We start from the raw sequence: 288,358 nt of genomic DNA, 5'->3' as shown, positions 1-288,358 counted from the left end.
TCAACTTGGTGAAGTGTGAGGTGGTACACTTTGGAAGGACAAACTCCAAGGCAGAGTACAAAGTAAATGGCAGGATACTTGGTAGTGTGGAGGAGCAGAGGAATCTAGGGTACATGTCCACAGATCCCTGAAAGTTGCCTCACAGGTAGATAGGGTAGTTAAGAAAGCTTATAGGGTGTTAGCTTTCATAAGTCGAGGGATAGAGTTTAAGAGACACGATGTAATGATGCAGCTCTATAAAACTCTGGTTAGGCCACACTTGGAGTACTCTGTCCAGTTCTGGTTGCCTCACTATAGGAAGGATGTGGAAGCATTGGAAAGGGTACAGAGGAGATTTACCAGGATGTTGCCTGGTTTAGAGAGTATGCATTATGATCAGAGATTAAGGAAGCTAGGGCTTTACTCTTTGGAGAGAAGGAGGATGAGAGGAGATATGATAGAGGTATACAAGATATTAAGAGGAATAGATAGAGTGGACAGCCAGTGCCTCTTCCCCAGGGCACCACTGCTCAACACAAGAGGACATGGTTTTAAGGTAAGGGGACAGAAGTTCAAGGGGGATATTAGAGGAAGGTTTTTCACTCAGAGAGTGGTTGGTGCCTGGAATGCACTGCCTGAGTCAGTGGTGGAGGCAGATACACTAGTGAAATTTAAGAGACTACTAGACAGGTATATGGAGGAATTTAAGGTGGGGGGGGGGTTATATGGGAGGCAGGGTTTAAGGGTCGGAACAACATTCTGGGCCAAAGAGCCTGTACTGTGCTATATTGTTCTATGTTCCATTTTCTAAGAAGGGAAAGAGGGCTTGTAGAGGGGTCATATTCTGTACGGAGGTCGGTCACCAGTGGTGTGCCTCAGGGATCTGTTCTGGGACACCTACTCTTCGTGATTTTTATAAATGACCTGGATGAGGAAATGGAGGGATGGCTTCGTAAATTTTCCTGATGAGACAAAGGTTGGGGGTGTTGTGGATAGTGTGGAGGGCTGTCAGAGGTTACATCGGGACATTGATAGGATGCAAAACTGGGCTGAGAAGTGGCAGATGGAGTTCAACCCAGATTAGTGTGATGTGGTTCATATTAGTTGGCCAAATATGATGACAGAATATAATATTAATGGTAAGACTCTTGGCAGTGTGGAAGATCAGAGGGATCTTGGAGTCCGAGCCCATAGGACACTCAAAGCTGCTGCACAGGTTGACTCTTTAGTTTAGAAAGCATACGGTGCACTGGCCTTCATCAATTGTGGGATTGAGTTTAGGAGCTGAGAGGTGATGTTGCAGCTATATAGGGCCCTGGTCAGACCCCACTTGGAGTACTGTGCTCAGTTCTGGTTGCCTCACCACAGGAATAATGTGGAAACCATAAAAAGAGTGCAGAGGAGATTAACAAGGATGTTGCATGGATTGGGGAGCATGCCTTATGAGAATACGTTGAGTGAACTTGGCCTTTTTTCCTTGGAGAGAGTGAAAATGAGAGGTGACCTGATAGAGATGTATAAGATGATGAGAGGCATTGATCGTGTGGATAGTCAGAGGCTTTTTCCCAGGGCTGAAACGGCTAACACAAGAGGGCACAGTTTTAAGGTGCTTGGAAGCAGGTACAGAGGAGATGTCGAGGTAAGTTTTTTACGCAGAGAGTGGTGAGTGCGTGGAATGGGCTGCCGGCGACAGTGGTGGAGACGGATACGATAGCGTCTTTTAAGAGACTCCTGGACAGGTACATGGAGCTTAGAAAAATAGAGGGCTCTGGGTAACCCTAGGTAATTTCTCAGGTAAGGAAATGTTTGTCACAGCTTTGTGGGCCAAAGGGCCTGTATTGTGCTGCAGGCTTTCTATGTTTCTATGTTTTTATCCTGCCTTATATTATTGGCTAGTTTGCCCGCATATTTCATCTTTTCCCTTCTTATATTCCCTAATATCCCTAATATTCCCTAATATCTCTACTATACAAAAATCTATCTAACTGTGTCTTAAGTGCATTTTATAAGATAGCCTCTCCTGCTTCTCTGGGCCAGAAATTCCGTAGATTCAATAGTCTCTGGGAAAAGCAATTCCCTTCTTCTCCTCCTAAATCACCTCCCTTGTCTCATGAAACTACGTCCACTAATTCAGGTGTCACTTACCAGGGGAAACAACTTACTTGCTTCTATCTTATCTGTCACTTTCATACCTTTATGTTTCCTTAAGATCCCCTTTCATTCTTCTGAACCCCATCAAGTATAGACCCGTTCAACCGGTGTGCAAAGACAACAAACTGTGCAAGTAAGGAAAGATATAATTAATAAATAAATACAGCCAGTCAATGTACTCTCCACCACACAGCTGCAGAAGTTTGTCAGAGTTTTAGATGTCATGCTGAATCTTCGCAAACTCGCAAGGAAGGTCACCTCTCGGTCTGCTACGCTTCAAGAAATAAATTCCCAGCCTGGACAACTTTTCCCTATAACTCAGTCTCTCAAGTCCTGAAAAGAACCCTATGAATCTTTTCTGCATTCTTTCCAGACTGATGACTGTATTCAGATCCATTTGTATTCTACCTGTTACTAGTGCTCTCCTAATCTGCTATCTCACCAACCTTTCCTAAGATCCTGTGGTGAACTACATATACCTGTCTGGACACACCCCCTGCTGACTGCTCCTGTGGCTCCTCCCACAGACCCCGGTATAAAGGCGATTGAAGCCTGAGCCGGCCCTCAGTCTCCAGGAATGTAGTATGGTGGTCAACTACTGCTTGTTCTTTCTTCTAGTCAATAAAAGCCGATATCTCAACTTCACGTCTCAGAGAGAGTTATTGATGGTGCATCAGATCCACTCTTACTTGCCCTTCCCCTCTAATCCCCCATTCCTTGGTGAAAGCAAAACCATCTAGGGTTATTACAAGGGAACTGCATGAGCACTTGAGAGAGAATAATTGGTGAGGACATGGAGAAAATGTCAAAAATTCTGCATGAGGAACTCAGCAGGTGAAGTTCCTCCTGCAGATTGTTTGATCCAAATTACAGCAGCTGCAGTCTCTTGTATCTCCATAGGGAAATCATTGTGGGAATATGAATGGGAATGGGAATGGGATGAACAAGATTGCTCTCTAAAGAGCTGGTGTGGATGTCCTAAACCACTCTATGCCAACCATGTTTGCAAACTCTGTTGAAAACCCTGAATAGATGATTAATCAGAAGGCAGCTTTTGTTCATTAGCATTCAGAGTGCATGAAGTATAAGTGGCCAAACTGGGATTCTGTTGTGGGGCTAGACATACACAAACTCGCCAACGAGGAAAAACAAGTAAATGATGCAGAAATTTCCCTTGCACTTTCTGAGAGGGCCATAAGCAACAACAGCAATGCAGGGCAACAGAAGAAACAGGCAGTGTGAAGTACGAATGGACATGGGAGAGAAAGCAGATAGGAATCATAGTCTGCATTTTCCTCATAGCTACTGTGGGAAAGCATGCTTTCTCAAAAATGCAACACCACATCACATTCAAAAATGAAGATCAGAACTCAGGCCTGAGAACAACAAAAGCAACAGAGGAAGTAGAAAAAGATAGAGACCAAGATAGCCAAAAGTGGCATGTAGTCACCAATTTACCATGAATAATTCTACAACAGGGTTCTCAGTATATCTTTAAAGATTTTAAACCTCGCAATTATTATTGCTATACCATTATTTCATTTGCTTCTATAGGCATGCTTAACTTACGATTCTTGACTGAGTTATGAATTTTTGCTTGAACTTCATTGACTTATTGAGACGCATACCTTGATTCACAAAACTATCTAGTTTGAGTTCAAGTTCAAGTTTATTTTGTATCTGACTGTACATATGTACGAGCAAACGAAACAAGGTCACTCCAGACCACAGTGCACCCAAAACACATATATCACACACAGTACATAAAACAAAATATTACCACAAATAAGTTAATAAAACATCATTCAATGCAATGCAGGTAAACAGTAAATAGCTCTCTCTGAGTCTTACTTCAGTGCTTGGTAAGTTGATGGAGAAGATCCTGAGGGGCAGGATTTATGAACATTTGGAGAGGCATAATATGATTAGGAATAGTCAACATGGCTTTGTCAAGGGCAGGCTGTGCCTTATGAGCCTGATTGAATTTTTTGAGGATGTGACTAAACACGTTGATGAAGAAAAAGCAGTAGATGTAGTGTATATGGATTTCAGCAAGGCATTTGATAAGGTACCCCATGCAAGGCTTATTGAGAAAGTAAGGAGGCATGGGATCCAAGGGGACATTGCCCACAGAAGGCAAAGAGTGGTTGTAGATGGGTCATATTCTGCATGGAGGTCAGTCACCAGTGGGGTGCCTCAGGGATTTGTTCTGGGACCACTTCTCTTCGTGATTTTTATAAATGACCTGGATGAGGAAGTGGAGGGATGGGTTAGTAAATTTGTTGATGACACAATGGTTGGAGGTGTTGTGGGTAGTGTGGAGGGCTGTCAGAGATTACAGCTGGACATTGTTAGGATGCAAAACTGGGCTGAGAAGTGGCAGGTGGAGTTCAACCCAGATAAGTGTGAAGTGGTTCGTTTTGGTAGGTCAAATGTGATGGCAGAATATAGTATTAATGGTAAGACTCTTGGATGTGTGGAGGGTCAGAGGGATCTTGGGGTCTGAGTCCATAGGACACTCAATGCATCTGCACAGCTTGACTCTGTGGTTAAGAAGGAGTTCAGTGTAACGGCTTTCATCAATCATGGAATTGAATTTATGAGCTGGGAGGTAATTTTGCAGCTATATAGGACCCTGGTCAGACCCCACTTGGAGTACTGTGCTCAGTTCTGGTCACTTCACTACAGGAAAGATGTGGAAGCCATAGAAAGGGTGCAGAGGAGATTTACAAGGACATTGCCTGGACTGGCGATCATGCCTTATGAAACAGGTTGAGTGAACTCGGCCTTTTCTCCTTGGAGCGACGAAGGATGAGAGGTGATCTGATAGAGATGTATAAGATGATGTGAGGCATTGATTGTGTGGATAGTCAGAGGCTTTTACGCAGGGCTGAAATGGCTGCCACAAGACAACACAGGTTTAAGGTGCTGAGGAGTAGGTACAGAGGAGATGTCATGGTTAAGTTTTTTACTCAGAGAGTGATGAGTGTGTGGAATGGGCTGCCGGCAACGGTGGTGGAGGTGGAAACAACAGGGTCTTTTAAGAGACTTTTGGATAGGTACATGGAGCTTAGAAAAATAGAGGGCTATTGGGAAGTCTAGTAATTTCTAAGGTAGGGACATGTTTGGCACAGCACTGTGGGCCGAAGGGCCTGTAGAGTGCTGTAGGCTTTCTATGTTTTTTCTATGTCATAATGACAAGACCTCAGTGGTGACAAGGTATTCATTAGTCTGACAGCCTGAGGGAAGAAGCTGTCACTCAGTCCAGCGGTGCTAATCCTAGTGTTTCTGTACCTCCTCCTGATGGTAGTGAGTCAAAGAGATTGTGGAATGGGTGGTAAGGACCCTCAACAATGTTTAGGGCCCTTCACATACAACACTTCTGGAAAATGTCATCCCCAGTGATCTTCTCAGCAGATTTTACTGCCTTCCATAGGATTTTGTGGTCCAATCGATTAACAACTGTCAGTAGCTGAGGAACTTTAGAGATAAAAGATGAAGTTACAATAAATAACCCCCATGCACAGGGATACATGATACACCCAGCCTTTTCAATTTACCAACATTCTGCTTTATGAAATATTTTCAGGGATAGCATTGTTTCATAAACAGAAGTCACACATCCCCCCACTCAAAATATTCAATGGAATTATAACAAAAAGTTATAACTCGAGGACTATCTGCATGACATTCCTTGATTCAGTAGTTTAATGCAGCCATGTTACTCTTAGTGGAAGCTAACAATGCAAAAGAGAGCACAACTGTCCAATGGTTTCAACAATAGTAATCTCAGTATTCAATACATTTAACACAACAGTATTATAATGGTGTTGATGATATTGGGCATGGATATCTATAGATGTTATGTGGAACCGAATCCTTCAGCGTTTCTTTTCTTTCCATAAGTGTCATAAGACCATAATAGATAGGAGCAGAATTAGCCATTCAGCCCATCAAGTCTGCTCTGCCATTTCATCATGGCTGATCCAATTCCTTCTCAACCCCATTCTCCTGCTTTCACCCCGTAGCCTTTTACACCCTGATCAACTGAGAACCAATTGACATCTGCCTTAAGTACACCCAACGACCTGGTCTCCAAACTGCATGTGGCAACAAATTCCACAGATTTACCACCCTCTGGCTAAACAAGTTTGTCATCAGTCCCATTCTAAATGAACGTTCCTCTGTTCTAAGACTGTGCCTTCTGGTCTTAAACACTCACTACAGGAAACATGCTAACCCTATACACTCTATCTAGGCCTTTTAACGTTCAATAGGTTTCAATGAGATCCCCCTCATTCTTCTAAATTCCAGTGAGTACAGGCCCAGACATATCAAACACTCATAATACAATAATACTTTCTTTCCTGAAATCAGTCTCGTGAACCTCCTCTGAAACCTCTCCAATGTCAGCACATCCTTTCTTAGATGCATTGTTCTCAATACACCAAGTGAGGCTTCATCAGTGCCTTACAAAGCCTTAGAATTACACCCTTACTTTTATATTCTAGTCCTCTCAAAATGAATGCCAACATTAACATTGCCTTCCTCACTGCTGACACAACCTGGAAGTTAACCTTTAGAGAATCCTGCATGAAGACCCAAGTGCCTTTGCACCTCGTATTTTTTAAATTATTCTAACTGTTTAGAAAATAGTGTAGACTTCTGTTTCTTCTATCAACGTGCTTGACAATACACTTCCCAAAACTGTAATCTATCTTCCACTTCTTTACCCATTCTCCTAATCTGTCTAAGCCCTTCTGCAATCTTCCTGCTTCCTCAACACAACTTGCCCCTCCACATGTCTTAATATTGTCTGCAGACTTGGCCACAAAGCCATCAATAGAGGGTTATTTCAAGAGCAAAGAAACAACTTCGGGCGAGGTTGAAGGCAACATCGGATGCTTATTCTGGCAGGGTTTGCAAGACATTACTTCCTACAAAGCGAGACCCAATAGTATGAATAATAGAGATGCTTCACTACCAGATGAACACAATGCTTCTCTGCCCGCTTTGAAAGGGAGAATATAAATACAGCTGTGAAGATCCCTGCTGCTCCCGGTGACCCTGTGATCTCCGTCTCAGAGGCCAGTGTCAGGTTTTCTTTAAAGAGGCTGAACCTTTGCAAGGCAGCTGGCCCCAATAAAGTACTGGTAAAACTGAAAACCTACACTAGCCAACTGTTGGGAGTAGTCAAGGACATTTTCAACCTCTCACTCACATGGTTGGAAGTTCCCACCTGCTTCAAAAAAACAACAATTATACCGGTGACTAAGAAAAGTAGTGTGAGCTGCTTAATGTCTACTGTTTCACATCTACAGTGATGAAATGCTTTGAGAGGCTGGTCTTGACTAGAATCAACACCTGTTCTGTGCAATTTGCCTATCGCCTCATTAGGTCTATGGCAGATATGATCTCAATGGTCCTTACATGGCCTTAGATCGGCTGGACAATACAAACACATATGTCAGGATGCTGTTCATTGACTATAGCTCAGAGGTTAAAACCATCATTCATATAGATCGATAAGCTACAGAACCTGTGCCTCTACACCTCCCTCTGCCATTGGATCCTTGACCTCCTAACTGGAAAACCACACTCTGTGCGGATTGGTGATAGTATCTCCTCCTTGCTGACAATCAACACTGGTGCTCCACAATGGTGTGTGCTTAGCCCACTGGTCTACTTCCTCTAAACCCATGACCGTGTGACTAGATATAGCTCAATTCCTTCTATAAATCTGCTGATGATACAACCTTTGTGGGTAGAATCTCAGATGAAGAAAAGAGGGCAAAGTGGAGTGAGATATACCAGCTAGTTGAGCGGTGTCTCGGTGTCAGTAAAAGAAAAGAGCTCATGGTGGACTTCAGGAAGGGTAAGACAAGGGAATATGAATCAATCCTCATAGATGGATTAGAAGTGGAGAAAGTGAGCAATTTCAAGCCCCTGGGTGTCAAGATCTCTGAGAATCTATCCTGATCCCAACATATCGATACAACTATAAAGAAGGGAAGATGACAGTTATATTATGTTAGGTGTTTGAAGAGATTTGGTTTGCCAACGCAAACAATTTAAAACTTCTACAGATGTACCGTGGAGAGCATTCTGATAGGCTGCATCACCATCTGATATTGGGGGATGGGGGGGCACTACTGCACCAGACTGAAAATAGCTATAGAAATTTGTAAAGTCAATCAGCTCCATCTTGGACACTAGCCTCCATAGTACTCAAAACATCTTCAATGAGTGGTGCCTCAGAAAGGGGGCATTCATTGTTAGGGACCCCCATCACCTAAGACATGCCCCTCTTCTCATTGTTACCTTCAGGAAGGAAGTACATTTGCCTGAAAGCACACATTCAGCGATTCAGGAACAGCTTCTTCCCCTGTGCTATATGATTTTCAAATAGACATTGAACCCATGAACACTACCTCACCTTTTTATATAAATTATTTTTGTTTTAAACTATTTTAATCCAACTGTTTAATATGCTGTAATTGATTTACTTTCTTTTTCTTCCTATATTTTCATTGGATTGTACTGCTGCTGCTGTTGAGTTAACAAATTTCATGACATATGCCGGTGATAATAAACCTAATTCTGATTCTGATTCAATTCCATCATCCAATTCATTGACATATAACATAAAAAGAAACTGTCCCAAAACTGACCTCTGTGGAACACCACTAGTCACTGGCAGCCAAACAGAAAATCCTCCCTTTATTCCCACTCCTTGTCTCCTGCCAATTTGCCAATCCTCTTGCCTGTATTATCATGGGCTCTTAGCTTGTTAAGCAGCTTCATGTGTGGCACCTTGTTGAAAGCCTTCTGAAAATCCAAATACACAACATCCACTGAATCTTCTTTGTCCATCCTTCTTGATACTTCCTCAAAGAATTACAACAGATTTGTCAAATAAGATTGTTGCTTAAGGAAATCATGCTGACTTTGGCCTTCTTTATCATGTACCTTCAAGAACCCTGAAACATAATCCTTAACAGTGGACTCCAACAACTTCCAAACCACTGATGTCAGACTAACTAACTTTAAGTTCCTTTCTTCTGCCTCCCTCCCTTCTTGAAGAATGAAGTAACATTTTCAGTCCTCTTCAAAGATCATTGCTAATGCATCCACAATCTCTTCAACTACCTCTTTCAAAACCAAATGGTGTAGTCGAACTGGTCCTGATGACTTACCCACTTCAGACCTTTCAGCTTTCCAAGAAATGCACTAATTTCTGTCCCTATCACGGTTGAACTTCTGGCATACTGCTAGTGTCTTCCACAGTGAAGACAGATGCAAAATACTTATTCAGTTCATCTGCCACTTCTTTGTCCTCTCCAGTGTCATTTTCCAATGGTCCAATATACACTCTTTTATTCTTTATATATCTGAAAAAATCCTGGTATGCTCTTTGATATTATTGACTTCATATTTCATCTTTTCCCTCCTTATGGCTTTTTAATTGTCTTCTGTTGGTTTTTTTTAAGCTTCCCAATCCTCTAACTTCCCATTAATCTTTGCTGTATTATATGCCCTCTTTTTTGCTTTTAGGTTGCTTGTGACTTCCCTTGTCAGCCACTGTGCGTCATCAAGCCTTTAGAATACAACTTTTTCTTTGGGATGCATCTATCCAGCACATTCCGAATTGCTCCCAGAAACTCCAGACAGTGGTTTTCCGCTATTTTCCCTGCTAGTTTCCCTTCCAATCAACTTTGGCCAGGTCCTCTCTCATGCCTCTATACGTCCCTGTACTCCACAGTAATAATGATACATATGATTTTAGCTTCTCCTCTTCAAATTACAGGATAAGTTCTATCATATTATGATTACTGTCATCTAAGGGTTCCTTTACCTTTAGCTCGGGTTCATTACACAACACCCAATCCAGAATAGCCTTTCACCTCGTGGGCTCAACCACAAAGTGCTTTAAAAAGCCATCTCACATGCCTTCTGCAAACTCCTTCTCTTGGGATCCAGCACCAAAAATGATTTTCCCAATCTATTTGCGTATTAAAATACCCCAAAACTATCGTAACATTGCTTCTTGACGTGCATTTTCTGTCTCCCATTGTAATTTGTAGCCAATTTTGCCCTATCTATCATCTACCTGTTTTTCCTGAGAGTTTCACTGTACACTGTGTTTAGTTGTACACAAACTACCCCATCACTCTGGTTCCCAACCACCTGCCAGTTCAGTTTAAACCTTCCCCAATAGCTTTAGCAAACCTGCCAGCAAGTTTATTGGTCTCCCTTGAGTTCAAGTATAAACAGTCCCTTTTGAACCTTCCTCAGGAGAGATACAAATAATCGAGAAATTTGAAATGACTGGAAGGCAATGAATCTCAGGATAGTGCATGGTAACATATACTTAGTGGCCACTTTAATTAGTACACATGAGCGTTAATATAAATACCTAATCAGCCAATAATGTGGGAGCAACTCAATGCATAAAAGCATGTAGACACAGAGTAAGTTCACTTGTTTGAACCAAACATCAGAATGGGGACGAATGTGATCTAAGTGAACTTGACTGTGCAATGATTGTTGATGCCAGACAGGTTGGTTTGAATATCACAGAAGCTGCTGATCCCTTGACACAAGAGGTACTGCAGATGTTGGAAATCTGGAGCAATACACACTATGTACTGGAGGAGCTCAGCAGGTCAGGCAGCATCTGTGGATGGGAATAAGCAGTTGACATTTTGAGCCGAGACCCTTCATCAGGACTGCTGAAATGTTGGCTGGCTATTTCCACCCATGATGCTGCCTGGCTTGCTGAGCTCCTCCAGCACATTGTTTGTACTACTGCTGATCTTCTAGGGCTTTAGTGCACAACAATCTCAAGAATTTACAGAGAATGGTGTGTAAAACAAAAAAAAGCCTGAACAGCAGTTCTGTGGGTGAAAACGCCTTGTTAATGAGAGAGGTCAGAGGAGGAAGGCTAGTCAGTTTCAAGCTGATAGGAAGGTGACAGTAACTCAAATAACTATGTCGTATATAGGAGAGCATCGTTGAATGCACAACACTTCAAACCTTGAAGTGGATGGGTTACAGCAGCAGAAGAGGACGGACATGCACTTATTGTCCATTCTATTAGATAGAGGAGGCACTGAATGAAGTGACTCTTGTGTGAATACATTCTTCGATAATAAATTTACTTTGAATTTTGAAACAGTTTCAATGAATGGTTTCACCATTATACTTCACACAGTGCATCAGTCTCATTGCTATTTGACAAAATTAGCAGTATTTAAAATATTGTTGTAATCATCCCTGCTTGCTCAGCTGGGGAGCTGTGAGCAGCTTGAGGAATGCACATGCTGGCTGGCCCCGTTGCCGAGCCGTTCTCTGCACACAAGCAAAGCAGGAGGATCTGCCATTGTGCAGGCAGGAGGGAGAAGTGGGTGGACGGATGGGAAGGGTGCATTGCAGGTGTTTCCCTCACACTGTCAACACTCATTATTCTCACAGAAAACGAGCATAGGAAAAAATACAAGTGTGTACATTAATAGGAAGGAGCATAAGGCTGGTTTTGAGAACTTCATCCACCTGCATGCTATTTTTGGCACATTGGGTAACGTGGCTAAGCACAATTTAATCTAACACTTTGTGGTAAATCAATGGAATGAATGTCCAGGAAGTTAATATGGACTCACTAAAAACAATGCTCTTTTAAGTTCCCTATTCTAAATGGAGAAATTAATTAAAGTTTACCCGGCAATTTTTTAGACCTAGCTTTTCTGATTTCTTCATTGCTGGAATTCAATGTGGTTAAGATCAACATAAGTCTCGGATCCAGCAGATACAGTCAGATCTGCTCTGTGCAGTGGAGCAGAAGGTAAAAGAATTCAGAAGGACACCATGATAAATGTGGTAAATGGAGATTTTGGGCCTGCTCCTAATACCAGCACCATGGCAAATGCTTTACTGAACAAAAAGCTGTATTAGGTAAGTACCTTCTTGCTTATATATATTATAGCTGGGGTGCCTAAGACTTTTGTACAATACTGTAGTATTTTTATGTACTACACTGTAGTGCTTCCACAAAGAAAAAAAATCATGACGTATGTGAGTGATGATAAACCTAATTCTGATTTGGGTCTCTATTGTGGATTAAGAGTGGCAAGGGGCAGGGAGAGGTGAATCATGGCTGGGAAAAGGGGAAGGGAGTGGGAAGCACCAGAGAGAAATTCTGTAATGATCAAATTAGGAAGGATAATACTGGGGGCAGCCCATTAATATTACTATTTTTCTGGAACCAACGTATTGCCCACAACTTATTAACCCTATCCTGTATTTTAGAAAGCAGGAGGAAACCAGGACATCTGGAGAAAACCCACGCAATCACAGGTCTTAGGTTTGACTGCCAATGATAGTTGAAATGTTTTGCATTGGTGAAGATGGTGTTTCTATGTCTGTATAAGAACATGAACCAAAGAACAGTGCAACAGGAATATACCCTTTGGTCCATGATATCTGTGTCAAACATAATGAAAGTTAAACTAATTTATTCAGCCTGCACATGATCCATATTCAATAGACAATAGACAGTAGGTGCAGGAGTAGACCATCTAGCCAGCACTGCCATTCATTGTGTTCATGGCTGATCATACACAATCAGTACCCCTATTAGTATTCCTCCATTCCTTGCATATCCATGTCCCTTTCTAAAAGCTTCCTGATGTCACTATTGTATCTCCTTCCAATAGGACTATAAGACTATAAGCTAGAAGGTTTATGGCCCATCAAGTATGCTCCACCATTTCATCATGGCTGATCCAATGTTCCTCTCTGCCCCAATCTGCCCATATCCCTACATTCCCTAAACAATCAAATATCTATCAACCTCTGTCTTAACTATACAGCTGACTGTGGCAAAGAATTCCACAGATTCACCATTCTCTGGCCAAAGCAGTTCCTCCTTATCTCTGTTCTAGAAAGATGCCCCTCTGGTGTTAGATTCTCCTACCATAGGAAACATCCTCTCAACATTCACTCTATCAAGGCTGTTCAATAGATCACCCCTCATTCTTCTGAATTCCAGTGAATACAGGCCCAGAGCCATCAAACACTTTTCATATGACAAGCCGTTCAAACCTGGAATCATTTTTGTGAACCTCCTTTGAACCCTCTCCAGTTTCAGCACATCCTTTCTAAGATAAGGGGCCCAAAACTGCTCACAATACTCCAACTGAGGCCGCATCAGGGCCTTATAAATTCTCAACATTACATCCTTGCCTTTATATTCTAGTCCTCTTGAAATGAATGTTAACATCACATTTACCTTCCTCACCACAGGCTCAACCTGTAAATTAACATTTAGAGAATCCTACATAAGTGCTCTCAAGTCCCTTTCTGACTTTTTTTTTGGATTTTCTCTTCATTTAGAAAATAGTCAATTCTTTCATTTCTTCTACTAAAGTGCATGACCATACACTTCCCAACACCGATTTCCACCTGCCAGTTCTTTGTCCATTCTCTTAATCTGTGTAAGTCCTTCTGCAGCCTCTCTAGCTTCTCAAAACTGCCTCCCCCTCCACCTACCTTTGTATCATCCACAAACTTTGCATCAAAACCATCAATTCCATCATCCAAATCATTAACGTATAATGTAATAAGAAACAATCCCAACAAAGACCCCTGTGGATCACCACTAGTCATGGGCAGCCAACCAGAAAAGGCTCTCTTGATTCCCACTCTCAGGCTCCAGCCAATCAGCCTCTGTTTAATCATTGCTCGAATCTTCCCTATAGCACCATGGTCTTGTAGCTTGTTAAGCAGCCTCACATGCAACACCTTGTCAAAGGCTTCCTGACAAGCACACAACAACCGATTTTCCTTTGTCTATCCTGTTTGTTATTTCTTGCTCAATACTTCCTATGAAATGACGTTCCAAGCACAACTATTTTATGCCATCCTGTATAGTATCAGGGAAAGAGTAGATATGCATCATTGAGGCAAACAGACCTCTCTCTCCCTCCCTCCTTGAAGTATGAAGTTAACCAAGTGAAAGCGTTAGCATCTGACTTGAGGATAGTCTATGTTGCCCTTGCTCCATAGTGTACCTAGTCCACTCCACTATTGTGAAATATCTCCAAATGTGAACCTTGCAAGACCATAAAGAACAACCAAGTATTGAGGATGTGTTTCAGTGTTGGAGGTGCTGTCTTTTACTTTAAACCTTAAAGAAAACCCCTAACTATCTTTTCAGATGAATATGAAGTATTCTTTGCACAATTAAACAAACAACCAAAGTGTTCTGATAAAGATCTATGATTTGAAATATCAACTCTGCTTCTGTCTCCACAGATGCTGCCTTACTGGATATTTCCAGTATATTCATATTTTTATTCAACATCATTAAGATTATTTTATTTAAGAAGGACAGCACGATATTGTACTAGTTTGCACAATGCCCTATAGTACCAGTAATCTGGGTTCAATTCCTGCTGTTGTCTGTAGGGAGTTTGTACATTCTTCCCCTGACTATGTGGGTGTTCTGCTTTCCTTACACAGTCCAAAGACACACTAGTTTATAGTTTCATTGGTCATTTTAAGTTCTCCCATGAATAGGCTAGGGTTAGAATCGGGGGCTGGTGGGCTGCATGGCTTGAAGGGACCCAAGTGCCCTTTCCACACTTTATCTCAATAAATAAATAAACAGAAATCTTCTGGCATCCTGGCCAATATTTATTACTTGTCTGACATCATTAAAAAGTGATGAGCTGGCCAATTATTCATTCCAGCATGTGAGACCCAACTGTGCACCAACTGTCTCCTACATTTCCTACACTAGAACACTGACTGCATCATAAAAGGAACAGAATTGATTTTGGGCTGTGCTGAGAGTTTAAGTGCAAGCTTCTTCATTGTGTACTATACTTTGATCAAACAAAGTGTACTGATTTGAAATTCTTAATGTGTTTATGTCACAGGATAAGAGGGAGCCAGTCATACGAAGTTAATGATGCCAACACACCTCAGAAGCACATTGAAGAGCACCTGGCAAAGGCACAAGATGTAGATCACTTCAAGGAACTTCATTGTTCCAAATACCACTTCAGTTCCACTTCAGAAATCTAAAAAAAACTATGTCCTTTAAAATTAGTTCCTTCCTACATTTGAGAAAATGGAAATCCTTTCTTGTTCTGGATGGAGTGGTGAGTCATTCTATGGGGATGCCCCACCCCACAGTGTTTTCCGTGTTGTGCCTATAACAAAGATTTGAATGTGTGTTGCACTGCGCCCTGAAGACAATAGCATGCAATACAATCTGTAAAGCAGTGCAGCCTTTATTCCACTGGGACCATTTTTCACAAAAGACAGAGTTCAGTTTCATTCACAGGGACAACCAAGGAATAAATGTGTCATTGAACACTCAAAAGACAACTCCTCTTCTTGCCCCGAAGAAAGATCATTCAAGATTTAATAAGTATAAGTGTCTAAATTGTTTCATTCTCAGCTTCAGTGAAATGAAGATGTGAAATACATCTGTTGAACTCCTTAAGATTTTTTTTCTAGTTTAATGCAAATGTAAAGTATTATGGTGGAGAATCACTTTGGGGCAGTTACAAAGAGTATTAATGAGGGCTTTAAGTGTGTGAGTGCACGCGCACACCTTTGAGTGGCAGATGGTGCCATATGTATGTATATTATAAGACCATAAAACCTTAAGATACAGGAGCAGAAGTAGGTCATTCAGCCCATTGAGTCTACTCTGCCATTCAATCATGACTGATCCAATTCTTCCAGTCATCCCCACTCCCCTGCCTTCTCCCCATACCCTTTGATGCCATGGCTAATCAAGAATCTATCTATCTCTGCCTTAAATACACCCAACGATCTGGTCTCCACAGCCGCTCGTGGCAACAAATTCCACAGATTTACCACCCTCTGACTAAAGTAATTTATCCACATCTCTGTTCTAAATGGACATCCTTCAGTCCTGAATCATGCCCTCTTGTCCTAGACTCCCCTACCATGGGAAATAACTTTGCCTAATCTGTTCAGGCCTCATGTTTGTGTTGGCTGAGACGTTCTCGAACCTTGGCAACTTACTTGCAAACGTTTCATCACCATGCGAGGAGACATCATCAGTGCACTGTTAATCGTAGTGTGCTCTCTGAATGCTTGGATTTCTCATACTTATCAATCAGCTGATTGGTTGCCATTTCAGAATTCAGTTGTAAGGAGACTCTTTCCTGACTGGTTGCATGGCAACTTCATGCATTGGGGTTCAGAATTTTGCCCGCATTGGCTCATAAGTACGATCAAGTTCTATGTGGCCATTTACGGAATTGTTTGCAGAAAACCATGCTTCTAGGAATTCTCTTGCATGCTGCATGTTTGTTTGTGTGGTGACTTCCACTGATGCCCAGTCAAATTTGTGGCTTGTCAATCTTCATGGGTAGGAATATTTGTGTTGGAGGGTTGGTAGTGGTGATAGATGGAAGTGTGTGTGTGTGTGTATGTGTGTGTGTGGACTTGCATGAGGAGAGCTGGTTTAGTCAATGCTGTCGTATTCCATGAACAAATAAATTGAATAGTGTTGCACATAATGGAGTTTGCAGCAGGAGTCTGTATCTTGATCTTGAACTGGAACAGGAAAGAGCATTCAGATCCAGCCATCAAGCCACGGTACATGATACATGGAAACATGATAGCATAGCTGTTAGTGTGGTTAACCATCCAACCAATCAGACTCAGTGTTACAAGACAGCTTTGATAGCATCACCTGGGGGATATTTTGAGCTGAGAAAATCTCCAAATACATGGAAGTGGTCACAAGCTTCATTTGGAAGTGTATTGAAGACATTGTTCCCCAAAATCGGTCTAAGTCTACCCAAACCAGAAGCCTTCTATAAATAGTTTAGTGCATGTTGCTGTCAGCGCAAGGGATAAACCCTTCTCCTTCAGAGAACAACAGGAGCTCAGGAGATGCCACTATGATTTACGTAGGGATATCAGGGTGGCAAAACGGCAACACAGGGACAAAATTGAGTCACAACTCTGCAACAATGTACATGGCAAGGACTGCACACCATTGCAGGTGTCAAGAGGAAACACAGCAGTACAGCCCACATTGCCGCCTCATTCCCGGATCTAAATGTTTTTTATGCTCGATTCGAGGTTGATAAGACTGAACCCCCAAGGAGAGCAGCCGACAAGACCTGCACCTTGGTCATCTCCGAGGCTGAGGTACATAGAACATTCCAACGTGTCAGCAGCTGCAAAGCAGATGGACCAGGTGGCGTCCCAGAGCAGGTCTTCAAAGTGTGTGCAGAACAGCTGGCTGGTGTGTCTATGGACATCTTTATTCTCTCCCTCTCCCAGTGTGTAGTGCCGTCCTGTTTCAAATCGTCCATTGTTGTCCCTGTACCTAAGAAAACCAAGGTAGCATGCCTGAACAATTGGTGCCTTGTCACTCCCACCTCAATTATAAGCAAATGCTTTAAGAGGCCGGTTAAAGCATGCTACCACCCAGGTTAGACCCTACAATTCACTGGCCGCCGAACCAGTCTACCGATGGCACCATAGCCACAGCACTGCACACCGTCCTCTCTCACCTGGAGAAGAGGGATGCATACATTAGAACACTGCTCCTGGACTACAGTTCTGCATTCAATACAATAATTCCCTCAGACTTGACAGGAAGCTCAGAGACCTTGGCCTGCACCTTGCCTTGTGCAGCTGGATCCTGGATTTCCTAGCAGATCGCTGACAGGTGGTAAGGATGTTTTCCCTCACCTCTGACCCACTATCCCTCAACACAGGTGTCCCTAGGGCTGTGCTGAGTCCCCTCCTCTACTCCCTTTACACCCACGACTGTGTTGCCACACACAGCTCCAATCTGCTGATCAAATTCACGGATGACATAACATTGACCAACCTTATTTCTAGCAGTGACGAGACAGCCTACAGAGGAGAGGTTAATGCCCTGATACAGTGGTGCCAAGTTAACAACCTTTCCCTCAATGGCCAAAAAACAAAAGAGCTGATTGTGGATTACAGGAGGAACAGAGACGGGTTTGCCCCAGTCAACATCAGTGTGACTGCAGTTCAGATGGTGAGTAGTTTCAAGTTCCTCAGTATACACATCACCAAAGATCTCACCTGGAAGCATAGCACCATTTCAGGCAACTGAAGAAGTTTGGCATAAGCTCCAAAATTCCCAAGACCTTCTACATGGGAACCATTGAGAGCATCCTGACTGGTTGTATAACAGCCTGGTACAGGAAATGAATCAAACCTTGATTGCTGGGTACTGAAGAGAGTGGTACGGACAGCCCAACACATCTGTGGACATGAACTTCCCTTCACTGAAGACATTTACAGCAGCAGGTGCATAAAGAAGGCCTGGAAGATAATCAGGGACACCAGTCAGCTGCTTCTACCTGGCAAACAGTGCCGCAGCTTTAAAGCCATGATGAACAGGCTACGGGACAGCGATTTTCTACAAGCCATTTACATGTTTGTACATTTCAACAGAGAATTTTACTCCCTCGTGTTGTGGGATGGATAGAAGATTTAAATAAATTCATCCAAATTCATTCATTCAGTTCATTCATTACAGCTCAGGGGTGTCAGAGTTCAGAGTTCAGTTCCAGTATCCTGTGTAAGAAATTTGTATGTCCTCCCTGTGAGTATGTGGATTTCTTCAAGGTGCTCCGCTTTCTTTCCACAGTCCAAAGACATAATGTAGGTTAATTAGTCATTGCACGTTGTCCTGTGAGTAGGTTAGGGTTAAATAGGTGGGACGCCTGGCAGTGTGACTCACTGAGCTGGAAGGGTGTGGTAAACCATGTATATCTGTCTGGACACACCCCTCTGCTGACTGCTCCTGTGGCTCGTCCCACAGACCCCTGGATAAAGGTGATTATGTCACTGCTCCTCCCTCAGTCCAGGGCAGTCATCCAGCATGGACGTGCTCCATTTTACTGCTAATAAAAGCCTTTCAGTATTTACTCTACTTCCAGTCTTTTGGAGTTATTGCTGTTCCATCCTCAATCTCTAAGATATAAAAAAAAACTCCTAATGACCATTGCCATCCTCTCTGCTCTTGTGGACCTGACATTGTGACGAATATCCTGGTGTTGGGACACTTTCATTGAAGCGATAGGTTTTACGCTAAAGAGGTAAAATAGTAATTTTGAGAGCTTCCTAGTAAGTTAAACTGTTAACCTGAGGAAGATGAAAGTGATAATTCCATAGAGAACCATAGAGTTACATAGCACAGAAACAAGTCCATTGGCCCAACCTGTGCATGCTGATCTTGCACTTGCCCCATTTTGCCAAACATTTGATATGGATAATGGTTACACATTCCAGAGGTACTAACATTGATACGAAATGTGACAACATCATTATCAACGTGAACAACAAAGTTACATTACTGTACATTTGAGTTCACAAACTTTGAATCTTGTGTAGGCACTTGATAAATCAAGTATTTTATCAAATGGAATTTTGATGCAAGTTGGATAAAGAAATGATTTATAGATACTTTTTAAGTCCTAAAAGTTGTGCAAGGGCTATGCGTGTAATTTTTAAAAAACATGATTTATCCTGAGGTATCAAACATGCAGATTAGTATTTTCTTCCCTTCAGTAAAGACAATACATTCACAAATCTCTTTATGTAATCTCAATAATGCACAGTTGACAGGTGTAATTTCTGGAATGAGAAATTTTTATTCCCAGCCATTCACACACTACTTGCAATGATTATTCTATGACAGCTTCTGTTCAACCAATGAGCTGCTACAAAGGCATTGAAATATTCTGCCAACCGTAGAAAAACTTATTTAATGCCCTAGGCCTGGAAGTGAAGAGGAAGCAATTAATATGCCAAAGTACTGTCCAGTGGACGCAGGTACTGGAGACTATATATTGCATCTAATCTCTTTCTCAACAGTGGCACAGTCTTTTTAAAGAGGAAGCTAGATATATGTGCCAGGAAAAAGGAAAATGAAGGATATATTAACCACATGTGACAAAAATGAGCAACACACACAAATTAATGGAGGAACTCAGCTGGTTAGGCAGCATCCATGGAAAAGAATAAACAGTCAATGCATTGGGCTTAGACCCTTCTTCAGGACTGAGAAGGAAGGGGGAAAATACCAGAATAAAAAGGTGGAAGGGAGGGGAAGAAGGTTAGCTGGAAGGTGATAGGTGAAGCCAGGTGGGTGGGAAAGGTCACAGACTGGAGAAGAAAGAATCTGATAGGAGAGGAGTGTGGACCAAAGGAGAAAGAGAAGAAGGAGGAAGCAGGTGAGAAGAGCTGAAAGGTCAGAGTGGGGACTAGGGGAAGGGGGGAGGGCGGAATTTGTTTAACAGAAGGAAAAATCAATATTCATATCAGGTTGGAGGCTACCCAGATGGAATAGAAGGTGTTGCTCCTCCATCCCGAGGGAGACTTCATCTTGGCACAGGAAGAGGCCATGGACTGACAGATCAGAAAGTGAATGGGAATTGAAATTAAGATGCTTGGCCACTGGGAAGTCCTGTTTGTGGCGGATGGCATGGAGGTGCTTGACGAAGCAGTCCCCCAGTTTGTGACAGGTCTTCTCAACGTAGGTGAAACCATATGAAGCCAATAGACGACCCCAGCAGATTCTCAGGTGAATGTCGCCTCACCTGGAAGGACTGCCTGAGGCCCTAAATGGAGCTGAGGGAGGAAGTGTATGAGCAGGTGAGCTGAGAGGAGGGTCACGTGGAATGTAATAGGCTTAGATACAGATTCAGGTGTATTTATCACATGTACAGAACTGTGCAAAAGTCTGAGGCACGTAAAAGATTTTGTGAAACAACAATGCTTTCAAAAGTAATGAATTGGAAAGCAAATGCAAATTGCAAATGAATTGAATATCTAAATAATTACTAAAAAAAGGAATCGACAGTAAAAAGCTAAATCAAATCAATGTTTGGTGAGACCACCCTTTGTTTTTAAAACTGCATCAATTCTCTTAGGTGCACTGTTGAGCTGTTTTATAAGAACATCAGCTGGTAGGTTGGTACAAACATCTTTACATTTCTTCTGCAGACTTTGGCTGTTTCGCTTGCTCTGTCCTTCCTGGTAATCCCAGACAGCCTCGATGATGTTGAGATCAGGGCTCTATGGAGGCCATCTGAAATCATATAAAAAATCTAGCGTGCCTAAGACAGTACTGTACATTGAAACATACAATGAAAAGTGACATTTGCGTTAACAAGCAACAAACCCAAGCATGTGCTGAGGGCAGCCCGCAAACGTTGCCACTCATCCCAGTGTCAGCAAAGCACGCCCAGAATGCTCAGCACTCCAACAGCAAAAGAAGCCCCTTTCCCCATCCTCCCACCCTCTCACCGAATCACACTCATAAACACAGACCTCCAACTTTGAGGAATGTAAATTGAAGTGACGGCCACATGAATTCAATAAGCTGTTGGCTTATCAAACTTAGCCCAGGCAAAAGCAGTGTATCATGATTACTTGTAACTAATAACTATGTTACTCACTCTCTCCCCCAGCAGCAACTCTGAAAGAAACTAAAGATGAAAGTGCAAGGGTATGAAATTGCAAAACTCTCCCTTGATGTCTAAAGCTAATTAAAATAAGATGACGAGACCAAACTTACCACTGTACACATGCTGCAAGTTATACTTATCTTTACAATGTTATAACATCACCCACTGAAAAGAAATTTCCCAGATCCTTGACAATGTAGCATTGGCATAACTTTCTATAAACATCAGCATCCAAGGACATTTAAACTAAGTTTGTGTCCCATTATTAAAATGTTCTCTTATGGTATATTTTAACCTAACGATTGGATGGTGTATTTCATCCCTTACAAAGTTTGCTTGTTTTCTTCAAGCCTGCTGCATGCACATGGTTGTCCTGAGATCAGCCAGAATGGTACTACCAAAGACCAGAAGGGTGACGTCCCAAAAAGTACCATCGCCTTGTTGGCTTGGAAAAGAACATTGGTCAACTTCCCAAATATGTACAGTACTTCACTGCTTCAGACTGGGGGCCATGATTCACATGTAACCTTGGGCAGTGAGTAAGGCATCAGCGTTACTCAGCATAATTCAGTCCTCCTGCAACCAGTAGGTGCTCCTGTTGGATAAAAATCCACACAACAATTTACGTCACAGCACTGTAGACCAAATAAATAGACTGTTGTGGTAGAATCTGCAAAAAAAAACCCAGAATGCTGGAAGCAAAAGGTGTATGTTGATGTTTTGTGTTAAAACTCCCATCAGGACATCAACCCACACTGTTTGCCTCCAGAGGTGCTGCCCGACTCAATCAGGTCATCCAGTGCTCTGTTTCATTTACATTGTAGCACTATTGTGTACTATGCATGCATAATGAAGGAGTGGCATATATTGAACATGCAGTTTTCAACTTCTCTGATTAAAGCTGAAAAAGCATACTCGAAAGTCATCTAGAAAATGACTTTGTTTTCACTGATTAAACTCTGCCAGCAATAAATGTCAAACATGCAAGATTTACGTTTTCATTCATTTTGCTTTAAGAATGTCATATGTGCCTTTCAAAATGCTCAATTAGTACTGATCAATACTGTTTGTCATTGAGATTTACTGGGTTGGTGGCAAGACACTAATGAAAAAGGCAGCGAAGATGAAATATGGACAAAAATGGCGAGGAAAACAAAAAATGCTGATGATTATAAGAACAATAATAAGGATTTTGTCAAAGAAACTATGGACAAGTCTAAGTTAATCTGCAGTTGTTATTATTACCAATTTCAATTTAATTATACATAATAGAATCCTGAAATTGATGCAGCTCTCAAGAGATGTTTTTTTAAATATTCAAAAATGCCCAATTTTGTTAAACACTAACATAACGTGGAAAAAAAAGCATTCCTTAATGAGACCTAATATAAAGTTAAAAACATTCAAGCCATGGGTGTATTTCACCTACTATATGCATTAACCCTAGTAACACTGGTTTCTTTTTGTATAGGAGCTTTTTGTCACTTGAATTATTCCTTGAAAATAATGATTTTAAACACTGACCCATTGGAACCACTTGTTGCAAAAAGGCAGAAATGAATAAAGAGTCTGCAAAAATGTGGAACTGAATTCAGAGAAATTTCCATGGTTGAAATCAGAACCCTGGAAAATATTATCTTAATAACGTTGGCTAAGGATCAGTGCGGAGAATGTTCGTATATTCCTTGACATACAGATGCCTTAAATGGTTGCAAGCAGAACCAAGAGTGAAAAGAAAGCCTCAGCCAACAGGAAATTAAAGATGACTCCCACAGACTCACACCATCAAATATCAGTTGCATTTATTAGATCCAGTCAAAATCAAAAGAACTACCTTAATTATTTGCTGAACATAAGAATATAAATATATATTTCTGTATTGATATCCAATCGCTACATTGTGGTTTTGAATTAATTTAATAAACACTGCAGCTAGTAAGATATGCTTCAGTTCAATTGCAAAGTGAAGTTGCAGAGACAAGTTGTGGTATGATTAAATGCAGGCTGGTCTAATTGTATATTAAACAGAAATCTGTTATTTATTTCCACAAAATATTTGAATTATTCAAAGCTATTAACTGAATAATTTTAAGGAGCAATTGGTCTGGATACTTCAGCAAAATGATGAGAGCTCCATATCTAGATGACCTCTGTGTTACAGTGATTTGAGTAATGGAAATTCACCCTTGTGGAACTCACCAAAAATTTGATATACAGAATGACACTTATTGAATTTTGTGGAACAAAATAAACATGGTGTAAGAGAAGTGACTAATTTGCTTGATTTGCCTTTCTTTGCCATGCCCTATCCAGTCTGAGGACGTGCAAAGAGACATCTCAGAGGGTAGCATAAGTACAATATTCACTGATAAAGCATTTTCTCTGTCACACTGCATTGTCAGGAACGACTGTACCCATGGCCTACTCCTCCAAGTAATCGGAAACCTTTACTCCACTTCCACCAGGTAATGGTGCATTATCCCCTCAACTCCTTCTGTAGCAGCTTCCTCCGCTGAACCCCAATCTTTTCCCTGATATATCAACTTCCTAAACCCTTTCCTAAGCCATACGTTTGTCCACTACCTGACTCCAGTGTCCTCCTCAGCTGTTAAAAAATAGTGTAATGCCCTGGTTCGTATTTTTACTGTTATGCTCTATGTATTTCATTTTGGCAGTTCTGTACGAGCAGTCTGTTCTGTTTTCATGCTTGTTTGGGTTACAGTTGAAGAAAAGAGAGAGGAGAGGCACTGGTAGGGAAAGGAGTACAAGCTAGCAGGACTGATGAAGGATCTCGGCGAGACCTCAACTGCTTATTTCTCTCTAGAGCAGCTGCCTGGCCTGCTGAGATCAACCAGCTTTTTGTTCATGATTTCCAACTTCTGCAGAATCTTTTTTGACCAAATATTTCAGTGCAGTTCATAGTCAGAGCAATCAGGTCAGGCTCAAGGACCAATTTCCCAATTGAAGACTTGCTCTGGGTGAATGCATACCTAACAGGGAAGAAGAGTGACCTGGAGGCAACTTCAGGAAAATGTTTTCAATTGCCAATGAATCAGTAACTAGAAGACTCAGACTTAAAGTAAATTGGCTAAATATCAAACACAACATAAGCAGGAAAATATTTAACAAATTTTTATGAGCAACAATGTGCTGTCTGGAAGAATCTTGGAAGCATATGTTGACAATCTGAAGTACCAATAAAAAAAATCAGGTTTGTGGAGATGGAAAATACTCTGAGCTTGTTCAAAGACTTCAGTGTCACAAAAGATTCTGCAGATACTGGAAATCTTGAACAACAGGCACAAAATGCCAAAGGAACTCAGCAAGTTAGGCAGCTTCTATGGAGGGTTAAACAACTACTGTTTCGAGCCTAGTCCTGATGAAGGGTCTTGGCCCGAAGTGTCTACCATTTATTTTTCTCCATCAATGTTGCCTGAGTTCCTGAGTATCCATCAGCATTGTGTGTATTTTGCTGAATCTAACACTACCTTAAAGTTCATCTGTGAAGACTCAACCATTTCCACCGGACTGCCAGTCACCTTGAAGTTTATTACTCTGCTCCTTGCATTTAACTGTGGATCTAAGTGGTGTATTAACTGCAGCATTGGAAATGATATCTATTGTAAATCACTAGTGCATTTTGAAAAGCAGTAGTCCTGCTATCACCTTCCTTGGAACCTAACTGTATACTTCACTATTACCCAAAAAAGCAACTGTTTATTATTATACTCTGTGGCTTAAACAATCCTCTAGCCAAGTTATGTCTTTCTTTTCATTTCTGGGCTTTCAGCCTTGATGCTGAGCTTATTATGTGGTGTTTTATCAAACACCTTTCAAATTTTCATGTACACTACATTAGCCTTCTTTGTTGCATGATCACAACATTTTTACTAGCTAGTTAAACATGATTTGTATTTTTTAAAAAAATCTATGCTAGTTGTCCCCAATCAATGCATCGACTACTTGTGTTGTCCTGGTCCTGGTCTATCATTTATAAAAGTCTCAGCAATAATAGGGTTAAACTGATTGACTTATAATTGCTGAAGGGGCCATGATCATATCATATCAAACAGAGGTCCAGGCTTTAGAGTGATGTCCTATTTGCTCTGTTCTTATGTTATTGTTTTTTCCAGTAACATATAAGAAGATAATAACATAAGAACAGGACATTCAAAAGCAAACGCGAGGAAATCTGCAGTTGCTGGAAATTCAAGCAACACACACAAAATGCTGGTGGAACACAGCAGGCCAGGCAGCATCTATAGGAAGAAGCACTGTCGATGTTTCGGGCCGAGACCCTTCATCAGGACTAACTGAAAGGAAAGATAGTAAGAGATTTGAAAGTAGCAGGGGGAGAGGAAACTGCAAAATGATAGGAGAAGACCAGAGGGGTTGGGGTGAAGCTGAGAGCCGGAAAGGTGATTGGTAAAAGGGACGGGAGGCCTAGGGAGAAAGAAAGTGGGAGGGGAGCACCAGAGGGAGATGGAGAACAGGCAGAGGGATAGGCAGAAAGAGAGAAATAAAAGGAGGGGGAAAAAAACTAAATATACCAGGGATGGGGTAAGAAGGGGAGGAGGGGCATTAATGGAAGTTAGAGAAGTCAATGTTCATGCCATCAGGTTGAAGGCTACCCAGCCGGTATAAAAGGTGTTTTTCCTCCAACCTGAGTGTGGCTTCATCTTGATAGTAGAGGATGCCATGGGCAGACATATCAGAATGGGAATGGGACATGGAATTGAGATGTGTGGCCACTGGGAGATCCACTGTTGGCAGAATTTCAGATGGTGACGAGGAGGCGTACAGGAGTGAGATAGATCAGCTGGTTGAGCGATGTCACAGCAAGAATCATGTTCTCAACCTATAGTAAGACCAAGGAATTTATTACGGAATTCAGGAAGGGAAAGTCAGGAGATCACACACCAGTCCTCATCGAAGGACCAGAAGGAGAAGGGGAGAGCAGTATCGAGATCCTGGCTGCCATCATCTCTCAGGATCTATCCTGGGCCCAAGTTATTGATGCAATTACAAAGAAGGCACAACAGCTGCTATATTTCATTAGGAGTTTGAAGAGAATTGGAACGTCATCAAAGACACTTGCAAATTTCAACAGATGTATCGTGGAGGGCATTCTAACTGGTTGTGTCACCATCTGGCATGGAGGGGCCACTGCAAAGGATCGGAAAAAGCTGCACAAAGTTGTAAACTCAGCCAGCTCCATCATGGGCACTAACTTCACCAGCACTTTCAAAAGGCGAATCATGAAGGCCCCCATCACTCAGGACGTGTCTTCTTCTCATAACTACTATCAAGGAGGAGGTACAGCAGTCAGAAGACACACTCACAGTGTTTCAAGGAACAGCTTCTTCCCCTCCACCATAAGATTTCTGAATGGATAATGAACCATGAACATGAGCTCAGTACCTTTTTACATTGCTTTTTGCACAACGTGTGTAATTTTATATAAAATAGCACAGTGCTGCTGTCACAAAATGACAAATTCAGAACATATGTCAATGATATTAAAGCTATTTCTGATGCTGAAGATTTGAAAAATTTGCCATCTAGAAATCTATCATTGTTTTGAACACAACCGATGACAGAATGTCCGCTGCCCTCAGAGGTAGAGAATTCCAGCTGTTCTGAGGTGTCTCATCTGAGCAAAGAAGTTTTTCCTCAGATCAGTTGAAAATAGCTTGCCATTTATTTTGAGTCTGTGGCCCTTACTTCTAGACTTCTTAAAAAGGACTAGCATTTTTTCCACATTGCCCTGTCAAGCCCTGAAGAAACTGTATAGGTATGTTTTAATAAGGTCAACTCTCACCTCTGATTCCTAAACATTCTAAAAAATAGAAGATAATTTCTCTTTGTATGTGAGATCCACCATTGCAGGAAGCAGTCTGTTGACATTTCTTATTACCACCCTTTTAGTGAGTATATCCTTTTCTATGTTCAGGAGACCACTATTGTATATGGTGCTTGAAGTTGGTCTCAACAAAGTAATTGTACAACATCTTTACATCTGCACTCAAATATTCTTGCAATAAGGATGTTACATTTTGCCTTTTTAAATCGCCCACTGCATCCATATAGACTCACAGAGACAAAGAATAATAACTATACTGCATGTAAACAACACTTTCATCCAGAATTGTCCATGCCATATAGCTCTATAATCAGTGACTTGTGTGCAAGACAGCTGGGTCCCTTTGAACAATGATGTCTCACTGTTATAAGAAGGTTCAGGATTTCTATTTTACCGGTGAAGTGAATAACTTCACATTTTTCCACACTGCACTCTGTTTGTCATGTTGTTGCCCAATTATTCAGTTTGTCAATATCCACTTGCAATCTTTTTTCAGTTTCTGTAAATTCCTTGCATGCTTTTCCTTCTGTGCACGATGTGTCTACATGTAAAACAACGGGAAGCTATTCTATCCTCTAAACTCGCGTGCAGTTGGTGGTATTGTAAATTAAACCCACTCTACTAACCTGTTAACATACCCAGTCCAACTATAAGTTATTTGTTTCCCTGAAACTCACCATACGTTTGGTCTGAAGCACACGTCAAATTGATGGCTTGTTGCCTAAGTGAATAGGAAGTAGATCCTTACCGCATTCACATTATTCCAGCTCTCTTTGCAATATTTACATTTAACTCATAGCTATCTTCTGTTCCCAGCCAGTGTGTCTCCACAGAATGCCTGCTGGATAATGAATACTGTGGTGAAAAGCATAAAGCTAATGAGTTCTGTTATATTTGTGTTAAGGAGGCCTTGTGTTTTGGCTCCGCTAAACCTGGCATTTGGTCGCAATTCAGTGCGACCCAACCTCCCCCAGCACCCCCCCAGCCTCAAAATGTTTCCAAAGCAGCCTAGTTAGTGGTTCATAACCTCCAATTAAACCAAACATTCAGCTGTTCCTATGTGTCCAGCAAGAGGCACACTGAAAAAGAGAGTTCTATTGTCATTGGAGCAATCCATTTACAGAGGGTTAATTTGAAAAATGTCATCTTGAAATTTACAATGATCACATTCTAATAGAGTCAACCCAACCAGAAAATATTTGTAGGTTTTCCTTGCCTCATGAACTTCAAAAATATGCTGTAATTAAACAGAATGGGACGTATTGACATTTATCTCCCATGAACTGACTTATTGCAATTAGCAATAAAGATCTACTTACTGTATTGCTCATAATCAGGAATCCTTAATACTCACTGTTGTCAAAGAATGTAAAGCATGACCTTGACGGTCCCTAGAGTCAGTCACAGTGGTGCCCAGGAAAATTTACACAAAGGACCTGTTTTAATTACTTTGTCACATCTTTATCTGTTACTTACTGTCATGCTCTTTATTCCATCATATTCTAACAATTCTTTATTTCTTTTATAGATACAGTGTGGTAACAGGCCCTTCCAGCCCAATGACACCATGCTGCCCATATGTCCCCACGTCTCCAGTTAGCCCACTCATCCATATATCTTTGCACCTGAACACTTTGAGAAAACCAGTGCAGTCATGGTGAGAATGTACAAGCACCTCACAGACAGCAGGGAGAATTCAACCCCGATTGCTGGAGTTGTTAACAGCATAATGCTTTCCACTTTGCTACCATCTTTTTGGTCCCTCTCTGCACCTTGTGGCACATCAGGCAGCAACCTTGCCGTTTCTTTAGCATTGGTCTGTTTTTAACAAGGCCGAGTTGCTAGCTCAGTGCTCAACCCAGTATAGACGGAAAGTGTGCAAAGAGCCGGCAGGATTCGAACCTGGGACCTCTTGCCTCGAAGTCTGGTGCAGATGCCACTGGCCAGCTACTGTGCCCCCACTGCAATTTTTATTTAGAAATACAGCACAGTAACAGGCCCTTCCAACCTGCAAGCACTCGCCACCTAATTGCATGTTTTATTTTTTTAATATATTTCAATTCGCATTCCATATTGTCATGGAGACAAAGGCAAGTTTGTAAAAAAAAAGAATTAGTGTGGTGGAATTCATTTTTGTCAGCATTTCCATTGCTTGCATTTGGAACAAGTCATGTCACTATGAATGTTCAATTTCATGAGGTATGCTGTTGGAAAAGGTGAATTTTCCATAAATCTGGGTAACAGCCTGTCTGCAAGTTCATTCATGAAACCAAAATCCACATGGAAAGTGAGAAACCATATTGAATAACCTTTTTTTCAGTGTAAGCTGTAAAGACAAGCTCATTAGTATTGAGCATACAGTTCACAAGATGGTTGTCACGGGAACAGAGATGCACACTGCTAGAATGACTTTTTTCCAGGTGGCTGTTACAATTTAAATCTCTGCTTTTCCTCTACAGAATTGGAAAGCATGCAAAATTTAAGCATTAAACCCAAGTTAAAACATCTTTTGTATATGCTAATATAAATGTTTGTTAACTTGGAACTTCATGTTTAAGTTTCATTGCAGACAGAGGATTCTTGAATGCAAGATTATCTTCTTGTATATCCTAGTTCTAACGCTGCATTATTTTAGAATTTGCAGCATATCGTGTACTGTGAAAATACTGTGACATAGAGACTGCAGGAATAGTGAGAGATGGTCTCTTTATTCAGCTATACACTAAGTGGCCAAGTTATTAATTTCAGGAGGTATGCTCATGGTCTTCTGCTGCTGTAGCCCACTTACTTTAATGTGTGATGCGTTATGAATTCAGAGATGCTCTTCTATACATCACTGTTGTATTGCGTGGTTATTTGAGTAACTGTTGCCTTCCTGTCAGCTTGAACCAATCTGGCCGTTCTCCTCTGACGGTTCTCATTAACAAAGTGTTTTCATCAACAGAACTGCTGCTCACTGGATTTTTTTTTTCCGTTTTTGCACCACTCTCTGTAAATTCTAGAGACTGTTGTGCATGAAAATCCATGACTATCAGCTGTTTCTAAGATAGCCAAACCACTCAATCTGTCACCAACGATCAGTCCAAGGTCAACGTCACTTGGTTCACATTTCCTCCCCATTCTCAGTTCAATAGGTACATTTAATGTCAGAGAAATGTATACCATTTACATCCTGGAATTCTGATGTTTGATCTGGGCAACAACTAAATCACTTGGCCATGTCTGTCTGCTTTTAAGCTTTGAGTTGTTACCACATGATTGGCTGACTAGTTGCTTGCATTAACGAGCAAATGTATAAGTCTACCTAATAAAGTTAGCACTGAGTGTAATTACAGTAACAAACAAATTACAAATTACAATTACAAATAACAAATATTGTGGCCTACTGGTAGCTCTGCTAGAAGGTTAATGGGCCATTGAAACTAATCTTATTTTGCATTAGCATTCAAGATGCTGACTGACCTGCCAAGTATTTCCAGCATTTGTTTCGAATTTCCAACATTTACCGTACTTTGGTACTGCCTTTATGAGCTCCCTTCAATTAAGTGGTAGCTGGGCGTTAGAGAGGTGCTATTGTTAAAAGCACCAGTATCGTATTTACTTCCTCAAAAGGAAAAGGAAATATGGAATGGCTCTGATGACTCGTACCCATTTTATAGATGCACCATAGAAAGCATCCTATCCTGATGCGTCATGGGTCGCTATGGTAACTGCTCTGCCCAATACCAGCAGAAATGTTAGAATTGTGAATGCAGCCCCATACATTATGCTGTTATAAAGTATTCTAGAATTATGCGACTATAGCAGATATTCATTTAAACAAGAACCAGTTTTTAATGTGGATTGTAAATTGCAAGCTATAAACTGAAGTTAAAAGCCCACTGACCAAGAGATGTGGTTTGAAAAATGGTGACCATGAGACATTTGCAAACGTATGAGTCCAGAACAAAGACAATGGGGTGGTGTTAACTGGCCTGCATCAAACCAAACAACACGGGCTAAGTTTTTTTGCACTATTCGGACCTGTTCAAGCTAGCAGACCAGGCTGATGTCACCTAGCTTATCAAATATGTTCAAAATAGGCCAGCAATAGCTTTTTATATATTCAGAGAGAGCCCCGACAACATTAATTTTGTGTATCTGACTGTCTTCAGTAGCTTTGTGTGTTTGAACATTCAGAGCTGTCTCTCACTGTAGATACATAATTCAAAGGATGCATTGTTAGCCTAAAATATTGAAGAAAATGACATCATTGTAACTATTGCAATTGTATTGAATCACCTTTGTTCTTAAGGATATAAAAAGGTGATGTGTTTTTTTTGGGTCTGTGACCCTCCAGCGAGAGTGTCTATAGAACTATGCCTGTTTGTTGGGCTGAATAAAGACTTCTACATCACCAGCTTCAGTGTCTCTCCAGTGACTTCAGTCACAATATTTGGGGGTTCTCTGGGATACATTTGTGACCCACTGTGTGGCCAGTGACTTAAACCGTCTAAGGGGATGAGTATTTTTAAGAGCAGCATCCACACTTAGATCTGCTTAGGTCAACAACCACAGGATGGCAAAGTATCAAAGAACACTTTGGAGAGCTGAACAAGTAGATATAAAAGTATGGTGCACGTGTGCATGTATGTTTTTGTATGGGACAAGCTATAAGATTGTTTGGTGTAGCTTAGTGAAACAGGGCCACCTGTTGTGAAAGGAGGTTACTGACCATTTGGAACGCCAGAAGACTGTATGTATACTCGTTCAGGGGAAACTTTATGTCCATATACTTTTTGAGAGTTGTTTGTGTATTTTTAAGAATAAGTCTGAAACTTTGGAGTAACAAACTTTATATGGAAGGGAATACAAAAGGCATGAGTTCAGCAGCATATACTGTGAGTGGATGATTGTAGAGTACATACTGCACTCGATGGTTTTAAGTATGTACTGCTTAATTTGTATTATCCCTTGTATTTTGTTTAACATGGGAATTAGTTGGAAATATTTGAAGGAGAGATTAGACCCTGGTGTATCTGTTGGGATGGCACCTGTTGAGGTCGAGAATCCTGATGATCCCAGCCAGCCCATGACATGGTGGGAGTAATTGGGCAGATGTAGAGCATTTTGTCTGAGCCACCCTCACTTAAGCTTGCTTGTGGAAATTCAGAGTTCTGGTGCAAGCTCAAAGCAATGATTGAAGTTCTTCAGATGCACCCAAAACTTGTGAGCCTGAAATTAGATAAGTGCCATGGTCCTGATGGAATGCATCCTAGGGTAATGAATGAATTGGCAGAAGCTATTGTAGATGCTTTGGTGATAATTCACCAAAATTCTCTGGACTCTGGACAGATCCCAGCAGATTAGAAGATGGCAAATGTCACGCCGCTGTTCAAAAAAGGATGTAGGCAAAAGGCAGGTAACTATAGGTCAGTTAGTTTAACATCTGTAGTTGGGAAAATGCTTGAAGCTATCATGAAATAGCGAGGCATCTGGAAAGAAATGGATCCATCAGGCAGATGCAGCATGGATTCAGCAAAGGCAGGTCCTGTTCGACAAACTTACCAGAGTTCTTTGAAGATATAACGAACACAGTGGACAGAGGGGGATAGATGGACATTATTTACTTAGATTTCCAGAAGGCGTTTGATAAGGTGCTGCATAAAAATGATCTGGAAGAGTGGACCCAGAGCAGTGTATCTAAGTTTGCTGATGACACTAAATTGAGTGGAAAAGCAAATTGTGCAGAAGATATGGAGACTCTGCAGAGAGAGTTAGATAGGTTAAGTGAGTGAGCAAGGGTCTGACAGATGGAATACAATGTTGATAAATGCGAGGTCATCAATTTTGGAAGGAAAAATGGAAGAGCAGATTGTTATTTAAATGGTAAAAAAATTGCAGCATGCTGCTGTGCAGAGGGACTTGGGAGTGATTGTGAATGAATCACAAAAGGTTGGTTTGTAGGTGCAGCAGGCTATCAAGAAAGTGAATGTGATGTTGGCCTTCATTGCTAGAAGAATTGAATTTAAGAGCAGGAAGGTTATGCTGCAACTGTACAGGGCACTGGTGAGGCTGTGCCTGGAGTACTGCGTGCCGTTCTGGCCTCCTTACTTGTAGAATGATACACTGGCTTTGGAGGTGGTACAGAGGAGGCTAACCAGGTTAATTCCAGAGATGAGGGAGTTAAACTACGAGGAGAGGTTGAGTCGCCCGGGACTGTACTCACTGGAATTCAGAAGAACGAGAGAAAATCTTATAGAAACATATAAAATTATGAAAGAGATAGATCAGATAGAAGCAGAAAAATTGTTTCCACTAGTAGGTGAGACCAGAACCAGGGGACATAGCCTCAAGGTTCAGGAGAATAGATTTAGGATGGAGATGAGGAGGAACTGCTTTTCCCAGAGGGTGGTGAATCTGTGGAATTCTCTGCCCAATGAAGCAGTGGAGGTAACCTCAGTAAATGTATTTAAGACAAGGTTGGATAAATTTTTGCATTAAGGGGAATTAAGGGTTATGGGGTAAAGGCGGGTTAGGAGGAAGTGAGTCCATAGCCAGATCAGCCATGATCTTATTGAATGGGGGAGCAGGCTTGATGGGCCAGATGGCATACGCCTGCTCCTATTTCTTATGTTCTTATGTAAAAGGTATGTATGTTTTGATAAAAGTGAAATGCCCAAGAAAGATATGGGACAGTCTGGCCTAGGAAGTGTGGAATGGTATGTGGGCAACTGGCCAGATCACCAGTAATGAAAAGAGATACTACTTCTTTAAGAGGGAAGTTGAGGCAGCAGCTGGAGGATGATAATGTCAGTAGTTCAGAAAGCTTATGAACCTGCTATGGTTCGTGCAGAACACAAACACTGAACTTATTGTATGAGGAGTATTTAGGGTTGGACATTCCATTGAAGGATGGCCAAGTCTTCCTGAAAATGCAAAGAAAGGCCCAAGCTCGGCTCACCAGGAGGTTTTAGATTTGGGGACAGCAAGTGGTTCAACCTCCCCAACAATAGTATCATGGGCCGGTGAGATAGACCCGAGGAAGGGGAAGAGAAGTTGTAAAGTGGCTGTAGTCAATGTAGCTGCTGCAAAGAACAAATGCATATCAGCAACCAGGATACTTAGCAAGGAACTGTCAGAACAGACGTAGGAAGGAGATGATTCGTAACTGTTATGGCCTCTCAGGCCATGTTCGGAGGCTGTGTCCTAAGAATCAAGGAAGGAGTGAGAGTCACCAACCAAAACAGGCAGAGATAACAGCAGCATCCTCTCTGTCCAGTTTGACTGGAGACCAGATTACTGAGCTAGGAAAGACAGAATCCAGGTCAGACAAGTGGCTGGTAACCACATTCATTCATTGTACTGGTCACCCACGGATAGATATATGGTTTAATAGGGGGTCGGCAATGTAAATTGTTAGGGACATATAGTCGCCAGTATCAATGACTGATCTACCCTTGCCCAGGACTGGAGAGACAACTTACATTACCAGAGCAGGTTGTGTAACAATGAGCACAGAGAGAAGTGAGCCTCAGTAACTTGAGATTGAAGGAGTATGGATTTTCAGGTGTGACCCGCACGATGAAGGTACTGTCCTGGGGACAGATGCACTAAGTAAGGCAGGTACTATGATAGGCTCAGGAAAGGAAGAAATAACATGGACAATGAACGTGTTTGACCCACAGAGAAGACAATGTGGCTCACAGAGAGAGAGCACAGCACCAAGCAGGGACAGAACACGGGCATGTGTGTGAGTCATGTCTGCAAGTCCAAAGGCTAGGTGCCAAACACACTGAAGAACTGTTAGAAGTACTGCAGTGGCATTGATCGTGTGGACAGTCAGAGGCTTTTTTCCCAAGGCTGAAATAGCTAGCATGAGAGGGCATAGTTTTAAGGTGCTTGGTAGTAGGTGCAGAAGAGATGTCAGGGGTAAAGTTTTAATTTTTACGCAGAGTGGTGAGTGCGTGGAATAGGCTGCCGATGACGGCAGTGGAGGCGGATACGACTGGGTCTTTTAAGAGACTTCTGGACAGGTACATGGAGCTCAGAAAAATAGAGGGCTATGGGTAACCCTAGGCAATTTCTTAAGGTAAGGACATGTTCAGTACAGCTTTGTGGGTCGAAGGGCCTGTATTGTGCTGTAAGTTTTCTATGTTTCTACGTTTTGCAAGCACTTCATTAAAAGTAAAATTAGTAGGCAGCCGTTGATCCTAGGGGATCATGGGTTTGCGCCTCTCCAGGGTGCAAGCCTGGGCGGGAAGTTTTGAAGAACCAGCTGTTGCCCATGCAGTGGGTTCCCCCTCTCCGCATCATTGATGTAGTCCAAGGGAAGGGCAAGCACCAATACAGCTTGGCACCAGTGTCGTCGCAGAGGTTGCCAGGGTGAAGTTGTAAACGACATCAAACTGCCTTAGGGACTCTGGCTCCTTATTTCTTCCTCGGGGTTTACTCCCGCAGCCTTCCCATGGGAGGATATTGTCACAAGGCAGCGGAGGTTTAAGATCAGAGTTTTCCTTCTCCAAGGCGGACTGCCGTCAAAGGCTGATGAGACCCACCTGCACAACAAAATAAAATAAACTAAGTCTGAACTATTTTCCAAGCTGGAAGTATCTCCTCTATGGTAGGGAGGGTGTACCTATCATTCAAGTAGTAGATATTGGCAGCTAAACCTCACCAGAGACTAGACAGGGAAGTAAGCAAGTCACTAAAGAGTAAGTACATGCAATAACACCGCCCTATAGTGAGGGTGCCTGTAGATATTTACATAAGGCTTAAGTAAGTCAGATAAGGCTTATTTTGAGTTTAGGGCTTTATGGACAAGGATACCTATACTATTATAGCTTGAACTATCTGGATGTCACTACAAACAAAAGCATTTTGCTGTATTTGATACATTTGACACTAATAAAACAATTATCAATACTGGGGCAGTAAGTGGGAAGAAGTCTTGATATCCCATGGTTTCCAGTAAAGATTAAGCACAAGAGCTACTGGTGCTTTATAAGACTTTGCATTATTCTTAGCAACATGATGAATCTTCTGATTTGAAGGCACAATGAATGCAAAGAAGGACCCTATATCTACACTGACGAAGGGTCTCGGCCCGAAACGTTGACAGCGCTTCTCCCTACAGATGCTGCCTGTCCTGCTGTGTTCCACCAGCATTTTGTGTGTGTTGTTGTTTGAATTTCCAGCATCTGCAGATTTCCTCGTGTTTGCTCTATATCTACACTGTTGTTTTTCTTGTATTTATTTTCAAAAGTATAGTTTAAATGCAAAAAAAGAACAGTCGTTGAAGGACTCCTCCATTTTACAGAACTACCATGATATTTGGACCCTCAGTGCCACAAGAACAAATGGGAGTTGCAGGAAGAGTGCAGATGGCTATTGTAGGTGGCAGGTGTGATCCTGGTATGACCCAGTCCCAAGCCTTTTCTCCAATAAACCTCTGAGCCAGCAATTGATATCTACCATACAGAATTGATACTTTTATACACTTTGCAATAAGAATGCAGCACGTGGCTTTTAAGTTCCCAGTGTCCCATCATAATGGCTTAAAAGATGCATTGGTCAGCAGAATGAACGGAAGTGAGGCAGGTTGGGAAATAAAAGCAGGATAAATGGAGAGAAAAACAAAGAGTGCTGATGATTCCAAGAAAGAATGTACAGATTTTGTTGAGGAAGTAATTAAGATATTATCTGAATCAGTCTGAAATTGTTATTATTATCAATATTAAATTAGTTGTGCTCCAACAGTGTATCCCTTGAGTATTTTCTGATTATCAATGAAAATAGTCAACTTTACCAAACACTGATCAGAAGTGGAAAAAAAATACCCAAATAGAAGTGAAAATAAAATCCAAAAACGTCAACCTTTTCTTTGGCTTTGCACTTTTAATAAAGCTTTTCATTCTATATTCTTGTAGGCGACGCATGTCAAATAAGCTGCCAAGTCACAGCATGCCATGCACAAGCTTAAGTCCTACATGGGTGGCAGGTCAAATGCTTCCCTGCACACACAAAAGGAGCTTAGTTTATTACTCACAAAAGCAAAAGAGTGGGACTCATTTTTGCCATACTGTAACCTTGAATTTATATTTATATTATGCTTTGTGTTAATTCTTCATCGCAATAAATATCAAAACTCCTTGTTGAATAATGTATATACCAGATCCCTGCCATAAATGTTATCTCAGGAACAATATTAAAGATGAAACAACGGGCGTTGTGTAAGTAGAAAGGAGTTTTTGGATCAGACTTGCAAATGTGGCCAGTTCTTTTTATTGCAAATTCTCGGGATAGGGTCAAGCCAATAATGTATGACAGACAGTGGTGTTTATAAGATTAGAAAAGGGCAGACAATATATTCACAAGATGTATACAGTGACGTGAAATGTGGAGACTAAAAGAATGCCTTATTTCTCTTGCATTGCTTCCTTCAGAATTTAGTGGCTGGCTTAGTGCCTATATTTCCAAGCCATTTCTGGTATGAGCATTAATATTCGCAGCTTGTTGACTTCACTTTTTTTTTTGCAAGCGGTATTCAACATGTACTGTAAGTGTACAAATTGCTGAGTACAAGAGCTGAGTGAGGCAGTACTGACTATCCATGTTTTTTTTGCTTAGATAATATATTGGCCAAGGATTTGAGATTGTAATGACAGTGACATTGTCAGTACTCATTGTCATTGCACTGTGCAACTGACAGTAACTCCTGACACTCAAACATAGACAGCTTATTGTGGGAATTCAGCTCTTGTCAGTGATACTCCTCCACAGTATTGTTGCAGAATCAATGATTTGACATGAATCTCACTACTCGCAATGTAATAACTGGAGAAAATATGATACTGTACTGAAAAGCATGTAATTGATAAGGTGGCCAGAGCTGGACGCAAAACCCCAGTTGTAGCTTAACGTGTTTTAATAAAGACTCCAAACCTCCTTATGCTCATTCTCCCTGCCTTTATTTATGAAACGCATCTCAACTTTCCCAGCTGCTTTCAAAATATGATGCACCTGATCACCCAGCCTACCTTGTCATGTATCTTATTTGCCCACCTGCACTGTACTTCCTCTGCAAGTGCATCACCGTAGTCCATATTCGGAATCAAAATCAGGTCTAGTATCACTGACACACTGCATGTGGAAAAATTTGTTGTTTTGCAGTGTAATACATATAAATGCTACAAATTACAATTTGAAAATTAAATAAGTAGTACAAAAAAAGAAAAAATAATGAGGTAGTGTTCAGGAGTTGGTTCATTGTCCATTCAGAAATCTGATGGCAGAGGAGAAAAAGCTGTTCCTAAAATGCTGGGGGTGTGCCTTTAGTCTCCTGCACCTCCTTCCTGATGGTAGTAATAAGACAAGAGCATGGTCTGTTGTTCTATTCCCTATTTTGCACATCTTAATGTAATTATGTATGTAAATATACATCTGAATGGCATGCAAACAAATTCTGTTTTACCATATCTCATGCATGTGTCAATAATAAATTAATTACCATTTACCAAATTGTTCCACACTGTTTAGAATTTAGCTGGCATCATCTCTGCTCACTTCTACTGCCAGAAGCGATGTCCATTGATAGAGATATTGCATAATCACCAAATCCACACACAAAGAGTAAATAAAAATAAAGGTAAAATAAGGTTGTAACTTCTAAGCTTTCATAGATTTCAAAAATCGTAGCATTTTAAAAATGAGTTTTCAGTAAATTTAATTTGAAGGTCACAACAGGTTCTACTTTAATCATACACTCAAACAGAGATTTTATCACCTCTATGGGAAAATATCCTTAGCCTTCATTACCCTTCCAAAATGACTAAATGAAGTCTTGTTCACTATAACGAAGCAATTTGGCGCTTATTGTCTTATATTTATAATGACAGAGACAGAGGCCATTCAACCCATGAAATCCATGCTGATTCCTTTGGGAACAATGCCATTAGTTCCAGTTCCCCTCGCCCTTATTTCCCAGTGCCCAGCAATAACTTCCTCTTACATAAGACCATCAATTCCTTTTCGTTCTTTTAACAAATGACAATTAACTATCATCATATCTTTGGGATATAGAGGAAATTGGAGCACCTGCAGAAATCCTTTGTGGTTATGGAGAGAATATGCAAAACCCACACAGCATATCCAAGGCCAGGATCGAACCCAGAACTGTGAAGCAACAGGAATAACCATTCAAAGTTTGAAGTAAATTTAGTACCAATGTATGTATATGCTATTGTACACTATCTTCAGATTCATTTTCATTTACAGGAAAAAATGAAGAAATGCAATAGAATGTACAAAAATCTATATATAAACAAAAACTGTCAAAAAACCAATGTGCAAAAGAAAACAAACTACAAACAAAAAAAGAATAATACTGAGAACATGAGATGTAAATAATCCTTCAAAGTAGATCTCTAGGTCATAGATTCAGTTTGGAGTTGTAGCAATTGAAGTTATTCACGCTGGTTCAGGAACCTGATGTTTGCTGGGTAATAACTGTTCTTGAATCTGGTCACAAGAGGTTCTGCAGATGCTGGAAATCTACAGCAGTACACATAATGTGCTGGAGGAGCTCAGCAGGTCAGGGGAATAAAAGGTCAACGCTTTGGGCTGAGATCCTTTATCAGGGTTGGAAAGGAAGAAGGAAGAAATCAGAATAAGAAGGTGGGGATGAAGTAAACTGTTTGGAAGTTGATGGGTGGAAATGATAAAGGGCTGGAGAAGGGGGAATCTGACAGGAGAGGACAGAAAACCATGGAAGAAAGGGAAAGGGAAGGAGCACCAGAGAGAGGTGATGGGCAGGTAGGAAAAGAAGGTGTGAGAGGGAAACAAGAATGGGGAATGGTGAATGAGAGGAGGGGTGAAACTACTGGACATATAAGAAACCAATGTTCATGCCATCAAGTTGGAAGCTACTCAGACAGAATATAAGGAATATAAGAAATATCGGTGAGACCCAATTTAGATTGGGAAACTTCTTCATCGTGCACCTTCACTCTGTCCACCACAAAAAGTAGGATTTCCCGGTGGCCACTCATTTCATTTCTACTTCCCATTCCCATGGCCTCCTCTACTGCCATGCTGAGACCACACAGGCTGAAGGAATAACACTTTATATTTCATCTGAGTAGCCTCCAAACTGATGGCATGATCCTTGTATCAATGACCAACACAATGTATGAATGTGCTGATGGCAGCCCAAGGGTGACACAATACTTTTAGCACCAGTGTAGCATGTCCACAACCTACTAACCATAACCTGCATGTCTTTGGACAATGGGAAGAAACAGGAACACCCGGAGGAAACCTACATGGTCATGGGGAGAACAAACAAACTCCTTACGGATAGTGGCAGGAGTTGCGTCCTGATCGACTGTAAAGCATTATACTAACCATTCGCAATGAATTAAGTTCTACCAAAGTTCCAGTACTGCTCAATGTAGAAGATAGTGGCTAAGATTACAGTGGATTCTTAGGAAGTCAACTTAACAACTTACTAACCGGGAATATCTTCTACAGGAACTTCGGCTGGAAAACGTACTTGTAGTGTATACAGTTCACTGTTGTCTCCCTCCACAGCAAAGGAGGGAGCAATATGTTTTTAACAATGCCTTTTCTTTGAAACTTTTTCTTTTCATGCTCCACAATGATTTTAGATTCAGTCTTAAACATCTCCTTATGATCACTCTTTTCATTTGTCTCCTCAGTTTCAATTAGGAATCCCCTCTATCTCCTCTGAAAGGGCCCGATCTCTCAAGGTGGGGATGCAGTTTTAGGACTGATTGCACTCTGCAGAGAGGCTGGAAAAGGGGTTGATAAATCTTCATTCTTCATATTAGCCTGCTGATGCATTAATGTTCCCTTAGCACCACTTCGTGTACATGGATAGAAAAGGTTTAGCTATGGACCAAACATGGGCAAATGGAACTAGTCCAGGTAGATATCTTGGCAAATATGGACAAGTTGAGCTGAACTGGCAGTTACCACATTATATAACTTGGTGATCCTAAAATACTACAAGATAAGGAAGAATCTCTCACGTTTAACTACCTGAGCTCCCTTTCATTGTGCTTCTTGTCATAGAGCTATTAGGTCTTCGATTCCCAAAAAGAGGAAAGAAGATTAATGGGTGCCATTTAATCTTGTTGTGTTTAACTATTAATAGGCAAAAACAAATTAATCTAGGTGAGTAATTGATGATTACAGCAGCTCATCAATACCGATGCATTTAACAACTTGCCATTTCAACATTTTCTTCAACGTAAGGATATTGTCCCAAGGTGCCTCATAGAAGCTTCTCACAATTAGGCAAAATAGAGACAAAGCCATTGAAGAAGCTTATAGAAGCAACTACTTCAAATCCTGATCACAGCAAGAGTTCTTAAAACTGTAGAAATAAAAATTCTCTTGATGCATGGCATTTGCACTCTGAGCATTGCCCGCAAAGACAAACATTTATTGTTCATCAGAACAGTTAGCGGCTTTCAGCCATGCTGCACAACCCTGGTTACTACCTTGTTATAACAACACTACGATGACTTTGGTCAGAGAGGAGCTGAATTAAGACAGCAGGTCCTGGACCCGAAACATATCGAAGTGGCAGGGCATAGGTCTGAGAAAAAGGAATGACCTGCTGTTTAGGTGATATAAGCAGGGAGCCAGATTAAAAAGGTCAGGGTGCTGGGGCTGGCATTGAGCTCATTACTCATAAGGCTTACTCACCTCTGCACTGAACTGAGACGGTGTCCTGCAACCAACGGCTCCCAGATCGGCTATGACTGGCTTCATGACCGTGGACTCAGTTTCATAATTTTCAGTCCTAAATGTTATTTGCTTACTTTTATTGTTCGATTAATTTGTTTTTCCTGCACATTGGGTGTTTGATAGTCTTCTTTTTTAGTGGGTCCTATTGCATTTCTTTGTTTTGTGGCTGCCTGTAAGGAGATGAATCTCAAGTTTGTATATTGTATACATACTTCAATAAAGAATGTACTTTGAACTTTGGTCGTTTTTGGTTTAATTGGATTTTCTGTTGTATAATTTATGTTTATCTTGAGAATGTTGTATATCAAATGCCTAGTACCTGTGGTGTTGCGGCATACAAGATTTTCTTTGCACCTGTGTATACATGTATTTGTGCATTATTATTATAAACTCGAATTTGGCTTTGACAATTGCCTTTTGGTTCAGGTAGCCCGAATATTTCAGTGTGTATTAAAGCATTCAACAGCTTCTGTACTTCAGTTCCAACACTGTCATTTTATTTCCTCAAAGTGTCCTTAATCATCTTCCTCAATTTATGTTCTTCCAGAGAGATCGCTCAGTCTAGATATTGCCTAAAATATTGTGTCACCAAGATAATTTAGATCCTCACCCCACCACCACCTTTAATCTCTTCACTATTTGCCATCTCTGATGAGTCCTGTGTACACTTAGGGAAGAAAAGTTGCAGTGGAGGAGGAATACAAATACTCGGGTGTTCATCTCGACAACAGCCCTGACTGGAAAACCAACACCAAGGCTATTTACAAAAGGGAATGAACAGAATCTATTTCCTAAGGAAGCTGAGATCCTTCAATGTGTGCAACAGGATGTTGGAGATCTTGTACCAGTCTGTTGTAGCGAGTGCAGTCTTCTTTACGGCTTTTTGTTGGGGGAGCAGCATCGGTGCTGGTGATGCAAAAAGACTGAATCAACTCATCAGAAAGGCTAGATTCATCGTTGGCTACAACCCAGACATTTTTGAGTTAGAGGAGGAGAGGACGTCACTAAACAAACTGTTATCCATTATGGACAATCAGGCATATCCTCTCCATGACCTACTGAATAAGCACCCTTTTGAATAGACTGATTCTGCTCCACTGTCACAAGGATTGTTACAAAAATTCTTTCCTACCACATGTAATAAGCATATATAGTATAACAGTTCATCTCTGTGCAACAGGAGAACACACATCATAGTACAATAGTCTCTGTTTTATTATTTCGTACATTATTAGTGCACAGTATTGCACATCGGTAAATTATTATTGTGTATATTTTTATTCTGTTCTTTATTATTAGTTAAGTCTGCACACTGCTATGAGTGTTTTTAAATGTTGCTACTGTAATGAAAGAATTTCCCACTTGGGATCAATAAAGTATTTATCATTATTATTGTCGTCATTATCTTTCATTTCCCTAACAGAAGATGTAACACGAACTTTATTTGTCTCCTTCCAGGTTTGATGAAGGATTATTGCCCTGAATTTTGAAATGATTTTCTCTCCCACCCTAGTGCAGCTTGGCCTTTAAGTTTTATTGTACCTAAAACCTGACCACATTGATGGGTCTGGAGTCACATATAGACCAGACTAGATAAAGGTGATAGTTCTCCCTTTCTGAAGAACAACAGTGTGTTTATACAACAGTTCAATAGTTTAATTGTTACCATTACTGACTTATTCATTACCTGAATTAAAATTTCCTGGTTACTGTGGTCAAATTCAATCTCATACCTCCTGATCAATAGTCTATGCCCTTGGATACAAAATCAATCACTTAACCACAATCAACACACACAACGTGTTGGTGGAACACAGCAGGCCAGGCAGCATCTATAAGGAGAAGCACTGTCGACGTTTCGGGCCGAGACCCTTCATCAGGGCTGTTGAGTCCTGACGAAGGGTCTCAGCCCGAAACGTCGACAGCGCTTCTCCTTATAGATGCTGCCTGGCCTGCTGTGTTCCACCAGCATTTTGTGGGTGTTGCTTAAGCTTCCAGCATCTGCAGATTTCCTCGTGTTCACTTAACCACAATGCTGAGTTTGTTGAGGGAATTGGTTAGAGGAAGATAGAGATAAAGAAAGGTTAGGCTATGAGCACTTTAAACACAAATACAAATAAACTATATTACGGAATTTTGAGTACCAAGAGCTAATTATATCTGCATGAACAGGAGTGGCTGATTGTTGGACTTGGTATTGGGTAGTATAAAGGTGGTAGGGATCTGGATGAGCTGAAGTTTTACAGGTGGATAGAAGGAGGAAGGATGTAACAGGAGGCAAGTCAAGCAAAGGGAGCATTAGAAAATTGTGATAATAATCATCTGACATCTATCTGTTTCCTATTTTAACAAGGTGACTTTTGGCAGAAGCTTTGGGCTTCCTGACAGGAATGTATCACAACTCCCACCCCAAACCCCAAACCTGCACTTCACTACATTTCTGCTTCCTTCTAATTATTAGGACCAATGCCACCAGCAACAGAAAATGCAATGATGCACTATGCTTTTTACAGTATCACAGCAGTTCAGACCAATGAATGGAGATGTTCCTATAATGTGCTCTATCAGGCAGAGAACAATTTTATTTTCATTATATGGTTCTTAATACTCTGGGATATATTTCTGAAATGTTGTTGTCATTTCAGAGATAATTGCCTCTAATTTCACAACATCTTTGCTTGACTGAATGAATTTATGACTTTATGATTACAAAGAGCAAGAGCCAACTCCAAATTAACTGTTGCATCACATTGATAAAAAAAACTTTATGCACCATTAAAAGACTTTACCGATGCTCCAGTTGTCCTATCTTTATTTAACTTAGCTTCCTTTTAACACTATTGCCATAATTTAGCTGGATCCAGATGCTGCACTTTTAAGTTCCACCCTGAGCACATTCTGAACTGATTGTTCAGCAGAGTGTTGAGACATTAAGTGTCTGCTGTATGGAGCCTCATTGAAGTGACATGTTGAATAGAAAGCTAGGCAAGCTGCCTCTTATTTGCTAAGTAACACGCACAAAATTCTGGAAGAGCTCAGCAGGCCAGTCAGCATCTATGGAAAAGAGTACAACCAACGTTTTGCGCAATGGCAAGTTCCAGGAAGATGGATGATAGTACTGCACAGGTTTAACTTCAAGAACAACTATTAAAGTATGGATTTCTTCTGAACTTATGGCTTGTACCAAACTTCAATGAAACAAGAGCAGGATTTCCCAGTGGCCACCCATTTCAATTCTACTTCCCACTCCCATTCCAAAATGTCAGTCCATGGCCTCCTCAACCACCACAATGAGGCCACACTCAGGCTGGAGGAGCAACACCTTGTATTTTGTCTGGGTAGTGTCCAATCTGATGGTATGAGCATTGATTACTCAAATTTCCAGTAATTTCCCTCCCTTCATCATCGCCCCCAATCCCATTTCCCTCTATCACCTTATCTGCACATCACCTCCCTCTGGTGCTCCTCCCCCTTTCCTTTCTTCTACTGTTCTCTGCTATTAGATTCCCTCTTCTCCTGTTGTTCATCTCTTTCACCAATCAAATTTCAAGCTCTTTGCTTCACCCCACCCCCTGTCCTGGTTCCACCTATCACCTTGTACTTCTGCCTCCCCTCCCCCCACCTTCATGCTTTGACTTCTCATCTTTGTTTCCAGTCCTGAAGAAGGGTTTTGGTGCGAAATGTTAATGTTTTTCTACAGACACTACCTGGCCTGCTGAGTTCCTCCAGCATTTTGTGTGTGTTGCTTTGGATTGCCAGTATCTTCAGATTTTCTCATCTTAGTGAAATAGTACCCTAAAAATGTTAATTAGAAGACATGATCTCATCTAGGAAAATGTGATAACAGAGAATCGGAGCTATAATAAATGTCCAGTCATTTCATAGTTTTACTGTGCAATGATAGAACAGTAGTGTATTAATAACCCAGAATCTACCAGCTTCTTCACATAGGATACAAAGGATGTTTCTAAATTCTCTAACCACCTCTAAAGATCATTGGAGTTGGAAAGCAAGCAATAAACATGACTTGACTGCATTGCTTATGCCTTTAAACCAAACTTAAGAATAAACTGTAAAGGTACCAGCAGTCTGTTCAAATCAAAATGGGAGGACAACCATTGAAGTGTTTTGTACAAACTGCTCCAGCTAGTTCAGCTGGATATTTTGAGATCCCATGACATTAGGGAGTCTTGTGTTCCCTTTGTGGTATTCACCAAAAGGACATTAACTGGTCCGCAATCAAATTGAGCCCATCTAGTCCATGCTGACCAAGATTTGCATTGAAGCTGTCTCATTAGCCTGCACTTGGCCCTCTGAACACTTCCTATGCATGCACTGAGCTGCAATTTTTTTTATTATTTGTGAGGAATGTATCAAAGTCTTAAATAATTGTGCACATTGATCGTGGTGAAGCTCATTATAAACTATAATGTTTAGTACAATGGATGCAATCTCACAGCCAAACTACAAATACACGTCGTTACTAGTCTGCATCTATATATTGCCTTTACTGAGGTAAAATGTCCCAGGATGCTAAATGGAACATTATGTCAGGATTTGATAACTGGCTGATATACGAGGGGAGAGGTGACAAACCTCCTGAGCTATGGGACAATCATAGTCAGGCCGAGAATGCAAATGACATAATCCACAATGACTGGGATAGGTAAGTCAGGGAATAAACCTCGGACCATAAATTGATTCCATGCCATGGGTGGCTGGGATGTTTAATAAAATAAAACTCAGTGGAAATAGTGACTGCATTATTAAACAAGGTCCCCAGCAATGTCCCTTTAAATCATTCAACTTTCACTAGTATCAGTATAACATACTTCTTTTGAACTCTGTGCTGATAACACAAGTTGTAAATCCAGGATTTTATAGTCCAACTTCTGCTCCTAAGTAAATGAAAGTCCCGCTCAAGGTGATGACATTGTTACATGCCCCAGAGCACGAGAGGTGAATGACAACAGACTTAGGGTGACTCATGTCAAGAACTAACTGAGGTAATCTCACTGGGAAATATCTACAAACGTGGAAACGCACGCCCAAAAATCACATGCTATGCAATACCAATAGTCTGAAACAAATGCAAATGAATGTCCTTTCATACAATTTCCGGATGCTAATTGATAGAACTGCATATCACCATGGCAACAAAGTGCCCATAGCATTGTGGAGTATGACATTGATATGTTCCACAATCATCATTTCCCAGGTGCGTTAGCAACAGAGTGTTTTAAGTATGCTTTTGTCACATGGCTTCCTCTGCCATTAATTTCTGATTAATACCTGCACTTTGAGGAAAATATATGGAATAATTAAGATGCAGTTCATTCAGGGTGCTGTGAGTGGGAATGGAAATGCTACACCAGGTTTTCTCATTCAGTGGTTAATGAGATATTATGGATGTTTGTCGGTGCATTATAGGTCAGCTAGAATATAACTCCATTTGAAGAGAGACCTCAACTAAACATCAGTGCAACCTATGAAATGCAGGGCAGATATGAACATCTGAAAATGTATTTAGAAAAGAGTTACGCCTCCAAGAGTTGGTTTACACCATGTTGGCTTCACATCTGCTACACTATAACATCGCCAATATAACCCACATTTAAAAAGTTCCCAGATGGTTAAAGTGGCAGTTGGGAACTTTTTAAAATTAATTTTTTAATGAGTTAAATTAACAGAAAGCCATCTGCTAACATTAAAATCTAACCACAGATCTCTGCTCTCGTAGGCTTCCACTACTTTGCATCCCTCGAACGGTGTGTTATCCAGAGCAAGCTGTGTGACTGAGATCTGCTACCCAATGTCACCTTCAGCAGAGCCAAGTACCTGACACATAGCACGACTCAATGAGGGCTCCAGGAGTTTGATATTGGTTTAACTCTTGGAAGCAACTGGAACTTCCCACTCTTGTAATCTGCTCAGCTGTCACCACATTACCTGTCTCAGCAGTGAAATGCATTAGATAGCAGCGAATAGCTGTACCTGCGCAGTAGATACAATCAAAGCTGATCACAAAAGATTGCCTCGCCTGTTCAGGTATGACTTTGGAAGAAAGTTTGTTAATCCAAAATGTTAACTTTCTTTTTTTCCCCACTATTGCTTTCCTGACCTTCTAAGTATTTCTGATTTTTAAATTGTTAAGTTGGTTTATTATTGTCACATGTACTGAGGTACAGTGAAAAACATTGCTTTACTTGCCATGCATACAGATTGTTTTAAAGAATTGGTGTATTGAGGTAGTACAACGGAAAACAGTAACACAATGCAGGGTGTAGTGTTACATTTACAGAGAAAGTGTAGTGCAGGCAATCAAGGTGCAAAACCATAATGAAATAGACTGTAAAGTCAGGAATCCACCTTATCATACCATTCAATAACTTAATAACTATTAGACCTATCCCAATCTGGGTAAGATTGGACAACATAAAAGAAACCTTGAAACATGAAAAATAATGGGAATAGGCTTTTCAGCCCTTCATTTTTACTCTAGCTTTCAATAATATTTGCTGATCATCAAAATTCACTATTCCTGTTTCAGTTTTCTGCCCACATTTCTTGATCCCTTGAGCTTTAAGAACAAAATTTTGTTCTTTCTCTCGTGATAGTTGCTAATTAAACTTCCTCATACCTAAACATAAATTATTACCAGCAGTGAGTCATAAACTCTGACAGCATGGAGACAGGTTTCCATGCCCATCATGTTTCCACTGCCCAGTGGGCACCTATCTGTATTATTCCCATCTTCCAGCACTCCGCTCATTGCCTTCTATGCCGAAGCAATTCATGTTTTTGTCCAGACACTTCTTAAGGTGCTGCCAACCACCCTGGTTCTTACCAACTTCTCTGGCACTATATTCCAAGTACTTGCCTCTCTCTAGGTGAAGAGAAACCTCCCTCACATCAGCTTTAAATCTTTCCCACTTACCATGACAAAGGCTCCCTTCTGATCCCCAGTGAGTCTCATTGTTTTCCTCTTTCATCATCTCAGCATTTCCTAATTAGTCACAGAATATAGAATTTGCATTTATTGTACATCCCTAATTACCCCTGAACTAAAGGAGCAATTGAGTCATACATACGGACCAGAACAATGAGGATGGCAAATTTCCTTCCCTGTGGGACATTAAGAAACCATGTGGATTTTTATGGCAAGCCAACCAGACCTAGCTCATTAGGACCAACACATGACAAATTAAAAAGATGGTCCATTTGACAGGTTGGCAATGATATTGGTAGAAGTGAGCTTGAATTTAATAAGGAGGGAGTTAGAAAGCACCTTGGTAAAGAATGGACGGAAAGGAATCTAATCTCTGGGGCCTAGATTTAAGAAGAACCTTGAGAGATTACCAGTGTTGTGAATTTACCAGAAGAGATTTAATAGAATGGCCTTTTTACTTTCAAAAAAATAAAATTTTATTCTTGAAAATATACAGAAAATATATAGAACAGTATCTGGCTTTTTTTTAAAGTTCATCCCTGTCTGAGTGGTGATGGCAGGCATTTAGACAGCACTCTTTCCTCCACAAAGCCTTTGCATTTAGTACTACCAAGTTTCTGAACATTCCTTAGCCATATTTCAGCAGGCTGGAATGCAAAGGTCATCATGTACTTACAGACATCTCATAGCACTGAAAGACCATTAGGTTTTAGGCAGACCACAGTATGTCTTTCTTCGAGTTGAAGATCTTCCAGCAACTCTTCTTGTTTATCGTGGTAAAAGTTCCTGGGAACAGCTGTTAGACACCAACAATCCTGGAAGGAACTGAAGGGGAAGACTCCTCACACTGCCTAAATCTTGAGGTCTTGGTCCTTCTTGCTGAATTCTGGCAATGACACATCCTACCAAATGTTTTTGACAGGTCACTTAGGAAACTATTGCATTGGACGCTTCATCCTTCTCCCACAGGGTGTTCTATGCTGATGGATTTATGGTCAGAGGTGTTTTTTTTTCTGAAAGAAAACTTTTGTATGAAGGACAGGAAGTGCGATCAAGTCCAATTGAATGGAATATCATTCAGCTCTGAAGCCAGACAGTAGGTTCAGGTAGAACCAAATTACACGAGGTGGCATTTATGATACACATACTCCAGTACTACACACAGCTCGACGCAGTCACACAAAAAGGTAGCTATTAGAATGAGGGTGATGCTAGGCATACATGGTCCCCCATTCCATGGAATGAATAAATCATATTAAATAAATTAAGTTTTGAGATAGAATATCAATTCAAACATCACTGTACATTGCTTCTGATTGAGATGAACTGTTCAGCAAATGTTTGGGTCCATAGCCAGTGTATTAAAAGAATACAATCAGTCTTGGAGAAAGTTGTAGATCAACAGATATTTAAAGAACAACATTTAATCATAGACGTTACGGATTAATGTTCAGCTTTTGCCTCAGTGCTCAGCTTGCAGCCAAACACTGCTTTGGGCTCTATTGTCATTAGCAGTTCCAGTAAGTGATTATGAGGGAATGTTCAAAGAGATGGCTGAAAAGACAAAGAAACATAAAAACTTATAAAAACAGCACAATACAGGCCCTTCGGCCCACAAAGCTGTGCCGAACTTGTCCCTACTTTATAATTACCTAGGTTTTACCCATAACCCTCTATTTTTCTAAGCTCCATGTAGCCATCCAGAAGTCTCTTCAAAGACCCTATCGTTTCCAACTCCACCACCGCCGCTGGCAGCCCATTCCACACACTCACCACTCTCTGTGTAAAAAACTTACCCCTGACATCTCCTCTGTACCTACTTCAAAGCACCTTAAAACTATGTCTTCTCATGCTAGCCATTTCAGCCCTGGGGAAAAGCCTTTGAGTATCCACACGATCAATGCCTCTCATATCTTGTACACCTCTATTAGGTCACCTCTCATCGTCCGTTGCTCCAAGGAGAAAAGGCTGAGTTCACTTAAATTATTCTCATAAGGCATGCTCGCCAAACCAGGCAACATTTTTGTTAATCTCCTCTGCACCCTTTCTATGGTTTCCACATCCTTCTTGAAGTGAGGCGACCAGAATTGACTACATATTAGATACTTTCCCTTATTAGCTGAGTAAAAACGACAACAACTGAGAAGTTGTACTATAATTATATACCACACCAATTAGCCACATCTTGATGACTCTACATAGTTGTAATCACCATATTACAGGAAATAAATTATTCCACAGGACAAGATGCAATGGATATTTATGAACTGAGCAGGGCTGGAAAATTGTGGCCAAGAAAGATTGAATTAATTGGGATGGATTTAATTGGAAAAGAAGAGGCTGGGGGGGCGGGGTGGAGAATGGTGGGAGAAAGGGAAGAATGTGAAAGGCTTGAAAAAAGGTTTACCAAGACCCTGCCTGGATTAGAGCATATGTGCTATAAGGAGAGAATGGATAAACCTGGTTATTTTCTTCGGACACCAGAAGCTGAGGAGAGACCTGATAGGAGTTTATAAAGTTGTGTGAGACACAGTCAGAATCTTTTTCACAGAATAGAAATATCAAATACTGAGGGCATCCATTTAAGGTGAGAGAGGGAAAGCTTACAGGAGACATGCAGGACAAGTTTTTAACATAGTGATATGTGTCTGGGATGGGCTGCTGGGGAAGTGGAGGAAGCAGGTATGATAGTGGTGTTTTCCTGACAGCATCTTAGAATCATAGAAAACCTAACAGTGAAGGAGGGCGTTTCAGCCCATCATGGACAAAGAAGAGTAAACTTCAATTTTCAGCATCTGGAATGTAGTTGTGCAGGCCACTCTTAAATTTCATTAGAGCTTCTGTTTCATATACCTTATTGTTGAAGAATCATCTCCTCATCTCTCCTCTATCCTTCTATAATTAATGTAAGTCTGTCTTTTGATCATTGACCACTTAATCAAGATGAATGGTCATTCCTACTTTCAATGTCTAAGCTCATCATCATTTAACATACCTTAAATACATAGAGCATCGGACAGAGAACCGGATCAGGCCCTTCAGCCCACAATGGATGTGCTGAATACAATGCTAAATTAAGCTAATCCTTTCTGCCTGTACATGATCCATATCCTTCTGAAACTTTAGTTATTGATAGCATTCAAAACTAAACTCAATAAATTTCCAGATACTAGAAGAATTTCTGGAAATTAGAAGGAGATGTAGGAAGATGGTGTAGAGGTGGAAGGTAAGGCATGGTCTTATGGAACAGCAGAGCAGGATCTTGCTCCTGTATTATATTCATGAATAAAGAAATTCAGCTTTCCCTTGTGATGGCTGCTTGCAAAGTGTCACTGGCCAGCTGACACATGCTACTGCAGACAGTTTGTTTATACCTGGATTCCTGAGGGAGTTGCTGTCTGATCCACTGCAATAACACCACAGAGAAGAAGGTTCAAATGCTGTGAACTGTAACTAGGCTGAACAGAATCTGTAACTTCTCTTGGTCAATAGAAGATGGTTTGCTCTAAGCATTTGTTTCCAGACCCTAGGATGATCTGTGAATCAGCTCACTTTGAAAGAACAATGTAAACTGTCAGGAGATTCAGTCTAAGCTGACAATTTACTTAAACTTCTCACTGGCAATTGTCTGATACTAAATAAGGCTGTTTCCATTATTTGACTATGATATGTGCTTTGATTCTAATACCTGTGCCCATTTTCAATCTATTTCTAAAATCACTTGATTCCACTGCTGCCTCAATCACCACTAATACCCTCACCAATGCCCTTGTTACCCTTATATCTGATTGTGTTGACACACTATTGACCAGTTCCCCTATTCCGCTTGTCAAAAATTCTGTTCTCTGTAATTCACACCAGGTTCTGCAAACAAGTTACTTTTGTGATTATCTTGATGTCTGGTTAAGGAATGGCTGAGTTATATTAGAAGACTTTTTTCAAAATTCCATTGTAGCTTTGTACCTTCACCCCAAAGACTTCTCCTGCCTTATAACCATCTGTGATATTTGCCTCCTTTATTGACCAAAGCTTCAGTTGGCAGAGCCCTAAATTTTGAGATTGATCCCTGAATACCTTTGCTTCGTGAGTTTCTTTTTTCCTAAAACTTCCTCGTAAACTTCGTACAAGCCATTGAATCAGATGCAAAATGTTGGAGGAACTCAGCAGGCCAGACAACATCTATGGAAAAGAGTAAACAGCTGACATTTTGGGCCGAAGTCCTTCATCAATGTGGATGAAGGGTTTTGACCCGAAACAGTTCATGTTTTCATAGATACTGCTTGACCTGCTGAGTTCCTCCAGAATTTTGTGTGTATTGCTTTGGATTTCCAACATCTGCAGATGTTCTTGTGTTTGTGAGCCTTTGAATCAGATTCAGGTTCAATATCATTGGTTGTGTCCTGAAATTTGTTGTTTTTTGCAGCAGTATAGAGCAATACATTAAAAAATATGCAAAATATAATTCTTTTCCATTAAATAAGTAGTGCAAAAAGTGAGCCAAAAATAATGAGGTCGTGTTGATGGTTGGCTCATTGTCCATTCAGAAATCTATAGATGCCATTTGAACTGTGCCTAGCCCCACAGTCATAAGCATGGAGAGAGTAGAACAGTGGATGCTTCCTTGACATGGCCTGGTGTTGACTGTCAGCAAGGACGAGTTATTTCTTTTGATCCGCACTGACTGTGGTCTCCCAATGAGGAAGTCAAGGATCCAGGGGCAGAGAGAGAAACACAGGCCCAATTTTTGAAGTTTGTTGATTAGTACTGATGGTATGATGGGATTGAACTCCGAGTCTAATCAATAAATAGCTACTTGGTGTCCATGTGGTCCAAGATGGAATGGAAAGCCAGTGAGATATTATCCACTTTAGAACATAAGGAAATAGGAGAAGGAGTAGGTTACTCAGTCCCTCAAACACATCCTGTCTTCAATATGATCATGGCTGAGCTGTACCATCGCAATCAATTCACTGACATTTCAAAAATGTATCAATAAGTATCCCCAATAACTTAGCTTCCACAGACCTCCAGGGTAAATAATTCCAGGGATTTACTATTTGCTTTTCAAGGAGACTCCTCAGGTGGCTCAATAATGATTGTTTAATAATGCATCTGTAAAGTCTACAGTCCTTCTGTGGAGTTTACAAATCTATATAAATGGAAGAATCTATCATTGTGCTTCACATTTCGGAGAGAGTGAATAGGATGTAGTAAGAAGGGAAGATGAAAAAGAGTGTTAAACACATCAGACAAATAATCAGTGGCTTCAAATGAGTTTGCCAGCTTTGTGTGTGTGTGGCTAATACATAATGATTGGAGTAGGTGATAGTGATTGGTGGCAGGGTGGAGATATGTTTCTACCAAAGAAGGTGCTCCTTCCCTCTGCTAGCCTGCAGGTCACCCTTGGGCATGATGTAGCAACTGCTTAGACAGAGTGACGTTGATGCACCATCAATAACTCACTCTGAGACGTAAAGGCGAGATATCGGCTTTTATTGATTGGAAGAAGGAAACCAGCAGTGAGTGACCACCATACTACATCCTGGAGACTGAGAGGCCTGGCCCAGGCTAAGATCGCCTTTATACCGGGGCCTGTGGGAGGAGCCACAGGAGCGGTCAGCAGGGGGCGTGTCCAGACAGGCACACGTAGTTCACCACAGACGTGAAGCCATAGGAACAGGTATTGGATTGTTGTATGAGCAGATGGTGCGTATCACAAGTCCTGGTTGTGCAGTCGCTGACCACCAGGCAGACAATCTCTGAAGAGTATTGATAATGGCTTGTGAAGACACTTTTCAGAGAAAGGCAATTGCCAACCACTTCTGTAGAAAAATTTGCCAATAAGAATCATGGTCAGAGATCATGATCACCTACATCACAGGACACAGTATACAATGATGATCCTGATGGCAGGGATTGTAAGGATTGGGGTAAAGAACAATTGGATAGCTTTTACAAAACGCTGGCATAGATAAGTTAGACTAAATTATCCCATGGTACTCAATGAGATCCTAGGGAAACAGGTCAAATTGGACTTAAGTGAATGCCTTTGAGCTGGGGTAAACACCATGGGCCATCCTTCTATGTCATAAAGAAATATTAAAATCTTACATTATTTATATGAGGTAAAGAATGTTGATGTAATGCCAATATGAGATGGCAGAGTCATCAGTGAGAGGTGAAAAATAAATAATTGATTTTCCCATAAAAAGGAATTTTGAGAAATTGGAGAAAGGGTTTAGATACTTTGTAAAGTGCGCAGGAACACAACATAGAGAACAAAAAAAAAACACATTTCAACAGATACAGCATAAAATCTCAGTCTAACCTCTCAGCTATCTCATCCTGTCTTCCTTTTTGGAAAACCAATTACAAGTGTTCAACACAGAGCAGTGATAACATCAGACAAACTTTTCTTGTCAGACAGCTCCTTTTATGCAGCTGAACTTGGTTCAGAAGCCATTACACACCACCTGTCTCATTCTCAAGATTGTCCATTTCCAGGGTGCAACAGGAAATTCTGCTTTTAATACAGAGGTGATATCAGAATTTGTGGCCCATAACATCCTATGAAGTGAGTAAATTACTTCTTCATGCAGAAACACAAACTGCTAGAGGAACTCAACGTATTAGGCAGCATCTGTAGAGGCAAAGGAACAGTCCACCTTTTGGGTCAAGTCCCTGCTTCAGGACCCACTTGTCTAAATCCTTTGACTCCATGGATGTGCTTGACCTGCTGAGATCCTCCAGCAGTTTCGTTTTTGCTCTGGATTTCAGCATCCCCAGCCTCTCATGATTTGATTAGTTCTCCATGTCTGTTACCATTCAGTTTTATTTATCACATGTACATCAAAATAAGCAGTAAAATCTGTCATTTGCATTAGCAACCAATACACCTAAGGGTGCGTTGGGGACAGTCTGCAAGTGTTGCTACACATTCCGCTGCTAACATATCGTACCTACAAAGCTTGGCAGAGCAACACAAAACAGAACATAGCAGGGAACAAAGCACAACAGCAAAACAAGCCCTGTTTCTCTCTACTTCCCATCAATTTGGCTCGATCAGAATTTGATTAGCTTTGATCAGAATTCTCGAATTATAGCTTCTTGTCTGCTGATTCAGCTGCTCATCTTGTACTAAAATCATCAATGAGAAATTCAAGATTCAAGATTAAATTTATTAGTTACACATACATCAAAACATACAGTGAAATGAGTCATTTGCATTAATAACCAATACAGTAAGAGGATATGCTGGGGACAAAAAACACATTTCAACAGCCTGTGTCTCCACACCTCTAGTGCCAACACTGAATGCCCACAATATTCAGCAGAACTACACACAACCAACTTACAATATGGACACAACAACAGTAAAATGAACATCTTCCTATCCCACCCTCCCCACCACCAAGCCATGATACCACAATCTGCAGGAATCCTGTATCATGCAGGAAGCTGATATTATTCTTCCACTTGGATGTGCATCTGTCAAATGTTCCTGCAGCCTTTACGTGCCTTTCCATATTTGTGCTGTGGATATAGACGAGTTCCCTACACTTTTCAACAGGTTTTGAGATAAATCACTGCAATACAACATCAATCACCATGTCAGGCTCGGAGCAGCATAGCACAGCACGTTGGTAAAATGGCAATATTTACAAATAGGGTAGGACCAGCTTCCCTCTGTCAAGATGACAGATTGCAATGTCTGCAGCTAACACTCCGCCTTTGAAACTTAAGTGACTCCCAGACCGTAGCGCAGCACGGAAAATTGTAACTTGGGCAAATCTATTATTTTGCTCCATTAATGGATTCACCATCGAGTGAAAAAGCAGGCCCCAGCCTTACTCGGATCTGATACCCGGCATCTTCAGTGGAACCTCCAATGCAAGTTTAGGAGACAAGAAAATAAGCTGATTTTGAAAGTTGCTCTGCTTTGTTTTGTTTTATCTGTTTGCAGCATTTTTATGAGTGGTTTAATTTCTTCTTTAAGCTTTCAGAGTTTGAAAATGTTAGAGACAAGTGAAGGCCATTTAGTGACATACTTGCCAGCTTATATGTTCTAGAGTAAGGCTTTCCCACAGTGTTAGAGACATTGACTGCTAGAGTCACCCAGCAAATAAAGAGAGCCTTCAAACCACCATGTCCATCCTAACCTACGCTAATCCCATTTGCTCACATTAGGTCCATATCCTTTTATGCCTTACTCATTCCAGTTGCCATCTATAACCCCCTTAAATGTAGTCTCTGTAGCTGACTCCACCACCTCCTCTGTCAGTAAGGTCCAGGTAGCAACCACACTCTGTGCCAAATTTGCCACTTAAGTCTTCTTCAAAACTATTTCCTCTCACTTTAAATTTATGACCTTATGTTTTTATTACCCCTTCCACGGAAAAATGGTTTTCAAAATCTACCTGACCGATGCCTCCTGTAAAGATATATCTCTCTGCAGGTGACTCATCACCTCCAAGGAAATCAAGTCCAGCCTATTTAATCTCTCTAATTAACTAAAGTCCTTTAATCCAGGCAATATCCCGGTGATCTTGGCACACACTCCAGTGAAATTGAAACCAAAACTGAACACCATACTCCAAGTGCAGCCTAACCGCAGTTTTATTTGCAACATAAGGTCCTAACTTTAATTTTATGCCCCAGCATATGATGTCTTCCTCACACTGTCAACATGCATTGCCTGTTTCAGGGAATTCTCGATTTGAATCCCAAGGTTCATTTGTTCAAAATTCCTTAGCGAGTTACTATATTCTACCCCCTACATGATTTTACAAAATGAATCACCTCTCAGCTGTTGGGATTAAATTCCATCTGCTAACACTCTGCTAACTTTCCATCTGATCTATGTCTTGCTGTAGCCTTAGACGACTTTCCTTGCCATCCACAACACCACCACCTTTCACGTTGTCTGCAAATTTACTGATTATGTATCCTTCATTCAGATCCAAGTCTTAGTACAACAGAAACTACAAAGATTTCAGTACTGATGGTTGCAATTCATTACTGGTCACAGATTTCCAATCATTAAACCACCCTTCAACCACTATTTTCTGATTCCTATCACCATGACTACCTTCTGCCAAGGCTAATTTTATTCAGATCCAAGAAGTAAAATTCCAGTGAAGGCTTCTACATCTGGCCCAGTCAGCTACAGTGGAGCAGAGCCCACAAGTAAGGCTATCAGGTCTCCACACAGGTCAGTACTCTGTATGAATCTCTGATTTACGGATGATCCTACTTGAGTTGGCCCAGAGCATCCTTTACGAGTTAGGAGGTACACAAATTAATCAATGCGTCAATATCACCAGACAATTCCCAGTCTGCTGCAGGCTCAGGCAGAAGGTGGGCTAGTCCATCTTCTATTTCTACTTTACATTATTCACTATTTCCAGGCCAAACAGATGAGTGAACTCGTGGTAACGTGAAGAATGTTGAGTCTGAACCTGATTAGCATCAGCATCTAAATAATGAGCTGACTGATTAGATGGAATGCCAGTTAGGTTAGAGTACATCAGCAGAGGCTCCCAGAGATGCAGAACACATGACTTGCATCCAAAAACAGCAGTAACAAATTGTCACTCTTGTATAGCCACTTGGGATGACTGGTCAATTTGGGTACCATTTGGTCTGTCTTGTTTCCAATAGAAGTACCTCCAGCCACTTCGTCCAAAGTAGTACTTGTTTGGTTGTGCAGAATACCCAAATTGAGAGTGCACTTGTGAATTCCTCTTCAATAGCATGGCTTCTAATCACACCAAATTGCTTCCTGGGACTTGCAGGGCGAGTCAGGTACTTTGTTTCCTACTTTGTGTGTATTTTGGCAGTGTACAAAATTAATTCTGGGGTTTGCTAGAATTAGAGGCCAAGTAGGATGGAAGAAAATGGGATTTGGTCTCTATTAAGAAAACTGATAACCCCTTGATAGATCGTCTGTTCATATAAATGAAGGGAAGATTGTAAGTTAATGTAGATATCCATGTGGTCTTGTTTTGGTTGCTCAATTCTGATGTTAATTTCACATGAATGCCTTCACATTGTCTACCACCCACTGAAATCCATTGACTAGTGTAGAGTACAAAATAATTTCAGAACAAAGACCTAGACAGGTAGGAGGAGGAACTTAGGAGAACAATGGTGCCTAACTGTGACTCCTTTGCTTGCATTTTCAAAAACAGCTCTATTTCTATCTTTTGTATCTGTTTTTCCCTTTCAAGGTTCTTTTGAAGACCCTGACCTGGAGTTACTCTCTGATTTATGTTCTTTGTGGGAATGGGACCCGCTCTCGGGGTCTCACAGCTGACCGCTATTCGATATGCCAAGGAAGCGGCCTAGAAGACTAGTGCATCTTCAGGGTTCCGGGATTTCGTGCCTCTGGAGGTGGGTGGACTTGAGGTCAGTGCCTCTGCCGGGAATCGGTGTGTCGTGGGAGACAGAAGATCAGAAGCAGTGAGTTGGCTGCTGGCTGTGTGCCCAGAGACTCGACACAGAGCCTTTGGCCACGGAGCTCGGAAGAAGTGACACTACAAACTTTTACCATCGTAAATCAGAGAGTTGTTTGTTATGTCTCCCCTCTTGCTATGAAACAGGGACACTTCTTTTTCCCTTACTAAGGAGAGAGAGAGAGAGAGAGAGAGAGAGAGCCTGTGGTATGCTGAATTACGGGGTGAATGAGTAGTCTTTGGGGTAACTGCATGTCTGTGTCTTTATTGATGCTTTGCTGCACGCTTAAATGCTCGGTGGGGAGGTGCTGATGCTTTTTTGCTGGCAGGAGAAGGGGGTCATTGCTTTGCTATGCGAGGGGGGAGCTGAAAGGGTTTGGGGGCTCTAACATTTATTTGTCATTCATTCTTTGGGGCACTCCTCTGTTTTTGTGGATGTTTGTGAAGAAAAAGAATTTCAGGATGTATATTGTATACATTTCTCTGACATTAAATGTAACTTTGAAACCTGTGAGATCTGCTCCATTCCACTCTATTGCTAGTCTGATATCATAATTCTACCAGCAAGTTTTAATTCTTGCTGATTTTTCAAACTACAACTTAAATTTTGGTTTTCCCCACTGTGTCCTTTTTCTCTATTTTTTTATCTATCATTATTTCCCTGTATTCTGGTTTCTGTGCCTAAGCTTTATAATGCTAAATAACACAGCTTCCTCAGTCTTAGTGCTATTTATTTCGCCGTTCTCTGATCTAACACAAAATTGAATCAACAACGTTTACTTATAACACCAAAGACCTTCCAACCCATGCCAGCAAACAAAAACCTAATCCATGTTCTCTATCCATAGTCCTGGAGGTTACATAAAACTCATATGTCATGATTTGGGCTTCACTGATTAGGTCAGAATTCATTGTGCATTTCTTATTTACTTGGAGCTATGTACAGTAGCTTGCTAAGCACTTTATGGATTAACCACAATGGTAAGACGTAAGTGATATATGGGACAGGCCAATTAATGGCGCCACACACAAAATGCTGGAGCAAGTCAGACAGCGTCTATGGAGGGAAATAAGCTGTCAACGCTGTGAGTGAGATGCTTCATCAGGACTAGAAAGGAAGGGGGTAGAAACCAGAATAAGAAGGCAGTGAGAGGGGGAGGAAAACAAACTGGCATGTTATAGGTAAAACCAAGTGAGGGAGAAGCTGGTTGATGAGATGGAGGAGGGTGAATGACGTGAGAAGCTGGGAGGGAATAGGTGGAAAACGATAAGGACTGAATAAGAAGGAATCTAATAGGAGAGGACAGTGTATGGTGGAATAAAGGGAAGGAGGAAGAACAGCAAAGGGAGACGCTGGGCAGGTTATGAGAGCAGAAAAGAAGTAAAACAGGGATAAGAGACTAATCAAAATGGATAAAGAATGAAGGGGTTAGGTAAGAACAGAGGGCAAGAGGGAATTAATTACCGAAAGTTAGAAAAATCAATGTTCATAACATCAGGTTGTAGGCAACCTATGAGATGTGGCTCTGCTAAGAACTGTCCCCATGGTGGCGTAGTCGTTTGTGCAGTGCTAATACAACTGGGGTGTCGGAGTTCGGAGTTCAATCCCAGCATCCTCCGTAAGCAGTTTGTATATCCTCCGTGTGTGATGCATGGGTTCCTACCAGGTGCTCCAGTTCCCTCCCACACTCCAAAGACCAACCAGTTAGTAGACTAATTGGTCGTTGTAAATGTCGCGTGATTAGGCTAGGGTTAAATCAGGGGTTGCTGGCGGTGTGGTCTCAAAGGGCCGGGAGGGCCTATTCCACACTGTATCTTTAAATAAAATAAAGTCTAAATTTGGCCTCACTGAGGCAGTAAAGGAATTCATGCTCCCTTTCAATCATGTTTCCATTCCCCATTCTGGTTAGCCTCACACCCTTTCTCTCACTACCTGCCCATCAGCCCCCTCTTGTTCCCCTCACCTATCACATGTTCTTCCCTCTCTACCCCCCCCCCATCACCGTGCCCCCCCCCCCCCGAATACTCACCACCCACCTTCTTATACTGACTTCTGCTTCCTTCATCTCTAGTCCTGGTAAAAGGTATTGGCCTGAAACATTGGATGTTTATTTCCCTCCATCGCTGCTGCCCGACTTTCAGAGTTCCAACAAAATTTTGTATCCGTTGCTCAAGATTTCCAGCATTTGCCGAATATCTTGTGCTTATAATTAATGGTACGAAATCTCTTCCTTAGAAGGACAAAAATGAATCAAATGAGTGTCAGTGGTCTTGTGGTCATCATTTACTACTAGTTTTCTCCCCGTAAATTTCAGATTAATTTGATTTCCAAATTGAGTTTAAATTCCACTAATGCCATGATGGGTTTGGACTCTGGTCATTTAGAAAAATACATTGAGATTTTCTGCTTCAGTCATCCTTTCCAAGTGTCACCATCCCCCGGGTGATAATAAAAATCTCCTTCACTTCTCTCTATTTTCTCTAACAATTAATTTAATTGGTAATTGGTCTTTTATTCTCACAGTAAAAAACATTCTTTTGCATGTGATCCATATAGATCATTTCACAGCAACAGTATATCCAGGCCGTACAAAGGAAAAACATTAATGGAACACAGAAGTGGTACAGTTACAGAGAAAGTGTGTGTGTGTGTATATATATATATATATATATACACAAATATATATGTTTGTTCTTTGTCACTCTCATCCAGAGGTTCTTGTGGGCAGATGTAGCCTAAGTTCAGGAGGTCCCGCCCAAGACCCCAATCGGACTGCCACCAGCAGGACCCCAGACCCCCACGGTGGTGCCTAGCATAAAGTCCTACCAATGGCTGGAAATGGCAGGGCTGAGGGACAGCACAGAGGCGCTGCTCATGGCTGCACGAGAACAGGGGCTGAGCACAAGAGCAATGGAAGCAGGGGTCTGTCACACCAGACAAGGCCCAAGATGCAAAACTATGCGAGGAATCCACTGATGCCATCCAGCACATAGTAGCAGGGTGCAAGGTGCAGGCAGGGACAACATAAACTGAACGGCACAACAAAGTTTCAGGAATTGTATACAGGAATGTCTGTGCTGGGTATGGATTCAACACTCCCAAGTCCAAATGGGAAACACCTGAGAAGGTATGACAGAGCTCAGATCCTGAGGAACATCCAAATACAGACTGATAAGTAGGTACTGGCCAACCACCCAAACATAGTAATACTGGACACAGGACAAAAGAACGCAATCCTGAATTTCAGTAACATCAGGAAGAAAGAATTCAAGGAGCTGGAGAAATACCAGGGCTTGAAAGAGCAGATAGGAAGGATGTGGAAGGTTAAAGCCAGAGTAACCCCGGCGGTGAAAGGAGTATTTGGAGCTGTGACACCTGGACTGAGAGAGTGGCTCCAACAAGTCCCAGGAACAACATCTAAGATCTCGGTCCAGAAGAGCGCAGTACTGGAACAACAAGGACACTGCGCCGAACCCTCAGTCTCCCAGGCCTCTGGTAGAGGACCTGCGACTGAGGGAAAAATACACGTGAACATCACCCATAAGGGCTGAGGAATAAATAAATTTTATATATTTCAACATACAAGCACATTTGTTATCAAAGAATGTATAAATTGTATAACCTTGAGATACTCTTGCTCACAGGAAGCCACAAAGCAAGAAGCTCGACACAGTGGTGGAACTGGCAGAAACGAGACCTCAGTGGTGGAGCTGGCAGAAGGCGAAGACTCATCACATCGGCAGTGAAGGCCGAGGAAAGCTGCAGCACTGAAAGGTCACCAGTTGTCTTCAATGCCATGTCACTGGACCCTGACCTTGCTCTGTAAAGGACTGTGTGCTGGCTGCCCATGCATCAGCCTCCCCATGTTAAATAAGGTCATGCACGGGCCTTCTCCAGTGAGGGGGACCCGTAGGGAGAATATCATACTCAAAACTCGAGTGATCTTAACCGCTACTTTGATAATAAATTTTATTTGATTTTGACATTGTCTTTGATCTTATCATATATGACATCCATTCAATAGGCCTATAACAGTGGAAGAGATGCTTTAGTGTCTTATACCCGATGACAGGGTGGAGAAGAGCAAATTTCCAGGACAAGACTGGGAAGAGTCTTTGATTAAGTTGGCTGATTTTCTAAGACAGTGTGAAGTGTAGACAGAGTTCATGGGGGCAGGCTGATTTCTGTGATGTGCTGAGCTGTGTTCACAACTCAGTTTGTCTGTCCTTGGCTTGCTATGTGAATGACCATTGACCCGAGAAGTTAACATTTTTCTCTCGCCACAGATGCTGGCTGACCACCTGAGTATTAGCATCATTTAAATACATCTTCAAAGACAAAACAAAAATCTGTTTACAATACCTACACGAGGCTGCTGATGTTACGTGGCGTAGCTTTTAATGATTCTACTGTAAAATAATCCCTTTGGAAATATTAAGTATATTCAGCATTTTACAGAATTTAACCACTCAAGTATTACCCGGCCATTTTATTTACATTGTGTACTTTATCACTCGACCAAAGGGAAAACAACCTTCTTGTCAGCTCTATGTAGATCACTGATTGGTTAAGATCAGTTGCCTTTTATGTTTACTTATGGACAAAATTGGTTTGAATATGAATTATTTTCCATGCAAATTTTTAGAAGTTCTCAGCATGCAAGGACAAACCACAGCAGCAGACGCCATTAGAATCATACGGACTGCAAAGAGGCTTTTTACTAATTCTGCATTGCCATCTACTGATAAGTAAGTGTTGTGCAGCTAAATGTCACATTTCTTTCATCACCATGATTTAAACAAAGTTGCCAATAAAGTTCTATATGTTAAAAAACACAAAATGCTGGCAGAACTCAGCAGGCCAGACAGCATCTATGGGAGGAGGTAGTGATGATGTTTTGGGCCAAAACCCTTCATCATTGATCCTGATGAAGGGTTTCGGCCCGAAACGTCGTTATTACCTCCTCCCATAGATGCTGTCTGGCCTGCTGAGCTCTGCCAGCATTTTGTGTTTTTTATTTATTTCCAGCATCTGCAGATTCACTCGTGTTGCCTTTGAAGTTCTATATGTTTATTTCTAGACACTTTTTCTATCTTCCAAAATAGAAACAAAGTACTCCATGCAGTCGAATGGTACAGTGATATCGTGCACTGTGTTTCTTACTGGAGGAAAATATCCAGCCACGTCTCAAAGGAGGGAACTGACCATCAACTTCTGGTCAAACTGGGATCTGCTAGATGAACGGCCATTAAGGGAGCTTGTTAAAACAAACCAACCAAAGAAATGGAAGATGTTTAAAGAGAGACTAGAAGTCTTTTTCAGCATAATCAAGAATAAACAGAAGTGGGTCATTTGGATGGCACAGTCGCGTAGTGATGAGCACAATGCTATTACAGTTCCAGCAACCCAGGTTCAATTCCACCTCTCTCTGCAAGGAGTTTGTAAGTGAATGAGTGGGTTTCTCTGGTTGCTCAGGTATCCTTCCATATTCCAAAGGTGTGTAGGTTCATGGGTTAATTGGTCCTATGAGTGTATTTGAGCGGCATATTCTCATGGGGCCAGAAGAGCCAGCAATCTCCAAGTAAAATCAATTAATTAAACGAAGTATTGCAGACAGTGACAATATTAGCAGAATAATATAAGCTGTCTATAGAATGGTTTCTTTGAAGATCAAGGTTTCAAAACCTTCACATAACTTGACCTCCATTAGACAGTTGTTATCCCAGCCCTCCCGTACATTGCTGAGATTTGGCTAACTTTCAGCAGCCACCCCAGGACAATGGAGAGAGAGCACAATGATGGCTCTACAAAAGCTTCCTGATCCAGGAACAACATGAGCATCCAACGCCAGCGCCCTTGCCCAGTCCAGCACCCCAGCACCTGATTACACATGCTCAGCAACATTGCACAAACCACGTTGTATGCATGGTTGTCTCCAGACCATCAAAACAGTGATCATTAAAAACTGCAAATGCTGGTGGTCTGAGAAAAATAGACACTCTTGAAACAAATACTTCTTTCCAAACACCACTATATAAGAAGCTTATCAGGATCAGAATCAGGTTTATTATCAACAACATGTGCCATGAAATTTGTTAACTTAGCAGCAGCAGTTCAATGCAATACATAATATAAAAGAAGAAGAAAAAATATATAATAATAATAATAATAATAAGTAAATCAATTACAGTATATGTATACTGAATAGATTAAAAATCATTCAAAAAAACAGAAATATATATTTAAAAAGTGTGGTAGTGTTCGTGGCTTCAAAATCCATTTAGGAATCGGAGGCCGAGGGAAAGAAGCTGGTTGCTGAGTGTGTGCCTTCAGGCTTCTGTACCTCCTACCTGTTGGTAACAGAGAGAAAAGGGCATGTGCTGGGTGCTGGATGTTCTTAATAATGGACACTGCCTTTCTGAAACACCGCTCCTTGAAGATGTCCTGGGTACTTTGTAGGCTAGCACCCAAGATGGGGCCAACTAAATTTACAACCCTCTGCAACTTACTGGGTGGATAGGGGAAAAACTTCAAGGATAACATGAAAACCTTCTTGAAAGAAATGCAAGCCTGTTGGGAATAAATCCTTGGACGATTATCCCTGAAGTTGGAAAAGGAATGTTCAGAATTATGCTGATAGCCTCAGGTCCCTGTATCTGGAACCTAGCATAAATCTCAGAGGATTATAGCTTCTCACAAGTTTCCCAACTGATCCTGATCCTGTCAGGATCAGTTTCTAGGTCCTTATAACTTGTTTGTAGAACCTGAGTGCAGGGAAGTCATCCTTGAACCCAACACACCAAATAAGAGGAAGAAGAGGCAAAATTTCCATGGATCAGACTATTCTAAAAGTGCATAACAAAACAAGAATGATCCTTTCTTGCTTTCTTGCTTCTATATAACTTCTCAAGTGTGTATACATGCAGGAAAAGTCCAATTCCAAATAATTTTTTTTCTTGCATGAGCCATTCAGTTCCTTATTCTAACAATAAGGAAGTATGAATTTAAAATAAACCTAAAATGCAAGAAAAATTGAGCCGGTCACAGAGCATTGGTGGAAAGCAAAAGAAGTCAACGCTGCAGGTCAATAGCAGTAATCTTTAATTTGAATTTGGTTCAAATTAAAGGTTATCAGTCTGAAACATTAACTCTCTCCACAGTTACTCCCCGACCTGCTAAGTATTTCCAGCTTTTTCTGCCTCATTTATGATTTCTAGCATCTATGGTATTATACTACTGCAATGAAAAGTCAGAAACAGATTTAGGTTAATATTACCAGCATACGTCATGAAATTTTTTGTCTTTGGGGCAACAGTACAACGCAATACATAATTGTTGATTGTGTGCCTTTAGGCTCCTGTACCTCCTTCCTGATGGTAACAATGAGAACAAGGCATGTCCTGGGTGATGAGGGTCCTTAATGGTTGATGTCACCTTTGAGGCATTGGTCCTTGACTATGGAAGCTGGTACCCATGATGGGATAGACTAAGTTTACAAGTCTCTGCAGCTTATTTCGATCCTGTGCTGCAGCACCCCCCCCCCCCCACCTCACCATACCAGGTGGCGATGCAGCCATTTAGAATGCTCTCCACAGTACATCTGCAGAAATTTACAAGTGTCTTTAGTGATATACCAAATCTCCTGAAACTCCTACTAGAATGTTACTGCTATCATGTCATCTTTGTAGCTGAGGTCCAGGGCAGATTCTCAGAGATATTGATACTCAGGAATTTGAAATTGCACACACTTTTGACTTCTGAACTTTCTATGACGACTGGTGTGATTTTCCTCTTCTTACCCTTTCTGAAGTCCACAATCAGTTCTTTGGTCTTACTGACATTGAGTGCAAGGTTGTTTCTACTACACCACTCAACTAGCTGATAAATCTCGCTCCTGTACTCCCTCTTGTCACTACCTGAAATTCTCCCAACAATGGTTGTGTCATCAGCAAATTTATAGACGGAACTTGAGCTGTGCCTAGCCATGTAATAATGGGTATAGAGAGAGTAGAACAGTGGGCTAAGCACACACACCTAAGTGCACCAGCACTGATTTCCAGTGAGGTGAAGATGTTATTTCCGATCCGCACAGATTAAGTTCCCCGAATTAGGAAATAAAAAGTCCAGATGCATAGGGCAGTATGGAGAGCCAGTTTTTGGAGCTAAAAAGGTCATTTTTTTAAACAAAAATTGTTTTCTTAAAATAGAAGATTAAAAATACTAACTTTTATCTCACCCTATCTGGAAAATTCCACTGATTTTATCCTGATGTGAGTTTAATTTAATTTCAAAGACTGGTGACAACACAAATGATTAAAATTGATAGATTCTAAAATTGGTGTTCAAATGATATCTGCACAATCCTATATCCTTCGTCACTAAAAGATACTGTATATCCAGAGCAAAAAAAATCAAGAGAATTAAGATTCAAAGATTCAGACATTTATTATCAAAGTATGTATGCAGAATACAATTGTGAGATTCATCCTCCTTCAGGCAGTGATGGAACAGAGGAACATTCTGGAACCTGTTCAAGAAAACTTCAAACACCCAACATGGAAAAAAAGAACATATTCAGCAAAGAGCAAAAATCAAGGGAACAACACATAGAATATCAAAGTTCAAACCAGGAATCCAGTAGTATTCAGTTTAGTTCAGTTCAGCTCCGCGCTCCACCACTAGCCCACTGCAGAGTGCACACGGATCCATTCTGCACTGAAGTACCCGTATTGATCGCACCAATCAAACCGCTCAAAAACAACAAAAAAGAGTAACCAAAATCCAGACATACATGCACAAAGACCCCCAAAACAAGTCCACAGCTTTGCCAATTAATCCTTGCAGCATGGAACGTTTCCTGCACTTTCCTCCGAGGGTTGTTTGCTTTGTCAAAGACCTTACTGAAGTTCATGTAGACAACATCCACTGCCGTCAACTTCTATAATGCTGGTTAGACATTACCTACCATGCACAAAGCCCTGCTGACTATTCATAATCAGGTCCCATCTATCCAAATACTTATATATCCTGTCCCTTAGAACACTTTCCAATAACTGACCCACTATAGATATCAGGCTCACTGACCTATTCATGCCTAATTAGAGCCTTCCTTAAGCAATGGAGCAATGTTATTTATACTCCATTCCTCCAGAAATGCATCTTTGACTATGGATTTTTTTTTAAGTATTGCAGGCCCCCTGCAATTTCTACACTAGCCTCCTGCAAGTTCAGAAAGGACACCACATCAGGCCTTTCACTCTAATCTGCCTCAATACCTCTCCTTCGTAATCCAGAAGTTCGTCCCCATCTCTTTCAGCTCCATACATAAATTACTACAATGACCTTCAAGGAGATAAATTCTCTCCCTTACTACCATTTTGCTCCTGATATAACCATAGATGTCTTGGGATTTTCATTCATCTTGTCTGCCAGAGCAATCTCATTGTCCCCTTTTAGCCTCTTGATTTCTCTCTTAAGTGCTACACAGAGAGTAGCAGGTGCCTGGAAAACTCTATAGCAGAACTATAGAAGTGTGTAAGAGGATCCTAGATAGGCATGTGAGGGCATAGTGTCGGCAGAATAGATTTGTTTAGTTAGTCATTTAAATACTGGTTTATTTATTTCTGCACAGTCCTCTACTCTACAGTTCAATATTACATGTTTTAAATGTGAAGAGTTCCAGTATAGGGCAAAGCATACAGTTAATGGCATGACCGATTACAATTTGATGTAAGGAGGGATCTTAGGGTCCAAGTCCATGGCTCCCTGAAAGTGGCAAGCAAGACAATAGGATAGTAAAGAATGTATGTGGCAAGGGTGGTAAAGAAGGCTTCATTGGTTGGAGCATTGAGTATAAGAATATGGAAGTCATATTGCAGCTATATAAAACTTTAGTTAGGCTGCACTTGAGAGCATTGTTCCGATAGGCTCTTTACAGGGAGGATACAGAGGCTCTGGAGATAATGCAGAAGAGTTACTAAAATACTGACTAGATGAGAGGGCATGAGCAATAAGGATAGGTTGAAAAAACTATTTTCTCTGGAATGTTGGAGGCTAAGGGGAGACCTGATAAAATTATACAGTTATGAGAGAGATAGATAGAGTCAACAGCCAGAATTTTTTTCCCTAGTTAGAAATACTAGAGGCCATTCATTTCAGGTAACAGGAGAGAATCTTTAAAAGAGATATGAGGGGCAAGTATTTTACACAGAGCATTAGGTACCTGGAATATGTTGCCAAGAAGAGCAGCGAGAGTAAATAAGCACATGAATATGCAGGAAATGGAGTCATTTGGATTATATGAAGGCAGAAGAGATTTAGTTTAATCTGACATCATGCTCGGCACAAACATCCAGGGCCAAAGTGCCTAATCCTTGTCACAGGAGAATAGTTTCTCTTTCAAGATTATTCCTTCCACCATCTCTGCCAAATGGATTCTCCACCATTATCTTTCTTGGGGATGCTGTGAGTACCTATATTATCATTATTTTGTTTTAAGTAATGTAAAAATGATTAAATATTTCTATGTGATTGGCTACTATACACTTCTTATTTGTATGTTTTTTAGTTTCAAGTTAGCAATGGGCACCGGTCTCCAATATCCACATTTCTTTCAATATGTTTCCTTTTAGATTGGGTGTTTTCTCTGTAAATCTTTACTTCACTCCAAAATAATTATACTCTCCTGCAATACTCCACTAAATCTCCAAGACAATTACTTATCAATCCATTGCAGGAGCTATCAGTGTCATGTCATAAAACAATTCCTCTATGAAGCCAATTACATGTGGCTGACAAGCAGATGTTTCATTTGTTCCATAATCAGGCCAGATGTACCAGTCAGTTCTGTCACTGTTAAACATTCATTGAATAGGAGTTTGCGCAGCAAAATTAATTTTGCTCTGGAACAACGATTAACAATTAATAAAATATATCTGAAATTATGTCACATTGCCCTCACTAATGTAATGAAGTGGAGCCTGCAAGTGCAATGGGGAAGTCAAACACCCAATATTTATGAGTCTGTGACTACTGTCCCGTCCTGGTTGGTGTGTGTGTGTGTGTGTGTGTGTGTGTGTGTGTGTGTGTGTGTGTGTGTGTGTGTGTGTGTGTGTGTGTGTGTGTGTGTGTGTGTGTGTGTGTGTGTGTGTGTGTGTGTGTGTGTGTGTGTGTGTGTGTAAGAGAGAAATGGGGCTTGTTCTGTTGTTGTTTTGTTGTTATTGTTCTTGTTGTGAGCATGCTATGTTGGTGCCAGAATGTGTCACGGTACCTACAGGCTGCCCACAGCACATCCGTAGGTTGTGTTGGTTGTTAATGTAAGCAATGCATTTTGCTGTATGTTTCCATGTACACGTGATAAATAAATGAATCTGAATGAGATATTCATATTATCAGGGACTTGGCACAGTGAGAGGCTATTTGTGAGTCTAGAACTAGGGCATTGTCTCAGATGAGGGAAGACATCAGTTTCATACTGAGGGATGAAGACTTTTTACTGCAGAAGCTTGAATATATTTGAAGTTTTCTACTTCTAAGGGTTCAGTTCAATGCTGATGGTGATAGATTTTTTGAACATTAAGAACATTAGAGAACTTGGAAATTGGAGAAGAAAGTGATCTTAATGGGTAGGATTAATCAACAGTGATCTTATTGAATGGAGAAGTAGGCTGGAGGACCTAAAACATTCTAAGACAGTAGGCTGAGTTTGTTTTCTTTTGTGTGGAGAACACAGAAGGGATATCTGACTGAGATCTACAAAGTTATAAGGGGCATAGACGGGGTGGAAAGTGAGAGACTGTTGTCTTCGGCAGGGATGCCAATGAATAAAGAACTTTGGATTAAAGAAGGAAATTTGAAGGTGGTTGTTGAAAAAAAAATTGTATCCAGAATTATACAATACTGTTGAAATTCTTAGGCACATACGTACATACAGCTCGGGTGCATTGTGGAGTGGAGAGCAAGTTTGTAAATCTGGCAGGAGCAAGACATGGTGGGAATGGCAAGAATGAGGTGTCACGGAAGGAGTGTGGGACAGGTGGCAGAGAAAGAGTCCTGGGGTAGGGGTAGAGTGGGTTCAGAGAACCCAGCCCTGAGACACCAGGCAAGGTCATTTGATTCCAAACAATTGGTTAATTATTCATTACAGAATGTCTCTCTGGAGCTTCCCACTCCCTCCCCTCTCCCTTCACCCCTTTTCCCAACCATTAGTCCCCTTTCCCACTTTCATTCCACAATAAGACCCATATCAGAATCAGGTTTATCATCACTCTCGAAAACGTCATGAAATTTGTTTTTTTTTTGTGGCAGCAGTACAGTGCAATATATAAAATTACTATCGTACTGCGCAAATATCTTAAGCACCCCAGCTATGTATATGTGCCTAAAGCTTTTGTACAGTGTTATACTGATGGTGATGCAGCTTAGAAGTGTTTAAAGAAGCATTTGAAACATGATACAATAGATGGCTATAGTCCACATGTTAGCTAAGGCTGCAGCTACTTTTAGGGCAGGTGACCAAACAAGGTGGGCTTGAACTGAAAAATGTTTTGTCACCAGTGAAGAAGACATCAGCCATCCCATCCCAAGCAATTTCAAAAAGACTGCCCGCTGCTCATTTTTACTGAAGATTCACTGCTCTAGTTATCTGAAATAGGCCACCAATAGAGAGAACAGGGAAATTCTGAAAGTCAAGAACGTGTTTATAGCAAGGAAATAAATATATAATTATATCTTTGAAAATAAAATTGAAAATCATTTCCTTGCTCTTTTACAAGCTGCTCATCCAACCTTAGTGCCTCCCAGGATGATTGAACAGATACTCAGGTCAATATACTCAAACTAGCTCCATAGCTCATTCCAGTGTTATTGTGCAGCAATGGATTTCCCAAACAAAATAATGCAGATTTGTTCTGCGTCAGTCTGCTAGAAATGACAATGCAATTGATTGTGGACTAATGTCAATAATTATCTTGGTCAGTCATGCGCCTGACAGCTTTAAAGTGTATTCCTATACTCAAGAATCCCTAAATGAAGAACAGACAAGAGTCTTTTTACATATTTTAATAAAATGCAAGATACAGACATCACAGGAATTACCAGTATATTTTATCCATGCCTAATTCACCTTTAGAAGGTGGTAATGAGCCATCTTTTTGAAATGCTGTGACCCCTGTGGGGAAAGTACTCCACACAATGTATTTTGTCACAGTAGTCACTGGCAAGTCTGGACCAAAGTGTGGAAGAACTACAGACTCTGTCACAGTGAGCATTGGCAACAATGTGATCCAGGAGTGGAAGAACAGCAGACTCCTTGTGGACAGACCGAAACAAGAGGTTAGACATGGGAATACCAACAGAGCACCAGAACAAATCATTCTCCACAAAGACAAGGACTTTGCCACAGTGTTAAATGAGAGTCCCCTTTAAAGAGTCATGGTCTGCGGCAAACCCGTGCTAGTCACAATTAACTAGATAGGATTTAACAGAAAGCGCCAGGGCTTAATGCTTGAGAAACCTACTAGCCCAATGCTCTAAGGCAAGCCACAGAGGTCCTCAGGGTTCATGACAGTACTTCACACCTTAAGGCCAAAACCTGATGGCCCATGGAGTCCTGGGGAAGGAAATGGGGCTGGAAAACTTGGGACAATGCGCATACAACAGCTCAGGAACAACGTGCATATAATTCAGGAAGAATGCACTGCATTTAACTCAGAAACAAGGGAAGGCGTATACCTTGGAAACACAGTATATAGCTCGGAAACATTGCACATGTAACTCAGAAACATAGTATAACATGAGAGCTCTTACGAACCTTGTCAACCTAGAGAACCTCAGAAAATATCTTGAATGTAGACTGGAGAGAATTGGGATGTAGCCTTCAGGAACACTCGGAACAAAGCCTTTGGGACATGAACTGAGCATCCTTGCCACAAGCTGACCGATGGCCAAGCCACTATAGTACTTCCACTGGGTCATTAGGGGTGGAATCCTCCAGTTACGGTGGTCACTAGCAGGACTGAACCTAAGTGCAGAGAAAAGGTAGACTCTGTCATGGTGAGAGCTAACAATGACTTGACCCAGGATGGAGGAACAGCAGATTCCCCATGGAAACAAGAGATTAGATATAGAAATAACAACAAAGCATTCGTGGCATGACCATACAACACTGTGAGACATATCATTCTCCACAATAAGGAATCCACCACAGTGCTAAATGAAGGTCTCTTTTAAGTAATCACGATGCAGGAAACCTGTGTCAGTCACAATAAACTAGACAAGATTAAACAGAAAGCACCAGGTTTAATGGAAACACCAAGTACACTGCAGATGCTGGGGTCCAAGCAACACGTACAACAAGCTGGAGGACCTCAGCAGGTCGGGCAGCATCCATGGAAACGAACAGTCAATGTTTCGGGCTGAGACAAAGTCCTGACGAAGGGTCTCAGCCCGAAACATTGACTGTTCGTTTCCACAGATGCTGCCCGACCTGCTGAGTTCCTCCAGCTTGTTGTACGTGAGGGTTTAATGGCTCTAGTTAAAATAACAATTAGTAAATGCAGGTGCTCGAGAAACCTAGAAGCCTTCAGCCTTCAACCTCAACGGCAAGCCGCAGAGGCCTGCAGGACTCATGACAGGTTTTAGTAGCAGCTCCCAGGATTTCCACCCAGCACTGATGAAGCACGGCTGATATACTTCCAAATCAGATTAGTAAGTGCCTTGCTCTCCACATCCACCTTGATAATACAGGCTGCAAGTTTGGGAAGTGCTGTCAGAGCAGCCTGGGCAGCCAATTGCAGTGCAATTGTTAATAACGCACAACAGCCACCACACAGTGCTGGTGGAGGATGTTAGGGATTACTCTGGAGTTATGAAACTATGAATAATATAATTATGGATTAATTAAATTAAGAATGAGCCTTCAGGAAATAATAAACACAAGAGATTCCAGAGTAACATATACACACAAAATGCTGGAAGAACTAGCAGGTCAGACAGCATACTATGGAAAGGAATAAACAGTCAATATTTCAGGCAGAGACTCTTCATCAGGACCTGCTGAGTTCCTCCCGCATTTTGTGTGTGTTACTTCAGGAAATAAAATTTGTTCACAATGTGACTTTAACTAATACTTTATGGCCATTGAAACCGATCATTGGACAAGAGACTTTTTGCTTGTGTACCACTGAAACTATACAGGGGAGACAATCAATGAATATGGTAGTCATTGAAAGCTTCAGGATGCAACCAAGGAAGGTCAGGTTCTGGAACCTCCTCCATGGTGGTTGTAGGAGTTGACTCCTGTGACTACAGGCTGTAGTTTTCACAGCTCTGAACACCTTTCTACTTCAATTCCTTCCTTTTTTTTTCTCACATTTCTTCTCTCTTTCACACCATTCTCTTTCTCATTCACATTCTACCTCTCAACCTCTTCCCACCTTTTTCTTCTAGTTTGTGCATCTTGATCGTGGGAAGGTCTATTTAGTTCACGGGAGTATTCTCTTATTAATCCTATTATAACCATATAATAATTACAGCACGGAAACAGCCCATCTCGGCCCTCCCAGTCCGTGCCAAACGCTTACTCTTACCTAGTCCCACCGACCTGCACTCAGCCCATAACCCTCCATTCCTTTCCTGTCCATATACCTATCCAATTTTTTTTTAAATGACAATGTCGAACCTGCTTCTACCACTTCTACTGGAAGCTCGTTCCACACAGCTACCACTCTCTGAGTAAAGAAGTTCCTCCTCATGTTACCCCTTAACTCTCATGTCCTCTTGTTTGAATTCTCAATGGAAAAAGCCTATCCACATCAAATCTATCTATCCCCCTCATAATTTTAAATACCTCTATCAAGTCCCCCCTCAACCTTCTAAGCTCCAAAGAAAAAAGACCTAACTTGTTCAACCTTTCTCTGTAACTTAAGTGCTGAAACCCAGGTAACATTCTAGTAAATCTCCTCTGTACTCTCTCTATTTTGTTGACATCTCTCCTATAATTCGGTGACCAGAACTGTACACAGTACTCCAAATTTGGCCTCACCAATGTCTTGTACAATTTTAACATTACATCCCAAGACCTATACTCAATGCTCTGATTTATAAAGGCCAGCATTCCAAAAGCTTTCTTCACCACCCTATTCACATGAGATTCCACCTTCAGGGAACTATGCACCATTATTCCTAGGATCACTCTGTACTACTGCATTCCTCAATGCCCTACAATTTACCATGTGTTGTTCCCTTTATGGTTTGATCTCTCCTCTTCGTTTCTTCATCCATAACATCATCTGACATATCCACTGTTTTCACTGATTACTTTCTTTTTGGCCTTCCATTCATCCAGCTGAACTTTGATCTTTGCATCTACTTCTACAAGCAGCTTTTTGTCTCCCACTTGAAGTTCATCCAATAACCTTAATGCACACAGAGCAGATTCTGGTTCTTTTTAATCACAAAATCCAAATGCTTGCAACTTTCCTGAAGCTCCTAGGACTCTCTTCAAGCTTAAAATCAAGCCACATTTCACAAGTATCTGCCTGATTAATATATCAGAAGCTTTCTCAGATATGTTGCTCAGAGATATAAAACCTGTTGTGGTAAGACCACAGCTTTTGTCATTTCCATGCTTCCTCTGAGCAGCATAGTCCTGCCTGGGTCCAATATGCTTTCCAACCATAGGCATCGAGGTTTGTGCCAACACCTTCTTATCCTCCATTAGGCAACAGTTCAATGTGTTCAGCATGGAGACAGTTGTGGCATCATCCAGTACCTTTCTTAATTTACTTTCATTGCAGAGGATGTGGGATGCAAATTGTAGACTTGAACTCCAGTCAAGTAGTTGTCTCAGCAACTCAATGCTCATTCTTCTGTTTTTACCACATACAAGCTCAGTGGGACTTGGTGCTTGTTGCAGTTCACTGTCACAAATGCCATTCCCACATTCTCCAGTGTGAGTTCTTAGTTAGATATTTGCAGGCTTCACTTTGGTGTCTTTAAGATGCCTCTCAACTCATTTTGTGGAATGATTGGAACAGTGGCACCAGTATCCATTTTAGATTAATTTGCCATTCACTTCTGGTATAAAACATACCACTTACCTATTATTAATTTTCACACAGTAGATTTTAAGGCTACACAATCCTGTGTCACTTCCATCATTATCAGATTTTTCATTAACAGCATACAAATTAGTGCTCTTTTTGAAACTGCAACTTGACTTTTTAGCTTTTTCCCTTCCTAACACAATCCATTTATTTTTGTCTGCCTGACATGCTTTTTGTATGTTGCATTTCCTGCAAATTTTGCCTTTAAATCTGCATTTGTTTGGTGTACGTAAGCCCCTACCACGATGGTAACACAATTTGTTTGGCCAAGCTGTTTTCTGTTCAGACAATGCAATTTTTTTCACACTCACTTTCATTCCTGACTGCAATCCAGTTGTGACTGTCTGCAGTCTCCATTGAAGCAGCAATTTCCACTGCTCATTTGAATGTAAGCTGTGCCTCAGTTAGCAGCCATTTTTGAATGCTTTCCTTTAAGATTCCACAAATTCAACCATCTCTTAGTGTGTCATTACGTCTATTACCAAACTGTCAATGCTCAGCCAATCTCTTCAATTCAGCCACATACACAGAAAGAGACTTCCCTTCCTTCTGATTCTGCTTATGAAACATAAAACATTCTGCAGTCAACAATGACTTTGATTCTAAGTATTCCTGCATTTCTTTGATAATATAAACAAATCTCATTTCTGCAAGTTCAGTTGGAGCAGCAAAACCTTGAAGAAAACTGTGTGCCTTTAAACCTAAATGCACTTAGCAAAATTGGCTTCTTATTGGCTATTTCATTTGCTTCAAAATACTGTTCCAGTAGCTCAGTATACATGTGCCAATTACCCATTGTGCAATCAAACTCAACAACCTTTCTGATGTAGTCAGCCATTTCTGATTTTTTTAATGACTATTATCACCAGGTACTCATTCTTTCATTCCTTCCCTTCCAAAGAACATGTTTTGCTTTGTTTTGACATTTTTCTCACTGTATTTTATTTTATTTTGAGTATCCTGCTCCACTTTAACAGCTTGGAAGCTGTCCTGGGTTCATTTCAAAAAATACCTCGTCACCAGTGTAATGTTTTGTAACTTCAAGACACTAAACCATTTCAATGGAAGACACAACAGTCCAGGAATATGGGTGTAATTTCGTCTTTACTTTAAGCAAGGCATGCACATATCATGTGGTAGTGTGATAATATATGCAATTAATGTATTTTTACATATAACCCAAACAAGAATGCTGAATCAGCCAAGATCACTCAAACATTATTGAAATATTAAATATGCAAGGTTAAGCCACTCAATGCACAGTTCACAACATGTCTATTTTGTCACTTAATATTCTGGTTATTTCAATTTCACTGCAATTCGACAACATTCAATTAATTTTATTCAGCTGCTTTCATTTCCTGTTAATTGTTTTGTTTAGAAGTTTGTCACAAAGAAGAAAGACAGAGCTAATACCATCAACAAAGGTCACATTTCATTTTTTGAAAGACAGCCTGCATATCAAGACAATATATCCTTCTTTGACTCTGCTGGCTAATGTTTATGAGAAGTAATAATAAAGTTCTTCTACGGAAAACATGGGCACGCTGTTGAGTGTACTTCATGCAAGTTCATTGGTTTGCTGAAATTCTTTGGAGAAAGTCTCACATAAAACATCTTACATAAAAGATCTCAGATAAATGGTCAATCTGCTCTACCAGTTCGACTAACTCTTTTGCCCTAATGTTAACAATCCTAGCCTTGCTTATGTTGATGCAGCACCAGGATTACTGATGTCAGGCAATTTTCTAAATCACTTTGTTAATACCATCAAAATAATGAGGGTGTCTGAACAAGGTGTTATCAGCTAAGAAAGTGTTTGCCTTAGTTTATTAGCTCCTCTGTCTGAAAGCTATCATGAGTTGAAATTTCACTCCAAACACTTAAATCTTTCATTTCTTCTTGAACAGTCCTTTAGGGTTGAGAATAACATGCCTCCTGTCTGCTTCTGTTTTCTGTTATGGAGAATAATACCAATTCAAGAAATTGCAGAGAGGGTGAATATATGTTAATAGAAAACCAGACAATGCTGGTTAGCATTCATTTTGAGTGTCTGGCATGTAGATGTGAAGGAAGTGTAAAAATTATTTGTAATTCAAAGGACACATTGTAGGTACAATATAACTAGAATCCTCCTTTGATCTTTAGCATATAAAATATCATGTAATATTGGGTCAGCCAGGCCTCTTCATCTGAGAATTTTGTTGAATAAAACACTTCTGTATCCACTAGCTAGAGTGTCTCTCAGGTGACTGTTTATGTTACAACAATGGCCCTTGTACCTTCTTATCTACCTGCATCGCACTTCCTCTGTAACTCTGTCCATGACACTATATTCTATACTCTGAAACTATCTCAAAGCATGTATTTTTAATGATGCTTTTGGATGGCTTCCAACCCCGAAGTTTTTTTTTGCTGTATCTCATTATATGTGATAATAATAAACTAATATCAATTCCGATATGAGGGCTATCAGCCCGTCACAGCCAATGGGACTGGCTTAGATGGCATCTTGATAGGTATGGACAAATTGGGCCAAATAGTCTATTAGTGTGCTGCATTAATCTATCTCTATATTTACCACACAGAGTGAAGAGGTGCAAGAAGGTTTCAAAGACCATCTTTCGAAGGCATTTAGGTACTGATAGGGAATTTCCTTTATCGCACAAGGCTCAGACCCAGGTATTCGTGAAGAGACATGGAGAGCCGCCCCACTGGAGAGCAACGGCTCAGCTTTCAATTAGTACACACAACCTCTTTAAGGTTAATTCTAACGGGTATGGTTTGTTCAACATTTTCATTCTTGGTATTATTCTGAGGAAGCTAGAGGGAAGAACACCTAATTCATGTAGCCTTGTGGTGTACAACTGCAAGCTAGATGGCAGCATCACAGTTTTTCATCTACAGTAGTAGGGCTGAGGCAGCACCATGATTATTTTGCTGATCCAAGCATTAAGCAATATAGACACACAATTCTATAGTTTCACGAAGGCATTTACCTGATCCCATTTGGCCAAAATCCTCCATAGGAATAGACAGAATACACACATCATTTGAAAAAAAAATATATTCCAGAACTGGGGGATATTTACTGTCATTAAAGGTCAGGGGCCACATTGCAAAATTCACATATGAAGTGTTCAATTATTTACCTATTGCTAATTCTGATCTGACTTCCTCTGCTTATTTTACATGTTGAGTTGTTGAATACAAATTGATTTATATTTCAGAGATGCATCAGGAGGTTTGATGCCTGTGATTACAACCATCTCCACAGGCTGAGAAAAGTACATTCGTAAAACAAAAATTAATTTCCTCATTGAGCCCAAATGAACAAAAATCATTTGCTCATTCAAGTAATTTAGTGTTCCTGAATTAATCAATTGGAGGCAAAATTACTTATGAACAAAAATGCGATGAATTATTTTGTAGTCAATAATGCTACTTGCAAGAATGATTTGAAGATTGAAACTGTTTTAGGATTTACCAATCATAAATTTCTACAAATTAGTCACCATTATTATACTGGTAATGTTTTAAATATTTGTCTTTGCCCCCCCTCAAAAAAACAAGCAATAGTAAATGGATTTGGGGAGTGAGTTCTATGTGACATATACTGGACTAGGGTAAAGATTATTTAAAGATCATTACACTCTTTTCTAGAGAAAGCATGGGTTCAGTGTTGTAGTGAGGAGCAGGTGAGTTGATGGAGTTATGCTGCTAAAATACATAGTTATGTAATATCTGCACTAATCGGTCTCTTTCAATTGCAATCTTGATGATTGATATACAATGCAGCTTCTAACCTTGTAAGCTTGGCATGTTAAGTAGTCAGTGTTTGATGCTGAGCAAAACAACTTTCTTTTCAAAAGCTTCCATGGCATCAAAAATGCTCCTGTGATACAAAACTTTGAGATAAATGCCCACGCCACGAATTTCGACCTCTTAAGCACTCTCAAATTTAATTGTTCATCACATACAGCTGGCAAGACCCTGAAATAGTTCCCCAAATAACTTCACTTCACTGCTTTCTCTCTTTCCTCCCCTAAGTTGCCCTTTTAAATGAATCTCTTTGTTGAAACTTTTGGACAGTTGCCTTGATATAACCTTTTGAAGCTTGCCATCATTTTTTTTTTGTTGGGTACCGTGTCTTTGAAGCTCTTGGGACACTTTCCTACAAGTCGAATGAATGAATGGAAGCTCTTTTTGCTGCTACTCAGGTCTGCTGTAATTCCTTTCAATTTTGAACAATAACTAACAGAGACAAAAAGAAAGAAGTTAGTGCCAAGTTTCAAAAGGTAGAAAGATTTAGATGCCACTTTTATTAACCACAGGCGTGATGCCAAAATGGATGGATTAGAGCCAGGATCAACTGGAAATCCAATAATATTGGCCTCTGGGAGCTCCTTCCCCTCAAAGAGTGGTGGTTACTAAGAAATTTCAATAAAAAGAATTCCAAGAAACCAAAAGCTTTGATTCTTGTTCAGTGATCACAAAAACTGAGAAGGCATATTGACTAAATGTTATTGGGTTAAGTACTCCTTCAATCCCTCCTACTTTCTCTTTAAAACAATTGATTTATTCTGTTTATTATACAGTTGAAATAAGAAGCACTCTTGCAACAACAACCTTGCACTGAACATCAGTAAGACCAAGGAATTAATTACAGGCTTTGGGAAGATGAAGTTGGGAGAATACTCATCAGTTCAGACTGAGGTGTTGGCAGTGGTAAGGGTGAGCAGCTTCAAGTTCCTGGGAGTTAATATCTCAGAGGATCTACCTTGGACCTAACAAAGTCTTAACTAACTCACTCATGGGTAATAGCCTCTCCACCATCAAGGACATTTTCAAAAGATGCTGCCTGAAGAAGGCAACATTCTTCATTAAATATCCTCACCATCCAGGACATACCTTCTTCTCAGTACAGCTATCGGGGGAAGGTGCAGATGCCTGAGGGCATAAACTGAACATATTAGACACAGCTTCTTCACCTCCACCATCAGATTTCTGAATAGTTCTTGAACCATGAACACTACCTCACTATTTTGCTCTCTGTTTACACCATTTATTTATTTTTTATTAATTTATCATTGGGTGTTTTCTTGTTTTGTGACTACCTGTTCGGAGACGAATCTGAGGGTTGAATAATGTATACATACTTTGGTAATCAATGTACATTGAATATTGTATCTTATATTAATCTGTACAGCTGCCACAAAGTAAATTTCATGACATACAGAACGTCAGTGATAACAGACCTAATTGATTCTGATTCTGAAATTCAGTGCCCTAAATGCAAGTAATTTTGGAACTTCGGCTTATGAAGAATCTATATGTGGAAGACACAAAGTTGCAAGCAGACGTCTGTTGGTGGATCTGTCACTGTGGTCAGCCACTGCACTCCACCTAATATCCAACAGAGAAGATAGGGAAACTGCTTAATAAGGTGCTGCAGAATAGACCTGATTTGGAGAAATTAGGCTGGATAAGTTAGAATTTGGAAAAAAATAACACAGACTACTGGCAGAACTTAGTATCTGTACACTGACAGTCATTCCTCTTCGCTCTCTTACCTGATGCAAGATCTTGACTCAGAATATTGACAGACCTGTTGAGTCCTTCCAGCATTCTGATTTTATATTCAATACAGTTTCCACAAGCCTTATTCATCTGAATGAAATTTCATTGCTGAATGGGAGCATAGGAACTAAGAAAATAGGAACAGGAATGAACCACTTAGACCATAAGACCATAAGAGATGGGAGCAGAATTAGGCCATACAGCCCATCGGGTCTGCTCCACCACTCCATCATGTCTGATCCTGGATCCCACTCAACCCTATACTCCTGCCTTCTCGCCACATCCTTTGATGCCCTGACCAATAAGGAAATGATCGATTTCCATGTTATATATGCCCACAGACATAGCCTCCACCACAGTCTGCAGCAGAGCTTTACTACTCTCTGGCTAAAAAAACTCCCATTCACTGCCTCCTGCCGGTCAGCCACTCTGTTATCCATGTCAGTATTTTTCCTGTACCACAATCGGATTTTATCTTGTTAAGCAGCTTCATGTGTTCCTTTGTTTTCCATTTCTCCCTTCTTAAAGGGTAAAGTGACATTTGCATCTTCCAGTCCTCCAGGACCATACCAGAATAAAGTGATTCTTGAAAGATCATGACCAATGCTTCCATTATCTCTTCAGCAACCTCTATCAGCTCTCTGGAATGTAATTCATCTTGTCCGGGTGACTTATCCAACTTAAGACCTTTGAGTTTGCCTTGCACTTTTTCCTTTGTAATAGCCATGGCACTCATTCTTGCTTCCTGTCCCAAACTTGGCCCCATAAGTCTTCCCTAGCCTTCAAAATGACTGATCTCCCCTTGTGCCAGAAGTGATTCACAAGACAGTTCCAGGACTGGATTGGTTAAGTTATAAGGAGAGATTGCATAGGGCAGGACTGCTTTCCCTAGAGTGTGGAGGCCTGGTGTGACCTTATAGATTGTTATAAAATCATGAAAGGCATATATAAAGTGATTGATCACTGCCTTTTCCTCAGGAGTCAAGGTTTAAGGAGAAGGGGGAAGATTTTATCAATAATAGACTACCGTCTCTGCCCACTGGAAGAGGTACTTCAAAGAAACAATATTTGTTCCGAGAAATGTGTGTTGTTGACTCTATTCACAGGAGCGTATCCAGTCCAATCTCATCACTACCATAGAATTTTAAAAAAGTCAATTTTAAGACTGAAAAACAAAACCAAGAAAGTAGACACTAGCTTTAATGATATTGCTAAATTTTATGGAGAGGCTCCACAATCATAAATTTATAGCTGTGTCATCAATTTTAGGAAGGTGGAGGACATGCAAGGAGCATCATTGTTGGAGAAGCCATAATTGTGACTACTTACAAAAAAAGGAATACAGATTTGATTGTGGTGAATCAGATTATCAGTTGGCTGCATCATAGTCTGGTAGGGGAATTTGGATGTGTAGTAATGTAAGAAGCTACAGACAGTAGTGGACTCATCCCTCCCCACCATCAGTAGTATCCACAGGAAGCACTCACTCAAAAAAACAACATCCATCATCAATCATCCCCACCATCTGAATCATGCTACTATTAGGCAGGAGATACAGAAGTCCCACACCACCAGGTCATCCTCAGTCCTGAGGGACTGTCCAAGGAAAGAAGTCATGTGCTTGAAATAAAACAAAACTCCTGTTACAGAAAGCACCTTAATAACTGCAAACAGATTTCTTTATCAACCAGGTGTAGGGTTCTTTAATGAATCATTGAGAGGATATTGAAACAAAATTCTGTGAGAAAGCCTCAGAAGAATGTGTGAAAGTACAGGAGGCATTCCTGATATATGGAATAAAAAAGGGGAGCATGCCAAACAATCTTTAGAGACAGATAAAAACTGAAGTTGCTGCAGGGAATGCTTTAGTTAGAGGGCTGAATAATTTCTGAGAAGGTAAGATTTTTCTGAAGAGCTTTGTGAAAGACAGACATACGTGCTGCTTGACTTGAGTTTCTGCAGCATTTTTTGTGTGTTGCTGTGGTAAACTATGTATACCCCTCTGCTGACTGCTCCTATGGCTCCTCCCACAGAGCCCTGTATAAAGGCAATTGGAGGCACTGTTCCCCCCCCCCACCATCTCCAAGATGCCGTGCTCCCTTTTCCTGCTAATAAAAGCCTATTGTTCACCTCCCATCTCCGAGAGTTATTGATGGTGCATCAGTTGCTCAAGGTTCTGCGGTGTTTCATTGGGAGAATGAACTAAAGGAAGAGTTGATGTGACAGTGGTATTAGATTCAGATTTATATTTAAAAATGAACTGAGATGTTTAACAAAGCAGTCACTTATTATCCTGTTACTCACTTTGGTGTTAAGGAAACTACTGTGCGAACAGTGAATCCAGCAAAGGAAGGTGGAAAGTGTAAAATCCTGTACCACATTGGAACATCTTGTGTGAGAAATGTGTGTGTGTGTAGAGGGAGTTCAGAGAAGGGTGACTAGCTTCATTCCAAGTATAAGGCGTATGAGCTATGAAGAATGTTTGAAAAAAATTAAATCTTTTTAGCCTAAGTATTCGTAGAATGAGAGAAGACATGATAAAAGTGTTCAAAATCATTAAGGGTATAAGTAAGGTGGATGCCAGGTGTACTTCAAACTTAATCCAGCATCAAGGACTCAGGGCTTTAGGTGGAGACTAGTTAAAGGAAGATTTTAGACAAACATCAGGAAGCATTTCTTTATACACAGCAAGTTGTGGACACATGGGACAAACTACTTAGTTGTGAAGTTGAGAGTAGTACCTTCGAGACTTTCAAAACTAAACTCGATAGTTATTCAACACACTATGTGAATAGCAATTTGGCAAGCTTTGTTGAGCCAAATGGCATGTTCTTGTCAAAAACTTTCTAATGTTCTAATCTAATTCAGGCTAACTAAATGTGTATTCTATAGAGAAAGAATAGGGGACAAGAACTGATTAACAGGATGGCTGTGGTGTTAATGCTTCTCAGGCTGGGTTCTTCTCAATGGTCTCTACCAAAGGGGTTAGCTTTTCAGGTCAGTGATCAGAAGAAATTTCTCCGAAGTTTCTTCAAGGGGTGAATGTCAGGAATTCTTTACTGAAGAGGGTAGTGAGATTCGGTCTATGGCCAGAAGTAATGGCCATAGTAAAATGAATACTGGTATGTTCATGACAGGGATCATTAAACCTTTAGGTATTAAGGAAATATCTTGAAAGAATTAAGGGCTAGCGGTTAGTGCAAGAAAGTGGTGTGGAGATAAAGGGTCAGTCATCTTCAAATTGAATGGTGAAGCAGGGATGGGAAATCCAATTACCTACTTCTGTTTCCACTTCTGATATTCTAACATAATTTTATTAGGAACTGACAAAGATTCTAATAAATTAAAGCCATGTTTACCCTCTCGGGTGAAGGCAGTATTTTCAAGCAGATTTAGGGAATTACAAGAGTCTATGAGTTAAGAGCAGAAATAGGCCATTCAGTCAACTGAGACTACTCTGTCATTCAATCATAGCTGACTTACTTTCCCTCTGAAACCCATTCTCCTCAATTTTCCCCATAACCTTTGACATCCTTACTAATCAAGAACGTATCCACTTCTGCTTTAAATATACCCAGTGACTTGGCCTCACACTCATTTGTGCAATGATTTCCACAGATTCACCATCATCTGGCTAACAAAATTCCTCTCATCTCTGTTCTAAAGTGATGTTGTTCTATTCTGAGGCTTTTCTCTCTGGTCCTCGAATCTCCCTTTTCTGGAAACATCCTTTCCATGTCCAGTCTATCTATTTGGTAGGTTTCAATGAAATCCCATCCCCCGTACCCATTCTTCTAAACTCCAGTGAGTACAGGTCCTGAACTATTGAGTTGCTCTTCATATATTAACTCATTCATTCTCAGAATCATTCTCGTAAACCTCCTCTGGACCCTCTTCAATGCCAACACATCTTTTTTTAGATATGGGCCCAAACCTGCTTACAATACTCCAAATGTGCTCTGACTAATGCATTACAAATCCTTGGGATTACATCCTTGCTTTTATATTCTAGTCCTCTTGAAATGGGTGCTCACATTGCATTTGCCTTCCTTATTACCGGCTGAATCTGCAAGTTCACCTATAGGGAATCCTGAATGAGGGTTCTCAAGTCCTTTTGCATCTCCGATTTCAGAATTTTCTCCCCTTTTCTAAAATAGACCATGCCTTTATTCCTTCTACCAAAGTTATGACCATACACTTCCCTACACTGTATTCTATCTGCCACTTATTTGATCATTCTCCTAATCTGTCCTACAGCAGACTCCCTGCTTCTTCAACACAACTTGCCCTTCCACTTGACTTTGTAATATCTGCAAAATTAGCCACAAAAGTCATCAATTATGTTGTCCAGATCAGTAGCAAATAGCCTGAAAAGCAGTGGACTCAATATTGGCCCCGCTGAACAGCACTAGCCCTCGGCAGCCAACCAGAGAAGGTGGAAACACTTTGCCTTCCCCAGTTCTGTCCCTGCTAATATATTTCCTGTAATATCTTGGGCTCTTATCTCTTAACCAAGCTTGCTAAAACAGATTATCTGTAGTTTAACAAACAATCCATATTATTTCCACTTTCCAGTGCTTGGCCCATAGTCTTCTATGCCTCAGACACTCAAATGCTCATCAAAATATTTAAATGCTGTCAGTGACTCTGCTTCCACTGCATCCTCAGACAATACATTGCAGGCAAACCTCCAGGTGAAAAACATCCCTTGGATTCCTTCTGCATTACTTATTTCTTACCCTAAATATGCCTCCTCTGGTTTTATCTACCTCTCATAAGGATAAAGCAAGTTTGCAGTCAGAACTGAGAAAGGTCTTCTACCAGAAACATTAACGGCCAGTTCTGTCATGGGTACAGCTCCTCCCACCATTGAGGATATCTATAAGAGACAATGTCCCAGGAAGGCGCTATCTATCATCAGGGGCCCACACCATCCATCCAGGCCATGTGCTCTTCTCAATGCTGCCATCAGGCAGGAGATATAAAAGCCATGCTAGTGTAACAGTTAGCGCGATGCTAATACAGCTCGGACAGTCTGAGTCTGGAGTTCAATCCCGGCATCCTCTGTAAGGAATTCGTACACCCTCCCTGTGGAATTCGTGGAGTTTCTCCAAGGTCTTTAGTTTTCTCCTGCAGTCTAAAGATGTACTAGTTAGTCAGTTATTGTAATTTGTCTGTGATTGGGCTAGGATGAAGTCTGGGCATTGCTGAGTGGCGCAGCTAAAAGAGCCTATACCACGCTGTATCTCTAAGTAAACAATAAATAAAAATAAAAGACCAGCACCTCATGATTCAACAACTTTGTCTTTCCCAATGCTGTCATATCTTTGAACTGACCCATGGACGAGATTGTAATGTCATTGTGCTTGAAGTCCTGTAGTATTTACAGTAACCTCTGTTTACACATATTTGTCATGTTTGTACTATATCATGCTGCTGCTGCAAATAGCTAATTTTCATGGCATTTATTACTTGTGTATGGGTGCTTCTAAATAAAGTTGAATTTTCTTTGTATTTTCCGCAGATGCTGGTTGACTGGCTAAGCTCTTTCAGCATCTCTACTTCTGCTACAGATTCCAGTATCTGCAATTTTGTTTGCTTTCCATTATCTGTTGTTTATCTCTTTGCTGCTTTTGAAAGCCTGTTTCTTGAAACTTCTGTCATATTCATTATGCCTTGTGGATGATAAAGACAGAGCAGAGGTCTCAGAGCAGGTCCCTGTGGAATATCACTAGCCAACTGACCAGCAGAGAGAATACTCTCCATCCACTAGCATCCTCTGCCTTCTACAGGCAAGACAATTCTGTATACACGTAGCCAACTTTCCCTGGATCCCATGCGAATAAGCCAAGCATGGGGACTAAAGTCCATATACACCACATCCACTGCTCTATTTTCATCAATTTGTTTTGGCACATCCTCAAAAATTTAATCAGCCTTGTGAGACATGATCTGTCCCTCACATTCAATGCATTGCACGTATGAGGCAAATACTGTGTTTGGAAGTAACAGCATATTCATAAACTCTTCTCAGGCTTCCAGCCAGATACAGGTATTAATTATAATCAATGTTTCAATGACAAACTTTGCCATCTTCATCAAGGATCATATTTCATTGCTTGTCACACCAGACAGTCAGCCATTCTTGTCTAGTGCGTCGTGTCAGGATTGGTCTGCTTTCGGATGAATGTTCCTGACTCGACCCTTGTTTTCTACGAGGCCGAATGGCCAGCTCGGCGCTCAACCCGGCACGGATGAAAAGCATCAGGGATGATGCCTGGGCATTTCTAGTCCAGTGGTTTTTATAACCCTGTCGTCTGTCCCTCCTGATTGGTTAGTCCTCATCCAATCAGGTTTTCACTCTCCCACCTTGATTACTATCACATTCCCGTTCTTACTTAGAGCAAGACTTTCTTCTTTGCTAAAATTCTTTTCTTCTAGTTTTATTTTGATGGCTTCATCTACAAAGCTATTGTAATTTCTACATGGAAGACTTTGAGGAGAGCATCCTTACATCCCAAATGTTTATTCAGATATGTCAATGACACCTTTGTAGGGTGGCCTCATTGGACTCCAGGCACTCCAACAGTTCTTCAACCATCTGAACAGTATACATCCAAACATTCATGGGAATGGAGGAGAATGGTTGCTTCCCATTCCTGGACATTCTAATACGACAGAAACTGGATGGTAGCCTCGGAAATGGCGTCTATAGAAAACCCACTCACACGGACTTATACCTCAACAATAACAGCCACCACCATTGTGTAAAACTATGATAGAGTGAACAAGAATACCAGTGAGGGAAAGGGATCGCAGAAACAATAACAATGGACAGAAACAACAAAGTCAATCAGGGTATTGATGAGGGAAGTGTATCTCTGGGAAAGATAAAAGAGAGAGGAAGATATGCTTACTGGAGGATCAGGGGAAGCATACACAACTGAAAAGTTGGAATGCGAACATATACTGTAAGTATCCTGCAGCAGGAGGAGGAACAGCAGAACATAGACACAGAGGGAAATGTGAAACAATAAACCGTCATATCTCATCAGTAGTTAAAGTCATCCATTTCAATAAATTGTTGTCACAACCTGGTACAATGAAGATGAAATCTTTGCTGGAAGCATAATCTAGATTGTGGTAGATTGTGAATGATCTGTTGTCATGTAACAGCATTCTAAGCAAAGTACCTGTCTGGTTGTCAAGAAAGTGATGAGAAGTGTTAGATTAGAGCCAGTTAAAGATGAGGGATGCCTGAAAATATGCATTGAATGAAAAAGATATCAGCTAAATTGTATCAGTGGAAGATATCAATGGTAGGATCAGCATGTTGTGTTAGAATTCACATGGATTATTATATAGTAACATGCTTTTCAACAATATATTTTAAACAGTGAATAGACTTTCTCTAAGTTCATTCTGCTATCAGTTCAATACATTTTCTTACATCAGTTCCACTTTTGTTCTTCTTTAAACAATGCAGCCAAAAGATACTTACGTCGTCAAGCCCCTTTCCTCCCTCCCACACACTCACACACGCAGACAGGTCTCCAACCCCAGGATGTGCCACCACGGGGCCTCCAGCCTCCAGTGGACTCTCTGACAGAAGAGCACAAAAAACACTGCCTCAGTCTTGGCATGATTGTCTCTGGCTACCCATTGCCAGTCCAATCTGCGGGCCACCCGTGGCTCGAAGATGAAGACCATATCTTCCTCCATGTATACAGGGGCTTTAACCTCTGAGTGACTACAGCCTATAGTTGTCATCCCTCTTGTTTGCAACATTCCTGATGTACTTGGCAAAAGAGAAACAGGAAAACACAAGGGCACATTATTCTTTTATCATGTATAACCTTTCTGTAACTGTCTCAGAGACAGGTTTCAGTGAGATGTTTACCTGTTTTTGTCACAAATTCATGATTATTTTATCATCTTAAAATATTTTATGTAAGGTTTTATCGAAGGACCAGAGTTTAATGGGTCACATGACCAGAGTTTACTAAAGACATGACTGTGGTATTATGGGTCAGAACCAACAGGGAAGCAGAGTAGACACAGAGCCTAAAATAACCTTATTCTGCAGGTGGTCCAAGAGGCGCACACAGTAATTGTTTTACTTATTTATATATTCTGTACAATGTTGTTGATGTCCCTGTAGTGATATGTTTTTAACAGTGTGAAAAACAGTGTGATATGTTTTTAGTGATTTATTTGATTTCATCACAGTTCTGTTGTGCTAACTCGTTTGGGCCTGTTTATCGGCAGACACTAGCTTGAGAGACTTTAAAAGACTATGTTTTAAACCTTTTATGACCTTTATTTTCTTGTAGTTTTCACAGTGTCTACTGAAGAAAGAGAGATAGAAATAAAATAAATCTTCAAGGACATCTGTATGTTGTGTGGCCATTACTTCATTGGACCGGTACAGTTACACTTTCTTCATAAGAATATATACAGATGTACTATATAATCACTACACGTCTTTCTTTACATTCGTGGTATCATCAAATCAACACTTATATCCTGCCATCTAATGATTAATTTCTACTCACACAAGAAGATCAATGATAGTCTGGAACAAAGGAATAGAAGTAAAATATATCAAGCCAAGTCACTTTTTATTGTCATTTCGACTGTAACTACTGGTACAGTACACAGTAAAAATGAGACAACGTTTTTCAGGACTATAGTGTTACATGAAACAATACAAAAACTACATAAAAACAACACAGAAAAAACTACACTAGACTACAGACCTACCCAGGACTGCATAAAGTGCACAAAACAGTGCAGGCATTACAATAAATAATAAACAAGACAATAGGCAGATTAGAGGGCAGTAAGTTGGTGTCAGTCTAGGCTCTGGGTATTGAGGAGTCTGATGGCTTGGGGGGAAGGAACTGTTATATAGTCTGGTCGTGAGAGCCCGAATGCTTCGGTGCCTTTTCCCAGATCGCAGGAGGGAGAAGAGTTTGTATGAGGGGTGTGTGGGGTCCTTCATAATGCTGTTTGCTTTGTGGATGTAGCGTGTAGTGTAAGTGTCCATAATAGCGGGAAGAAAGACCCCAATGATCTTCTCAGCTGACCTCACTATCCACTGCAGGGTCTTGCGTTCTGGGATGGTGCAATTTCTGAACCAGGCAGTGATACAGTTGCTCAGGATGCTTTCAATACAACCCTTGTAGAATGTGATGAGGATGGGGGGTGGGAGATGGACTTTCCTCGGCCTTCACAGAAAGTAGAGACGCTGCTGTGCTTTCTTTGCTATGAAGCTGGTGTTGAGGGACCGGGTGAGATTCTCCGCCAGGTGAACACCAAGAAATTTGGTGCTCTTAAGAATCTCTAACGAGGAGCCGTCGATGTTCAGCGGGGAGTGGTGGCTCCGTGCCCTCCTGAAGTCAACAACCATCTCTTTTGTTTTGTTCACATTAAGAGACAGGTTGTTGGATCTGCACCAGTCCGTTAGCTGCTGCACCTCCTCTCAGTAAGCTGACTCGTCGTTCTTGCTGATGAGACCCACCACAGTTGTGTCATTGGCAAACTTGATGATGTGGTTTGAGCTGTGGGTTGCAGCACAGTCGTGGTTCAGCAGAGTGAACAGCGTGGACTGAGCACACAGCCCTGGGGAGCGCCCAGCGCTGTGTGCAGATTGGGAAGTTGTTCAGAATTCCCTCTGGCTGTTACACACTAGTGACATTAAGAATGTGTTTAAATTTCCAGAGGCAGCTATTTATAGCAAAAACTATTTTAAATGAACATGCATTGGAAAGAGTCTGGCAAACCTCTCTCCCAAAATTAAATTTTCAGTCCTGGTATGAATCCCAGCCTCACTGGTCCTGAGCTTGACGTCGGGGTAGAAAAGAAAATTAAATCTTAGGTATGCTGTTCCAACCTGTAATCCTTGTGAGATGTCTCCATGCTGATTCAATAAGGAATTGCTCTGCTGCAAAATGCAGCATGTGGCCACCAGAGTGCATACTCACAAAGAATGAGCTGCTTTTCCTATCATATTAAGGAGCCTGCTTTTCTTCAGGGAGCTGAGATCTCTGATTATGCACGATTGCTGGTCTGGCACGAAATTTCCATTCACATGTGAAATATTCAGTTGTGCAGAAGCTTCACTTAAATGCATGAATTCGTCATTGCCTGAGCCAAAAATCCACTAAAGATCTGTGCCAAACGCACAAAATGCTGGTGGAACGTAGTAGGCCAGGCAGCACCTATAGGAAGAAGTATAGTCGACGTTTCGGGATGAGACCCTTTGTCAGGACACAGATCTGTGCTGTTTGATTTAGTGAGGAGTAGCTGTATAAGAAGGTAAACATTAATTGTCTCAAAGATTGTATAGCTTGGTCCCACGAAAAGATGAATGGGCATTGATAATTAAATCTTTTACTGTGCATGTAAGTGCAATTGCAAAGAAAGCATGGCAGCACTTCTACTTCCTTAGGAGTCAGCAGAGATTCGGTGTGACACCTAACACTTAGACAAACTTCTATAGATGTGCGTATTGTATCATGGCCTGGTAGGGAAATACCAATGCTTTGAATAGTAACTCCTATGAATGATAGTAGATTTGACCCAGTACCTCACAGGTAAAGCCCTCCCAAACATTGACCACATCTACATGAAATGTTGTCATATCCTTCACCACCCAGGCCAAGCTGTCATCAGGTAGAAGGTACAAGAGTATCAGGACTCGCACCACCAGGTTCAAGAACAGTTACTACCCCACAACCATCAGACTTTTGAACAAAGGGGATATCTGCACTCACTTGCCCATCCATTGAGATGTTCCCACAACCAATCATCTCATTTAAAGGATTCTTTCTCTTGTTATTTTGTGTTCTCAATATTTATTGCTATTTATTTATATTTGCTTTTGGACAGTTTCTTGTCTTCTGCACTCTGGTTGATCTTTTATTGATCCTGTTTTTAGTTAGTATTCTAGAGACTTGCTGAGTATGTCTGCAGGAAAATTAATCTCAGGGCTGTATACAGTGACATATATATACTTTGATAATATAATTTACTTTTTTGCTTTGAACTTTGAACATTTAAGAAGAATTAAGGCATAGAAGGCTACAGGCCAAGTACTGGTAAATGGAATTACAAAAGATGGATACTTGATGGCCAGCATAGACATGGGGGCTGAAGGGCCTTATTCTACTCTGTATGATTCTATAGCTTTATATTAGTTAAAATCATCATCTACTGTATGTGCTAAAGACTCAACAGTTGTGAATGAGTATTGAATTTCCTTTTATTGACTTTAATGAAATTACATTTCAGGAAATGGAGTTCAAAATGTTAACACACTGTACATTCATTACATCGAAAAGAGGACAGGTTCCTGTTCCATCAAAGTTATGTTTATTGGCCGATCCTCTTCAGTATCCCTCTGAATTAAAGAAACGTATTAAGTTTATTAATTGTGATCAAGTTTGAAGCAGTAATAGGTTATTAACTATTTATATGAGGTGTAATTAGTTGTCTTCAAATCAGTTGTTTGAATGTTGCACTGGATGGTTACATAATTTATCTCTCTTGCTTATCCAATCCAAGAAGGGGTTACCTTTACAAGCTCTGGATTATACAGTATATATCATCTTAACCTCCTGCTCTGGTCTGTTCTTTTTCACCTTATCTGAGTGTTTCCCATTTGCCATCTTCATAGTGGTGTGAACATGAAGTAAAAGTGTTGAATCGTTGAGGAGATTGTGCCTGCCTTTGAGCAAGTGTAGCATTAAGGGATCCCTGTGAAATGGAGATCAATGGTTCTCAAGAGGAAAACATTCCAATGGTGAGAGACAGACCCTAATCAAAAGAAAATTGTCATTCTGCTGGAAGTCAATCATTGTAACTGAAGGTAATCTCTGCAGCAATTGCCCAAGAGAGCTAACCATCTTCGTTCCTGGGTGTCTTTTCTGAGGATCTAACCTGGTCTCAACATATCGATCCAGCTATAAAGAAGGCAAATCAGTAGTTATATTTCATTAGGAGTTTGAAGAGATTTGGTTTGCCAACTAAAACACTCAAAAATTTCTATATATGTATCTTAGAGTGTATCCTGAAAAGCTGCATCACTGCCTGGTATGGGCGGGGGTGCTACTGTATGGAACTGAAAGAAGCTACAGGAAGTTATAAAATTAATCAGCTCCATCATGGGTACTAGCCTCCATAGTATTCAAGACATCTTCAAGGAGTGGTGCCTCAGAAAGGCAGCGTCCATTATTAAGGACCCCCCTCACCCAGGATATGGCCTTTTCTTATCGTTACCATCGGGAAGGAGATATAGAAGCCTGAAGGCATACACTCAACAGTTCAGGAACAGCTTCTTTCCCTCTGCCATACAATTCTTAAATGGACATTGAACCCACAAGCACAACCTCACTTTTTTTTATATATTATTTCTGTCTTGCACTGTTTTAAATCTAACTCTTTAACACATATATATAGATACTTACCATAATTGATTTATTTATTTATTCTTTTTCTTTCTATATCTTCATTGCATTGTACTGCTGCTGCTGAGTTAACAAATTTCATGACACATGCTGGTGATAATAAATCAGATTCTGATTCTGATTAATTTCATCAATGAGCTTCCTTTATTATTGGGATAACACCATGCATGGCTGTTATTGCTGCTGCCTTACAGTTCTTGTGACATATGGTCTAAGTGAAGGTTATGTAACACCCTGGTTAAGATTTTACTAATGTTGTACTGTATTCCATTTAATGGGTTTCTGTAGAACCAGTGTGTTCTGCAGGTAGTTTGGGTTACTGTTAAAGATAAGGGGTTGTGATGTTTAGTTTATGAATGTTGTGTCATCTTAGGATGGTGGAATTGGGAAAAGGTTCAAGAGAACACTGGACAGAGAGGTTTTGTGATGGATGTGGGGTGGTTCGAGGTTTCTTCGGCAGGAGATGGAGAGAGAAGAAGCTCGAGAGAACCGGCTGTTGGAACTGATCCAACTGGAATGCATGACTCGATGGGAAATTCTATCAGTGATCGGTGAATAGGATTTGACACCATGAGTGGAACGGACACATCCAGCTTTTGGAAGATTTGACCTTGTGCACATTTGATTGTTTTAATTATAATGGGGCCTTTTGTTTTTTTTTATCTCTTTCTTCTGTAATAACAGCTTAGTTAAGCTGACATTCATAAATATACTTTCTTTATAACTATATGCAGTGTATGATCTGTTATTTCTTACTGACAGCTAATTGCATGGGGGCAGTATTTACACAGTATTCACCCAGATCAGGGTTCAGGTGGTCCTGGTTTTGGTGGGACCCAAGTCATAACAACCGTAGACGTATGGAGTCTGGGATAGGTGGTTAGCTCACTGCCGAGTTAGCGAGGGGCAAACAAGCTGCGTCTCTATAGATGCCCAGTAAAAAGGGGTTTCAATCAACGTATCAGTTACATATTACATAGATAAATAGAAAACCTACAGCACAATATAGACTCTTCGGCCCACAAAGCTGCACCGAACATATCCCTACTTTAGAAATTACCTAGGGTTACCCATAGCTCTCTATTTTTCTAAGCTCCATGTACCTATCCAGGAGTCTCTTAGAAGACCCTATTGTATCCACTTCCACCACTGTTGCTGGCAGCCCATTCCACTCGCTCACCACTCTCTGTGTAAAAAACATACCCCTGACATCCCCTCTGTACCTTTTCTCTCCGGGACTCAGTGGATTTCCCTCAGGTACTCCAGCAAAGGGTGGCACAACAGTCTCACAGTCCCAATCATCTGAGTTCAGTCATGTCAAATGGTTCAGTCTGTTGAAGAGTTTGCATGCTCTCTCTATGACTGCACAGATGTGCTAGTTGATAGGTCAGTTCATTCGAAGTGGGAAGGACAGGCAGAACTCTGGGTGGCACAGTAGCATAGCAATGAGGTCAACATTATTACAGTGCCAGCGACCCAGGTTCAATCCCACCACCGCCTGTAAGGAGCTTGCACGTTGTCCGCATGAATGTGAGTTTCCTACCGTGTTCCAGGAACATACAGGACAACAGACAATTGATCACATTCGTGTACTAAGATGGTGTGGGCTTGTTGGATCCAAAGGGCCTGTGACTGTGCTGTAACTCTCACTAAAAATAATTAATTAATCAATCGGGGGCATGCTCATTCAATAAACACACGTTGAACAGTTTGTATGCAACAAGACCCAGACAGCATTCAGGTAAAGGAAGATGAGTGGCATGCGACATTCATATCAGACTGGGAAATGACCATCTCCGACAAGAAAGAATCCTAACAACCTGTCGGTGTGTTCATGAATGCCAAGTTTCAACTGGACTTTGGTTACAAGAGCAGGCACGAGGCTGGGTTTCTTGCAACTGTGACTCAGCCAGTAACTTCTAGTAAGATGGTGGCACGTGCAAATGCAGCAGTCTCTCGAAGACCAACCAAAGGCGCTGTTTCCTTTGTAAAATCTGTTTGTTACGATCCAAGAACAATTCTACATCGGATACTGCAGGGCCACTCCGTTAGTGAGCTGCTGGCTAATCGGAGTAGCAGGATTAGTGTAGGTGGCAGAGCCAGCTGAGGTGTCGAAGGGGGTTGGCTAAGGCTGGGATGGTGGAGGAGCCAGTCGAGGTTACAAAGGAGCTGATCGGGATATTGGAGAGCCCATCGGGGTATCAGAGGAGCCCACTGGTGTGTCAGAGGAGCTGGTTTAAGTACAGAGGAGATGACCTGGCTGCAGACTGTGTTGCTGCCACCTTATCGTAAGAATTGAAGTTGGCGCGGTATAACCACGGGAGACTGTCTTGGTCATTTCACTTGCGATCACAAGACTGCTGGACAGTGATTATGTAAGTTGCCTGTTATCCTTCTCTGGAGGAGGGACAGACAATATGGTAGCTGTGTAGCCTCGGTTGTAGTGAGAACTATGCCTCAAGCCTCAGGCTTGCCTGCTGCTGCAGATCAAGGGAAAGATGCGAAAGCTTTTGTAGTGTGGCACCCGAGCTCATCTGGGGCCTGGCCTCTCCCATCGGTGCTGCCCTCCCACGTTTAAGCTGTGGAATGAAAGGCAGTATTGCATGTGTCTGTTTACTGTCAGGAGTCTGTACCATCGATTGCTGAACATTGTCCCTCATACTCTTGGACTATATATGGATTTTTTAAGTGAATATGCTTCTTTGCTCACTATTTTGATTCATGTTACTTGCTGTTTTTAATGTTTTGCACCTTGCCTCAGAGAAACGTAGTCTCTTCCAGCTGTTTCTATGTATGGTTGAATGACAATTAAACTTGATTTGATTTGATTTTAGATTTGATCTCTTGACGTCGAAAGCCTTTTCACCATCTACTGCATAAAGCATGTCAGGAATGTGATGGACTGCTCTCTAGTTATCTGGATGAGCGGAGCTCAAGAAGCTCCTTATCACACAGGACAAAGTAGATTGGCACCTCATCCACTACCTAAACATTTGTTTCCTCAGCAACTAGTACACCGTGGCTGCAGTGCGTACCATCTTCAAAATGCACTTCTGTTTCTCACCTAAAGTCCTAGAAGGGCTACACGGAGGCACAACAGTTAGCGTAACACTTTACAGTGCCAGCGATTGGGGTTGTATGTTCTCTGTTGTATGTCCTCCCAGAAACCATGTGGGTTTCCTCCAGGTGTTCCAATTTCCATCTACATTCCAAAGATGCAATGATTAGCAAGGGCTAGTAAGTTGTGGCCATGCTACATTGGCACCAGAAGCATGGCAACGCCTGTGGTCTGCTCCCAGCACATATTTGTATTATGTTCACTCTTGATACAAATAATGCATTTCACTATAAATTTTGATGTTTCAATGTTCATGTGACTAACAAAACTAATCTTTATCTCTAGCAGAAGCTCACATACCTGTGATCTTTGAGCAAGAAAGCTAAGGGCAAAAGACACAAGGGGGTACCTCCACGTGTAGGATGCACAGCATTCTTATTTGGAAATACATTGCTCATCTGAGTCTAAATACTGAATCTTGCTAACCAATATCACTGTGGAAGTATCTTCTCCAGCATGGTTGCAGTGATTCAAGGTGTCTTACCACCACCTTCTCAAGAACGATGTTTGCAGACTAATTGTTGAAGTTTTACATACTTCCCCACCAGAAATTTATCAGCGTAGTTGTGTGTTTTTTTCTCTGTGCTGTTCTTTACAAAGTTCAGTCTAGTTTTTGTACTGTGTCATGTAACACCATGGTCCTGAAAAACGTTGTCTCATTTTTACTATGTACTGTATCAACAGTTATGGTCGAAATGATAATAAAAGTGACTTGACTTGACTTGAAAGTGCTGCAAGTTCAATTTATTTTTGAATTTTCAAGAATGAGACATTTATGTCTGTCAGACCTGTCCTCTAACTTTAATAAAAACGGTAACCTGAAATAATCGGAAGGTCTTTTAAACAGTCCTGTACTTTTTTCTATAGATGCAGCTTGGCCAGCTTTCTTTTTCAAAGAAAGGGGCTGCCCTTCCTGCACCATGGACTCTGTCCTCAACCACATCTTTTCCATTTCACACACATCTAACCTTACCCCATCCTCCCGCCACCCTACCAGAGCTAGGGTTCCTCTTGTCCTCACCTACCACCCCACCATTCTCTGCGTCCAGCGCATAATTTCCCCGAAACTTCCACCACCAAGCACGTTTTCCCCTCCCCTCCACTTTCTGCTTTCCGCTACCTACTTTCACTCCCTACGTGACCCCCTTGTCCATTTGTCCTTCCCCACTGATCTCCCTCCTGGGACTTATCCTTGTAAGTAGAACATCTGCCCCTACATCTCCTTCTTCCATCCAGTGCCCTAAACAGTACTTACAGGTGAGGTGACGCTTCACCTTTAAGTCTGTTGGGGTCATTAGCTGTGTTTGGTGCTTCCAGTGTGGCCTCCTGTACATCGATGAGACCCAACATAGATTGAGAGACCGCTTCACGAAGCACCTAAGCTCCGTCTGCCAGAACAAGTGGGATCTCCCAGTGGTCACCCATTTTAATTCCACTTCCCATTCCCATTCCAATATGTCCATCCATGGCCGCCTCCACTGTTGTGATAGGCCCACTCTTGGGTCGGAGGATCAACACTTTATATTCCACTTAGGTAGCCTCTAACCTGATGGCACGAACATTGATTTCTCAAACTTCTGGTAATGCCTCACAACCACCCTACCTTCACATTTCACACCCTTTTCCCTTTTTTACCTTCATCTCCTTGATGACCCAATGCCTCTCTCTGGTGCTCTTTCCCCCTTTTTCTTTCTTCCATGGCCTTCTGTCTCTTTCACCTATCAACTTTCCAGCTCTTTACTTCATCCCTCCTCCACCTTGTTTCACCTGTCACCTTGTGTTTCTCTCTCCCCTCCCCCAAACTTTTAAATCTACTCCTCAGCTTTTTTTCTCCAGTTTTGCCGAAAGGCTTTGGCTCAAAACGTCAACTGTACTCTTTTCCATAGATGCTGCCTGGCCTGCTGAGTTCCTCCAGCATTTCGAGTGTGCAGCTTGGATTTCCAGCATCTGCAGATTTTCTCTTCTTTGTGGCTTTAAACAGTAATCACTTTGTTTAATAGGATTCACTAAATCATCTCATTTTATTGATGGTCAATATGATCAACATCAACCAATGAGACATTTTGCATAAATGTGTTATATTCTGGGTCATTTAATGTTAATTTATAATGCAAGATCTATCTTCATTGTCTTGTAATTGAATATTATTCATTATACTTCCCCTTTAACTAATATTAATTCTAAACTTCAACAAATTTACTTTGATGTAATGTTGGAAGTGCTCAGTATGCTCTAGCAAACAGTGTACTTCTGGAAAATAATTCTCCTTTGAAATTCAGTAAGTAGCTTAAATTTCACAATAAGGTAAACAGACTTGGCAGCTTTTTCATATTCAGAGTTTTCTTTGGCTCCTATCCATTTCCTTCTTATAAGAACCATTGAAGCATAAGAAATAAAGCACATGTGTTTATGTTTGCAAAGGTCATAAGTTGTACTCGAATAACGTCTAGTGCCAGTGTGCCTCAAGGTAAAACAACCTTGCACACAATTGCATTTTTGGTTGTTTCAAATACAAAGCTATCCCAAAACAGGTGAACTATGCATGAATTTGTCGACTTTTTCCAATGGCTGATTCCAGCATTCTCACAAGTGTTGATTTCCTGCTTATCAAATACAAATTTAAGAGGCTGTGTTAACACCTTAAAACTGATAGCGTTCTGTTGAATTTTTAGATTTTTGTCTGCAGCAAAGCACAAAGCTGTAATGTTTACTGGCTGTTTATGTATAGAACAGATTTATTTCATGCATGTGTGCATGGGTACATCATTGTGCTTCAGTTCCATTTTATCAGTGAAAACATCCAGCATTATCTTTATTCCTTTCCGTGGACACTGCCTGACATATTGAATTCCTCCAGCATTGTGTGTGTTACTCTTGATTTCCAGCATCTGCAGAATTTCCTGTGTTAAAGATTAAACTTATGACAATATAGTATTTTTTTTCTGCTTTGTGTTTTGTGCTAAATGGTCAATGAACTCATGAATGCTACCTCACTACTTTTTCTCTCTCATTGCACTACTAATTTAATGTTTATGTATATTTCTTCTTTTAATTTAGTGCATTTTATTATTATATATTGCAATGTACTGCCTCAACCAAACAACAAATTTCATGACATATGCCAGTGATATTAAACGTCCCTCATACTTTGTTTTTGTGAGAGTTCCCAGTTTTCTAATATTGTAAGTATTATAGAAATATCATTGTGGTTTGTCAAATTGTTGCCAATTTGACCACCACTTTAAATCCGGCACTTAAAACTGTTCAGCTTACACTGGCCTTGCAACTTCTAACAGTAACTCACAATAACAGAGCACCTTCAGCAAAGCAAACACATCAAGACTAAAAAAAGTAACTGCCAGATGAACTCAGCAGGCCAGGCAGCATCTGTAGTGGGAAATGGATAGTCAACATTTCAGTTCAAGACCCTTTATCTGAACTGAAAAAGTAGAGGGGAGGTAGCCAGATTAAAAAGGCAAGGAAGAGGTACGGGGCAAGAGCTGACAGTTGATAGGTGGGTCTAGGTGAGGATGGGTGATTGGCAAATGGAGACAGGTGGAGGGAGAGTAGAAATAGTAACAGTGACTGAGGAGGCGATAGGTGGAGGTAACAAGCATACTGGCCTTTATCAGCCAGGATACAGAATATAGGAGATGGGACATTATGTTGCAGTTGTATAAATTGTTGCTGTGGCTGCACTTGGAGTACTGTATACCGCTTGGGTCACCCTGTTATAGGAAAGGTGTGGTTAAACTGAAAAGAGTTCGAGCATGTTGGTAGGACTAGGGGGCCTGAGTTATAGGGAGAGGTTGGTCAACCTAAATCTTTATTCCTCATAACGTCAGAGAATAAGGAGATACCTTATAGAAATGTGTAAAATGATGTGAGGCATAGGATCAGAATCAGAATCGCCTGCATATGTCATGAAATTTATTGTCTTTACGGCAGCAGTACCAATGCCATACATAATAATAAAATCTGTGAATTATACAGTATATTTATATTAAATAGTTAAATTAAATAAATAGTGCAACAATACAAAAAAAAAATACTGAGGTAGAGTGGATGGCAATAATTTTTCTCCAGGATAGGGGAGACCAAACCTGGGGTGGGGGGGGGGGGGGGAGTATAGACTTTAGATGAGAGAAGAAAGATTTAAAAGGGACCTGAAAGGTAAATATTTTACACATAAGATAGTAAATATATACAACCAGCTGCCAGAGGAAGTGTTTGAGACAGGTACAATCGTACCATTTAAGAAGTATATGGAGAACAAGGCTTAGAGGGATAGGGGCTGAACACAGGAAACTGGGATTAGCTAGTTGGGTAATCTGGCTGGTATGGACTTGTTGGACTGAAGTGCCTGAATCTGTCCTGTATTATCCATAACTATGATGCCTAGTTCTAGCCACTGCAACAGAATATTCTTTTTAGATTTACCATTATGCCAAGAAATCTCTGTGTTTCAAAGAGATCACTACTTATTCTTTCAAACACTACAGTGTCCTAACTTACTCAATCGCTCCTCTAATGAATGCCTTATCTCGCCAGGAAGCACGCTGGGAAAACTTTGCTGTACTGCTTCTACTTAAATCAAATTTATATTGATTTAGGTAAGTAGGCAAAATTTACATAAAATATTCTAGTTATAACCTCACCAAGGTTCTAGACAAATGTAGTATAATGTATATATGGGCAGTGAGATGGAGATACTGTATGTCTTTACCAAAGGAGGTGTAAGGCGCTCCTTCCTGCCGCTAGCCTGCAGGTCACCCTTGGGCAAGATGTAGAACTGCTTAGCATACCCCCCCACCCCCAGATCAGGGTCATGTGAAGCCATGGGAGCAGATGGTAGATGGTCTTCTGAGCAGTGAATATCACAAGTCCTGGTTCTCTGATCACTGACACCAGGCAGACAATCTCTGAAGAGTATTGATAATGGCTGGGGAAGAGGGTCACTTGTCTTGTAAAGACACCGCCCAGAAGAAAGAAATGGCAAACCACTTCCGTCGAAAGATTTGTCAAGAACATTCATGGTCATTGGAAGACCATGATCACCTGTGTCATAAGACATGTTACATAACAAATGATAGCATTGATTTGGTACTCAAATTCTCCAGCAATAATGGTCAACATTCTACTTGTCTTTTTTTTCATTTTCCACTACAACTATATATTCCTACCTGTCATTCCTGCCTGTGGCCATCAAACTTCACAACTCTTCCCTTGGAGTGTCAGACACCCTGAGCCAATAGGCTGGTCCTAGACTTTATTTCCATTTGGTATGATTAACTTATTATTATTTAATTATTTATGGTTTTATATTGCTTTAGTTCTTCACTATTCTTGGTTGGTGCAGCTGTAATGAAACTCAATTTCCCTCAGGATCAATAAAGTATATCTGTCTGTCTATATCAGCTTTCAGTGGCTATGTACAAGGATACTAAGGTCCTTTGGAACCTCATTATTTTAACAAATGCTGTTTTAATACCATACTTAATTATTACAACACAGAAGGAGATTCAGATCATTTCGAAACACAAGTACCTCACAATAGTACAAGGTAAAAGTGATAAAATAATACTGAATATAGTGCTGCAGTTTAGAGGAAGTGAAGTGCAAGAAGATAATAAGAAGCAAGGTGATGATGAAGTAGATTGTAAGAGTCTATGTTATCATACAAAACATCAGTTCAATGGTCTTTTTAAAAATGTATTTGGAATAGACCCTTATTGCCTTTCGATCACACCACCCAGTAATCCCCGATTTAATCCTAGCCTAATCACGGAACAATTTATAATGCCCAATTAACCTACAAAAGATTATTCTTTGGAAACTGGAGCACCTGAAGGAAATCTATGCAGTCACCAGGAGAACCTACAAACTTCTCACAGGCCCCAGCGGGAGCTGAACCTGGGTCACCATCACTGTAAAGTGTTGTGCTAACTACTACATTGCTGTCTTATAAAAGCAGTCTAGAAGCTGTCCTTAAGTTTGTGGTACATGCATGAGTTGTAGAGGCCTTGAAAGTGAATCCATAGGGTGTGGAATTAAACTACTGTTACATACCCTGTAACGGGGTAAAAGAACCAGCAGAAATGGAACACACCTGGAGTCTGGTTTTGTTATTAGCAAAACACTATTTATTGGTAATATAAAACCAGTTAAATCAGATAGGTTAGCAGAGTTTATGAATATATAAGTGTGTAAATATAAAACCCCAAACTTCTTCAAACTTAGGTGGTAAATGATACAGTCTTACGATGGTATAAGGATGAAGTCAATTCAGTTTGTGATATTGAGGTGAGCAGAATTGAGGAGAGAGAGAGAGAGAGAGAGAGAGACAGATGATTTGTTTTCCAAGTAAGCTGATGCTGTTGAACTTTCCGTTGTCCTCCAAAGTCCTGTTAAAGTAACCGACTGTGACCACACAAAAGGGTACCGTCTTCACACGGTAAAGCTATCAACCCAGGCGAGGGTTAAATACACTGATAGCCTTTCATCGGTCACCCCTTTTCCACACTGCGAGCAAAACCCACCCTTTCGTGGGCACTCAAAGCTCACCCAGTGTTCATTTCTTCTGTGTGTCTTCCGTGTGTCGTCTGTGTGTCTGCCTGAAAAGCCAGCTGACCTTGTATATGTCCCAAACATGCTGAATGCCAGCTCTCCGTTATATAACTATGTCCTTCCATCACCGTAGTGACTCACGGGCTGCTCGGTGCCCTCTCTCTCTGAATTAGTGGCACATACTCTCTCTTTTTAAAGGCACAGTCCATAGGATCTCGTCACACTATGTTGAGCTGAGTGAAGTTTGTCTGATGGTTGAAGGATAATAACTGTTCCTCAACTTAGTGGTATGGGTCTTAACGCTCCTTTCCTGCCTCCCTGATGGCAGCAGTAAGAAGAGACCATGGCCTGGAAGGTGGTGGCTGATGGATGCTGCTTTCTTCTGGCAGCACTCCTTGTGGATGAACTCAATGGTGGGGAGGGATTTGTCTGTGATGGACTGGACTGTACTCGGCACTTTTTGAATTTTGGTAGCTTTTCACTCAATAAGCTCAAGATCTTGGGCCTCAATGCTTCCTTTGATATTGGATCCTGGATTTCATCTCTTGTAGATCTGTCAGTTCAGACTGGCAACGACATCTCCTCCACAATCTCCATTAGCCCAGGTGCACCACAAGGCTGTGTGCTTAGCCCTTTGCTCTACTTGCTTTACACCGATGGCTGTGTGGCTAAGCATAGCTCCAATGCCATATTCAAGTTTGCTGACAAAACCATTGTCATTGGCTGTATCAAAGGTGTTGATGAATCAGCATATAGGAGGGAGATTGAAAATCTGTCCAAGTGTTGATTAACAACAACCTCTCACTCAAGGTCAGCAAGACCGAGGAACTGATCATAGACTTCAGAAGAGGGAAAACAGAGGTCCATGAGCCAGTCCACATTGGAGGGTCAGAGGTGGAGAGGGCTAGCGACTTTAAATTCCCAGGTGTTACTAGTTCTGGACCCGACACGCAAATCCCATTGCGAAGGAAGCACAACAGTGCCTCTACTTCTTTAGGAGTTTGTGGAGATTCAACATGATATCTAAAACTTTGACAAACTTCTATAGATATATGCTGGAGAGTGTATTGACAGGCTGCATCAAAGCCTGGTATGGAAACACCGATGACTTTGAACAGAAAATTCTACAAAAGGTAGTGGATTTGGCCCAATACATCACGGGTAAAGCCCTCCTAACCATTGAGCACATCAACATGAAACTCTTTCGTAGGAAAGCAGCATCCATCATCAGAGTCCCCACCACTCAGCTCTCTTCTCACTGCTGCCATTGGGTAGAAGGTACAAGAGCCTCAGGACTCACACTACCAGCTTCAAGAAGTTATTACCCCTCAACCAGCAGGCTGTTGAATAAAAGAGGATACACATAACTACACTCAACTTCACTTGCTGCATCATTAAAATGTTTCCAAACCAATGATCTCACTTTCAAGGATTCTTTTTCTCATTATTTATTGCTATTTATTTATATTTTTATTTGCACACTCTGGTTAATCTCTGCAACCGCAGCACTATATTCTATTATCACTTTTACCTTGTACTAGCTTGAGGTACTTGCGCTTTGAAATGATCTGAATGTCCTTTTGTGTCGTAATAATTAAGTATGGTATAAAACCAGCATTTGTTAAAACTCTGGTTGATCATTCTATAGATTTGCTGAGTATACCTAAAAGAAAACGAATCTCAGAGATGTACTTTGAACTTTGATAATGTTAGTACAGGGGAGACTGTTAACAAAGATGTGAACCCTACGTTAATGAAAGAAAAATTCTCTCGCTGTAAGAGAAATCAGCTTTTCCTGCAGTATTTTCTATCAGGGCACAAGGGAAGGCATACATACGCGATCATTCTGCCGGTGAGAACGCCGCACGGCCTCCGTCTAGATGCCCCTCTCCATCTATCTGTGGCAACATCTGGAAACCGGGCAGATTTGTTCAGCCAATCGACGCTCTCGTTTCTGGTCGGCGGGGGCAACCAATGAGAGTGTGGAATGCTGCTGAGTGTGCGAGTGGAGGGATGATGGCGAGAGTTGTGTCGGCGGGGGCAACCAATGAGAGTGTGGAATGCTGCTGAGTGTGCGAGTGGAGTGGGATGATGGCGAGAGTTGTGTCGGCGGGGTGCCTGTTGCAGCGGCTGCGGAGCGGCGGGTGAGCGGGCGAGTTGGGCAGGTTGTAGCTTTGTTGCTCCGACACTGCGTTGTCTGCCGCGGCGCTGGGGCTCTGGCTTCACTCCTGTGTCTGGTTCTCACTGGGTTGTGGTGCGGGGCACCGTGGGACACGTTCAGGAGCTCTCAAGGCGACCTGCCCCCAGCAGTGGAGCTCAAGGACATCCCTGGCTTATGGGCACGTAGACTGACAGCCTTGATGTGTGCCTTGCATTCATGCCTCAGTTAAAGTTGGACCATGGATACTACACTCCCTACAATCTGGAGCAGCAATCCGCTGGAGGAACTCAGCGGATCGGGCAGCATACATGGGAAGAAAGGAATCATCAGGGTAAAGTTTCGACCCATAGACGTTTTCCTCTCATAGACGTTGTTCGACCCGTTGAGTTCCTCCAGCAGATTGTGGAGTGGACGATGCTTGCTCAATCGGTAATAGATGATTCTGGGAACACAAGTTCGCCATCTGAGTTGCATTGTGACCTCAGGGTGGATTCGCTCGACCTGGAGGCGGTGGTTTTGTTGCAAAATATGCTGAGTAATATGCTTTTGCATGCTACACTCCCAGGCAGCCTTCACAGTAAAGTGTGAATGTCAGTCAAATAAATTACAACAGTCCTTCCCACAGTTGTCTACCTAACATTTTGTAAATGTTCACCGTCCTTCCAACAGATCTGTGAGGTATCATTCATGGCGACTGAGCAGCAGCTCTGCAAGAGAAAAAGCCACCCTATATACTGTTGGGGACAAAATTCATGGGTTCACTATAAATCAGGTATTTTGTTAACTTATTTGCTCTTGAAAGAATGTTGGTATAAATTTAATAGTTAATTAGTCTAGAAACTAGAATATTGATAAAATACATACAGGTGTCCCCCGCTTTACGCCGCTTAGCTTTTACAAAAGATCTACATGAGTAACCTGTCTTCGCATTACAAAGAGGATTTCCACTTTTACGAAAATTTTTCCCATATAAATTAATGGTTCTTTGCTTTACGCCATTTCGGCTTAAGAAAGTTTCATAGGAACGCTCTACGTTTGTAAAGGGGTGTGGGGGGGGGGGAACACCTGTACTTAATTGAAACAGACTGGCATTTATATTTCAAACAAGAGAAAATCTGCAGATGCAGGAAATCCAAGCAATGCACACAAAATGGTGGAGGAACTCAGCAGGCCAGTCAGCATCTATAGAAAGAAGTAGTTGATGTTCGTCGACTACTTTTTTCTACAGATGCTGCCTGGCCTGCCAACTTCTTCCAGCATTTTGTGTGTGTTGCTGGAATTTATTTTTTTTCTGAATCTACTTTTTCTGAATACTTTTTCTGAAAAGTATTTTGGTCGATGAAATTCTTTGTTTTTCCTTCTATAAAAACATCTGGCAGCAAATTTGTAGAGAACAAAATCCATCAACCAGAATAGGGGCACATTGGTAGTTGCATAGATATTTGTTATATATTCTGTATTTTGTTCATTAATTTGTATGTTAGCGCTTTTGGAATGGGATCAGTCGGGCCTATTTACAAGGGCAGGATTTGTAATTTTGCAAGCACTAGATACTGCAGATGCTGTAATCTGGAGCAAAAACAACAAACTGCTGGAAGAAGTGATCTTATAATTTTTCAACTGCTAGCATCCTTGTCAATGCAGCATACTTTTTATTCCAGTGATGAAAAGTCAGTCTGAAAAATCAAGTCTTATCCTTAAGTGAGAATTATACACCCTATCCTCATTATATGCGGGGAATACATTCCCTGCAGTCGTCACATAATGTGAAATCGCATAATGTGAATAATTATTTAAATGGAGAAAATAGAGATGCATTCCAGAGGGCTTCCTAAATATGTTTTCTCTATAATTTATTCACATTTTCATACCAATACAACACAAAAGCAGTACCACAAGGCACATTCGTTTTATATTTCATCAGTTTAAGGTAATATTAAAAGTAATAAATCATAGAAAGTTAACATACTAGGGTGTGCATTACTCACCAACAGTGGCAGGTGTGTTCACTCTGGGAGATGAGTGGTGGTCGTGGTGTGGGGCAGCTTTACATGGATAAGGTGCATGGATGGTTGTGGTCGTCAGGATCATATCAAGCACAGCAAGGGGTGAAGGAAGACTCACAGAACTCTTAGAACTGCCGGCACCAGTTTGAAGAAAGTGGTGAGGGTTGTTTGCTTGGCAGCATTTTGTTTCTCAGCATAAATTTGCTTGTAAGGAAGAAGGGTTGATGACAAGGAATGACTGAAATGCTGACTCTGTTCTAAACTTGGGACCATGTCCATCGCCATTTGTGTCAAGTGTTCTGACTTCCACCATTCCCTTACCTGTGGTAACCTCCCAGGATTTTCAAAATCATCTGTTGCTTACAGCATCTGATAGTTCACCAAAAAAAAAAAAATGCCTTGAATGTGGATCACACCTTGGTTGAGTGGTTGAATCAGCAATGTTGTGTTAGGTGGCAGGGAACACACTGTTATCACGAGGAAATCTGCAGATGCTGGAAATTCAAACAACACACACAAAATGCTGGTGGAACACAGCAGGCCAGGCAGCATCTATAGGAGAAGCACTGTTGATGTTTCGCGCCAAGACCCTTCGACCTGTCAGGACAAAGGATCTTGGCCCAAAACGTTGACGATTCTTCTCCTATAGATGCTGCCTGGCCTGCTGTGTTCCACCAGCATTTTGTGTGTGTTGTTGTTTGAACGCACTGTTATGTTAGGATGAGTGCTATCCAAATGTTTAGGATAGGCTGGTGCATTGTTAAGCAACAAAAGAACTTTAAAGGCAAGATTCTGTTCCTGGCAGTAGCGTCCCAGAACTGTGTTACCTTCACCTGATGCCACGCTGTTTATACTTTCCAACTGTTTTTAAGTGTTATAGCGGCTCTCTACCATTTGGCTGATGGCCCAGGACATGACATCGGATGCTTAGGAGGCATAGTTAAATATTTCAAGCACAAAATCACTGCACCATAGGTAAAACCAACAAAAGTTTAAGAGCGCAAGATTGCCCAACCACACCTTGCTAAAACCAATGCGAGACTGGCGGGAGTGAGGTTGTGAGGTGCGCGCACGTGACTTGTATTGGCGGGAAAGCACTGCTCCTCGCATAACTGTGAGTTTTGGATGCATATGAGGAGACTTTGATAGAAATAGGTTCCTCACATAACTGTGAATCCGTATAGTCTAAAGATGCATATAACATGGATAGGGTGTACTGTCTTTTTTTTGCCTGAGAGGGTTGTCTGATTGCCTTCTCTTCAGAATATGAATGTTTAAAAATCAAAATGACACATGACTATGATTAATATTTACTAAGGAAAACACAAATTGTAAATTTTCTGTGATAGGTTGATTCAGAAGATAAAGTTGCATCAGATGTAGGGTAAATTATAAGTTTGGATTTGAAACTGGCTTGCCCAGAGAAAAATGAGAGTAGCAATGGAAAGCTATTAATCTGGTTGGAGGTATGTGACCAGTGGTGTTCCACAAGGATTGCTGCTAGGACCTCTTGGTACATATCAATGATTTTGAAAAAAATGTAGATAGTTGGATTAGCGTAGTTAGTGTAGTCCTGCTGGCCCCATTATAGGAAAGATTGGAGACTTTGGAACAAATGGAGTTGACCAGGATACAACCTGGATTAGAAGGTATGAACTATGAAAACATGTTGGACAAACTTGGGTTGCCTTCCTTGGAGCATCAAAAGCTGAAGGAAAACCTGATAGAAGTTTTTAAATTTATGAGAGGCATAAATAGTTTTCACAGTCACAATCTGTTCCCCAGGGTAGAAATGTCAAGAGTGGGAGGACCTGCTTTGAATGTTAGGGGTGATGTTTAAAGACAACACATGAGGGCCTTTTTTATGCAAAGTGTGGTATGTTCCTGAAATAGGTTACCAGAGGTGGTTGTGGAAGCAGGTAGTTAAAGAATGAAGGGAATTGAGGGATAGGGATGATAAACACAAGTAGGACATTAAGTATAAATTAGCATCAGGGATCAGTACAACATCGTTTGCTGGATGTCGTAACCACTGCTGTACTTTAAATGATTACTAAGAGTATTAATAATGTGATCTGAATTTTCCCCCCCATGACACAAATTAGCACCTAGTAGGAAAGACACAGGTTTAAATTGCATTCCAGAATTATAGCTCATAATTTCAGCATAAAGGAAATGTATAATTTTCCTGAAATTATTCTTCATCTAACATCTTGTACCTGAATGAGTTCAAGTACCTAAAACTTGAACACACTCATTCTCAAAGAAGATCCACCCTGTTAAGAATTTCTACATATATGGAATTCAGAGTGAAGAAACAGGTTGTAAGCCTATCCTAATCCCATGGATACCTATCTATTTAATTTGATTCCACTGCCTTTTTCATACAGTTCTGACACTGGAAGGTTTTAAAACAAATTGTATGGAATTAATGACAATATAATTTTAATCAATTTGCCCTAGAAATGAACTGGAATTTCAAAAGATTCAGCAGTGCATTGAGACTTGTTTTATTTATTGAATTGTTCTACCTGAAGGTATTGCATACTAGGTTGGTGAAGGCAAATTTGCTCACTTCTACATGTATTTGAAAGGACAAAATTTCAGGGATATTGGGGGAGAAGCCAATAAACTGAATCTCATTTGATCAAACTTCCGAAGCACCAGCATTGTCACATGACATGCTGTTTAAATTCCACATTTCCAGAAATTCTTAGTAGGCAGGAATTGCTCCAGGAGTTTGTTGTAGTTTATCTGACATTTGCTCATTATTAAATTTGAAACATTCTATCCTAATGTGAGATCAGTGAAAGGAAATCATGCAACTAAGCATTTTAAAAAAGTTTGCAAATTGGTAATTTAAATAGCAGATGAACTAAATTTGGAAAGCTGTGTTTAATGAAGGTGCAATTGTCCATCACCAAAACAGAAACAGAATAACCAGTATGTGGGAGAAATTGTTTCAGAGGTATTCATTCAGTAGTAGAATATTGGGTTTATCAAGACTCAGGAGACTGATAATGTGGGAAACTGGAGCAACAAATAACAGACTGGAGGAATTCAGAAGGTCTGTAGTGAACAGGGAGGCAGGAAGGAATTGTCGATGTGTCAGGTCAAAACCCTGCATCTTTACTTCATCAAGACTATTGACCATGTAAAGATTTTCTTTAATTTGCTGTATGAGGGACAGATTTAATGCAGTTTGGCAGAAATTAAATTTGCTTTGCAGATTGTTTATTTTCTCACCCTGAATGAAAATAGAGTTTAAAAAAAACAGTGCTGTTTTTATATTGTACCGATCTTTCTTTTCCACAGGTGACAGCTGTTCCTGATCTTTTCCTGACAGCAGTTAAACTTAGCCATGATAACACAGGAGCTCAGTATTTGCATGTAGCAAGGGATGATCCAAACAATTTGTTCAGGTAATTTCTTGTAGTGGCATAGTTACTGTGAATAATCTGGTGCATTATCTTATTTATAACTTCTGTGGTTTATATATTTAGCATTTATTGCCCTTTGGACACAGTGGAGGGCTGACTTCTCTAATAATTGCCTTTCTTCCACCCTGTTGTGAAGGGATTTTTAGAATTTAAACCCAGCAACAATGAAGGAATTTACTGTTCAGGAAATACATTGTCAGAGGTTTAATATAGTGGACTCTTGTTAATTGGGACACATTGAAACCAGTATATTTAGGCCCAGTTAAGTGTCTGTCTCAACTAGCAGAATTTTAATGGAGGTAGTTAAAAAGGTGTAAAAAAGATAAACTACCATATAACTGAGTAATTATGTATTTAGAGCAAGTAGAGAACAAATTACAAGACTATCAGTACTACTGGTTGGTTGATATCTGTCTTGAAGGACAACGGTTGATGATTATTGTCACAAGCCTGGGCAGAAGTATGGAGATCTTGAGATGCCCGGTTGTCAAGATTTCCTCCCAGCCTCATCAGTTCAAATGAAAGCTCATGAAGCAGTAGGATTGGCACCAGCTTGGCTGCAGGAGCTGCCGGAAGGATGTTCAATGATGTCCAACTGCCTTATTAGGGGCTCCACTCTGGATTTGCTTTCTGGGTTTACTCCCGTAGTGAGTTAGCAGTTCCGAATTGTCTTATTTCTTGCCAGCTATCAGTGACGAAAGCCACTGCTTTTTGAACACAAACACATGTAACTGATGCTATTCAAAAACTGCATTGAGTACGGTATAGTGTTTAATGGCCACAGAAATGCACGCTTCTTACGCTCGTTAGAAACTTTGACAACAGTTTCCTGCCACAGTTAAGCAGCATTGTGTCCCAAATAAACAACGAGAATCCCAGCTATTTTTTCAGTTAGTTTTTGTTCTGTAAGAGTAGTCCAAAATAAGCTGCTGTCCAATTAACAGATGGCCTGATGAACCGGAATCCACTGTATTTGAAATCATCACTGTGGAAAGAGCTTGGCATTCTTGAGAGCCCCAGATAATTTATCTATGAAACATTGATTTCAGATGTAGAAAAATCATTGACAGGGTAATTTGTTAGATCTGTGACGATTTAGGTCAGGGGTGGGCAAACTTTTTGATTTGTGGGCCACAAAGGGTTCTAAAATTTGACAGTGGGGCCGGACCAGGAGCAGATGGACGGAGTGTTTTGGTAATACACCTCATAAGAGAAAATAAAATATCATGGGATATGTAGAAAACATGTGCTTTAATTTCAATTGAAAATGAACAAATGCATTACAACAAAATATCTGTCTTTGAAGTCCCATGGTATTTAGCTATTTATTGAAATGACTTTTAAAACACTGAAAATTAAATGAATAAAATACAGCTTTTTTTAATAGTAACAGTTATTATTTTAAAGCACTGAAAATTCTGTTATCCTTCAAGATATTATCATCATCACTCTCCTCCTGACTGTCTTTATTTCAAAAACGGTAGGAAATGCAGGTCTACTTGTCCTGCTCCTTCTTATTCAATTGTCCCCTGTGCCAAAACTCAACAGCGACCAGCACAAGGAGAGAACAGTGACAGAGCGCCAGTATGCGGAGCGCGTTATTTGATCTGGAGCGCATTTTTTATTTTGAGAACGTACGTGCACCTGCGCACTACTCATGTCCATCACTTAACAGAAATGACATGTAACATGTAAGGCTTATTGAAAAAATATTTTCAAATGCATTTTTTACATAACACAACAAAGAAACTTATTTTTAATTTCAGTGGGAACAGTGTTGTTGGTCTCCCTTTTTAGCCAGCGCATCAAAGTCTGGATTTAGCTTTGTTGTGGCGATTCTCAGGATGGATCTGAGGTGTTGGTCAGTTAACTTGGATCTGTGGCTGGCTTTGATGATGCTCATGACGCTGAACGCCTGTTCACACAAATAGGTCGAGCCGAACAAAGAGTAAAGCGCAAATGTGGATTAATATGCTGCACCTCAACAAAGGTCAATGTGTAGCGGTGTGCTACATGCTGCGCTAAAATTACGACATGGAGTCAGTAACTGCAGTCAAAGAAAAAAACTTTATTCGAAATCCCCAGCCTCACTTTTAAGCCTCCCTCAACCTGCCCCCCGTGGCGCAGAGGCTCCAAAGCTCTGTGCTTGCAAATCCCCACAGGCTGTCTCCCTTAGCCGGAATGCTGGCTAATTGTGAGCCAGTTTGGATGTGCCAGGAAATGGGTCACCACAAATGTATATAGAGTGCGTCATCTATTGGGAAAACGCCAGAATTGCGGGGAAAAAACGTTAACAAGGTTTACTAATATAATTTCATCAAGTTCTGCGGGCCGGATTAAAAAGCTTAACGGGCCGCATATGGCCCGCGGGCCGTAGTTTGCCCATGCCTGATTTAGGTTGAAGCAGTTCTCATTGAAACCTGAAAACAAAAGGGCAAAAAAAATTATTGAAGACTTACTGGGAGCTTACAATTGTAATTTATTTTTTTAAGGTTACTTTCACAATTTACTGATGCTGAGGTACTGTGTATATTGTATTTCAGTGTGCAGTTTCGTACCACACCACTCAACAGCACAGGTGTTCCTCACATTCTAGAACATGTCGTACTTTGTGGTTCTGAAAAATACCAAGTTAGAGATCCCTTCTTCAAAATGTTGACCCGGTCCCTTTCCACTTTCATGAATGCCTTCACAGGTCAGTATTGATTAATAGTGTGCAAAGTGTGGCTATATCTTAAAAGATAGTTTGATTTGGGACACTTATGAGAATGGGGCTGATAGAATTAATGACTTGACAGCTTCAATGAAAAGTGTATTTGATGTTATTTTTCCTTTTGGTCATTTTTCCTTTTAGCAAGTGACTACACAATGTATCCATTTTCCACCCAAAATTCAAAGGATTTTCAGAATCTACTTTCTGTGTACCTTGATGCTGTCTTCTTTCCTTGCCTAAGAGAATTGGACTTCTGGTAAGATATAGAATAAAGGAAGCAATTGATATTCATTGAGCATACTTTGTATATATTCTTGTACATATTTTAAATATGTGGTATTTGGTTTTATTTGTCTTCAGGCAAGAAGGGTGGAGGTTGGAGCACGAAACCCCCAGTGATCCATCATCACCCCTTGTTTTTAAAGGAGTTGTGTTCAATGAAATGAAAGGTGTATTTGTAAGTCTTCATAATTTGTAATTTAACATGAACACCAGGCCCATTTCTAGTATTGTAATGCAAAATAACATTTTATAGAAAAAGCCTCTACATTTGTTAACCCAATGCTGCAAAATATGTGCATAGTGTTTTAATGGGCTTCAATTTAACTGATTTGATTGTGTGAACTTACAGACGTTTGGTCTATTGTTGAATTACGAAAGCTAAATTTACTGGGTTGGTGTAAATAAATGGTAGTTTAGTGGGCTAGCTAAGCATGGTTAAAATATACAGTGCTTATAAAAAATAGTCACCCCCCCCCCCCTCCACCCCATGTTTGTTGTTTTACAACATTGAATCACAGTGGGGTTATTTGGGATTTTTTGACACTGATCAACAGAAAAGACTCTTGTGTCAAGATGAAAACAAATTTCTACAAATCAGTCTAAATTTACTATAATTACTAAACACAAAATTTGATTGCATAATTACTCACCCCCATCAAGTCTGTATTTAGTAGATGCACTTTTGGCAGCAATCAGCCTTGATTCTGTATGGATAGATCTCTATCAGCTTTGCACATCTGAACACTGCAAATTTTCTCCATTCTCCTTAACAAAACTCCTCAAATTCCATTAGATCGTGGGGGATTGTGAGCAAACAGCCCTTTTCAAGCCCAGCCACACATTCTCAATTGAACTGAGGTCTAGACTCTGATCTGGCCACTCCAAGACATTAACTTTGTTGTTTTTAAGGCATTTCTGTGTAGCTTTGGCTTTATACTTGGGATCATTGTCTTGCTGGAAAACAAGTCTTCTCCCAGGTCGCAGTTCACTTGCGTACTGCTTCAGCTTTTCTGCCAGGATTTCCCCTGTATTTTGCTGCATTCATTTTACCCTCTACCTTCAAAAGCCTTCCAGTGCCCACTGCAATGAAGCATTCCCATGGCATTATGCAGCCAACACCATGCTTCATGGTAGAATGGTGTGTTTTTGATGTGCAGTGTTTGGCTTATGCCAAACGTAGCATTTAGTCTGATGGCCAAAAAGCTCAATTTAGGTTTTATCAGAGCAAAAGAACCTTCTCCCAGCTGACTTCAGTGTCTCCCACATGCCTTCTGGCAAACTAGTGGAGATTTCATGTGTTTTTTTTTCAACTGTTGCTTTCCATTTGCCACTTCAATAAAGCTGCGACTAGTATAGCACCCGGGCAACAGTTGTTGTATACATAATTTCTGCCACCTTAGCCACTAAAGCTTGTAACTCCTCCAGAGCTGTCGAAGGTCTCTTGGTGGCCTCTCTCATTACTCCTCTTCTTGCATGGTTACTCAGTCTTTGAGAATGGCTTGCATTTACAGCTGTGCCATATTTTTTCCATTTCTTGACTCTTGAATTAGCTGTACTCTAAGGGGTATTCAGTGACTTAGAAATTTTATTGTATCCATCTCCTGACGTGCTTTTCAATAAACTTTCCGTGGAGTTACTTGGAGTGTTCTTTTGGCTTTGTGGTGTAGCTTTTGCCAGGATACTGGCTCACCAACGGGTGGACCTTCCAAATACAGGTGTATTTTTACTACTATCAATTGAAACACCTTGACTACACATCGTGATCTCCATTAACTAATTATGTGACTTCTAAAATCAGTTGGCTTCACCTGTGATTGATTAGTGTATCATATTAAAGGGAGTAAATACTTATGCAATCAATTATTTTGTTTTTTATTTGTAATTAATTTAGATCACTTTGTAGAGATCTGTTTTTACTTTGACATGAGTCTTTTTCTGTTGATCAGTGTCAAAAGAAGACAAAGTAAAACCACTGATTCGATGTTGTTAAACAATGAAACATGAAAACTTTCGAGGGGGGAGAAATACTTTTATAGGCACTGTATATTTGGCTTAAGCTTTTGTTTGTATGAGTACGAGTAGTCTTTAAGATTGATTTTATTTGAAGTATATATTGCGGTGTACTTCAAGTAACTTTCAGATTGTAAACATCGAACATCATTGGGCACATGTTGAAGGTTTGAGCAGCTTTCTAATTTAAATGTAGGTATATCTAAAATCACGGAACTGTAAACAACTGACCTCTCAGGTTTTGAACATTTGAATTTTTCCATATATAAGTAACTAACTTTTCTTTTGGCAACACACCCAAATTGCTGGTGGAACGCAGCAGATCAGGCAGCTTGAATTTCCAGCATTTGCAGATTTCCTCATGTTTGACTTTTCTTTTAGTTTGCTTGTTAGCAAACTGCGGGTTAACATTTTATTCTGCTATTTGCATCATCTGTATTTTTGTTTCAGGCAAACAATGAGAATCTGTATGGTCAGCATCTACAGAACAAGCTTCTGCCTGATCATACCTACTCGGTGATATCTGGAGGTGATCCTTTGCAAATACCCAAGCTTACATGGGAAGAATTAAAGCACTTTCATGCCATACATTACCATCCTAGTAATGCAAGGTATACCTGAGAGCCATATTAAAATACTGTGAGCACTTGTGAGCCACCTCAATGTATAACACTACATCCATTTATCAGTTGGAGGATGAATCCAGTTGAAATAATTTTAAATCACTACCATCCCTTCAGGACCCCAACTTATCCCAGTCACTACTGTCCTCTGGAGGATTTTAGGATGCTGTGAATTTTTTCTTTTTTTGACAACTTAATATTTTCATTTAAGTAAACAATTTATTTTACACCATTCCATATATTTGTTTGTTCTTGGGTCTTGTTCTTGTTCTCTAGCCTATCATTTGTTTTCTTTCGGGATGCTCTACTGAACACAAAAGTCAAGTTGCCAAGCTCACATTTTGTCACAATGGTTAGCAATGCTATGTATCTATGAGCACAACTTATTGATTGAGCATAGTTATTAGTACGAATTATATAATTAGTATACCCTATCCTCGTTATATGTGGGGAATACATTCCTCGCACTGATTCCTGGGTCAGAACAACAAATCACACCATTCCCCTTTGCCTCCTAACATCAAACCTTCTTTGGATCCAGTTTGCCAAAACATCTTAGACCCCCATGTCCAAATTTCATATTCAAATTTATGAGGCAGGACCTTGTCAAATACTGTCTTACCTTCACAATTTTCTTAGTAACTCCCATAGAAGTTACTAAGCCATCCTAACTCCCCGAATCAGCCCCATCCTTTCCAAGTAATTATAAATCCCATCCCAAAGGTTTTTTTCTTGATAGTTTCTGAAGAAAGGCTCAGTAGTGTGAAGTTTCTCACTGATCCCTTCCAAGCTTCCTGAATGGGGGAACAATATTAGTCACCTACCAGTTTTCTGCTATTTCATCTCTAATAGCTTTTTCAACCCTAGTGTCTCTTCACACCTTAGGGTGGATCTCATCAGTCCATGGGGAATTGTTCAATGTGCATCAAATCTCTGACATTTCCTCTATTCTGATACATGCATGTTCCTTTCAGCGTACATCTTTCCTGACTCACCATCCTCCTCATCCTTGGTGGATACTGATTCAAAGTGTTAATTTAGGACTCCACAAGTGTCACCTGGCTCCCTTTTAGTCCCTGTGGGAGCTGCTCCTTCCCTCGCTACTCTGTTGTTTGCTAATATATTTACAAAAGGCTTTGGGTGTTTGAGAGAACTGGTTAACGAGAAATAATTGGGGGAAATAACATTGAGGGATTTGTTTGGTTCTAAACTATAGACTGGGTGGTCTCATACACTGAAACATGAAAAAATGAATCTGCTGACCATAGTATATATTAAAAATTATGCTTACTGATGTAATTGGAACATCTTGCAAATAAACTATAAAACTGTAAATTACTTAAGACTAATTATTGAACGCCATACTTTGCTACCCAGTTGCTGATTACAACTGTCATTGTAAATGTTGATATTGTCTAATGCAAATTATATTCCAATGTTGCGTGTATCAAGTCTTCAAGAAGGTTAAATTTATAGTGGATTTGTTGGAAATTTATGATCCAGAAGTGAGTGTTCTTTAATATGCAAGGAATATATATGCTGACAAGGTTTAGCAATGTAGCATCCATAATTAGCACCACCTTAAGTTTTTGCTTTGTTTTCTGAACAGGCTTTCCTTCTCATTCCTTTTCTGGCTATGGTATGCTTCTAATTTTGCATCTTGCCGTTCTGGACTTTAGTTTGAACTATGAGACCAAGTTTTCAGGCATGATAATAAGACAGAATTCTGTCCTCAGTGCAATGCATTTCATTCCATCATATTTTCCCGTACTTTATACTACTCCCCAGCTCCAAATGGCCACTTCAGATTATCTCAGATAATCTCTTCAGATTAGACATGTCTCTGAGTTTGGCTCTGCAGGCAGACTTCCCCCACACCCTCTCGTGTTATGGGGGGTTGCATTCCCAGTAAACCATCCATATTGTGATTTTCTGTAATGTGAAATAACATCTGTGCATTCTTCAAAAATACGTGCTAGAAGTAAGAATTGATACACAAATTCAGTGAAAGTGAATTTTCTTTGGTATCACTGATCTTTGGCTAGTGATTTGTGACTTCCACAAGGGTGAATTTCCATTGCTTGAGCTGCTAGAACGCAGTGTTCACCTGTACTCATGGAGGTATCTTGGGTACCCTTGTCGAAAAAGTTCAGTCAATTAAAATCTTAGCAGTACTTTGTTGAAATTCTAACAGCTCTGTTTTTGCAACTTGCCCATTTTAGGTTTTTTACCTATGGTGATCTCCCCCTGGAACAACATCTTAAGCAAATCCAAGAAGAGGCACTTTGCAAATTCCAAAGAATTGAACCTGGCACCTCAGTTCCCAAACAGGTGCGCTGGAGTGAACCAGTAAGTAAAGGAACCATCATTCTGACGGCTCTAATCAAGTTAAACACCAGTACACATTTAATAGTTGTAATAGTAATCCACACTCGGAGCAAGAAGGCTGCGAGTGAACTGCTGATTTTTCGGAGCGAAGGGCGGGTTAAAGAGAGTTGAGACAGCACAGGCACGTAATGTCAGCCAGTAGAGCGCGAAAGGTTTAAAAAGAAGATTGCCATATCCAGTGGGCAGCAGTGTGAGAGACAGCAGAGTTGTAGAGCTTTGGCTCAACGGGACAAGGTGAGGTAGGAATTATGTGTGTGAGGCCAGTTTTCTGTGCTCGGTGTCAGATGTGGGGGGTCCTGGAATCTCCCAGCCTCCCAAACGGCCATATCTGCATCAGGTGTGTTGAGCTGCAGTTCCTGAGGGACTGAGTTAGGGATCTGGAGATGCAGCTCAATGACCTTCGCCTAGTCAGGAAGAGCAAGGAGGTGATAGAGGGGAGTTATAGACAGGTGATCACACCAGGGCCACGGAATACGGACGAGTGGGTCACAGTCAGGAGGGGGAAGGGGAAGAGTCAAGGGTTTAGATGGGGTGGAGTTTGTTAGGTGTGTTCAAGAAGGTTTCTTGACACAATATGTAAATAAGCCTACAAGAGGAGAAGCTGTACTTGATCTGGTATTGGGAATTGAACCTGGTCAGGTGTCAGATCTCTCAGTGGGAGAGCATTTTGGAGACAGTGATCGTAATTCTATCTCCTTTACAGTAGCATTGGAGAGAGATAGGAACAGACAAATTAGAAAAGTGTTCAATTGGATTAAGGGGAATTATGAGGCTATCAGGCAGGAAATTGGAGGCTTGAATTGGAAACGTGTTCTCAGGGAAAAGTATGGAAGAAATGTGGCAAATATTCCGGGGATATTTGTGTAGAGTTCTGTATACAGAGTTCTGTATAGAGTTCCAGTGAGGCAGGGAATTTATGGTAGGGTACAGGAACCATGGTGTACAAAGGCTGTAATAAATCTAATCAAGAAGAAAAAAGAAGCTTACTGAAGGTTCAGAGAACTAGGTAATGTTAGAGATCTAGATTATAAGGCTACCAGGAAGGAAATTAGGAGAGCCAGCAGTGGCTTTGAGAAGGCTTTGGCGGGCAGAATTAAGGAAAATCCAAAGGCCTTATGCAAGTATGTGAAGAGCAAGAGGATAAGACGTGAAAGAATAAGACCTATCAAGTGTGACAATGGGAAAGTGTGTAAGGAATCAGAGGAAATAGCAGAGGTACTTAATGAATACCTTACTTAGTATTCACTATGAAAAAGGTGAAAAAAGTGATTGTAGTGATGACTTGCAGCAGACTGATAAGTTTGAGCATGTAGATATTAAGGAAGAGGATGTGCTGGAGCTTTTGGAAAGCATCAAGTTGGATAAGATACTGGGACTGGAAGAAATGATACCAGGCTACTATGGGAGGCGAGGGAAGAGGTTGCTGAGGCTCTGGCGATGATCTTTGCATCATCAGTGAGGATGGGAGAGGTTCCAGAGGATTGGAGGGTTGCAGATGTTGTTTCTTTATTCAAGAAAGGGAGTAGAAATATCCCAGGAAATTATAGGCCAGTGAGTCTAACCTCAGTGGTTGGTAAGTTGATGGAGAAGATCCTGAGAGGCAGGATTTATGAACATTTGGAGAGGCGTAATATGGAGTAGTCAGCATGGCTTTGTCAAGGGCAGGTTGTGCCTTACAAACCTGATTGAATTTTTTGAGGATGTGACTAAACACATTGATGAAGGAAGAGCAGTAGATGTAGTGTATATGGATTTCAGCAAGGCATTTGATAAGGTACCCCATGCAAGGCTTATTGGGAAAGTAAGGAGGCATGGTATCCAAGGGGGCATTGCTTTGTGGATCCAGAACTGGCTTGCCCACAGAACGCAAAAAGTGGTTGTAGACAGGTCATATTCTGCATAGAGGTCGGTCACCAGTGGAGTGCCTGAGGGATCTGTTCTGGGACCGTTACTCTTCGTGATTTTTATAAATGACCTGCATGAGGAAGTGGAGGGATGGGATAGTAAGTATGCTGATGATACAAAGGTAGGAGGTGTTGTGGATAGTGTGGAGGGCTGTCAGAGGTTACAGCTGGACATTAATAGGATGCAAAACTGGGCTGAAAAGTGGCAAAAGGACTTCACTAACCAACATGGGCCATTGAATAATGTTAAGTACATATACAGTAGTGCCAATAACTCCGAACCTCCATCCAAATAATTAAGGATAATATAAGTAATGTTTAGGAAAAGACAATTCAACTCATATGAAAATGTTGAATAAATGGTCTCCAAGTTTCTTCAAATTTAACTGAAGCGTCAAAAACAACACTTCTAATTTTTTCTAAGCTCAAACAAGAAATAGTTTGAGAAAACCACTGAAATATAGTTGGAGGATTAATTTATTTCCAATTCAATAGAATAGATCTTCTAGCCATTAGTGTAACAAATGCAATCATTCGTCGAGATGAAGAGGATAGACAACTATTATCCACCATTGGTAAACCAAATATTGCAGTAACAGGATGTGGTTGGATATTAATATTCAAAACCCTTGAAATAATACTGAAAATATCTTTCCAATAATTTTGTAAACAAGGGCAAGACCAAAACATATGGGTTAATGAGGCAACATCAAAATGACATCTGTCACAGGTTGAATTAACAAAAGAATAAAATTGAGCAAGTTTATCCTTAGACATATGAGCTCTATGTACAACCTTAAATTGTATTAGAGCATGTTTAGCACAAATAGAGGACGAATTAACTAATAGTAACATTTTCTCCCATTGCTCAGTGGAGCAAAAGAACTTCAACCCAGATAAGTGGGAGGTACTTCATTTTGGTAGGTCAAATATGATGGCAGAATATAGTATTAATGGTAAGACTCTTGGCAGTGTGGAGGATCAGAGAGATCTTGGGGTCCAAGTCCATAGGACGCTCAAAGCAGCTAAGCAGGTTGACTCTGTGGTTAAGAAGGCGTATGGTGTATTGGCCTTCACCAATCATGGAATTGAATTTAGGAGCCGAGAGGTAATGTTGCAGCTACATAGGATCCTGGTCAGACCCCATTTGGAGTACTGTGCTCAGTCCTGGTCTTTTCACCACAGGAAGAATGTGGAAGTCATAGAAAGGGTGCAGAGGAGATGTACAAGGATGTTGCCTGGATTGGGGAGCATGCCTTATGAGAATAGGTTGAGTGAACTCGGCCTTTTCTCCTTGAGCGAAGGAGGATGAGAGGTGACCTGATAGAGTTGTACAAGATGATAAGAGGCATTGATCGTGTGGATAGTCAGAGGCTTTTTCCCAGGGCTGAAATGGTTGCCACAAGTGGACACAGGTTTAAGGTGCTGGGGAGTAGGTACAGAGGAGATGGCAGGGCTAAGTTTTTTACTCAGAGAGTGATGAGTGCAAGGAATGGGCTGCCATCAATGGTGGTGAAGGCAGATCCGATAGGATCTTTTAAGAGGCTTTTAGATAGGTACATGGAGCTTAGTAAAATAGAGGGCTTTAGGTAAGCCTAGTAATTTCTAAGGTGGGGACATGTTCAGCACAACTTTGTGGGCCGAAGGGCCTGTATTGCGCTGTAGGTTTCCTATGTTTCTGTGTTTCTATTGCCGTTAGTTTTGGCTTGTACTTGGCAAGTTTGATTGTCCTGAGATAACTTGACCTTTGCTGATACCAGATTATTCTCAATGAATGGACCCTCATTTTGAGACTGATCATATTCTGTATACTCAATTGAACAAAAGTATTATCGTAATATATAGCCTGTTAAATTGCTCAAGGATTTTTCAGTTAAATACCTCTCCTTCAAAATTCTAGGGTGTATACACTCAGTTGACTTTTTTTTCCCTGTTCACAATCCCAGTTATTGTGTACGGCATTGATCTTTATAACACACCACTATGAAGATTAAAGAATAGCTTTATTTGGCACATGTACTGTACATCAGAATATGAACACATACCGTGAAATGTGTTAGTCGCATCAGCGACAAACACAGTCTGAATAAGTACTGGGGGCATCCTGTTAGTGTGGGCGTCCTGTTAGTGTTGCCATGCTTCTGGTGCCAACCTGGCATGCCCACAACTTACTGATTCTAACCTGTACCTGTGCATTCTTTGGATGTGGGAAGCAACACGAGCACCCAAACTCTCACATTCATGGGGAGAACATACAAGCTCCTTACAGAAACTGATGGGAATTGAACCCTGATCACTAGAGTTGTAATATCATTACATTAACCGCTATGGTACCATGCTACCTACCAGGGAGATCTTCCACTAAGAAAAGGACCTGTTTATTCCCAAAGATTTTTGTGATTGACATCCAGAATCCACACTTCTATCTAATTGCAAATGCTGTAATTTTGTTAATGATGGGTTGTATTGTAATTTATTAACGACTGTCTGAAAAATTCAAATATGCGTTAATTTATTCCCCTTACCAGTCTTGAGTTATTTTTGTAAATCATGGTTTCCCTTTTCGTAAATTCATAGCAACTGTCTCTATAACTTTCAAAGATTTCAAAGGTACATTTAACGTCGGAGAAAAATGTATACAATATACATCCTGAAATGCTTGCAACACACACAAAATGCTGGTGGAACGCAGCAGGTCAGGCAGCATCTATAGGGAGAAGCGCTGTCGACATTTCGGGCCTGAAATGCTGCTTCTTAGTAACCATCCACGAAAACAGAGGAGTGCCCCAAAGTATAGAGGACAGTTAAATGTTGGAACCCCAAAGTACCCCCCCCCCCAGCACCCTCCCTCCCACACATAAGCAGCAGCAAACAACAATTCCTCTCCCCCCAGAGGCAAAAAAAGCATCAGCACCTGCCACTGCTCACTCAAGCATGAGCAAGGCAACAGCAAAGACATAGACTTGCAGTTACCCCAACAATTACATTGTTCACTCGGCATTCAACATACCACAGGCTCTCTCTCTCCCTAATAAGGGAGAAAGAGGTGTCTCTGTTTCACTTTCTAAATATTATGTTATCACTTCCTTAAGGAAATATATTCCAGAATATTCCCTCGCAGTGGCATTTACAGACTATAGGTCTGTAGTTATCTGTTCTTTCTCTCCCTCCCACCCTCTCTCTCTCTCTCCCTCCCTCCCTCTCTCCCTCCCTCTCTCTCCCTCCCTCCCTCTCTCTCTCTCCCCCCTTTCTTAAATGGTGGGGTTAGATTTCAGCGCAGAACCACTGGAGGTGGAATATTTCGTGGATTGTGCAGCCAAGTAAAATATCCTGTCACTAAACAAGAGAGTAGACAACCTTATCAAGATATAGTATATTATTTACATGAGAAAGTCTGCAGATGCAGAAAATCCAAAGGAACACACACACAAAATGCTAGAGGATCTTAGCAGGTTAGACAGCATCTATGGAAATGAGTAAAAGTCAAAATTTCAGGCTTGGATTTTTTTTTCAGGATTGTAATATTCAAGAATATTGCTTATATGCTCCCTTTCTTGATAAGGAAGTCAACTTTTTTGTTGTCTGTTACTGTTCAAGTTTGCTGATCCCTGTTTTCTCATCGTGCTGGGCAGGGCTGGCAATACTTGAGAAGTATTGAACTGCTCTGTTGTCCTGAAATGCACCTGTATAAATGAAAACTCTTAAACCACAAATACAGAGAATATTGGAAGAGCCTTATAGAAGTGCTGTTTAAAAGTTGGATTTTATTACGGTATGACGACAGAATTATGGTTGCATCAACTTATGCCTGATTAAACTGGGTTTGCTGTACTTTAGTAAAGAAATTAATCCTAAAGAGGCAATATAAGAACAAAAGATCAATGGTAGAGCTTGCCTGACATTTTCATCTTGTTGTTCAATGTTAAGTACTCTATAATTGTTGTGAAATTATTTACTCGAATAATTGTAGTGCATTTTTTATTGTTTCTGTTGTGGCACTTGTTTTCCTGCAGAGGGAGTATCATGTTCCTTGTGGGTCAGACTCAATGGCTCCTGATCCTGCTAAGCAAACCATGTACAGTGTGAGCTACTTGTTGGGCGAGTGAGTATGTTGCACTCTTATATCTGTCTTACTACACACGTTAAACTGTCTTGGTAACATCCTCATGAAACCTTTCCTGCATCATTTCCAGCTTGATTCCTGTAAGCTGGAAGGCCAGAAGCATATACAATAATCAAGCCAGATTTTGCCAACAACTTGTAAAACTGTAACATTACATCCCAACTCCTATATATCAACTGCAACAGTTTCAGATGATCAAACATCCAGACAGACAGATGGACATACTTTATTGATCCCGAGGGAAACTGGGTTTCGTTGCGGTTGCACCAACCAAGAATAGTGTAGAAATATAGCAAAATAAAACCAGAAATAATTAAATAATAATAAGTAAATTATGCCAAATGGAAATAAGTCCAGGACCAGCCTATTGGCTCAGGGTGTCTGACACTCTGAGGTAGGAGTTGTAAAGTTTGATGGCCCCAGGCAGGAATGATTTCCTGTGACGCTCAGTGTTGCATCTCAGTGGAATGAGTCTGTGGCTGAACATACTCCCGTGCCTAACCAGTACATTATGGAGTGGATGGGAGACGTTGTCCAAGATGGCATGCAACTTGGACAGTATCCTCTTTTCAGACACCACCGTCAGAGAGTCCAGTTCCACCCCCACAACATCACTGGCCTTGCGAATGAGTTTGTTGATTCTGTTGGTGTCTGCTACCCTCAGCCTGCTGCCCCAGCACACAACAGCAAGCATGATAGCACTGGCCAGCACAGTCTCGTAGAACATCCTTGGCATCGTCCGGTAGATGTTAAAGGACCTCAGTCTCCTCAGGAAATAGAGACAGCTCTGACCCTTCTTGTAGACAGCCTCAGTGTTCTTTGACCAGTCCAGTTTATTGTCAGTTCGTATCGCCAGGTACTTGTAATCCTCCACCATGTCCACACTGACACTTCGGATGGAGGCAGGGGTCACTGGTGCCTTAGCCCTCCTCAGGTCCACCACCAGCTCCTTACTCTTTTTCACATTAAGCAGCAGATGATTCTGCTCACACCGTGTGACAAAGATTCCCACCGTAGCCCTGTACTCAGCCTCATCTCCCTTACTGATGCATCCAACTATGGCAGAGTCATCAGAAAACTTCTGAAGATGGCAAGACTCTGTGTTGTAGTTGAAGTCCGAGGTGTAGATGGTGAAGAGAAAGGGAGACAGGACAGTCCCCTGTGGAGCCCCAGTGCTGCTGATCACTCTGTCTGACACACAGTGTTGCAAGCGCATGTACTGTGGTCTGCCAGTCAGGTAATCAATAATCCATTACACCAGGGAAGCATCCACCTGCATCACTGTCAGCTTCTCACACATCAGAGCAGGGCGGATGGTGTTGAACACACTGGAGAAGTAAAAAAAAAATGACCCTCACAGTGCTGGCCGGCTTGTCCAGGTGGGCATAGACACGGTTCAGCAGGTAGAGGATGCATCCTCAACTCCTAGTCAGGGCTGGTAGGTGAACTGGAGGGGGGGTCTAAGTGTGGCCTAACTATAGGCCACACTTAATCCCCAATCTTTTCCATTCTTTTTTCTACCTTCCTCCTCAATTTTTCATTTTAGATTTCATTCACCATCTCCTGTCCCCCTCAATCACCAACGTGACAGGTTTCATTTAGTGTCTCCTGATTGCCCCCATGGGTCATAGACCTTTTAATTTCTGCTACTCTGAACTTTCTTTACAAAACTAATTATTTTTACCTGCATCTTTTCCCAATTGCCATAAAAGAACCTGGAACTATTTAACTTTTTTTTTCAGTGGAAACTGGCAGATGGTGAATATTTCTAGTATTTTACGTAGAAGATTACAACACAATATGGGCTCATTGGCCCTTGATGTTGTACTAACCTCATAAACTACTTTTAAGATCAATCTAGTCCATGCCTCCTACAAAGCCATTTTTCTATCATTCATGTGCCTAATGTAACTGGTGTTACCACTAACTTAGCAGGAAAAAAAATACTACCTCCAACATCTGAATTTTGTTTTTATTTCATGTTTCCACCACATGCAGTATTTTGCTTTGTATAAAGATTAATGAATTGACAATATGTTGAAATATTAATCTCATCCTTTAGTCTGAAAAATCTTCTACTAAATTTTTCACACTAAAGTGTGCTGGATTAAAGGAGTTTTACCACAACTAGTTTTACAGCAACACAAAGCATTTCATATTAAAAGCTTTAATGTATTATATTAATTGCATATTGCCTAAAATGTTTTTAAATGTATTTCCATAGCATCACCGATACTTTTGAAACGTTCGTCCTAAGTCTTATATCATCTTTACTGGTTTCTGGACCCAATTCCCCCTTTTATAAAGCATTGATTGATGCCAGGATTGGCACAGACTTTGCTCCTGTTGTTGGGTAAGATTAGTTTTCCTATTTATTTAGTACTTTTAAACTGTTAGCCACTAGCTTGTTTATAATGTATTTCACAGTTGCTTAAGAAAATTATGTTTGGTTTTCCAGATATGATGGGAGCACAAGAGAGGCTTGCTTTAGTATTGGGCTGCAAGGCATCGCAAAAGAAGACATGAAAACTGTGAAGCAGATCATTGAGAAAGTAATTGACGAAGTAATTGAGTGCGTAACCTACTCCATAAACATAATGTATAGTTTAATTACAGTGATGCAATGTGTTAGAGTTTAAAAAATATGATTTGCACAGATGATGCTGCCCCAGTATGTTCCTGTATCGTCTTCAGTACTAAAAACACAATACTGCAGTGATGACAGTCCCTTCCTTACTAGATGGAAGGCTTGTGCTCTTCTGAATACTTCGGTATTCAAAGTTCAAAGTACATTTATTAATTATGTATACCATATACAACCTTGAGATTCATCTTACAGACAGCCACAAAATAAAGAAACACAATAGATCCATGAACAAACCCACATCACAAAAAACATCCAATTTGCAAAAAAAGAACAAATTTTGCGAACAATAAAAAAAAGTTTAAAAAAAAACGCAGACCACAGAGTCACCAAAAGTGAGACCACAGCCATGAAACCAGTTCAGCATTGAGGCAAGTGCCTATAGCTGCAGTCCACAGCTGCAGACTCACTTCAGCAGTAAGGCGATTAAAACCTCACGGTATAGTGAACTGAACATTGTTCATCCTTCTTTCTTGGCCTCGACCCTCAAATCAGTTAAATATCGGTTTATTTCTTACTTTTGGGCCCAGGTTCTGCTGCTCCAATCTGGCCCCAAGTTTCAATCCAGCCTGAAGTCCACTCCAGCAATAGCTACCACGGCAGTACCTACGTTCTCAGCAGCTCAATTCACTAAATCCTTCAGGATACTGCAAAAACGCCAGGTTGTATGGACAGTTCAAAAGCACAATTCCTGAAGAGAAATTACAGTGATCATAGTCCAGTAAAAAATATATTTAGTAGGATAGTTAGTAGTATTGTTAGCCACCCACAAAATGTCGCTGTGTCTCACCAGCACCATCCTGCTCCTTTTATGTATGTTGATGACGTTGGTCACTTGTTCTGTTGACAAGATGTCATATAGTCTCTGTGTGATTTCATAAATTCTCGGTGCAACTAAATTTCTAGACCTAACAATAATAAGTAAATGAGGAAAAACTGACTTCCCTGTAATCTCCCAATAATCTATTACTTTGATTGGCATCATCACTGCACTACTGTAGTGGTTAGCACAACGCTTTATAGTACAGGCAGCCCAGGGCTCAATTCACATTACATACTGCCTTTAAGGAGTTTAGGCGTGAGTTCCCTCCGGGTGCTCTGGTTTTCTCCCACAGTCCAAAGACCTACTGGTTAGTAGGTTAATTGGTCATTGTAAATTGTCCTGTGATTAGGTTAAGATTAAATCGGGGATTGCTGTGCGAACATGGTTCAGAGAGCTGGAAGGGCCTGTGCCATGCTGTATCTCTCAATAAATAAAGAGACTTGATGGAGTATAGAAGGATGGGAGTTCGGAATCTGATTTAAACATACTGGATATTGAAATACCTGTATAGTGTAGACATAGAGGGGATGTTTCCATTAAGAGCAGAGTCTAGGATCTAAGGGCACATTTTCCAAATAAACAAGATGACTTTTTAAAACTGAGCTGAGGTAGAATTTCTTCATGAGAGGGTGGTGAACTTGTGGAATTTATTGCCATAGAGGGCCATGGAGCCTAAGTCATTTGGTGTACTTAAGGTAGAAAAAGATAGGTAGGTGGTTGGTAAAGGGATTACGAGAAAAAGGCAGTAGAATGGAGTTGGAAAAAAAATGTCTGTCATGATTGAACGGCAGAGCACTCATTGGATCAAATGGCCTAATTTTGCTCAATATCTTGTGGTCGTCTTTCTTTGGCAATCAAATGCTTGTTTTCAATCAAACACTATGCCCTCTAGACTTAGACAAGTCCATCTACTGTCTACCCTGTGCATGCCCATGTCATAAATATTTCCTTGAGTGTTAACTTTCATGTGTAACATTTCATAGAACCATAGAACATTACAGCACAGAAACAGGCCTTTTGGCCCTTTTTGGATGTGCCTTTTTTTCTAAATTAATTTTTTCATCTTTTTTTCTAAATTAAAAGGAAAGGATTTGAGGAAGAGAGAATAGAAGCACTCCTACACAAGATTGAAATTCAGTTGAAACACCAGACCACCAATTTTGGCCTCGCATTAGCATCAGTAAGTTGATGTTTACTTTATCCACATGATGGCGTCTGAGCCACATTAGTGTGTACTGTGTATAATATTGTGAATGTGCCACTAGGGGGTGGTATAATTAAAGTTAATGCAGTCTCTAATAGCAATTGCTATGATGCAAACATGTCTATTGTGAACTGATTGAAATAATCATTTTTAAAGTGAATTATTTCTTGTACTGTTAAAGTAATAAAATTGACTAACAGTGCTGAATATTTTCATGCTGAACAAATAATATGGTGTCATCGCTTTTAGGTGCATACAATTAGTCTGGCTTCAGAGTTGCTGAGTAATTGCAGAAATTTATGTATGACTGCTGTTAAATATAATAAACACGTTTTTATTGGGATAATTGAATTCAGGAATCACACGTGAATGCAATTTGCCCATGGAAGGCTGGCTGGTGTGAGCAAAATTGGATGGACAGGCAGTTTGCATGTTCTTGGGATGTCGTAACTCATTAAAATGATTTTGAGGTTGCTTCTTTCCATCAATGTACCCCTTCATTTTGATGCCTCCAAGCTCTTTTTGGACCTTGGTTAATATGCTGCTGAAAAGCAGTATCTATTGGACTGAACAGGAGGAGCACTCAAGTGTGCTCACTAATGGCCCAGATAGTATCAGTTCAAAATGTACATTTGGCAAAAATTTAAATTGATGGATTGGGCAACACCATCCCATTATTCTGCTCCATACTGCTTTCTTCCTTACTCGATTGTCAGTTTAACTGAGAAATGAACTCAAAATATCTGGATTGCATTTCCATTTAAATCTGCTGGAAACTGCAGCCACAAATCTCTTTTTGCCACCCCTCTTCCCTATCTGTCAAAAAGTTGTAATTGGATACAAGATCAAGAAAATGACTTGTCAATTGTTTGGAACTCAGAAATGGATACAGTACTGAGCATCACATCAAGGCCATGGATAGGATAGTTGCCAGGATGAGGGAATTCAATCTTATTGCACAATATTTACTAAGGAACAAAATCATTGTGATTAAATTATGAAGCATGTAGTAAAAACTTTCTATTTGGGACATTGCTGAAGAAAAATATGGAAATATTTTTTTTCCCAGTTTAACGGACAACATAATTTATGAACACAGCTACACACAAGTGAAATTCCCTAATATTACTGAAATCAGAAGTGCAGAAATAGTCTATTACAGTCCGCAGAACTAGTTTTCCTTTATTTCCACTTTTTATGTCTTTCTTACAAGTGTTATGTACTTTTGATGTCATTCATTACAGTACTATGTAGATACAGGTGCAATATGAGTATTTTTTGTCTTTTTCTTGACTTAATTGTCAAAATTGATTTGTGGGCATTTGTAAGAATAAAACCCATTCTTTTACTTTGGGATGATATGTACAAATTTAGAGACCTGTTGACTCACTGAAGCAATCTCCAGGCAGTCCCCGAGTTATGAATGTCCGACTTACAGACAACTCATACTTGCGAACGGAGGAAGGGGAACGTCTCCTATTTTAAGTCTGATGACGATGCCGTCCACCTTTTTAAGTTGTTGCTGTTAACACTGTGTTGAGTGTGTAACTTTGTATTTTGCTTAAATTTTTCTTAGCAAGGTTCACCCTGACCCCCCCCCCCCCCCCTTTTCCAGTCAGCACCGTCCTCACATGTCCCATTTAACTTGGCTCAGTGTGGGTGGACTTTAGGACCAGGAGCAGCTCAGGTCAGGACCCTCTGCGACGGAAAACGATCATGATTGAAAATATAGTGGAAATAATAAAGCGATTGGAAAGTGATGAAACACCATCGGTCATTGGAGAAGCGGTAGACTACAGTCGGTCAACGATTGGAACAATTTTGAAGGATGAAGGATAAAGTGAGAATAACGGAGCATGTGAAAGGCCCTGCCCCGATGAAAGCTACAGTTATTTCTAAGCAACGCAGTGGTTTAATTATTGAAGTACATACCTTTCTTAAGTGTTTTATATGCATATAAAGGTAAAATGTATACTATATATTAAGACAAAAGTTTGACTAACTGACGCTAAATAATACCAGATGTAACTGTTCCAGCTTATGTACAAATCCGATTTGAATACGGACTCAGGAACAGAACTCGTTCATAACCCATATAATTTAAAAGATTTTTTTGCTTCAAATGTTTCCCTATATTCTGCTGGATTAGTGTGATTTTTAATTCAATTTGTCTGAAATTAAAATAACAATCACTGATTTTTCTTTGTCTAGTATGTTGCAACAAACTGGAATCATGATGGGGATCCTATAGAGATGCTGCACATTACCGAAAAGGTGACAAGGTTTAGAGAATGCCTGAAAGAAAATCCTTGTTTCTTGCAAGATAAAATCAAGCACTATTTCAAGGTAAGGACAATGAACTTGTTTTATTCATTGTAAATGCTTCTCTTCAAAAATTATCTCAGATTAATTGTCAGTCAATATTAATAGCTTTCATTTCATGAGCTTACATTATTTAAAACAATTTCATCTTTATTTTAAAATTTGTATAAATACAGTGTGTATAAAAAGTATTCACCCCCCTCCAGAAGTTTTCATGTTTTATTGTTTTACAACATTGAATCACAGTGGATTTAATTTTGTTTTCTTTACTCTGATCAACAGAAAAAGACTCGTGTCAAAGTGAAAAGAGAACTCTAAAATAATCTCAAATATGAAACACAAAATAATTGATTGCATAAGTATTCAGCAATTTCAATTTAGTATTTAGTAGATGCATCTTTGGCAGCAATTACAGCTTTGATTCTGTGTGTATATGTCTCTATCAGCTTTGCACATATGGACACAAATTTTCCCCATTCTTCTTTACAAAATTGTTCAGGCTCTGTTAGATTGCATGGGGATTGTGAGTGACAGCCCTTTTCAAGTCTAGCCACAAATTCTCAATTGGATTAAGGTCTGGATTCTGACCTAACCACTCCAAGCCAATAACTTCGTTGTTTTTAAGTGATTTCTTTGTAGCTTTGGCTTTATGCTTGAGGTCGTTGTCTTGCTGGAAAACAGATCTCCCAAACCACAGTTCTCTTGCAGACTGCATCAGGGTTTCCTCCAGGATTTCCCTGTATTTTGCTGCATTAATTTTACCTTTTAACTTCACAAGCCTTCCAGGGTCTGCTGCAGTGAAGCATCCCCACAACATGATGCAGCCACCACTATGCTTCACAGTAGGGATGCTGTGTTTTTAATGATGTGCAGTGTTTTGCTTATGACAACCATAGTGTTTAGTCTGATGGCCAAAAAGCTCAATTTTGGTTTCATCAGACCATAGAACCTCCCTCAAGCTGACTTCAGAGTCTCCCCCATGCCTTTCGGCAAACTCAAGCTGAGATTTCCTGTGAGCTTTTTTCCAACAGTGGCCTTCTCAAAGGATTCAAAGGTACAATTTAATGTCAGAAAATGCATACAACATACATCCTGAAATGCTTTTTCTTCACAACCATCCAAACAAACAGAGGAGTGCCCCAAGAATGAACAACAGTTAAATGTTAGAACCCCAGAGTTTCCCCGCTCCCCTCCCTCACGTGAGCAGCAAGGAGCAACAATCCCCCTCCCCACCCATTACTAGCACTCAAGCATGAACAAAGCAATAGCAAAGACACAGACTTGCAGTTACCCCAAAGACTACATTGTTTACCTAATAATTCGACATGCTATGGGCTCTCCCTCTCTCTCTCTCTCTCTCTCTCTCTCTCTCTCTCTCTCTCTCTCTCTCTCTCTCTCTCTCTCTCTCTCTCTCTCTCTCCTAATAAGGGAGAAAGAGGTGACTCCATTTTCCAATGAGCAGAGAGACATAACAAGCAATTCCCTGGTTTATGATGTTAACCTTTTGCCTTTCTCCCATAAAGCTGCAACTGGTGAAGCACCCTGGCAGTAGTAGTTGTATGTGTAACTTCTTCCATCTCAGCCACTGAAGCTTGTAACTCCTCCAGAGCAGTCATAGGTCTCTCGGTGCCTCCCTCACTCGTCCCCTTCTTGCACATCACTCAGTTTTTGAGGACGGCCTAATCCAGGCAGATTTATAGCTGAGCCATATTTTTTTCCATTTCTTGATGATTGACTTTCCTGTACACCAAAGGATATTCAGTGACCTGGAAATTTCCATGTGTCCATCTGCTGACTTGTGCTTTTCAATAACCTTTTCATGGAATTGCTTGGAGTGTTCTTTTATCTTCATGGTGTCATTTTTGCCAGAATACTGACTCACCAGCATTTGGACCTTCCAGATACAGGTGTATTTTTACCACAATCAATTGAAGCACCTTGACTGCACACAGGTGATCTCCATTTAACTAATTATGTGGCTTCAAAAACCTGTTGGCTGCAACAGTGATGATTTGGTGTGTCATATTAAAAGGGGTGAATACTTAATACAATCAATTACATTATGTTTTTATATTTGCAATTAATTTAGATCACTTTGTAGAGATCTGTCCTACTTTGATGTGGAAGAGTCTTTTTCTGTTGATCAGTGTCAAAAAAAGCAAAATTAAATCCAGTGATTCAATGTTGTAAAGTAATAAAACATGAAAACTTCTAAGAGGGCTGAATACTCTTTGTAGGCACTGTATATCTTTTTTGCTTTTGGAAGTATTTGGTTGTCATCTCCAGCCATGATCATACTGAATGGCAGTGCAGGCTCGAAGGGCCGAAGGGCCTACTCCTGCACCTATTTTCTATGTTTCTAACCATGTACCATGGCATTGGAGGACAGAGAGTTTCAATTTCTATTCCCTATTGTTAGTATTTTAAGACAACTAGCAACTTAAGCATTCCCTTTTTTCATCTCCCATGTTTGTTTATTTCCATGAAAAAAAGGATTGACAAAGGATATAATAGTATTTGTTACCTTGAGACTTTAAAATCCAGTGCCATAGGTTCTGTAGTGTATGTATTTTTTTTTAGTTAATCCTTGCAAATGTTTTAAGTACTATTATGTTCAACTGTAATTTCTTTAGAGGCTCTTGTCAAGTTGCTCAAGTACATGAACCAGTTCATTAGTGTAATTACTACATATTGAGTACCCCTTTCTGAAAATCCAAAATCTGAAAACCTCTGAAATCCATGGTGTCACAAATGTAAAATTCGACAAGGCATTGGGCAGGTTCCCAAGTGATATGCATGTCTCTGCGTGCCACAGCCAGTTTTGAGAAGAGACCTCACATATGTAATTAACAGAAGTTGTTGAGAAATAGAAAACACTGCATAAAATGAGAAATGAATATCTCAATGATGTATTGAAAGAGTGGATTTTTCAGCATTGGAATGAACTGATGCCATTTAACAGTATGCAGATCATGAAATAAGCAAATATCTATCATGAACAGAAAATTGAATGTAATTGAAAATTCAGCAGTCTGGTTGCAGAAATTTCAGAAAAGTCATGGCATTAAACGGTTTAAAGAGTCTGCTGATCATAGATGAATTTGCCATGATTGATGCTGATGAACATGTAACACCAGAGCTAGTCTACAATCCTGATGGTTTTTATGCCTTACATATAACCTAAAATAAGTAAAATACAAGTATAGTATACTGTAGCCTGTTAATCAAAACATAACATCACATCTGGAACCTTAAAGCTTGCTGCTATGTGTTGATGTTCAACAGTTAGATTCACATATGCTTCCAATGCTACTTTTGGTACCCTGCACACATTATATTTTCACGATATTAATGGTATATAATATTTTTGCTGTTTGGTGCCTACGTGTGATGAACAAGTGGAAAACAAAGACTGCTTACTGGTAGCACGTAAATATAGAGTCAAAAACGAATACAATCCCAAGCTATTTCATTATGTATTCCAAATCTAAAACACTAGCCCCAGGTATTTTGGATAAAGAATAGCCACCCTGTAATTTATTCTCTCATAATGCTTAGTAATGCTATCCTTCTTCCGAATTTTTAGTTTAACTCTGTCTCATCTAGAGTTGAAGATTGAATCATTTTTTCCATGTCTTCCAATAGATTCCTTCAATATAAATCACGAACAGCTCTTATTTTGAAAATAAATCATATTTTCTTCTACACTGACCATAAGATATACGAGAATTAGGCCTACTCTGCCATTCCATTTGGGCTCATTTATTATTCCTCTCAACCCAATTCTCCTACCTTCTCCCAGTGATCCATGAAGCTCCTACTATTCAAGAACTATCAACCTCTGACTTAAATGACTTGATCTCAACTGTTGTCTGTGGCAATGAATTCCACACAGTCATCACCACCCTCTGGCTAAAGAAATACCTCCTCATCTCTGTCCTAAAGGGATGTCTTTGATTTTGAGGCTGTGCCCTCTTGTCCTTGACTCCCCTATTATATGATACATCATCTCCATATCCACTCTTCCTAGACCTTTCAATATTTGATAGATTTCTTTGATTTCTCCCCATTCTTTTAAGCTCCAGCAAATACAGGCCCAGAGCCATCGTATGCTCCTCAGATGTTAACCATTTCATTCCCAGGATTATATTCGTAATCCTCCTCTGAACACTCCATTGCCAGCACATCCATTTTTTGATAAGGACCCAAGACTGCTTACCAACGTTGAAGGCTGCATAGCTGACTACCTCCTTCATAAATCATTGGTGATATTTCTTTCTGAAGGAGTGTTTTGGCGTCATAATCATAATTGTGGATGTTTACTGTAATACAGGAAAATCCTCACCAACTAGCCTTGTCAATGAGTCCAGATGAAGGTTATTTGGAAAATCAAGCCCAAGCTGAAAAAAGAACACTAGAAGAGAAGGTCATCTCTCTATCAATGGAGGAAAAGAAAGAGATATATGAAAAAGGTGACTTTTTTTAGTGGTTGGGGCTGATATTAATATTTTTAATTTTAATTACTAATTTCCCATTAATTTGAAAGATGCTGAAACTGCAATGTTGATGTTACATTCACAAGCACCTGTAACCCCCACCCCACCCCAAGTGGCCATCTTGAATACAAAGCAGCAAGTTATAGTCTGCTGTTTACTCCTGGAGGACACTGTACCTATACTATCGATGGATAAGCAGTAGGGGAAATTTTGGTGACTTACAATTCTGGAATGTTTGTTGACTCCACTCCTAGTTCCAGGGGCTTGCAGGACTTTGTGTTAAAATCTTAAACCTGAAACTTCATCTTATACATTGCTTAGACTGAATAAAACATCTACAGCATATCATAGATTCAATTGCATTCAGTGTTCACTTCAGAAGTTGTGTTGTCCATGAAGTGTAGGCAAACGCTATTGCAGAAACATTTGGATGTTCAAGTTAAGAATTAATTTTATGGACTTTGAATTAAAATGTGTTTAAATCTAACTTTGCATTCCTGTCTACTTATGGTAACCTATTATCCATTTGTTTATCAAGCATATATTTTCTTCTCCCTTAATATCCTTTGATATAAAGAGTTTCAAAACTCAGGAAAAAAAACTTTAATGGTGGGGTCCTGGGCACATCTTTCCCTCTCTATCCATCTCTGCTTTTTGCAGGGATTGTTCCCTCCGCGACTGCCTGGTCCACACGTCCCTCCCCACAGATCTCCCACTTGGTACTTATCCCTGCAAGCGTAAGTGCTACACCTGTCCCTACACCTCCTCTCTTACCACCATTCAGAGCCCCCAAACAGTCCTTCCAGGTGAGGCAACACTTCACTTGTGAGTCTGTTGGGGTCATCTGTTGCATCCAGTGCTCCCGGTGCGGCCTCCTCTACATTAGCGAGACCCGACGCAAATTGGGGGACTGCTTCGTCGAGCATCTCTGCTCTGTCCGCCACAACAGACGGTCTCCCGGTTGCCACCCACTTCAATTCTGCTTCACATTCCCATTCAGTTATGTCCATACATGGCCTCCTCTACTGCCATGATGAGGCTAAACTCAGGCTGGAGGAGCAACACCTCATAAACCGTCTGGGTAGTCTCCAGCCCCTTGGTGTGAACATTGAATTCTCCAACTTCCGGTAATTCCCTTCCGCTCCCTTCCCCCATCCCAGTTTCACTCTGCCTCCTCTTCTAGCTGCCTATCACCTCTCTCATGATTCAGCCTTTTTCTACTATGCAGTGCTTTCCCCTTCCATTCCTTCTTCACCTTTCCTGCTTATCCCCTCCCTGCTTCCCTTCCCCCACCCCTTGATCTTTCCTCTTACTGGTTTTTCACCTGGCACCTACCTGCCTTCTCCTTCCCACCCTTCCCCCACCTACTTTATAGGGCCCCTGCCCTCTCCCTCTTCAGTCCTGACGAAGGGCCTTGGCCTGAAACATTGACTGCTCGTTTCCACAGATGCTGTCCGACCTGCTGAGTTCCTCCAGCATATTGTGCGACTTGCTTTGACCACAGCATCTGCAGTGCACTTTGTGTTTACCTTGTGTGTTACAATCACCTGCTCTAGCTCTTTTAAACTACAGCAGGTGCATGCTTGATCTGCACAAACTTTCCTAGTAAGATATCCCACCTGTTCCTGAAACTTGTTTAGTAAACCATCTCTTAACCACTTCCAACACATAAATATCTTCTTTAGATAAGGAGACCGATACTGTACACAGTACCTCACATATTGCTTCACTATTGCCTTATCTAACTTAAGCATAACCACCTTTCTTTTGTATTTATCTCCCTTCACAGATAATATCATTATCTTTCCTAATTACCTGCTCACCCTGTATACTAGTCTTCTGTAAAGGTTTGAGAAGAGATATAGTAGTGATACTTAAAGATGATATTAGTACGAAGATTTATTCAGTATTTTGCCTTTAGATATTGTAACAATTTTGTTTATTACAATAGTAGTACTTACTGTGTTTTGTCATTTATAAGATGCTTTAAAGTATCAATGGGCAATGTGATTAATTACTTAATATCTTCATACTTTCTCAGGGCTCAAACTGATAGCCTCACAGAGTACGTCTCAAGATGCATCTTGTCTTCCAGCACTTAAAATTTCTGATATTCAGCAAACAGTTCCTTTAACAGCTGTGCAAATGGATTGTGTAGGTGAGGTTGTTAACCTGCATGGGGTTATCATAGTTAAGTGCAGTTTAAATGTATTGATACTTAGAACAGCTGTGAGAAGTTTCTTGTGTACCTTCAGTTCCCCTTACAAAGAATTAGTTTAAGAATAATTAGGAAGAGACATGAAATGATGACTTTAACAGTGCTGTTCATGTCCTGTGAATGAACAAAACAATGAGCGATCGCTTTGTTTACTACTTGTCAGATCTGCCGGGATAGGTGAATTTTTTGTTCACATCTTGTTCAGTTAACAATGGTGTTAAAAGTGTCTTCCTGGCATAAAATATTCATCGTTGGATTATTAGTAACAGTTTAACTACTTATTGGAAGACATAAATATACCAGCTACATAAGAGCACCATCAGTGAGCATGTAGATCTTTTTTATAATTTGTCTGGAGAAGTACTTTGTAAATTAAATCAGACTTATATTTTGCAAATAAACGGTTATAATCGAATCTCAAATGCCTTACGATGAGGAAATAAATTACTGTTATGAACCATCAAATGTCAGAGTTTATAAAGTATCAGTTGCACTTCACAGACTGATTTGATAATTTGTATCAGTTCTGCTTAGAAAGAAACCATCATCTTTATTTCAGCAAAGATAACCAAGAGTCATTCTACTATAAGACTGTCAGACATAGGAGCAGAATTGGGCCATTCAGCCCATTGAATCTACTCCACAATTCCATCACAGCTGATCCCAGATCCCCCTCAACGTACATCGCCTTCTCACCATATCCTTTGATACCCCGACCGATCAAGAAACAATCAACTTCCACGTTAACTATGCCCACGGACATGGCCTCTACCACAGTCTGGCAGAGTATTCCACAGATTTACTATACCTTTGTTCTAAAGGATCGCCCCTCAATTCTGAAGCTGTGACCTCTAGTTCTGGATACCCCCACATAGGAAACATCCTCTCTACATCCACCCTATCTATTCCTTTCAACTTACTGTAGGTTTCAATGAGATCCACCCCCACATTCTTCTAAATTCCAGTGAGTACAGGCCAAAGCTGCTAAACATTCCTCATGTTAACCCTGAGTCATCCTCCTGAACTCTCTCCAATGAGAACACATCCTTTCTGAGATATGGGGCCCAAAGCTGTAGATAGTACTCCAAGTGCAGCCTGACTAGTGTCTTATAAAAATGCAACATTATCTCCTTGCTTTTACAGTGGCATGCAAAAGTTTGGACACCCCTGGTCAAAATTTCTGTTACTGTGAATAGCTAAGCGAGTAAAAGATGACCTGATTTCCAAAAGGCATAAGGTTGAAGATGACACATTTCTTTAATATTTTAAGAAAGATTTCTTTTTTATTTCCATCTTTTACAACTTCAAAATAACAAAAAAGGAAAAGGGCCCAAAGCAAAAGTTTGGGTACCCTGCATGGTCAGTACTTAGTAACACCCCCTTTGGCAAATATCACAGCTTGTAAATGCTTTCTGTAGCTAGCAAAGAGTCTTTCAATTCTTGTTTGGGGGATTTTCGCCCATTCTTCCTTGCAAAAGCCTTCTAGTTCTGTGAGATTCTTGGGCAGTCTTGCATGCACTGCTCTTTTGAGGTCTATCCACAAATTTTTGATGATGTTTAGGTCAGAGGACTGTGAGGGCCATGGCAAAACCTTCAGCTTGCGCCTCTTGAGGTAGTCCATTGTGGATTTTGAGGTGTGTTTAGGATCATTATCCTGTTGTACAAACGTTTGTAGAAGCCATCTTTTTTTCATTTTCAGCTGTTTTGCAGACAGTGTGATGTTTGCTTCCAGAATTTGATGGTATTTAATTGAATTCATTCTTCCCTCTACCAGTGAAATGTTCCCTGTGTCACTGGCTGCAACACAAGCCCAAAGCATGATCGATCCACCCCCGTGCTTAACAGTTGGAGAGGTATTCTTTTCATGCAAGTCTGCACCCTTTTTTCTCCAAACATACCTTTGCTCATTGCGGCCAAAAAGTTCTATTTTAGCTTCATCAGTCCACAGGACTTGTTTCCAAAATGCATCAGGCTTGTTTAGATGTTCCTTTGCAAACTTCTGACACTGTATTTTGTGGTGAGGCTGCAGGAAAGGTTTTCTTCTAATGACTCTTCCATGAAGGTCATATTTATGCAGGTGTCACTGCACAGTAGAACTGCACCACCACTCCAGAGTCTGCTAAAATCTCCTGAAGGTCTTTTGCCGTCAAATGGGGGTTTTGTTTTGCCTTTCTAGCAATCCTACGAACAGTTCGCTCGGAAAGTTTTCTTGATCTTCCAGAGCTCAACCTGACCTCCACCATTCCTTTTAACTGCCATTTCTTAATTATGTTACAAACTGAGGAAATGGCTACCTAAAACACTTTGCTATCTTCTAGCCTTCTCTTACTTTGTGGGCATCATTTATTTTAATTTTCCAGTGCTAAGCAGCTGCTTAGAGGAGCCCATGGCTGCTGATTGTTGGGACAAGGTTTGAGGAGTCAGGTGTTTATAAAGAATACATACACGACACTGAAAGAACTCAGCAGGCCAGGCAGCATCCGTGAGAAAAGAGTAGCCAACGTTTCGGGCCGAAACCCTTCAACAAGAATGGGGGGGGGGGGGGGGACGAGAGGGCCAAAGGCCACCAATAGAGATAGGGGAGGGGGTAGGGCCTAGAGGTGCCAGGTGGAAAACCAATCAGAGGAAAGATAAAGGGGGGAGGGGAGGGGATAAGCATGAACGAACTGTAGAGATAAAGAAGCAGAAAGTTGAAAGGGGAGAGAGGCAGAGAGGGACCTGGGATAGGGGAAGGAGGAGGGAGAGGGAATTACCAGAAATTGGAGAATTCAATGTTCATACCACCAAGCTGGTGGCTACCCAGATGGTAGATGAGGTGTTGCTCCTCCAACCTGAGTTTGGCCTCATCATTGGCAGTATGGACATATCTAGATGGGAATGAGAGGCAGAGTTGAAGTGGGTGGCAACCAGGAGGTCCTGTCTATAGTGACAGACGGAGCGTAGGTGCTCAACGAAGTGGTCCCCCAATCTGCGTTGGGTCTCACCGATGTAGAGGAGGCCACACCGGGAGCACTGGATGCAATAGACGACTCCAGCAAACTCGCAGGTGAAGTGTTGCCTCACCTAGAAGGACTGTCTGGGGCCCGGAATGATGGTAAGGTGGGAGGTGTGGGGACAGGTGTAGCATTTGCACTTGCAGGGATAAGTGCCAGGTGGGAGTTCTGTGGGGAGGGACGTGTGGACCAGGCAGTCGCGGAGGGAACGATCCCTGAGAAAGGCTGAGAGGGGTAGGGAGGGAAAGATGTGCTTGGTGGTGGGGTCTTGTTGAAGGTGGCAGAAGTTGCAGAGGATAATGTGTTGAATCCGGAGGCTGGTGGAATGGTAGGTGAGGACAAGGGGAACCCGGTCCCTGTTGTGACGGGAGGATGGGTTAAGGGCTGAAGTGCGGGAAGTGGAGGAGATGCAGGTGAGGGCATCTTTGATGACGCCAGAAGGGAAACCACGATCCTGAAAGAAAGAGGACATTTGAGACGTCCTGGAATGGAAAGCCTCATCCTGGGAGCAGATGCGGCACAGACCGAGGAACTGGGAATAGGGAATGGCATTTTTGCATTGGGCAGGGTGGGAAGAAGTATAGTCAAGATAGTTATGGGAGTCAGTGGGTTTGTAGAAGATGTCAGTGGATAGTCTGTCTCCAGAGATGGAGACCGAGAGATCAAGAAAGGGGGGGAGAAGTGTCGTTGAGATGGACCAAGTGAATTTAAGGGCTGGGTGAAAGTTAGAAGCAAAATAGATGAAATTGACAAGCTCAGCATGGGTGCAGGAAACAGCACCAATCTAGTCGTCAATGTAGCGGAGGAAAAGTTGGGGAGTGGTGCCAGTATAGATTTGGAGCATAGACTGTTCCACATAACCCACAAAGAGGCAGGCATAGCTGGGGCCCATGCGAGTGCCCATGGCTACGCCCTTGATCTGGAGAAAGTGGGAAGAACCAAAGGAGAAGTTATTGAGAGTTAGAACAAGCTCCACCAACCGGAGGAGTGTGGTGGTGCTGGGGAACTGGTGGGGTCTGTTATTCAAAAAGTAGCAGAGGGCTTTGAGGCCTTCTTGATGGGGGATGGAGGTGTATGAGGATTGAACATCCATGGTATGAATGAAGATATTTATAAAGCTTTGAAATTTGCATCACCTTGCCTTTCCTAACAATGGCTGTGAACAAGCCATAGCCTTATCTAGCTAATTAAGGTTTGAGACCTCGGTGAAAGTTATCTGAGAGCTCAAATCTCTCAGGATGCCCGAACTTTTGCATGGTGCTCCCTTCCTTTATTTCACTCTAAAATTGTACAGAACAAAAATAATACACTAATCTTGCTTAAAGTGTTGAAAAGAATGTTTCATCTTTAACTTTATGACTTTTGGAGATTACTCACTTAACTATTCACAGTAACAGAAATATTGACCGGGGGTACCCAAGCTTTTTCATGGCACTATACATCCTATTCCCCTTGAAATAAATGCCAGCATTGCATTTCCCTTCTTTACCACAGACTCAACCTATAAATGAACCTTTTGGGATTCTTGCACAAGGACTCCTTAATTCCTCTGTACTTCCGATGTTTGAACCTTCTCCTGACGAAGGGTCTTGGCCTGAAACGTTGACAGTGCTTCTTCCTATAGATGCTGCCTGGCCTGCTGTGTTCCACCAGCATTTTGTGTGTGTTGCTCCCCATTTAGATAATAGTCTGCACTATTGTTCCTTTTACCAAAATGCAGTATCATACATTTCCCAATACTATTCCATCTGCCACATTTTTGCCTATTCTTCCAATTTGTCTTAAGTCCTGCTGCAATCGCATTGATTCCTCAGCACTACCGACCCCTCCACCTATCTTCACATCATCCGCCAGCTTTGCCACAAAATTCGTAAACATACTTCAACAGATTGAGTAAATAGCTGGATTTGGAAATAGAGGAACAAGAGAAAGGTTTAACTATTAAGAGATTAGTCTGAGTTTGTTTAGATTTGTAGTAAAATGAGATATGGGCATTCATAGTAAACTACTGACCACATTAAATTTACCTTTTGAAACTTTGTGATGTTGATTTTATTCTGCTCTCTTTCCATTTAGGTGGAGAGGTACCCATTCAGTATTGTCATCAGCCAACCAATGGCATTGTTTACTTTAGGGCTTTCACTAGCCTTAATACTTTGCCTGAAGAGCTGAAGCCATATGTACCACTGTTCTGCAATGTGATTACGAGGTAAGTTAGTGAAGTTGTAGATGCTCAGGTTAGCTCTTAAAATTGTAATGAAAAGAAAATCTTGCATTTACTCAGTGTCTGTCAAACAAAATCGGAAGTATTTTGCCTGATTACATCAATGAATTAATGAGAAATTAAATTATTAAAAAATACTTGAATACTTACGACTTGAAACCTTGAAAAATGAAAGATAACAAAGTATACTAAATCATTACTGAAGAACAACCTGTGTCTCAGAAAACTATATTTGTGTACTGTCAAATGATTAAATATTTCAAAAATTTTACAAAAGCTACTTCTGTCTACTTTAAGCCTTTTTATTTGTGCCAGTTTTGATTTCTCATCTCTTCGATGTGATTGTCTTAAGTGTTTATTCGATCTGCTTAATTGTTTGACCCAAGTGATTTCCTCTTGATGTCAGGGAAGGTGAAATCCATACAGTGGAGATTGGGGCATCTTCTTGGGCAATGTTCCTTGAGGCCTGTGGCGTGATTTAACTGTTGATAAAATCTGGGTTGTGATTGCAAGAACTTAACATTGATTTAGAAAAAAATTATACAAATCTTTTTAATTGAGAGACTGACATTTTACTTAATTTTTATTTATTTAGGATGGGCTGTGGGAACTTAAATTATAGAGAGCAGGCACAGCAGATTGAGTTGAAGACTGGAGGGATGTCTGCCTCGCCTAAGATTCTCCAAGATAATGAAAACTTGGATATGTATGAACAGGTACACGCTTTGTATCTAAACTAGAAATATAAAGTGGAATTAGCTATATTTGGTATGACATTTATTCACACTAGGAAGGCAAACATTCTGAAATTTAAAGTAAACAAACAAAACTTTACATCAGTGTCAAACCTGCAAAATTAGTGGTTGAGGGCTTTCCATTTGAAAAAGGTAAGGTTTTTTTTTATATTAACTATCTAAGCGCCGATGGAAGGTGCTAACCTGAAAATGAACATTGTGTTAAGGTGGCAATTGTAATGTTCAAGCTCGTAAATATTTTGCAAGGGCATAGTTGTAACATTAAGATTCAGAGAGACATATTGCAGGGGCAGGCCTATTAGCTCTCCTTTCCAGGGTATCAGACATGTTCTTCTTCCCAGAACGGTGTTTCTCTTCTTCCACCATCGAAGCTGCCCTCACCCATATCTCCTCCATTTCTCGAACATTGGCACTCATCCAGTCTTGCTGCCTAACAGTGAATAGAGTTCCTCTTGTCCTTGCATACCATCCCATGAGCAACTTCCACCATCTCCAAAGGAATCCTACCATCAAATGTATCTTTAATCCCCCCCCCACCCCGCTTTCTGCAGGGGTTGCTCCCTCAATTATGCCTTTTCAATTCTCCCTTCCCACTAATCTCGCTCCCTGCACTTATTTCTGAAAGCAGCCAACATTCTACACCTTCCTATTCACTACCTCCCTCACGCCCATTGAGGGCCCCAGACAGTCCTTCCAGGTGAGGCAAGTCTGCTGTGGTCATCTATTTTGTCTGTTGCTCCTGATGTGGCTTCCTACTTTGGTGAGACCTCTTATAAATTGGGGGACTGCTTCTTTGAGCCCCTCCACTCCCATCTATCAAAAGTGGAACTTCCTGCTGGCAAAATGTTTTAATTCTAATTCCCATTCCCACTTCAACATATCAGTTGGGTTGGAGGAGCAACATCTTATAATCCGTTTGGATTGCCTCCAACCTGATGGCATGAATATCGATTTCTCCTTCCAGTTAAAAAAAATTCCCTCCCCCTGCCCTTTTCTTCTAGTCCCCACTTAGGTCTCTTATCTCTTCTCACTTGTCTGTCATCTCCCCCTGGGTTGCCTCCCCTTTCCTTTTTTCCTTTGGTCCACTATTGGCTCTTATCAGATTACTTCCTCTCTAGCCCTTTTCCCTTTCCCGCCTGCCTGGCTTCACCTATCGCCTAGCTATCATCCTTCCCCTCGCCCCTCTTTTTTATTTTGGCCACTTTGCCCTTCTTTTCCAGTCCTGAAGAAGTGTCTGACCCCAAAGCGCCGACTGTTTATACATTTCTATAGACGTCTGACTTGCTGAGTTCCTCCACCATGTTGTGTGCATTGCTTTGGATTTCCAGCATCAGCAGGCTTTCCTGTGTTTATGTCATGCTAATCAAGGTGCCTTCCTGAGCTCATCCAATTTTCCTGTCTTTGCACATATTCCTCTAAACCTTTCTTCTTCATGTACCTGTGTAAATGTTTTTAAACATAATTGTAAATACCTGTCCAGTTGCTTCTGATAGCTCATACCATAGTATGATCTTTATTATGAGGACATGTTTGAGCATCAATAAGTATCTATTGGGAAGAGTTTTAATATTACCTGCTAAATAAAATCAAATAGAAAGTAAATAGCTTGTGGCCAGTTGAACAGAATAACAAAGAAATGATTAGAGTGGAGATTTTGGACAAAGAAGCATTCTGTATTAGGGTTATGGGGAAAAGACAGGTAGGTGGAGATGAATCCATGGCCAGATCAGTACTGATCTTATTGAATGGCAGAGCAGGCTCGATAGGCCAGATAGCCTACCTCTGCTCCTATTTCTTAATGTAATGCCCTGGATTATATTTTTATTGTTATCCTGTATGTATTTAATTTTGGCAGTTCTGTAAGAGTAGCTTGTTTACAGCTTGTTCCATTTTCAGCTTGTTTGGGTTATTGTTCAAGATAAGAGATGAGGAAAAATATGTGCCATCCAATTATGATGGTCAAGTTTAGGGGAAGTTTCTCTGGTGAGGGACACTTAAGGTTGGACTTGGGGTTTTGTTCGTGAGGAGATGAAGAGGGAAGACACGGGAAGGAAAAGGTCGTAGGATTTGGCCTGGAGTGAGACCATGATTCAACGCAAACCAGGGTAAGATCAATTCAGGATTAGTGACTTTGAGAAACTGTGAGCTCCAGCTTGTGCACATTGAAGAGATTTGGCACGCCAACAAATACACAAACTCATAATAGAGTATAGCCGCTGTCTTGCCTTTATAACTACGTCGATATGTTGAGACCAGGTTAGATCCTCAGAGACCTTGACATCCAGGAACTTGAAACTGCTCACTCTCTCCATTTTTAATCCTTCTATGAGGATTGGTATGTGTTCCTTTGTCTCACCCTTCCTGAAGTCCACAATCAGCTCTTTCATCTTACTGACGTTCAGTGCCAAGTTGTTGCTGTGGTACCACTCTACTAGTTCGTATGTCACACTCCTGTATGCCCTCTCATCACCACCCGAGAATCTACCAACAATGGTTGTATTGTCAGCAAATTTATAGATGGTATTTGAGCTGTGCCTTGCCACATAGTCATGTGTAGATGGAGAGTAGAACAGTAGCCTTAGCACACACCTTGAGGTGCGCCTTCTGATGTACCCTCATACTTTATGCATCCGACCACTTAAAAAAAGCTTTCCCATTGCTTTTTATTGTCAAATGTTTTTGGTACTATTCTCATTTCCATATTCTTTTCTTTTGCTCTAATGGTTATTACTCTTGTGTATCTTGTGTAAATAATGTTCAGCATAAACATTTCTGTTCTCTGTACATTAGGGTGTGTTGTTTACATCTCTGTGTCTGGACAGAAACCTGCCTGACATGATGCAGCTTTGGACAGACATTTTTAATAGGTGAGGACTAGTTCATAATTGTTCTAAAACGTGTGGGAACTTTCTTTTTCTGCTATGATTAATTCATCTTGTCATCTTCAAATATGTCAATGGAAGCTCGTTGATCAGTATGGAGTAAGTTTAGTAGAAATAGAAACATGGCCTTTTGCCAAATTATGTTCAGCATGATCTTTAAAATTAAGGGATAAAACTGGAAAAATAGTATTGAGATTTCAAGGCTAATACTGTTGGAGCGTTTTTGTGTTCTTACATGATTAAATCAGTACACTCAGAAGGTTTGCATGATGAGCAAAATGCATGTAAGGAATACTATTCTGCAGTAGACAATGCCTTTGTTGTTCAATTAAACATCTTGATTCATTTTGATTGTGCCTTTGCAAATGAATAGATCAGAAAGATTTTGAAACAGTTGTTCTGTAAATAATTAAGCATCAAGTAGTTCTGATGAAAACAAATGGCCTGAAACATTCATTTTGCTTTGTTTCCATATTGCTACCTGACCATTTGATTATTTCCAGTCATTTTTGTGTTTATCTCGTATTTCTGCTATTTTGGTGTTTTTGTCTTTTGATCTTTGAACAGTACAATCAATAGCCTATCTCTTTTCCACTCCTGCAGTCCGCATTTTGATGATGAGGGACATTTCAGAGTTTTAGTTATGATGACTGCACAGGAGCTGTCCAATGGGATTCCAGACACAGGACATCAATATGCAGCAGTTCGAGCTGGCAAGACACTAACACCAGCAGGAAATCTGCAAGAAATATTTAATGGATTAAGTCAGGTAGAATTTGATCATTGTTCTCCTTTTTTCCCTCCTTCATTCCCTACTTCATAGTATTTTTATATGGAAAGAAAAAGAGTTTGTCATTATCCCTAAAGAGTGGGAAAATAGCTTAAATCTGGCATTTGTTATTTGATTAAAAAAAACACATAGATGCTTTCAGAATAAGGTTTTTTGATTTTGTGGCAGCAGTACAATGCAATACATAAAAATGGTGAGAAAAAAACTGAATTACAGAAAGTAGATATTCAGTAGTTAAATAAGTGGTGCAAAAATAGAAATAAGAGTAGCGAGTTAGTGTTCATGGGCTCATTGTCCATTCAGAAATCGGATGGCAGAGGGGAAGCAACTGTTCCTGAATCTTTGAGTGTGTGCTTCCAAGCTTCTGTACCCCTTTCCTGATGGCAACAATGAGAAGAGGGCGTGTCCTGGGTGATGGTGGGGGGATCTTTAATGATGGATGCCACCTTCTTGAGGCATCGCTCCTTGAAGAAGTCCTGGACACTACAGAGGCTTGTGCTCATGAAGAAGATGAAGTTTCACGTCTCTGCAGTTTATTTCAGTCTTGTGCACTGCCCTCCCCCCTCAATACCAGACAGTGATGCAGCCAGTTAGAATGCTCTCCACAGTAGATCTGTAGAAAGTTTCGAGTGTTTTTGAAGACATACCAAATTTTCTCAAACTCCTTTTGAAATATAGCTGCATTTGTGCCTTCTTTGTAGCTGCATCGATATATTGGGTCCAGATTAAATATTTAGGGACATTGACACCCAGAAATTTCATTTGCTCACTCTTTCCATTTCTGATCCCTCTATGATCTCTCGTCTTACCCTTTCAGAAGTTCACAGTCAGTTCTTTTGTCTTAATGACATTGAGTACAAGGTTGTTGCTGTGACACCACTCAATTATCTGATATATCTCATTCTAGTACACCCTCTCGTCACTGTCTGAAATTCTGCCAGTGATGGTTAGTGTCATCATATTGTGATATGATAGTGTCAGCAAATTTAAAAATGGCATTTAAGCTGTGCCTAGTCTCACAGTGATGGGTGTAGAGAGAAAAGAGCATTGGCCAAGCACACAACTCTGAGGGGCACCAGTGTTGATTGTCAGCGAGGTGGAAATGTTGTTTCTGATTCACCTGAATTGTGGTCTACCAGTTCGGAAGTCAAGGATCCAGTTGCCAAGAGAGGTACAGAGGCACTGGTTCTGGAGCTTTTCCAAAAGGACTGTAGGAATGATTGTATTAAATACCAGGCTATAGATAATAAACAGCATCCTGGCATAGATATTTGTATTGTATCCTTAGTTAGCCAAGCATAGGGTATAGGAATAAGGAGGTTATGCTGAAACATGCCTGTAGCTTGGCTGCTGCATACAGTTCTGATCATTACATTCCAAAAAGATGTGATAGTAATCAAGAAGGTGCAAAAACATAAAATGATAAGTAAAAACTTAAAGGTCTTTTTTAATGCACAGAGCACTTGCAATAAGTTAGATAAGTTGAGAGCACAGGTATCTTGATATGATTATAATCTAAGTTCTGTTATGGAGATGTGGTTATAGGACTGGTCCATTATTCCAAAGATAAGGCCAAAAGGAAAAGTGGGTAGTATAGTGCTGGAAATAAAGGAATATATTGGAGGGCTTTGAATTATGATGTGATACTGCATAGTAATGGTGGGTTGAAATCATGAATGGCAGAATAAAGAAGATACAGGTGGGAACAGACAGAGAGCATAAATGAAAAAATATCTGGAGCATGTTTGAAGGGAAGTGCAATTGTCTTGGGAGATTTGAATGTACATATTTCTTTAACCAAACTACAAGGGTATCGTAGAAGAACAACTTGTTGAGTTCATTAGGGATTGCTTCTTAGAGCAGTGTGTCAGAGAACCTATCATGAGAATAAATTTACTTAGATGTGGTTATGAGTAATGAGGAAGGGTAAAGGGCTTTGTTGTTAAGATCTCCTGGGATGATTGGTGATCACCACAAGATCAAAATTAGTGTCTTCACCTTAAATTTGTGCAATTATAACGGTATGAATGTGAAGCTGTTTAATGTGAACTGGGAAAATAAGGAGGCAGGTCAGTAGGATGTAAACAGGTACTCAGATAGTTGGCTCATAATGCTGAGCAGAAATGTATCCCAACTAGGAAGATGGATTCCCTGAGAGAACAGTTAACCAAAGTCAAGAATAATATTAAATTGAAAAGAACAGCGTACAAATTGTAAGGGTTAATGATAGGTAGGCCAGAGGGCTGGGAAGTTTTTGGGATCCAGTAGTGAAAGTAAAAAGCTCTCTTTTTTAAAAAAAAAAGCAAAACGGTGATTTTGACAGGAAACTTGCAAGCATAAGAGTTTGATATGTAAATGAAAAGAATGTATCTAGAGGACTAGGGATGCAGCATGCTAAATAAATAACAGGAAATGAAGAAATGCCTGATATATTAAGTCAGTCTTTTCCATTGGTCTTCACCTTGGAGGTCACTGCATAATGCAGGAGCTAATTTCAGATAAAAGGGAGAAACATAAACATCATGCTTGCAAGAAATAATGTGTTAAAGAAACTTGCTGTGTTAAAGGCAGATAGATTACCAAGGCTCCATCCAAGGGCCTTAAGGAAGTGGCTGCAGAGCAACTAGACACATTGACATTTTGAAAACTTGCTTCATTCTAAGAGGGTTCTAGAGGATTAGGAAACAGCCAATGTGATTCCCTTGCTCAAAAAGAGGAAGACGGGGAACTATAGTCCAGTTAGTTTGGCATGTATTATTGGTGAGATGCTGGAGTCATCAAAGGAATTAATAATTTTGGAAAGCTGAACACAATCAAACCTAGTCACCATGATTTTATGAAAGGTAAATCATGTTTGGTAAATTTGCTCAAAGTTTTGTGTATATGACAGGAAGAATTGAGAAAGAGGAACCTGTAAAGTTAGTGTAATTTGATTCCAAAATACATTTTGAGAAGGTGCTGTTTTAGAGGCTGGTGTGTAATTCAAGAGCCCAATATATTAGAAAAAAGCAGCTAGCATAGATAGAAAACAAAATTAGAATCAATGTCTTTTTCAGGCTGAAACGATCTTGGTCCTCAGTTGTTTACTATTTACATTAGTAACCTGGAGGAGGGAATAAATTATAAAGCTTTCAAGCTTTTATATGAAATCGTGTTTAAATATTTTCCCTCCAAAGGTGCACCAAATGAAGAGAATTGCAGAGATGCCTGAACTTACAACAATTATTCGCAAACTGCAACGTATTAAGATGCACTTAATGAGCAGTGAGAACATGAGGTGAGTTGCTAATATTCAGAAGCACACAATAATAATCAACTGAGTTAAAGTACACATAACTTCAAAGCCTGCATCCTCTGACTTTTTTGTAAAGAAGTTTCAAGTGGAATTTGATGGATATATATTAAAAATTAACTTTGCCAGAACTGTAATTTTTAATATCAAGCAGGTAATATATTTACTACATCATCTATAATATGCATTAAAGCATTTAAACTTGGTTCTATTATTTTACTCTACAAAATCACATCCATAATGAGTATAGATTTTTTTCATTTCCCAATACCTGCCACTTTATCTCATGGTTCTGGCATTGTGGTTCATTTATAATTTATTAGCAATAATAATTGTAACAATAATAGTACAAAGTTGCTTTCCAGTGACTCTTAGAGTTAAGAACCTGGCTTTTACAAGACTCATGGCATCTAAAGTAAAAAATAATTGGTAGGTTGTGCTTCAATTTAAGACAAAATTATCTAGATGGTCCATTATTTTCATGTAAACATTGTTTCCATCTTGTTAAAGAATCGGTTATTTCTGTACTGACATAATGATAATAAATGTATATTAGAAATACTATTTTCTCATGATATTTAGTCTGTAACATCATTATGTTAAATACAATGACCACAGTTTTGTATTATCAATTTGATTATTGCTTTGATTTACGTTGTCTTGACATAGATGTGCAGTGAATGCAACTCCACCACAAATGCCAGAAGCATCAAAAGAAGTTGAAAAGTTCTTGAAAAATATTCCTGGACTTGGAAAGAAAAAGAAAGAAAAGAAACTCATCCGTTCAAATATTATTGAGGTATTAATTTTTAAGTTTTAGAAGTCCTGTTATTGGAAAATCCCATCTGTCCAGCCATGTTAACCTATGTTTTACTTTGTTCTTGACTTGCGAGTTTTTCAGTTTACAGCCTCTGGCTCGATGTTTGATTTTGAAATTTATTTTCTTATTCTATTTGGAGTGAGTTCCTGTATATTTATCTCATCCTAATTTGGCTTATAGTTGAAGCATCTGTATTTGTATATTTGGATCTATAATTAGAAAAGAGTTCATTAAGTGAGCAAAATTTAGCAAATGGAATTTAATGTGGGGGAAGTGTGAGGTAATGCACTTTAGTAAGTGAAATCTAAAAGCAGATTCTTATCTAAATGGAGAATGATTGCAGCTGAACAAAGTGTAGAATATTGTCGTCCATTAATCGTAAGAAAAGTTAGCTGGCAAGTATAAAAAGTCGTGCAGAAAGCTAGCTGGAATTTAGAAATAGAGAATTAATTTTACAGTTGTAACATAAGAGATCAGCTGAGGGCACAGCTGGAATACTGAACAATCTTGGTCCCCTTATTTAAGAAAGGATTGGCAGCAGTCATGGAGCATTATAGCACAGAAATCGGTCCTTTGGTCCATCTAGTCCATGCCGAAATGTTGTTCTGCCTAGTCACATTGGCCTGCACCTGAACCATAGTGCTCCATACCCCTCCCATCTTATCCAAACTTCTCTTAAGTGTTGCAATAGAATCCACATCACCGCTTCCGCTGGCAGCTCATTCAAAGCTCACACCACCTTCTGAGTGAAGAAGCTCCCCCTGAGGTTCTACTTAAGTATATCTCCTTTCACCAAAAACCTCTCGTTTGCATCTCACCCAACCTCAGTGGAAAAAGATACGCTTGCATTTACCTTATCTATACCCTTTGTAATTTTGTATACTTCTATTAAACATCCCCTGATTCTCCTATGCTCCAGGAAATGAAGTCCAAAGGGATTCACTAGGATGATGGGGTTGCCTTATCACAAGGCTAAAGATAAAAGAGTCATATTCTTTGAATTTAGAAGAGGTAACATTATTGAAACATAAGATTCTTGGATGTTGTTGGAATCTTGAACAAATGCATATTGATACAATTAGAGAGAATACTCATTTAAAATCTGTGGAATCCTTCATCCCTGAAAATTGTTAGATTATTAGTGGTACTGAAAAGAAAGTAGATAAATTTCCGAAAAGGTGGGGAATTAGAATGAGTTGAATTTAGCCAGAAGTGGAGCTGAAGTCTTAGGCAAATTAGCCATTATCTGTTTGAATTGCAGGATAGGCTTCAGCTGAGTGAGCTGTTGTTGCCACAATTACCTGCCATCTTGTTTACCCTTCACTTTTTTTAAATGGGTAAAAAAAGTTTTTTCCCCCATTTAAAAAAAGTGAAGGGTAAACAAGATGTCAATGTGCCCATGAAGAAGAACAGTTAAATTGATCCCTCAAACATGATATTCTGCAGATGCAGGAAATCCAGGACAACACACATAATGTTGAAGAACTCAGCAGATGGAAATGAATAAACAGTCGACATTTCAGGCTGAGCACTTAATCGGGATCAGTTGATCTCTCTGTGCTGTGTATGATGCTTTAAGAACGATACTAGGATTTTTCCCAATTATCAAAGAGTCATTTTTCATTTTAACGGACAGTTGTGATTTAGTTCTATTAGTAATCTTATTTTTGAGACCACTTTAGTTATCTAATTGGAAAAAGTCATTAAAAGAAGTAGACTAATCAGGATATATAATTAAACCTTCTCCCTAGCCTCATAGTCACCATTCAAATACTGTGTCCTGACACAGATTCCAAGAACAGATTCCTTAGCTTAGATGCTAGGGAATACATAACCTTGGCCCTTTTGACAGGCCCAAGGGAGTCCAGTGGTGGTCAGTTGCCAGGAAATAGCTTGTGTAGCTCAGCCTTTAAGCCTGGAACTTATTGCTTATATGCTAAGTACTGAAACGTGCTTTTGTTTGGAACTGTTGACATTTTGTAGAAAAATCCCAAATATTGCCATTAGTCTATATTTACTTTATTATTTGCAAATGTTAGTGTTTTCCACGGGAATATTTGCGTACTGCACTAGTTCAAGGTCTTTTGAAAGATGTGAGAATACTTCATCTTTGGAAGTCAATTAATAATTGGTGCCTTTTCTCAAGGTGATATCAGGATAATTAGACAATTAAAGCAACCTCAGATCAATTCTAGCTGCCTTTGCCTGACACCTATCTCTGTTATTATTTTTATTTCTTAGTATGATCAACATTTAAGTTGGTGTCGAATTTCCTGTGTTCACGATATTTGTTTCTGTGATAAATATTGTAGTCTTCTTCACCCCCATTGATATGGCTGAATACTACCCTCAAGAGGCATCTGAGGCCTGATGCAGCTGATATTGTTCTTGTGAAAATGAGTTGTCTTAAGCATCCTTTTGAAATTGTGAACAAAAACCTAGCTATAATTTTTGAGTTGAGTAATAGTACAACTTCTTTGCCAAATTGATTTGTTTTGGAAAAGATCGGAGTGACGATAAATTATTGACCAGCAATGTGCACTGGTTATATTTAGTTCCAGTCAATGGCCTAACTCAAAAAAAAATTCTTTCTGGCATAACTTCAGTAATGGAAGTGAACTTTGAATGTTTTAATGAATGTATTCTGCTGAGTTCAAGTCGCATTTAAATCAACTTATGAAACAGTTGAAATTTAGGAATTTTTTCATTGTAGCATTCCATTCTTCCCTTGGTGGCAACATCACTGTCTACTAAACTATATTCCCACATTTTAACAAATGTTTGTTGATCTTTAAATATAAAGTTTAAAAGATTAAAAATATAGCTAACATTGATTCTTTTTCTTCTAGAAACCACTTAATCCTGAAGTTGAGAGTGGAGTGTCTGGAGGTTCGAGAGCTACCAGAAAGCTTGTGTTTGTAAGACTAATACATTTGAACTTATCATAACTGTCCTTACTAGCTACCTTATTTGTTCCATTAATTTTTTCCAAATGGTGGTCTGTGTATGTGAACTGCTAACTTTTTATCTGCCTGAACACATGCTTTAAAATATTTTAAAATAGCATGTTAGCATGTGTTTAAAGATAATTTAATTCTACATATTTTCATGCTAATATGAAAATGTTAATGCTTTGTGTGACTCTCCCTTGTAGGAACCTATCTTCAAGGCTTGTCAAATGAAGACACATTTCCAGCTTCCCTTTCCTGTGAATTATGTTAGTGAATGCATTCGAACCGTTTCCTACATGAATCCAGACTTTGCCAGGTAATTGCATTGGCATACAATTGTGAAGATTTATTTTGAATGCAAGTCAAAGTAAGGAAGAAAATCAGTTTATATGTTGTGTTTTTGATCTGAAATTCAAGAAACTGCTTAAACCTTTGTGCTAGATATGACATCAGTCTTGACTTTATTCAGAGAAGTGAATGAAACTAACATCCCCTAGTAGTCTTCAAGTAAATTAATATATTTAGGAGAAGAATGAAATTGACTAAATTTTTTTCCAGATTTTTTTTAATATAAAGAAATGCTGCCTTCAGGGAAGGGAATTAAATTGAAATTGGCACTCAGTAATCTTGTACAAGTCAGCACATTGGAGAAGAAAATGGTTTTATAGGTAATTTCACGCTATGTTGAAATTTATTCCACCCCCAGTTTCTAGTCCTTGCTGAATTGGCTGATATCAGCCATGTCAGAGGGGTGGTAAAATTAGCTTGTACTAGGAGGTAGAACAAAATCTGCCAGGTAGCTCTCCAATGAGCCACATTTGGAGAGGAGTCATTGTATGTGAGATACTGCACATGTATATTCATATAAATAAAAGGTTAATAGAAATTATAGGGATATTTTTGAGCAGTACTGTACTGGCATGTCAAATGAAGATGCAGAAGATGGCATATGGTGTGATTTCATGGGTTTCCTGCAGGCGTTCCAATTTTTCCCCACATTCCAAAGATTTGTGAGGCTTGTAGGTTAATTGCTCACTTGGGTGTAATTGGGCAATGTGGACTGGAAAGGCCTGACACCGTGCTTGATACCTAAATAAAATATAAATAAATCACCTTTCTTTTCCCAACTTAGCACAGATTTAATTCCTTTTAATTTATAAATGTTCCTATCCATACCGTATAGGATATCTAACCTTCTGTATTTCAATGGGACGAAAGGAAATAAATGAAAATAAGTGACTTGTCATTTCTTTGTAGAGAATGTTATAACAGAATGCATACCTGTGGTCTTCAGTAACTTCATTATTCAGTAGCTTCATTATTTTTTTTATTTTCTTTGGAGAATATTTTTCATTACCCATACAGTTACCTTGTCTCTAAATTAACTTTTATTTATAGACTTGCTGTTCTTGCACGGTTATTGTCTGCTAAATTCCTCCACCGTGAAATCAGAGAGAAAGGTGGCGCATATGGAGGTGGTGCCAACTTGAGCAACAGCGGTCTGTTTTCATTCTATTCCTACAGGTACCAATGACTTTAAAATAATGTTAATTGTGAAGAGAGAAAGATAACAGATTGAAATGTCAGTTTCCCCATGATTTTTAACAGGCATTAGAAACAACAAATGCATATAACTTTTCAACTAAGACTATGGACTTGATGCTGAAATTTCAGATTAGGCTGTGTAACTTTTTTTTAAACTAGTACAAACCTGATACCCCTCTAGTTTGGTCTTTCGTTATCTGCCCCAGTGTCTTGTGGCTAGATTGTGTTTTATCTTGTTTGAAGCCATACCTGTGCTTATTATACAGTAAGTGCTATAAATACAAGTTCTTGTTATTCAGTGTATGTGTTTACATGTGTAACATTAGCATTGTTTATGTTGATGGCCACAATGTGAATGGAAATCGCCTCTAGTAAAAAGGCAGGTCAAGGGAGAAGAAGATTTGCATTGTTCAACAATTGAGATTGAAACAGTTTTGAATCTGCAAAGGAAATTTACTTTAGTATCTTTATATAAAACTAAATGATCTAATAGGATACAAATTTGCACAGAGTTAGTTTGTTCCCTCATTTTAGGCTTCAAAGGTAATTTTTCAGTCTTCAAATGCTGATGGATGTGTAGCCATAAGACTGCTCTAGAATTTAAAATAGTCTGATTGTAGATTTGTGATGTTCATCAATGACTAGGTACTTTGAAGATGATAAAACATGAGCAAATGATCGTCTGTTAAGAATACAAAATATGAGAAAATAATAGTCTTATTTTAAATCAAAATTTTCCAGAGATCCAAATTCTCTCGATACAATATCTACATTTAGACGAAGCATTGCTTGGGCCAAAGCGGGAAAATTTACACATGAAGATATTGATGAAGCTAAATTGTCTGTCTTTTCATATGTGGATGCTCCCATTGCACCATCAGACAAGGGTAAGAATATTTGATTTGTATGACAATCTCAGGATGTGAGAGTATGGGGAATATAAAATAATGGTTGATTGTGACTGGTGATTGTGGAAGTCACAGGTAGTGGCTGATAGACTTATCAATTTGTAAAAGCATTTAAACTGCTGAAAAACCCCACAGTGTGTAGTTTAAAAATAGAATGGCTACTAAGGTGAAGGCAGGCAACCCAATCCTTAGTGTAAAACTTCTCAGATTGAAAAAACTCAACTTTTGGGGACTTGTACATACAGAAAAATGAGCTGCAATAATTGGTGCCTGGGTCAGGCGGAGCAGAGCTGGGAGCATCAAAAGATCTCCCTTGCTGAGTCAGTGAGGCTGGTTGGTACCCATTCTTATAGCACCTGCTCATGCTTCATGTTGCCGCTCTTTCTGTGATACTCTCCCATTTGTTCATTTCTGAATTAATATGAGCAGTTCTCAGGAATTGACCCATTTTCTAAGCTTTGGGACTGCCTGTAATTAAATGACAAGCTATCCAACTTGCACCTCAGAAGCAACTAAATTATGTTCCCATTTTTGATTTTGTTCTGTCCATTTTAACCTTTGACCAAATTCTAACCTGTTCTGTTTTTGAGGTTGAGACCGAGCATGTGCTGTCAGTTAGCAAATCTGTTAACTTCTGCAAAAGCTCTTATTGGTATATCATTCTTAATGGAGTTTCTTGTGGTCAGAGATGACTTCCAAGTTCAAAGTAAATTATTATCTAAGTACAAATATGTCACCATATACAACCCTGAGTTTCATTTTCTTGTGGGCATTCAAAGCTGTATACAACTACACTATCCATAGGGTCGCCATGAGTTGACGACTTAATGGCAGTCAACAACAACAATCATCTCCAACATCTTCTCAACCACTAACGTCAAACTAACTGCCCTCTAATTTACATTCTTCTGCCTCTCTCCCTTCTTGGAGTGACATTTGCTTTTTCCTGTCCTCCTCGTCAGAATCTATTGATTCTTGAAAGAACACTACTAATAAAAAGTTCAAAGTACTGTATACAACTTTAAAATTCTTCTTATCCAGATAGCCACAAAACCAAGAAAAGAATGGCAACATGATCAACAACTTCTTTGATATGTATCTATCCTGTACCTTTCGAATTGCTCCCAGATATTTCATCCATTGCTGCTCTGTTGACTTCTCTGCTTCTTCTTCTGTTTTTCCTTCCAGTCAACTTTAGCCAGCTCATTTTTCATGCCTCTAATTCCCTTTAGGCTACCGTAATACTGATAAATCTTTCTAGCTTCTCCCTCTCAAATTGCAGGGTGAATGTTATCATATTACAATAACATTGTTATTTTACCTTAAGCTCTCTGATCACTTCTGTTTCATTGTACAACACCCAATGCAGAATAGTTGATCTCCTAGTAGGCTCAACCACGAGCTGTAGGACTAACTGTTTCTGTAAAATTTTCTGCAGTTCCGGTCCCCATACTTTAGGTGGATGTGATGAAACTAAAATAAGATTATTGCCACCACTGGAGACCTTGAGATAAGGAGATTGGATAGCTGGGACTACTTCCCGTGAGTTGTATAAAAATCAAGGAAGACATTGATAAGAAAGATGATCAGTCTTTTTTGTTGATTAGGAGACTCTAAAATCAGGGACCATAGGTTTAATCTGAGCAGAAAGAGCTAAAATAGATGGGGCAAGATTTTCACATAGATGATGTAAAGAGCTATCAGAGGGAGTGGTAGTAGCAGGTACTGTTAGTGTTAAAAAGACATCCGTATGGTTTCATGTTTGGGAAAGGTTCAGAGTGAGATGGTACTGACTCAGGAGGCACTTTGATTGGTTTCAGTGACATGTAACTCAACATGGTACTGGTACTCGTCTCTGCTGCACAAAGCCTCCTACACACAAATGAAATTCAGTAGTCACTCCCTGTACCTCTGGAAACACTTGACAATGAACACAGACACATGAGATGAAATTCACTGTGGCTTTAGTCATTTTAGCAAATTTTGTTTTATAGTTGGGACAAATGATTACGCCAGCAAACATAAATGCATTTTTAGAGTTGCTCTAATGTATGAAGGGAATTTTAGCATATGTATCATTTTTTCTCTGCTTTGGTCACCAGGATTAGACCGTTTTCTCTATGGTATCTCAGATGGTATGAAGCTGAAACACAGGCAGCAGCTTTTTGCAGTTGACCGCGATGGTTTGATAGAAGTAGTCGACAAGTGAGTTACTATTTTTTTAAAATTCCTGGATGCTAAATGGCAAAATTGCTTCATTTGCTTCTGCTTTCCTAGAAATTTACAAATTTCATAAAGGTTGACTTTGAATTTCTTTCTGTCCCATTACTGTTGAATGCTGTCCATTTCTAATTTTAGGGTGGTTTTGCCTAGGTTTTTTTTGTTGCTTTTCATCAAATATTTGAACCTACAGTCTTAATTGCAGAGAGGAGTGTCACAACAGTTTGAACAGACCAAAGTGATTTTTCTTAAGATATAGCTGAAGGTTAATCAATCTTTGAGGTCCTGCAACTTCAACATCTGCGCATAATATTATGCTCTAATATTTGAACTCCAAAAAGTAACGTTCTTTCATTAATGTAGATAACCACATTAGTAAGCTTTTTCCCTCTTTTTTATTTGTCAGGTATTTGACAGCTGGACATGGCACGAGTGGGGCTGCAATTTTAGGACCTGAAAATGAATCTATTAAACGAGATCCATCTTGGGTACAGCGATAATACTGAGTAAAAGGAGCATTAATACTGAAGGATCTCATCATTTCCCCAAGGTGTTACAGAATTATGATTCAACTGAAATGTTGATATTTCCTTCTGGTAAAGCTCTGAAGGAGGCAGATATGGAACCAATGTTGTTCTCTGATTTAAAGATGGCTCTAGGGTTTTTTGAATAGTACAATTAAGCGGAATTCCTTGTTACCTCAATTTTTATGTTTGCAGCTGCTAAAACAGATTAAGTGTGGATTCCTACTGCTTGATGGAATTCAAGGCAAGTAGTGTATCCAGCACGCTGAATGTTTTCTCTCAAATTATGTAAAATGTTAATTCTATTCAAGAAATGCACAAGAATGTTTCCAAACATATTTAAGTCATGAATTCATTGGGACATTATATATAAAGTATCTGTATTGGAAAAGATTAAGACAAGTGGTTTATGTTATCCATTTAGATGGACCATAGCTCCTTGTATTCTAGAAGCTTTAACTTATGTATATTTTACTAATCTGAAATAAAACTTATGGATGTACTGATAAAAACCTACTGAACACCATTTCAATTCTGTATTTTGTCTTAGTGTCCTTTTGTTTATTATATAAACTCAACTCTGTAGCATTCCTATTGAATCAGAAATAAGACTTTCCCTGCAGACATTTAAAGTATAGCAGCACTTTGCAGAACAGATAACATAAGAAATAGTAGATAATACTTCTTCCAGGACGTTGTTGGAGGAGAAAAGTTTCCTTCCCAGTTGGTTGTTCTAGAAATTTTATTTTGTATTTAAGGAGGCCATTCTGTCCATTGAGTTAATTCTGGCAATCTTATTTGTCCAATTTCACTTCCCTCATTCTCCCCGTACCTTTGCAACGTATCACTCATGTCATTTGCATCTTTTTGCCTCCTCTACAGAAAGTGATTTACTTAGTTAAGGTTGACCTGCTGGTATATCTTTGAACCTCAAAAAAACACCCAGCAAAAATCTACGGAGTGTGAATTTTCAGGTTCTCCACTAGATCATGTTCTCACGCAGGTTCTTTGACCTGAAATACTTAACTTTCTCTGTACACAGATGACACAAACTACCGAGTTTAATTTCCATGATTTTCTGATGTTATTTCTGAAAAGGGGAAAAACTTAAGTTACACAAATGTATAAATATCTTAATTGTTACCATTACATTGCCATGCTCAACTGCATTCAGATTTTTTTGTTACATTTATTCTTGTAAGGAAGATGGAAGGTATACAAAGCATTGTATAAGTGTTATAACTAAGCAAATGATTTTAAATGAAGTTAAAAGGGAAAATGGCTGTATAACTTGGCTCTATGGTGGGGAATGAACAATCTATAGTTTAGTTAAGATCCTTTATTTGGACCAGATGCACCATCAGAGTGAGTGTGTGGTTTTGGTCAGAAATTATTTCTACCTCCATATATCGTAAAGGCCATAAGATCCTTAATAAATTCCTCTTGCCTCTAGAAGTTGGTTGCATTATAGACAATAGGTGCAGAAGTAGACCATTCGCCCCCTTGAGTCTGCACCGCCATTCTGAGATCATTGCTGACCATTCACTATCAATACCCAGTCCCTGCCTTGTCCCCATATCCCTTGATTCCCCTATACATCAGATATCTATCTAGCTCCTTCTTGAAAGCATCCAGAGAATTGGCCTCCACCGTCTTCCGAGGCAGTGCATTCCACACCTCCACAACTCTCTGGGAGAAGAAGCTCTTCCTCAACTCTGTTTTAAATAACTGACCTCTTATTCTCAATCCATGCCCTCTGGTACTGGACTCTACCAACATCTGGAACATATTTCCTGTCTCAATCCTATCAAATCCTTTAATTATCTTAAACGTTTCAATCAGATCCCCTCTCAATCTCCTCAATTCCAGCGTGTACAAGCCCAATCTCTCCAATCTCTCTGCGTAAGACAGCCCTGCCATCCCAGGAATCAACCTAGTGAATCTACGCTGCACTTCCTCAATTGCCAGAATGTCCTTCCTTAAACCTGGAGACCAAAACTGTACACAATATTCCAGGTGTGGTCTCACCAGGGCCCCGTACAAATGCAAAAGGACATCCTTGCTCTTGTACTAAATTACCCTTGTAATAAAGGCCAATATTCCATTTGCCCTCTTCACTGCCTGTTGCACTTGCTCATTCACCTTCATTGACTAATGATCTAGGACTCCTAGGTCTCTTTGCATTTCTCCCTTACCTAACTCTACACCGTTCAGACAATACTCTGCCCTCTTGTTCCTGCTTCCAAAGTGGATAACTTCACATTTATTCACATTGAATGACATCTGCCCACTCACCCAGCCTATCCAAGTCTCCCTGTATTCTCCTACCATCCTCTTCGCATGTCACACTGCCACCCAGTTTAGTATCGTCAGCAAACTTGCTGATATAGTTATCAATGCCCTCATCTAAATCGTTGACATAAATCGTAAAGAGCTGTGGTCCCAATACAGAGCCCTGTGGTACCCCACTAGTCACCTCCAGCCAGTCCGAGAAACACCCATTCACTGCTAACCTTTGCTTTCTATCTGCCAACCAATTTTCTATCCATGTTGAAACCCTGCCCCCAATGCCATGAGCTCTGATTTTACTCACCAATCTCCTATGTGGCACCTTATCGAATGCCTTCTGAAAATCTAGGTACACAACATCCACTGGCTTACCCTCGTCTAACATCCTTGTTACACCCTCAAAAAACTCCAACAGATTAGTCAAGCATGATTTGCCCTTGGTAAATCCATGCTGGCTCGGCCTAATCCTATTTCTGCCATCAAGATGTGCCACTATTTCGTCCTTAATAATGGACTCAAGCATCTTCCCCACGACTGATGTTAGGCTAACAGGGCGATAGTTCTCCGTTTTCTCCTTCCCTCCCTTCTTGAAAAGTGGGATAACATTAGCCACTCTCCAATCTTCAGGAACTGATCCTGAATCTAAGGAACATTGGAAAATGATTACCAATGCATCCGCAATTTCCTGAGCCACCTCTTTTAGAACCCTCGGATGCAGACCATCTGGACCTGGGGATTTATTATCCTTCAGTCCTACCAGTCTGCTCATCACAGTTTCTTTCCTAATGTCAATCTGTTTCAATTCCTCTGATATCTTATGATCCTGGCCCATCCATACATCTGGGAGATTGCTTGTGTCCTCCCTGGTGAAGACAGATCTAAAGTACGCATTAAATTCTGTTGCCATTTCCCTGTTTCCCATAACAATTTCTCCCAATTCATTCTTCAAGGGGCCAACATTGTTCTTAACTATCTTCTTTCTCTTCACATAGCTAAAAAAGCTTTTGCTATCCCCTTTTATATTCCTGGCTAGACTGAGTTCATACCTGATTTTTTCTCTCCGTATTGCCTTTTTTGTTAGGATCTGCTGTTCCTTAAAACTTTCCCAATCATCTGTATTCCCACTCATCTTAGCCCTGTCATACTTCTTTTTCTTTAATGCTATACAATCTCTGACTTCCTTTGTCAACCACTGTGGCCCCTTCCCCCTCTTTGAATCCTTCCTTCTCATTGGAATGAACTGCTTTTGCATCTTTTGTATTATCCCCAAGAATATCTGCCACTGCTGATCCACTGTCTTTCCTGCCAGGGCATTATATACAAAAACTTAAAGCAGACTTGGATAAGACTGTAGATTACAAATAATTAGATATATAAACAGGACAGATGATGACTGAGGGTGTCTGAACAGTATTCCCTGGGACCCCCAGAAATAAATCAATGATTTGCCAAACATTTCTGGGATTGACCACCTGGTGGCAGAAGAAAGTACTTGATGCACTGAGTAAAGTCAACCTGGGTCAGCAGTTGGATCAACAAATGGCAACTAGACATGGGTGAAGCTGTGTTTGTTGGTGGTGCTACTAATCTTTCAGAGGAAGATGGACATTTTACTCCCAAAAAAATGGTAGATGGTTTCAAGGTGGCTCAAATAAAAAACACTAATGGCTCCCAATCAGGAAGATGAGAGCTACTGCAGGGAAAAAAATCTTGATTCAAATCCCCACCAATATAGGATGACCAATCAGTCAGGAGATTGATTGTAGGTTTCACTCAGATTTGCCATAAAATGGAACTTGGGTCAATAAATCCTGGAGTTGATATTGAAATTGGTTGGTCTTCTATCCAAGTAGTTGTCAGGAAAGAAAAGGATTAACTTGGAATCTACCATGTCTTATAGAATGTGGCAAAAAAGGGATAGGCTCAGTTCTAATCATCAAGATGTTGGAGCTCCTTGCCAAAGGTAACACGTGGCATGGAAGAAATATCTACAATGGCATTAGTAACTATTGACCAGACCAACAATTGTAGTAATATTTTGAAAGGATCCCATAGAAGGCATGGTGTTTGTTAGTGACTTGGGTGTGTTGCAAAAATACAGTAGTTGCTGGAAGTATGAATTGAGAACAAAAAGGGCTCAATAGCCAGCTGAGCCAACAAGGAAGTGGTCAGCTTTTTCAGTCAAGGACCATTGATCAGAAAAAAGAGGAATGGAGATGACAGGGAATGTGCATGAAGTGAAGGCCAACAACGAGTAATTAAAAACTGGACTAGTCAGGAGATTTAAAGGGTAGTTGTGATTTTATTTTGAATGACGGAGAAGGTTTAAAAAGCTGAATATTCTTTGTTTTTTTTCCCCCCCAAAATGAATAGGAACAAACAATCTGAATAAAAAAATCTGTACAGGACCAGCCATAGGATTTTATTTGAAGCTGGGGGAGGAAAAAAAAATAAACATTCACTTCACTACAGCACAATTACATTGTCACATAAATATATCTTTTAGATAGTTCACATTAAAACTATTCTCTTTAAGGTGATCCACACAATAAATACTTAGTGCATCAAGAAGCAATATATTGTACTACAGTATTTTGTTTTTGGTGTATTAGCAATGTTGCTGAACCAATTGATTCACTGCTTTCAGTGACTGGGCAAAGCCTGAGCGAATGTGTCGAAAAGGGTACAGGATGCCTACTTTTATTTCTATAAAAAGTAACAGTACAACATACCAAACCATTACAGCGCAAATTAGAAGCTGCTTTTTATCCTTTGCTAGGCAATATACTGTAAATGCTGTTCCATCACACAACCTGAGGCTGCTTTTAAATTGCAAGGGCATTGCGATTTTCATGTGTACGTCGGTCAACGTGCTCCATTTCGACAGCATTGGACAGATCGTAGCTAATCTTGTATTTGGCTAAAATCTTCATCAGTGGGCGGAGGGCCAGCCACCATTGCTCCTTTGGAATCCGATGCCTGAAATAATGTGGAGAAATGAATTATAAATTCTTATCATGCCCTTAATGAAGGATAGGTGTTAAGACTCCTACTGTTCAAGCTCCAGCCATCACTAAATCAATATTGTGCTATACAATGCACTTACAGCAAAAGGTTGCCTGCCCAAGCCTCTCAGTTCTCTTGCCATCTATTATTTTGTAGATGCACCTTCTGCATCACCAACAGTCTGTGGCAACTTGTGTAAACTTTCAAACGCTGCAGCAATCAGCACATCCCACTAATCCCACAAGTATCCCAAAAGCCAGATGAGACCACTAAACCCGACTTGAAAATGTGTCACCAGTTTGATAGTTGCTGGGTCCAAATGCTCCTTGCGCAACAACACTGTAGTTGTAACGTCACCAGAGGGCCTGTAGCAATCCCTCATACCTTCTCTGGGGTAAATACAATAAGGTAATAAAAATATGGATTTCCAGTGACATCCTAATTCAATGAGGAGATTAGGAAACATAGAAATGGGCCAAATGAGCTGAACAGGTCCATGCATCCATCAGATGATCATCTTATCATTCAAACACCAACACCATACAATTCATTTTATTCTATTTGATGCATCCTGATTTATCTAAAACCTGTAGGGAATGTGGCCTTTGTAATTGTGTATCAGTATTGAATAGGGATCTAATCTGCAATTAAGTCATCAAATATCTAGCCGCTTTTCAGTTTCAAAACGCAACCTCTTGACGTATTCTATTTATAGGAGTTAGTCACCTTCCTGCCACTTTGAACCACTCCAGCATTTTCCTGCCCTCTCTCACGAACAGCCCACAGAACTGCATCTCACTTGATATTTTTTTTGTTGCATCGTTTTCTGTAAACTCTAGACTGATGTGTGTGAAAAAAATCACAGGAGATAATCAGTTTCTGAGATACTTAAAACCACCTCGTCGAGCACCAACAATCATTCTAAAGTGGAAGTTACTTAAATGAGATTTCTTCCCCCATTCTGTTTGATCTGAATAACTGAACTTCTTGACCATGCCTGCATGCTTTTATGACTGGCTGATTAGATATTTGTATCAACAAGATGTAACAGAAACAAGCGAAAGGAATACCTAATAAAATGGCTACCGACAGTACACTGAATTAGTGGAAACATTAACAGTCCCTTCCTGCGGTTCGTGTAGTGACTGATATTAGATTCACCTTGATTTTACACTGTAATTTATAACTCAATAAATCACCAGTTATTGAAATCTACAAATAAAAACAATTTGCACCTGCATAGTGCCTTCAATAAAATAAACAACCCCAACATATTTCATGGTACTTAAACAAAGTTGAGAAGCATAAGGATCTCAGAGGGTTGCAGGATTTGAAGAGGTGGCAGTGACATGGCCACATAACACTACCGAAGTACTTGAAAATAAGAATAAGAATTTTGAAGCTGAGCATTGCCAAATGTGGAATGGTGGGAAAACACCATTTATTTATTCATTGAGATATTCGAGCCGTGCTGTCCAGCAACGCCCAATTTGGACCCCAGCCAAATCATGGGACAATTTACAATGACCAATTAAACTATCAACCAGTATGCCTTTGGACTGTGGGAGGAAACCGGAGCACCTGGAGGAAATCCACGTAGTCATGGGGAGAACATACAAATTCCTTACAGGCAACAGCAGGAATTGAACCCAACTCGCTGGTACAGTAAAGCGTTGTGCTAACCACTACACTACCATGACACCCATCAATTTGAATGTGAACACAGATCAGTGAGTTTGGATATGCTGAGGTCTACGTATGGTGGAAGATAGAAGGCTGGATGGAGTATGGTGGAGTAGTCAAGAGTGATATCTGGACATCAGTAGATCTGAGACAAGAATGGAATGAATGGATGTGTGGAGCTGCAAAATGGCTTCATATATAAGCAACAATGTCAAAGTTGATAGAACTGATTGATGTCTGGGTATCAGAATGGAACGAATAGATGGTGTGGAGATGGAAACTAGCTTCAAATATAAGTAAAAATGTCAAAGATTTATAGAACTGATAATCATACTCACTGGAAATCAGACATTTCTTTCAGTTGTGATACAGGCTGGAACACCAGGGTGCGTCTACGCATGCCCAGTAAACAAGCAGATTCGTGACAATTTGCAAATATTCTTCCTGTGGATTTTTAAAGGAATATAAAGTTTAAAAAAATTAATAATCAGTTTTGCCTTCAAGTTTACATTTCTAAACAGGGAAAATTTGGTGAGATTTCTGCTATACAGAAGAGTACAAAACTATCGAAAAGCAACCATGAACAAAACCTGTTCATTTCAAAAGCTCCTCTTTATAAATCAGAATTTCTAGAACCACATTTTAAGAACATTTATTCAAAGTCAAACTGGGAACTTCAGATTTTGATGCCCCTTAGGTAGTCAGAATATTTGAAAATCATATAATAAAGGGAAGACCTAAATTTATATTGCACTCATATTGACTTAAAAATCTTACAAAAACAGTTAACACTTAAGTGCTCTTATCTCTGTTGTTATAAAAGAAACATCTCTTAAGAGTTCCACACAGCAAGCTTCCACACACATGGTGTGATAAAAGATCAAATTATTTGTTAGTAATGTTAATTGAAGGGTAAATATTATATACAATACCACAGATCAATCCCTTGTTCTTCAAAAGTCTGGTTATTTTATTTTCACTTTAATAACCAGCCACTGGTTTGATTTAATATCTTAATTAAGATGTTAAAACCATGGAGTTTAATACTGAAATTTCTGTGAGAATTTTTGACTAAGGTAAAAATGCAGCCAACAGAGCCATAATTGTCATATGTAAAAATAGTGGTGCAGGAGTGGGCTATACAGTTCACTATTAAATGAGGTTACGATTCATTTATTGCTTCAACACCACTTTCCCACACTTTATCCTTTGTGTCCAGAAGTTATTAATTTTGTTCTTGAATACATTGATCAACCATAATCCTTTGGGGTGGAAAATTCCTAAAATTCTAAACGCCAATCCTTATTTTTAGATCTTTACCCTTCAGTTTTAGGTAGTTGAAGCCCATCAGATTCTGCCCATTCTCACATTTTCTAGTTTATGGGCCAAACACTGGCAAATGGGATAAATTTAGATGGGAATCTTGGTCAGTGTTAATCAATTGGGCTGAAGGGACAGTTTCAGTGCTCTACGGTTCTAGATACACAGTTGGGTAACAAAATGCAGAAATACAGGGGATATTATATGGATACTGAAAGCAACATTATAAAGGAGTAATAGGTGAAATAAATATTCTGTTTGCATGTAATGTACAATATCACTGTTGTTACAGATCTTGTTGCTTCAAGTGAACCGCTATGGAAGACAAAATAATTGAGAGGACTTGCTCTTATATAGATCAACACACACAAAATGCTGGAGGAAATCAACAGGCAACATCTATGGAGGTGAATGAACAATCAACATTTTTGACAGATACTCTTCATCAGGAATGGAAAGGAAGGGGAAAGAAACCATAATTTTAATTTCAACAAAATATTCTAGCTGCTTCACCCTTCTTTTCTAGTGCTCATGAAAAGGGTCTCGTCCTGTTTATTCCATTCTATAGATGCTGCCAGATACACTGATTTGCTCCAGCATTTTGCATGCATCTTCCTCTTGTATACTAGCTTCGGGTACTGTTCTGCCTAGAAGTATAATGGCATCATTTTAAAGGTAAAGCAGAGTGAAACAAAGTTACAATAAGTAGCTGGACAATGACCCAGGGTAACAGTCTGTGAGCTGCTTGTCTAGTTTTGACAAGGCAGTTCCACTTCCTTACATGTCAACAGCTGATAGACTGCAACAGTTCAGTATATGGAAAAGGACAGACTGCAAGACACAACTGTGGTCTAAAGTCATAACTAGGTCAAATTAATTTTTTGTAGCCACTACCTACCATTACTTGATGACAAATAGTAATCCCCCTGAAGAACATAAGGGTATTTAGTACCTAAAGCCCATTCTACTACTCAATACCCTGTATCAACAACTTATAGTAACAAAAAAAGAGACTGATTTTGAGCAAGTTAACCTTTTCTTTGAGGAAGTTAATTACAAATATATGCCACGAGTATTTCCTAATTTCACTTCTGCAAATCTTACTCCAAATTTTAGACTTGTACTTGCCTCTGCTCCCACACCATCACCCATCTAAACAGGTGAAATCATTCGGTGTAAATCATTGGTTCTACAAAAAACTTCAGTTAAATCATTCTTCCTTCTATTTTTTTTCTCTATATGCAGCCACAAGCTTTATAATCTTAACTTAGAATTTAACTGCTAAATTTACATTGCTTTAAACCAACAAAGAATAGTGAGTAAAGTTTGTTGTAGCAGCTTTTTTCATGATGTCACTGAAAACTTAAACCAGTTTCTGGTTCTCAGTAAAGGAAAGAGCTGGTCCAGGCAGGAAGTGATGTAAAAATAGAATACTCACAGTGAAGTCCTTTAATGGGAAAATAAAGTTTAAAATGAAATTCTAATCAGATATTTTCTATTCCAGAATGTTCTTCTAAGTACTGCTCTTCAAAGCCATCCTTAAAATATGTTGGATTTGGGAGCAAATGGTTGGACTGATTTATTAAGATAGTTTTGTCTAAGATACAATCAATACAAGGAATCTATCTTTTTTTTTCAAGACAATAAACAAAATACGTTACCTTCTTCTATGCATTCCACAATGCCAGCGAGAGAAGCCAGGACAAAAACAAGGGACAGGTTAAAATGACAGTTTTGTGTTAACATAAGCTTTGCAGACAGTAAGATAGGTTTTACACAGAAATTATTTGATAACAGGCAAAAGGAAGCTAAATTAAAACTCAATAATATGATGAAGCATTGGACAATTTAACTGCTGGGGAACTTCTGATCAAATGCTGAATTGAATGAGTTGTACAAATGTTTCCTTTGCAAGGATAAGGGAGGAACATCCACTGCTATGTCTGTTTTAAATCATCCCCTCTGCTAAACTAAGTAGCATCAATTGAGAATTCAAAGTGTTATGAGTTAATATTTAACTACCACTCACAAAACTCTACAAGATACCTTAATAATCAAATATTCAGAAAGATAGGCAATCACTCTAATCTTTTCTCCCCATTATTTCTCAGCAAAAACATTTGAAATATTCTTCAAATGAACTTGGAATCATAATTTACTTGCAAGCTTATAAATCCCAAAGATAAATTATTTGTATCCAAGAGTTCTGAACAAGGTGACTTGTTCAGTCAGGTGAGTTAGTGGATGTTCTAGCTATCACATTCCAATGAAATCGGAACTATAGGTGTTGTATGTGACTATATTTACTGTGTTTTGCACCTTGGCCCCAGAGGAATGATGTTACAATTAGCTAGTTTTTATTGATGCACCATAGAATACATTCTGTCTTGATGCATATTGGTTTGATCTGGCATCTGCTCTACACATGACCACAAGAAACTGAAGAGAGTAATGGATATTGATCACAGAAACCAGTCTTCCTCCATGGACACTGTCTAACTTTCTCTTTGCTACAGTAAAACAACCAGAATAATCAAGGACCCCAACCACCCAGGATACCCTCTCTTCTCCCTTCTCCCACCAGGCAGAAGTTACAAACAGCCTGAAACCATGTACCACCAGATTCAAGGACACACTTCATCAGACTTGAAAGGACCTCTTGATGAATTCTTGGCCTTTCATTTTACTTCATTATCTTGCTTTTTATCGTTTACTTGCACTGCACCCTTCCAGCAGAATGTTTCTGCTTTGTTTTACCATTTTCTACCTCAGCGCACCGTGTGATAGTTGGGTCTGTATAAACAGTACACAAGACAAACTTTACTGCATCTTGGTACACATGACAATAATAAACCAATACTAAACATTGTTGACTTTAGTTCATGCACTATGTGCATCCCATTCTAGAAAAGGGAAAATCTTTCTGGTCCAGCTTACAAGTTTGTAAACGAAGAGTGCTGGAAAATGCCACTAGGTTGAAATAAAGATACGTAGAAATACAAGACGCAGATCCACAAGTAAATCATATTTCTGCCAGAGCCTCTGCTATCTAGTAAGAACTGGAATCTTAACTAGTTCTGTATCAAAAACTCAAACTTTGATACTCAGTAACTAAAATCCTACTGAATACCATCTGATTACACACAATAATTGAGCAGCCTTTACACCAGAGAATTCCAAAGCCTTGCAGGTTCCCAGCCAACTCAAACAGAGTCTCTTACTTCTGGTATCTCCAAGTTTTCTCAGTCCCACGAATCAATGTTGTGATTTGGATTCAAGGCAAGAATATAAATGTTCTGATGTACTGCAGTTATTGATCTGAAATGTTAACTCCATTTCTCTCTACACAGATACTACCTGCCTACTGAGTGCTTCCAGCATTTTGCACTTTATTTCATGAATATCTTACCTTAGTAACCAAAACGGTACACAGCTGTTCTCTTAAGAAATCATTGTAAGCTACAGTAAGACTTTCTTACTTTTGTATTCTATGCCCCTCCCAAGAACAGTCAATGTACTGTACCACCCTATCCATCCTCTCCAATATGGTTCTTTCCTGTCTGGTTTCATCTCCCAGTCACCTCTCCCCCTATGGTTTCCATTCTCACCTCCTTTACATATCAGAGTCCAGCACTTTGTTTGCCTGCTTATCTCCCACTGACGGCTGTTTCTAAAAAAGGATCTAGTGCTTTCCTAGTGTATTTAAAAAACACACTCTTCTTGGGCTTCCAGCCTGGTACAGGTATTAATTGCAACTGACGTTTTGGTGACAAACTCTGCCATCTTCTAGAAGAATTCCAGAGACAATTTATTTCATCTCTCAAATGCTGTTGACCCAAGTTCTTCCAGCAGATTGATTGTTGCTCCAGATTACAGCATCTGCAGTCTCTTATGCCTTCAACTCACTAACTTTCTGAACCTGCTTGTTGGGTTCCTTGGCTCCTAACATAGTCGATCTCCACACCAACATTTAAAGCTTTCTCCCCCCCCATAATTTACTATGCCTTCATTTTTCCTGCTTTTTTTTTATATAAATGATTCTGCAATTACCTCTATTAAATTTCACCTGCCAGTTTCTTTCCCCATCATTTCAAAGATCAAAGTACATTTATTCTCAAGGTATGTGTACATTATACAATCTTGAGATTCATCTCCCAACAGGCAGCCACAAAACAAGAAACCCAAAAGAACCCATAAAAAAAAGACCAACAAACACCCAGCATGCGGAGAGGGGAATAAAAAACACAAATCATGCAAGCAATAAAAGCAAGCAGCAGCATTCAGAACACAAGTGAGTCTTTAGACGTGAAGCCCAGAGCAGGCCCACAGCCTCAGCTCATCGCACAGCAGAGCAACCTGTCTATACAGAGCATTTTCTCCTGTACAGTGAGCATTGTTTAGCTGACATCATGCTTTATCAGATGGTGAAAACTGGTGACAGCAAAGGTCTGGGAGTTACACATGTATTAACTGGATTAGAGGAAACTGAGTCTGCAATAGTGGCTCAGTGAGAGAAAAAAAACTCAAGAAATGGCAAAGTTGAGAGGACTGCAGTAAAGAAGTTGGAAGGAACTACCAGAAATTGGAGCCAGCAGAACGAGAGCAAAGAAAGATAACTTTCTTCACTCGTCCACAATAGTGGTTTTGGAATCTTAACAATTATTACACAATTTGAAATATGAAAAATGATACTTATATATCAAAATCAAAGAGCATGTAGTTTTCCACATTTCAGATGCATTTAAAATTACGATGTTAAGCTACAAATTAGTATTCTGTATTTACAATGTCTTGCAGTAGATGAGAAGTTGTGCGTTCGTTAACATAGTCACCAATTGCCAACCAATAATTTTAAAGCTGTGTTGCTAATTTTACCTTGTCTGTAATATTCTTTTAGCTTGCATGAGATCCACTGAATGGCTTTGGCAGCAATCTTTGTTCCAAAGTTTCTATCAAATGGAGATGGCGACCCACCCTGTCAATTTTAACAATATAACGTGGTTAAAAGATAATGTAAGAGAATGAGGGTAATCTATAGAAATGTTTAAAGTTATGAGGGAGACAGATAATGTGGACTGTAACTGTCTTTTCCCCAAGATAAGGGAGTCAAATATTAGGGGACATACTGTAGATTCTTGGTTAGAGGGGAAATGATTTAACAGAGACCAGATGAGCAACTTTTTCCATCGTGAGTGCATGGAACAAGCTCCCAGAGGAAGTGGTTGAAGCAGGTACAATAGTATTCTTTAAGAGACAGCCAGCACCCAGCCTTCTAGACAGCCACATCTGCATCAGGTGCATTGAGCTGCAGCTCCTTAGGGACCGTGTTAGGAAACTGGAGATGCAGCTCAATGACCGGGTGTCAGGGAGAATGAGGAGGTGATAGAGAGGAGCTACAGGCAGGTATTCACTCTAGGTAGACAGATAAGTGGGTAACAGTCAGGAGAGGGAAAGGCAAGAAGCAGATGCTTGGGAGTACACCTGTGGCTGCCCCCCTTAACAATAAGTACTCCCATTTGAGTACTGTTGGGGGAGACGGCCGACCTGGGGGAAGCAACAGTGGAGGATGTACTAGGAGAGCACAACTCACTTCATTGAACACTGCGTCAATGCTCTGCTCATCAGACATTACCATGAGAAAGTATGTTACAGAAAGAAGACAGGTGAATGGGTTTGTAAGCGATAATAAACCATGATGGCATGACAGAGCAGACTCATTGCGCAGAATTATCTAATTCTGCTCTGATGGTCAAAGTGGCAGATGCAGTTTAATCTTTGCAATGTGAGGTGTGGCACTTCGGGAGGTGAAACAAACAGAGAAAATATACACTAGGTAAAGATCCCTTATTAGCGGAGGGATTTTGGGGTCCCGGTCTATAGTACAGAGGAAGTGGTTATGCAAGTGAATAAGGTGGTAAAGGTGGTGTATGGCTGCTTCCCTTCTTTGGTAGGGGTGTTCAGTATCAGAGTAAAGAGCTCATGCTGCAGCTCTAGAAAACCTTATTCCCACTAAAGTACTGTGTGCATTCTGCTCACCCCATTATAGTGAAGACTGCGAAGGATGTAGATAAGGTTTACCAGGAGGCTGTCTGGAGAAGAGGATAGGAGCTAATAGGAAAGGCTGGACAAACTTGGGTTGTTGTTCTCCCTACAGCATCAGATACTGAGAGGACATCTGATAGTGTTTTGTTTTATAATTATGAGAGGCATAGGTAAGGCAGATAGTCGGAATTATTTTCCACAGGCAAGAAATGTCAATCACCAGAAGACAAGCTATCAAGAGTAGCAACACATACAACAAGCTGGAGGAACTCAGCAGGTCGGACAGCATCCGTGGAAATGCTGACTGCTCGTCTCCACGGATGCTGTCCGACCTGCTGAGTTCCTCCAGCTTGTTGTACGTGTTGCTTTGACCACAGCATCTGCAGTGTACTTTGTGTTAACAAGAGTAGCAAACTGCCTGGAATGGAAGGGCTGCAATGGAAACTGGCAGTTTGGTGGAGTTTAAGAGGCTCATGAAGGAAATGGAGGGATGTAGTGTTGTGCAGAAAGAGGACATTATCATAAACTAGCATCAAAATCGGCACAACATATCGGGAGCTGTGCTGTTCTAAATTCTATCACATGTGAAAAGAAATATCTCAACATGTCAGACAACAGAGATGGTGTTTCCCCTCAATGTCATTGGACTGTCATCTTTCTACGTTAATCATATTTTCTTGAATGGAATTTCTTGACCAGGTCAAGCAATCACTGGAGCTTTAAACTGATTTTCATCTCTTCACAACCTCAAGATTTTAGAATGTTTTATTTTGGCTAGGTACTCGATAATCCTAAAGTCCATCATGTTAACTTGAGATTAGCATAAATTTGATTTAAATCAAAGAAAAATCTTTCGTACTAAATGTTATCCTTCTTGTTAAAACCCCACACAAATTACATTCTTGTGTAATGATACCCAAGACAAAAAAGCTGCTTAATTTGTTCATGTACATTTACCACATCTTCAGGGAAAACGGGAACAAAAGATACCCCCACTTACCCTACAGCTTGTTTTACCAATGTTTGCACTGTCTCCAAATTTCCCTGAATCAATACATCACTGAAATAATGCTTTAGCTCTCAGACTCAAAGGAAAAATCATTTGGTACTTAACTAGACCTTAAATGAAAACAGAAAATATCGGCAAGACTCAAGGTCATAGAACAGCACTGGAGGTGGTACATTCCAGGTTGAAGATTCTTTTTCATTCGAGTTCTGCTGAAGGATTTTTTTTTACCTGAAACATTATCAGTTTCTCTTTCCAACTGACTGATGTGACAAGTACTTCTCTCAGTTTCCATCTTTTTATTTCAGATTTCTATCATCAGCATTATTTAATTTCAACATCTCTTTTTAATCTAACCTAAAAATTCTGTTGCTATGGTACAAGACCTCTGATTGAGGACATTCAGTGCTAATGTGATAAAGGTCCAGATTACTACAACAGCATAGTCTCTTGTTCTGTGCCAACTTTGCATTTCATCCAAGCCTTTATTTTCTCTTTTCTTTTGGGAGTTTAATTTTTCTTTAACACAATTTTCATTCAATTCTAATGAAGGGTCTCAGCCCGAAACATCCTCTCCATAGATGCTGCCTGATCTGCTGAGTTCCTCCAGCATTTTTGCGTGTGGCTCTCGCTTTCCAGCCTGTGCAGAATCTCATGTCAGTGAGATTCATGGTATTCAGCTCATTTACTTAGTGATTTGTTCACAGAATGTAGTGACCCTTAATCCTCTGTTTCTAGCTTCTGTGCAGATATCCTACTTTCTTAAAAGAGGGAGAAAATGCCATTGAAATTATGCCATGAAAATCAAAAATAGCGGAGACACCTAACTGAAGAGAAACTACAATGTTACCATCATTCTTCAGAACCACCTTTCAGTGTTAAGTGAAGGAAAGCAATCTCTGAATGGATCTGCCTCTATTCTGAACACAGCTTCCCACTTTATATTTTTACCTGCTGCATGTGGCCCAGGACATTTTTCCGGCAGTCAAACACACCCTTGCCTTCTTCGCTGTACAACTGATAGATGAAGTCTGTTGTGTAATTCTGACTGCAGCACTCGTTTCTGAAACACGAGAATGGTTTGAGTTTAGTCCATCCAATTTACAAAGCCAAGGTCCAAATACTGCCGATTATGGAAATAAAAGCAGAAATACTCCTTCGAAGCTGGCTGATCAGCTCAATGAAATTAAATAAAAACTTCCAGTCCATAAATTTTTCTACGATTCTATAAAAGATCATTTGTGTAGAGCATCATAAGGGACATAGACAGGATCAATGCTGCACGGTAGCATAGCAATTAGCGTCACGCTATTACCGCACCAACAACCCAGGTTCATTTCCCGCCATTGCCCGTAAGGAGCTTGTACATTCTCCTCGTGACCACGCGGGTCTCGTCTGGTGTTCCAGTTTCCTCCCACACTCTCAAGACATTTGGGTTAATTGAACATATGGGTGTAATTGGGCTGTGCGGGTTTGTTGGGCTGCAAGACCGTGTCACCGTCACTAAAAAAATAAATAAACAAACAGTGGGCACAGTCCTTTTCCCCAGGGCTGGTGAATCAAGACTTACAAGGTTTAAGGTGGAGAGCAGAGACTCAATAGAAAACTGAGCGGCAACATTTTCACTCAGTGGGTGGAATGAAATAGCATTCTTCTGGGACCAAGGTGCAAACATAGTACATACAGTCAAGGCACAGCCCGTACAGTTACGATCCAGCGTATAGACACAAGATAACATTAGCACAAGATTCTGAGTGACATGGCCTGATGTCTGATGGTGCGTGGGATGTTGTCCTGGAGCCACGTTTCTGCAGGAACAAGTATGCAGCACCTACACTGGTTCGGCCATACATGAAGACAAATCAGCTTGCCTCACGCTCGGTCAGCCACAAGCAATCGAGCTTGTCTTCCAGGGAGTAAACAGTGGAGAGCAGCACCAATGGGAGGAGTCGGCCCCCAATCCAGCACGGATTGCAGCAGGCCTGCTGCCCCTCTGTTCTCACCCACATCGCCTCATGTCTCCTCTCCCTGGGTGGCTGAAACAGGCAATGCCACGGAATGAGGTCCTGCTCCATGCAACAGCCAAAGCCACACATTTCCCCCGTCATCGGTCTCACCAATGAACCTCTACTGCCCTCGCAGTGTGTTTGTACAAAGCAAGGCAGGGAGTTAAATACCTCAAAAATCACCAGAGCTGGAACCTCCCTTCAGGGTTTTTAATGAGACCTTACTTGTGAAAACACATTGCTGTTTCAAGGGATGGAGACAGATTTCTTTCCAATGTGTGCTTTAAGTTGAAATCCTAATTAACCTGTACAGGAAATGATGCAAAAAAAAACAGCTTATGAACATGTTGTGATGTTCATATAAAATGAACTGTATCTCTGAGGTCAGAATTCTTCCTGCCTCACATCCATTGGATGTCAACTGAACTACAGAGACTAAAAACCAAATCATCATTTCATATCACCTTTGGCAAAAGAAGGACAGTTTCAGAGACTGATCATGAAAACAGTCTTACTGCAGGTTTTTTTTAAAAACAGTTCTCACACTGAAAATGTTGGCCTTGATGACATGCTTTCTCATGGTAATGTCTGATGAGCAGAGCACTGACGCAGTGTTTACCCACAATAACGATCGGCTGAAGTACCTCTGAAGTGAGCTTCCTCTCTTAATACATCCTCCAGCTCGCTGTAGCCCTCAGAGTCAAGAAAGGAACAGAGGTTCCTGCTTTATGATGTACTGCACATCCTCAGCATTCACCTGTCTTTAAACGAGGAGGATACTAACTTTGCCCGGTTCAGTTGATGTGCGCTGACAAATTCTTTACAGATGTGCCAACCACAGCAAAGTTTGTCCTTGGCTGCTCCTACAAACTTCTCTTTCACAGGATCTCACGGGGCCTGAAATGACTTGGGCACCGGTTCTCCAGGACACAGCTGATGAGCACCATCGAGACAGGCTTCACCAGGTCCGGTTGTGTGCTGCCCATTGTGTTCACCTACCTCACGTGCACAGATGGTGACTCTGCCGAGCAACAGCAGAAGAGTCAAGTGGGGGGGAATCTCGTCAAGGTGTGAAGGACCGCACGAACCTTCAGCAGTTGGGATTTCATCCCTGTTGCTGGGAATAGTCGCACTCGACGAGGATTGGCAAGGGTAAGTGGAGCCCTCCTCCTACTGGCTCCACAACAAATCCACCGGCAATGACTGATGTTCAAGAACATCATCGGTAGAGTGTGTGAGGAAGTATCTACACCTGACAGATGCTCAGCTGGCCCCCTGCTGTGCTCTGCTGCAAGTGTGCTGGAACCAGCAGCCCAAGTTGCTGCCCCTGAATTTACAGCAGTATCTAACAGGTTCTTGGCTCAATTCCCCAGTGTCCACTGGAGCTTGCTGCACTGTGTGTCCATCCATACTCTGAACCATATCGTTGCTGCTTCTCCAGATCTGCTTGCTACTCTCCTCAGTTTCTTCACCACTCTCTTTTTTTTAAAGAATCTTTTTATTGATACGTAATCATCAACAGCTATAAAATGATACAAAGCTTTAACAGATTAATATGCATTAATAAAGCTGAAGAAAAAACTATCTTGAAATATAAAAATGGAAAAAAAAATATTTTTATTTATTACTCTGGTTGACTGTCTTGTCCACATTTGGACTGACACTGCCTCAGACTCAGCATCTCAAATTATTGTCCAGCGATACTTTATCAATTACCACAGCCTGGTACAGTGAGTGATGGGTGTGCATCTATTTCTGCAGTAGCTTCTTTTGAAAGGTGAGCCACTGATGCACTGCTCAGCCCTTGTGTGCTCTATTTAGTGGTGAACACCCTCGTGTTTCCAAGTAGGGGGACCTTGGGCACTTCTCACTTTCTACTTTAAATGAGGGTTCATCTTTCTTTGGGGTTGAATCTGAAGCAGAGGATGAAAGCTCAAGAGGAGGAATGGGGAAAGATCTGGGGTGAAGCATGACCGGAATCTGGTCCCTATCTTTGTCTGCGTTGATTTCATCCTCTGTTGAGTAACCATGTTGAATTAGAGGGCTTGCACCAATGGTCGGTTCTCCAGTCACCTTCCCAAAGAGATGACCACCACTGTCCAGGTCAGTGGCTGCTTCATACAAGGAAGTCTCCACTTCTCGCTCCTCCACACTTACTGAAGCCTCTACACAAGCTTTCTCCAGTCACATTTCAATTTCCTGCCTAGCGTACGTACACTGCTGTCATCCTCTGGTGTGGGCCCGTGCTGCGGCTATGCCAATCATGGATGTGTTTAAGCATCACTAAGCTGCAATCGATGCGCCATATTCTGACCTGACTTCCAGGGCTGGGTGATCGACTTTGTTGAGGTTGGAATCCGACATTTCGGCATATGGTGTTCAGACGCATTACCACAGACGGTGCCTTTGAAGACAAGTTATCTTTTCACTCTGCTGCCCTCGCAGTGCGTGTGGATAAAGCTGGGTAGAGAGTTAAACACCTTCTCAAAAATCATCCGAGCCAGAAGCTTCCTTCAGGATGTTTAGTCAGATCTTACTCATGAAAAGATATTTCTGTTACTAGGGTAAATAAAGAGTGGATGGAAATAGGTATCTTTCCACCGTGTGCTTGAAGATGAAATCTGAATTAACCTGTGCAGGAAATGATGCAAGAAAAAAAAGCCTACATACATACAAAACAACCTGCTTGCAAAACAGCACCTCGAGGCCAGAACAGAACAAATGAACCGCACTTGCAGTATTTTATATTACTGATGTCCAGCAGGGTCTTGCAATCACAAGAAAAATGTTTAGTTCACACACTTGCGCCATTTGTTGGACCCAGAGAGGCTTCTGTGACCAAGTGCACCACCATCTTACCAAGATGGTTGAGGGTGGTACATCAACATTTAAGTGACAAAAGATGGATAGGAACGGTTTAACAGGGAGATGAGCCAAATACAGGCAAATGGGACCAGCATAGATGACACAGGCCGGCTGGGTCTCTGTGCTGTATGACTCTATTTGGCTCATTCTGCTCAAAGTGCAGAAAGAAGGAGAAAATGAGGCACAAATAGGCTGGACAGTCAGAGTATTTTTCCCAAGGGTGGAACTGTGAAGTACTAGATTTATGATGAGATGGCAAAAGACCTAAGGATATTTTTGGTAAGTTTTATTTTCCTTTTTAAATAAACACAATAGTATTGACAAACTGGAGACAAATTGTCTAAAAAATTTTTTATAAACCTACCAATTCCCATAGTTATCTTGACTATATTTCCCATCCTATCTCCTGTAAAGATGCTATTCCCTTTTCTCAGTTCTTTCATCTCTGCTACATCTGTTCTCAGAGTGAGGCTTTCCTTTCCAAGACATCAGATATTCCCCTCCTTCAAAGAATGCGGCTTCCCTTCCTCCACCATTGAAGCTGCCTTCAGCTGCATCTTCTCTATTTCCTGAACATCTGCGCTCACCCAAATTTCCATCACCTTAACAGGGGCAGAGTTCATCTTGTCCACATCTACCATTCAATGAGCCTCCACATCCAACACATCACTCTCTACAACTTCTGCCATCTTCAATGGGATCCTACCACCAAACACATCTTAACTTCCACCCTGCCCCTCCAAACTTCCCACAGAAATTCTCTTGTCCATTTGTCCCTTCCCAATAATCTCCCTCCTAGCACATATTTCTGCAAACGAGTGAAATGCTACATTTGCCCATTCACCTCCATTCAGGGCCCCAAGCAGCCCTTCCAGATGAGGCAACACCTCATCTGTAAATCTGTTGAGGTCGTCAGTGATCCTGATGTAGCCTCCTCTACATTGGGGAGACCCTACATAAATGAGTGGACTGTTTTGTTAAGCACCTCTGCTCAACCCGCCAAAAAATTAAATTTCCCGGTGCCCAAACATCATAATTCCTATCCCCATTCTGACGTGTCAGTCTATAGCCTGCTCTTCAGCCACAATGTCACTACCAAGATGGAGGAGCAACATCTCATATTCTGTCTAGGTAGCCTCCAGCCTGATAGAATGAACATCAATTCCTTCTTTCGGTAATTATTTTGCATTTTTTTCCTCTTTTCCCCTCTCCCCTTCCCTCTCCTTCAATTCCCCACTCCTGCCTCTTACATCATCTCCTCAGCTCCTCCTATTCTTTCTCCCATGATACCCTGTCCTCTCTCATCACATTCCTTCTTCTCCAGCCCTTTACCTTCCCAACTTCACCTATCACCTAGCAATCCTCCTTCCCCCACCCCCCAACCTTTTATTCTGGCATCCATCCAAGCAAGGCTGCAGGCCCGGATGGTGTCAGCCCCACGGTGCTCAAAGCCTGTGCCCCCCAGCTATGTGGAGTACTTCACCATGTCTTCAACCTGAGCCTGAGTCTCCAGAGGGTTCCTGTGCTGTGGAAGACGTCCTGCCTCGTTCCTGTACCGAAGATGCCGCACCCCAATGGCTCCAATGACTACAGACCGGTGGCATTGACCTCCCACATCATGAAGACCCTGGACAGACTTGTTCTAGAGCAGTTCCGGCCTATGGATAGGCCACACTTAGACCCCCTCCAGTTCACCTATCAGCCCTGACTAGGAGTTGAGGAAGTCATCATCTACCTGCTGAACCATGTCTACACCCACCCGGACAAGCCGGAGACCACTGTGAGGGTCATGTTTTTTGACTTCTCCAGTGTGTTCAACACCATCCACCCTGCTCTGCTGGGTGAGAAGCTGACATTGATGCAGGTGGATGCTTCCCTGGTGTAATGGATTATTGATTACCTGACTGGCAGACCACAGTACGTGCACTTGCAACACTGTGTGTCAGACAGAGTGGTCAGCAGCACTGGGGCTCCACAGGGGACTGTCCTGTCTCCCTTTCTCTTCACCATCTACACCTCGGACTTCAACTATAACACAGAGTCTTGCCATCTTCAGAAGTTTTCTGATGACTCTGCCATAGTTGGATACATCAGCAAGGGAGATGAGGCTGAGTACAGGGCTACAGTGGGAAAATTTGTCACATGGTGTGAGCAGAATCATCTGTAGCTTAATGTGAAAAAGAATAATGAGCTGGTGATGGACCTGAGGAGGGCTAAGGCAGCGGTGACCCCTGTTTCCATCCTAGGGGTCAGTGTAGACATGATGGAGGATTACAAATACCTGGGGATGCGAACGGACAATAAACTGGACTGGTCAAAGAACACTGAGACTGTCTACAAGAAGGGTCAGAGCCGTCTCTATTTCCTGAGGAGACTGAGGTCCTTTAACATCTGCCGGACGATGTTGAGGATGTTCTACGAGTCTGTGGTGGAGAGTGCTATCATGTTTGCTGTTGTGTGCTGGGGCAGCAGGCTGAGGGTAGCAGACACCAACAGAATCAACAAACTCATTCGTAAGGCCAGTGATGTTGTGGAGGTGGAACTGGACTCTCTGACGGTGGTGTCTGAAAAGAGGATGCTGTCCAAGTTGCATGTCATCTTGGACAATGACTCCCATCCACTCCATAATGTACTGGTTAGGCATAAGAGTATGTTCAGTCAGAGACTCATTCCACCGAGATGTAACACTGAGCATCATAGGAAGTCATTCCTACCAGTGGCCATCAAACTTTACAACTCCTCCCTCAGAGTGTCAGACACCGAGCCAATAGGCTGGTCCTGAACTTTATTTCCACTTGGCATGATTAACTTATAATTATTTAATTATATATTGCGGCTGGTGCAGCTGTAACGAAACCCAATTTCCCTCGGGATCAATAAAGTATAACTGTCTTTCTGTCTGTCTGTTCCCCCTACCTTCCCAGTACTGAAGGAGAATGCTGGCCTGAAGCATTGACTGCTTATTCGTTTTTACTGATGCTGCCTGACCTGCTGAGTTCCTCCAGCATTTTGTGCGTGCGCTCTGGATTTCCAGCATCCACAGATTATAGACACCTTCACTTGCATTTTCCCTTCAAGCTGAACAACATACCAACAAGGAAAATCGTGGCGTTTAAACCCTGAGGCTTCCTTTCAACAGCACTGTGAGAATACTTCACCCGAAGACTGCAGTGGTTCAAGGGAGCAGCCCACTGTTGTCTTCTCAAAGGTAGTCAGAGATAGGCAAGAGAGCTGAAATCCCTAAAAATCAAATTTAAAAATTTCTCACCTGAGAACCAGACCACGCTGAACACTTGTTTTCATCTTTTCTGTCAAATGTTCTACATTGCACTGAAAAACAAAATTAGAAATGCATAAAGCAACCGTCATATTTCAAGATATTAACTGAAAGGCTGAAAATAAAATATTTTCATATTTCCATGAGTGGAGCATCGCCACTTGCCAGTAAGCTTTGCCAAACCCTGCTGAGAACGACAGCAATATCAGAATCATAGCACAGCTCACAGGGCCCAAGGGTCGAAGTTCAATATATAACATTCATTCAAACAGGGTAGAAGAGAAATAAAAGAATGAGAACAAATCAGATGAAACACTAACTAGACACATTTTCCCCACTGGTTATAAACACCAATTAGCTACCTTATTAATACTTGGCGGTGGGGAGGGAGGGGGGGGGGGTGGAATCTAAATTTGAGCCAAAAATTCAGTTGTGTAGTGATAGCTGTAATGCACTACCTGATAGATCTGAAGTATTAGCTTGTTGAAATGTAGCCATGATATGTGTGCAGGCGCTGCTGAGCGTACAGCAGTAATGCCAATCAGTGTGTAGACTCACTTACAATCACTCTTGCAACACTGAAATGCAATGTGGGGACACTGCAGGAACTGAGTGGACTTGACCAGGAGAGCAAGTCAAAACAGGAAATTGGAAGCCCACCTCAAAGTGGTCTAAAACTGATCGGCTTGGTGGAGACTCCCCCACTGAAAGCTTTCTTGAAGGATTAGCCATCTCTAAGGTCTCCTTTCCTTGGGTGTCCATCTCCACACGGAGGAGAACCCAGAATGAACCCTGCTTCAGACATCTAATTCAAGAGCATTACCTGGAGCTCTGGTTCCCATTGGTTATCCTAATAAATGCTCCCATTTATATCCCATGAATTCTTTTAATTAAATCAACATAGTAACTTGGCATTTTTTGTCCCACCAAATGATTAATAAACCTCAGAGACTGAACGTGCAGAAGTGCAAGAGACACAGATGGGCCATTCAGCCCCTCAAGTCTTTGACATCATTCTGTCGGATGCATGGTTCCCTGATCTATTTGCCAAAGGCAGGGGAGAGTGCAAATAGTAACAGAAGCTGGGAGGTGATGTGTGATGGTGACAAAGGGCTGAAGATACACAGAAACATAGAAAACCTACAACACAATACAGGCCCCTCGGCCCACAAAGCTGTGCCAAACATGCCCCTACCTCAGAAATCACTAGGGTTACCCAAAGCCCTCTATTTCATTAAGCTCCATGTACCTATCCAAAAATCTCTTAAAAGGCCCTATCGTATCTGCCTCCCCCACTGTCAATGGCAACCCATTCCATGCACTCACCTCTCTTTAGGTAAAAAAAAACTTACCCCTGACATCTCCTTTGTACCTATTCCCTAGCACATTAAGCCTGTGTCCTCTTGTGGCAACCATTTCAGCCCTGGGAAAAAGCCTCTGACTATCCACAAGATCAATGCCTCTCATCGTCTTATACACCTCTATCAGGTCACCTCTCACCCTCTGTCTCACCAAGGAGAAAAGGCCGAGTTCACTCAACCTATCCTCATAAGGCAGGCTCCCCAATCCAGGCAACATCCTTGTAAATCTCCTCTGCACCCTTTTCTATGGTTTCCACATCCTCCCTGTAGTGAGGCGACGAGAACTGAGCACAGCTGATGGAATGTGATAGGTGGAGCTTGGTTTCAAAGAAGGAAGGTGGGGAGGGAGATGGGAATAGTCAGAGAAGGGAACGAGTGAGAGTCTGGGGTGATGGGTACATGGAATTGGTGTATGAGGGGAAAGAAACTGGGTTGGTGAATTTAGGAAGAAGTGAGTAGATGAGGAGGAGAGAGAAAGGGGATTGAGGGGGACCAGTTTACCCTAAGCTGGAGAATACAATGTTCACGCAGTCAGGTTGTATATTGTATACATTTCTCTGACATTAAATGTATCTTTGAAACTTGGTCAAATTGGAAGAATGGGCAAAAAAGTGGCAGAGAGAATACAGTGTTGAGAAATGTATGATAATGCATTTTGATAAAAGGAACAATGGTGCGGACTGTTATCTGAAGGGGAAGAAGGTTCAAATGTCAGAGGTGCAGAGGGAATTAGGAATCCCCATGTAAGACTCCCAGAAGGTTAATTTACAGGATGAATCTGTGATAAAGAAGACAAATGCAATACTGGAATTTATTTCGAGGGGAATAGAATATAAAAGCAAGGAGATAACGCTGAGCCTTTATAAGACACTAGACAGCCAAACTTGGGAGTATTGTCAACAGTTTTGGGCCCATATCTCAGAAAGAATGTTTTGTCTTTGGAGTCCTGAGGAGGTTCACAAGGATGATTCCAGGAATGAAGGGGTTAACGTATCAGGAGCGTTTGTCAGCTTTGTGCCTGTACTCACTGGAAATGTGGAGTGACATTTGCAATCTTGCAGTCCTCTGGACCATGCCAGACTCAAGAGATTCTTGGAAGATCATGACCAATGCATCTCGGGTTGGAATTGAGGCTGTATGCTTTGACTCTTGATGAGGTCACCCAAGTCAAACAGGTCAAAGGGTAGAGGTCGGACTGCACTGGTTCTGCAGGTTCGGAGGTTCAGCAGTGACTGGTCGAATAAAACAGTGACAGAAACAGCGGGGAGGAATCCTTCTACATCTGTGTGCAACAGTTCTTCCGAGTCTCCACCACAAATAAAAGTAGTGAAAACCCAGAGGAAGCTACTGCAATGATGGAGTTGGCTCCAAACACCGACAGACACAGATAAAGGACCTTCACTGCTGCCCTAAACACCAGTCGGCGTAACAGGCAGTCATATATAACATATTAAAAATTGTGCTATCTCTTTTCTTAGCATCAAGTTGAAGTATCAAGCTCTAGGTAAATTACCAGACTTCCAAACATGTCATGACTTCCAAACTGTAACTGAGAACTAGCAACATGACATAATTTCATCTTTCAGCATTATTCAAAGATTCACAGGTCAAAGTAACAAAATACAAGCTGTTTATTTTACACAATATTCCTTTTGTTACATCTGCCCAGTATGATCTAGTCTTTGTGAAAATTTGTGTGTTAAACACATACTAGAAACACAAAATTATTATTGGGTTTGTAGCAGAAACTGCAGATGTTGAAATGGGATGCTAAAGAATCCTGCGAGAACTTAGCAGGTCAGGCAGGATCCGTGAGGAGAGAAACACAGTCGGTGCTTCAGGTCCGGAACCACTCAGTGTGAGTGGAAGAGTAACCTTGCATATTGTTCTGAGGAAAAGTCTGGATTGAATCATCTGTGGTTTCCCTCCTCCAGGGATCCTGCCTGACCTGCTGAGCATCTCAGCCTTCTCTGCTTTCATTCTTTAGTTTCATGTACTTCTCTTTAATTTTGCTCCAAATTCAACAGCAAGTCTGTTCTTTCAATCTTCCTAGGAAACACACCAGCACAGTAGAGAATATAGATGTTCTACAGTTCTAATTCCTAGTCCTGTCCCCACTTAAATCATCATTGCATCTGTGGTGAAAGAACCAGTTTGCGCACTCAGTGATAAATGTGGCCAGCGGCCAAAATGTCTCACATGCCACCTTAAATCATTCAAGAGATCTGACCCCACTAAATAGCCTCTTAATTCAGTGAACGAGCACAGCAATAGTGCAGGTGTTACACCTGGGAGAGATTGTTCCAAAACATAAAACTAGACTGGCAAAGTGACAAGAGATAAACAGAGTGCACTTCTACTTCAATCAACGCAATTTTTATTTAAACCGCTTACTCACCACCACCACCTTCTTATGGAAAGGTGGTGAGCTGGTTCTGCAGGGAGTAGCAATTATTCTGTTAATTTCAAATGCTACAGAATAATTGGCATTATTTTGCTAAATGTAAGAACAAATAAATATGTAAAAAACAGAAAATGTTACTGAGCTGTGTAGGTCCAGCTGCATCTATTGAGAAGAGTCAATGTTTCCAATTTTCAGAGAGGTGAACGGTTGGAAATTGTTGTGTATTTAATATTTAAGCAAATATATACGTGTGTGTATGTGTTTGAGTAAGCTTTGTTTGTTTAAATACTTCATTACGAGTTATATGTATAAATATGTGAATTCCACACATCATCATGTTACCACATGATATATACATGCCTCACTTAAACAACAGTTAGACAGACAGACATACTTTATTGATCCCAAGGGAAACTGGGTTTCGTTACAGCCGCACCAACCAAGAATAGTGAAGAAATATAGCAATATAAAACCATAAATAATTAAATAATAATGTTAATCATGCCAAGTGGAAATAAAGTCCAGGACCAGCCTATTGGCTCAGGGTGTCTGACACTCCGAGGGAGTTGTAAAGTTTGATGGCCACAGGTATGAATGACTTCCTATGACGCTCAGTGTTACATCTCGGTGGAATAAGTCTCTGGCTGAATGTACTCCTGTGCCTAACCAGTACGTTATGGAGTGGATGGGAGACATTGTCCAAGATGGCATGCAACTTGGACAGCATCCTCTTTTCAGACACCACCGTCAGAGAGTCCAGTTCCACCCCCACAACATCACTGACCTTACGAATGAGTTTGTTGATTCTGTTGGTAAACTCACATTTTGGACACCCATGTCTTTCTTTGAATTACTTTAATGTTTTTAAGTTACAAAACATAACAGAAATATATAAAATTCTGAGGAGTAATGGTCAGTAAGGTAGTCAAGGTTTTCAAAGGAGTATCAAAAATAAGAGACCATTCAATTAAGGAGAGAGGAAAGAGGTTTAAAGGGGATTCTAGTGCAATTTTTTTTTAATTGCACAGAAAGTGGCTGATATTTGGAACATGGTGCCAGAGGGAGGCATTGGAATCTAATGCAGTCACCAAGGTTAGGAGGCAGTTAGACAGATACTTAAATAGGCAAGGCATAGAACGAGAGATCTAATGTGGGCAGATGTGATTAGTATCATAACAGAAGTGGCAGGATTAGTATCAAAAAGACTCATGTGGAAGTAGAGGGCTGAAAGGCCTGCTTCTGTGCTATATGACTCCATGCCTCTACAAGGGGTGGGGATGAAAGGAAGTCACAGTGACATAATCCCTTCAAAGTGCTGAAAGGGGAAGGTAGGAGAAAATGTATCTGGTTGTGGAATCCCATTTACGATGGAACTTAATGGAGAATGATCTACTGAATGCAGAGGTTGGTGGAATAGAAGATGAGGAAGAAATTGTTCTGGTTGGGAAAGAGAGAAAGTGAATGCAGAGGACATTGCTTCTGGCAAAGTTTGGCAAGGATAAAGCCATGTCCCAGTGGGAAAAAATATAGAACCAATGCATAGAAAGAAAAATCAATTTTTTTCCAAGGCATAGTCCTGGAATAAAATGGAGATATAGAAATTTCTTTGGACTTTTCTGCCACAGGGAACGGCAGAAGTGATTCACTGAATGTACTCATTGCTGAGGTACAGACTTCCAGGCCATCAGCAAAATCAGAATCAAAATCAGGCTTATCACTGGCGTGTGTTGTGGAATTTGTTAACTCAGCAGCAGCAGCTCAATGCAGCACATTATAATATAGAGAAAAAGTATATATATATATATATATATATATATATATATGTATATTAAATAAATTTAAAATAATGCAAAAACAGAAATAATATATACTAAAAGAAGTGAGGTAGAGTTCATGGTTCAATGTCCATTTAGGAATCATATGGCAGAGAGAAAGAAACTATTCCTGAATCACTGACTGTGTGCATTCAGGCTTCTACATCTCCTTCCTGATGGTAAGAATGAGAAGAGGGCATGCTCTAGGTAATGGGAGTCCTTAATAATGGACGTCACCTTTCTGAGGCATCACTCCCTGAAGATGTCTTGGGTATTATGAAGGCTAGTACCCAAGATGGAGCTGACTAACGTTACGACTTCCTGTAGCTTCTTTCAGTCCTGTGCAGTAACACCCACCACCCCTCATACCAGACAGTGACAGAGTCTGTCAGAATGCTCTCCCACATACATCTACAGAAGTCTGAGTGTCTTAGTCAACAGGCTAAATCTCTTCAAACTCCTTATTACGTATAGCCACTGTCTTGCCTTCTTTACAGCTGCATCGATATGTTAGGGCCAGGACAGATCCTCAGAGATCTTGACACCCAGTAACTTGAAATTGCTCACTCTCTTCAATTCTGATCCCTCTATGAGGATTGGTCTGTGTTCCCTTGTCATACCCCCTTCTTGAAGTCCACAACCAGCTCTTTCGTCTTACTGCTACTGAGCACAAGGTTGTTGCTGCAACACCACTTAACTAGTTGGTACTCCATCTCATCTCCATCTGAGATCTACCAACAATGTTTGGATCATCAAAAAACTTCTAGATGATATTTGATCTATATCTGGCTGCACAATCAAAAGTATAAAGAGAGTAGAGCAGTGGGCTAAGCACACACCCCTGAGGTGCGCCAGTGTTGATTGTCAGTGAGGAGGAGATATTATCACCAGTCTACAAAGATTGTGGTCTTCTGGTTAGGAAGTTCAGGATCCAATTGCAGAGGAAGGTACAGAGGTCAAAGTTCTGTAATATTGATTAGGATTGTGGGAATGATGGTGTTAAACTCTAAGCTATAATCAATGAACAGCACCCTGACATAGGTGTTTGTGGTGTTCAGGTGATTTAAGGCCTTGTGAAAAGCCAGTGAGATTACGTCTGCTGTAGACCTATTGTGGCAAAAAGCAAATTACAGTGGGTCCAGGTCCTTGCCAAGGCAGGAGTTGATTCTGGCCATGATCAACCTCTCAGAGCATTTGATCACTGTAGATATGAGTGCTACTGGGTGATAGTCATTAATGCAGCTCACACTACTCTTCTTGGGTACTGTTTTAATTATTGCCTTTTTGATGCAGATGGGAACTTCTGACCGTAACAGAGAGAGGTTGAAAATGTCCTTGATACTCCTGTAAGATGGTTGGCACAAGTTTTCCGAGTCTTCCTTCATCTGGGCCTTCCGCCTTGCGAGGGTTCACCCTCTTTAAAGACAGCCTAACAACAGCCCCCAAGAAAGAGATCGCAGGGTCACCGGGTGCAGCAAGGATCTTCACAGCTGTAGTTATATTCTCTCTTTCAAAGCAGCATAGGAGGCATTGAGCTCATCTGGCAATGAAGCTCACTGCCATTTGTGCTGTTGGGTCTTGCTCTGTAGGAAGTAATGTCTTGCAAATGCTGCCGAAGTTGCATGCATTCAATGTCACCTCTAGCTTCACCTGTCTCTCCACCTTGAAGCAGCCCTCCGCAAGTCATACCTAGTTTTCTTATACACACTTGAATCACCAGACTTAAATGCAACAGATCAAGCCTTCAGCAGACACCGTACATCCTGGCTCATCCACGGTTTTGTGATTCGGAAAGCACAGTAAGATTTCCTAGGCAAAAGCTGATCCACTCAGGTTTTGATGAAGTCGGTAACAACTGCAGCATCCAGGTTCGAAGATGAATCGTTGAATACAGTCCAGTCCACCAATTCAAAGCAGTCCTGTAGGCGCTCCTGTGCTCCCCTTGTCCAAACCTCCTTGGTCCTCACTACTGGTGCTGCAGTCTGCAGTCTCTGTCTATACTCAGCGAGTAAAGGTATAGCCAGGTGATCAGACTTCCTGAAGTGAGGGCAGTCAAGCCTTCTAGCAAAGTGTCAGGGCAGTGGAGCTGAGGCCATGATGAGAACAGCTATAATCTTCTTAAACGGCAGTACAGACCAAACAGACAGATAGCTGACTGAGTCTATTCCTCGTGTTCTCATGTGGAGCAAAAATGAGGAAGCAGATAAGGAGAACATTGCAGAATTTCATGGCCAAGTGTCTTTCTGAAGTCATATTTTGTATTCAGTGATACATGCAGGAATAAAGCCTCTCATAGTACGGCGCCTTTTAGTTACAGGAGTGGTTGCTCTCGAGCCTATGAGAAAGTGCAGCATCTGCAATGAGCTGAAAGTCTACAGTCAACTGTTAAAATTCAACTTGAAAAACATTTTTCAAATTCTTCAAATTGGTGTGCATGTTTAAAACATTTGATTTGAATAGTTAAAAGCCAGCACTTGCAAAATGTTACCACTTTACTGCTCATTTCCAGTGCCATCACTGGGTGGCAGTAATTGCACAGAGTGAGGAAAGGAGGAAATGCAACCTGAACAATGACGATCCAACAAAATTTAGACAAAGTTCCCCACCCCCCCCCCCCCCACCCCTGCACTTAGCATGAAAGAATTCCCAAAATATCAAATTGTAAATGTTATCTTAAATGAAATGTATCTGGGCTTGGGCTGATAGATCTGTGGGGAACAACACAAAGATGATGAGAAACAAAGAATGAAAAGAAGGCAAATCGTTTTGTTTTGAAGGCTACAAAGTGTGGTTTTAATTAAGATTCAAAGAATACAAAGTCTCGGAATGTGCAATCTTCTAAGAAAAATACACAGGTTAAAACTGGCCTGCGCACGAGAAAGACTCTGCCAGGGACCATCCTAAACCCAGCTGCAAAAGGAGGAGGGTTGGGCATGGGGAACAGCAACCCCCATAGCTACAGAAACACCAACAGAAGCTCCAAATACCTCATTACTAGGAGAGGGATGATCTTCTCTGAGAGGACGTACGAAGTTGTGCAGTGAAAGCAGAAGCCACAGGGCTGATCAACCATCAACCTGGAGAGCTGGCGTTGGCGGCCCATGCCCCAGTGAGGGTGACGGGCTTTGAGAAGCAGCAGCAGCCCAAGAGAAAGGAGACCAACAGAACTGGTGAATGGAATACTGATCACTGCTCAAAAGGAACTAGAACAGGATGTTAAACACCGGCACAGCAGAAAGATTCCCGATTTGTTTTCCCAAAGGAAATCAAAAGTTTGCTTGCCGGAGAAGGACAAGTGAAACACACACAATGAAAGTAAAGTTTATCAGATTGCTGTGGCTGGTTCTGAAGAAATCTTTAAAGGAAGAAAGAAGTTACCGGCATCTTAGTTCTGACTGTAGTTGAGGACCGATACAAGGTTAAAGCAATACCTACACTCCTTATTTGGAAACAATCTGGTCTCCATTTGAGTCTTCAATGGAATGATTCTTTCCATGTTGCTGTCCATTCATTTAAAAAAAACACTCAGAGATAACCGCAGCTGCTGAGGCAACCATTAAAAATAGATCAAACACACCCAAGTACAATGTGGTAGGGGGCAAAGTTCACAGAACGTCTGACAGGGCTCCACATCTTGTGCATACGAAAATGACTGGAAAACTTGATATGGGAGTAATGGGTCAACACACTGCCTGTCAATTAGGCTGTGAGCAGGAACTCCACTTAAGAGAGTCCTACAGTTGAATTCAGCAGAATGTCCTTTCATCACGGTTTACCGACTTCATAACTCCTACTTCTTTGGACCTGTCAGCCTCAAATACATGAAATGCACAAACCCTCACAGTCATGTGCGCACACACACACACACACACACACACACACACCTGCATTCTTCAAAATGTTGACCTTTAGAAACTGCTACACAAACACTTGAAAGTTAAATGTTTACTATTTAAAAAGAAATGAAAATTCCAAAACCCACCTGCAACTCATGGATGTCGAACTTCTCCTCGAAGATGTATGACACATCAGCCCCCGCGGACAGGCCACTCATGCTCGCCAAGTAGCCGCAGTATCCGCCCATCGTCTCGATAATGAAAACACGGCGCTTTGTTCCACTCGCTGATTGCTTGATACGATCACAGGTCTATCAGAAATATATCCTGTTAGCATATAAAGTGTATGCAATCGTTCGCAATGCTGGTCTACTAGCGTGACTACAAAAGTGTCTTAAACCTCAAACTAAATATTCAATTTTCCCTAAAAAGACCAGTGGTTTACTCACTACTTTAAAAATTTTATGATTGGCAAGATTATCAAGCAAGTTTTATGTTATTTTCATAGAATAAGTATGTCACTTGATGTGCACTCCAAGATTTAATTATTTCCTCCACATTATCTTGTTTTCAATCTTTTTAGACTATCTACACTCACACTACAATAAAAACAGCCAATCATTCTAAACAAACAAGTTATTTTATCACAAATTTTAAAACTTGCTTATATTTTAGAAAATAGCCATTATAATGTAGGTACACTAAAATCCTTTGGATCTCCAATTTAGAGTTCTTTAAGTTTAATAGAACTCTTGGTTACAGGAATTTTTTTTAACTTACTAGGATAATTTCCAGAAGCATGGACCATTACTCTTGAGATCTAATCTCGAACCACCAGGACAACCAATTAAATGCAACTAATTAAAAACAAACTTGGAAACAAAAATGATAATGACCATGAAAACCCCTATATTACTGTAAACCACTAGGACAACAATCATGAGATCTCCTGGTTGATGCCAAATTCGTAATCTATCAGGTTCACTAATGTCCTTGCCTGAGCAGGACGGTGTGATTACAAGATTACAGCAAGCAACACAGCACCAACACAATGGATTATAAAAGCAGTTTGCTCTGCCAAGTGCACATCGCAATGATTTTTAAGCAAGCAGCATCAATTTAAAAGCTTAGCCACAACTGAAGCTGAAAAAGCGGGAACTTACCTCCACAATCATATTGATAGCAGTGTCAGCTCCAACAGTATTATCAGTACCTGGCATATTATTACTTATGGTAGCAGGCACAATACACATAGGGATGCAAAACTCCTCAACAGAATTACGATAACAACACAATTCCAGCAACGCTTCATACGCCTGGATGGCCAGAATAAAAACAATTGAACTTTGTTTACGTTTGGCTGTTGTACTGCTGTAGTCCAACGATACCTATCTTATATTGCTTTACATGTGAGGAGAAGTTTGGCTTCCCATTGGCGAGTACACCAAGCAAAAGCATATGCAAAGCAGCTGCTTACACCAAAACACACACTCAGAAGATGGTTTGAATAAATAATGTCACCACAAGAGCGATTCTGAGAACACAGGAATGCAAAGGATAGATGTGTAAATTATTAGCCACATGCACAAGCAACATTTCATCATAATCTTGAAAGTTACATTCAGGACAAAATACACTAATTACACCTCCAAGAGGACCAAAAGCTTGTCATTGTGTTTGGAGGCTTGCTTGCCTCATTGACCCAGACAGCTATGTTGGCTACGGTCTGGGCTTTATGCTTTGGCTCTTGGTAGGGTCACCCATGCCAAACAGGTCAAAGGGTAGAATGATCCACCGGTCCTCCGAGTTCAGCTCGGGGCTAACAACCCAGACTGGTAAAACAAAATTGTTACTGAAACAGCAATGGTGAATCTTTCTACATCTGAGTGTGACAGTATTCCTCAACCTCCATCTGGGACTTGTGTAACTGACAGTAGCGAAAGCAGAGAAGAGGCTACTGACATGATGACGGATGCCCTTAACTGGCAGTTGGAGTTGGAGGACCTTAACTGTTTCCCTAAATGCCAGCAGTGTAGATTGGCAAAAAAAACCCCACTATATTAGAGCTGAGTAAGTAATTGATAGGATTTCCCAGAATTTGAAATGCTTTCTACCAATGCAAATTGCATTAACCTTAGAAGAGAGGTATAAAAGAGATCAGCGTTATCACATGTACATCAAAACGTATAGTGACATGCACTGTTGGTGTCAAATGAATTTGCAAGGATTGTAAGTGTTTCCACGCTTCTGGCACCAACATAGCAAGCCCACAACTCACTAACCCTAACCATACATCTTTGGAACGTGGAGGGAAACCCCTGCAGTCATGGGGGAAAGGTACAAATTCTTTACAGTCATAGGAATCAGTAGTAGCAGCAGTAGGAATTGAATCACAATCTTAAAGCTGGCATAGTAGAGCAGTGGCACTAAAGAGAAGATAGACATGTAGGATGGAAATTCGATAACTTCAGATAACTGAAGGATGTGAGAAATGTGCTCAAGTCAACTGAATGCACTGAGATTTGGAGAAATAAGTGATTACAGAGCAAATGATGCTTTGAATATAAGGAAAGTAAATTTAAATCTGAAATTGTGGTAGATTAGAACCCTGGGGGTGAGGAATAAGTAGGCCACCAATGAGTGGATGCTGAATCACAATTCTGCTTTCCTTGGCTTTATGTGCTAGTACATCGAGTTGAGTTGGTAAATCATATTTGCGGCCAGTTGTGGATCAATTCGCACCAGATGCAAAACTTGACCGGGTTATTTCCAGCTGTGAGTCAACCTTGCATCTTCCTCACGTGATTTCTGCACTGGGGTTGCAGCTGATGACTTCATTGCACATTCAGTGTTCGTTTTTCAACATTGCTCCCCTGTCAGTTCCAAGCCAGGCCACTGACTTGTGCATCAGTGTGTAAGCACAAGACAGGTAAGTAGGAATACACAGCCTCATTTCCTGGATTAAAGGACACAGAAAACTGGCTAAGTTTTAATTCTGCATTTTTTACACTTTTCAATGAAGTAAGAAACAAAATGGTTTTAAAAAATTGAACCAAATCACAGTAGTACAGCAGTTAATGTGATGCTATTACAGCTTGGGCCGTTCCAGAGTTCAGAGTTCCATTCTAGCGCCGTATGTAAGGGAGAGTTGAAGACTGCATGTAAGGAGTTTGTATGTTCCCCCTGCGAAACCCATGGCCTTCCTCCCACCGTCCAAAGATGTAGCAGTAAGTAGGTTAACCGGTCATTATAAATTGTCCTGTGATTAAGTTAGTGCTAACTAGGAAGGTTGCTGGGTGGTGTGCATTGTTGGGCCAGAAGGGCCAATTCCACACAACATCTCTAAATAAATGAAAACCAGCAGTGACTGATAACAGTAGATGAAATGATATTATTAACATTTTAGAGTCAGTTACTTGATACACAATGGCAGAATTTTATTCTGAAAGCTTGATGTTTGCATATACTCCCACAAAGTTAAAAGAAAGCTTTCCTTACATATCATTGGTGTTAAAAGCTATTGAATATCACCGCTAAAGCCTGAATTTCTCAAAAATGATGGAATGTTGCCTTTTTAATACATAAACATAAATGATTAATATGCAGCAAAATGAAATTATTTCTTGGGAATCACATAGGAGCAAAGTGTTAATTGAAAAACAGACATTGAAAGATTTTATGCTATTCTGCATAATTCCTTTACCCGCAATATTATCCACCAGCACCAATATTGATCAAATTGCTGTGCACCCTCCCCCTCCCAGAAAAAGAACAATGATCACAAATTCATTTAGAAGAGACACAGAAGGACCCAGAATTGCTTAATAATATGTAAGTTACCTAATTTATGGTCGAACCTGATGGATGCAGGGAGATGTTACTGGAAAGCTGAGATGGTTATTTTGCTATCTAAATACTTAATTTTTAATAATTTTGAGGAATAAACCTAAATGAAACAAGATCTATTAATAGAGCATTGATATAATTAAAGATGATTTAACAGTAGCTAAATCAACTAACCCTTTGGATAAAATCATTTTAAAACAGCACGAAAATTTTGGTTCAAATGCATCTCCAGCTACCACAGCCTGACAAGCATTTTCAATAGAAACGACTTTTAACTGAATAAAGGTTCATTAATATCATCTTTATATTACCAAAAGAGAATGGCAGATCAAAGGTTTGATCAGTTAACAGTATCAATATTTCCTTGCTTATTAAAAAATAAATGAGTTTAGTTAAAAAGACAAAGAGATTCTGCAGATACTGGAAATCTAGAGTAACACACAGAAAATAGTGGAGGAAGTCAACAGGTCTATGGAGAGGAATAACGAATCGACATTTCAAAAACATCGACCCTTTATTCCTCTCCATGTGTGCTGCTCATGGGTGCTCCAGCATTTTGTGTGTGTTCCTGTGAGCTGAATTAATTTAAGTCAGAAAGCTGATACCTGCTATGATACACAGGTCACCCAGCATGGAAAGAAACGTGGCCAGGTTTGGGAGGGGGGCCAGTTGTTTGGGACTGCAGTATCAATCCTACTGGTGCTGGCATATAACAGATGCAGTGGAAGTGGTCCCACAGACCATTATGTTCAAAATGCAGTCACGCGTCCCCAGACAGACTTACATCAGTTATAGCGTTCAGGGCAGTGTCTGCACCAATGCTGAAGTCTGAACCGGGCACATTGTTGGAGACAGTGGCAGGTACCATTACCATCGGAATACAGAACTCGTCGTACTTGGCTCGTCCTGCTAACATTTCCAAAAGGCCCAGGTATGCCTGGAGGGCATATTTGGGTTAGCTTGTTGGTACAATTGGAAAATTAAAAACATGCCAAGGACCAAAGGGAGAGCCACTTGGAGCATCCCAGTGTCATTCAGTGCTCCAGCCAACTTCGCAGCTGGGAACACTTCACTGTTATTACTGCCAGGGCACATCAAGCCAGCAATTAAAACTGTTATATTCTCAATTACACTGTAAAATAGAATTGTATGGCAAAGATCCAAGCAATAAGACCCCATAGGTCAAGATAGTGTTTATGCATACACAACCCCTATCACTGCATCCAATCAACAGTTACATTTACCAAACTATAATTTTCATTGCATATTCTTGTTTAACATACAATAAAATTAATTTACTGCCATTCAATAACTAGCTGTTGCATATAAGTAAAGAGGCAGACTGATTCTAAACCAGCAGCACATTTCCGCTCTACCCTAATCATAAATGGTAAAGAAAATTCAAAGCAAGGATCTAAGACTATAATGCAAACTTGGAGCGTGTGTAGAAAAAGCAGGAAGAGTTCATTTACAGTGGGTGGATACCGTTGCATGAATCCCTTCAGTAAACTCCCGACTCATTTACTTTTCTACAATACATATGCCAAAAGTGATGTGAACATTAAACTTATTTAGAACAGTGATGGGTTGGTGTATGGAAGTACAGCTGGATTCAACTGCAACATTTAGCAAGGTTGGGGATAAGTAACTAGGGTGAAGGTGGGCTTGTGGGACAAGATAAGTTGCTCTTTACACTGCAAGACACAAAAAACCGAGGGAGCTCAACAGGTCAGGCAGCATCTATGGAGGTCAATGCTTTGAGTCAAGGCCCTTCATCTAGGCTGGGATCCTCACACTGTGCTGGTTGCAGTTTGATGGGCTGAATAGGCTCCTTTTCAGTGATTCAATGATACATTCTGTCGCCATTCCAAATTTCCAGCACATCTGCTAAAGCCCAGTCTTTGCAAATTGTATGCAGCTTATTAACTAAATATTTGTGAAAATTGTGCCAAATGGTAGGCTGTAAAGTTTGAACCCTCCCTCTGTGGATTGCTCAAAGAGACTTAGCAGCACTTACGGGGTAACATAAAACCTCTGTACATGGCCAAATTCAGTGCTTACTGCTTTCGACTCAGTTCAGCGCCAAGCCAGAATTTGCATATACATGTGGGTCATATTGGTTGAGGAGCTTCCCTGAGGACCTACTCAGCAACATTTATTATTAACATCATTAAAAGAATCTTGTTGCAGTAATAGTTCAGATCGGAGTTCTGAGAGGCGAGACTGCGCAGGCGCGTGAAGGAGGCCCTGGAAGGGGGGAAGATATATAAAGGAGATACTGAGTGAGGTAGTTCTCTTTGGAAGAGGACAGCGAGGCTTGAGAGGAAGTGCGGCGGCGGCCATTTTCAAATTGTCCAATTGCTTCTCAGATCGGAGTTCTGAGAGGCGGGACTGCGCAGGCACGTGAAGGAGGGAAGATATATAAAGGAGATACTGAGTGAGGTAGTTCTCTTTTGGAAGAGGACAGCGAGGCTTGAGAGGAAGTGCGGCGGCGGCCATTTTCAAATTGTCCAATTGCTTCTTAGATCGGAGTTCTGAGAGGCGGGAATGCGCAGGCGCGTGAAGGAGGCCCGGGAAGGAGGGAAGATATATAAAGAACGCCGCCTTAAGAAGCGGGCAGCGGAGTGAGCCGGGCGCAGAGTGTAGGGCTTGGGCTCAGAGGGCTTAGGCGGAAGAGGGCACAGTAGGCTTAACTTTTAGTTCTTGTATTTTCAGTTATTTGGGAGTATGAGTGTGAGGGCAGCTTGTTGTTCTCGGTGTCAGATGTGGGAGATCCTGGAGTCTCCGAGCCTCCCGGACGTCCACATCTGCGCCAGGTGCGCCGAACTGCAGCTCCTGAGGGTCCGAGTTAGGGAACTGGAGCTGCAGCTCGATGACCTTCGCCTGGTCAGGGAGAGTGAGGAGGTGATAGAGAGGAGTTACAGGCAGGTGGTCACTCCGGGACCACGGGAGGCAGATAGGTGGGTTACAGTCAGGAAGGGGAAGAGGCAGGTACTAGAGAGTACCCCAGTGGCTGTACCCCTTGACAATAAATACTCATGTTTGAGTACTGTTGGGGGGGACAGCCTACCTGGTGGGAGTGACAGTGGCCGGGCCTCCGGCACAGAGGACAGCCCTGTAGCTCAGAAGGGTAGGGTTAGAAGAAAGAGGTCCATAGTAATAGGGACTCAATAGTCAGGGGCTCAGACAGGCGTTTCTGTGGAGGTGACCGGGAGTCCCGGATGGTAATTTGCCTCCCTGGTGCCAGGGTTCGGGACGTTTCTGATCGCGTCCAATATATCCTGAAGTGGGAGGGTGAAGAGCCAGAGGTCTTGGTACATGTAGGTACCAATGACATAGGAAGGAAAGGGGAAGAGGTCCTGAAACGAGAGTATAGGGAGTTAGGAAGGCAGTTAAGAAGGACTGCAAAGGTAGTAATCTCGGGATTACTGCCTGTGCCACACGACAGTGAGAGTAGGAATAGAATTAGGTGGAGGATGAATGCGTGGCTGTGGGATTGGAGCAGGGGGCAGGGATTCAAGTTTCTGGATCATTGGGACCTCTTCTGGGGCAGAAGTGACCTGTTCAAGAAGGACGGGTTACACTTGAATCGTGGGGGGACCAATATCCTAGCGGGGAGGTTTGCTAGGGCTACAGGGCGGACTTTAAACTAGTAAGATGGGGGGGGCAGGAGACTATTTGAGGAGACTATTGGAGAGGAGGTTAGTTCACCAGTGGAGCAAGTAAATAGACAGTGTGTGAGGGAGGAAAGGCAGGTGATGGAGAAGGGATGCGCTCAGCCCGAAGATGTAGGGGAGAAGAAAGAAAAGGATAATAAATTTGAATGCATTGTTAGGGATGGAAAGAGAGGAGGAGATGGAGAGTATCTTAACTGTATCTATTTTAATGCTAGGAGCATTGTAAGAAAGGTGGATGAGCTTAAAGCGTGGATTGATACCTGGAATTATGATGTTGTAGCTATTAGTGAAACATGGTTGCAGGAAGGGTGTGATTGGCAACTAAATATTCCTGGATTTAGTTGCTTCAGGTGTGATAGAGTAGGAGGGGCCAGAGGAGGAGGTGTTGCATTGCTTGTCCGAGAAAATCTTATGGCGGTGCTTTGGAAAGATAGATTAGAGAGCTCCTCTAGGGAGACCATTTGGGTGGAATTGAAGAATGGGAAAGGTGCAGTAACACTGATAGGAGTGTATTATAGGCCACCTAATGGGGCGCGTGAGTTGGAAGAGCAAATGTGTAAGGAGATAGCAGATATTTGTAGTAAACACAAAGTGGTGATTGTGGGAGATTTTAATTTTCCACACGTAGACTGGGAAGCTCATTCTGTAAAAGGGCTGGATGGTTTAGAGTTTGTGAAATGTGTGCAGGATAGTTTTTTGCAACAATACATAGAAGTACCGACTAGAGATGGGGCAGTGTTGGATCTCCTGTCAGGGAATGCGATAGGTCAGCTGACAGATGTATGTGTTGGGGAGCACTTCGGGTCCAGTGATCACAATAGCATTAGCTTCAATATAATTATGGAGAAGGACAGGACTGGACCTAGAGTTGAGATTTTTGATTGGAGAAAGGCTAACTTTGAGGGGATGCGAAGGGATTTAGAGAGAGTGGATTGGGTCAAGTTGTTTTATGGGAAGGATGTAATAGAGAAATGGAGGTCATTTAAGGGTGAAATTATGAGGGTACAGAATCTTTATGTTCCTGTTAGGGTGAAAGGAAAGGTTAAAGGTTTGAGAGCACCATGGTTTTCAAGGGATATTAGAAATTTGGTTCAGATAAAGAGGGATGTCTACAATAGATATAGGCAGCATGGAGTAAAGGAATTGCTCAAGGAATATAAAGAATGTAAAAGGAATCTTAAGAAAGAGATTAGAAAAGCTAAAAGAAGATACGAGGTTGGTTTGGCTAATAAGGTGAAAGTAAATCCGAAAGGTTTCTACAGTTATATTAAAAGCAAGAGGATAGTGAGGGATAAAATTGGCCCCTTAGAGAATCAGAGTGGTCAGCTATGTGTGGAACCGAAGGAGATGGGAGAGATTTTGAACGATTTCTTCTCTTCGGTATTCACTAAGGAGAAGGATATTGAATTGTCTAAGGTGTGGGAAACAAATAAGGAAGTTATGGAACCTACGACAATTAAAGAGGTGGAGGTACTGGCGCTTTTAAGAAATTTAAAAGTGGATAAATCTCCGGGTCCTGACAGGATATTCCCCAGGACCTTGAGGGAAGTTTGTGTAGAAATAGCAGGAGCTCTGACAGAGATCTTTAATATGTCATTAGAAACGGAGATTGTGCCGGAGGATTGGCGTATTGCTCATGTGGTTCCATTGTTTAAAAAGGGTTCTAGAAGGAAGCCTAGCAATTATAGACCTGTCAGTTTGACATCAGTAGTGGGTAAATTAATGGAAAGTATTCTTAGAGATAGTATTTATAATTATCTGGATAGACGGGATCTGATTAGAAGTAGCCAGCATGGATTTGTGCGTGGAAGGTCATGTTTGACAAAACTTATTGAATTTTTTGAAAAAGTTACGAGGAATGTTGACGAGGGTAAGGCAGTGGATGTAGTCTATATGGACTTCAGCAAAGCCTTTGACAAAGTTCCACATGGAAGGTTAGTTAAGAAGGTTCAGTCGTTAGGTATTAATGCTGGAGTAATAAAATGGATTCAACAGTGGCTAGATGGGAGATGCCAGAGAGTAGTGGTGGATAATTGTTTATCGGGATGGAGGCCGGTGACTAGCGGGGTGCCTCAGGGATCTGTTCTGGGCCCAATGTTGTTTGTAATATACATAAATGATCTGGATGATGGGGTGGTAAATTGGATTAGTAAGTATGCCGATGATACTAAGGTAGGAGGTGTTGTGGATAATGAGGTGGATTTTCAAAGCTTGCAGGGAGATTTATGCCGGTTAGAAGAATGGGCTGAACGTTGGCAAATGGAGTTTAATGCTGAGAAGTGTGAGGTTCTACATTTTGGCAGGAATAATCCAAATAGAACATACAGAGTAAATGGTAGGGCATTGAGGAATGCAGAGGAACAGAGAGATCTAGGAATAACTGTGCATAGTTCCCTGAAAGTGGAGTCTCATGTAGATAGGGTGGTGAAGAGGGCTTTTGGAACGCTGGCCTTTATAAATCAAAGCATTGAGTACAGAAGTTGGGATGTAATGCTAAAGTTGTACAAGGCATTGGTAAGGCCAAATTTGGAATATTATGTGCAGTTCTGGTCACTGAATTATAGGAAAGATATCAATAAATTAGAGAGAGTGCAGAGACGATTTACTAGGATGTTACCTGGGTTTCAGCAATTAAGTTACAGAGAAAGGTTGAACAAGTTAGGTCTCTATTCATTGGAGCGTAGAATGTTGAGGGGGGATTTGATCGAGGTATTTAAACTTTTGAGAGGGATAGATAGAGTTGACGTGAACAGGCTGTTTCCATTGAGAGTAGGGGAGATTCAAACTAGAGGACATGATTTGAGAGTTAGGGGGCAGAAGTTTAAGGGAAACACGAGGGGGTATTTCTTTACTCAAAGAGTGATAGCTGTGTGGAATGAGCTTCCTGTAGAAGTAGTAGAGGCCAGTTCAGTTGTGTCATTTAAGGTAAAATTGGATAGGTATATGGACAGGAAAGGAGTGGAGGGTTATGGGCTGAGTGCAGGTAGGTGGGACTAGGTGAGATTAAGGGTTCGGCATGGACTAGGAGGGCCAAGATGGCCTGTTTCTGTGCTGTGATTGTTATATGGTTAATATGAGCATTGGGGAATGCAAAAGTGGTGGAAAATTAGGGGGTGAAAATGGATGGGGTTGAAGAACAGGTAAAAGGATATTTTCCATTATTTGAATATATAGGTAAAGTTGGGCTAAGAGCATTTGAAGTATACACATGTTTTTCATAATAGGAAGAAACAAAGATTTCTACTTTCTCCTCAATTTAAGGCTACAATTTTTTTTTTGAAAACTTTTTTTATTGCATTTTTAAGTAGTTACAAAGTAAAGAATGAAAAAAAAATGTATATAACCCTTCCCCCCTCCCCTTAACCCCTCCCCCCCTAACTGCCCTATAGAAAAAAAAGAGAAAAAAAGAAAGAAGGAGTGCCTGGTTGTTGGAAGATCCCCACACGCTCCATGGAATTCGTAATAACTTTAATATGTATATTTATTTCTTTCCCCAAATAACCAATTGTTTAATCTTCAGAGCATCTATATATTTAATCCTGTCTTTTGTAAATAAGGGCTCCAAATTTTCAGAAATGTTTCATATTTATCTCTTAAATTATAAGTAATTTTTTCTAATGGAATACAGCCATAGATTTCTTTCTTCCAAGAGTCTATACTTACATATGTATCCGATTTCCAAGTAAATGCAATAGCTTTTTTGGCTACTGCCAGTGCAATTTTTATAAATTCTTTCTGATATTTATTTAGTTTGAGTTTCGGTTTTATCCCTTCAATATCACCTAGTAAGAATAATATTGGATTATGAGGAAATTGTGTTCCTGTAATTTGTTCCAGTAAAAGTCTTAAATTTGTCCAAAAAGGTTGAATTTTAGAGCAAGACCATGTCGAATGTATAAAAGTACCAGTTTCCTGGTTACATCGGAAACACTGATCCGATAAATTTGGATTTAATTTATTTATTTTTTGTGGTGTAATATATAATTGATGTAGAAAATTATACTGCACTAATCTTAACCGAACATTTATTGTATTTGTCATACTATCAAGACATAGTCTTGACCAATTTGTTTCTTCAATTTTAATATTCAAATCACTTTCCCATTTTTGTCTTGACTTATGGATTCCTTGTTTAATTGCCTGCTTTTGAATCAAATTATACATACAAGATATAAATTCCTTTTTGAATTAAAATTTCTATTTCATTAGGTTTAGGCAATAACATTGTTTGACCTAATTTTTCTCTTAAATAAGCCCTTAATTGAAAGTAACAAAATAAAGTGTTACTTGATACTTTATATTTATTCTTTAATTGATCAAATGACATTAATATACCTCCTTCAAAACAATTCCCTATATATCTAATCCCTTTTTGAATCCAATTATATAAAAGTTGATTGTCCATTGTGAAAGGAATGTCTATTTTGAATTAAAGATCTCTTTGCTAATAAAGATTTTTTTGTCTCATCATCAACATTTATCTGATTCCATAAGTCAATCAAATGTTTTAATATAGGAGGTTCTTTCTTTTCCCGTATCCATTTAGATTCCCATTTGTATATAAAATCTTCCGGTACGTTTTCTCCTATTTTATCTAGTTCTATTCTAATCCATGCCAGTTTATCTTTCTCGAAAAAAGATGCAATAAATCTAAGTTGATTTGCTTTATAATAATTCTTAAAATTTGGAAGTTGTAATCCTCCTAGATCAAATTTCCATGTCAATTTTTCCAACGATATTCTTGACATCTTACCTTTCCAGAGAAATTTCCTCACATATTTGTTTAACTCTTGAAAAAACTTCTGGGGTAATTGTATTGGTAATGATTGAAATAAATATTGTAGTCTAGGGAATATATTCATTTTTATAGTATTTACTCTACAAGGCTACAATATTAAACAAGTGCAACTGACTGCAAAAAGCATTTAAAAAAAATAAGAATATCGTCCTTTGTGTCACTGATATCTGATTTCCTTTTTTATAAAGTGAAGTAGGGTTCTGCATAAAATCTCTATTTCACTAATAATTACACAATTTATTTGAGGAATTTGAGAAGAGGAAGGTCGCACATACCTCAAAGCCACCAATCAACAGCAGAGCACTGATGTTATGCAAACGGATCTGATCAGCAAGAGCTTTCAAGTTGTTAACAGGAAGGGTGCTGTTAAAAGCCGGCAAAAAGATGTGTCAGAAACAGTGGTTCTTGACCTACAACTGAAATAACTGACATTGGATTCATCTGTGTAAATCCAATAAAAAAGAACACACATCTCTTGCTCATGCACAGTTTCCATAAAACAAAAAGCAATTTGAATGCACTACTGAGTGCTGTTTTGGTCATTGAAAACATGCCCAAAGCAGCTTGAGTGTTGGGGGTTCGGGTTCATTTCTAATGCTGCAGCACCCACGCTATCCCAATCATCTACCGCCATCGCGAGACCGGAACCATTCTCAGGTTTGGCTGTCATTTTGAATCCATCTGCTGAGGAACAAAATGGTTCTCTCTCACAACACATCGCAGTGGGAGGTTTGGGAGGCCATTTGGTGTCTATGCACACAAGGCCTCAATCTAGAGATGGGTCAAGCACAATTTGATGTAACCAAAGCCCCAAAAATAATAAGGACAGAAATGAAGTCGAGCTGATGGCATGACATCAATTCAAAAGGGTTGAGTCAAAACTCAATTTCTTAACAAATATTTCTTTGGTGTCCAGTAACTGAGAGGTGATTTTAACGTGGAGCAAATTGTGGTCACATGACACAGGTGATGATGTCATTCCTTATGTGGAAAACGGAGCAAGTTGCCTTGGGGAGTTTGTCATGGGGACTCTTAATCCCGCTACATCAAACTAGAAGGCTCACAGGTGAGTTAAGCACTCCAGTCGCTGCATTCTTCTATCCTCTCACCTTACTGACCCCATCTCCCAATGTATCACCAGTCTTTACTTCCCTCCCAATATGAACCTTGCCATCAGCAAGTCTCCAGTCCTGCTCGCACACCACATGAAGGACTATCCTGTCTTCTTCCTACCCCGACTTCCCACATCCTAAAGCCCAGACTCACAGTTGCCACCACAAAGGGAACTCCAAGGCATACCCCACTGCCCACCCTTCACTGACGATCCCATGAAGAGAGCACTGGTTGGCATAGTTTGATGTACAGTTGGTTGCACTCAAGGCTTTTGGGCTTAGACTCATGAGCTATGATGGTCTGCCACAGAAACTGAAACAGATGCTGGATAAGAGAGTGGAGATGCTGGAATGTAGAACCACAAACAATCTACAAGCGGAACTCAGGGCTGGGACAGCATTATATTGGTATTAGTTTATCATTGTCATATGTACCAAGGTACACCTCCAAGTGGACCACGACCTTTTCGCAGTGTTTGGAGGCCTGCGGGCATCAATGGCCTGGAGAGCTACACTGGATGGAGTCAGGGCTTTATGCTTTGGCTCTTAGTAGGGTCACTCATGTCAAACAGGCCAAAAGGTAGAGACCAGACTAAGAGTGATCCAATGGTCTTCAGGGGTTCAGCTCAGGGCTAACAACCCTGACTGGTAAAAACAGAACAAATCCTTCTACATCTGAGTGCGATGGTATTCCCGAGTCTCCACACAGAACTTGCATGATCGAGTGTAGTAAAAACTAAGCTACTGACCCTAGGAAGGAAGCCCTATACACTGCCAGAAATGGAGGGCTCCATTGCTGCCCAAAATGCCAACAGTGTAGCAGGCAGTAGACAGTGAAAAGCGTGTGCCTTGCACATTGTTCATACAGATCAAATTATTAGACAGTGCGGAGCCAGAATAAGAAAAAAATAACAGCAATGGAAAATAAAGTATAAAACCTATCAAAAAAGAGCAGTGCTAGTGCACAAACAAGGTGCACAATCATAACAATGGAAATTGAAATCAAAATTCCACCTTATTATAAAGGGGTGGGATTGAACTTGTCTTTAAGCCTAGTAGTGCATGCTTTCAGGCTTTTTTAATCTTCAGGCTCATGGGTGAGGGGACAAGACAGAATATCCAGGGTGGGTGCAGCCTCCGAGGGGAGAAAGGAATTGTTGGCATTGTAAATCAAAATCCTGCATCAGGTCATTGGCTGCATAATTTCTTCTGTGTTTGCTGCTGCATTGATCAATCCTTTCCATTAATATCACAATCCGTTCAATAGTGATACTATGATTATTCCAACCATCATTCTCAAAGGAGGACAATTTACATTTCTATCCACTCAGAATTGACTACACATAGGCTGGTGTCAGCCCTGTATTTACCGTTTGGTACCCAAAAGGGAACCACCTTGGCCAGTCCATCCACCAACATCACCCCATTTAATTTCTTTGATCTGTGGGAGGAAAAGAAAAAGGAGAATTATAGGAATGGAATACATTCTATATACATACACATTTCAAAACCTTTCAACATTGATGACTACTTTTCCTGTTCTTACTTCCCCATCTTCGAGGCTATTAAGTATATCATCCAGCCGAGAGTCACGGCACTGAGCGGATTTCAGTCTCTCCTGTTGAGAGATCAGTTACCATCTCCATGGAAGTGGCTATGTGATGGAGAAGTTACCCAGTTTCCACTTAGAAACATAGAAAAACCTACACCACAAATACAGGCCCTTCAGCCCACAAAGTTGTGCCGAACATGACCTTACCTTAGAAATAACTAGGCTCACCCATAGCCCTCTATTTTTCTAAGCTCCATGTACCTATCCAGGAGTCTCTTAAAAGAACCTATCGTATCCGCCTCCACCACCACTGCCAGCAGCCCATTCCACGCAATCACCACTCTCTGTGTAAAAAAAAAATTACCCGACATCTCCTCTGTACCTACTCCCCAGCACCTGGAAACTGTGCCATCTCGTGATAGCCATTTCAGCCCTGACACTAGGGACTCGCTTGCCTAGAAATTTCAACTGGGTATAATTGAAAAATCAAATTTTACTGAGGATGGAGACCATGGTGTGCATTTCTGGGTTGAAAAGCATGAACTGACATTTCTTGCTACGAACCCACTCTTGTGACGTGATGCAATTTCCATAAACCTCACCCTGTCTAAATACCCTGATCCCAACTTAGCCACTGATATGATATTCCATCACCTATCTAATGTAGAAAGGACTAGATAAGGTAGATGTGGATCAGATGTTTCCTATGGTGGGGGTGTCCAGGACTAAATGACACAACCTCAAAACTGACAGGCAACCTTTTAGAACAGAAGTAAGGAGGAAATTTTTCTGCCAGAGAGTACTGAATCTGTGGAATGTTCTGCCACAAATTGCGTTGGAGGCAAAGTCCGTGGGTATATTTAAGGTGGAAGTTAACTGTTAACTGATCGATCAGGGCATCAAACAATATTGTGAGAAGGCAGGTGTATGGGATTGAGTGGGATCCGGGATCAGCCATGATGAAATTGCAGAGCAGATGATGGGCTGAATGGCCCAATTCTGCTTCTATGTCTTATGGCCTATGCTTTATCACCTTTCCAACTCTGACCTCATTTGCCTTTCTGATCTACCTCTACTCAACTCAAGAAAAACAGCAATTGAATTCTCCAAGTAGTGCCCATGAGAAGACATCACTACCCAGACAAAGATTTTGAGGGTATTATCATTTTGCCACTAAATTTCATCATAATCCTCTATGCCAACCATGGAAGTATGCCTCCTGTGCACTTTACTTACCAACATCCTTGCTGTGAAACTAACTTCAGGCTGCTCGCACAGATGCCAAAAGAAATTCAATACCCTTTCCACCGACAGGCAACCCAATTCCAATAACTCCCTTATCTCTTTGTGCTATTGATGACAGTACCCAAGCCATGCTCCCAGCTCTGACCTCCAATGAAAACACTAGACAGCAATACTCTGTTCCTCATCCCATAGAGAACAGAATTCAAGAATCCTGCTTCGCATTCACACAAAAGACTAGTTTTGATCTCCTGTTCCCCACTCTACAGAAAGTGTGGCCCCTGCTCTCCCTCACAGACAACACAAGTCTTCTACTCCCTACCCACTAAACACATATATAAAGGCATGAGAAAGTACAAAATGAGAGAAATATTGATACATTTTCTTTCAAGGCTGATCCACCCTTTAAGAAGGTTATGGTGTATCTGATTTTTGCCCCATTTTTCTGCATGACTCCCATAACCTTTCGAGTCCCTGTGCTCAGTTGAAACATCTAAATCAAGGTTGAGTGCACATAACGATTCAACATCCACAACTCGGGAAAGATTTAAAAGGGACGTGAGAGGAACTTTTTCTACACAGAGGTTGGTGCGGATGTGGAAATGTTGCCAGAGGAGATAGTGGAGGCAAAAGCAATTAAAATATTTAAAAGCTTCTTGGACAGGTTCTGAGATAGGAGAGACAGAGGAATATGGGCCTTATGCAGGCAAGTAGAATTAGCATTGATTGACAAGCATCACGGTTAACATGGACGTCCATGGTGAACCAAAAGGATCTGTTTGTGTGCTGCACAAATCTAAGAACCACTGAATGATACGTCATCATCATCATCATGTGCCAGGTCGAATGGGTTGACCGATCATGGTCTTCTATCTGTCTTTATTCTGAGAAGTTTTAATTAAGCTGGCCAAAACTTCTGCCTGTCCATCCCTTGATACAACTCATGAATGTCTTGTGCTGTCAACTGTGACTTTTTCTTCCAACAATTTTGCCCGTCACCACAAGATGTTTGGGCTTCTCTTTCCTCAGAAGATATCCCAGAAATTCCAGCTGCCATCTCCAGATTGATCATATCAGCTCTTTTTTCATTCTGGATTTTCACAACACTTACTCTGGCCTTCCACAATATTTTCATCATTCTTCTCAAGAAAAACTTTTCTGCAACTTTCAGTCTTCCCCCATTTTGCTTTGATATCTTCCAACATTCAATTGCACAGGTTAGTGTGGAACGAACGAAGCACTACAGCGTTCTGAATTTTGCACGAATAGAAATTACGTTTTTCTTTATCTTCTTGCTCAAACACTCGAACATGATAAGTAGCCTCATATAACCAACTGCCCATTATAGCATCATAGTCATAAGTCACAGAAAAAGCCCTTTAGATTATCATGTTTATGTTGACCATGAATAACCTATCTATAACTGTATTTACCAGTACTTTTTCATAGCCTACTGTGCCTTGATGATTCACATTCTCACCTAGATGTTTCTTATTCAGGATGTTACTTTAAAGAGACAAATATTGACCCATTAAGCCACTGAGATCACTGAAGAGGCTGAATTAGTTCACAAAGAACATATGGATCAAAATCAATTCATGAAAACTGGGAGGAAAAGCAAATTACCCATGCAAGGCCTCACATTAACTGCATGAAATGCGCATAAACAATAGGGAAACTCACATTCCCCTTTATAAAGCCGTCAAACCCATCAGTGACCGCTAGCATTCTGTGCCCTTCGGAGATGCCTGTTCTCACTGCAGAGCGGACAGCCGCATTCATGCCTGCAGCTGGAGCTCCCACATTAAGGATGGCAACATTGAATTGGTTCTGTAGGCAACAGAAAAGAAGAAAAGGGATTGTGAAAATGTCATACATGCAAACGAGGTAGAAGTTGACTTTGATCAATGGCTGCAAGACAGCAGCTCATCTAACATTAGATCTCGTTCTTACATGTACCAATAGTCACTAGCAATTAAAAACTGAATTAGATTTTTAAAAAAGCTTAAAAATAAATCCAAGATGGCAGGTACTCCAATCTGGAACAAGAAACAGCCTGCTGGATGAACTCAGCAGGTCAAGCAGCAGATATACAGGGTGAAGGGGAAAGAATTCCCCGTTATACATGCCCCAATGCAGAGTTTTGACCCGAAACGTCGACAATTACTTCCTCCGCTCTCCATGCTGAGTTCCTGCAGAAGGTTGCTTAGTGCTCAAAAGTAAATTATATATCGTTATGAATTACAATGCAATGTGCACTTACTGCAGGTTGCTGGGTTGGGATTTTCCTATGTGCCAAAGTCTTGTAAGTATTTAAATTATTCTCAAAACTCCTGCAGGCAAAAATAACAAAGGGGTAAGCAAAAGCCACATTGCTATTTTAATCAACGATCTGAAAGACCAGACAACTAAACTAGCAGAGAATAACTGAGGACACATCATTAGCGTAATTAGTTACAAGGCAATTAAGGTAAGTCAACTAGAGAGCTGTTGAGAAAACAATACCCACACGGTAGTGGGGGTTTGCAACTCATCAGGTGAAAGGTTGGTGAAGGTAGAGACTCTCATCACACATAACTGTACTTGGATAAACACCTTGAACGCTGCACCACCAGCACAAAGGTGGCAGGTGGGATTAGTCTATCTAATCACTGCTGATAGAGATGTGCTGTGCGAAAGAGCTTTCCTTTGGGCTTTAAATATTTATCCAGTGCAAATTTCAATACCAATTAGATTTAAGAACATATACATTATGCAAATTGAGCATTCAACAACAAATTTGATTTCAAATGTCAAAGCATCCAACAGGAATATTAACAAATAAAAACTTTCACCTGGGCTAAAACCTATGTGCAAATATACAAGAGGTGGCTAACAGATGGATGTCATTAGCCAAGGTGACATCCATGCAGACTGTTGATATTTTGGGTCAATAACTCAAGATTTGATGAGTGATCTCCAACCTAAAGTTTCAACTCCATGCCAAGAACAAACTGCTGCAAATGCTAAGAATCTGAAGTAAAGAAAATGCTGTTAAAAAAGCACTAGGCAGGTCAAACAGCATCCGTGGAAAAGAGAAATAAAGTTAATATTTCAGCTTAAGATTTAGTTCCTAATGAAAGGTCTCAGCCTGAAATGACAGCAGGTCAGGAAGCATCCATGGAGACAAATAAACCATCAACGTTTCTGAATTGCTAACTCATTATTCCTCTCATGGACGCTGCCCGACCTGCTGTGCTCTTCCATCATTTGGTGTGTGTGTGTGTTGCTCAGGATTTCTGACATCTGCAGAATCTTGCGTTAATGTTTCAGGTTGATGGCCTTACACTGGGGCTGGATGAAGTTGGAAATAAATACAATTAAATTTGCAGATAAAGGAAGTAGGGGAGGGGAGAAAATGGGGAAGGGCAGAGAGGAAATAGAGCGAAGGTCTGTGACAGGGTGAGGCCGAGTAACACAAGTCTTGTGGTGCCCGGTGACAAAATGTGGTGAAGGCTGCAGAACAAGAAAAGCAGCATCTGAGAAAGAGAGAAACAAATTAAACTGGACCATAAGAGATAGAAGCAGAATTAGGCCATTTGGCCCATCAACTCTGCTGCACCATTCCATCATGGCTGATTATCCCTCCACTCCATTCTCCTGCTTTCTCCTCGTAACCTTTGACATCCTTACTAATAGAGAACTTATCAACCTCTGTTTTAAATACAACTTGACCTCCACAGCCACCTGTGACAGTAAATTCCACAGATTCACCACCTCCTGGCTATAGAAGCTCCTCCTGAAGGAATCTGAAGATATCAGAAAAGTTAAGAAAAATATATGCTGCTTGTGAAATTCAAGACTGGGGTGGTAAGCTAACTGAAAATGTTGAAATCAAAGCATTCAAGATGGTCCCACACAGCAGGTGATCCGGAAGATTAAGGAATACACAGTGACATGGTAGATTGCATTCAAAATTAGTTGGCCACAGAAGATAGTGGTGAAGGGGTATTTTTCTGATTGGAGGTCAGTGACCAGTGGATGACTGCCCAGAGACTTAGTGTTTGTGATATTGATGAAAACGTAAATGGGCTGCTCAGTAAACTTGGAAATGATAGAAAATGTCAGAGTTCTACATGTTAAGGAAGTTTGTTAGATTATACAGCAAAATATCGATCAGTTGGAAATCTGGGTAGAGAACTGGTGGATGAAGTTTAATTAAGTGTTGCAGTTTGGGAGGTCAAATGCAAGAGGAAAGTACACAGTAAATGGCAGGGCTACTGAAACACTGATGTATAGAGATTTATTTGGATGCAAGTCCATAGCTTCCTAAATATTGCAACACAAGTAGATGGGGCAGTAAAGAAGGTATACAGCATATCTGGCATTATTAGCAATGGCACTGAGTATAATACTTGGAAGACATGTTGCAGCTATACAGAACTTTGGTTTGGCCACACTTAGACGTCTACGTGAACTTCTGGTTGCCACATTGAGAGAAAGATGGAGGCTTTGGAGATGTAGCTGAATATGTTCATCAACATGTTGCCTGGATGAGAGGGTATCAGCTATCAGAGATGTTGGAAGCGCGAGGGTGACTTGATAAGAAAATTATGAGAGCACAGATGTGGAAGATAGTCTTTTGCCCAAGGGTAGTAATGTCAATTAACAGCCAGCATGTGCAAGGTGAGAGGGGAAATTTGAAGATTTGTGAAGCAAAATTACTATGCAGAGAGTGGTGGGTGCCTGGAATGGACAGCCAGGGGTAATATAACATAGCAACTTTTAAGAGGCATTTTGGAAGGCACATGAAGAGGCAGGGGACAGCAGGAGGGCTAGAAACTGCGTGCAGGCAGATGAGATTAGTTCAAATTGGCATCAACGTTGACACAAGCATTGTGGGTCAAAGGTCTCATTCCTTTGTTGCATTACTTGTGCTCTACTTTCAACATTGAGCCCAAACGGCTGCAATGTCCCACATCAGAAGATCAGGTGTTGCTCAAGGTCAAAACCTGAAAGGTTTGGATAAGGGGATGGGGAAGTCAAGTCACAGTGCCCAGGGTCACACCTTGCAGCCCAACTAGAAGTGTTCTCTAAAGCCAGTGTTTGTGCAGAAGAACAATGTACAGTGTCTGCTTGACCTGCTCAGTATTCCCAATGGTTTTTTATTTCTATCACTGATTTTCAGTATCTATCCTTTCGAGCACTTTGGGAAGGGCTCAAAAGGAAATCCAAGTCTTCCACAAATTCCTAGCCAAGCATGCAAACGTGAACCGCGCGAGAGGTCAAATGTTCACATATACGAATGTCTGCACGAATTTTGCAGTCAAATATCAAGTCCTGCGCAGAACTGATGTGCTGAGGAAGGCAGCATGATGTACTCCTCACTAAGCTCACCAGCTCTACATTACAGCATACTGATACGTGACTGACAGCCCAAGGCATCCGGATATATTTGTGGGAAAAGGTAAACACAAGTAGGCACCCTCTCTATGACTCTTAATACTTAAACACAAGAGACTCTGCGGTCCAGAGTAACACGTGAAAAATGGTGGAGAAACTCAGCAGGTCAGTCAGTCAGAATCTTTGGGTCGAGGCCCTTCATCAGGACTGGGAAGGAACTGAGGGAGCTGGCAGGGGATACATTAAGCCAAGTGAGGGTGAAGGTGGGTGGGTGGGGGAAGGTGGGGTGAATTGAGAAGCTGAAAGGTGCTAAGTGGAAAAGGTGAAGGGCTGAAGGAGGGGGGATATGATAGGAGAGGAGAGTGGACCATGGCTGAAAACAATGGAGGAGGGGCACTAGAGACAGTTGATAGGCAGGTGAGAAGGGGCAAGAGGGGAACCAGAATGGGCAGATGATGCTTTAGTACTTTGTATTTGCAATTAATTTCATTAGTTTTAAAATGTATCTTTATCTTGTGACATTCATTTCAATAGTTTTTAAAATGCTTTTAACTACCAGAGATAGTTTTAAGATATCTTTTAAAAATCTTAAGCAGCTTGTGAGCATTCAAGAGTGGGATCTTACAATGTAAGAGACCCTGAGTCGTCAGCTTAACCATGGGTCAAATCCCAAACAATCTCAAACAGCAGATGCTGGAAATCCAAGCTAAACACTCAAAAAATGCTGGAGGAACTCAGCAGGCCAGGCAGCATCCATGGAACAGAGTACAGCTCTCCCTTCCTTCCCTCCCCCCCCCCCCCCTTTAACTCTACTCTTAATCTCTTTTTTCCCCTCCGGTTCTGCTGAAGGACCTTGGCCCAAAACATCAACTGTACTCTTTCTTCCATAGATGCTGCCTGGCCTGCTGAGTTCATCCAGCATTTTACGCGTTTCCGGAACAATCTGCCGGAGTTTACGTGAGAAATTGCCTTGTGGTGTTGAAGTAGCATAAACCAATGTCTGGAAGTTTGGCCAATGATGTGACAAGCAGTCCACAACCATCATCCAGACAGCCAACAGAAGCAGAGGGAAGGACAAAACTGAGAGGACAACTATAATACAACCCGGGAATAACGAAAAAGAAAACTACTTTGTGTTCCTGTCTATATGTTTCAGCCTTTTAGCCAGTAATTGTAGTCATACAGTACAGAGGAGGCCCTCATCAAATCTGCACTGACCAACAAGCACTCATGACACGAATCCTACAATAATCCCTTTTTTTTTATTCTACCCATATCTCCATTAACTTCCCTAAAATTCTACCTCTCACCTACAGATTATGGGTCATTTACAATGGCTAAATAACCCAACAACCCACACGTTTTTGGAATGCGGGAGGAAACAGTAAACCCAGAGGGAACCGGTGCGGCCACAGGGAGAACGTGTAAACACAGAGAGCTTCCAAGGTCAGGACAGAACCTGGGTTTCTAGCACCCTGATTCAGCACTTCAGTAGCTGCTCCACTATGCTCTGTTACAGAAAAATGCAAACTCATTCCATTGACTGCATTTAACCTTTCTTAGCACACGCACCAAACAGCATGTCTTAGTTGAACTAGACAATGGAAATCTACCTGGGTAACATATTGTACTGTACTTCACAGAATCATTCAATTATACAGCACAGAAAGAGCGCTTAAGGGTCAACTTGTCCATACCAACTAATTTCCTACCAATGCCAATTGCCTGCACTTGACCCATTTTCTTCTGAAGCTTTTTTTTAAAAAAATCCGTGTCTTTAAATATTATACCTGTACTCATCTCCACCAGTTCCTCTGACAGTTTCTTTCACATGCCAAGTGCCCTCCATTTTTAAACAAAATTGCCTTTAAGAATTTCGCTTTTCACCTTAAACCTTTGTCTTCCATTATTAGACTTCCCTATCCAAGGAAAAAGACCATGGACTATTCACCTTATGTAGGTCTGCCATGATTTTATATACCTATGTAAGGTCACCTCACAACCACCAGGATCCAGCCCTCTCTTGTCTACTCGTATCTCAAACTCCCAACACCAGTAAAATCCGGGAATCATTTCTTTATTTACCGATTCAGCATGGTAACAAGCCAAATAGCCCACACTATTCAATTACACCCAATGTGACCAACTAGCCTCATAACCCATGAGTCTTTGGAATGTGGAAGGAAACTGGGGCCCTGGAGGAAATTCACATGGTTACAGGGAGAATGTACAGACTCTTTACAGGCAGCAAAAGAATTGAACACAGGTCACTGAAATAGTGTTAAACTAACTGCTACACTACTGTGCCTTTTCTGCACCTTTTCCAGCTGAATGCCATCTTTCCTTTTTCTGGACGGCCAGAACTGTACACAGTATAACTATGAGATCAGAGCTGCAGATAAGTAACGCATCTTGGTCTGTGAAAATCATGGGCTGAATGTCTGACAGGATGCACTTGCTTACTATAAAGCTGAAGACAACTAAATAATATTTCACTCTACGAACAAGTCAAACATCATCTTACCTGCCACGCAACTTCACCGCTTCATCAAACCGCCCTTCATCCATGGCCTTCTGAACGTCCATTGTCTAATAGTAAATTTTTTAAAAAGTTAATATCATTAAGTTTGAAACATCTATCTAGAAAGATTATAACTCTCCTTTTCAAGTGGAAATTTTCAAGAAACTTTCCATTTTATTCTTTGTTCAGGGCTTTTTTCTGCTAAATAGAATCATAGGTTTTCTTTTTAAAAATCTACAAAGTTATAAATTCTCTTTGACAGCTAGTATTTGTTTAAAGAAAGATAAGGGGATTTGCTTTTTTGAGACTCAAAGCCTTGGTTCAAACACGGTACTGAATTCCAGAGATAAGGGAAAATGGGATGTCTGACAATCCATCAGCTTTTACCATTATTTTATCACATGTTGGTAAGAAACCTACCAAAGAAACTCCACCAGCCAATTAGTAATGGTGGTATTTGAATTCAGACTCTGTGGGTCATTACCCATTACCATGGCCATTAGGCTACTGCACACCCAACAGAGCAGCTCAGCATTCTTCACTGTATTTTTGAGTCTTTTATTCCAGTTGTGAGAACAGACCTACAGGCTGAATACAGTGGCTGACAGATGCTGACCCCAGGACACGTTTCTAACAGTTGATGAGCTGTGAAACATTTGTTTACTCTGGACAATACATGTATTTGGAATTTTTAGTGATGGAAAAAGGAAGACATACATGTGAAGCAGTTATTGACGTGATGGTTGGTTGCTGTGTTTCCCATTTTGGCACTGGCTGATTTTAAGGTTCAGATTAATTTATTTATCTAGTAAAAGAGTATCAGACTTCAGAAGTTTGTTCATTCGTTATGTACCATGTTGCGTGACGGGAGTGGTCTTTTGACGATTGTTCTTGGCAAATTTTTCTACAGCAGTGGTTTGCCATTTCCTTTTTTCTAGGCATTGACTTTCTAAGACTGGTGATCCCACGCAATATCAATACTCTTCAGAGATCGTCTGCCTGGCGTCAGTGGTCACACAACCAGAACTTGCACCAGTTGCTCATACGACCATCGACCACCTGCTCCCATGGCTTTCCGTGACCTTGATAGGTGGGAGCTAAGCAGGTGCTACACTTTGCCCAAGGGTGATCTGCAGGCTATATTTCTTTTGGTAGAAACATATCTCCATACCGCCATCCAAACTGCAGTATTCTTTCCATTAACTTCTTGATGGCGCTTATAAATTGATCTTCCTTAATCTCCATTCCACTGTTTAACTGATGGAACTCACTTAAGCCAATCATTCATTAATGGAAACCCCTGCCTATTCATCTCCACACACTACTTAAGAGGCCTGCCTTTCATTTATCTGTGAAGGATTCACTTTAAATGCCACGGGGACAGTGACCGGCTAGGAGGAGATGGTCACCATTAAAAACAGCAGTTTCTTCTTTGATTGTGCTTTTACCAGGCAGACTCTTGTTTCTTCAGTTGAACTACTTTGAAAACACATTTTCCAAGTCCCACACTCATTTTGTTATCTTTCCTCTGAAAGATTCAGATTCAATTTGGAGCTTGACAGTGTGGATGTGGACACAATTTTGCCCTGTGGTGTAACTGAGATCTTGTGGTCTCTGTATAATGATAAAGGGCATCTCATCCAAGACACAAATGAGTGTGATGAGTCTTTTAAACTCCGTTCCTCAAAGGTGTGGAAGCAAAATACATGTATATTTTTAAGATAAAGAAAACATCTTTAGTTAAAAAAAATAGGTGGTTGGGTTGGGTTGACAGGGATGCAAAGCTGATCCCGTGAAATGGCCTGGCATGACAGTTTGTGCAATAATTTCTTGTCTAGCTCACAACTTCAATTTTGTCAATGGATTCCATCTCAATGGCTCTTCACTCAGCCCTGGAACATCTGATGAGCACAGATACATACACAAGGATGCTCTTTATCGACTACAACTTGGAATTCAGTACCATTAGATCCTCAAAATTAATTAATAAGCTTCAACACTTAGGTCTCAATGTGTCCTTGTGCAACTGGATCCTCAATTTCCTCCCTTACAGACACCTGTCATTTCAGGCTGGCAACATTTTCTCCACAATTTCCATCAGCACCACAAGGCTGTGTGCATAAACCGTCGGCTTTGTTCGCTTTATACTTAGGCTAAGCACAGCTCCCAATTCTATACTTAAGTTTGTAGACAACACCACTGTTGAAGGCAGAATCAATGTAGTGACGAATACACATACAGGAGGAAGATTGAAAATCTGGCAGAGAGGTGCCACGACAACAACTTCTTACTCAATGTCAGCTAGACCAAGGAGCTAATTATCGACTTCAGGAGGAATCCAGAGATCTCACATATGCTTATGAGCCAGCATTCATAACAGGATCAGAATTGGAGAGGGTTAGCAACTTTAAATTTCTAGGAGTTATTATTTCAGAGGTCCTGTCCTGGACCCAAGACACAAGTAGAATTATGAAGAAAGTGTAATAGCACCTCTACTTCATTAGGAATTTGCAAAGATTTGGCATGAAATCTAAAATTTTGACAAGCTTCTATAGATATGTTGTGGAGAGTATATCAACTGGCTGCATCACACCCTGGTATGGAAATACCAATGCCCTTGAATGGAAAATCCTACAAAACAGTAAAGTTGATCACAGGTAAAATGCTCCCCACCATTGACCATATCTGTACGAAGTGTTGTCGCAGGAAAGCAGCATCCACCACCCAGGCTACGCTCTCTTTTCACCGCCGCCATCAGGGAGCAGAAACAGGAGCCTCACTCCACTAGGTTCAGGAACAGTTATTACCCCTCAACCATTAGGCTCCTGAATCAAAGGGGATAACTTCACTTGCCCCATCAGTGAAATGTTCCCACAAGTCACGGACACTTCAACTCACGTTCTCAATATTTATTGCTTACTTATGTATTACTATTGCTTTCTTTTTGCATTTGCACAGTTTGCTGTCCATTATACACTGGATGAACACCTAAGTTGGTGCAGTCTTTCAATGATTCTATTATTCTATTATGCTATCATGGATTTATTGAGCATGCCCACCACAAGATAAAAATGAATCTCAGGGTTCATATGGTGACATATACTGCATGTACTTTGATAATAATAAATTTACTTGGACCTTTGAATATTATTGTGAAATTTCTCCTTGTTAATATTACAATGGAAATTATGATAGGATTTAGCAAGGAGGTATTTTAACTCAAATTTCTAACAATGAGGAACTCATTCCGAGTAGTTAACAGTATTCAAATAGCCAGTCAACTGGGAAAATCAATAGCTTGCCAAATATTCTTGAATAGATTTTAGAACTCATTCTGAATCTGAAAATTGGGACAGTTTATTGTGATCAAAGTGCCAAACAGCCATCAATGAAATAATCTTCAAGCACAAAAAAGGAACCTTCGCTTTGAAGCCCAAGTATTAAAGATCAATCATAAAATACGAACCAGAGCTGCCGCTGCAACTCTGCCAAGCATGATTGTCCTGCAACAGGTTGGGGCCGGCTGAACACTACGCAATTGACTCATTTTCACTACTCACCATCTGTACACACTCCATTAAAGGAACTCTGATGGCCTGGTTCCCAGACAGTGACACAACACAGGCTGGAGTTTCTGGTGAAGCTTCTAGCAAGGCAAGCACAGCCTCTATCCCCATTCTGCTGGCCTAGAGCACAAAGCACGCACAAGAACAAGAACCACGTTGAAATTATTATTACAGTTTAAATAAAAACGTTATTGTAACAAAAATTGTTTTATTAGGAGTCTGCTTTCTATGAGGTGATGCATTCCACTTACCAAGATTCGATCAAACGCAGAAGGTGTACCTCCTCGCTGAACGTGACCCAAAATGGTCACACGTGTGTCATAACCCAATCGTTTGACTACAAGCTGCCAGAAATTGTGGTGAAAGAAAAGTGTCAGTAATCATCCTAAGATAAGAAACCTGACAACGCAGAGGCAAATGTGCTTTACTTATGGTTGATTCCCCCTTATCTTAATCCTTTTTAATTCATTCTAGTAAGTGGACTTACAAGACATGTTAAGGGCACAAATCAGAACCATCATAATCTGGAATTTAAAGTTAGGTTTATTGTAGGTATTACAGTACAAGATCCTGCTAGATAAATTGGTTTTAATCTCTGTTCTTAAAAGAGCCCCACTTTTTCTAATGCTCCTTTTGAAAACTATGCAGTGATCAGCAAGAAGATGTCTTGCCTTCATATAACCATATAACAATCACAGCATGGAAACAGGCCATCTCGGCCTTCCCAGTCCATGCCGAACGCTTACTCTCAGCTAGTCCCACTGACCCACACTCTGCCCATAACCATCCATTACTTTCCTGTCCATATACCTATCAAATTTTACTTTAAATGACAATATCGAACCTGCCTCTACCACTTCTACCGGAAGCTCATTCCATACAGCTACCACTCTCTGAGTAAAGTAATTCCCCCTCGTGTTACCCTTAAACTTTTGCCCGCTAACTCTCAACTCATGTACTCTTGTTTGAATCTCCACTACTCTCAATGGAAAAAGTCTATCCATGTCCACTCTATCTATCCCTCTATCTAACTATCTAACTCTATCAAGTCCCCCCTCAACCTTCTACGGTCCAAAGAATAAAGACCTAACTTGTTCAACCTTTCCCTGTAAATTAGGTGCTGAAACCCAGGTAACATTCTAGTAAATCTTCTCTGTACTCTCTATTTTGTTGACATCTTTCCTATAATTTGGTGACCAGAACTGTACACAATACTCCAAATTCGGCCTTACCAATGCCTTGTACAATTTTAACATTACATCCCAACTCCTACACTCAATGCTCTGATTTATAAAGGCCAACACACCAAAAGCTTTCTTCACCACCCTATCCACATGAGATTCCACCTTCAGGGAACTATGCACCATTATTCATAGATCACTCTGTTCTACTGCATTCTTCGATGCCTTACCATTTACCACATATGTCCTATTTGGATTATTCCTACCAAAATATAGCACTTCACACTTATCAGCATTAAACTCCATCTGCCATCGTTCAGCTCACTCTTCTAACTGGCCTAAATCTCTCTGCAAGCTTTGAAAACCTACTTCATTATCCACAATGCCACCTACCTTAGTATCATCTGCATACTTACTAATCCTATTTACCACCCCATCATCCAGATCATTAATGTATATGACAAACAACATTGGACCCAGTACAGATCCCTGAGGCACACTACTAATCACCAGCCTCCAACCTGACAAACAGTTATCCACCACTACTCTCTGGCATCTCCCATCCAGCCACTGTTGAATCCATTTTACTACTTCAATATTAATTCCTAACAATTGAACCTTTCGTGCAGAACCTTGTCAAAGGTCCAATAACGTTCTAGTTCAAATTTTAATCGAGTAGATCAAACAGCATATCTAACAGAGAGCAAGAAAGGTGTGCACCGGGTCCACAAACTTAAGTGGTAAACAAGATGCAAAGCAAGTTAATTCAGTGGGTTAGTCAGGCAACAGTATTACTGGCAGATAAACAGCATCTACTTGGAAGATGAAATAACCAATGGAATAAAACAAATTCAGAATTCAAACTAACAGAATCTTATTGATCAATTCCCAAACATTTCAAAAATAAGATAAATTAAATTGATCATCCTGTTATTCATCTAAACTCTCCTCCTATGCAGGAAAGCTAATCCCTTCTATGAAATGCTCCATTATCTATAACTGTGCAAGTTTACCATCAGATTGACACTGATGAATCAAGCACCTGTCATGAGAACTGACATGTTGGGAAAAGTACCCGAGTGCTTACATACTTCAAATTTGCAAAAAAAACTTCGTATAAAATTTACTTCCAAAATAGGTATTTAACAGCAAAACCAGAAACCAAAACATCAGAGGTTGACACCTCTGTGGAGTTCCACTCCTGCAGGGCCACATCACGTTTCCATTACAAAATATCCAGGAAATAAACATCTCCCTGCTTCGAAATTCCAGGAGGATTACTGGGAATCAAATGTTTTGCCAGATGCATTAGAAATCATTGCTGTAACTTTGTCCACACAGTAAGATTCTTTTTATTTAAAATTTAGATGAGAAAAATTAGTGTTGTGTTTAGATGTATTAACAGTAATCCCAGAGGAACAGAAACAAAGATGCTGAGAAATCCAGGAAGAGTCCCTTCCTCGACCTCTGCTGATGCCTTACTAATCATCTCTGACTCACTTCACAATATATAAGGTGTAAGCCCAGTGTGGGAGAGAGATGAATAGAAGCCACCATTATTTCCTGGTTCACTGTACTGCCAAAAAGCATTTTATAATGTGTTTGCTTGTCATTACTATACATCACATGCAATAAATCTATGGGAAACAAAGAGAATTTGATAAAATTTATCAGATCATTAAGATAGTTTACAATTACTATACTCTGCATGCAATGAATATGTGAAAAAAAATCAGAATTTGATTTTGATTAAGTCCTTTTTCAAATTAGGAAGATTATTTATCATTATACACAGCATGCACTAAATATGTGAATAAGTAACCCCACTATATGATAAAGGATCCATGCACGTGCACTATAGAAGCCGAATCTATCATATCCATAACCAACTTAACACTGGAAGAACATAAATTTGCCCCAGAAAATAACAACGGTAAAATACAAAACTTAAAGGGGAAATAAAGTTAAAAGATTTTGATTAGAGTGTCAAAGGGAACACTGCTTTAACTATCAGTTGTTGCGATTTATGGAAAAACATATTTCAAAAGCAAGCAAAAGTTACTGTGGCATTGCAGGAATTGTCAAGGCAGCTTGGTGCCACCACGTCTGTACTCACGTCCTTAATCATGTCAGAAGTTATAGGTTTATTGTTACAATCTATTGCCCCTTCTGATACAATTATGATATTCAGCCTTTTCTTTCCCGCACGGTTCTGAGAGAGAAAAAAATTAAGATTGCATGAAACAACATTGTATTTCAGGTAGGAGCACATTCTGCTTTCATAGTTTCCTTCCAGAAAATTCTCATCTAATAGAAATGTCCATCCTCCTATTTATTGACAAGAAAAGTTTAATGTCAATGGCCCGGTGTTAGGCAGATACTTTGGGAGTGAAACTATGAGCAGGTAATGTGCTCCATGCTTGCATTTTGTCTAGGTACTCACATCCTTAACGGTACTGGAAGAAATTGCCTGTCCTTGTCTGTCAATTGCTCCTTCAGAAACTATGATAATATTCAATCTGGTGCCCCTTGAACGGTTCTAAAGAACACAGAAAGAAATGCTGGAAAAATGACACCATTATTTTGTAAGCTGAAAGCTGTTAATGGCTCATCTTTCTTTTCCTTGACCCGAAATGTCAACTGTACTCTTTTCCATAGATGTTGCCTGGCCTGTTGAGTTGCTCCAGCATTTTGTGTTTGTGAGCTGTTAATGAAGATTTTACAAGCCTCTCCCATCAAATACCTTTAGTTTGACTGAGTTTGGTAACACAAACAAAAACATTGGGTTTACAAGAAATGTTGCCAGAATTCGAGGCACTGAGCGAGAGGGAGTGGTTTGGTAGGAATGGACTGTGTCCACTGGAGCATGGGAGACTGTGGATGACCTTTCAGAGGTGTATGAAATCATAAGGGAGCACATGACCCTCGTGTGAATATTTCAATGTCAAAATAAAGTATTGCTTAATAAATTGAAAAATAATCATAAGGAGCAGAGTCAGGGTCAAAGCACATATTCTTCCTCCTGCGGAAAGGGAACAAAAACTAGAGGGCAGAGGTTTAAAGTGAGAAGGGAGGCAATATTAAAAGGGACCTGAAAGGCAATTTTGCACACTCAAGGTGGTGTGAATATGGAACAAACTGAGAAATGTACAAGAAGATTTAAAAGACACATTGGGAGGACAGGTTTAAAGGGACTATTGTACAAACAGTTCAACAGAGCATGTATGGAATAAACATTGAAAGTTGGAGTAGCTTGAGCAAGTTATTGAAAAAAAAACATTCAGGACCATGTGCTCAATAAACTGAGGCAAAAAGGTACAAAACATATTAAGAATGATCCTTTTTCCAAGCTAGATCCAATCACAACAGGAAAGTTATTCACAGTTAGTACCGTCACTGAAGCACTATCCATAGTTTCAAGTCTGGGACAGAGCTAAGAGATGCAAAGTTGAAGGATTTTTATTATGTGATCCAACTGGAGACACTACAGCAATTCTTCACAGAATAGAAAAAGTTGAAAATGAATCAAGTGGAGATATTATATCTTAAATGGTACAGAGGTAGATTTACTAACCTCATTAGAAACACAGACAGCTTACAGCACAATACAGGCCCTTTGGCCCACAAAGTTGTGCCACACATGGCCCTACCTTAGAATTTACCTAGGGTTACCTATAGCCCTCTATTGGTGGAATGAGCCAGAGAAAATAAAATGAAAGTGACTGACAAAAACAAAATCAGCCGTGATTTGTGGAAAAAATATTTTACTGTCAGGGTTGGAGTGAATGGTTGGGGCTAATGGTAAATTGTGTTGTTCAAAAGGGAGTTGAGCAAACACTTGAAGGAATGGGAAGAAGCCAGTTAAATTGTTCTCATATAGAATCAGCAGAATATGATGAGCCAAGTGGTCTCCTTCCCTTTGCCATAACATTTCTATTATTTCAGAGATGTGATCTGATGATTTGTTTGTAACATTAACTGTATTGCTAACTTGACAAGGGCATCAACTTACTTATCTCTAATGAGCCAATGCGCTGTCAACACAAATCGTCACTGCAAGCAACCATCTATTGATGGGCAGTTAAGTTTTCTTTCCTTACCCGAATGTTGAAAGCAGATACTAGTTTTGACAGTGATCCACTGTATTTAAACAGAGGCATATAGACTTGCATTCCACAAAATTAAGGATCTAAAGGACTGAAGACCAGAAAGAATGCCAAGATTTCTTTTTGTAAATGAAGATCTGGCTGTGGAATTAGATGGAAGAAGAGCCTTCCTGGGTTTGGCTTTTAAATAATCATACTCAGTAAGAACCAAGACCCTGTATTTCATGTACAACTAAACCTAACACTCCAAGAGAAGAGAATGTGTGGTTGTGCTGTTCTCACTGTGGTTTTGTTATACTTTGTGAATAAGACTACTAGGGAGATACACTTGATAAATAAATAGAATTGAGAAAAACATAAGCATCAGTATAATTCTAAAGTAAAAATGGAGTATAATGGAAGTCTGTTAAAACAAACTGGCTAAGATCTTAAAACAAAGGATAAAGATGGAGGCGTGGCTGAGAGTGTGCTGACCTTTTGCATCACAACCTGGTACTCCAGCTGCAATTCTGCCAACAAAAAAGCCTTGCAGAGGGTGGTTAGGGGAGCAGAGAAGGTTATTGGGGTCTCCCTATCTTTTGTCTAAGACCTCTTTCAGAGTCGATGCCTCCAGAAGACACGGTACATCATTAAAGACCCCTCACACCCTCTCCATGAATTGTTTGTTCTTCTGCCATCTGGTAAACGTTACAGGAGCATCAAGACTAAAACCACAAGGTTACTAAACAGCTTCCTCCCACAGGCAGTCAGACTGCTAAATAGCTGCTCTATCTGACTCTGCTTTGGACATTTAACTTGCAATGGACACTTATAACTTGTTTTTAAACAGATATGTGGCTGTTGTGTTTTACTATTTACAGTTATGTTTATTATTTAGTGTTGCGTTTGTTATGTTCTGATTGCACTGCTCCTGGGAAACGCTGTCTCATTCTGCCCTGCAGAGCTGATGTACGGTTGGAATGACAATAATGTTTTTGAATCTTGAATCTTGAAAAGGAATTGTGGATGCAGTAGAGAGTGTCCCAACAAGCTGCAGCACTGCTTGGTACAGAAACTGCACTGCAGCGGACAGAAAGGCTCTGCAACGGGTGGTCAAAACTGCCCAACACATCACTGACACCAGCCTATCCACCCTCAAGGACATATATACAGAAGGGTGCCAGAAAAGGGCCAGTAACATCATGACAGATCCTAAACACCCTGCTCATAGACTGCTTGTCCCACTCTCATCAGATAGAAAGCTATGTGGCATCCACATCAAGATCACAAGACTCAAAAGCAATTGCTTTCCCCAAGCAGTAAAACTGATCAACATTTCCATCCACTAACTACTTCTACCATTTCCTGTCACTCATCTTATGTACAGCCTAATGTCACTTTCTGGACATGTGACCAATGTACTGTATATATAATCTTATGTATTTATATTCATTCTGTCTTTATTATTATTGTATTCTTTATCTTTTGTGGCTTTTTTTGCACTGCATTGGATACAGATTAACAATTATTATCTGGAGTCCCGATGAAGGGTCTTGGCCTGAAACGTCGATTATACTCTTTTCCACAGATGCTGCCTGGTCTGCTGAATTCCTCCAACATTTTGTGTGTGTTGCTTGGACTTCCAGCATCTCTTCTTTGTTAACGATTATTTCATTCTCCTTACACTTGTGTATAGGAAATGACATTAAACAATTTTGAAAATTGAGGGATTCAGATGGCCATGTTGAGGTAATTCATTGATTTTTACTAAAGCATCCTTTAAACTAAAAGGATGAATTTTGTATGTCATTTCTCATTTATTTGCCAAGAAGTTATTTTTCAGTAAAGGAGAAATGAAGCTTGCATAAACAGAAACAAGGGAAATCTTTACCCACAGGTTGAGGGATCTGTGAAATTCATTGCCACAGATGGCTGTGGAGGCCAAGTCATCGGACGTTGATAGATTCTTGATTAGTAAGAGCAAAAGTTACCTGCAAAAGTCAGGAGAAGGGATTCAAAGTGATAATGAATCAGCTATGATGGAATGGCAGAGCAGACTCATTGGGCTGAATGGTCTAATTCTGCTCCTATGTCTTATGGTCGAAATGTTGATAGTAGGGCACCACTTCACCAGAAATGCACTTGGCATGTCCTGTGCCATCAGTGGAAGAATCTGCAGATCCTACACTGACCTCAGTGCTCTCAGGACCCGATGGACCCAAGCCTATGCAAATCATCCTCAATGCCGAAGGGCTGAGAAGAAGAACAACACTTTACCTCTGACAGTTTCTGACACATCTGATCCTCCCATCCTTCACCTGGAGGACTTTCTGGTATGAACACCCAGTCTGCACCACAGGCCAAGGCACTCACTAGAGCAAGGTACCTACAGCAATGACAAACTCCACTTCAATTTCAAATTATTACATTTGAAAGGTATTTGTCAATCACTTCAAACCAAATTGATTTTCAAACAATTGGTCAAATGTCACGTTTGCTCACCCACAATGGCGACCCATCACTTCCAACACAAAGGTCCTCTGGTGGCTGTGAAAAGAAGGAAAGTGTTACAAACCACTCTGTCTTCCCTCTCTAGCTTATCCGGATGCAATTGTGTTCAGCAAAAGATTATTGTTGTTAAGCACAATTAAATCTCTTTTGTATGAACATTCCTGGAAAAGTCTGCACCTTTAAAAATAATGAAAATTGCCGGGCCAGGATCAAAATGAGAACAAAACAACAAAAGTTGAAAATACACCTCAAAGTGGCATCTGCAGAGATAGAAACAGATAGTAGTTTAGGTTGTTGACCTTCCACTGGAATCGAAAACGTAGAGATAGAATGCAGAGCTGTACAGCTGAGAAACACACCCTTCAATTTATGACAGCTGTGCTGAACAGGATTTCCAATTGAACTAAATCTATTTGCCTGCACTCGATCCATACCTCTGTCTCTACATGCTCATGTTCCTGTATAAACATTTCTTAGATGCCGCTATCCTAACTGCTTCCACCTCTACCCCTCGCAATACGTTCCAACCACCAAAAACTCTGTACATTTCAAAAAAAACCTTCTCACTTAAACATTCCCCCCTGACCTTAAAGCTACATCGTCTAGTATCTGACACTTCTATCTTGAAGAACACAGACTATTTACTCTAGCTGTGGCTCTCATCATTTTATAAACATCTTCAAGCCTCCCCTCAGCATTCATTACTCCACAGAAAGCAATCTAACGCTCCAGATAGAACAAACAATAAATTGAAAAACTGTTGTTACTTCATGGTACAGGCAACAGCAGTACAGTCTCTCTTCAACTCCACCCACTTACTCATTCTAAAAGATTGACTAACTTTATTATGTCTGATTTCATTCACTTCTCACCACTTATATGTCCAATCATCCAACGTAACCTCTGTTCACCAGCCATTCCTGTGCTTTGTCATTCAGTAACACCAGCATCTGCATCATCCGGTTTATTGCTGTCCTCTACCCTGTCGCACATCTTCCCCTTTGATCTCCATTTCCCACAGCTTTCTGTGCAAACTCTTTTTTAATCTCACCTATTTCCCAGTCCTAATGATAATATTAATTCTATTTTTCACTACACAGGATGCATGTAAAGCTACAAGTTGAGAGGGAGAAGTTGACACGAGATTGGCAGGAAAATTTTATTATCTGACTGTAGTGAGTGACAGGTGCCTGGAACACACAGTTAAGGATCATGGTGGGGTTAAAGAGGTATTTCAAGATGTACATGAACCAGCAGAAAACAGTGATATGGATCGCATATAGGAAAATGGGTTTAGTTTGGTCTGATCTGCAGAAGTTTACTGACATTCACTCGTTTTTGTTTGTGTATATCCAGCACTGCTTTTAATTTCAGATATCTGACACCTGCAGTATTTTGCTTTTGGGTGAAAATGACAAAAGCAGACTTTCCATGTAGAAGGGTGTGAACGACAGTTCCATCAATAAAAATTACACACATCAAATGCAAAAGGACTGTGATTCTTCTGAAGAAACAGATTACATAGATTAAGCTATCACAAGCTGATTAAAATACAAGACCATAAGCTATAGGAACAGAATTAAGCTAATTGTGTCTGCTCCACAATTTCGTCATGGCTGATCCAATTTTCCTCTCAACCACCATCCCCTGCCTTCTCCCCTTATTGCTTCATGCCTGACCAATTAAAAATCTATCAACCTCTGCATTAAATATCCATAAAGACTTGGCCTCCACAGCTGCCTGTGGCAATTGATTTCACAGATTCACCACTCTCTGGCTAAAGAAATCCCTCCTCATTTCCATTCTCAAAGGATGCCCCTCTGTTTTGACTCTGTGTCCTCTGGTCTTGAACTCTCCCACCAAAGGAAACATCCTCTCCACATTCACTCTATCAAGGCCTTTCACCATTTGATGGGTTTCAATGAGGTAACACTTCATTATTCTGAACTCTGTTGAATACATACAGGCCCACAGCCATCAAACGCTCTTCATATGATGAGCCATTCAATTCTGGAATCATTTTCGTGAAGCTCCTTTGAACCCTCTCCAGTTTCAGCACATCCTTTCTAAGGGGCCCATGCCTGCTCAGGATACTCCAAGTGAGGCCTCACCAGTGCTTTATAAAGTCTCAGCATTACATGCTTGCCTTTATATTCTAGTCCTCTTGAAATGATTGCTAACATTGCATTTGCCTACATCATCACAGACGCAACCTGAAAATTAACCTTCAGGGATTCCTGCACAAGAACTCCCAAGTCCCTCTGCACCTCAGCATTTTTTGTATTTTCTCTCCAGTTAGAAAGCAATCAACCCTTTCATTTCTTCTACCAAAGTGCATGACCATACACTTCCTGACTCTGTATTCCATCTGCCATTTATTTCCTATTCTCCTAATCTACAAAACATTCTGTAGCCTCTACTTCCTCAAAACTACCTGTCCCTCCGCCCATCTTCATATCATCTACAAACTTTTCCACAGAGCAATTAATTCCACCATCCAAATCATTGATATATAACGATATAACACTGATATAAGGCTTTTGCCTAGTTATCTGAAGGTCGCTAGTTCGAGCCTTGGCTGAGGCTGCGTGTCACTTAACAACACATTGCTCTGCAATGACACCGGTGTCAAGCTGTATGGGTCCTAATGCCCTTCCCTTGGACAATACTGGTGGTGTGGAGAGGGGAGACTTGCAGCTTGGGCAACTGTTGGTCTTCCATATAAAAAAAACTTTCCCCAGGCTTGCACCCCAGAAACTTTCCAAGGTGCAAATCCATGGTCTATTGAGACTTAGAGGCCTACATACATATAACATAAAAAGAACTGGTCCCAACACAGACTCCTGTGGAACTGGAAGCCAGGCAGAGAAGGCTCCTTTATTCCCAGTCTTTGAGTCCATCTACTCAGCCAAGGCTCTACCACATTAGTATCTTTCCTGTAATACCATGGGCCCCAAAGTTGTTAAGCAGTCTTATGTATGACTTCTTAACAAACGCCTTTTGAAAATCCAACCACACAATATCAATTGATTCTTCTTTGTCTATCCTGCTTGTTATTTCTTCAAAGAATTCCAACAGATTTGTCAGGCAAGATTTTCCCTGGAGGAACCATGCTGACTGCAGCCTACTTTACCATGTACCTCCAAACAGCGAGATTTTATTGTCAATAATCGACCCCAACCACTGAGGTCAGACTAACTGGCTTACAGTTTCCTTTCTTCTGCCTCTCTCCCTTTCTGAAGAGGAGAGTGACATTTACAATTTTCAAGTATTCCAGATCTAGTGATTTTGAAAGATTATTACTAGTGCCCACACGATCTCTTCAGTCACCTCTTTCAGAACTCTGGCATGTACACCGTCTGGTTCAGGTGACTTATCTACCTTCAGACCTTCCAGTTTCCCCAAGAAACTGCTAGTGTCTTCCACAGTGAAGACTGATGCAAAATACTTATTCAATTTGTCCACTATTTCATTGTCCGCAGAATCTCCAGCATCATTTTCCAGCAGTCCGATATCCAGTCTTGCCTCTCTTTTATACTGTGTATCTGAAGAAACTTTAGGCGTCCTCATCAATATTATTGGCTAGCTTACTTTCTTATTCTATCTTGACCTTAAAAATGACTTTTTTTAGTTGCCTTCTGTTGGTTTTTAAAACTTTCCCAATCCTCCAACTTCCTACTACTTTTTGCTCTATTATATGCCCTCTCTTTGGCCTTTATCTTGTGACGGACAATAATTGATCATTTACATAAACAGACATGAATAGCAGGGTGAAGCTTAAAATGTTGGCTTTAACAAGCACAACAGAGAACACTGGAAATGGTCAGATCAGGCAGCATTTGTGGAAAGAGATGAAGAATTAATGTTTCAGGACCAAGACCATCTTGGATTCAAAGTATTAATGCGGTTTCTCTTATGAAGAATGCCTCCAGGCCTATATAGAGGTTCCAGCTTTTTCTGTTTTTATTTGAAGTTTTAGCATCTGACATTTTCTAATTGCTATTTAACAATAATGTTAACCGCAATACACCCATCAGCACAGACGGCAAGGGACACAAGCTACCATCAGTTATACTAAAAGATGTCTTACGTGCACAACGGAGAGAAAGCAAGGAGAAGATAAGCCAAAATCTGGAATAATAGTTATCCAATATTCAATTATCTAATAGTTATCCACTCAAAAAGCTGCAGTAGTTTTGTTCAAGATTGATGTATATGAGAATAGTCTCTCAAAGTACTTTAGTGGCTTTGGTCTGTTTCTGATCGTTATACAGCAGAGAAACAGCTTTAAGTCGGAGGGTGCTGTAGGTACATACAGCATGTATAGCTAGGGTGCTTAAGACTTTTGCACAGTACTGCATTTGTCAACATGGAGCAGCGAGCGAGTTTGTAACTTTGGCAGAAATAAAGGATGTTGGGAAAGGCGAGGGTGGAGTGCCACTGGAGGGGTGTGGGACAGGTGGCAGAGAAGGATGGTCAAGGGCAGTGGGGTGGCAGGGTGCAGGCACACCTAGCCCCAAAACACCACCATTTCACACAACTGGTTTATTGATCACTACAGATCATCTGCTTGGGGTTCCCTGCTCACTCCCCTCCCTTTACCCAGCCATGATTTCCCTCTCACTGCCTTCTTCTCACTCTCAGTCCACAATGGAGACCCACGTCATCATTCACACATATCATAAAATTTGTTCTTTTTTTTGCGGTAGCACTATACTGCAATGCATAAAATTATTACAGTACTGTATGAAAGTCTTAAGCACCCTTGCTATATACATGTTCTTAAAACCTTTGCACAGTACCATATATAAACGGAGACAGTAACCACAAATAACTTGTCAAACCTGTTCCTTGGCTGCTAACAAAAAGAAGTCGTATCACACTAAGTCTTAGAATAGATAAACTACTAAACCAGCAAAGTAGGATAAGAGATCCCCATTGCATACCTCTAAGGATGTTTCATTGAACAAGAACACAAAATGCTAGAAATACTTGGTGAAACCCACAGCACTCAGTCAATCCACCACTAGCAGTCAAGTACATTATAGCTACTCACTCAACAAGACAATCCTAAAGGCATCTCCTAAATCTGTGACCTCTGCTACCAAAACAGACAACAGCTTTTGGTGCTTGAGAATACCACTTTCAGCAGGTTCCCACCAAATCGCATACCATCCTGACTTGGAAGTATATCCTGAAGGAGAATCTTGGTCTGAAATGACGACTGTCTATTCATTTCCATGGATGCTGCCTGATCTGCTGAGTTCCTCTAGTATTTTGTGTGTCGCTTTGGAAATATATCGCTATGCCTCCATTATTACTGAGGCTAAACTCTGGAACTATCTATGTTACATTTTGGAAATATCATAATCAAAAGGATTTCATCAATTCAAAAGCAATTAGGCTGTGCAAAAAAGTGTTAGCTTTGCTAGTGATGCTCAAGTACCAATAAAAGAATTTTTTAAAAATCACTGTCAACTCCAGCATTTGATCTATGAATAGAACTTTTATCCTGTCAAAAGTGATACATACATTTTCTATTAAAATCTCATTTTTTTTATACCAATAATATGCAGCAGGGGAAGAGTATTACTGGCAAGAATCGGTCTCGTTTGCATTTGTGTTGTTATAGATTCATAGGAATAGAGCATATAAAACAGGCCCTTCAGCCCAAATAGCCATTTTTCCTGCCAAACCCAGATGCCAAAATATTGCCCATAACCCTCCAGGCCCATTCCCTCCATGGAAGACCATAAGCCCACAAGATATAGGAACAGAATTAGGCTATTCAGCCCATCAAGTTTGCTCTGCGATTTGATCACGGCAGATCCATTTCCCTCTCAACCCCATTCTCCTGCCCTCTTCCCATAACCTTTTTACACTCTAACTAATCAAAAACCTTTCAAATCTCCACCTTGAATGCATCCAATGACCTGGCTTCCACAGCTGCCTGTGGCAACAAATTCCACCAAACCACTGGCTGAAGAAATTCCTCCTCATCTCTGTTCTAAATGGATAACCCTCTGTTCTGAGGCTGTGCCCTCTAGTCTTGGACTAACCCACCAATCTAAATACCAACTGAGCCCACCTCTACCACTTCCTCCGGCAGTTCATTTCAGGTGCTCACTATCCTCTATATAAAAGTGTTACCATTCAGGCCTCTTAAATATCTTTTCTGTGCCCTCTAGTTTGGGGCTCTCCAGCCCTGGGGACTACACTATGACCACCTCACCTTATCCACGCTCCTCATGATTTTATTAAGTTCTATCAGGTGACCCTTCATTTTCCTGCGTTCCAAAGGAATAATGATCCACTGTGGCCAGCCTCGCCCTATAACTCAGGCACTCTATAACTCAAATCTCTTCTGTACTCTCCCCAACTTGACAATGTCCTTTCAATAACAAGGTGGCCAAAAACATCTGCAATACTCCAAGTGTGGTCTCACCCAAGACTTGTAAAGCTGCAACAATAATTGTCCTACTTCTAGCGCAATGCCATGACCAAAGACCAACATGCTAAAAACTTTCTTCACCACCCACTCTATCTGCATGGCTGATTTCAGTCAACTGTACACTGGAGCTCCCATGTCGCTCTGATCAAGAGTCATGCTATCTGAGATTCAGAAATTCTGGACACAATTTGGAAAATTGCGTGGAGAAAGAATGGAGTCTCTTTCACTGATTCTAACCTTCAAAGTCACACATACTTCTGCTGTTTTCTATAAATTTTGCTTGAGGGATTCTTCGATATCCATGCAACAACAATAAAGAGGAAGTGGCCTCATTCAAAGTGTCGGGTCTTGTTGAATACACAAGTGGGTGAGAGCTTGTAGCACAGTCAGGATATTGTTCTCTTTTTTTTGTGTTCAATTAAAAGCCAAAATTCTTGGAGATGACCAGAGATAAAGGAATTATAAGTATGAGAAAACTTCTAAATCCTTGTTATAAAGAAGAAAAGTTGAAGGTTAAAATAACAAAGGAGTTCAGAAATGGTTCTGGCTAGATCACAGTCAATAGTTTAGTAATGAGTGTAACAATCTCAAACTTTTTAAAAGCAGTAAAAAGCAAATGATAAAACTTGTAATGCGATTATAGAGTCTGTTGACCATTTCCCCAAAGCATCTTTGTTTCACAGAAGCAAGCATTCTCTACTTAATAATTAATTATTAGTCTATTTTTATTTGACCCCCCCCCCACCCCGCCACTAAACAAATTTAGTGCAAAACTTGCAGTAACTTTAAGGGAAGCACTGAAACTCATTGGCATTATTTATAAAACAAAGCATCACACATTTCTTTTGTCTAGGTAGGATAATTCCCAAGTTGTTCTTCATGTTAAAAAGGATTATGTTCTTCTAGAAAAGCACTGGGGAAATAAATGCTCAAATCTTTAATGTCCCTGCATGGCGCCATAAAACAACAATCTGCATTTTGGAGAATTCAGTTTATGCAAGAACAAAATCTACTTAGTGGCCACTTTATTAGGTACATCTACACACCTGTCGTTCCTGTCATTATCTAATCAGTCAATCAGGTGGCAGTAAGTCAATGCACGAAAACATGGTCAAGAGGTTCAGTTGTTGTTCACGGCGAACATCAGAATGGGGGAGAAATGCAATCTAAGTGGTTCTGTGAAATTACTGTTGATGCCAGACAGGGTGGTTCTATGTGATCTCTCCAACGCTCGTGTTTCTAAAGGGCCATCCTTGTTCTGACGCTATTTCTCCGCCCGCTGATGCTGCTTGACCTGCTGAGTGCCTTCAGCTTTCCCCGTTTGGTCCTGGTAACTTGGGCTTCACATCAAAGAAAGAACGTACTGGTATTGGAGAGTGTTCAGAGGAGGTTTATAAGAATGATCCTGGGAATTAAACAGTTAATATATGAGGAGCTTTTGTTGGTTCTGGGTCCGTAATCACTGGAGTTTAGAAGAATAGGGAGGATATCATTGAAACTTATTGAATATTGAAAAGCCTAGCTAGAGTGGAGGTAGAAAAGATGTTTCCTGTAGTGGAAGAGTCTAGGACCAGAGGGCACAGATTCAGAATACAAGGATGTCCCTTTAGAAGTCAAGTCAATTGTCACCTAACTATATACGTATATAGTGTCAAATGAAACAACTTTTCTCCAAACCAGGGTGTAAAACACAGTAGTACATACCACACATATAACACACAATAATTTAGGAAAGTAAGGATTAAATCTACAGATGAATTACACATAAACAACATTTAAATATTGTAAGATACAGCACAGATTAACTGGTGACACTTTGATTGCAGCAGGGAGTTCAGAAGCTCCAACGGCCTGAGGAAAGTAACTGTTTCCCGCTTTGACCATTCTTCTTTCAAAACATCAGAGTCTTCCACCTGATGGTGGAAAGTCAAAAATGCTAAATGCATGGATGAGATTCTTGCTAATTCTAAGGGCCCTGCATATTCAGTGCTCCTGATAAACGTCCCAATGGATGTTAAGGGGGACCCCTATGATCTTCTCAGATGTTCTCACAGTCCTTTATAGGGACATCCGGTCTGATGCTCAGCTGATCCCATTCCAGATGGAGATGCAACTTGTCAGGATGCTCTCAATGGTGCTCCTCTAAAATTCAGTTGAGACTGGGGGCAGGGGAAGCCTCACTTGTCTTAATGTCCTTAGTAACTGGAGGCGCTGCTGCACCCTCTTGTTCAGGGAGGCAATACTAGGACAGGAATGGGGAGGAATTTCTTTAGTTGGAGGGTGGCAAATCTATGGAGTTCACTGCTACAGACTGCAGTGTAGTCCAAGTAATCGGGTATACTTGAAGCAGAGATTGTTAAATTGTTAATTAGCGAGATCATCATAGGTTCCTAGTAGAATGCAGGACATTGGGGTTAAGAGGGATAATAAATCAGCCACGATTGAACAGCAGAGCGAATTCAATGGACCAAATAGCCAAAATCTGCTTCTATGTCATATAACATCATTGCTGAGTACAAAACGATTGATAAGGTTCCTATCAGACCATAAGACATAGGAGCAGAATTAGGCTAATCAGCCAATTGAATCTGCTTCGTCACTGGCTCATTTATTAAACCCCATTCTCCTGCAACTGTGATGCCCTGATTAAACAAGAACCTATCAACCTCCTCCTTAAATATACCCAAGGAGTCAACCTGCACAGCATCAGTGTCAATGAATTACACAGTTTCTCCACAATATCACTAAAGATATTTTTTCTCATCTTTGTTCTAAACTGATGTCCCTCTATTTTGATGTTGTGCCTCCAGTCCTAAACTCCCCTGCTATAGTAAACACCCTCTCCACATCTAGTCTATCTAGACTTTACAATACTCAATAGGTTCCAATGAGATCCCCCTCCCCCCCCCCCCATTCTTCTAAACTCAACAAAGTTCAGCCCAGAGCGCACAAATGTTCCTCATGTTAATCCTTTTATTCCTGGGATCATTCTTCTGAAACTCCTCTAGACCTTGTCCAACGCCAGAACAGCTTTTCTTAAGTAAGGGGCCCAAAACTGCTCACAATACTCCCAAGTGCAATCTAATCAATGCCTTAAGTCTTAGCATTACATCCTTGCTTTTGTATTTTTACCCTCTCGTCAGGAATGCTAACTTTGCATTTCCCTTTTTTACCACTGACTCAACCTGCAAGTTAACCTTTAAGGAATCCTGCACGAGGACTCCCAACTCCCCTTGCACCTCTCATTTTTGAATTTTCTCCTCATTTAAAAAGCAGTCCACGCCTTTAATCCTTCAACCAAAGTGTGTGACCATGAATTTTCCTGCACTATATTCCATCTGCCATTTCTTTGCCCATTCTCCCACTCTGTCCAATTCCTTCTGCAGACATCCTGCTTCTTCAGCACTACCTGCCCCTCCACCTATCTTCATATCGTGTACAAACTTGGCCACAAAGTCGTCAATTTCCTCATCCAAATCACTGAATATATAACATAAAAAGCAGTCCCAACACTGACCCCTGTGGAACACTACCAGTCACCAGCAGACAACTAGAAAAGGCCCCCTTTATTCCCACCCTTGGCCACCTGCAGTCAGCTAATCTGCTCTCAATGCTAGTACATTTGGCCCTCCTTATCCGCGGATTTCACATGCGTGGATTCAACCAACCACAGATCGGGAAAACCTGGAAGTTCTCTCTCCAGCACTCGTTGTTTGAGCATGAACAGACTATTTTTTCTTGTAATTATTCCCTAAACAATGCAGTATACCAACTATTTATATAGCATTTACATTGTATTAGGTATTATAAGTAATCTAGAAGTGATTTAAAAGTTCAGGCAGTTCCCGGGTTATAGGCGTTCCGTTCCTGAGTCCGTCTTTAAAACGGATTTGAAGTCGGAACAGGTACATCCGGTATTATTTAGCATCAGTTAGTTAAACACTTGTCTTCATGTATAATATATATTTTACATTTCTATGCATATAAAACACTTAAGAAATGTATGTATTTCAATAATTAAACCACTACATTGCTTAGTAATAATTGTAGCTTTCATCGGGGCAGGCCCTTTCACATTATCCATTAAAATTGTTCCAATCGTTGACCGACGTAGCCTAACGCTTTTCCAATGACCAATGGCGTTTCACCATTTTCCAATCGCTTTATTACTTCCACATTATTTTCAATCATGATTGTGAACGTGAACAGAAACGCTGCGGATTCAGAGCTGCGCCAGGTCCTAAAGTCCACCGCATTGAGACAGGCTAAACTAAGGGACTTCAGCATCCGCGATTTTTGGTATCCGCAGCGGGTCCATGATCCAATCCCCCACGGATAAGGTGGGCCGACTGCATCTTTCCCTGTGCTTCATGGACTCTTATCTTGCTAAGCAGTCTCATGTGCAGCACCTTGACAAAGGCCTTCTGGAAATCCAGGTAAACAACATCCTTTTTTATCCTACCTGTTATCTCATCTAAGAATTTCAAAGACTTGTCTGGAAAGATTTCCCCTTAAAGAAACCATGCTGATTTCGGCCTATTTTATCATGGGCCTCCATATACTCTGAAAGCTCATCCTGAATAACAGACTCCAACATCTCTCCAATCACTGAAGTTAACTGACTTATAAATTTCCTTTCTACTGTTTTCCTTCCTTCTTAAAGAATGGAGTGACATTTGCAATCTTACAGTGCTCTGGAACCATTTCAGGATCCAGTGATTCTTAAGAGATCATTACTAACGCCTCCACAATTTCCTCAGCTACCTTTTCTCAGAACTCAAAGGTGTAGAACATCTGGTCCAGGTGACCTATCTACCTTCAGACCTTTCTGCTTCCCAAACATTTTTTCCTAAATAATATCAACAACTCACTACTTCCCCCTGACTCTTGAATTTCTGGCTAGTTTCTTCTACAGAAAAGACTGATGAGAAATACTTAATAGCCCATCCACAATTTTTTGTCCCCCATTACTACATCTCCAGTTTTCCAGTGACCCAATATCTACTCTCATCTCTATTTTATTCTTTATACTGTATATCTGAAAAACCTCTGTAATCTCTTTTATATTATAAGCTGACTTACCTTCATAGTTCATCTTTTCTCTCTTTATGGCTTTTCAGTTGCCTTCTGCAGGGTTTTTAAAAAGCCTCCCAATCCTCTAACTCCCCACTAGTTTTTATTATATTGTATGTCCTCTCTTGTACTTTTATGCAGTCCTTGACTTCCCTTGTCAGCCACGGTTACCTCATCCTCCTTTTAGAGTACTTCTGCAACTTGGGGATTCATCTTTCCTATGCCTTCCAAATTGCCCAAGAAACTCCAGCCGCTGCTATTCTATCATCCCTGCTGGCATCCCCCTCCAATCAACTTTGGCCAGCTCCTCTCTCATGCCTCTGTAATTCCCTATAATAGTGATACATCCAATTTTAGTTTACCCTTCTCAAACTGCTGGGTGAATGCTACACTGTCTCCGAAGGGTTTCTTTACCTGAAGTTCCTTAATCAAATCTTGGTCATTGCCCTAACACCCAATCCAAACTTACTATTCCCCTTAGTGGATTCATCCATAATCTGCTCTAAAACACCATTTTACTGGCATTCTACAAATTTGCTTTCTTGGGATCCACAACCAATCGGATTTTCCCCATTCGAATTGCATATTGAAACCCCCATGATTATGGCAACATTGTCCTTTTTACATGCCTGTTCTATCCCGTTCTAATTTTTAGCACATATCCAGGCTACTTTTGGAGGCCAGTATATAACTTACATCAGGGCCTTTTGACCCTTGCAGTTTCTTAACTCTACCCACAGGGTTTCTACATCTATTTATATATTGCAGCTCTTATAGTCACCCACTGGATTCACCTCTGAGCCGTGGTCATGATGGCATCCACCACTTCAATGATGCGATGCAATGCTGAATCTGTACCAATGGTCATATCTGTCCCACAGAAATCATTGTCGATGGAGCCCACAATTCCCACAATATTTAAGTGGCTGTACTTATGAGCTGCTTTCTTGTCAATTTTACCTAGGAGGGCGAGAAAGAAAAAATGCAAGAGCGCAATAATTAGGAACAGTTTCATTTGGTAAATCAGTTCAATATGCATTAGATAAAGAAATTAAATGTAGGGAAAGTAAAACTGCAATACTTTTTTAAAAACCTGCTGCAGTAAAAATTATCACACTTCATTAATGATATCACAATGTCAAGCAAGGGCACTTTGTGGTAATATATTGCTCCAGGGCTGACTGATTCTCAAGCTGCTACATCCAACAGAGGTGTACTTCAAGTTGTGTTTATTCTACCGATCTACTCTCTGTACAGTCACAACTGTGTGGTAGACACAGATCGAATACCATCTACAAATTCACCAATTATTGTTACCTCCCAGGTTGTGTCAAGGATGACAGAGAAATGGAGGGCTATGTGGCAGGGAAGAGGTACGCTGATCGTAGAATAGGTTAAGAAGTTGGCACAGCATGGTGGGCCAAAGGAACTGTCCTGTGCTGCAGTTTTCTATGTCTTATGAAATCCAGCAGGACCTCACCATTCCCAGTGCTTGTTAGCACTTAGGGTCTCACTCCTCCTACACTACTGTCAGGGAATAATGTCTCTTTTAAATCATTTCAAAGGCTTGTCCAAAAAGTAGTTCGGCAAATAAGAACCTTAACTAGAATTTGACAATACAATCAAAAGCAACACAAAGTGCTGGAGGAACTCAATGAGTCAGCCAGCGCCTGTGGCAGTAAATCTTCATCTGGACTGAAATGTAGAGGGGAAATAGCCATTATAAAGAGCTGAGGGGGCGGAAAGAGATTGAGGAAGAGCAAGTAGGCTCCAGGTCTTGATGCGGGTCCATGTCTGGGGGTACTAAGCAGATGGGGGAAGGGTAGTGGAAATAATGCCTGAAAATGGTGGAATCTGAGCAGCGAGGAAGGTGGAGCATAGGAAACAGGCAGGGAGATGGGAAGTAGTGGTGGAGTAATGTGTGGGAGATAGCAGAGGAGAGGATGGAGGAGAGAAAAGAAACATGGTGGTAGATACCGACAAAATGGGGTATCATGAGCACAAAGGGAGACAGAGAGAGAAAATAGTTGCAGGAAGTTAGAGAATTCGATGTTTATGCGCCAGTTGCAGGCTCTCCAGGGAGAATGCGAGGAGCTGTACCTCAAGGTTACAGTGGAGGAGGCCGAGGTGTAGGAATGGGCAAGGAAAATTAAAATGGTTGACAACTGGGAAGCAGTTGTCCAGTCAAACAACATTTTGACTCCACATTGGGAAAACGGTGCGCTCCATTAACGGCAACATGTTGCCAAGTTGCATTTATTACCTCAGTACCTCTGAAATACATTAGTTAGCATTAAAAAATGTTAAAAATGTCAGCTTAATAGGATTGCTGCACACAGAATAAATAACAGGTATGATTATGCAGAAAGATAGTGGAGAAAAATAAAGACAAGTCTCACCACTTTCAGTGAGCTCCTTCAGTAGTCCTTTCCACTCTTCACGGAAGAGATTGGCACCAGTCAGACTACCGTCTCCCCCAATCACGCAAAGGTTTGTTATTCCATTCTTTATCAGATTGTGGGCAGCCAGGAGACGACCCTCATGGGTACGGAATTGCTTGCAGCGGGCGCTCCCAATTACAGTCCCACCCTGAAAACAAGACCAATCAAGTCCAATGCAGATCCACACTTTGTCCATTTAAGTTACAATTTTTAAACTTTTCTATCTATGCAACTTGCCACCTCAAAGGGATTTTCCCCTTTCTCACTGAACAGTAACACATGATATTCTCAGCCTCTTGTTGCGATTCTGCCGTAGAGTCATTGGAAATTACATACACTTAGAGGCCATTTATTTGGCACGACCTGTGCCTAAAAGTGGCCACTGAGTGAACGTCCATGGTCTTCTGCTGCTATAGCCCATCTATTTCAAGACTCGACATGTTTGTGCATTCAGGGATGCTCTTCTGCATGCCACTGTTATTACACATGGTTATTTAAGTTACTGTTGCTTTAACCAGTCTGACTATTCTTCTCATTAACAAGGGGTTTTCACCCTCAGAATTGCCACTCAACGGATGATTTTGTGCTTTTCACCCCATTCTTTGTGAACTCTAGAGACTGCTGTGTGTAAAAATCCCAGATGAGCAGTTTGAGGTATTCAAATCACCCCGTCAACAACCAACAATCATTCCATAAAGTCACTTACCTCACATTTTCTCCCCATGCTGATGTTTAAGCCTAACAAATGGACCTTTTGACCATGTCAGCATGCTTTTACGCAATGACGTGCAGTTGGTTGATTCTCTGGTTATATATTTGCATTAGTGACATGTACAGATGTACCTAATAAAGTTGCCACTGGGTGAATCCTTCGTAAAGCTGAAGAGCTTAAAAATCAAGGAGAACGTTTCCAATGTGTGACCTTTAAGGCATCAAGAGCCAGGGATTCAATGAGACAGAAGGACACCATAATGCTTTGTTCATCAGGATACTCACAGCTCTGTTGCCATTATTCCAACCCACCAACCCAGGCTCCATAGATAAAACTAGGCCACATAAACAGCAACTAACAAAAGGAATCCCAACTGTCCCAGCCAGCTGAACACAAGTGATGAGAAGCACTTCATAGGGATAGTAATCTGGGATAAATTAATTGGCATTTGGAAGTGTAACAACTAATATACAAATCACTGAGTCACAGCAAGCCAAGAAGTTTGTTTCAATGCTGTATGTTTCTGAGACTAAGTCTGCAGCTACCAGCAAGTGCACATGTTCAATAACCTCACTACAACCCCACTTTATTCTCCCTGCAGTTCAGTCAAATTCAGAAGAACTTGCAGAGTTGATTTGCCTGAATGATACAAAGATTAGGAATTATAGTTGGGAGGCTTTGGCTGTTCTTAAAGCAGTGAGGACTGAGAGAAGATTTAATAAAAACCTTCACAATCACCAACAGTTTTGTTAGAGTAAATATGAAAGCTTCCAAGCAGCTATTTCTTCTTGGACACTTCATCCACTCTGACAAGCCAACAGCACCTATCACTTAACACCTTGACAGTCATCCCACCTCCCCTGGAAGTTCTGGGAGTCTCCTGCATATTGATAGTGGCTGACGGGAAGTGGAAAGAAGGGGTGGAACATCCAACTCACAGACCTCCGTCGATACCCCTGCCCCCCCTTACCCCCATCCCTATCTATTATTTTAGTCTGGTTCTCTTTCTCTCTCATTTTCCCCCCCTCATTATAATCTCCCCCCAACCCTACCTTTCTTTCTCTTTTATTTCCCATAATTCTCCACCTTCCCCCTAGCCCATTTCCCTCCAGCCTATCACTTCCCAGCTCTCTACTTTATCCCTCCCCCCACTTCTTATCCCCCCTCGACCATCCCATGTTACTTCACTCCTGATGAAGGGTTTCGGCCCGAAACGTCGTCACTACCTCCTCCCATAGATGCTGTCTGGCCTGCTGAGTTCTGCCAGTATTTTGTGATTTTATTAGATGGCCGAAGAGACTGTTTCTCTGCTGTAGTGTTCTATGACTCTGATCTCTTCTTACTTTTCACCTGAAAACACTGTAATATTTTTACTTACCACTTGCAAGATACTGGAGACATTCTCCCACTTTGCTTCTACAATATTATCCCCGCCATCAACCATTCCTTGGTAACCCTGCAAGTGAATGAAAATCAAGTTACACTAACATCTGGTTAAGCTAAGCAGCCTCTGATTTTGTGTTAAACATGTTTTGCATTACTTCATAATAATGAGAAATAGTCTTTCATTACACCTATGATACTTGCAGGTAGTAAACACAAGATCAACTGTAGCTACACTTGCCAATATGATGCCTTTCTTTCATAAATCTTTTCTTTGACTCTATCACTGCCCTATGATGCTGAGATACATCGTAGGACGCACTGGGACACATGATCAGTGAGGTAACCCGGGGTCAGTGGGTGCTTTAGGCCTTTCAACATCAGACACCCTCATCCACACAACCCAGCCGGAGTTGACCAGACCCTGGCTTGTGTTCCAGCAGCTTTGGTACAAGGTCACACGTCTTGATCCACAGCCACCTTGAGCTTCGGTGATGGTCCACATGGCTCTTCTCTTTGTAGCCCCTGTATTGCCATGGCAGTTCTGCAGTGAGCAGCCAGCGAATCCTCTAAACCCCACCTCTATAGAGGCTCACAAAATGCCCCTATAATCTGTGCAATGGTAATAACCTGGGTTGACAAAGATTATCGGAGTATACTGAAGCAGGATTAGGTTAAGCTAGATAAATTCATGCCTTAGTTTGCCTTTTCACCGTTTTTCTGTGTTGACTTTTTGTCCTTTGATTTAACATCAAAAGACCTGCCAATGTCTACACTGACTATCCTCACTGAGCTTCAACAGCCCTTTTGGGTAGAGAATTCCAGAACTCCATTACCCCTGAAAGGCCAGCCTCACTTTTAGACATCACATTCAGGAGTAATGCCATCCCTGCACTTGAAACATAGAATATTAATTTTATATGCTTCAATGCAATCATCTCACATACTCCCAAACTCATGAAGTATAGGCCAAAGTCTACTTAACTTCACCTCACAGGACAATCCTATTATGGAACATAGAACACAAACAGTACAACACAGGAACAAGCCCATGATGTTACACTGAACTAATTAAATAAAGACACTTAATCCCTACCATTTGCAATATCCCTCCATTCTCTGCATATTCATGTGTCTACCTTAGGCCCTATTAAATGTCATTGTAGTATCTTCCCCCACTACTACCCTTCGTAGCATATTCTAGGCACCCACCACTCTAAATAAAAATCACCCTGCACATCTCCTTTGAACCTCCCCTTTTCATCTTAAATATATACTATTGGGTAATCAACTTTAGGATAAAGATAATTGTGTATCGTATCTATGCCTCTCAGTTTTATAAATCTAGTATTTAATTCGTTCCACTTTCATTTCATCCCAACCCCCCCCCCCCTTGCAAACTGCCTCTTTTCACAAGATCCAAAAGCAAAAATCAGATTTAAAGAGAAACATAAGTTCCGAATTTTCTTCCTTCTTTCCCAATATAATCCAGCTGGTACCCATGTGCTTTTGTTGCCAAAAAGACCTGCAGATGACAAGTTCACTACTTTCTATTAACAGAAGACAGAAATATTCTGCTTTGAACCATCATGTTAAACTGGCAATAATTCCGAGTTCAGCACTGAGAAGCAATCTGGTTTCTCAGCTGTTACCCACTTGAAGCTAACACTGGGGCTATGCATCGCACACTGATATTAAGATTCTCCTCTGTCAAATTCACTTATATAAATGGACTAGAAGAAAAACAAATTGGTTTATGCTTTAGGAAGCATATCTTTCACACGTTCATTCAAAGAGAATAAGTGTTTTTAAAAAAATGACTAACCTAGTTTCCTAGAATAAAGTTCATGAACCAACAGGAGGTTAAGTTCGGCTGTATTTTATTTTACCTTCAAGTATGGTCTCCATTTCAATAACACTGCTTAGAAAAGTCTCTAGTGTTTTGCATAACCTCTTGTCCCTTGGATAGTATTAGGGTAATGATTTTAGAGTTCAGATGATTTGCAGAACACATGGGAGACTTCAATTTGTATCACCTCCAAGAATAAGGTCATGCCAACTTCAGTCATCAGAAACAGATCTATCATAAGACCGTAAGACTTATGACCAGAGTTAGGCCATTCAGCCCATCAAGCCTGCTCTGCCATTCCCAACATGGCTGATTTATCTTGCCTCTCAATCCCACTCTCCTGCCTTCTCCCTGCAACCTTTGACACCCTAGCTAATCAAGGACCTATCAACATCCACTTAAAGTACATTCAATGACTTGAGCTCCACAAACACCTGTGGCAATGAACTTCACAGATTCACTACCCTCTGGCTACAGAAGTTGACATTCTAACCAAAGGCAAAATCTATCAACCTCCACTTTAAATTCAGTATACTCAATGACCTGGTATCAAAAACAGTCTGTGGCAACAAATTCCACCGAGTAACCACCCTATAAAGAAGCTCCTCCTCATCTCTGTTCTGAATAGATGCCCCTCTATTTTGAGGTTGTGCCCTCTAGTCCTAGACTCAGCCACTATTAGAAACTTCCTCTCCACATGCATTATCTAGTCGTTTCAAAATTAGGTAGGTTTCAATGAGATTCCACCCCCCCCCCCCACTTTCTTCTAAACTCTAGCAGATGAAGGCCTACAGTCATTAAATGCTCCCCATATATAAACCCATTCTTTCCCAAAATTGTTCTTGTGAATACCTTCTGGATCCTCTCCAAGGCCAGCACATCCTAGATAAGTGGTCCCAAATTGCTCACAATACTTCAAGTACGATCTGATCAATGCATTATAATGCCTCAGCATTACACTCAAAGTAAATTTATTATCAAAGTACCTAAATGTCACAATATACAACACTGAGATTAATTTTCTTGCAGGCACACTCGATAAATCCATAATAGAATAATAACCACAATAGAATCAATGAAAGATCGCACCAACTTGGGCATTCAACCAGCGTGCGATAAGTCAACAAACTGCAAATACAAACTTGATTTTATCTTCTAGTCCTCTTGAAATGACTGCTAACGTTGCACTTGCATTCCTTACAAGTGACTCAACCTTCAGGTTAATCTTCAGGGAATCCTGGACAAGAACTTCAAACTCCCTTTGCACCTTTGATTTCTGAATTCATTTCCTGTTTGGAAAATAGTTTATATTTTCATTCCTTCTACCAAAGTGTGCGACTATACACTTCCCTACACTGTTACTTCTTCGCACCTTCTCTAATCTGTCCAAGTCAAAATGGACTAGATGGGCTGAAGGGTCCATGTCTGTACTATACTTTTCTACTACTATGACATGAATTTTCTCCCCATTTAGAAAATAGACTATGTCTTTAGTCCTTCTACCAAAGCATATGACCATACATTTCCCTACACTATATTCCATCTGCCACTTCTTTGCCCATTCTCCCAATCTGGTCCTTCGGTATACTGCCTGCTTCGTTAATGCTTCCTGCCCCTCAACCTACCTTCGTATTGCCCGCAAACGTGGCCACAAAGCGATCAATTCCATCATCCAAATCATTCACATACAAGGTGAAAAGAAGTGGTCACAACACTAGCTCCTGTGGAACACCACTGGTCACCCACAGCCAAACAGAAAGTGCTCCCCATTCCCCCAATCTTTACCTCCTGAGAGTCAGCCCATCTTCCATCAATGCTAGTACCTTTCCTGCAATATCACAGGCTCTTATCCTGTTAAGCAGTCTCACAGGCAGCACCTTGTCAAAGGCCTTATGAAACTCCAATTGAACAATGTCCACTGACTCTCCTGTGTCTATCCTACTTGCTATTTCCTCAAAGAATTACAACAGATCTCTCAGGCCGAAGATTTCCCTCTAAGGGAAATATGCCTCCACATACCCCTAAACCTCATCCTTAATAATGGACTCCAACTTCTTCCCAAGCACTAAAATTGGGATAACTTCCTGAGAATTTCCTTCCTTTTGTTTCTCTCCCTCTTAAAGAGTGGACTGACATTTGTAATTTTCTGGTCCTCTGGAAGCAATTCAGAATTTAATGATTCTTATTAATATTAATTAATAATGCCTCAACAATTTATTCAGCTAGCCTTTTCAGAATCCTAGGTGTAATCCATCTGGTCCATTTGATATATTTTAACCTTGTAGCTTCCCAAGCACCTTCTCCTTAGTACTGGCATCTACGTTCACTTCTACCCTGACACTCTCAAATATCTGACATACTGCTACTGTCTTCTATAGTGAAGACTGACGCTAAATACTTTCATCTGCCAATTCTTTGCCGCAATTATATCTCTCCAGACTTATTTCCAGTGGTCTGATATCCACTCTCGCTTCTTTTTTACTCTATGTATCTGGAAAAACATTTGGTATTATCCTCTTAAATATTATTATTACCATCACATTTCATATTTTCTCTCTTTATGGCTTTTTTGTTGCCTTCTGTTGGTTTTTAAAAGCTTCCCAATGCTCTAACATCCCACTATTTTTTGCTGCATTATATGCCCTCTCTTTTACTTTATGCTGTCATTGATTTCCCTTGCCATCATTGACGCATGTCATGAAACTTGTTATTTTACAGCAGTAGTACAGGGCAACACTCAAGAATTACTGTCAGAAAAATAACTGTGCAAAGGCAAATAATGAGGTAGAGCACATCTGTTTATGAGCAGCTCATAAACAGCACAAGAAACATTGAGTATGGGTCTTCAGGCTCCTGTACCTCCTACACAATGGTAGCAACCTGAACAGGGCACGCTTCAGACGGTGAGGCACCTTAATCATAGGTATCACCTTCTGGAAGCACTGACTCTTGAACATGTCTTCAGTGGAGGGGAGGGCTTTGTCTGTGATGGAACTGGCTGAGTCTATAAATCCTTGCAACCTCTGGCGATATAGTGCATTGGAAGCTCCAACCCTAGGATGAAATCAGCCACTCTTTGTTACAATAACAAACCTCTTCAAATTTCTAATGAAGTAGAGCCGCTGGTGTGCCCACATCAATGTGTTTGGGCCCAGGATATATTCCTTGAGATGTTAACACTCGGGGACTTGAAACTGTTCACCTCTCCCACCAATGGCCCTCAATCAGGACTGTTGTGTGTTCTCCCAACTTGGCCTTGCTGATGATGAGTTTAAAGCTGTTGTTGCAACACCACTCAACCAGCTAATTTCACTCCTGAAAGCCTCCTCATAACCATCTGAAATTCTGTCAACAATGGAAGGAGTCATTGGTGAATTTATATATGGCGTTTGAGCTGTGCCTAGCCACACAGACAAATATAGAAAGGATATCAGTGTGCTAAGCACACGCCCTTGAGATGCCCCTGCGTTGACTGTCATTGAGTAGAAGATACTATTACTGCTCTGCGCAGACGGTGGATAAGGAAGTCAACAATCCAGTTGCATAGAGAGGTACAGGTATTGAAGTCTGTTGATTAGTAGGGAGGGGATTATTCAGAATCAGTTTATTGTCATCTAGAAACCACAAATGCAGTTAAAAAATGAGACAACGTTCCTCTTGAATGATACAACAAAAGCATATGACAAAACAGACTACACCAGAAAATCCACATAACGTTTGGCAATCCCCAATCCAGAGTCTGGAGAGGCTGCTGCATATTAATATCGCGCTACCGTCTAGCGCGTTCCCCGGAAAGGAACTCCAAAACCACCAGACAAAACAAGACCAAAAACTAAAGCTACAAGACCTGGACAAAACCACATAGTTACAACAGTGCAAACAATAGCATAATTGATAAAAAAAAAACAGACCATGGGCTCAGTAAAAATAGTCCAAAAATGTTAAAGGACTATAAGTTCAAAAGAAATCACAAGTTTCCACAAGTCCCCAGGGCCCCAACAGACTCGCCATCCCACGCCGGCGGCAGAAGGGAATACCCCCACTATGGACTTCCAAGGTGCCGCCCGACTCAGCCTCGCAGACGCAGCACACACCGAAAGCGACCTGACCGCAGCGGACTCCGAGTCCGTTGAACCTCCGAGCCTCCAACCATCCCCTCCGGCACAGCTTCTCCAAGCACCATCCTCTGCCAAGCATATTAAGACGGCCCCACCAATGGCCATCGGCAACGTGACCCCGAGGACTGGGGGCCTGTTCTCCCAAGCAGAGACCTGGACTTCACAGCAGCAGCAGCAGCAATGAAGAAGGTCTTCCTGGAGATTTCCCGCTGTTCCTCCGCGCTCCCACGTCCGTTTTCAATTGATTATGATTGCGCACAGCACTCCACTTCACAAATAACAGATAATCAGCTCCGGAGTGGCCGCTGCAAGCTGCGTCGCACCGCCATCTTGGAAATTTGATATGGTGCTGAATGCCAGGCTGTAATCTATAAACAGCAGTCTGAGACATGTTTTACTGTTGGTGCTCCACAGCTGAGTAGAGAGCGAGTACTTGCATCCACTGTGAACCTGTCAGAGTCTGCTCGCATAAGTACATGATGATCACTATCCTCACACTCAGTGAAGCAAACGACAAAATGGGCTTTCACTTACCATCCACAGCAGCCCTCTGCAGATCTATCTAATCTACTAATACCAACCACCAATGATAAAGCTCCACATTGAGACACAGACAAAAAATAGATCATCTCATTAGTGTTGTGGCACAATCAACCTGGGTCCAATTCCCACCACTGTCTGTAAGGAGTCCGTACATTCTTCCCATAACCTCATAGGTTTCCTTCGGGTGCTCTAGTTTCCTCCCACATTCCAAAGACATACGGTTAATTGTTCACATTGGTGTAATTGCACAGTGCAAGCTTGTTGGGCCAGAAGGACCTGCTACCATGATGTGCCTCTGAAGAAATAAATAAACTCCCTCTGATTATAGGGAAATAAATTTTTCCACTGGGTTCAAGAAGTCATTCAAGAATCTTCTCAAAATCTCCATGAACAATTGTGACATCCCTACCGTTCCGTGGGAATCTCTGGCTCATGGTCACTTGAAGCCAAAAAGAGAATTTTATTGGTATTGACAACTTTACGTCCCTTCCTACATGCATAGGTATTTGATGGATGGCATCATCTCCTAAACTACCTATTCATCTATGACATCAAGCAGTTCCTACCCCGCCAGTGGAGAGACCCATGTTCAATTCCTGCTGCTCTCTGTAAGGAGTTTATACGTTCTCCCCATGACCGTGTGGGTTTCCGCCAGGTGCTCAGGCTTCCTTCCACAGTCCAAAGACATACCAGTTAGTAGGTTAATTGGTCATTGCAGATTATCTTGTGATTAGGCTTGGGTTAAATCGGGAATTGCTGGGCGCTGTGGCTCAAAGGCCAGAAAAGCCTACTCCACCTGTCTCTCAATAAAATTAAGTATGTGCAGGTTCCATGTTGTTCTCATCGACCACCTGAGAACCCATGGAGTTGGCAGATGCAAGGTATCCTTAACCCTAAACGGCTGGCTGGAGAAGGAGAAAATTGGATGATACGTGTTCATCCTCCAATATAATGCAGTATTAACATCAGGCATAATATTGATGGAAAAATATACTCCTTAAACCATAGTTCAGCTGAGATTTGTTACGGTATTAACTCTTGATTACATTCTTTTATTCCACTTCCTTTGATATTGTGATGTATTTTTATCCCAACAAAAACTACAGCTGGATTCATGAATACAAGTGTCTGCAGGATCAAATCTGGCAACCAGACAACTCCAGAAATACTACTTCTTTAACTGCTTGAGTCACTTTATTAGGAGTGATGCAAATCCAAACAATCGACTTGAATTGCAAGTAGACAGCTTGATGTCTATTTAGAGAGTATTTCAAAGACGAACTGAATTTTAAATTCCTTCTAAATTAGACACAGAGCATCTTCAGGGTTTGAAATGGGCCTGATTTGAAGCTGGTAAAATTCAGTTTAAGTTTAGATTCAATGTATTGAATAAAGTCATATTCAAATGTATTCAAGACTAAATTCTGTCGTCAATGAAACGTAGAGTCACAAAATATTCTATTACTTCTTTCAAAATATTCCCTGCCTGAAAGGAGACAAGAAAATGGTCAAGTTGCTCTTAGGATTGAATCATTTTTGAGTTTGAGAGTCATAAGGTAATGCTGCAGCTTTGTAAAACCCCAGTTCGATCACATTTGGAGTATTGTGATAACTTCTGATCACCTCAATATAAATGCATGTGAAAGCTTTAGAGAGGGTGCAGAAGAGTTTTACCAGGATGCTGCCTCGATTATGAGGATAGGTTGAGCTGGCTACAGCTTTTCTCTTTGGAGCGGAGGATGAGAGGTGACTTGATAGAGGTATATAAGATAGTAAGAGGTATTGATCAAGTGGACAGCCAAGGCTGCCATAGAGGTGTCATAATTTTAAGGTTAATTGGAGTATAGAGGGGATGTCAGAGGCAAATGTACTTTTTTGTTTAAACACGCAGAGAAAATGGTGTGTGTGTGCAGGATGCACTGCCAGGAGTGGTGGTAGAGGCAGACACATTAGGGACATTTACATGACTCTTAGGTTGGCATGTGGATGATAGAAAATTGGAGGTCTACGTGGGAGGGAAGGATTACATTGATCTTAGAGTAGGTTAAAAGGTCAGCATAACATCATGACTTGAAGGGCCTGTACTACACTGCAACGTCACGTTTTTATTTGCTTTCATAAACAAAGCTAGACAACAGTGGTAGACCAGGTGGTATGGTGTAACTGCAGCATGTGGAAGTCTGGAGAGCACAGCTCTCCCATGCTACTTCATTAATGGTGAACACTTTTCAAAGATCATTAGCTCAAAGTGCAGACGATGTTATTAATTGAAGGTTAGGGGAAGGAGGCATTCACTGAAACACTGGTTAAGGAAACATTCACATCCTCTGGGTTGGGCAGCGTGACAGATCTGCTTAACTAAGAAATACGGGGGTTGGGGGTGTCTACATAGCAGTTCAGGAAATTATTCGTGTGGGGGGGGAGCGAAAAGGAGCAGGGGCTGGAGGATGACGTCGTGAGATGGAAACTGTTATCGGGGAACAGAGTGGCACAACGAATAGACCCGCTGTCTCAGTGCTGTCTCAGTGCTAGAGACCTGCACACAATGCTGACCTTGTGACCTAGAGTTTGCATGTTCACCCTATAATCACATGGGTTTCTTCCATGTGCTACCCTTTTTTCCTGCATCCTAAAGACGTTGGTGGGTTTAGTCAACTACTGCAAATTGACCCTGGTGAGAAAGGCAAAATCTAGGGAGATCTGAAATGAATGCGAGGAGAACAAATAATAGTTCTAATGTAAGATTAGTATAAATGGTCAGATTATCGTTACGGTGGACACAATAGCCCAGAGGGCTTCTTCCCTTGCTTTCTGCCTCTATCAGCTGTGATGAATACAGAAAACTGAGCCACCCAGCTGATGCTACGGGAAAAACAATCTCTTCAGAGCCGGAGAAGAGTCAGAATCAAAACTGGAGGATTCCGTATTGGCATCCCTAAAGAAAGCAAAACATTAAGAGACCCAGAATGAGGCACTATTGAAACAGTTTGAACAGCCAGCATTGTTAACAGAAAACCAGAACCACATAAATAACCAGCTCTGGATTGAAACAAGTGCCAAACACCAAAGCTTGAAGCTTGACAGCGTCCACTCAATTGATTTGCAACTATCATCCTAAACACCAACTTTTTTTCCTCCCAACTCATCATCTGCACTTGGGGAAATCACTTGAAAGGGATACCTGCAAGCCCTGGCAAAATCAGCACTAACGGGTGAAACCACATCCCATAAAATAGAAGCCGAGACCAAATTTCACAGCAACAAGCATAAGCAACATATTTAATACAGTTCATTCGTTTTTGATGTTTGAGTTCAAATCTCAGAGTTAAAAGTAAATTCATTATCAAGGTACATGTATGTCACAACATGCAACCCTGAGGTTCATCTTCTTGCGGGCATACTCAGTAAATCCAACAACCATAATAGAATCAATGAAAGACTGCACCTAACCAAGTGGATAACCAGTGTGCAAAAGACAACAAACTACAAATACAAAGATAAAGAATAATAATAAATAAATAAGCAATAAATATCAAGAACTTGAAGGTGAGTCCATAGGTTGTGGGGGCAGTTCAGTGATGGAGTCAGTGAAGTTATCCCCTCTGGTTCAAGAGCCTGATGGTTGAGGGGTAATAACTATTCCTGAACCTGGTGCTGAGAGTCCTGGAGCTCCTGTATCTTCTTCATGATGGCAGAAGCGAGAAGAGAGGATGAACTGGGTGGTGAGCAGCCCTGATGATAAATGCTGCTTTCCTATAAAAGTGCTTAATTCTGGGGAAGGCTTTAGCTGTGATGGGCAGGACCATATCCACTACTTCTTGTAGGATTTTCTGTTCAAGGGCTTCAGTGTTTCCATACCAGGCAACCAGTCAATATTCTTTCCACTACACAAATTTGTCGAAGTTTTAAATATCATGCCGAATCCTCACAATCGTCTAAAGAAGCAGAAGTGCCTCCACACTTCCTTCATAATTGCACTTACAGGTCCTTTGAACTGGCAACATCAAGGAACTTAAAGCTGCTGACCCTCTCGCTTTCTGATGCTCTGACGAGACCTGGCTCAAGAACCTCTGGTTTCCTCCTCCTGAAGTCAAAAATCAGCTCCTTGGTCTTGCTGACATCGAGTGAGAGGTTGTTGCTGTGGCACCACTAAGCCAGATTTTCAATCTCCCACCTATATGCCGGTTCAGTTGCAAACAATATAGACAAAATCCAAAAGGCTGTGATCTGCATTCTCAGAAATTTTGAATGAAAAATTAGACCAGAAATAGGACCATTAAACTACACTAGGAAGCACTACAGAACAGATTTAGGAGGCATATAAATTAAGAACTACATTACAAAAGTCAGTCAAAAGTGAAATGAATTTATAGGCTTAAATATGGACATAAAAGAAATATAGACTGAAACTGATTAATGACTAACGTACAAGGCATATAAGACCATAAGATATAGGAGCAGAAGTAGGCCATTCAGCCCTTCGAGTCTGCTCTGTCATTCAATCATGGGATAATCCAATTCTTCCAGTCATCCCCACTCCCCTGCCTTCACCATACCCTTTGATACGCGGGCTAATCAAGAACCTATCAATCTCTGCCTTAAATGCACCCATTGATTTGGCCTCCACGGCCATTCATGGCAACAAATTCCACAGATTTACCACCCTCTGACTTAAGTAATTTCTCCACATCTGTTCTAAATGGACGTCCTGCAAATCTGAAGTCGTGCCCCCTTGTCCTAGACTCCCCTACCATTGGAAATAACTTTGCTATATCTAATCTGTTCTGGTCTTTTAACATTCGGAATGTTTCATCGAGATCCCTGCCTCATTCTCCTGAGCTCCGGGGAATATAGACCACGAGCTGCCAGACGTTCCTTATACAGTAACCCTTTTATTCCTTGATCATTCTCATGAAGATTCTCTGAACCTTCTCCAATGTCAGTATATCCTTTCTAAAATAAGGAGCCCAAAACTGCACACAATACTCCAAGTGTGATCTCACAAGAGCGTTACAGAGCCTCAACATCACATCCTTGCTCTCATATTCTATACCTCTAGAAATGAATGCCAACATTGCCTTTGCTTTCATCACCGATTCAACATGGAGGTTCACCTTTAGCGTGTCCTGCACAAGGACTCCCAAATCCCTTTGCATCTCTGCATTTTGAATTCGCTCCTCATCTAAATAGTCTGCCTGCTTACTTCTTTCACTTAAGTGCATGACCATACACTTTCCAACATTGTATTTCATAATATCAAAGTCTTCTTTACCCAATGAGTGATGAGAACATGGAATTGGCTGCTTTAGGTGTGGATGAGGTGAAGAATGGAGATAAATTTTTCAGAAGGCTGACCACACGAGGGAGAAGGGAATAGAGAGTTATAGCGATGTTTAGACAACACAAAGAAAAGCTCAAGTGCAGCATCAATGCCGCATGGACTCAGTAGGCTAAATGGCCTATTCCAGTGCACCTTGTAATTGTTTTATACTTGAGAGAAATTCAAACTGGAATCATAAAAGTATGGGAATTAAAATTGATGTTTATAAAGATCCCAATTCATAAAAAGCTACCTTCAGTAAAAATGCCAGAAAAACTATTTATAGTGTATAATTACAAAGCTGGTTCTTCACATCGGTTTACTGGATAGATTTATTACAGTGACTTTGAGCCTGCACGACCTTCAGTTCATGCAGTACCTCTATATTCAATAACGTACCGATAAGAATAACAGACCATAAAGAAGATTGGAAATGAGACGTAGTTTCACAATTTTGATCTTTCCTATAATTCTGTGTACACGGAAGTGCGTATATTGTTCCTGTCAACGTCTTATCAAAGTCTTGTGTAAATAAGACCATAGGCCCAAATTCCCTATACATTTAAAAATGTATGAACTCCACAACCCTGTTTGGATGAAGAGATTTCTTCCAATTTCTGTCCCAACTGGCTGACCTTTAATTTTGAATGCATGACCTCCAGATTTTAGACATTCCAGCCTGGGAAAACATCTCTGCATTTCTCCTTTCAAGTCCCACAGGAGTTCTGAATGCTTCAATGTGACTATCTCTCATTCTTTTCAACATTAAGATTACAAGCCCTGTCTGATTAACCTCTCCAATAAGGGAATCACCCAATTCCAAGAATTAATCTGGTCAATTTTGATGTACTTTCTCTGTCATAAGTATATTCTTCAAGGGAGAGCAGACCAGATTGTAATGTTGCTTTATAACAATAGAATCATTAAACATTTGTGATATAGCATTAACCAAGGAATCAGGTGGTATTATACAAGATGAGCTCAAAACGGATGTAGCCAAGGTTTTGAAATAAGAACAGCAAACAACTGATCATACTCAGTGCAAACAAATTATTTCATCATTTTCCTTTAATAATGAATCAAAGTAAAAATCTTAAAAGAATTAACAAACCTCATGAATGAAGTACACTTTGGATCCAACGTAAATTCCCATACGCACCACAGCACGGACAGCAGCATTCATACCTATGGCAAAAATTAAATCAGATGTCAGCACCATTATAGGCAATTTATATGCTAACACATAATGAAGTGCCTAATGGTTTGTTATTTTCTTGCAACAGCGGAGGTTCAGCTCATCAGATCTATGCTGGGTCTCGGAGTTAGCCAGATAATCCCATTCACCTATTTATTTCTCGGATAAATATTCTCTCTCACATCACTTCATTTACATTAATCTTTGTCAAGTCTAAACAGGTATTGCTGCAGGAATCACCACCATTGTGGAATGCTTCTTCTACTGTTCACAATTACCCAGAGCATTATGGTCTCCTTATTTAAGGAAGGATACACTGGCTTTGAATACAGCATAGTGGAGGTTCACTACGTTGATTCCGGAGATGAGTGGGTTAGCTGATGAGGAAAGAATGAATCATCTGGAACTATATTCAACAGAATTCTGAAGAAGGAAGGCAACCTTATGGAAACTTAAAATTATGGAAGGGAAAGATAAGATAGAGGCAGGAAAATTGCTTCCACTGGTAAGTGAGACTAGGACTAGGAGTCACTATTAGCCAAGAGGTCCGTGGACTACATGTTGGCAATCCGTTTTAGACCATCTGTGTGAGTTACTTTATCCCAGCAAAGGCATCTGAAAAACATCGCATGCAAATAATTTCAGCTAGTTGCAGAACAGTATAAATGTTGGAAAGCGTTGGTGATTGTTAGGAATAACAAGGAGAATGACAGAGAGAAAGTCTTTTGCAATTCGGAAATCTTTTACAAATCAGAGGTCTTCTGTAAGCATTAAATTTCTTAAGAATTATGGTCTTCCTTGGGGGCTTAGCTATTGCTTGCTTGGTGGGTGGAGGGTGATGATGCATTTTTGCTAAAGTGGGGAAGAGGGGTGGAGTGGGTATGTGTGCGTCTCTCTCTCTCTCTCTCTCTCTCTCTAATGTTTTCACTGTCATTCATTCTTTGGGGTACCCTTCTGTTTTTGTGGAGGTCTGTGAAGAACAACAATTTCAGGTTGTATATTTTATACATTCTCTGATATTAAATGGAACTACTGAATTACCGTATTTGTCTAAAATGAACATTATCATGAAAAATAAAAAAAATACTTGGTTAACTGGAAGTATCTCTCCTTTGGTAGTGTAGGGGATCCATCACCCAAGCAGTGGCTATTGGCAACTAAACATTGCCTCAAAGACTAGACAGGGAAGTAAGCTTGTGCTTGAAGAGAAGGTGGATGCAGCATAACCTCCCTATAGTGAGGATACTCATAGACTGGATAGTGCTTAACATACTCTTTTGTGTTTGGGGCAATGAACCCAATAACATAACATGGCATGGCTGAGTAATCCTGCCTCTTTGCTGGTAAAAGAAAAAAAAATACTGAACAAGTTCTGCACACTACTTATACATAAGATACTCACAGGTATTTGTTTAGCCAATTTAATGTTCAGAGCAAGCTCACATGCCTATATCTTTATGTTATGGAAACATTTTGAAAAGTCAAACTTTAAAAGCTATGTCCAGTGAAATTAATCACAAACATGTTAATAGTTATATCTTTTTTAATATCATCTGAATACATTTTTATAAAAATATTCAAATTATGTACAATTTCATATGCAATCCAAATATATTAAGAATCAACTGATTAATGTCTAATATGGCTGGCATGCACAGTGAATTACTATTTGTATTCAGAACTGGCTTGCCCATAGAAAACAGAAGGCTGTGGTTGATGGACCTTACTCGGGTGGAGATTTGTGACTAGTGGAGTTCCACGGGGGTCTCTGCTATTAGCAGTATATGGAAAAAAAATGAGTGAGTTAGTAAGTTTGCAGATGACATCAACACCGGTGGCATTTTGGATAGAGAAGAAGATTGCAAAGGGTTGCAAGCAGGATGCAGATATGGGTGGAGAAATGTTGAAGGTGTTCGAATCTGGGCAAGTGTGAGACGTTACACTCTGGGGGGTCAAATCCAGTATCTGTGGTAGCTGAGCAGATCCTATTTACAAATTTCAAATAAACCTGAAATAAACAACAGTGCAGCACTCGACAGGCTATTCAAACTATGATCTTGTGCAATCTTGATGTCAAACTAAACCAAATATCCTCCTCCTGTGTAAAAGGTAACACAATTGAATCTTGAGACGATGTTCCTATCCAGTGGAAACAACTATTTTACCTCTATCTTATCAATCCCTTTCGTAATATTACATGCTTTACCTATCAGATCCCCTCTCATTCTTCTGAATTCCAGTGAGTGTAGTCCCAGTGACTCGATCTCCCTTAGGCCAACCCTCTCATCTCTGGAATTAACCTAGTGAACCTCCTCTAAAGCAGTGGGGTTAACAGGAAAAATTAATGGGGGAAATGGGATTGCGCCGTGTGCCAATCTGATGGGTCAAGTGGCCTCATCCTTTTGTCAAATGGAAATATGCGCACACTCTGAAATCAAATGTATCCACACATTCCAGTGAAGTCAATGCTTTACCTCCAAAGGCTGATTTATTCTTGTGCGTATGGGCTATGCCGCAACTTACGCCGTAACCCTGATTTTCACTTCTGCGTCGCTCTACGCCATAGCGAGCATGTGTTGATGTGCGCCAAAATGCTAGTTGGCAGTGGGGTTTCTATGCCACTGTGTTGAGTTTCTTCGTGAGAGATATGGACGAGGAATTGCATTTCAAACATTTTCGAATGTAGGCAGGCAGATTTGACAATTTGGTTCATCTATCTCACATCGATGTACACACAGCCTACAGACATGGTGGAGAAGAAGCAACCAGAAATGAGTAGGAGGAAATGTGATGCTACCAAGCGGGCCAATCACAGTTGTTGCGGTCTGCGTCGCCACAACGGGTGAGCAACTTTTCTAGAGAGGTGCACGTCACCTTACGGCATAGGATACGCGTTACTATGGCGTAGATGCAACGCACAAGTATAAATACGCTCAGAAACTGTTTGGAAAGCTGAGCCTACTGGGCCTGAACACCTCCCTCTGCAACTGGATTTTAGACTTCCTGACTGGGAGACCTCAGTCAGTCCGGAATGGAAGCAGCACCTCCAACACCATCACACTGAGCACAGGGGCCCCCCAGGGCTGTGTGCTCAGTCCACTGCTGTTCCCTCTGCTGACCCATAACTGTGCTGCAACACACAGCTCGAACCACATCATCAAGTTCACCGATGACACGACCGTGGTGGGTCTTGTCAGCAAGAATGATGAGTCAGCATACAGAGAGGAGGTGCAGCAGCTAATGGACTGGTGCAGAGCCAACAACCTGTCTCTGAATGTGAACAAAATAAAAGAGATGGTTCTTGGCTCAGGAGGGCACGGAGCCACCACTGAACATCCCACTGAACATCGACGGCTCCTCGGTAGAGATCCTTAAGAGCAGCAAATTTCTTGGGGTTCACCTGGCAGAGAATCTCACCTGGTCCCTCCACACCAGCTCCATAGCAAAGAAAGCTCAACAGCGTCTCTACTTTTTGCAAAGACTGAGGAAAGTCCATCTCCCACCCCCCATCCTCAACACATTCTACAGGGGTTGTACTGAGAGCATCCTGAGCAGCTGCATCACTGCCTGGTTCAGAAATTGCACCATCCCAGATCGCAAGACCCTGCAGTGGATAGTGAAGCCAGCTGAGAAGACCATTGGGGTCTCTCTTCCCGCCATTACAGACATTTACACTACACGCTGCATCCGCAAAGCAAACAGCATTATGAAGGACCCCATGCACCGCTCATACAATCTCTTCTCCCTCCTGCCATCTGGGAAAAAGGCTCCGAAGCATTCGGGATCTTACGACCAGACTATGTAACAGTTTCTCCCCCAAGCTATCAGACTCCTCAATACCCAGAGCCTGGACTGACACCAACTTATTGCCCTCTACTGCCTATTGTCTTGTTTATTATTTATTGTAATGCCTGCACTGTTTTGTGCACTTTATGCAGTCCTGGGTAGGTCTGTAGTCTAGTGTAGTTTTTTTCTGTGTTGTTTTTTTATGTAGTTCAGTCTAGTTTTTGTACTGTTTCATGTACACCATAGTCCTGAAGAAAGTTGTCTTGTTTTTATTGTGTACTGTACCAGCAGTTATGGTCAAAATGACAATAAAAAGTGACTTGACTTGACTTAACACTGAATTAAAAGCATGAAGCAGCACAACATGCGAAGCCGTGTCTGGAACAGCAGGTTACTGGCTCAGAAACGGCAATCAAGCAGTCTGTTACAATTACCTTGAACATCTCTGGCCATGTTCCCACCACATCTAGTGTTGTAGAATGTCATAGAATCAAACCACAGAACCAGTCCTCCACAGTGACTCCAACACTTAGCACGTCTGAGTCATACACACTGCACTGAGCAACAGGCTCTTTAGCAAAAAAAAGAGATTTTAGCTGCTGACATTACTGGCAAAGACCATTTATTATCGGTGGTTGCCTGGAGAAAATAATAACGGACCTTCTTAAACCGCCTATGGCAGGATTTTAAACACAGGTCACATCAGTATAAAAGTGTTCAGGGAACTGGAATTACATGCACAGCAGATAAAGATAACAGATTTCATCACCAAAAGGTGTAACAATAATTCATTAGTCATATTATTCAAAGTACCTTTTTTATATTTAATTTTTCAGAAGCAAATGCAAATCCTCCAACTTTATACTCAGCAAATAAGCTATCTAATAATACAACCACTAAACCATTCATACACAGCAAACACTATCCTTCTAGATCTGAGTTATTCATTGGAGATCTTGTTTGCAAACCACACTTACAGATTCATCCCACCTCCAAGAGAAACTAGTATTATTTATATCTGGTTTGGCTGAATAGATCTTACTTACTAGTTTCAAACTAACCTAGAGTAAAGAACAGTACCGCACTGGACAGGCCATGATCTTGTGCCAATCTGGATGTCAAATTATACTAAGTATCCTCCTCCTGTGTATAATCCATGCCCCTCCATATTGACCTGTCTATTGAAAAAGCTCTTAACCTCCACTAACCTGCCTGCTTCCACCACTGGGGTAACCTGTTTTAGGCACCTACCACTATGTGTGAAAAAAAAATACCCCTCATGTCACTTTTAAACTTCCCCCAATAACCTTATAAGCATGTCCTCTGGTGTTTGACATCCGATCACCCCTCCGTCTCCGACACTCTAAGAACAACCCAAGTTTGCCCAACCTTTCCTTATATCCAATACCCTCTAGTCCAAGGAGCTTCAGCACCCATTCCATAGTCTCCATATCCTTCTGGAATGGGACGCCTTACAGTTATAAAACTAATACAGTCCAGAGACAGACCTGTCACCCAAGTAACACCAATCCTATATTAATCTAATTTCATTCACCCCATATTCCTTTCAGATTCCAACAATCACCTATATATTAAGGGCCATTTACCTTGTGCGATTAGCTTACCGACCTGTTAAATATCTATAAATGGGAAGAAAACATTGTTTCCAATATAAACTCGTGCAATCCCAAGGAAGTGAAACTCTACAAGGGTGGTATAGGAGGTCAGGACTGAACCTAATCACTGCCCCGAATGTGCCAGAACATATGACTACTGAAGTAGCAACACAATCCACTGAAGTACTGACATCCAAAAATGATAACCAGTTTGAAGGGAAAAATCTCAGCTTTAATAGGCCATTCTGTCATTTCAATTCACTGCTGATTATGTGCTCAAAATTAAGTACGAGATTATAGAATTACACATTCCCAAGGCAACTGAAAAAGAGTGTGTTGGAATTTCTCTTAAAGTCCATCTCATCTTTCTACTTTTCTCCTTTGACCTTTAATTTAAGCATCTTTCTTTTACTTCAGGATTGCAGAAAGGACTACATAATCCTTTTCCGTGAAGGCACCATATAAGATCTGCCTGGAAAAATTCTACAGTCCCTCTGTGAAAGCACAAAGTCAACAGTGCATTCCATCTAAAACAAACTATGCAGGGTTGTAACTTGATTCAGTCCTTGGCAAGACAAAATCCAAAAGATGAATAGTGATAGCAGTAATTTCTAATGAGATCACCTCACACTTCATTGGCACAGAACAAACAAGGGCAAACCCTGCACATTTCTGAACCTGAATATTTTATTTAACCCTTTATTCCAACCAGGAGAGATCAAAATAATAAGACCATTTATTTTTCATATGGCTTAAGTAGAAGCAAACCAAATCAGAATCAGGTTTAATATCGCTGGCATACTGTATGTCATGAAATTTGTTATTTTTGTGGCAGCAGTACAATGCAATACATAATAATAGAGAAAAAATACTATGAATCACAGTGAATATATAAATTTATTTGTACAAAAATGTCTGAGCCTTCAGGCTTCTGTACCTCCTTCCTGATGCTAACAATGAGAAGAGGGCATGTCCGGGATGGTGGAGGTCCTTAATGATGGATGCCGATGTTTTGGCCCCACTCCTTGAAGATGTCCTGGATACCATAGAGACTAGTGCCTATTTTGGACCTGAATAATTTTACAACTCTCTGCAGCTTACTTCAATCCTGTCAGTAGGCAACCCCCCCCCCCCCCACCATACCAGATGATTCTGCAGCCAGTTACCAGTTACAGTGCTCTCCACAGTACATGTGTAGAAATTTGCTAGTATTTCAGGTGACATACCAAATCTCCTCAAACTCTGAATGAAAGATAGCCACTGCATTGTCTTCTTTATAGCTGCATCTATATGTCAAGTCAGGGTTAGGTACTCAGAGATACTGACACCCAGGAACTTAAAATTGCTCATTCTCTCCACTTCTGATTGAGGACTGGTCTGTTTTCTCTCATTTTACCCCTTCAGAAGTCCTCAATTCATTACTCTTATCACAATGAATCAGGAGAGCTGCAACGTTCATTTGATGGCTGTATTCTCTGATCACTCCCTCTCACCTTCCCCTCTCTGAGGCAGAACGCTCTGTAAGGGGCTCACCTTTGTCCCTGTGCTACACCAGTAGGATCCGTGCCCACCATCACGCTGAGCTCATCTCTGTGCCGACTTCTTTGACAAGGTCTACCGAGCCCACAGTGACGACTCCTTCTCACATCATCAACTTTCCTCCTCATCCTGAGACAGCCCACTCTGGTCTTCTGCCCGCTCTGGATCTTTGCATCGCTAACTGCCGACGAGAGGGATAAACCGTCTCGACTTCACCACTCCTCTCTCTAAATCCAATCTCACTCCTTCCAAATGCTCTGCTCTCCATTCTCTCTGCACTAATCCCAACATCACCATCAAACCTGCAGATAGTAGTCTGGCAGACTGACCTCTACCTTGCTGAGGCTAGACAGAGCTCTCAGACATCTACTCTTAATTACGCATTGAACAGGACCCCACAAAGGAGCACCAGGCCATTGTTTCCCTCACTATCACTAACATTATTAACTCCGGGGACCTCACATCCACTACCATCAACCTCATAGTTCCCTTACCACACAACTCCCGTTTCTACCTCCTATCTACCCAAGATCCATAAACCTACCTGTCCACAGGTAGACCCATTGTTTCTGCTTGTTCCTGCCCCACTGAGCTTATATCTACGTACCTTGACTCGGTCTTATCCACCCCCCCCCCCCCGCCAAGTCCAGTCTCTTCCTACCTACATCCGTGCCATCTCACATGCTCTTGATCTTTTCAACGACTTCAAATTGTCTATGGATGGCCAATCCCTGTACACCTCCAACCCCCATCAGGAAGGTCTCAAAGCTCTCCACTTCTTTCGGGACACCAGACCCAAACAGTACCCCTCCAGCACCACTCCCCTACATCTGGCAGAACTGGTCCTCACACTGAATAATTTCTCCTTTGTCTCCTCCCACTTTGCGGATGAAAGGTGTAGCTACATGCACTCACAAGGGTCCCAGCTGTGCCTGCCTTTTTGTCAGCTACGTTGAACAGTCTATGTTCCAAGCCTTACACTGGTATCTTTCCCCAACTTTTCCTACACTACATTGACAACTGCATTGGTGTTGCTTCCTATACCCTTGCTGAGCTCATCAACTTTACCTCTAACTTCCACCCTACTCACAAATTTACCTCTCCATTTTTGACACCTCCTTCCCCTTCTTTGATCTCTCTGCCTCTATCTCTGGAGACAGCTTATCTACTGATATCTTTTATAAATCACTGATTCTCATAGGTACCTCTTCACACCCTGTCACTTCTAAAAACACCATCCCCTTCTTTCAATTCCTCCATCTCTGCCACATCTGCTCTCAGGATGAAGCTTTTTATTCCAGAACTAATTAGGTGTCCTCCTTCAATGAAAGGGACATTCCTTCCTCTACTATCAACATTGCCCTCACGTGCATCACTTCCATTTTGCACACGTCTGTCCTCACTCCATCCATCCGCCACTCCACCAGCGATAAGGTTCCTCTTCACCTCACCTACCACCCCACCAGCCTCCACGTCCAGCATCAGTGTAAATTCTGCCATGCCATCTCCGTGGGAGCCCATCACCAAGCACATCTTTCCCTCCCTCCCATTTCCGCAGGGATTGCTCCCTACGCAACTCCCTTGTATATTCGTCCTTCCCCACTGATCTTCCTCTTTGTACTTATCCTTGTAAGAGGAACAAGTGCCACACTTGGCCCGGCAACTACTCCCTCACTACCATTCAGTGCCCCAAACAGTCCATACAGGTGAGGTGACACTTGTCCTCTGAGTCTATTGGGATCACCTGCAGTGTCCAGTACTCCTGATGCGGCCTCCTGTGTAATTGGAGAGACCTGAAGCAGGTTGGGACACCACTTCACTGAGCACCTATGCTCCATCTGGCAGAAAAAGTGGGATCTCCCGGTGACCACCTACTTACATTCTACTTCCCATTCCCATTCCGACATGCCAGTCCGTGGCCTCCTCAATTGCCACAATGAAGCCACACTCAGGTTGGTACCTTATATTCGTCTGGGTAGCTTCCAACCTGCTGGCGAGAATACCAGTTTCTTGAACTTCTGATAAATGTCCCACCTCCACCATTCGCCAATCCCATTTCCCTCCCCTCACCTACCCTAAAACTCTCTCTGGTGTTATTTCCCTTTCCCATCGCTTTCTATCCTCTAACGGATCTCTCCTTCTCCAGCCCTTTATCTCTTTTACCAATCGACTTCCCAGCTTTTTACTTCACCCCTCCCACTCTCCTGGTTTCACCCATCACATACTACCTTCCTCCCCTCACCCCCACCACCTGCTTCCTCTGACTTCTCATCTGTTCTTCCCAGTCCTGATGAAGGGTCTTAGACCACAAGACATAGGAGCAGAATTAGCCATTTGGCCCATTGAGTCTGCTCCACCATTCAATCATGTCTGATCCTTTATCTCCCTCCTCAGCCCCGATCTCCGGCCTTCTCCCCGTATCCTTTGATGCTGTGCCCAATCAAGAACCTATCAAGCTCTGCCTTAAATGCACCCAATAACTTGGTCTCCACAGGTACCTTTGGTAATAAATTCCATAATTCACCTCCCACAGGCTAAAGTAATTTCTTCGCTTCATTTCCACATCTACCATGTCTAGGCCTTTCAACATTCATAAGATTTCAATGAGATCCCCCTCATCCTTCTAAATTTCAGTGAGTACAGACCCAGACCTATCAAATGTTCCTCATACGATAACACTCTCATTCCCAGAATCATCCTTGTAAACCTCCTCTGGACCCTCTCCAATGCCAGCATATCTTTTCTTAGAGGAGCAAGCCAAAACTTCACAGTACTCAAGGTGAGGCCTCACCACTGCCTTATAAAGCATCAGCATCACAACCCTACTCTTGTATTCTCGAGCTCTTGAAATGAATGCTAACATGGCATTTGCCTTCCTCACCACTAACTCAACCTGCAAGTTAACTCCCAAGTCCCCCTGCATCTCAGATTTTTGGAGTTTCTCACCTTTTAGAAAATAGTCTGCACAGTTATTTCTACCACCAAAGTGCATGAACATGCATTTTCCAATACTGTATTTCATTTGCCACTTTCTTGTCCATTCTCCTAATTTAAATCCTTCTGCACCCTACCTGTTTCCTCAACACTACCTGCCCCTGCAACAATCTTCACAGTATCTGCAAACTTGGCAACACAGCCACTGAATCCCCTTTATCTATCCTACTTATATACTCCTCAAAAAATTCCAACAGGGCCATCAAGCATGGAGCAAAGTCAGTGAACAGTAATGAGATTACAACCAGGCCTGGAAGTTCTTCAGCAACACACTAAAAGCTAGGGGAACTTAGCAGGTCATGCAGCACCTATGGAGAGAAGTCGAGAGTTGACGTTTCAAGTTGAGACCATCACCTATAAATCGTTTGGTTTTCAAACCTGTAGTCTCTTCTGCCTCTAGAAATTCTACAGCTCTTAAAGTTTGATAGAGCAGAGGTGTCGATAAGCATTGTCCTACATCCTCACACCCCATCATTACTCATACAAAAATGAGACCAAAGGCAAAAAAAGAAAAAAAATATTTGCCTTGTATGTGAAGTCATGTACAATTGCTGGGGGAGGATTAGGTATTATGGTGACCAAGTGGCACAGCTAGTAGAGCCACTCCCTTGCAGTACCAAAGGACCAGGTTTAATCCTGGACTCAGATGCTGAGTGTGTTCAAAAGCGATACATAGGAGTCCAAAATGTATGTCTAACTTCAGATTTGCTTTAAGCAAGCATGCGGTCACATGATCACGTATTTATACATACAACCTGTAATAATTATTTAAATGAAGAATGCTTAATCAAAAATAGATACATATCCACAAGATTACAAATATTGAAATATTAAATACACAACACTCCTCACTGCTTAGCTATAAACCTTAACTCAATACAGAATGCATTTTACTATATACACAGTATACTATATAACACTACTACAATATACAGACAGATAGAACATAGTAAACTTTAAATTGTCCCACTCAGGCTCTGGAACAGGTGATCCACCCAGACCAAACTTGTGCTGTACCGGTCAGGAAGATCTGACAGCCTCGCGCTGCTGAGGGACACCATCGCCTACGTGCTGGACGGGGGGGGAGGGGGAAGAGGTGGACGCCTGCCTGGTCAGCTTGGACCAGGAGAAAGCCTTCGACAGGATATCGCACACGTACATGGCAGATGTACTCCCCAAAATGGGATTTGGGGAGGGAATCTGGAATTGGATCAGCCTGCTCTGCACGGACATCTGTAGCGCAGTCCAGGTTAACGGGTGGGAAACAGACAGCTTCCCCATCAGGTCTGCCCTCTCTCCCGTCTTGTTCGCATGCTGCATAGAACCCTTTGCTGAAGCCATCAGGAGGGATGGGGGCATAAGAGGGGTGACGCTGCCAGGTAGTGGAGGGACCCAAGTCAAGACCTCCCTGTACATGGACGATGTCACCGTCTTCTGCTCCGATCCGAGGTCAGTTCGCAGGCTGATCAGCATCTGCAAACAGTTCGAGCAGGCGTCGGGGGCCAGGGTCAACCGCACGAAGAGCGAAGCCATGCTCTTCGGCAACTGGCCCAACTGATCCAGCGTCCCCTTCAACATCAGGTCTGATTGTGTGAAGGTGTTGGGGATCTGGTTCTGAGGGGCCGAGGCGTGCAATAAGAACTGGCAGGAGTTGACTGCCAAGGTGAAACAGAAACAGGGATTGTAGGGAGGAGGCTCCCTTTCGGTAACGGGCAAGAACCTGGTCATCAGGTGTGAGGTGCTCTCAAGACTGCTGTACTTGGCGCAGACGTGGCCAGTCCCCCGCTCCTTCAGCTCAGAAATCACTTGAGCCATCTTCAGATTCGTCTGGGGATCCAAGATGGAGCGGGTCAGACAGACCACCATGCACAAGTCCCTGGACAATGGGGTCAAAAACATTCCCAATGTCGCCCTCACCCTGATGGCCAGCTTTGTGTGTGGATTCCAGGTATGTGGGCACCAAGTACCACTATGTGCCCAGATTTTACCTGTCGCCCTGGCTACAAAGAATGGGTCTGGCCCCACTACTGTGCAACGCCCCAGTCAGCTGGTCATTGCCACCACACCTGTGCACCATAGAAAAGTTCTTCCAGGTCAACACCTTTGACCACAGGGCCATCAGGCAGTGGTCAGCACATAAGGTCCTGCAGGCACTGCAGGAGAAGGATGTCATGGATACAGTGGGATGGTTCCCTGTGCAGACAGTCCAGTTCATCTGGCAAAATGCGTCATCGTCAGACCTGACCAACAGGCACCAAAACCTCACCTGGCTGGCGGTGAGAGGGGCCCTCCCAGTCCAATCCCTCCTGTACGCCCAGAATGTCGTCTCCACACCCCTCTGCCCACAGGAGGACTGCAGTGAGGAGGAGTCAGTGACCCACCTCTTTTCACACTGTGGGTTCGCGGAGAAGGTCTGGAGGAGGATGGAAGGGACAGTGTTGAGATCCACCCCCAGCAGCTGCGTAACAGAGGACTCTCTGATTTACGGGCTGTTCCCGGGGACGCACACGGAGACCAACGTCCAGTGCTGCTGGCAGATCATCAACTCGGTGAAAGACGCTCTTTGGTCGGCCCGAAACTTGGTGGTCTACCAGCACACGGAGATGTGCACCGAGTTTCAGTGCGTCCCTCAGCACATACTCCTGCAGCTGAGAATGTGCCAGTCGGCAGCATTCCCCCAACGGCCAGGTTCATTTCCCAATACCAAATCAAATACAGACTCTCCTCTTGTAGGCTTATCTACATATTGTATCAAGAAACCTTCCTTAACACACATAACAAACTCCACCCCATCTAAACCCCTTGCTCTAGGGAGATGCCAATCAACATTTGGGAAATTAACATCTCCCACCACAACAACCCTGTTATTATTATACCTTTCCAGGATTTGTCTCCCTATCTTCTCCTTGATGCCTATTGGGTGGTCTATAAAAAAAGACCCAGTAGAGTTACTGACCCCTTCCTGTTTCTAACTTCCACCCAGAGACTCAGTAGACAATCCCTCCATTACTTCCTCCTTTTCTACAGCCATGACATTATCTCTGATCAGCAGTGCCATGCCCCCACTTCTTTTGCCTCCCTTGCTGTCCTTTCTGAAACATCTAAAGCTTGGCACACTAAGTAACCATTCCTGCCCCTGCATCATTCAAGTCTCTATAATGGCCACATTGTATCTCTAAGTAATCATCCATGCTCTAAGCTCAGCCGCTTTGTTCACAATGCTTCTTGCATTAAAATAGACATATCTCAAACCATCAGTCTAAGCGCATCCCTCCTCTATTACTTGCCTATCTTCCCACTCAGTGTCTCCAAGCTGTCTCTATTTTTGAGCAAACAGCCCCTTCCTCCGTCTCTTCAGTTCAGTTCCCACCTCCAGCAATTCTAGTTCCTTCTCTCTTTCACACCTTTCTCTTTCTCATTCTTTCTCTCCATCTCTTTCCTCATTTTCTTCTAGTTTGTGCAACTTGATATCTGGAAAGTTCTCTGAATAATCCTTCTTTTGCTCGCTTTACTATCTGATCTCTCTTCTTGGTTTCCTCATCCGCAATATCATCTGACAAATCCTGTTTTCCTATCTCTAATGACCCCTTCCTTTTTGGCCTTCCTTTGATCCAGATGGGCTTTGGTCTTTGCATCTACTTTTATAAGCAAATTTTTGTCTCCCACTTGAAGTTCTTGCAATATCCTTAATACACACAGGATTAGATTTTTATTCTTTATATATACAAAAGACAAATGCTTGTGTCGTTCCTGAAGCTCCTTGAACTCTCTTCCAGGTTAAAACCAAGCCACATTTTGCAAGTAAATGCCTGACTAACATATCAGAAGCTTTCTCAGATACGTTGCCAACAATAACTGTTGTAGTTGGACCAGTGTTTTCATCATTTTCATGCTTCTTCTAAACACCAGAGGCACAGTGGCTGGCACCAACACTTGTTTGCCCTCTGATGGGCAACTGTTCATGGTGCTTGGCATGGACACAGTTGTGGCATCATCCAGTACCTTTGTTAATTCGCTTTCAGTCGATTTCATTGAAGAGGATGTGGTAGCCAGACCGCCAATCTGGCTGTAGTTGTCTCAGCCAATCACTTCACACAATGCTCATAGTCCTTCATTTACAACATACAAGTTCAATATGGATGCTGGTTTTCGCTTTTCACTGTCATGAATGTCATTCCCAAAGGAGTTATAATTTCTTCAGTACAACATCTGAGTTGAATATCTGTAGGCATCAGTTTAGTATCTTTAAAATGCTGTTGAAACTCTTTTTGTGGAATGACTGAAACAGCTGCGCCAGTATCCAATTCCATTTTAATTCATCTGCTGTTCACCTCTGCTGTAAGCCATATTGTTTGTCTATTGTTAGCTTTCACATTGTAAATCTCAAGGGTATCCAGTCCTGCGTCACTCTCATCATTATCAGATTTTTCATCAACAGCATGCAGATTAGTGCTCGTTTTAAAACTACAACTTGACTTTTTATCTTTTCCTCTTCCCCCTGCAGTCCATTTATTTTTGCCTACCCAACATGCTCTTTGCATGTGCCCTACTTTCTTGCATTTTCTGCAAGAATCACTTATAAATTGGCCCAATGGTAACAATTGAGCATTCAACACCATAGTTCTATCCAGGCTTGACAAGAAGCTCAGAGACCTCAGCCTTGACCCTGCCTTGTGCAGCTGGATCCTGGACTTCCTGTCAGATCGCCAGCAGGTGGTAAGAGTGGGCTCCCTCACCTCCACCCCTCTGACTCTCAATACAGCAGACCCTCAGGGCTGTGTACTGAGTCCTCTCCTTTACTCCCTGTATACCCATGACTGTGTTGCCACCCACAGCTCCAATCTGCTAATTAAATTTGCCGATGACACTACATTGATTGGCCTTATCTCAAACAGTAACGAAGTGTCCTGCAGGGAAGAAATCATCTCTCTGTCAAGAAAACAACCTCTCCCTCAATGTCTCAAAACCAAAGGAGCTGGTTGTGGAAAACAGGAGGAATGGAGACGAGCTAACCCCTATTGACATCAATGGATCTGGGATTGAAAGGGTAAATACCTTTAAGTTCCTTGGCATCCACATCACCGGGGACCTCACGTGGTCTGTACACACCAGCTGTGTAATGAAAAAGGCACAACAGTGCCTCTTTCACCTCAGATGGTTAAGGAAGTTTGGTATGCCCCCCAAATCCTAAAAACTTTCTACAGGGGCACAAATGAGAGCATCCTGACCGGCTGCATCACTGCCTGTCACATCCCAAAAACATATGGGTTGGTAGGTTAGTATGCCATTATAGAATGCCCATACTGTGAGAGGTAGAATCTGGGAGGAGTCGATGAGAAAATTAGAAGAAAACAAAAGAGTGCAGGATGAATGTAAACAGGTAACTGATGGTAGGCACACAGTCAGTGTGATGAATGGCCATTTTTGTGTTAAGTCTCTAAGTCATCTTGAATCTTGGGAGAAAACATGTGGTATTCACACTGCAAAGATGAAGGAAGGTTGAGTGGAAGAACAAGAACAGTGTCAAGAGAGAGAGAGGGAGTGTCATGCATTTCATGGTTAGGAAAAAACATTCAAAACAAAGTAACACACAAAATAAGACCACAAGACTAGAAGCCATAAGAGACGAATTAGGCCATGTGGCCCTGCACTGCCATTCTATCATGGCCAATCCTTTTCTTCCCTCCTCTGTCCCACTCCTCGACCTTCTCTCTGTGACCTTTGATGCCATGGCCAATCAAAAACCTATCAAGCTCTGCCTTAAAGACACTCAACGGGCTTTGTCCACATGCACTCAAAGCAGCAGTCCAGCTTCAACTTAAAATTGTTGTTCACGTACAGTCCTCTGAGCTACTGCATCAGCAAACAGTTCACATCTCATGCTTAAAATTCCAGAGCAGGACCTGAAACCAAAAGCTCCTGCATAGGAGGCAGAGAGCCACATTTAACGAGCACTGGCCAATTTAGCCAACATCAGCCAAGTCCCAAAAGTGATCAGAGAGGACTGTATTTTCCCTAGTGATCACAGAAACATCACTTTACAAAGTACAAAAAAATTGCCAGGGACAAGAAGTGTTTTTCCACAAGAAATTAATTCTGCCAATGATTCCTTTTAAATTTTACTGTTAATTTTTCCTGGCCTTTGCTCTTTCTAGCTTCCAAAATACAACACTTTTCATTGCATTTTGAACTCAGACAAATTCTAAGAATTCAAAGGAATATTCCTTCCCTGTATTGCCACAAAATTTAAAAAATTGTCCATGAAAGATAATAATGATTGGGAAGAGAAGTATAGGGATACATTCTTTACAGCTAAACATGTCATCTGAACTTCAGTATATAACGTTTCAGGCCACACTTGGGAGTATTGTCAATAGTTGTGAGCCCCATATCTCAGAAAGGACATGTTGTCATTGGAGGGAGTCCAGAGGAGGTTCACGAGGATGATTCCACGAATGAAGGGGTTAATACATGAGGAGTGTTTGGCAGCTTTGGGCCTGTACTCACAAGAACTTAGAAAAATGTATGGGGTTCTCATTGAAACGACTAGATAGGGTGGATGTGGAGAGAATGTTTCCTATGGTGGGGGTATCCAGAACTGGAAGGCACAGCCTGAAAATTGAGGGGCGACCCTTAGAACAGAGGTAAGGAGGATTTTTTTTAGCCAGAGGATAGTAAATCTGTGAAATGCTCTGCGGCTGAGGCCAAATGCATGCATAAATTTAAGGCGGAAGTTGATCGTTTCCTGATTGGTCAGGGCATCAAAGGATTATGGTAAGAAGGCAGGTGTATGGAGTTGAGTGGGATCCGGGAATCAGTCATGATGGAATGTTGGAGCGACTCAATGAGCTGAATGGCCTAATTCTGCTTCTATGTTTATGCGGCACTCGGAAGCGAACAATAATACCTGAAGTTGAGTGAGAGTACTCAATACTGCATTATGGGAAAATTGCCTCGATACCACAATAAATTAACTTCATTAACACATGTGCCACAGACTAGCACATTTTAAATACCCTAGTCACTAATTTCTGTGGTTAGCCAGCTCTTACTGCAATACTTAAGGTTTTAATTAGTTCACAAATATCTGCAAATGCAGATGATACTAAGGTAGGTGGCACTGTGGATAATGAAGTAGGTTTTCAAAGCCTGCAGAGAGATTTAGGCCAGTTAGAAGATGGCAGATGGAGTTTTATGTTGGTAAGTGTGAGGTGCTACATTTTGGTAGGAATAATCCAACTAGGACATGCATGGTAAATGGTAGGGCAATGAAGAATGCAGTAGAACAGGGTGATCTAGGAATAATGGTGCATAGTTCCTTGAAGGTGGAATCTCATGTGAATAGGGGGGTGAAGAAAGCTTTTGGTATGCTGGCCTTTATAAATCAGAGCATTGAGTATAGGAGTTGGGATGTAATGTTAAAATTGCACAAGGCATTGGTAAGGCCGAATCTGGAGTATTGTGTACATTTCTGGTCACCGAATTATAGGAAAGATGTCAACAAAATAGAGAGAGTACAGAGAAGATTTAATAGAATGTTATCTGGGTTTCAGCACCTAAGTTACAGAGAAAGGTTGAACAAGTTAGGTCTTTATTCTCTGGAACGTAGAAGGTTGAGGGGGGACTTGATAGAGTTATTTAAAATTATGAGGGGGATAGATCAAGTTGACATGGATAGGCTTTTTCCATTGAGAGTAGGGGAGATTCAAACAAGAGGACATGAGTTGAGAGTTAGGGGGCAAAAGTTTAGGGGTAACACAAGGGGGAATTTCTTTACTCAGAGAGTGGTAGCTGTGTGGAACGAGCTTCCAGTAGAAGTGGTAAAGGCAGGTTCGATATTGTCATTTAAAGTAAGATTGGATAGGTATATGGACAGGAATGGAATGGAGGGTTATGGGCTGAGTGCAGGCCAGTGGGACTAGGTGAGAGTAAGCGTTCGGCACGGAATAGAAGGGCCGAGATGGCCTGTTTCCGCGCTGTAATTGTTATATGGTTATATGGTGTATGAGAGGTGAAAATTCTGGGAGGTAGGATATAACACAATGAGTGATAGGAGTATTGAGGAACAGAGGGACCTTAACATGAAACTGCAAAGATCTCTGAACATGGCAGCACGGATAGATGAGGTGATAAAGAGGGTCTTCATTAACCAGGCCACAAGTAAATAGAAGCTGTAAAACTTTGGAGAAGCTGCATCTGGAACATTGCATACAGTTTTGGTCACGGCAGAAAGTAAAAGTCGCAATTGCTCTGGAGAGAGCACAAAGGAAGTTAACCAAGATTATTTGCTGTGATGAAATGTCTTAGAATAGATTGGGTAATGTTTCTTTTCCTAGGCCAAGGAAGGACCTGATAAATGTATACATAATTGTAGATGGGTAGGTTGGACGTAAGGTAATAAACTTTTCCTCCAGCACAGAAGTCAGACAGCAAAAAGTATGAGGTTTAATGGGGTTACAAGGAATTTTATTCAAATCCAGATGTGGCTGGAATTTGGACCACGGTTCCCAAGAGGATGATGGAGAAGAGACTCCCAGAACACTTAAGTTTCAAGACATTGAGGTTGAGTAGGACTATAACCAGAGGTCATGGGTTAAAGGGTGAAAGGTGAAAAGTTTAAGGGGAACATGAGGGAAATCTTTCCCACTCAGAAGGTTGTGAGATGTGGACCAAGCTGCCAGTGCAGGTGGTTCTTGCGAGTTCTATTCCAATGTTTAAGGTAAGTTTGGATAGGTACATGGATGGTAGCGGTATGGAAGGCTATGGTCCCAGTGCAAGTCAGTGGGAATAGGCAACTTAAATGCTTTATGGACTAGAGGGGCCAAAAGGCCTTTTTCAGTGCTATACTTCTCTTTGACTAGGGCACACATTTCAATTCCCAAGGCATAATAGGTATGGCCCAAGTGCTATCAAATGAATCAATTTTTGATGGCTGGTATATTCTGGCAGGTCACAAGGACTTATGGCTACACTGTTTAACTCTGTAACTCTATAAAATAACTGCCATATCCTTTGGTTTTGATCTCTAATATATTTTTTATTTTTATTGCTGAACATCTAAAGTGACATTTTAAATATGACAATATGCAAATTATATTTCCAACTGCATCATTAACATTATCATAAACTAATCTGTACCCAATAATATCTGTGAAATTTATAAGCAGAAGTCAATAACCACAATTACTGAAAGGGTCATTTTTGAGAATGAATGTGTTGACAAGAATGTAAACAGCACAGGTGTCAGTTCAGTGATCAGACCTGCCCAATGTTATGCCACACCACAGATCTGATGATGAGAGTGTTATCCATGTCGCCAGAAGAATTTCCCGAGTGGAAAAGGAACAGCAATAAACTCATATGGGTGCTGTGGTCAATAAGGTCAAAAGCCTCAAGATCCTTGGAATGAGCATCACCAATAGGCTGATCTGGTCCAACTACATAGATATCATGGCTGAAGAAACTGGCATGTCCCCACTGACCTTGCAAATTTTTATTGATGCACCAAAGAGAGCATCCAATCTTGCTGCATAATAACTACTCTCTCCAAGACTGCAGAGACTTGTGGACACAACTCAACACATCATAGAAACTAGTCTCCCCTCCATGGACACCAGCTACACTTCTTGCTGCTTCGGTAAAGCAGCCAAAATAATTAAAGACTCCTCCCACCCAGGACATCCTCCCTTCTCCTCCTCTTAATGGGCAGAAGCTATAGAACTCTGGAAGCACGTACCACCAGGCTTTATCCTGCTGTTAAAAATACCACTGAACAATTCCCTAATATAATAAGATGGGCTCTCAACCCTCTAACTCATCGTGGCCTTGCACCTTATTATCTACCTGAACTGAGCTTTCCCTGTAAATCTAATATTTAATTCTGCATTCTGTTCTTGTTTTACCCTATGCTACCTCAATGCATTGTTATAACAAATACATCTGTATGAACACATGCAAAACAGGTCCCTCAGTACACGTGACAATGATTAACCAATTTACCAATTTCAGTTATTTTGATGAAAAGTTTAATTTCTTTTATATGGTAGTGACAAAATGAATCAACTATCAGTGTCCAGCATCAAACAGTTATGGTGCAGGAGAATCAACATCATGTGCCGTGTGCTACGACATGAGCAATTATAGTCTTTATCACCATGATTGTTTTAGGCAAATTTTTCTACAGAAGCGGTCTGCTATTGCCTTCTTCTAGGCAGTGTCTTTACAAGATGGGTGATCCCGGCCATTATCAATACTCTTCAGCTTGGTGTCCTGAGTTGCATGGTCAGAACTTGTGATATGCACCAGTTGCTCATACGACCATCCACCACCTGCTCCCATGGCTTCTCGTGAGGCCTATCTGGGTGGGGGGGGGGGGGGGGGGGGGGAAGAAATGAGCAGGTTCTATGCCTTGCCCAAGGTGACCTGCAGGCTAGCAGAGGGAAGGAGCGCCTTACACCTCCTTTGGTGGAGACTTATCTCCAGCCCATCACCCAGCAGCAATTTAGGTTTTATTGCTGGACAATTTTATGCAAAGGGTAAAAATCAGCTGTAATTGTAAACCAAGGTGGAAGTGTAAGTAGGTAATATTTTGTTCCAGGTCATATATCCATTTGTGTGGGCAGATACAGTGGCATCAATGGCGTGACAGAGGCTTCCATTGGCATGCTACACATGTGATTGATTGACAGCTGTAATTTTCATTTGGAAATCAGGGAGTTAATTCTCTGATTAATTCTTTAATCAGAGAATTAAAAACATTTGAGTTTTTAATTATCTTTTGTTTTCAAACAATTTCTATTAGATTCTTTATTTGAATACCTTTATTAATGTGGCCCTATCATAAATATTTATAAGCAGTTTGAGAACTTTAGCTACTGGCAGACTGTCAGGGCAGTCCATACTGGCCCACACACAGGTGGATGTGAGATCAGTCATATGGTGCTGTAAACCTTGCTTAGACACATGATATTAACACTGTCATTTGGCCTCAGCAACTGTGATTCCTCCTTAAACCCATTTGTACCTTTGGGACAGTCCTGCTGAAGGGGCTCGGCCCGAAGCATCGTCTGTACACCTGGATGTTTGACAAAAATGACAATATCATCTGGCATCATCAGTTAGGGCCTTTGATGTTAATGATGTTAAAAAAAAACTTTTGGCTCTTGATCTGCCTCATGATGCAACATCCATTACAACTTTCTCAACAATTGGGCACCAATTAAAATACCCCTGGTCCAGTTGTTAATAAATGTATGGCTCCAGCCAAAGGACAACCAGGGGCCACATTCTTCCATTAACTGGAATTCCTGCCTTACTATATTTAGTTTCGATAGTAAAAATATTCTCCGAAGTAGAGAAGGAAAAAAAGACTGCAGGGACTTTGGCCTTAGGGATTGTTGAGAGTAATAAGAGAATAACCAGTTTATCAATTATATGCATATTTCTGGCAAAAAAAATTAACAAAGAGAATGGAAAAAGAATTAGAAAGAAAAAGCACAAGTTCGTCAAGAGTAGAAATTGTGTGGCAGAGCTTCAGAAAGTGCCACTGGTAAATTATAAGACCGTAAGACATGGGAGCAGAATTAGGCCATTTGGCCCATCAAGTCTGCCCTGCCGTTCAATCCTGGCTGATTCTTTTCTCCTCTCCTCAGCCCCACTCTCCAGCCTTCCTTCCATAACCTTTGATGCCATGTCCAATCAAGAACCAATCAATCTCTGCCTTGTACACCCAACAACCTGGTCTCCACTGCGAAAGAAATTCCCCCGCATTTCTGTTTTAAATGGACGCCCCTCTATCCTGAGTTTGTGCCCTCTTGTCATAGACTCCCCCACCATGGGAAACATCCTTTCCACAACTACTATGTCCAGGCCTTTCAACATTCAGGTTTCTGAGAGATCCACCCTCATCCTTCTAAATTCTAATGAGTACAGACCCAGAGCCATCAAATGCTCCTCATATGATCCCACTTTCATTTCCAGAATCATCCTTGTGAATCTCCTCTGAACCTTTTCCAATGCCAGCATATCTCTTCTTAGATGAGAAGCCCAAAACTGTTCACAATACTCAAGGTGAGGTCTCACTACAACTCCTGTTATCCCCATTTCGATCTACAAACCAACTACCTAAATTAAGAATCAAATGCTTATATAAAATATTGTTGCTAATGTAAGGAACAGACACTTGACTTGCACAACAGTTTGTTAACATAAGAGTGCAATTCATTAGAATGCTTCTGAGTACTGAATGGAATGAGACCCAATCAGGATAGATCGGAGCATGTTGTGAATTGATTGAAAACTGTTTATATGTTAGTGGGAAGACAGATACCTTGAGTGTAGGTTATGTATCAGAAAAACTTTATTCAAATTCAAAAATGTCTACTGTAATCATAAATCAAGGTATGCATGTTGGTAGCTGAAAGTTGAAAGAATGGGCTTGATTAGATGTCAAACACGAATGTATGCAGCAGATTGTGACACCAGATATCAGAATTTGTAGTCTCCTTCATACCACACGCTCAATTTCATATCACGACTCTCATCTTGACGCACATCCACCCCTCAGACACCAACTCAACAATAGCTATCTCCCGCAGTAAAAAGATATTAACAGTGGTTTTTCAAACGAAAAAAAAAAGCTAAGGACTGCTTGCCCCTTTGTTGTCACAGCATGTGAAAAATTAATTTACAATATTTCCTGGGCATTGCTGTACTTAACCAGGTTACCATTATTAAAGTACAATTTCATACAATTAGCATTTAACTACACTTCTAGTTCTGACTTAACTGTCAATCTTAACTGTACAATGATGACCTGCTATATTCAAAAATATGAATTCTGGCAATGTTCTGAGGCACTTGAGCAGCTAATTCAGTTCAGCTGTTTTTTGCTCCAACAGTGGGATAGTGAAGTACTATACTTAAGGGTATGGTAACATTGTGGCTAAGACACAGACCAAATAACTCAGATGCGTAGACAACCGAACCAAAAACATGATTTCAAATTCTCAAATAATTGGAGAAATTTACAGTAGATTCAAGTAATTTATGATTCTTCAAATGTAGCATCAGCAAATGGTCATCACTAAACCACACAAAACATCAGATTACAGCAGAGAAATAGGTCCATTAGCCCACAATGACAGCATTGACCGTGATGTCAATAAATGACATCTCACCTGACTGAAAATTATCCTTATCTACCTGTTCATTGACTGTCTAAACACCTCTTAAATTATCCTTATCTACCTGTTCATTGACTGTCGAAACTACCAATGTTGCCATCATAACCACCAGTTCCTTGGCAGCACATTCCAGACACCAACACTGTGTAAAAGAGACTTTCAATTCTCCTTTAACCTTCAGCCCCCATCACCACACGAACATGTACACTATAAACTATCCTATGTCCTCTAGTAGTTGACATTTCCATGTTGGGGTAAGAAAGATTCTGACTACCCTACCATAATTTAATGAACTTCAACCAGGTTGCCCATTAGCTTCTAACACTCCAGTTAGAAACATCATAATTTGTCCAAATCTTCTTATAACTACTGTACTCCAAATCAGGCTACATCCTGGTGAACCTACACCCTCTCTGAAGCCTCCACATCCTTCATAGCATGTGATGATCAAAACTACTACACACATTACTTCAAATGCGGCCTAGCCAAATCACACAAGGGATTCTGTGAATGCTGGGAATCCAGAATATCACACAAAATGCTGGAGGAACTCAGCAAGTCAAACAGCATCAATGGAGTAGAATAAACAGAGGTTTCAGGTTGAGATCCTTCAGCAGGACTGGAAAGGAAGGAGGACAAGGCCTGAATAAGAAGGTTGGGGGAGGGGAAGGAGTACAGGCTGGAAGGTGATAGGTGAATCCAGGTTCAGGGGAAGGTAGGTTGTTGGGGGAGGAGAAGCAACAGGTGGAAAAGGTAAAGGGCTGAGAAAGAGGGAATCTGACTGGAGTGGAAAATGGACCATGGGACAAAGCAATAGAGGAAAGGCATCAGAGGGAGCTGATAGGCAAGTGGGGAGAAGTGGTAATGGGGAATGGGAAAAGAGGGATGGGGGGGGAGGGAGAACATTTTGTGTGTGTTACTTTGACCTAGCAAATGTTTCATATAAATGTAACATAACTTCCCAACATTAAATTACCTGATGAAAGGAGGCAAAGTTACCACGTGCATGCTTTTTCCAACCTATCCGCTTGTGCTGCCCCTTTCAGGAAGCTCTGGACTTCACCCCAAAATCCCCATGTACATCACTGCCAAGGGTCCTGCCATTTACTGTATACATCCTGCAATTCATCTTCCAAAATGCCTCACCTCACACTTGTCTGGATTAAACTCATCTGTTATTTCCCATACAAATGTCCTACTAATCTACCATATATCCTGCTGTATCCTTTGACAAACTTCATTATCCACAACTCCAACAGTCTGTAAATTTACCAATCAGAGCACCTACATTTTAGCTCATATCATTTATATGCACTGCAAACAAAAGGGGTCCTTGAAAAGCTCCTCGATGACCTCCAGTCAGAAGAAAATGCCGTTCCCTCTTTACCCTTTATCTTCCAAGCCCATCATGGATCTAATTTACCATCTGACCAGGGATTCCACATGACTATCTTCTAAACCAGCTTACCAATAGGGACATTGCCAGACATGAATATATGTAGCCAGCATCCATTGCCCACCCCTCAATGATCTTCAGCACTTCCCTGAAACCGCAATCAAATATGAGAGAACCTTCTTGCACAAAGGCATGCTGACTATCTTGAATATTTCCATGTTTACCAAACGCAAGTAAATCCTGTCCTTAAGACTCTTCTCCAATAAACTCCCTCCCACTGTCTGCGGCTGGCCAGTTCAATTTCCTGGTTTGTTCCTGTTGCTTTTCTGAAACACAAGAACTTTACCCGCATAGACCTCCATGTGACTCCAGGCAAACCCTTGTGGTTGACTCTTCACTGCCCTCCAAAATGACCCTGCAAACCATATAGCCTACAGGACTCTGGGATGGGCAGTAAATGGGTTGATGCCTCACGGTCCCTGTGACCCTGGTTAAAACCTGACGGCTGACGGCTTTCACGTTCCTAGTGATCGGTTTGCTCCCGTACGCTAAAAATATTATTGAAAGACTGGTTGATGAATGGATCCCTGAAAATTACTTAGACACCAGTAAGTAATGAGAAGACCCGAGGGTGTCGAGGGTAATGTGAAGAGGACAGGTTATAGAGAAAAATAATACCAGGTGGGGTACAGATTTTGCGGTTAATCAGCAGATTTGATGGACTGAAATGATTTCATTGTATGCCGCACAGAAACACCATCCGCAGTAAGCTTTATATCACCGACTGTTTCTTACTTAAATAATGCTCGCATGACTCCGGGAATGTATTCTTTGATTAAACAGGACACATTCCTCGCGGAGGGGGAAAAAAGAGGTCCTTTCAAATCGAAAAGGAAAAAGTTCCAGCGTTTTCAGAGGAATTTCAAGGTCACTTCTTTGCATTACCCACGGGCCAAATTAGAAGGGTCCAGTAGAACAAGGAATAAGTGAGTCACGGGGAAGTGGGGAGAATCAGCAGTTACACTGCAGAACGGCGGAAGGAAATAATTTTTTAAAAATTAAAATCTGCCCGGATAGAGACAGGAGCAAACACGATTATCCTCATCACATCCTCTCCCCCCCCCCCCCACACACACACCTTCAACCACCTGGGGGGGGGGGGGGGGAGTTACCTATGCAATTTACAGACGTGCGTGGCGGACCGACGTTCCCCTATACCGCTTCCCCGCCCTAGAATCTGACGCAGAAGCTGCCATCCGCAAGGGCATGGGGTTGGTTCAGTCACGTACACCCGTTCTTCCGTGTTAGCATCCTAATCGCAAACCAGGTCTGCGCAACGTCCAGTCGAGCCCACAACTCAACAAACATATATATATATATAAACGATACCCCCATGCATCAACTATCATATAATCCGTCCCCACAGAAATACGCGGCGTGGATGTATCACACGAGCACAGGGGTACCTGGGTGCCTATTATTTTCTTAAAATATATATTAAAAGTTTATTTTTGTTTTAATTATACCAGAAAATGGAGCGGTTTTCATGCGATTATTAGCAATGCGTTGGACGATGAGGTGAACTGAAAACAACGCAATGCAGTAAGCAGCGTGCGAGATGAGGAAACGCACTGCTTACCATGCTGCCCCAGCTGGGGCGGTTATATTTTAATACAAGTATCTCCAACCGCAACTCCAATTCTGCCTCATTCTTCTTCAGTTTAGAAATTCACAGCTCCTCTTAGGCATTATCTGTCCTACCTTGCGCATCTCCGCCGCTGGTCAGGACGCCGATGGCTTTGCCGTTCCCCGAGAAATGAATGGGCAAGTTTTTCTGGCCACTCTGCGACATTTCTTGTCGGCAGGAAGAATCCATTGGTGCTTCGTTGCTTTTTTACAGTTAACAAAACTAAAAGAGAAAGAAACTTTAACCGTGAGCCCTTTTCGGATGATGAGAGGGGAGGAATGGAGGTGCGATGTGCACGGTCTGTCCTGCACTCAGTACTGAGCCGGTCGTGCTTGAGTCAAAGCCGGGATCCCACGCTTCCCCTCACTACCGCCGCTACCCCCCACCCCTCAACCCGACCTCACATCCACCCCATTATGCCGTCAAGTGCGCTTGAGAGAGTGACAGCTGCGCTGGCCTATTGCTGCCGCCGGTTTCACAGTCTTCACCAACCAGACAGAGAGGGGAGCAACGGGGCGGGCTGAGAGAGGTATGCCCAAGTTAGGTTGCGCCCATGGGCTGAGCCTTCTCTCCGCCCCATTTTCATCCCCGGTCGCGGGAGGTTCTGCTCCTGTCGCGGTCCAAGGAGGGATGAGACACGCCGCTGAGCGACGAGGGCGAGTCGAGCGCAGGATAGTCACTTTCTTTACCTCCAGAGCTTGTTGAAGGGAATTATTATCATAATTAAAACATTGCATTCAACTTTCAATTGTCACTTTCTCCCGTGCCGGCTTTTGGCATATCGAGCTCCCAACAGGAAGTTGTTGAAATTAAATTGCCTAGAAGTATATACATATTCAAGAACCGGTAGTAGTACTACATTTTAAGTGAAAACCCCGGGTTATGTTCGAAGTCTTTGGTTTTGTTTGGGAACGGTCTAGACATAAACATAACCTGGCATTTAGTTCCACTTCCTCTGCCAGATTGTTAAAGATTTTAAAAGGTTTTTTGTTAAGGAAGTAAAGGAAGCTTGCACTGAAGCAGCTTTCACTGGGCTTCTCAGATACCTGATGCACAATTAACCGCCTTGGTCTCCTATTCTTTCCTCCTATTACTCATTTCTGCCCAGCATTCCCCCCCCCCCCCCCCACCCCAACCTGATTTCACTCTTGGCATTCTTATCAGATTCCATATTCTGCTGCCTCTTTTGTCTTCACATCACCTCCCAGCCTGTCCGTATCTCCCTCTCCTGACTCCATGGCCCATCACGCCCACCTCACTGATCTGCAGTCCCTTGTGTCTTCAAAGAACATCTTGCAGAGGAAACATCTGTACAAGTTGAAAAAAAAATGAAGACCAGCAAGGTCAAGAAGGCCATAACAGGGAATGTCCAAGTAGAGTATTAGCAGTTCTTTCCCTCTGGGCAAGGAGAGAGGCATTGATTACATGGGTAGTAAAGGACTCCTTGGTAAAGAGATGTTTATCTAAGGAAGTCTTCTAAATCATGGTCCACAATACAAACAGAGTGAATAGCCACATATCAACGTTCAAAGTAAATTTATTATCCAAGTACATGTATAGCACCAATTACAACGAGATTCATTTTCTTGTAGGTATGCTCAATAAATCCATAATAAAATAATAACTAATAGAATCGATGAAAGACTGCACTATCTTGGGTGTCAAACCAGTGTGCAAAAGACAACAAGCTGCTCAAATAGAAAAATATGGAAATAACAATACAGAAATTACTAAGTAAGCAATAAATATTGAGGACATGAGATGAAAAATCCTTGAAAGTGAGCCCATAGGTTGTGGGAACATTTCAGTGATGGAACAAGTGAAATTGAGTGAAGTTATCCCCTTTGATTCAAGAGCCTGATGGTTGAGGGGTAATAACTGTTCTTGAACCTGGTGGTGTGGGTCCTGAGGCTCCTGTAAATTCTTCCTGATGGCAGCAGAGAATAGAGTATGGCCTAGGTAGTGTGGATCCTTAATGACGGATGCTGCTTTCCTGCGACAATGCTCTGTGTAGATGTGCTCAGTGGTGAGGAGGGCTTTACCCGTGATGTCTGGGTTGTATATGCTACTTCATGTAGGATTTTCTGTTCAGGGACATTGGTGTTTCCATACCAATGTCATACAGCCAAGAAACATAGAAGAGTACCAGCACAGGAACAGGCCATTTGGCCCACAATGTCATGTCGAGTCAGTATTCTCTCCACCACACATCTATAGAAGTACTGTACATCAAAGTTTTAGATGTCATGCCGAATTTGCAAAATCATAGGGAAGTAGAGGTGCTGCTGCTGTGCTTTCTTTGTAATTGCACCAATGTGCTGGACCCAGAATAGGTCCGCCAAAATAATAACATCAAGGTATTTAAAGTTGTTGACCCTCTCCATCTCTCCTCTGATGAGGACTGGCTCGTGAATGTCTGGTTTCCTCCACCTGAAGTTAATCATCAGCCACTTGGTTTTGCTGACATTGAGTAAGATGTTGTTATTTTGTGTGTGCTGCCTGGCCTGCTGAGTTCCTCCAGCATCTTATATGTGTTACTTAACACACTAGACAACCAAGGAATGCCTACTGTTCCATGCCCAGACCACACTTCGAGAAATCTGATCACTTGCCTGTCCTTCTCCTACCTGCCTACAGGCAGAGGCTAAAGAGCAAAGCTCCAGAGATTAGCCCAGCCAAGAGGTGGTCACGGGAGGCAGAGGAGCAGCTCTGGGATTGCTTTGATCACTGGGCCATGTTCAAAGACTCATTTGAGGATCTGAATGAACATACGTGGTTGTCATGGACTTCATAAAAACAGTTTCAGAGAAATGTGTCCCCATAAAATCATTCGGAGTCTTCCACAACCGGAAGCCCTGCATGAACCATGAGACCCTCAATCTGCTGAGGGCCAGACCTGATGCATTCAAGTCTGTTAACTAAGGAA

General features: G+C 41.0%; 2 protein-coding genes across 5 annotated transcripts; one reads left to right on the top strand and one right to left on the bottom strand.

Moving 5' to 3' along the window:
* The first annotated feature begins 106,488 nt into the window (after window positions 1-106,488).
* Window positions 106,489-162,295, top strand: pitrm1 (pitrilysin metallopeptidase 1). The gene is made up of 27 exons (XM_059971915.1): window positions 106,489-106,646; window positions 107,333-107,435; window positions 111,985-112,091; window positions 114,653-114,804; window positions 114,964-115,078; window positions 115,183-115,279; window positions 117,565-117,725; window positions 119,960-120,086; window positions 126,043-126,131; window positions 128,377-128,505; window positions 128,611-128,724; window positions 130,703-130,799; window positions 133,035-133,169; window positions 137,479-137,617; window positions 139,683-139,799; window positions 144,929-145,061; window positions 145,672-145,792; window positions 148,622-148,698; window positions 149,317-149,482; window positions 152,680-152,780; window positions 153,465-153,594; window positions 156,465-156,533; window positions 156,770-156,882; window positions 157,965-158,090; window positions 158,853-158,998; window positions 161,122-161,224; window positions 161,646-162,295. The coding sequence occupies exons 1-27, from the start codon at window positions 106,591-106,593 to the stop codon at window positions 161,737-161,739; spliced, it is 3,117 nt and encodes a 1,038-aa protein (XP_059827898.1). The 5' UTR covers window positions 106,489-106,590; the 3' UTR covers window positions 161,740-162,295.
* A 4,158-nt stretch (window positions 162,296-166,453) lies between these two features.
* Window positions 166,454-285,836, bottom strand: pfkpa (phosphofructokinase, platelet a). 4 transcript variants are annotated; one of them, XM_059971919.1, is made up of 23 exons: window positions 285,507-285,836; window positions 259,147-259,220; window positions 246,201-246,278; window positions 244,069-244,258; window positions 242,464-242,629; window positions 230,137-230,181; window positions 229,912-230,020; window positions 225,666-225,761; window positions 222,620-222,712; window positions 222,363-222,488; window positions 218,806-218,870; window positions 213,163-213,232; window positions 212,583-212,729; window positions 209,476-209,546; window positions 207,269-207,356; window positions 199,303-199,455; window positions 195,836-195,988; window positions 194,819-194,983; window positions 185,249-185,310; window positions 178,061-178,172; window positions 174,937-175,036; window positions 169,080-169,185; window positions 166,454-167,031 (listed from the first exon to the last, which is right to left on the bottom strand). In XM_059971919.1, the coding sequence occupies exons 1-23, from the start codon at window positions 285,619-285,621 to the stop codon at window positions 166,878-166,880; spliced, it is 2,538 nt and encodes an 845-aa protein (XP_059827902.1). In that variant the 5' UTR covers window positions 285,622-285,836; the 3' UTR covers window positions 166,454-166,877. The 4 variants fall into 4 exon arrangements, with proteins under 4 accessions (XP_059827902.1, XP_059827900.1, XP_059827899.1 ...); XM_059971917.1 differs by lacking the exon at window positions 195,836-195,988 and having other exon boundaries at window positions 285,507-285,831; XM_059971916.1 differs by lacking the exons at window positions 195,836-195,988; window positions 225,666-225,761 and adding an exon at window positions 225,993-226,088 and having other exon boundaries at window positions 285,507-285,830.
* Window positions 285,837-288,358: the final 2,522 nt, after the last annotated feature.

This window comes from Hypanus sabinus, chromosome 6 (assembly GCF_030144855.1).
Source record: "Hypanus sabinus isolate sHypSab1 chromosome 6, sHypSab1.hap1, whole genome shotgun sequence".
NCBI classification, from domain to species: Eukaryota; Metazoa; Chordata; class Chondrichthyes; order Myliobatiformes; family Dasyatidae; genus Hypanus; species Hypanus sabinus.
Note: the sequence above shows the minus strand (reverse complement) of the source record. Positions and strands in the feature narration are given on the sequence as shown.

Bases quoted from the DNA above. Each gene is read 5' to 3' on its own strand.
- pitrm1 (XM_059971915.1), top strand. From the start codon at position 106,591: ATGATGGCGAGAGTTGTGTCGGCGGGGTGCCTGTTGCAGCGGCTGCGG. The intron at 106,647-107,332 runs GTGAGCGGGCGA...TCCTTCCAACAG, and splicing joins CAGCGGCTGCGGAGCGGCGG to ATCTGTGAGGTATCATTCAT. The intron at 137,618-139,682 runs GTGACTTTTTTT...ATACTTTCTCAG, and splicing joins GAAAGAGATATATGAAAAAG to GGCTCAAACTGATAGCCTCA.
- pfkpa (XM_059971919.1), bottom strand. From the start codon at position 285,621: ATGGATTCTTCCTGCCGACAAGAAATGTCGCAGAGTGGCCAGAAAAAC. The intron at 230,182-242,463 runs GTGAATCCAGTG...TTCTTTTCACAG, and splicing joins ATCATGACCACGGCTCAGAG to CCACCAGAGGACCTTTGTGT. The intron at 222,713-225,665 runs GTGAGTACAGAC...AATTTCTGGCAG, and splicing joins CTTCTGACATGATTAAGGAC to CTTGTAGTCAAACGATTGGG.